General features: G+C 39.1%; 1 protein-coding gene across 3 annotated transcripts; it reads left to right on the top strand.

Annotated features, from left to right (window-relative positions):
- Positions 1–82,797: 82,797 nt before the first annotated feature.
- Positions 82,798–221,368, top strand: arhgap20 (Rho GTPase activating protein 20). Of its 3 annotated transcripts, none has more exons than XM_028800609.2 (15): positions 82,798–83,357; positions 110,943–111,028; positions 164,224–164,394; positions 172,333–172,491; positions 178,401–178,442; positions 185,641–185,725; positions 195,430–195,507; positions 198,096–198,162; positions 199,039–199,215; positions 201,081–201,259; positions 206,961–207,122; positions 209,093–209,202; positions 209,713–209,902; positions 213,846–213,960; positions 219,078–221,368. In XM_028800609.2, exons 1-15 carry the CDS (start codon positions 83,268–83,270, stop codon positions 220,877–220,879), a joined length of 3,513 nt encoding a protein of 1,170 aa, XP_028656442.1. In that variant the 5' UTR covers positions 82,798–83,267; the 3' UTR covers positions 220,880–221,368. The 3 variants fall into 3 exon arrangements, with proteins under 3 accessions (XP_028656442.1, XP_051782133.1, XP_051782134.1); XM_051926173.1 differs by lacking the exon at positions 82,798–83,357 and adding an exon at positions 85,463–85,510; XM_051926174.1 differs by lacking the exon at positions 82,798–83,357 and adding an exon at positions 110,699–110,742.
- The last annotated feature ends 66,990 nt before the right edge of the window (positions 221,369–288,358 follow it).

Here is a 288,358-nt window from a genome sequence, read left to right as displayed (position 1 = left end):
TGATTAAAATCAAAAACCAGCATTGAACTGTGGTCAAAACCTCAAGCTCTTCTTTATGAGCATCTTTGGTCTGTTCTATTCTAGTATGGAAAATTAAAAAAAAACAGCATAAAAGAAACACTGTACAAAAACACACCTGAACATGGATTCCCTGGGTGGCTATCCCCAAGCAATAATTTGCTGTCAAAATACCACATTTGTTTAAGAGATGAGAATAAATCTGAATCTGATTCATATTGGGAGAATTCTGTGGTAGCATGACTAGCATTTCATCTTTCCTCTAGACTGATGATTCACTTTCAGTTTAGTTCACCAGGCCGGAGATGTTTGTATCTCACATAGATAGCTGCATATACTGGATGACAACACAATGAGGCACACAGTTTCTATACACACTGTGGCCTGTAGGGAACATAACACAGCTCAAAACCCCAGACACAAATACCTTGATACCGGCTTCCCTACCATAAAGAGAAGGCTTTTTCTCTTTCTTTTTCTTTTCTTCCTATAAACCTCCCAGATGAGCGTTGTCCTTCTACATTTCACACTCCAACTCTCCTGGGTGAGGCAGGGGGCTCCTTTCAACCCAGACCTCGGAGTGCTTCTAGTGCATCAGCATTGTAGTGTCTGGGTCAGGCAGCACCTCCAGCTGACAGAACATTAAAACATTAGAACACTCTAGACGAGAACAGGCCATTCAGCCCAACAAAGCTCACCAGTCCTATCCACTTATTTCTTCCAAAAAAACATCAAGTTGAATTTTGAAAGTCCCTAACGTCTTACTGTCTACCACACTACTTGGTGGCTTATTCCAAATATCTATTGTTCTTTGTGTAAAGAAAAACTTCCTAATGTTTGTGCAAAATTTACCCTTAACAAGTTTCCAACTGTGTCCCCGTGTTCTTGATGAACTCATTTTAAAATAACAGTCTTGATCCACTGTACTAATTCCCTTCATAATTTTAAACACTTCAATCATGTCACCTCTTAATCTTCTTTTGCTTAAACTGTATAGGCTCAGCTCTCTTAATTTTTTCTCATAATTCAACCCCTGTAGCCCTGGAATCAGCCTACGCGCTCTTCTCTGGACCTTTTCTAGCGCTGCTATATCCTTTTTGCAGCCTGGAGACCAAAACTGCAAACAGTACTCCAGATGAGGCCTCACCAGTGCATTATAAAAGTTGAGCATAACCTCCTTGGACTTGTACTCCACATGCCATGCTGTATAACCTAACCTTTCTGTTAGGCTTCTGAACACTTTCGGGAAGTCGATAGCTTAAAGTCCACTATGACTCCTAAATCCTTCTCATAAGGTGTTTTCTTGATTTTACGACCGCCCATTGTATATTCAAACCTAACATTTTTACTTCCTATGTGTAATACTTACTGTACATTTACTGACATTAAATTTCATCTGCCACAAATCTGCCCAAGCCTGTATGCTATCCAAGTCCTTCTGTAATGATATAACGGATTCCAAATTATCTGCTAATCCGCCTGACTTGGTATCATCTGCAAACTTAACCAGCTTGTTACTTATATCCATCCATCCATTATGCAACCCGCTATTTCAAAATCCTCCTTTTAACATATGAAGTATTAAATGGCCAAGGTCCGGCTTACTTGCGGAACTTATTATTGATTTACAAACCAAAGCACACATTAAGATCTCAAGATGCCGGTCTGCTTATGATTCCAAGGATTAATAAAATAACAATGGGAGGTCAAGCTTTTAGTTACAGGGCCCCTAAACTGTGGAATGGTCTGCCTGCTACTATAAGAGATGCCCCTTTGGTCTTAGCTTTTATATCCCGGCTAAAGACTCACTACTTCAGTTTAGCATATCCTGACTAGAGCTGCTGATTAACTGTACAGACTGCATCTCTGTTGTTAGTCATTAGCACTAAAACATAAGTAACATGACAGTTATAATTGGATACTAACCCTCACCTATTCTGTTTCTCTTCTCGGTACTCAAATGTGGCACTTGGTGGCACGGCCCACCTGTCAAGTTGTTTTGCCTGCCTAAGGTAAAGTCATCCCTGATGGAGGATCGCAGGAATCATGGGAAAGAGGGGTCCTTTCATTGGATTGGCTGGTCCAGTGCTGTTTCAGCCATGGAATGGCCAAATGGGGGAGGCAGCTTGATGGATGAGGTCTCCAGGACTCTAAATATATCCAAATCTTCTTATGTGATATCATCCATCCATCCATCCATTGTCCAACCCGCTGAATCCGAACACAGGGTCACGGAGGTCTGCTGGAGCCAATCCCAGCCAACACAGGGCACAAGGCAGGAACCAATCCCGGGCAGGGTGCCAACCCACCGCAGTATGTGATATCATCTACTGTTAAATTCTACTCCGTACTTTTAAAATTTTTATTTTTATACTATATTGGGGATTTGTTCTGTTCTGTGTATTGTATTGTATTGTATTGACCTCCTTCTTTTGACACCCACTGCACGCCCAACCTACCTGGAAAGGGGTCTCTCTTTGAACTGCCTTTCCCAAGGTTTCTCCCATTTTTCCCTACAAGGGTTTCTTGGGAGTTTTTCCCTGTCTTTTTAGAAAGTCAAGGCTGGGGGGCTGTCAAGAGGCAGGGCCTGTTAAAGCCCATTGTGGCACTTCTTGTGTGATTTTGGGCTATACAAAAATAAATTGTATTGCACTGTATATCCTAACTACAGGGTCATGGGTGTCTGCTGGAGCCAATCCCAGCCAACACGGGACAATTTAGGATCGCCAATGCACCTAACCTGTATGTCTTTGGACTGTGAGAGGAAACCGGAGTACCCGGAGGAAACCCACGCTGACACGGGGAGAACATGCAAACTCCACACAGGGAGGTCCCGGGAAACGAAACCAGGTCTCCTAACTGCGATGCAGCAGCACTACCCACTGTGCCACCGTGCCACCCTTGTTACTTATATTCCTATCTAAATCATTTATATATATTAAAAATATCAGCGGCCTTAGACCCCTGTGGAACACCACTCTTAACATCAGCCAACTCTGAAGAGGTTCCTCGCACCATTACCCTCTGCTTCCAGTTTCTGAGCCAATTCTGCACCCATCTAAAAACATCACCCTGAACTCCCACTTCTTTTAATTTGATGTCCAACCTCTCATGTGACACCTTATCAAATGTTTTCTGATAGTCAAGATAAATAATATCATATGCTCCATTTTGATCATATTCTTTTGTTACCTCCTCATAGAATTCCAGCATGTTAGTAAAACACAACCTCCCTCTTCTGAGCCCATGCTGACTGTTCAGAATAACTCCTGTCCTTGCCAGGTGTTGCTCAATCTTATCCTTAATAATTCCTTTCATTAATTAAGATTAACAGCCTATAGTTGCTTGGATCTGCCCTGTCACCCTTTTAATATAATGGGATGATATTTGCCATTTTTCAGTCCTTCGGAATCTCTCCAGTGCACAGTGACTTCCTAAAAATGTGTCAATGGTTCATATATGTACTCACTAGCCTCCTTAAGAACTCGAGGATAAATATTATCTGGTCCTGGTGATTTGTTTGATTTTATCTTATTTAATCTGAGCAGTACTTCTCCCTCTACAATTTCCAAATCCCTCAGTACCTCCTTAGTAGTCCCTGTTACCTCTGGGAGGTTATCCACTTGCTCACTTGTAAACATCTCAGGAAAATGTAAGTTTAGGGCATCCACTATTTCATTGTCTGTATCTTCCAATTCCCCTTTACTATATCTGATGCATTTCAACTACTCCTTGACTATTCTTTTACTACTAAAATACTGAAAGAATCTCTTAGGGTCATCTTTTGCCTTATATGCTCTATTCCTCTCCAACTGTCTTTTAGCCTCCCTGATATCGTTCTTAATGGTTGCCCTCATGTTCTTATATGCTCTACGATTCACTTTGCAGTCACTAGTTTTATAAGCCTTATAAAGCAGTTTTTTCCTTTGCAACATCTTTTTAAAATTTTTATTAATCCACCGTGGAGTTTTTTTTAAATTTCCTATTATTTCCAAATTTAGCTATGTATCTGTCCTGCATTACATGTAAAACATTTTTAAACTTGTTCTACTGCTCCTCGACTGTCTCCACACTTAAAAGCTTATCCCAGTGTAACCTACTTAGACATTGCCGCATCTGCTCAAAATCAGCCCTACCAAAGTTCAACTTAACGATTTCAGTCATTGCATTTGCACTCTTACAAAATACTGAGAATTGTATTACATTATGGTCACTTGACCCTAGTGGTTCAATCACTGCTACACCCTCAATTCTATCTTGATTATTACAAAATGCTAAATCCAGACAGGCTTCACCCCGTGTTGGTGCTTTAACATGCTGTGTTAAAAAAAAACAGTCACTGCTTACTTCTAAAAACTCCTACTCTTGTGCTCCTCCATCTGCAAAGTTATCCCAGTTAATTTTTGGATAATTAAAGTCCCCCCTGAACTATAATATCTCCCTGTAAACTTGCCTTTTTGATATTACTAAAAAGTTGAAATAACTGTCTGAATTGGGTGGTCTATAACACACTCCTAAAATAAGACCTCTTACCCTAATATTTCCAGGTGAAGCCACATGTCCTCACTAAGATGGGGCTCATCATCCAACTGAAGAGGACTTACATTTAAATTCTGTTTGGCATAAACAGCAACCTCACTTCCTTTACTGTTCTGTCTATCCTTCCAAAAAATGTATATCCCTCTATGTTACATTCATCCCTATTTTTGTTATTTAGCCAGGTTTCTGTTATTGCTATAATATCATAATTATGCTCTGCTACATATAACTCCAACTCACTTACCTTATTTTTGATACTTCTAGCATTAAGGCAAGCTATTTTTAATGTGCTACTCCTTCTACATTTAAATGTTTGCTTAGCATTTACATTACTACGCATTTTTATTTCTACACCGTTGTTTGTTCCTCCATGTATAGATACTAAATCTAGCCTGTCCTAAACTCCCTGCCCTGACAGGGGAGCCTACTCCCAACAGCACCCTGTAGCAGTCTCCAATTACCTCACCAGGGCTGCCCCCAGAAATACAACTGCCATGCAGCTCAAAACTGGAGCTATGCAAGAGGGATGCTGCCACCCAGTGTACTGGGGGATACCATAGGGCCCAGGGAGGCGATCACCCCTTGTTCTTTCATTATATCTGCCCAAGTGAGAAAGGGAACCCCATCCATTCCAGCCTGGATGCCTTTCCACTGATTTTCACTTTCCATTATGAGGTTCTCCCAGCCAGATAACCGATCCTCCATCCTAGCTGGGATGTCAGCTGATTCTTGCTTGTTGTCACATCATACACAGTAGGATAAATATTGTATTACGGTGTGTGAACTTAACCTTGCCCATAACAGGTCTTCAGCCCCCCAAGACTTCAAGGTTAACACCCATTTGAGAACAGGGATTTTTGCAAGCACGCTAGATTTAAGTGTGTTTGAGAGCAGCTAGCGATATTTAAAATGGTAGTTTCATATTAATGAATTTATCAACCTGAGGATGAGTAAATGGCCTAATTTGGAAAAGAGCCCATAGCTGCATGACTGAAAACAGCAAAAGAAAGCAAGTGGGAACAAGGGGCAAGTCTATAATACTTAGTATGTTTTTATATTTTACTTTATTTGTTACATATCTGCCCATATCTGAGTTTTACTAAAACTGTAAACATTTATTTGACTCTAACAGATCATTTAATCTATCTGGATTAATACAAGGGATATGTCTTGTAGCAGGCTTCCTTACCTAGACTGATAGCAAAAAGCAGAAATATACTAAAATGTTAATTTCTTCATAAAATAATAACAAGGGAGGCATGAACAATGGAAGAAATAGAAAGTAAAAAATGTACAAAAGAGAACAATGATTGCTATGGCTATGGGTCTAGCTGAACGTGGAATGCCATCTGTCTGATGAGGTGACTTACCCACTTGCCCCATGTCAAACAACCTCCATAAAAGTCACATTTTCCCCACCTCTCTCTATCTCTGTCTCTCTGTGGCCCAGGTCTATATTTCTTTTAACATCTGAGCATTCATGACAACTCAATTCACAACTATACCTTTTAACTGTAAAATAACTTCCATGGATCAGAGGGGGCCTTACTTTAGGGACCAGCCTAATACTTCCCTTAAACCTTCAGCTGCCCTTCAGTTGCAGACTCTCTCAGGCACTGCCCCAATCCTTACATTAAAGACAGTGTGCTGCAACATAGAAGGATACAGATTTGTGACAACTTTGTGATGGACTTTCTGACATTCTATCCATTTAAAAATTGCAGCACGGCCCTACTCCCAATTGTTTGTGAATAAGTACACACCTAATCTTTAAGGTGGTGTTCAGCCTTCTGCCAACCCTTTTGTGGTTTCACTCTGTGTCCACCAACTGTTGTTTTCTCCTGTTCCCCATCATTCTGAAGACTTGTTTCATGCTTCTGGTTAGGCTGCTGCTTTCTTTTCTTTGTTTCCTTCCATACCATGTATTACATACTGCCCACTAGATGTGTCCACATTTCCACTTGTCATAACCTACTTCCCTCCATCTTCTAGGGTCTTGGTGAAGTCAGTCCTGGTGGATGTTGCCTTTTGTAACCTTTTCCACCAGGTCATCCACACTGATTTAGTGTCATCTAAGCTCAAATAAAGTGTTATTTATATTTTATTCTAAACCATTTATACTGTATATGTTAAAAAGAGAAGCTAGATTTCACTTTTGAACAAATTCTGGAAAAGTTACCCATACAACCACACATTGCTCTTTGTAGAGATGGTAATTCTGCATCTGTCTAATAGGCACAATAGCTAGGGCGCTAAAAAACTTGCACTTCCAAATATCAGCATCTGAATGAAACCCATAACATTGTGGCCTTCAAGCCTGTCATGTGCTAGCTCAGGAAAGTGGACAGTCTTGTTCCAAGCACAATGTAAGCAGATACCGTGCATGTTCTTCACTTTGTCTGGAGTGCGTATGCGGTGAACATCCTGAGCTTAAATCTCTTATAGCTCCATCCACTAATGTAGGACAAAGAAATATGAATTGGTTATAGGTTGTTTTATTCTCAACTAATCAGTTAACATTCTTATTTTAACTTTCTATTAGTACAGACCTTCTGTGCTGATAAGTGTAGCTAATTTTTCAGTTATTCATGCCCCAAAGTTTAACCTTATTGGTCCTATTTAGGTCTGAAGAGTTGGAACTGACACCCCATTTACTGTCCTGAACCAAAAAAGTTCTGATTAGTGACAAAAATGTCATTCTTGGCACTGACAAGAACTGCTGCATTTGACTTTGACTTTATATAAAAGTTCTGTTTTTAGCAGTGGTTGAGGCATTGTGGAAGATCCCAGGGGGCAGCATGGTGTTAAGGAGTCTAACAGCTTGGGGGTAAAAACTCTCCTGCAGCCTGGTAGATCTGGCTTTGATGCTGGCAGAAGTGTGAAAAGTCCATGTGAGGGGTGTAAGGGGTCCTGCACAATGCTGCAGGCCTTGCGGACACTGCGTTTGTAAAATATGTCCTGTAGTGAAGGGAGAGGCACCCCAATAATGTTCTCTGCTGTCTTCACTATCCTTTGCAGACGCTTGCGGTCAGATATGTTGCAGTTGCCATACCAGACAGTAATGCAGCAGGTCAGAACACTCTCAATGGTGCCTCTGTAGAACATGGTGAAGATGGAAGGGGTACGACTTGCTCGCTTCAGCCGCCTCAGGAAGTGTAGTCTTTGCTGGGCTTTGGGAAAGTTAAAACAATCGGCCGGTACAACTGGTGATTTGCAAACATGTTTGTAGGCAAGTTTGGTTTTTACGTTTTTTGGTCTGACAGTTGCTTTTAATGATGTTTTTTGATTTCTCTGCCAATCCCCTGGCCTTGATTTACTGTGCTCATTAATATCTTTCACCTACCAGTCCGTTTACACTCTTAATTTTCACAATGCAGTTGTTGTAATAGATGGCACACATGGGCTGGCATCCTGGCCAGGACTGAACAGGGACCCTTGCTGGCCCAGGAGGTCAGTGCAATGGAAGGATCGAGGGAGATGAGGACTGCTGAATATTTTCTCCCCTGGTACGTTAGATCGTGGCATCCCTGGATTTCTGTACCTATTCAGACACTCACAGGGAATGCTGGGAACTGTAATCTTGGAATACAGCCCTGTTGGGTTACTGTGGGTGCTGTGCCGCAGAGGTTTTTATAATCCCTGCTTCATGAGACTTCCACCTGACTCGGAAGTGCTTTCATTGGACCATGTCCTAACACTAGAACTATCCCCACAGAAGTGAGCTGCTCCGCCTCAACTCAGGAAGTCAGAGTGAGGAGGCAGCAGGTGACACTCACCTGGAGGATTGGAAGGAGAGAAACAACATCAGAGTATTGATTGTGTGTATTTGGCTGTGTTCACTTTCTAAAAAGTGTTGGTGATGAATCATTTATTTGAACCCTGGACTGTGTTGTGTGGCATTGTATCTGAGGTTTGAGGCACAGTGGCGCCTCCATCATTGTGGTTATTCTATCTTTCACTAAAATCATAACACCAGAAGCTATTTATGTTAAGAAGACTTAAACTGAAGCAGCACTGCCTCACTGTCTGGCTATTATCTCAATCACAAAACACTATGTTAGATGTTTTATTAAATAATAAAAACATATTCTAGGCACCAAGCTTTTCCTCAAACCATTAATCTTTTTTTAAGGTGAAAATTCCAAATGATCTCACATTTTATGTATTGCTATTTCAAATGTACATTTTGTCCAACACTTTTAGCTTACAGATAAGAGTTATATTGTATATTTTCATAGTATCTGTTATGTTTTCTGGGTTTAATAAGTTTGAAAAACTGCAAATAATGAACACCTCACTCAGTCTGTTTCACTCAAGTCTATACTCTACTAATTGTTGACAGTTTTGAAAGAAAATAATATAAAAAGCTAACAAACCTGATAGCAGGCACATGCCCCTTGTGGATTAATGTGTCACCGCTCTGGCCCACAGATTTGCTAAACTTCATACTCCAGATTAATCCTAAATTAACAAGTCTGACATTTAAACTTGAAAACAAACTGTATGTGCGTTTAAAGAGTCCATTCATAACCACTGTAGAGATAATACAACAAAAGATCTTAAAGAGATGGGACACCACAGATGACTCCATACAACTGGTGGAAAAAAGGCAAATAAAACAACCAAATCGTACGCATGTTTACGGAGCATCTTTACAGACGTTAGCGTTTCAAATGACTGACTCCGAATTGCAGTGGAGAAAGTTATGAGGCTGGGCAGGCAGAAGAGGCAGATCTTATAGGTTAGAAAACAAGAAGTGACGTCAGTGGTCTTTGGCCGTCAATATTCTGCTCTTCAGAGGGAGGAACAGAAGAGGCAGTTAAATACAGCGCCACCCCCTGACTCAGAGCAGAATTACCATCGGATGAACCCTGAAGGAGCATGTGTATGACACCGCAAATTAACATAATATTAATATTCGGCCTCTGGACCTTTCCAGGAATTGAGCTGAGTAACCAGTGCCCTCTTGTCAAGCCTTGCCACCCATGCTAGACATGTGTAGGGATTTACTGCTTGTTATCTTGTTGGCTTATTCAGTCTTTAGGTGTTTCAACCAGGTGGTATCAATGCAATGTTATTACACTGAGTCCAAGTGAAGTCAGCATCTTGTTATCTTATATTATTTAGCAAGGACTAGCAACTAATAATGAGTTTATTTAAATAGGTGAAGGTTCTCTAATAACATTTAACTGTTCTACTTTATTTCACACACTGTGTTATGCAATAATTTGTTATGCTGTGGGGCATTTTAACTTTTATCTCCATTTCTATAGTAAACAAAAGCTGCTGCAGCACACTGCATTCTTCAGAGCACACCATCTTTGTTTACTATATGCTTATTGAGCTGATATTTTGTAATAAGTGGTGAATGTCTTCCAAGTAGAAATACAATACGGTAATTGAGGCAAAATGTGCGCATAATGTTTCACAATTTGTCAGAGGTTTAATTTGACTGTGAGAAACATAAAACATTTTTAGAATAGTTTTGGAACTGCTCAGTAGTTTGCTTGTGTTTGCTGTTTTATATTTCCACATATGTTTTAAAACTGAGAATGGGTCATGCCAGAAGTGAGCTGCGCCGCTGTGGTGGGATCCAGTGACCATATATTGGACACTCGTAGATGGATGGATTGATGGAGGTGCAGTCCTTTATTCCACATATGTGTGATAATTTTTTTTTATAAGCCCCTTCATTAATTGTATTTCAATTTCTAAAGAGCATTTGTTTAATCTTGAGCTGGAGACTGATAACGGATTGGGTTTGTTATCAAGTGTAGCATCTTGTTCACATATGACTTAGCTAGAAAAATGTGCATGCCACTCACCCATGGTAACATTGCTTATTTTGCAATGGCACTTAAAGCTAATGCATGTTTTTTTTCTCATAATCTTAATATCAGTTTTGACATTTTAATATATGAAGCCTTACCACAACATAAATATAATTTGTGCTTGTTTGCATGCCTTTGTTTTCCATGCTTCTACTTCTCATTGCAGGATTGATTTCAGGCAAAAGACTCGGAACATTTCTTTCCTTTAAGTCTGTGAGGCATCTTGCAATGCTGACACCGGATTTCCAGCAGATCCTTTCCTGCTTTTCACAATGAGCCCTGAGGTTGGGGCGAATACACAAGATAAGATTCTGTTTCCTTTTTTTTTACCATTTTAACTATAGCTTTATCTTGATCTGTAACTAAGCTTTGTACATGGTGAAGGGTGCTTTGAAAAGTTGCAAATTTTCAGTACCCCTTCATCTGCATTTCCTTACTCTGCTAATGTCAAAACCTTGATTGCTTCAAATTAGAGATGACTTTAATTAGCTACATTGCAAATTGCATGAGGCACTGGAGGCTTATTAAGGTCACAGTATACTCAAGTGGGTGGGCTGTGCTTTTTGAAGGAGGCATGAGACGATAGATGAAGGTAACACTAATCAAACACAAGGAGACGAGTGTGAGCACAGTCCAGTGTACTGTAGCAAAGGCAGGGTACTAAAAAAGGGCACAACAAGGACTGCAGATATGAGTACATCACCGATACTGGCATTAAGTCTGAGTTGAAATTCTATATGAAAATTACTTTCAATCATTGGCTATCAGCTTCTCATCAAATACAATTCTCACTTTTTATGTCAGATTTTTTATATTTTTGGGCTCAAGTATTTAATGTAAAAAGCTCTATACACCTTCCTGAGTGTTTGATATGTGGATTTAAGAGCCAAGTCGCCAGTTCTGTTTTCAATCTTCCAGTAGTGCTTTGTTTGTCTTGGGTCCCACGGTGAGGATGTACCACTGTTATCATCTCCTTGCAGATTTGCAGTTTGAGGACTTTCTCACAACGGTTTATAATAAGGCTTCACCCATTCTCTCATTGTTTCACATTTTATTTACAAATTATGTAGACAAGGTTTGCACATGAATTACAAATAACACTTAATTGTCTTATTAAAATATATATTTTAAATGCAGAGTCGCTTCTTTAAAAAGGAAAAATTTAAGCAGAGAATCATTTATTTATCAGCCTATACAGAAACTGAAAATCTGTTTCTGTCTTATGCTTTGCAAACCCAGAGTTCTGGTAGTTTTTATTGTTTTACTAAGGATATAAATGCCTTATGATTGGCCTCAGCCTGTTCACCCCTCAAATCACTCACTGTCATGTTTACTGAATCAAAACTCCTGTCTGTTTAGGAAACATTGGTTACCCAGTGAATGTCAGCATTTATAAAGTTATAATTGCATTATTGATTTTTTTTTCATTATAGCACTTACTGTGGAGTGGCATGGTGGTGCACTTTTAGCACTGCTGACCAGGGTGCATCCTTGGTCCTCCCAGTGTGGAGTTTGTAAGTGCTCCCAGTGTCTACACGGGTTTCCTTTGGGTGCTCTATTTTCCTCCTACTGTCTAAAAACATGCTCCTTAGATGAACTAAATTGGCCCTAGCGTGTTTTTGGGGTGGGTGTGTGTGTTTACCCTATTAAGAGCTGGTACCCTATCCAGGATTTGTTCTGGCTTTGTGCCCTATGCTTGTTGGGATAGACTCCAGCATTCCCAAGACCCTGGTCTGGATACAGCGGGTTAGAAAATGACATGACACTAACTTTATGGGCTCCAACATTTCGTGTATTGGATTTTATAACACTACAGTCGTGGTTCAAAAGTTTTGAGAATGACAAAAATATTGGTTTTCACAGTTTGCTGTTTCAGTGTTTTTAGATCTTTTTGTCAGATGTTTCAATGGTATACTGAAGTATAATTACAAGCATTTCATAAGTTTCAAAGGCTTTTATTGACAATTTCATTAAGTTTATGCGCAGAGTCAATATCTGCAGTGTTGGCCCTTCATTTTCAAGACCTCTGCAATTCACACTGGCATGATGTCAATCAACTTCTGAGCCAAATCCTGACTGATGGCAGCCCATTCTTTCATAATCAATGCTTGGAGTTTGTCAGAATTTGTGGGGTTTTGTTTGTCCACCAGCCTCTTGAGGATTGACCACAAGTTCTCAATGGGATTAAGGTTTGGGGAAGTTCCTGGCCATGGACCCAAAATTTCAATGTTTTGCTCCCCGAGCCACTTAGCTATCACTTCTGCCTTATGGCCTGGTGCTCCGTCATGCTGGAAAAGGCATTGTTTGTCACCAAACTGTTCTTAGGTGGTTGGGAGAAGCTGCTCTTAATGGATGTTTTGGTACCATTCTTTATTCATGGCTGTGTTCTTAGGCAAAATTGTGAATGAGCGCACTCCCTTGGCTGAGAAGAAACCCACACATGAATAGTCTCAGAATGCTTTACTGTTGGCATGACACAGGACTATTGATTCTTTTTTGGACAATCTTTTTTCTGAATGCCCCAAACAATCGGAAAGGGGATTCATCAGAGAAAATGACTTTACCCCAGTCCTCAGCAGTCTAATCCCTGTACCATTTGCAGAATATCAATCTTTTCCTTGATGATTTTCTTTTGTGAGAAGTGGCTTCTTTGCTGCCCTCTTTGACACCAGGCCATCCACCAAAAGTCTTCGCCTCATTGTGCGTGCAGATGTACTCACACCTGCCTGCTGCCATTCCTGAACAAGCTCTGCACTGGGGGTGCCCTGATCCTGCAGGTGAATCAACTTTAGGAGGTGGTCCTGGCGCTTGCTGGACTTTCTTGGGCACCCTGAAGCCTTCTTCACAACACGAGTTGAAATGGGTTTTTTGGGATTAAGTTCATTTTCATGGCAAAGAGGGACTTTGCAATTAATCACTCTGAATAATACAGTATTCTGGAGTATATGCAAATTGCCATCATAAAAACTAAGGCAGCAGACTTTGTAAAAATTTATATTTGCGTCATTCTCAAAACTTTTGGCCACGACTGTATATGCAGTTAATCACATGATGAGCACACAGGCCAATGCATGATGTAGTGGTGGCCAGACATTTAAGATCAAGTTGTACGTTTAAAAATAAAGTAATGGTATCAGAAATTGTTTCCAGAAGTCTTGAAAAAATGTTTGGGTGATTATTGTACTTTTTTTTGACAAATTTCTTATTGTTTGACCTTACCTTTCAATCAGAGGTTTTTTTAATTTATCGTTAAATCCACTATATTATTTTCTGTGTCAGTGGACTATTTAATGGACAGTCATGTCAGTGAATATGATGGAGTGGTAATGATATTGTGACATTTAGGGGGTGACAGCAAAAAACAGAATGTGCTGTTTAATATTCACAGGATAATATAAGTCCAAACAGGCTTATCTCATGTTGGCGCACCAACACGGGACACTTGACCTACCAGTGTTGATGATCCTACTGATAATTATCACATGGAACTACAATCAGTCCAAAGACAACAAAAAATGATTATTTATTGAAATTGATTTGCCCATTCTTAACAGAGAGCAGCAAAGCTTCCTCATCTTGTTCATGGTCTCCTGCTGACTATTAGGAAGGGTAGCCCACTTGAAGGATGCCATTGTTTTTAAGTAAAGAATGGAAATTGGAAATGCAGCAGCACTTGGAGTCACAAGACTGAGCTCTAGCATATGACCACAAAGCTTCTCTACAGCAGGAGACCCCCCAAAATAATTCACAGGATCAACCATTAAGTGCATTTAGGCTGGGGATGAAAATCCACCCATCTCTCTACATTCTAGTAAGCTTGGAGTGTGAAGTAAAATAAGAAGTTAGTACAAGAAAGTGTTCAATTAGTGCAAGAAAGAGAAGCTAGTGTGTTATTTCAGAAGGTAAGAATATTGTAAAAGTGACACCTACCACACTGCATGGTGACCAGGGTACCATCGCATGTATAGGCAGACCATAAGGGTACCTAGGCTTTACTGTTTGGTTGAACTTTTCTGTTCTTGCTTGGTTATTACTATGTCTTTATAAAAGAACATCCTTTTCCTCATTCTTTATGGTTTCTTGTTCTTTATTTGAGTATGGTGACGACTCAATAATATCTCTTGTGTTTAAAAAAACAACATGTTACTGAAGTCAAATAGTGATAAAATCATTTAAAAATAAAGGAAAAGTATATACCACCATGCAAAGATGCTGAAATAGCACTATTACGTCAACAATTAAAAAATGATCAGATAGTGCAAAACCACAAACTACAATGGACTGGCACACACAAAGACACACCATCGTTTTCCAACCTGATGCTTAGCCTCAAATATGTTAAGTGACTTACACTGTGGTACCCCAATTCTTCTTGAGATGCTTGTGGTATTCTGTTTTTTACATAAGGAAACCTGACTTACATTTCTGTTGTTACTAGAACTAGGATGTACAGTCTTTTAAATCCTTTTCTTAAGTCTCCATGTTGACCTTCACTTACATTTAGAGTTGATTTCAAAATCCTCATTCAAAAATATAAAATTTTAAAGGGTTTGGAGACCATTTACACCCTAAAACATACATTATGATCACAAGCTGCTGGAATTTTAAAAGGTCAGATGATAAATACAACTGCCAACCTTTAACTATGCAGCCCCAAAACACTGAATGGATGACCTAATGTTAGTAAATCCACACTGAAACTCATTACTTTTATCAAGCATACCATGATTAGAGCTGCTGATTAGTCTGCTCCTTTTACAACTTCACTTGTTAGGCATTTGGTAAAAAGTAAAATTGTGGTAATCGTTGTTAATGGTTACTAATCTTCCGTTATTCTGGAACATCACCAAGCATCTACTCATGTAATTGTTTTGTAATTTAATGTGAAATAGGACATCATTTTCTCCATTGTGTCATGTTATTTGGTTTAGCATTCTTTCACTTGAATTGTGGTCTCTGTTTACCACTTAGCCCTTTTTTTTAATGTTGCTTGTCTATTTTTGTGCTTTCTGGCCAACTCTGAATGTGCCTTATCATGATTCTTTTTTAATAACACTTTTTTCCATACAGACCAGCATTATTCAATGATCTTGATTCATTTGTCTGGTACACCTTGCCTCCACTCTGAGATATTGTACTTTATAGTAACTGTTGGCCTCTGAATGATGTCTATTACTAGTCAGAAAACAGTATTCATTTTTTGGGTGCCTAATATATTTTTCCTTTTAGTATGTTTTGGAAATAGTTTTCTCCAAGGAATATTATGCTAACATGTAACAGTAATCAAATCTCAAGAAAAATATATATTTTTATTAATATTAGGTTTAGTGTTTTCAGCATTGTCATTATGTTATGACACAACACTTCTTTGCTGGGGATTTGGCTCTCATTTTCACATTACTAGCACAATACTTTAAAAGCCAATACCACATGTTTTTGCTGGATCCAAGATTGCTTAACACCCTCAAAAAACTTAATTGTATAAAACTCTTTGTGTAGGATTCTCAGTACAATGATAATGGTTTAAGGTTGTTGAAAAGAGACATTTATCTAATGCTCAGGTCACAACAAAAGAAGATTTTTCTTGCTTTTTTCTAGGTTTTATGCTTTATGATCAATTTTCATATGTTTTTTATCATTGTTCTGACAATATTTTTTTTTATTTATTGTACGGTATCACAAGAACGACAAAAAGACATTGAAAAAGGTTTCGGGTGGCCATCTATACAATATGTCCGGGTTGCAAAAGGTTACATTTTTGTGAGATATTCACAAGTCAGAGTCCAAAATAGAACTGATGTTGGTTACTGAAGATGGCAGCTTTATGTGCCAGGACCAGAAGTGACGTCATCAAAGGGTCCAGAACCGGAAGTGATGTCATTGGGTGCACCAGGTCCCCAGAAGTGATGTCATCAGAGGAGCCGGATCCTTGCAGGATTTCCCATGGATGGTCTGCAAGGGTTTGAGAAAGAAAGTCAGTGTACCTCCCGGCCCCTTGGTCTGGGGTGGAATTACAATTGTTACTACTTTTTTGTAATTATTTTTGCATGTTTGTGGTCAAGTTATTTATTGTTGCCATGCTTGTTAGTAGTCAAGTATTGTTATATTATATCCAGGATTTATTCCCTGGCTTATATTCATTTTTGTTTTTCTGTTGTGTTAATTTTGAATTATAATTTTTCATGTTTCTGTGTTATTTCTCTTGGTTTCGCTTATTATTTATTAATTATGTACTTTCCCTTTATAATTACTTATTATTTACTATAAAAGTGTAATGATTTGTTCCACTATGTCCCATGTACTTTGTGGGTGGAGCCCCAAGGAGCAGAGATGCCCTGATGTCACCTCCAAAGGACCGCCATCCACCTTTTTTCTTCTGACGCTGAGAGCACAGCCTACAGTGGTTCACTGTCGTTTTTTTTTACTGCATTTACTGTGAGTTTTGAATATTCTGGTTTATTGGGATTTTTACTTCTGTTCTTGGTTTTTGAAATCTGGATTTGTGTAATTGGGACTTGTTCACCTAGGATTACCTTTTAGGCAACTCCTATTTTGTTATTTTTGGAATTTCTGGATAAATATTTACAAAGGGTGGCATGGTGGTCTCAGTGGTAACGCTGCTGGCTCTTTGTTCGGAGACCCGGGTTCGCTTCCCGGGTCCTCCCTGCGTGGAGTTTGCATGTTCTCCCCGTGTCAGTTTGGGTTTCCTCCGGGTGCTCCGGTTTCCTCCCACAGTCCAAAGACATGCAGGTTAGGTGCATTGGCGATTCTAAATTGTCCTTGGTGTGTGTGTGTGCCCTGCGGTGGGCTGGCACCCTGCCTGGGGTTTGTTTTCTGCCTTGTGCCCTGGGATTGGCTCCAGCAGACTCCCGTGACCCTGTAGTTAGGATATAGCGGGTTGGATAATGGATGGATGGATATTTATAAAGGTGCAATGTGGTCAGATTTCTTCTTTTTTATTAGGATTCTTAGAGCTGCCTTTTGAACCAATTGTAATCTGTTAAATCTTTTTTGGCAGCCCTGTGTAAAAGGTACTATATTCGCGCCCGACCCGACACAGACTGAAATTAATTTCTGCACCTGTTTTGTTTTGACCAACAACAAGTAGTTCAGCCTTCTAATAATTTAATTTAAGAAAATTACAACTTAGCCACTATGTAATGGTTCTTAGGCAATCTGCCCTATAGCCTAATGCCGTTGGATCATCTGGTGCTATGGATAAATAAAGCTGTATGTCATCTGCATAGATGCGGTAATTTACATTGTGTTTTGAGATGATCTGGCCTAAAGAGAGCATGTAAAGTGAGAAGAATAATGGGCCCAAAACTGATCCTTGCAGGACTCCATATTCAATGTTATGTGTTTCCAATATGTTCAGTCATTGATATTTACAAAGTAACTTGTCTCTATTAGATAAGACTCAAAAAATGTAAAATTGCATTAGATATGCCCACCTATTTTCTAAGTCTGTTAATTAGAATCTTATAACCTAATGCACAAATGCTGCACATAGGTTCCTAGGAAAATAAGAACTGATATGTTACTTGTACAGTATTGGTGTTTACTCGTAAATCATTCACTATTTTTATTAGTACTGTTTCTTTGCTACAGTTAGATCAAAAACCTAACTGGAATTTATCTAGTATAGATTGTAATTATTTAGAGTCATTTAACTGCAAAGGAGCATCTTTTCCAATATTTAACTTAGAAAAGGAAGATTAGCAATGGGTGTAAAATGATCTAGGACAGATGAGCTAAGATTATGGTATTTTGAGCAGAAGATTAACTGCTGCCATTTTAAATAAAAAGTTGGAGATTGATCAATATGGTATTATTGTTGTTTTTACTATGCTCAACTTTATAATAAAAATGCACCAAACTCCTCATGTTTTCCTACTGAGGCTTGCAGAGACTTAATGGTTGGTGCTGGATTTACTAGCTGATTGATGGTTGAAAAGAGTACTCTTTGATTCCCTGGTCTACAGTTTATGATTTTACTAAAATAGGGGTGTCTCTCAGATGGTACTGCTGCATTGTATTTAGTTATATTTGCCTTCAGAATTTCATAAACAACTGTTAAATTAGTCTTCCTTGACTTCCATTCAGCCTTGTGGCATTCTCTTTTCTGTACACTGTCACACACGTACGAGTGGGAGGCAGCTGAAGGGCTTATATAATTGTAACAACTTATCCGACCAGGGGGCGGAGGGGTGCACTGACTCTCTTTCTCAGTTCCCTACAGACCGCTCCCGGGAAATCCTGCCAGGTGCCAAAGCCCAGAAGAAGACACTTCTGGTCCCCGCCCGAGGGCAACATCACTTCTGGTCAGCTCTCCATAAAAGCTGCTCCCCTTCCTCTGGTCATCAGTTCTGTCTTGGACTCAGTAGTGTAAACTACCCTGTGCTTTTCTGACAACCTACCCTTTTGCAGCCTGGATTACAATATACGGGTGGCTGCCCCAAACCTTCTTGTGATGTCTGGAGTCTCTTTTTGTGACAACTGCTTGATTTTTCCTGGGCACTTTAATTTTTTTTTACTTTTTCTCGACTTTTACAGGTGCTATAATGTCCCAAATTGATTTCTTTACAACTTAAACATTTTGAGAAAATGTTAGCTGAACCCCCACTTTTTTCCTACAGTGATATGTTGTAAAAAATTAAAGTCTCACACAGAGTGAGAAAGTCAATTTTCCTATTACTATAAGACCATTCAAGAATAACATCAAACTCATTAGAGCTTGAACATGCAGAAAAGCCATATTAATTACCTTAGGAGTAGATTACATATGGGTTTCCAAATAGTTACATATTTTAACCAGATTACTATCATTTGCACCAGTGCACTTATAATTTTTTACTACATCTCCACATACTGAAAATTGGCTTGTTAAAGTGCACCTTATTATGTAATCCTAAGAGAAAATTATTGCGATTTAAATCAACATTGTAATTATCTTTCTTTATAATTATAATTATAATTCTTTATAATTTTCTGATCATTAATAAAATCATTTGCTAGGTAGAGCACCGATTATAGGAAGGACTGCTTTATAAGTCACAGCTTGGCGAAAAGTCACCAAACTATTAATAACAGGTTTATTGATTAAATTGTGTCATCTCCTTCATTGCATACCATTTTTCATGTGTCTGTTACTATTTCCAAGTGACATTTTTAATATTTAAAATAACTAGGGGGCTCTGCCCCCTGCTCGCTTCGCTCGCCAACCCCCGTGCAGGCCCTACGCGCTAGTCATTTCCCAAATCTGCGCTTGCATAAGAGGAAGTGGATGTACATTTTAAACAGATTGCATAATAGAACTAACTATTTTACATTACAGTGAGTAATTAACCATAGGAGCAAATATTAAAACGTAATAAATTGAAAGAAAATTATGTTTCATGTTGCATTACAAGGTATTTGTTGAGTTATACGTTTTCGATCTGTTTGGCTTTGAAATTAACATGCAAATACTTTTCAAATTTACACTTTTAGTGTAACACTTCAGTAAAAACATTATTTGGAATTAACTTTTCATCAATATCGTATTGAATTTTCATTCCGTGTTTGGACTAACATCGTGACAACACAACATATAACTGGCCGTGAGTGAATATTGTTTCTTTCTCTCTAATAAATAAACTGACTTTTTTGAATGTTTGTCCCTGTGATTTGTAAATTGTCATAGCAAAAGCTATTCTAATGGGAAACTGTAAACATTTTAATACAAATATCATTATTGGCTGTAGAATTTCCAATACATCCGATCATTTAACTCTTTCAATTCTATGTTTCATCTCTTCTCTATTATCATAAATATAAACCTGACTGAATTGTGTTTTCTTTGAAATTAAACTTGTAGTAGCTTTAATTATTGTGGGACCACAGATTCTCATAGCGTATGGTCCTGAATTGTGTAAATCTACGTTTTGAGCATTGAATGTTGCGAACGCGAACAGGTTATTGTAGAGTCGGATATTATGCCTGTACTGTTTGTGGATTTCACTTTCACCAAATAACAAATCTTTTAATTCTCGCAGATACCTCTCTACATTGGGAAGAAACACTACTTTTCCCTGATGGCAACACGAATTAGACGATCAACAAGTCTCCGACTTAAACTCTAAAACCGAACAATATCTACATACTGTACTTCTGTCATATTACATATGTCCATATATTAGATCTCTTTTCGCTGTTCCGTTATTTCACCGGTTAATAAATTCCGTTTGTTAGTGCCAATGCAATCTTTTTATCAGTGTTTTGAGACTTTTGAATTTTAGTACTTTCATAATCTCTAAACTGCTCTGCATGTGTATCGCGCCATCGTTTTTGAACCTCTTTACTTCTACTTTGTCTTCTACTCTTTGTCTTTTATTTCCAACCCCTCTTGGACCTGCTAGGTTTTCAATTCCACTTGGTCCGGGCTGATTATTACTTTCCTTATTTTCTGAATTTACACTTAGATTATTATTGTTGAATTATTTTCTCTCCAACGCTTTTGGGCCTCTTTTCGTGCTGCCCTTTCTTCTTCGCTTAGTCGTTGACATTTCATCTTGAACGTATAAAATTATTGTTCTGAAAAGGACTACATTGATGGAAACGAATAGATTGTATGTCTTGTATTAAAATGAAGAAAACGTAAAAATTCATAAGAGCTGAGAGCACAAGAAATTGTGTCTGACAATAGCATTCATACAAATGAAAGGTGAGTGAACTGTGGGCGTGGTTGTAAATGGTTAAGAGGAGGGCAAGACTTGGCAAAAGTCTCTTCTCGCAGGACTTGAAATTATCTCTCTGAAAAGTCTCGTCTCAGCATTTCCTTTATAATAGAAAGATTAAATAATTTTAATATAAATATGGCTTGTCCGATAGACAAGGAAAAGGAAAGTTGGAGAAGGAACAGCGATTGCAAAAAGGCAACGTCAGAAGAGGAGGCCGGGAGAAGTTTCCTGCCTTGTGCCTTGTCTTGGCTGATCATCAGCTAAAACATCTCAAGAACAAAATTGATTGGTAGATCAAAAGCCACCCAAGGACTTCCAGTCCTTGACATTCTTTGCAAACATTTTCTAAATACTATATACAGTATATTTACACTTTGCTATCTACTGTACATTTTCTTTTTTACTTTCTTCTGCTGGTATTATTATTCTTTAATAAATACCATGTTGCTTTTAAATTTCTAAACTTTGTCTTTATATCTAGATTGATTGAAGTAATAAAGTAAGTATTAAGAGTACCTGGAGCAGTTGGAAGTTGCCATGCGCTCCGATCTGTGAGGTTTATCAGTTTGAGGATCTTCATCCAATAGTAGGATAGTAAAAGTAAGGTATCATTGGTTGATAAATGGCCTACAGCTAAGGATGCTGAGCCTTTGTATGTTTAAATATATTCTTGGAGACCAAAGTAATATTTAGGTATGAGATATATCTAAGACATTGTACGTTGGTCATCCCAATGATAAGTAAGTCTCTTATGTGGTTAAACTGCTAGGGAGTAACAGGTTGTATATGCATCATTCATACAGCACTTTTGTGGTTAGAGTCTGTGTGTATGTGTATATATAAATAAGTAAGGATAATTTGAGGGGAACATCACAATAATAGAATGACTGATTATCTTAGCTATATCTTAGCTACAGTATATTGTCTGGAAGAACCTGAGCCCCTTGCCTGTTGGGGTGTAGTCCATAGTAGAGTGTGGACTAACCTTGGCTTTCCACTGCCATGTTTTTTGCACTTGCTATCTTGCAATATGTCTTTGGCAAGAGTATGAAATAAATAAAATAAAGTTTTTTATAGTTTATCCAAACTCACTGTTACCAATTGTCCCTAGTCTACTAGATAAATTTTATAGGACCTTTGAGTGAAAATAATTTTGAATAAAAGCTTTTTCCATCAAATTCACTTGCAAATTCAATTTCTGTAATATAGTGGAAAGCACCAAGCAACATGTCAATGGGTGGTTAACTGTTCAAATTTATTTAGCTGGAAGAATTAATATTTCTAAAGTGAATAATCTTGTAAAACTTTTATTTTGATTTCAGAGTATTCCCATTTACTATATTAACAAATCATTCTTCCAAAAAGCTTGACTCATCTTTAAGCTCATCTTCAAGGCCACATATTAAAAGAAAAACACGGCAAAAATCAAAAGAAGAAGTTAGCTTAATAATAATAATAATAATACATTTTCTTTATATAGCATGGCATTACCAGAATTCCAGCTTTATAACTGGTTTGTGTTTATTTGTAATTTGACACAATAGAAAGAATTAGAAGGGATTGGGGTCTCCATATTAATATTTCAAGAGGAGAAGTGAGCTAATTTGCGTGGTTTTGCTTTAATAGAGGAATTCTCATGTGACCTCCATAAACCAATAGGAAAGTAACGTATTATCTAAAACTTTAAAATAAAAAAATTTTCTTTGTTTTAGGATTTGGCAAGAATGTTATAATGTTATTGCAAAATAAATTTGCTGGGCTTTGTTCTTGTTTTATGTCAGGTGTTTTAATCCTTTTTAAACCTTTTTTAAATCTTATGATTTAATTTATTTTATATTTTGCATTATATCTATCCATCTAACTATTTATATAGATATATATACAGTATATATACAGTATATATAAATATATATATATATTGCATTGATTATATTTTTGACCGGATTCTGTTTTTATGTGTTGCAGTTGGACTTTTATAACATTGTGTGTCTGATTGCTTAGTTATAGTTCTTTTGCAGTGATGTATTGGTTTTGAAATTTGTTTTAAAAAAAACTGCAGAAAAGTTAAGGTGCCTACAGTAAAGATAAAAATATTAAAATTAAAACAACAGCAGAATATATCCATCCATCCATTATCCAACCCACTACAGTATATCCTAACTACAGGGTCATGGGGGTCTGCTGGAGCCAATCCCAGCCAACACAGGGTGCAAGGCAGGAAACAAACCCCGGGCAGGGCACCAGCCCACTACATGGTGCACACACACACACACACCCACACACCAAGCACACACTAGGAACAATTTAGAATTGCCAATACACCAAACCTGATTGTCTTTCCACTGTGGGAGGAAACCGGAGTACCCCGAGGAAACCCACGCAGACACGGGGACAACATGCAAACTCCACACAGGGAGGACCCAGGAAGCGAACTCGGGTCTCCTAACTGCGAGGCAGCAGCGCAACCACTGTCGTTCATCCAGTCTGTTTTTATACTGTGGTGGGATTGTTTACTTTGAATGTCCTTTATGACTGGAAGACTGGGACAGATTCTCCTAATCTTCTGTGCAAAAACATTCTTCATGGTTTTTTTCTTGAATTTTATATTGTGCAATTGTACTGATATATAAAATATTACTGCGTTTTTTCCATTCTGTTGTGCTTTTATACTATTATTTTAATAAACCCAGCAGTGTGATATGAGATTAAGGAAGTAAATACAGTACTTCTTATACACTATGTTAACTACTGACTGTTGTAAATATTGAAATAAAAAAAATAACCCTTTATAAAATGAAGTAAAAAAATCCTTGAGAGCATGCATAGTTGTAACTGTAATGAATGTTAATAGTTTATTCACATAACTGAAAATGAGGAAACATCCCTAACACCAAAATATCCCAAAACTATTATAAAAGCCCACTGATCCAACTGAGGTTTGCAGAAAACTTGAACCTATCCTAGAAACCCTAGAAACATCATGCTCAAGGTAACCAGCACTGGTCAGATATCCAGCCCATCATCTCGGGGCACATTCACGTGTACCCCACACAGAACCAATAATAGAGTTGCCATCTAATCTAACCTACATGTTGGAATTGGCACATTCTGACCAGGGGGGATTCAGACCTAGAGTCATGGAGTTGTGAGGCAGCAACACTAACCACTATGCCTCTGCTTCACTACATCCAGTGTATTTTCAAAATTTTGATCAAAATCTATTTTCATAAATCAGTATTATAGTATGATTATGATGAGGCAGATCTCTTTAATTGCTAAATCATTTAAATACTAAATCATTATCATACATTGTAACCAAGAACACAATCCCTAATACAATACAGCACTTCTCAGATTATCTGCATGTGTCCTGTGATAGACTGGCATTCCTTTAATGGCTGCTTCCTGTTTTGCACTTACAGTATGGCTGCCAAATTATTCTTTGGCTGAAAGTCCTCAGTGTTAGTGTGTCAGAGAGAGGCTGTGCAGCATTGTGTATAAAGGCACTCAGTTTTGTCTTCAGTCTTTCCTTTGCTACTGCCTCCAGGGGGTCCAGAATGCATCCCTTTACTGATCCTGCCTTGTTAATCAGCTTGCTGATTTGGTGGGCTCCTCCAGAAGGGATGTTACCAGCCCAGCACATTACAGTATAGAAAATCACACTGCCATCATAGAGTTGTAGAAGATGTAAAGGGTGTCATTACCCACATTAAAGGAACACAGTCTCCTAAGAAAAAGAGTTTGCTCCACCATTATATAGTTCTTATATTGTTCCTCTGTGTGACTGACCAGTCCAGTCTGTTATTCAAGTGTACCCCCAAGTACTTGTAGCAGTGTACCATGTTTACATCCACTCCCTGAATAGTGACCAGCTGTAGAGGCTCTTCGGTAGAGCAAAAGACAGATCCTTGATTTTCCTGATGTTCAGTTGCAGACAATTCTCTTTGCACCAAGAAACAAATTTCTCCACCCGACTCCTATACTCATTCTTATCTCTCTTGTCAATACACCCCATTAGTGCAGAATTATCTGAGAATTTCTGCAAGTGTCCTAACCTGGGGCCTCATGCATAACGTCGTGCGTAGAACTAACACTATAACATGGCGTAAGCACAAAAGCAGGAATGTGCATGCGCACAGAAAAATCCAGATGCAGGAATCTGTACGTACGCAAACTTCCACGTTCTTCCGCTACATAAATTCCGATCAGCGTGAAAAGTAACGCACGTGCACGCACCTTCTGTCCCGCCCCAACTCCTCCCAGAATTACGCCTCTTTGAATATGCAAATCAATATAAATAGCCCTTAAGCTCAGCCTTCTGTGAAAAGACAATGGGAAAAGCAAGGGAGAAAATATAAGAATTTCAGCGAATACCAAATGGAGACAAAGGAAAAACGTACTATTTGTTGGTTTAAACAGTGGTATAATCAACAAAATGAAGTTGATCAAGTGAAAGAGTGTCGGAGAAACTCAAAAGCTCAAGTTCACAAAGTCGCACAGTGCCCGAAACAAAAAAGAAATCACATATCAAAGTCGCTGTGAAAAGGCAAGTCGTAGCCCACCGTCTGAGTGTCATATGAAAGCTTATTAGGGTACAGACAAAAAAAATAGGGACACAGTGGGAAAAAAGCGCGAAATGTCAACTTTAATCTCGAAATTTCCACTTTAATCACGTAGTTTATTTTGCCATTAAAGTAGAACATCATAAACTTAAAATCATTTAATTTAGTAGTTTCTCAAATCCCATTGTAACCAAAGTAGCACATTAAATGCTTTGGTCTGTATTTGATCTTCTATGTGCTCTGTGTGTGAATCACTACCTCCTTCTTAAACGGGCTTTCTTTTTCTCCGACAGGACACAGAATCCATTACATTCATGATATTACAGCTCTCTGAATAATTAAAATACTTAGATGTATACTTGATATCTTTTTCATGATGATAGGAGTTAAAGCATGTTATTAAACATGGGAACACGGTGGCGCAGTGCTTGTTCATGTCTCACGCAAGAGGCTTGCTGCGCCATGCGCGACCTCCGATGAAATAATTTATTGCAACAGTACTGTCTCTTTCAAACGTACTAACCTCCAATTCCTGTCCTTATTTTTCTTTCTCCAAATACGCAATCGCCACACAATCAGCTCTGTAATAAACATGAAGCCATTTGTAAGCTTAGAACGCAGATTCTTCAAAACTTTTAAGGAACATTGAAATATCTTCGTAGTACATCTTTAATTATTCTATCCGTCTATCCTTCCAGTGTCGCGTCAGCACGAGCAAGAATACAACGCAATGCAGGAACAATCCATGAACTAGCTAGCGCTGCGGCACCGTGTCCTCACATGTTTAATTATTAACAATACAGATTATTTAAATGAAGTTAAAGTTTTATCTGTATAATATAATCAACATATTTTGCTGCATTTCATCTTAAAAATGATATCGTCATCATATGTAAATACGCGCTTTATAAAGTGGCGCAGGTTGTGCAATATTATAATTGTATCCCAAGTTTACAGTTTGGCGCAGGTTGTGCAATATTATAACTGTATCCCAAGTTTACAGTTTGGTGATTGTACTTATAAGTCCAAACAGTTCTACAAGGAGCACTTGATGGACTGATTTAGTGCATTTATAGTTCTTGGGATGAAACATTTTCTAAACCGCGAAGTCCGTACAGGGAAGTCTCGGAAACGTTTTGCCGTGCCTGAGTCAGCGTCTGCTTCATGCTGTATACCGATAATTCTCTTTCCGATCAGCTGCTGCTGTGATTCCCCACTCGGATACAGTGATATAAATACTCCGAGTGGTGCAGTGAGAGTAATATAGAAAAAGATGATCCGCTGTGGCAACCCTTAACGGGAGCAGCCGAAAGAAGAAGAAGATGCATTGAGAGTAACAATGCTAAAGCAGTTATGGTCTTTGGAATACTATGGCTATTCCCTGGACCATTATAATGCTGCAGGTTAATTACAATCAGATGCATTACACTAATAAACAATATGCAGTTAGTTTCAGTGTATTTATAAAGCCGCGTCAGGAATGTGGGTCTAAGAAAGAAAGGGTGACCACACAGGAACAGTAGCACTGCTTTGACGTTGGGTGCCGCCAGTCTGCAAAACCGAGCGGAGAAATTGCGTACGCCAGGGCATGAGTTACTGTGGAAAAGTGCGTGGCTTTACGCCAAGTTTAGGTTTTATACATCGCGATATGAGCGTGGAAACGTTCGTACGCAACATTTCTGTGTGTACGCACCGTTTATACATGAGGCCCCTGGTTTTATATTTATTTTCTGAGGTGTAATATGATCTGAGAAGTGGATCTGAGCCTGAACTTCTCTTCTTGAAAAGGTAGAAGGTTGGATGGATGGATGGATGGATGGATGGATGGATGGATGGATGGATGGATGGATGGATGGATGGATGGATGGATGGATGGATGGATGGATGCATTTCTTCTTTTTTAGATAATAGCCTTACTCTGTCTTTATTAACAGATGCTCAGATAGCACTTTTTTGTTCAGTTCTGTGTTATTCTACATTTTTTGGCAGATTTGTCATTTATGACCTGAAGGCACCTTTTGAAGAATGTTTTTGTTCCTGCGTGAATCACTTCATGCCCTGAACGCTTTACTTTTACTAATATTTCACCATTTCTTGAATATGCTTTTTCAGTTCTAAATAATTCTTATGCATGAGCAATTTTATAAGTAATTCATCCTACTTACTAATCATTTCCAATAAGAATTATAAGGAGAGAAGGATTTTTGCTGTAGTGAAATCATGTTAATTTGGCAATGCGTGCATTTTATTTTAGCTTTGTCCATCCTGAGATTATATAGACCCTTCATTAGACCATTTAACTGATATTTGTCCCTTTCTAAATCATATTCTTGTCAGATGGCACCAATGTGTCTGTTTTTGCTCCATTACTTGTTTTTTCTTGAGGGTATTTGCCAGTTTTGGATTACACACTAATCCCCAAATAGGCCCCAGCAGTATACTAAATGCCAGTATCTCATGTCTCATTTATCATCAGACTAGCCTCCAAAGAAAAGGTTTTCAAAAAAGCTGCAATGGTGTCTGCCAAAGGCAAAAACTTTACAAATTGCAACTTATGTCGATCCTTATATTTTTGTAGTGGTAATAAGATAACCTTTCAGGTAAACCCATAAACGAGAGGCTTATTCTGTAATAACCGGAAAAACCTGCTTGGACTCAATTAATATTTTGTAATTTATATTTTACAAGGCATTTCTATTAATTAAATTAAATAAAAAGGTTGTGCCCTCCTGTGACTCTGAATTCTATTAAGGTAGATTTGAGAGTGCACATAGGTACTGTATGTATGTATGTAAAAGTAAAATTGTACCAAATCATTTAAAACAAAACAAGATGCAATTAATCACCCAGGTAAAATAATAAGATTAATTACAAATAAACATAACAAAGAATAAAACAATACATACATTCTCAAACTCCCAGACCATCTGATGAATAATCACATTGTGATTTATCCATTTTCTAAAGCCGCGATTTGATTTATAGAGCCACAGAGATTCTAAGACGCAGTCCTGGTTAAGATGCCAGTCGATTACAGGACACATTCATGGCCATACTGACACGCTTTCATGCCAAGCTAAGTTATTCTTACCAATTAAACAAACATGCATGTCTTTTGGGATGTGGGAGAAGGCAGGTTTCCTAAAGAAATAGCCTTTCTGACACTGGGGAACTTCGTAAATTCCAAACACACAGTTGCCTGGCCTGAAACCAGACTTAACTTCCAAGAGCTCCGAGGCAGCACACATTACCAATAGTCCAAAATATGTGATTCTTTAAATCATTGCCATACCAAACCCACTGCAGATTGGGGTTCATTTTTTGAAAGCCTTGCATCTTGTAGCTATGTGGATTAGAATAATGTGCTAATTTGCAATTTGATGGTATTTCGAAGTGAGGATACAAGAATGGCGGTTCAGACCACCAACATGGATTTTTATGATTGTATGTTCATTAAAAGAGAGCATTGACTAAATCAAAATATTATCAAACATAAACATGCACATTCTTTATTGTGAGTGAATCCAGCCCAATATAAGGATGTAACACTGTAATACTTTATGTTAAAGATGTGAGAAGTATATTGCTAACATAAAAAGCTAAAGATGTAATCTGCAAGTAATTGTTACTACTGCATGGGAAGTCTGCACTGAAATTTTTCCTCAAAACATTACACTACCATGTCTATAACAAACAAAGAAGCAGAACAGTAAATATTTTAATACTTTGTTCTTTAAAATTAGGGATAGTTACCAGATCTGCTCATGAGGTCCATCACTTCACTCTTACTTCATAAAACTTTTGTTTTTGCATTAACTCTGAATCTACTGCCCTTCAGCTTTTCTCGATTAGTCTGATATGTCTTCTTCCACTGTCATTTATTCTTAATTCTTCATGTCTGATCTTTTCTAAGATTCACAGTTTAGCCTATTTACTGTATACTGCATTTTTATTTCTACTTAAACTGCATTAAGTCATGTTTATGGATTTCTTAGTTTCACTTTGCACTGTAACAAAGGTCCATGTGAAAGTGCATACTGTTTATATTACATTAGAAAATAAAGATTGATCGATTTATTGACTGTTAGCAGTGGCATGATGGTACACTGATTAGTATCCATCACTCAAGCTCTGTGTCCAGTTGTCATCTATGTGGAGTTTGAACTTTTTCCCTACGTGTGCATGGATATCCCTCCAGTTATTCTGGTGTTCATGCCAGTGACAGTTTCCTTCTAAACTGGTAAATGTGAGTATCGGTGTACGTGTGAGTGGTTTTTGCATTGGAAAGTTCCATTTTTGTTTTAATTTGAAAGATAATATTACGGTACTTCATCCTGTATTCTGTTCCCTCCTTTGACCCATTCTTGCCCTGATAAGCTCCAGTCCTCCAAGCCCCTTAACTAGATTAAGCAGGTTTGACATTAAGAATGTTCTCCTCTGCATGGTGTTGATCTCCAGGGTCCTGGGTGTTACTTCAGGTGTCCCTTTGTCTCTGCGGTGATTTCACATTTTCCCAGTGTCTGCACTGGTTGCTCTCTGATTTCAATTCACATGTCAATGTGTGTTAATTAGTGACTTTAGATTTTAAAGTAAGTGTTGGTTTGGTGCCCTAAAATGAACTGGCCCATTTTCAAAGTGTTCAAGTCTTAAGTTCACCTACGTTTGGAATTAACAATTTCATTTATTATGTTCATGCTGCTGCAGTGCCATTTTGATTTTCTGCACTCTAGTCACATGTGCAGATGTCAAGATTATGCATAGCATCATCACACAATTGCCAGAAAAGATGCTGGTGTCTGTCTCTCTGTGTCCAAGCTGTTATGCCTTGTGGAAAAGGCAAGTAAATTCGTATGAAGAGACCAGAAGAAGGGATGAAATTGTTACAGCAAGTTAAAAGTCTAAATCCAAAATCAGTCCTATCTTTCACCAAAAGTCAAATGTTACACAAAAGTCAAAAAAGTAAGTTCAGAGGTCTATTATTTAAGGTCAAAAATGAAACAAAGCACACAGCAAGAAGTTGACTTTTCATCCACAATCTCAGATACTCAGGAAGTTTACAGTAGACCTTTATACTGTTGGACCAATGACGTCCTGACCTCCAGTCATCCTGTGGTATACAAAATGGCATCAGATCAGAAAAATATTTTCAGTTCTTTTCAAATCAACATCTGCTCAATCTACTTTCAAAATTTTCAAATGTAAATTCATTTTTTTTTTGGTATATATGCTCATTCTGTTTACCAGCCCTGTATCCACCCATCCATCCATTATCCAACTCGCTATATCCTAACTACAGGGTCACGGGGTCTGCTGGAGCCAATCCCAGCCAACACAGGGCGCAAGGCAGAAAACAAACCCCAGACAGGGCACCAGCCTACCGCAGGGCACACACACTCACAGCACACACTAGGGACAATTTAGGATGACCAATGCACCTAACCTGCATGTCTTTGGACTGTGGGAGGAAACCCACACAGACACGGGGAGAACATGCAAACTCCACGCAGGGAGGACCTGGGAAGCGAACCTAGGTCTCCTTACTATGAGGCAGCTGGGCTACCACTGCGCCACCGTGCCGCCTGCTCTGTATCATTATATGTTAACTTTTCACAGATGTCTAATTTTAAAATCAAGATCAAATCATGAAACAGCCTGACATTTGTTTGTCAAAATATTCAACAATAGTCCAAAATCTGTGGACTATTTTAGCTAGAAATCTGTGGAGATGATGAGCATACTGCACTACCTGTGCTGTGTCAATGACAGGAAAAACATGAAGCAAAGTCAGGTCAGACTACCATTTCTTCCATTAGGTAAAGCATACTATTTGAAAGTGACATTCGAAAATTAGGTTGGGTTGAAGTGTATCTTCTTTGAGAGGCTGATGAATGAAGAGAAGGAAAGAGAGAGAAGGTTGGATGATGTGGAGATAGTGAATCAGGAAGTGCAATTGATTAACAAGGAGGAAGTAAGGACAGCTATGAAGAGGATGAAAAATGAAAAGGCAGTTGGTCCAGATGATGCCTGAAGAGTGGAGAAGAAGTGTACTGGTATCGATGTTTAAGAATAAGAGGGATGTACAGAGCTGTAGTAACTACAGGGGGATAAATTGATGAGCCACAGCAAGAAGTTTTTGGAAAGAGTAGTGGAAGTTAGGTTGAGAACGGAGGTTGTGATTAGTGAGCAGAAGTATGGTTTCATGCCAAGAAAGAGCACAACAGATGCAATGTTTGCTCTGAGGATGTTGATGGAGAAGTTTAGAGAAGGCCAGAAGGAGTTGCATTGTGTCTTTGCGGACCTGGAGAAAGCATATGACAGGGTGCCTCGAGAGGAGCTGTGGTATTGTATGAGGAAGTCGGGAGTGGAAGAGAAGTATGTAAGAATTGTATAGGATATGTACGAGGGAAGTGTGACAGTGGTGAGGTCTGTGGTAGGAGTGATGGATGCATTCAATGTGGAGCTGGGATTACATTAGGGATCAGCTCTGAGCCCTTTCTTATTTGCAATGGTAATGGACAGGTTTGACAGACAAGATTAGACAGGAGTCCCCATGGACTATGATGTTTGCTGATGACCTTGTGATCTGTAGCGAGAGTAGTGAGCAGGTTGAAGAGACCCTAGAAGGGTGGAGATATGCTCTAGAGAGGAGAGGAATGAAGGTCAGTAGGAACAAGACAGTATACATGTGTGTAAATAAGAGAGTGGTCAGTGGAATGGTGAGGATACAGGGAGTAGAGTTGACAAAGGTGAATGAGTTTACATACTTGGGATCAACAGTACAGAGTAATGGGGATTGTAGAAAAGAGGTGAAAAAGAGAGTGCAGGCAGAGTGGAATGGGTGGAGAAGAGTGTCAGGAGTAATTTGTGACAGACAGTTGTCAGCAAGAGTGAAAGGGAAGGTTTACAGGACGGTAGTGAGACCAGCTCTGTTATATTGGTTGGAGACGGTGGCACTAATCAGAAAGCAGGAGACAGAGCTGGATGTAGCAAAGTTCAAAATTCTAAGATTTGCATTGGGTGTGACAAGGATGGATAGGATTAGAAATGAGTACATTAGAGGGTCAGCTCAAGTTGGACGGGTGGGAGACAAAGTCAGAGAGGTGAGATTGCGTTGGTTTGGACATGTGCGGAGGAGAGATGCTGGGTATATTGGGAGAAGGATACTAAGGATGGAGCTACCAGGTAAGAGGAAAAGAGGAAGGCCTAAGAGAAGATTTATGGATGTGGTAAGAAAGGACATGCAGGTGATGAATGTAACAGAGCAAGATGTAGAGGTCATTAAGATATGGAAAAGATGATCTGCTGTGGCAACCCCTAACAGGAGCAGCTGAAAGAACAAGAAGGTGAGTATCTTCTTGTTTGTAACCATATGATAACTTCTTTCTTTGTTTTAACTGGTTAGGTGGTAGCTGTAGGAAACACAATCCATCCATCCATTATCCAACCCGCTATATCCTAACTGCAGGGTCACGGGGGTCTGCTGGAGCCAATCCCAGCCAACACAGGGCACAAGGCAGGAAACAAACCCTGGACAGGGCGCCAGCCCACCGCAGGAAACACAATCCAAAACAACTTTATTAGAATTTTTGCAGGATCAATAAGATCAATGTTACACATTTTCTGAACATTTTTTAAATTAATTAAATAAATCACCTTTGCCTACCTTTATATGTGAGTTCTTTTGCATGTGGATGTCTATCCAGAATGCCACACTCTATCACAGGACAAGCATAAGGTTAATATCACTTTGAAATATTCATGCAAATGTTATTGGAATATGAAAATCTCTCATAGAGTGATATCAAAATGCAAAATGGTAATACAAGATGAAAAAATTAAACATCAACATTTTTAATACAGCACAGTTAATCTGGGGAATAAGTAAAATAAATCAAATCTGGCATGCATTAGAAAAATGCTAACTTTTATTTATCAAAAATGCCTGGCACTAATAGTGTTATTGTAGTGTTTTTTTAAAGTATGCATATTGCGGAATTAAATAGAATGCACTCTGTAGCATTTTGAGGCCTCGTTTTATTTTTAATAAACCATCACAGAGTATGCCAAAACACTAACTGACACATTAACAAAGATTGCCTGTACTATATACTTCACTCTAAATGACTCTGTTTATTTCACTTGCTCCCTCCGGATTATGTGTAATTATTTCAGTATTGTTTTACCAAATTGGGTAATATATTTCAAAGAATTAAAAAACATGGGAGTGCTTGGGGAGCATTGTTGATTACAGGGTCATGTTAAGCAATACACAAAACACACAAATATGTTGGCCTCAGATTACAGGGGAACTAGAGTCATGCGGCCACCTGCAGGCCATTGTACAAATGCACAGGACTGCCAAAAGTGCAATGCAGTGAGGCTGGTTTATGAACTTCATGCCTATTTCAAGTGTTTTGCTGGAAACATGCTGCTCGATTATGCCTTCAGATGTAGTCACCTCCTCTGTTCACCCCTCCAACTCTGGCTTACTAGATAAGGAAGCTACACTATGAAGATATTGAGAACAGCAGTGTCCGACAGTCAGCAAGTGTAACTGTAAAATGGTAGATCTTGACAAGTAACAAAGAAGAGAGGAATTTCTTCAGAATAAAATAAAACAATTCTGTTTTATTCAACTTCACAATCTAAAGAGAGAAGGTCATTCACGGATGCAAATATAGTCAAAAAGAACAAGAAAAAAACACAATCCAAAATGGTATACACTAATATACAAACACTACAAAAACAGCACATGCTGTAATTGAACCTGAATATATCTTAGCAGAGAAACAACCGTAGAACAAAGCCGGAGCTTCCTTTTTTCATTTCTGCTCTTCCTGTCATTTAGTTGCTGTATAGCCAGAGACACATATAGTAGGGGCTCCAGCAAGTAGAACATTAGAAGACCTTTTTTTTGTTTTTCTGTCCTCCTGGCCATCAGACTTACTTTATTCTTTGTTATTTAGTCTTGCCTAATCGTATTTTAATATTTTTATTTTCTATAAGCTTTTATTTCTTCATCTTGTAAAGCACTTTGAGCTGCATCATTTGTATGCAAATGTGCCATATAAATAAATATAAATTTGACGAGAACAGGCCATTCAGCCCAACAAAGCTCACCATTCCCATCCACAAAATTTCTCTCTAAAGCCCTGCTGTCTATAACACTACTTGTTAACATATTCCATGTGACTGTGGTTCTCTGTGTGAAGAGAAACTGTCAAAATTTACCCTTGACAAGTATAAAACTGTCTTTTTAAATTCATTTTAAACTAACAGTCTAGGGCGACATGGTGGCACAGTGGGCCTGGGTTTGCTTCCCGGGTCCTCCCTGCGTGGAGTTTGCATGTTCTCCCCGTGTCTGCGTGGGTTTCCTCCGGGTGCTTCGGTTTCCTCCCACAGTCCAAAGACATGCAGGTTAGGTGCATTGACGATCCTAAATTGTCCCTGATGTGTGCTTGGGGTGTGTGTGTGTGTGCCCTGCGGTGGGCTGGCGCCCTGCCCGGGATTTGTTCCTGCCTTGCACCCTGTGTTGGCTGGGATTGGCTCCAGCAGACCCCCGTGACCCTGTGTTAGGATATAGCGGGTTGGACAATGACTGACTGACTATCAGTCTTGTTCCACTGTACTAATTAATTCCTTTCATAATTTTAAGCAATAATATCACCTCTTAATGTAAACTTGCTTAAACTGAAAATGTTCAGTTCTTTCAGTCTCTCCTCATAGCTTATACCTCTCAGTTCTGGAATCAGTCTTGTTGTTCTTTTCTGGACATTTTCAAGCACTACCATGTCTGTTTTTTATAGTCCGGAGACCAAAATTGCACACAGTGCTCCAGGTTTGGCTTCACCAGTGTGTTTTAAAGCTTCACCATACAGCATTCAGACATGTACTCTACACGTCATGCTGTGTAACCTGACTTCTTAATCGCTTTTGTATACTGCCTGGTTGTTGATAATGATGAGTCCACTATGACTCCCAGGTCCTTCTCATAACAGGGGTACTTTAGTATTTCAAACCTCCTAATAGCAGGTAAAAGGTAGAATAAGGGGTGAATCTCTGGCAATCTGCCGACTTGACACAGCAAACATCACATACTGCACGAGATGTTGGCTAGTATTTGATTTTTCCATAACAGCCATCATGAACTTCAGGAAAGAGGTTGGGGAGCATGTGCTGATAGTACCTTGCTGCACTCAACACACAACAAACCACTGGAAAATTGTGTGTGTTTTTTTGCGGTGGCTGGAGTGCCAATCCTGCCACCAACCCCCAAGTTTTCCCTGCAAGTTGGAGGACCTGCTTGCAGGGTTGGATGCAGATTAACATCATACCCAGGACAAAACAATTGCAGGTTAAGGGCCTGGCTCAAGGGCCCAGCAGAGTAGAGTCAATTCTGGCATTTACAGGATTTGAACCAGCAACCTTCCAATTGCCGGTGCAGATCCTTAACCTCAGACCCACCACACTGCTAAAGAAAAATGACCCTATAAAGTGTATTTAAGTTTGCTATGTTGACTACATACCGTAAATGTAAATTAAGAAGATTAATTGACTAAGGAATGTACCTACATTGATCTCAAAATGACTTCAGCATTGTGCTGTTGCAGTGTATTGAGTACTGAATTCACTATAACAGACAAAAATAGCATAATAAGAATTATGCACAGGGATTTTCTAAGCAAGTTATCCTTCCAAAAGACAATTACCTTATAGTTTCTATTCAGTTCCTATTCAAAATAAATATATTGGGAAAGTGCAAGATTAGATAACACTTTAGATTAGGATCTAAAAATGCTTCAATTACTCATAAACTGCTATGTAACAAGACCTTAATAAAAGTTTCTTTTGGCCTTAATAGCACTTACAAAAGCATCATTAAAGTGGTTATTTACCTCTGCAATGTGGCCAACTAAAATCACTTCACTTTGGAATGGTGAGAGGTGGCTTAAGTGAGACATATTTCTCTTGATATTTCAAACATCGGTACAAGACATGTGAATCCTTCTTATTTAAAAGTAATTTTAGCAACCTACACAGAGATGAACAACCACTTTATTGATGCATTGTAAGTATTATTAAGGACAAAAGTAGCCTTTGTTAAGGTATTGTCTTGTCACATAACAGTAACTGAGTAATACGTGAATGTTTTGTGTTTTGTTTGAAATATTACATTTTGGCATTGAGTTGTAGCATAATTATTGAAATATTTCAAGTTACAGGTGTAGCAGATAAGGCGTTTGTCCACCTCTTGAACCCTCAGGTACCACTCTTGAGACCAGGTGAAAGTATAATAGCTATTTATTTTACTATACTGTGCACAAAGCACTACACACACCACACTATTCATAAATTACAATAAACTCTCTCACAATAACCAATCCTCCTCGCCCAGACACTTTGCCACCCTACCTCCCAACTCAGCTCAATGTTCTGGGCTTCCCAGAGTCCTTTTATAGCTCCTGACCCGGAAGTGGTTCCAGGCACAACCCACAAGTCCATTTCCTTCCTGGTCAGGGCAAACAGTCTTCTTCTTCATCCCGGGAGCACGTCGCTTCCTCCAGTCACGTGACTGTGACGCACTCCCGGGTTATAGGGCACGCAAGAGCCCACTAGCCCCTTTACAGCGACTCCTGGCGGCCCCCAAGGTATCCAGCAGGGCTGTGTATAGAAACTACAAAGTCCATGAGGCCCTGCTGGAACTCGGGGCACCAATATGCTGTTCGGAGGACTCCTCCTAGTGGCCTGGGGGTGAGGGCCAGACTGGAAAGCCGGCAATCCTCCACATAGGCAAATAATAATGAACAGAATTAGTGACTGTTGAATTAGATGTTATTTAATAATTCAGCTGTTTGGATGTTTACTTTCTATTTTTACCAGTTGATCTACAAAGGAATGGATTCAGCATGCTGACGACATTGGTGGTACTTAGGTTGCCATTAAGCAGACTGTGAGTTCTTCCACAATTGAAACTGCCATCTCCTTCCTGTGCTACCCTCCAATGTTCCTACCTTTACCCCTATCCTCCATGGTTCATTCCATGTCTCAGCTCCATACACTTTCATCAGCCTCATCCACCGCTTGCACTTTTACACTGCCCGCTCACTCACTTGAGATCAGAGGCAACACCACCTGCCTCACTTTTTCCAATTCTGTGAGGTAATCCAAGTCAGGATTCTTTCTGAAACTCTCCAGCAACCATACACCTACAGGTCAATGGGTTTTTTACTACTGGAGAAGTCTCTCAGAAGTGTTTACAGATAAGTGCTTTCTATTAACGCCCTCTTTCTCACGCTATGAAGGGCTCCTTTTATAGCTCTTGTGACACTTGAGCAATGTGGCCCTGTCAGGTCTGGTTCTTGGATGTTATGACAAATTCAAACTTTGAAATTCGGAAAATAATGCAAGATTGACATCTCTCTCTCTCTCTCTCTCTCTGTCTGTCTAAGTCAATAAAGGCACTATGCACTTTGCATGTTAAGAAATGACTGTTTTACTGCACTGTCACACCACTGATCCAGTTAGGTCCATAAATATTTGGACAGAGAAACTTTTTTTCTAATTTTGGTTCTGTACATTACCACGATGAATTTTAAATTAAACATCTCAGATGCAGTTGAAGTGCAGACTTTCAGCTTTAATTCAGTGGGGTGAACAAAACGATTGCATAAAAATGTGACGCAACTAAAGCATTTTTTAACACAATCCCTTCATTTCAGGGGCTCAAAAGTAATTGGACAAATTAAATAACTGGAAATAAAATGTTAATTTCTAATACTTGGTTGAAAACCCTTTGCTGGCAATGACAGCCTGAAGTCTTGAACTCATGGAAATCACCAGATGCTGGGTTTCCTCCTTTTTAATGCTCTGCCAGGCCTTTACTGCAGCGGCTTTCAGTTTCTGTTTGTTTGTGGGCCTTTCTGTCTGAAGTTTAGTCTTCAACAAGTGAAATGCATGCTCAGTTGGGTTAACATCAGGTGACTGACTTGGCCATTCAAGAATTTTCCACTTCTTTGCTTTAATAAACTCCTGGGTTGCTTTGGCTGTATGTTTTGGGTCATTGTCCATCTGTATCATGAAACGCCACCCAATCAATTTGACTGTATTTAGCTGGATTTGAGCAGGCAGTATGTCTCTGAACACCTCAGAATTCATTCGGCTGCTTCTGTCCTGTGTCACATCATCAATAAACACTAGTGTCCCAGTGCCACTGCCAGCCATGCACTCCCAAGTCATCACACTGCCTCCACTGTGTTTTACAGATGATGTGGTATGCTTTGGATAATGAGCTGTTCCACGCCTTCTCCATACTTTTTTCTTGCCATCATTCTGGTAGAGGTTGATCTTGGTTTCATCTGTCCAAAGAATGTTTTTCCAGAACTGTGCTGGCTTTTTACGATGTTCTTTAGTAAAGTCCAATCTAGCCTTTCTATTCTTGAGGCTTATGAGTGGCTTGCACCTTGCAGTGCACCCTCTGTATTTACTTTCATGCAGTCTTCTCTTTATGGTAAACATGGATATCGATACGCCTACCCCGTGGAGAGTGTTGTTCACTTGGTTGGCTGTTGTGAAGGGGTTTATCTTCACCATGGAAATGATTCTGTGATCATCCACCACTGTTGTCTTCCGTGGACGTCCAGGGGCCTCATGTATAAACGGTGCGTACGCACAGAAATGTTGCGTACTCCCATTTCCACGCTCAAATCGTGATGTATAAAACCTAAACTTGGCGTAAAGCCACGCACATTTCCACGGTAACTCATACCTTGGCGTACAGAATTTCTCCGCTCGGTTTTGCAGACTGGCGGCACCCAGCGTCAAAGCAGTGCTACTGTTCCTGCGTGGACACCCTTTCTTTCTTAGCTCCACATTCCTGACGCGGCTTTATAAATACACTGAAACTAACTGCATATTGTTTATTAGTGTAACGCATCTGATTGTAATTAACCTGCAGCAATATAATGGTCCAGGGAATAGCCATAGTATTCCAAATACCATAACTGCTTTAGCGTTGTAAGTCTCACTGCATCTTCTTCTTCTTTCAGCTGCTCCCGTTAAGGGTTGCTACAGCAGATCATCTTTTTCCATATTACTCTCACTGCACCACTCGGAGTATTTATATCACTGTATCTGAGTGTGAATCACAGCAGCAGATGATCGGAAAGAAAATTATCGGTATACAGTTTAAAGTATACACTATCTCAACCACGGCAAAAAGCGTCAAAGCCATTCCTGTACGGACCTCGCGTTTCAAAAACAGTTTTATCCCAAGAACTATAAACGCACTCAATCAGTCCATCAAGTGCTCCTTGTAGAACTGTTTGTACTTATAAGTACAATCACCTCACTGTAAACTTACACTACAGTTATAATATTGCACAACCTGTGCTACTTTATAAAGCACGTATGATGACAATATCATTTTTAAGATGAAATGCAGCAAAATATGTTGCTTATAGTATACAGATAAAACTTTAACTTCATTTAAATAATCTGTATTGTTAATAATTAAACATGTGAGGACACGGTGCCGCAGCGTATAGCTACTTCAAGGTGCTGACGCGACACTGGAAGGATAGACGAATAGAATAATTAAACATGTACTACGAAGATATTTCAATGTTCCTTAAAAGTTTTGAAGAATCGGCGTTCTAAGCTTACAAATGGCTTAACGTCTATTACAGAGCTGATTGTGTGGCGATTGGAGAAAGAAAAGTATGGACAGGAATTGGAGGTTAGTACGTTTGAAAGAGACAGTACTTCTGTAATAAATTATTTCATCGAAGGTCGCACATGGTGCAGCAAGCCTCTTGCGTGAGATATGAACAATCACTGCGCCACCGTGTTCCCATGTTTAATAACATGCTTTCATTCCTATCATCATGAAAATGATATCACGTATACATCTCAGTATTTTAATTATTCAGAGAGCTGTAATATCTCGAATGTAATGCATTCTGTGTCCTGTCGGAGAAAGAGAAAGAACTGAAGCACATAGTGATTCACACACACAGAGCACATAGAAGATCAAACACAGAACAAAGCATTTAACATGCTACTTGAGAAACTAGTAAAATAAACGATTTTCAGATGAAGTTTATGATGTTCTACTTTAATGGCAAAATAAACTACGTGATTAAAGTGGAAATTTCGAGATTAAAGTTGACATTTCGTGCTTTTTTCCCACTGTGTGCCTATTTTTTTTTTGTCTGTACCCTAATAAGCTTTCATATGACACTCAGACGGTGGGCTACGACTTGCCTTTTCATGGCGACTTTGATATGTGATTTCTTTTTTATTTCGGGCACTGTGCGACTTTGTGAATTTGATCTTTCGAGTTTTTCCGACACTCTGTCACTCGATCAACTTCCTTTTGTTGATTATATCACTGTTTAAACCAACAAATAGTACGTTTTTCCTTTGCCTCCACTTGGTATTCGCTGAAATTCTTATATTTTCCCCTGTGCTTTTCCCATTGTCTTTTCCCAGAAGGCTATTTATATTGATTTGCATATTCAAAGAGGCGTAATTCTGGGAGGAGTTGGGGCGGGACAGAAGGCGCGTGCACGTGTGTTACTTTTCACGCTGATCGGGATTTATGTAGTGGAAGAACGTGAAATTTTGCGTGCGCACAGATTCCTGCATCTGGATTTTTCTGTGCGTATGCACAATCCCGCTTTTGTGCTTACGCCATGTTATAGTGTGAGTTCCACGCATGGCGTTATACATGAGGCCCCAGGTCTTTTTGTGTTGCTGAGTTCACCAGTGCTTGCTTTCTTTCTCAGGATGTACCAAACTGTAGATTTTGCCACTCGTAATATTGTAGCAATTTCTCAGATGGGTTTTTTCTGTTTTCGTAGCTTAAGGATGGCTTCTTTCACCTGCATGGAGAGCTTCTTTGACCGCATGTTGTCTGTTCACAGCAAAATCTTCCACATGCAAGCACCACACCTCAAATCAACTCCAGTGTTTTTATCTGCTTAATTAATAATGACATAATGACAGACTTGCCCACACTTGCCCATGAAATAGCCTTTGAGTCAATTGTCCAATTACTTTTGAGCCCCTGAAATGAAGGGATTGTATTAAAAAATGCTTTAGTTGCCTCACATTTTTATGCAATCGTTTTGTTCACCCCACTGAATTAAAGCTGAAAGTCTGCACTTCAACTGCATCTGAGTTGTTTCATTTAAAATTCATTGTGGTAATGTACAGAACTAAAATTAGAAAAAAGTTGTCTCTGTCCAAATATTTATGGACCTAACTGTATTTACAAGTATCTGAGAAAGACACTTTGGAAAGTAAAAGATTGAGTGCTGAAAACAAGGAAAAATATCCAGAAAGTATGAGTGTTAATGCAAAAGAAGACAGAAAAACTTTCTTAAATATGACACACTGAATACTAGCTTAGGTTGAGAAATCTCTAATGAAGTGTAAATCTCTTTAAAATATAAAAAAATCCTGGGACAAGACAAGACTTTTTTCAAAAGATTTTTTCGAGTCCCGCGAGACGAGACTTTGGCCATGAGATTTTTTCAAGTCACACCCGCCTCTCAACCATATTCACACACGCACACAGTACTCAAACCTCTCGTTTGTGTGAATGCTTTTGACAGACACAGTTCCTGCTCTCTTAGCTCATATAAATTATATTGTTTTCCTCACTTTATGTTCCCAATTAAAGAAGAAGTATTATGTCTAAATCTTATTGAAGAATTTAATCATGAAGGGTTATCAACAGAAAAAATGAGTACACGGGCAATCCTAGCACCTAGTTGGTGGTGATCGTGTGGAACATGAAAACATCAACTTACAATATTCCATAGAATATCTACAACCGTTAACACTGTCTGGTCTTCCACCGCACTAATTACTGTAGAAAGATAGATGTATCCAAGAAAGGTAATGTAGTAAATCTTCTGCGGATAACATTAGACAACAATGGAGATCTTGATATCCCATTCATATTAAAACGTTAACAGTTTCCCATTAGAATAGCTTTTGCAAAGACAATCAACAAATTTCAGAGCCAAACATTTCAAAAAGTCATTTTATTTAATAGAGAGAAAGAAGCGAAATTCAGTCATGGGAAGTTATATGTTGTGTTGTCACGATGAAAGTCCAAACGCAGAATCAAAATTCAATGCGATATTAACAAAAATTAAATTCAAAAAATTGTTTTTACTGAAGTTTTACAGTGTAAGTGTAAAAAATATTTGCATGTTAACTTCAAAGCCAAACAAAACGGAATCGTATAACACAACAAATACCTCTAATGCAATATCGAAACATAATTTACTTTCAAATTATTGCATTTTACTATTTTTTAATATGGTTAATTACTCACTGCAATGTAAAATAGTTAGTTCTATTATACATATGTAACAATTCCCATGAAAATAAAAATATGTTTAAATTGTACATCCGCATCTCCATACACGAGTGGCAGAACCACAAAGAGGCTAGCGCATAGCGCAGGCCCGGGTGTTAGCTAGCGAAGTGAGCAGGGGGCAAAGACCCCTAGTTGTTACATATAATTCAATAAAGAATGCATCACCTTCTTAAGAGGTAGTTTATCTAGTCTAATCTCATTATGCAACTTAGTCGACTTGAACTTGAATCAACACACCTCATGATGTGGCTTGTCATTAGCCTTTTTAAATGTTTTTACTCAGTATCTTGTTTTGGACATTGATTAATCCATTAATACTTACAATGTCTTCTTTATAACATGTTCTGTCAAGGGCCTAATATGTGTGTTTACCTTCCATAGAAATTCAAATGGCAATTTAAATAGCTTAGTTATCCTGTTTGAATATTGTGGCTGTTGTTGTAACAAAGTCTGCAGAGATTGCTAAGTGTTGTGTGAAAGAAAAATTAGACCTGGGGCTCACATAGTATTTAGGACAGTGTTTTGCCATCTTAGAATTATAAAAGGTTTAATACATGTCAGACACCTGATCATGCATATAAGAAAACCAGACAAAGGTCAAGTGAACAACAAAGACAAGAATGTGTTAGGAGCAGGTTGATGTGATACATGTCCTCATGTCTTTTAACCAATCAGAGTATTTTATGTAAACATAACCATCACTGTTATGTAAATTCAGTTATTAATACGTATGAGCTTCTGCTTTCATTCTGTGATTATTCTGACCATGCTATAACAGAATGCTGTTGAAGAATGCTCCCTCTAAGACATTTTGCCGAGGAGTAATAAAAAGATACAATGAACAGCTTTTCTCCTGCTTGATACCTATTTGTCCTATTAGAGGATAAGTTGCTTCCTTTATTTAAGATGTTGATTTCTCCTATAGTTGTTCAATTTCTTGCTATATTTTGTATGTGGCAAAAAATAAATGAATCCAAAGGATTATTTAACTGTACTACAGCATGTCACCTACCAACAAAAGTACACTGAATGTAAAATGGTGGCAGAGCAAACTAGAGAAATGTAGAGCTCTTAGGGATAAAAAGCATATTGGCCCATTTTCAACTTTATGAGTTGTTATCACAACTGCTGTCCTGGAAGTATCCCAAATATGCCGGCTCTGTTAGAAATTTATCTAAAAGTGTGTACTCAAGTTGGAACTAAAATGGTAATATCCAAAAAGTTACTTAATGTTCTGTTTTTGATGTATTTAGGATGTGTCAGTATTCTTTGGCAAGAAGTTGAAAAGTGTAGCTCTATGGTCATATTTATTACATGTTATTTATGTCTGATGTGATGGGTGACTTGGTGAGCAAGGGGACCATAAGAAAGAAATAGTGACAAGCGATAGAAATAGGGCTTCAGAGAGGGAGGGAAGAATACACTGTCAGTAATGATACAGGAAGAAGAGAAATGTCAGGAGGTGCTGAAGAATGTAACTGTATCAAAATCGCTATGAATGGAGCACCCATAATCTAGAACAGGGGTGCCCAATACGTCGATCGTAATTGATCGGTAGATCGGAAAGGTAGTGCAGGTAGATCGCATTGCATTCAAAACATTTTTTTTAAATGTTACTCTATTATATATCCTCCCTATGGCATTTGCCACTTGATTGACATACAGGGCGGCCAGTCTGAGATCTCTTTTCTTCTAACACACTGGTCATCACGCACGCACGATCAAACGCACGAGCTACTGAAAAAACTCTGGCTATCTAAATGATCTAGTTAGCCTTCCAATTTATATTGACTAAAGAAGGGATTTAAAAAAAAATTGTTGTTTTAGTGGTGGAGGGTATGGGCTGGATGTGGAATTGGAAGAGGATTTTTTTTTCTCACAATGTTACAATCGAAGTGCGTTTGTCTGATCTGTCAATCTATCATTGCTATTCCAAAGAAGGAAAATGTGGAAAGGCAATTTCGAACTGTTCATAAAAACTACGAAACTGACCTCCTTCCGAAAAGCGATCTGAGAAAGAGAAAGGAGAGGCAACTAAAATCGCAGTTAATCAGACAGCAATCATTTTTCACTCGGCTGAATTCAAAAGCAAAGGCAGACACACCGAAGCATCGTTCCGGATGAGTCACTCAATCATTAAGCATAAGACGTCCAAGATGGAGAGATGATAAAAGAGGCCTTCATTGAGGCAGATGGCTAGGGAGAATTTCCTGCTGAGATTTTGAGACCCCTGGCCGGAGAAAGAGAGGAGTTTCTCCTTGTCATTAAACATGCAGAATACAAGCAACTTAATAATGATCAATGGCTGCTAGACTTGGCATTTTTTTTCCGATCTGACCAACATGTTGAATGAGCTTAATTTACAGCTGCAAGGAAAAGACAAAACCATGGTCAATAAGATTAGCTCAGTTAATGCTTTAAAATGCTTTAAATGCAACATCTGTTCTCAAAGCTGCAGTGCCTTGATTTGGGGAACATCCAAAAACCTTGTGTCGGAGGTGGAGACGCAATGAAAGGCGCGTGCGGAACTTGACAGCATACGCTACACAGAGCAGACTGAAAATTGTCTGTCAGACTTTGACAGACGGTTTCAAGACTCAGCTTTACTTGAGCCGATCGCTACATTTAAGTGCTATCCATTTAGGGAAGATGTTGAGGGTGATTCACCCGCATCAAAAATTGCAACACTGTTTCACCTAAAACTCCTCTAAAATGGAGGATGAGATTTTGACACTACAGGATGACATTCAGCTGAAGTATGGGGCTCATGGACAGTTTTGGAACTTACTCACAGAGGAAAAGTACCCAAACATGAAGAAATGTGCTGCCTCCTTGACTGCATTATTTGGCTCTACTTATTTATGAGAGTCAGCCTTTTCCCACATGAAGATTATTAAATCCAAATACTGCAGTGACCATAAATGTATTGAATTGTTATTGTGTCATAAGGGTTATTCAGTTATGCAAGGTACGGCAACATATATTTCATGTATAAAGTATACTCAGTATATATATACTGTATGTATATATATATATATATACTGTATATATATATATATAATTTTTAATGTAGGTAGATCATTTTGACTTGGTCATTTTAAGAGTAGCTTGCAAGCCGAATAAGTGTGGGCACCCCTGATCTAGAACGTGAGAACATGAAACTGAGAAAATATCCTCAGGACTATAATACTTAGACATCAGTTTCATTTATATTCACACCATAATTGACTACTATCCATGATTTAAAGCCACATGAATATCATAGGCTCCACGAGTCAAGAACCAGTGGGTTGTATGGGACAAAGACCCAAGAGACAGGAGGAAGAAATACAAAGAGAGATAGAGACCACAAGTGGAGGGAGAAGAAGGGCATGCTTTCTGATATTTCAAACAATCATTTGGAAGAACCTACCCTATCTGGCAGACAGGGACTGAGACCTGTTGAGGTTGGGTGAGACATTCTGGATAGGCAAGTCTCTATGATACCACCATCTCCTCCTTAAGATATTTTAAACCACTCTTTAAGCTTTTCGACATTTGAGAATTTTCCTCTGTAATTACTGTACCTATTGTCACAGTGCAAGCAGGAAGTACTTAAAAGGGACCCCAGGAAGGGCAGAAGTAGGGTTCAGCTGCCTCTTGAATCCTGTTTTGGGTTTCGCAAGAGTCAAATGTGTATATAAAATCAAAGAGCGGGGGGCGGTCCCACTTCGGTGTTTTGACCTTGTTCTAGTAATGGTACAGTTCTTTACAGAATTATTATATATGATAGACAAACAATGCAGGAGATGACTAGTAATCATCATGTGCATCTGGGACTGAGAGATCAGGGGCTTGGCACCATATATCAGGGGCTTAAGCACCTGAAGCACCTGAAGCACCTCTCAATGCCACTAGGCTGAAGTATATGTTAGCAGTGCTGAAGTCTCTCCCACAAAGGATGTCTGATTGGCAGATTGAAAGAAATCCACTACAAACAAACCTTGATGAGACTGCATCTTAAATAACTGGTGGACAGATGCCTAGAACAAGAGACGTTAAGACAAAGCAGTCTTTTTTGTCCCTTACAAGTGGCCATATGGTCTCCTTTTCTTTCTGTTGAAACCACTTTCTTTTGAAAAAATCTTAAAATATATGATATTCTGCACTCCCAGCCCTTCATTTGTTTCAGTGCATTGATTTATCTTCCCATTGTAGTTTGGGTAAAGAGGTATACATTAAATTAATATAGAAATGTATTTTATGAGAAGAAAAAATGGGATTACCTCAGAAATTAAGTTACCTATCAAGAAAAAATTTGAAATGCTGTACAGAGAAAAAATGCAAGCATTATGTTTAGAGATCTAATTTAAAGAGCATGGATACTGTAACGGATGTGCAAAAATGATGTGCATGTGGTGATATGTTGACTTTAAAGCCACTGATGAAAAAAAAAGTTCATACCTTACAATTTTAGGGTGGTAATATTGGTAGCATTGCTATCTTGCAGTAAGGAGACCGGGATTTAACTCCCTGGTCTTCTCTTGCATGGGTTTCCTCCAAGTGCTCCAGTTTCCTCCCTCAGTTCAAAGTCATGAAGGTTATGTGTATTGGTGTTACTAAATCTGCCTGTGTGTGAATGTGCTCAGCCTGTGATGGACTGGTGCCCTGTCCAGGGGGTCGATCCTGCCTTGTGCCCTATGCTTGCTGGGAAAGGCCCCAGTCCCCCATGTCCCTGCTTAGAATTGGTGTCTTACTATTTTATATGTTTTAAAAGTGAATAGAAATGCATAATAACTAACATGTAACATTTTCAAAAATCCCACTTTGGGGATGCTCTGAATTTTAGCATGCCTCTGTTGCTAGGCAACAGCTGGCTGCTATATGACTTTCTGCTCTGTCATTTCTCTTATTGTAAAATAGAGATAATGAACAGGGTTTGCGATCAATGAACATAACAGTCTGTTAAAATCCATGGTATTTATTTAAATGCCTTAAGGATTGAAACAACAATAATAAAAGGCAAGAGCTTATTGATTATGTAAACATTCTTAATAGGATTTGACAAGAATTGAAGGCTGAAGTTTATTATTTGAAATTCTTAAGATTTTAATTATTCTATCTCAAAAAGGAAATATTTCCTTTAAATTAAATCAAATATCAGTCTTAAAGCATTAGCATCTGCGCCACTGCAGAAGGAAAGCACTCTTGGAAACAAGTTAAAATGCTCCCATGAATGACATCATTGCATTCAAGGAGAAAAGTCACATGTTTTCTATCTTTTAATAGTGTTTACATTTCTCTTACTTTTGTGTGGAAACTTTGAAAAAATCATGGCGTGAAACCATATAGCCATTTTCTAAAAATCCCTAGAAAGTATCAGACCAATGACATCAATTAATCTAGCACTGAACTAGTAGAAAAATCCAAATTCCAATAATCAATCAGGCAGCATAATATGACGTGCATAGTCAGCCCACCCTCTAACCCACACTTAAAACTAATAGGAAGTAGCAGAGTTGCATTTGTGCAATCAGAACTGGATTTGTTTGAATTTGTCGTTGACACACTGCAGCTTTTGGCATTAAAATCAGGCAATAGCACTCATGTATGGTTTCACACTCGTATCCAAATCAAATGACTCTAGCAACTCTGGAAAGGTAAATGAGTTGCAGGACTTTTAAGAAATGCACTTTATCATGTGCTACTTGGGATTTGAGCATTTCACTGGCTCAATACTAGATCAGAGATATCACTGTTCCAATCTTTTCTGGGGAGTTTTAAAGAAAATGGCGGCATATTTTCTCACCTCAATTTTTTCAATGCTCACACATGAAGGAGTACTTTTTTTGCTATCAAAGGATAGCACATCCCGACTGTTCCACTTTAAGTGGGTGTTATAAGTAAAAAATAATTTTAGGAAAACAAAACATAACAAAAAAATCAAACCAACAAAAATATCTCCAACATTTCAGGATTTTTGCTTGAAGTCCCAGTGATGTTTTGACAAATCTGCCTTGGCATTCTTAAAAGTTCTTATGTGATATTAATCATTATTTTGCTTAGCTGAGTCTGATTGTTTTATGCTTCTTTCTGGCTTTCACCTTTCAGTATTCAGCCCCTAGTCTGTATATACAATTTAACATAACCGCAATGTTAATAAATAATAATAATAATAATTCTTTGCATTTATATAGCGCTTTTCTCAATACTCGAAGCACTCAGCAATTGCAGGTTAAGGGTCTTGCTCAAGGGCCCAACAGAGCAGGGTCCCTATTGGCATTTACGGGATTCGAACCGCCAGCCTTCCGATTGCCAGTGCTGATCCCTAAGCCTCAGATAAATTATTTTTTGGACTAACAATAATGTTAATGCATGTCAGAAACTTAATAACTCCCATACAACAAATATGACAAAAAATTTGAAAACATAGTAGTGATAAATGGTTACTTGAAAACACATGTCATCTATATGGAAGTAACAGTAAAGCAATGCTGCTTCAATGGCTGCACAAAGGTCTAATGTCCCACAGGGAAAATCAGCTAGTGAGGAAATGCAGATCATTCACTTAGCACCTATGTCTGTACTTTTCACCATCTCCTTCAGATTACGATTAAGTTACCTTGTTTATTCTATATTACAATAAATTGACATATGTGAACAATGGAATGAGCTACCATTAAGTATAAAAAAAACAGGTCACCAGAAACTGTAAGCTTACTAGGCATAGGAGACTTAGTAGACTTACTTGAGTAATGATGAGAAAATTCCTCCACTGAAATTTTAACATCTTTGTCCAGTTTTGATGCTTTTGTTATGTAGTGTTTTTCAGTGATACTCTTACATTGCAAAAATAAATTATTGGACTTGAAATTAGAAAACTGGAATACATGCCATCCATTGCTTTCAAACTAACATGAAGTAGATCTACCTATCAATGCATCAGTTCCAAATTCTGTGAAAAGGGCTAAATAGTGGCACTGAAAAGGACCTGGGACTGGTCGTGCACACTGCCCAGCTCTGCTTCACTGCACTTACTAAGATGGTAGAGGCAACTTGCCACACTATTTCCTGCTCATTTCAGCCTACGGGCTTTAGCAGTCGGGAGACACATCCAAGCGCTCTCTCGGTTCTTAATCTGTCCCCCCTTTCTACCTGCTGTTCACTAGTATGCTTTCTAGCTGGCTTCCCCATGTGTTCCTGACCCCTCAGACAATCCACCATTGCAATATACAATAACAGTAGAAACAGTGGTATTGTCAGTGATAAACAATGAAAGTCAGAAGTTGATTGCGACATTAGGATATCAAACCGACCAACAAATTACTTTTTTGACAGAAGATTACACACCTGAGAACAACTGGAAGAATGTCCCTTCAGAAGCATATTGAAGACTTAAGCCAAAGTAAAATGGAATCTTTAAAAACTATTCATTACCAAGCAATGAAAGCATCATTTTATGTTCCCAGCAAATGTGGATTGCTTATTTAACCTAATCTATGCAGCTGTTAATTATATACTGTACATGCTTGGCATAATGCCAATACACTATTACCTGAGATCAAGTCATTGAAAAAAGCTGAAAATATGTTCCCCCAGAGGGCTTTAAATAATATATACAAATGTTATGGATATCATGTCACAATGTTTTATCATTTTTGAACTACAGCATACTTTTGTCAAGGATGGCCTGAAGTTCTGTCCTATGGCTTAGGTCTATGCATGACAGGACATCTTGCATTTTATTCACAAGAGAATGATTTATGGTCCCTTCATACCCAAAGTTTCATAGAATGTTAATGTGCAGTCTCTGCTATTACTCAATGCTATTAGAATATGGTGTCAGGTGTGTTTTTCATCATTGCCATTATGTAAAATGACATAGCAGGTCTTCCACAATGTACAGTGGTTGGCAGGATATCTGCTTTTCCCAGATTACATATTTTTCCATGATATCAGCAAATGCTATGGCCATCTGTCTCATAATGTGTGCAGGACTCATCAACATAGATACATAGTCAACAATAGTCAGGTCTACTTGTACCCTACACCACTGTTTCTTAACCACTGGGTTCTGACCCAAGTTTGGGGTGTGGATTGTTGCTGGTGGGTTGTGAGTTGCTATTGTTTATATTTGCTGAGCATTGTGGCGGGTCACCACTCTTATGATCACCCATGATTCACCAATGTGGACACACCCCCTCCCCGCTCTGGTGAGTGTAGTCAATTCTCAATGGAGGGAGCACTATTACTATTGCCCAGAATTTGAAAAGGGGGACCATAGCCCCATAATCCCTAATCATCTCAATTTGATGGGCCACAAAAACACTATTTATATGGGAAAAAGTGGTTCAAGATACCAGAAAGGTTGAGAAATACTGCCTTACACCTTTTCAGACTGTGTGCAATGATGAGCAGTCACTGACAAAGAAGGTAATGTATGCAGCAGTTCAGAAAGGCAGCCACATTACCATAAATGCTCTTATGACCATCAATTACATTGCCATATACCAAAAAATATTTGAACAAATCTTTCATTATAACGTAACATATGTGTAGTTCAAATACATATTTTAATATTATATCTGAAATGTAAGAAAGCACATATTTCCCTCAGTCTATTATAACAAACACAACTTCAAATATATTGTGTAAAACACACACAAGATTCATGGCAGATTATTCATAGTTTAAAATTTTACTATAGAAAAACCTAAACACGGTCTTTACCAATGATTGTAATTTACTTTAACTCTGTAAGTTGTCCAAGTTGGTTGTCTCGCCAGAATACATAAGCTTCAATTTACAGCCTTACTACTAACTTGTACTGAGTTAATATTATTTGTGCTGTGTCACTGTGTGATTTGTTGTAGAACATCAGAAACAGTCAGTCAGTCAGTCATTGTCCAGCCTGCTATATCCTAACACAGGGTAACGGGAGTCTGCTGGAGCCAATCCCAGCCAGCATAGGGCACAAGACAGGAACTAATCCCAGCCCACTGCAGGGCACACACACACACACACACACACCAAACACACACTAGGGACGATTTAGGATCGCCAATGCACCTAAACTTCATGTCTTTGGACTGTGGGAGGAAACCGGAGTACCCGGAGGAAACCCATGCAGACACAGGGAGAACATGCAAACTCCACGCAGGGAGGACCTGGGAAGTGAACCCGGGTCTCCTAACTACCGTGCTGCCCTGCATCAGAAACACCTAGGAGATACAGTATCTGTTGGCTGATATTTTCAACTTCAGGTTAAAATATTTTTAGAATATAGAACACACTGAAATATACAAATATGACAGATCTTAATGTCTTCTTCTTCTTCTTCCGGCTGTTCCTGTGAAATATTAAATCTAAAACATATTGAACAGTATATTATAACTAGAATTTAAAGTATATGTAAAAAATAGTGTAATAGTTTCTAAAATGTATCCTACAGTAGTATTTTAAAATATGTTAGGAAATATATTTTTACATTTTGGACAATATATTGTAATACACAAAACAGCAATAATTTACACATTTTACAATACAGGTCAGTATACAGCAAGCATAATGAAGTATTTCATAACATATTGCAAAATATATTCATACAGGGAGTAATATATTTCTTAAAAATATATTTTACATGTATTTTATTTTTTAAAGGGGATGGTGAGAAGTACAGACATAGGTGCTACGTTAATGATTTTCCCTATGGGACATTAGACCTTTGTGCAGCCACTGAAGCAGCATTGCTTTACTGTTACTTCCATATAGGTGACATGTGTTTTCACACATCATCAGACCACCAGACTTAGCTAGATGATTGAACCCAATGGAGCGCACTCTAGTGACTGCACAACCCACAAATTTGTTATCCTCTACCATCTATTCTCGGTGTAACATCAATTGTTCTCCATGTCGTCATAATCCATTTCTATCTACTTCTTACAATCAGCTAGACTTACAGATTTCTAGATTTTGTCAAAGGGATAAAAACATACAAAGTTTCACATTTATTTACCTGACCATGCTGGGGCAATATGTTTTGTTTTGTTTTGTTCTGAATCTAAATTGGACTATTGGTTTAGGGTGCGGACATTTCATGGTTACAAAGGACCTTCACCGTATTTAAACTTGTTTATGTCTCGAGTTTATTTGTTGAGATGGCTATTTCACCTTGGAAATGTGAGAAATTCAGACAATTAATTATATAAAATTACATAGAAAATACACATTACTAAAACCCAATTCGATAGCTGGATGACAGTCATTCAATGTGTTCAGTGCAATTAACTTTTTTATAGTGCTCTTTAGTGTGCAAAGGTACAGGGCACATTTTCATTTCTACAATATAGTAAGAGTAAATTATTAAAACATTAATAATTAATACATACAAACACAGGAAAGTAAGTTAAACCTCTCATCAAACAGAATGAATCACAATGTCTAACAAAATCAAATCATGGCTCATTAATATTTTAATTAAGAAAAAAACAAACCACTTTGGGATCCTCAGTTGGCTGTAAGCTCCAGTCCAGCTGGTTGCTCCCCCCTTCCTGGGTATTGTACAGTATATCATAAGTACATTCTAATGTCAAGATCTGCAGTTGTTTTAGATTATTTATGGAAGGTTTGGAGTATTTTGTTATTATCTCTTTGTGTTTATTTTGTTTTATTTATATTTCACAATTGTTTTATGCTGTCATCCACTGTGTCGTACTGGTTGCTATGGATGTCTCCCTGGGGTGAAGGTGCTGGAACTGCTGGCATACTAGTCGCCATGTTGCTTAAGAGTAACAGAAAATCTTGAAACACTGTTTAAAAAATTTAGGACTGTCTTTTTGACAAAAGAATTAAAAGTTACACGTAGTTAAAAATGTAAGGCTGCAAATGAAACCCCTCTTTTGACTACAATTCTTGTTTTACTACTTTACTCTGGATTTCTTGATCCTCTTTCTTCTTAAGGTTTCTTTTTCTGGTTTATGTATTCAACCTCTACCACAAAAAAAACAAGTGTGCTCTTTTCTATGATATTTTTCTCATGGCTCCCAATATTTCTGATGTCTGCTTCAAGTGCTATAAGATATAACAAGCTAAACAGAATACAGAAGTGTTGGGGACATTTTTAATAATTGCCAAGCTTTTACAGGGTACTTTTGAGTAAAAGCACAGGCAGAGATTCAATATGAACAGCCGGGTCTGTTGCTCCAGTTTAGCATGCCAGTGTAAAGTAGTGAGTCTTCAGCCGGGTGAGACCTTAGCAGCATCTCCTACCCAGCACGCAGGTACATTGCTGCCCTGTAGCTCAAGCCTGGACCTCCCGTACTGTTTAATTTATCTTTATAAATTTTAGAAATAGAGCATCGTGAGATCATAATTTGCCTTTTTACTGTATATAAATATTGATAAACTCTGTGACAGATAAACAGGGTCCAAGGCATTTAAATTACTAAATAATTTTCTATCATCATTTCAACATATGCTCCAATTAATATACACCAGGTAGTGAATAAAAACATCTAACACTAAGAAAGATGAGTTTTGTAGAGCATTATCTAACAACTAACTTGTTAAAAACCTTCTATACCATACATCCATTCCTATCATGAACCTTCATTTTATATTACTGAGTTTTTCGATTCCAAAACAAATCCAGGCAGCACCAGTTACAAAACACGGGCTAAGCCTGGATGGCATCAAGTCCATTAGAGTGCACCCATACATTGGGTCGATTTGGAATTTCCTGGTAACCATAACCAAAGTATTCTGAGAGAACCCACAGGGGATGGATGAAACATGCAATCTCTGCACATACAAAACATTTTAACTCGTGTACTTGGGCCCATTAGATTGTGCCGCTGTGTTGCCCTCTTGTTAAAGATAAATCCTAAAAATTCAATCCAACATCCAAAGTATTGTTTTATGACTATTCGCTGTACTTTCTGTGGCCATACTTTTAGTACTAGTATAGATTGTCACACATCCTCGCCTAAAAGTTCATCTTCCCAGCTCTGCTGAGGTAAGTGGTACCACAATGGGACAGTAGTGCTAACTGCAGCTTCAAAAAGCCACCGAATGAGGGCTACTGATCCGACTGCAGCAGCCAGACCTGGGTCCACCCTTCCGGTTAGGCCTCTATAAAACACCATGATCTGCAGAGGAGGATGTTTGCTTTTGGACCGGAAACTTCACCTGGAGCACGCTACTGCACTATTTCTGAGCCTCCCTAAAAGGAACCTTTTCCTTTGAGACAGGTAACTTGCCATTATTTTTTGTTGTTTGTCCCATCGTGTGTGTTTTTTGTTTATTGTTTTGTGCCAATTAAACGGGGTCATCCAGTTGGTGCCCCAGCATTTCAAAATGGCTTGTGCTATTCTGTCCACATGGTCATAAGATATACAAACAATATCCATCCATCCATCCATTTTCCAACCCACTGAATCCAAACACAGGGTCACGGGGGTCTGCTGGAGCCAATCCCAGCTAACACAGGGCACAAGGCAGGAACCAATCTCGGGAAGGGTGCCAACCCACCGCAGGACACACACAAACACACCCACACACCAAGCACACACTAGGGCCAATTTAGAAAGAAACAATATCAGAGATAACAAATAAATGTGACTTTCAAATCCTTTCCATCATCAAAGTAATATTTGTATTCATTATGTAATTAATACATACACAAAACTAAATTTGCAGCTGGATATCTTGTTATGGTGTTGCAGTTGTAGCACTGCTGGCTTGCAATAAGGTTCATCCCGAGGGTGATTCCTGGGTGGAGTTTGCATGTTCTCTCCATATCCACATAAGTTTCTTCCATTAGCTCTGATTTCCTACAATGGCCAAACAATATTCAGGTTAGGTGAAGTGGTGTTGCTAAATTGGCCCTAGTGTGTACAAGTGGGGTGTGTGTGTGTGTGTGTGAGATCACCCTGCAAAGGACTGGTACTCTATCCAGGTATCATTCCTGTCTTGTGCTCAGGATAAGCAGTTTTTGAAGATGGATGGATATCATTTTTCTGCAACTGTGCATATGTAGGCTATGTAAGAAGAATAAAATAATAAAAGGTAAAACTTTACTCAGTAAACAACTCAACAACACCACCAGCAGTGCTAGATTCAACAAAATGGACTGATTGATGGATTGTCTGATGTTTCAAAATATTTGCACACTGTGATGTTTATACTTTGTATATAAATGCTATAAGCCAATTCAAAAACTGGAGGGTAAAGTTTATTTAAGCCACATGTTTGTCATTCAGCAATGTTAGCCAACATAAAGTAAAAATGCATTGATGTATATACAGCACGGCAGCAAAAGACAGTATCATGCTGCTGCAACGCAGATGGCAGTCCTCCAGTCACTCAAAGATAGCAGAAAGAATTTGTTGTTATGTTTGATGTTAACAGCCCAGCCAAATGCTGTCATTATCACTATCCATATATCTATACATACTGCACTGAACGCCATAGGGTGAAGTATCATAAGAGGAACATCCCAAGTAGAGCATTGAGTAGTTTAAACATAGTACAATTAGAAACTCTGATTTTATGCTCTTTTGCAGGAAATGTACAACATCCTCCATATTGTTTGGGACAATGTATAAAGACCATAAATAAAAAGAGTTTTTACATGCTGTTATTAATATGTATGCAAACACCCTTACTTTAAAGTCCGCAATGTGCACTTTAATCATGTCTGAATTGTTTGATTTGTAATTTTAAACAAAAGTGTAAATCAAAGAAAAATGTGACTTTGTCCCAAACATTATAGAGGGCACCGTAGCTTCTTTTCTTGGAAACGGATAGTTATAACTATATGTATGGTGTATAAATGACTTTTGCGAAGATCATTCTTCTACAGAGAGACAAAGAGAAAAATAGAGAATGCTGGACTAATAAAACATTAATATTGGGTAAAATATGAAAATAACAGATTTTAAAGGGTAGGGGACCATCCGAGTATCCAGGTACCCCTTTTAATGCAATGAAAAACAGAAAAAGACAAAAGTTCAAACAGTATCACGAATGTCTCATGTCCTTTGCAGTCTCTCCTGTAGGCTATTAAGGATTCAGGTCTTTTGATAAAATTGATCTCCACTGTGGAGCTCTGTCCTCTTCGGCTGTGTGACAAATTATCTAGATTTACTTCCACATTTCAGATCTTTCGTTAGGTTACAATTAACCTTCAGATCCAGTGTTGTACTTGAACATGTCTTGAGAATAATTCTACTTTATTTGAGCACAACGTTTTCTGTCTGTTTTCACTTTTACTTCATTACATTTTCAAACACAAAGGGGCTAGTTTTACCTTGATATATTTTGCTACATTAGAACATTAGAACACTCTAGATGAGAACAGGTCATTCAGCCCAACAAAGTTTACCAGTCCACTCCACTTATTTCTTCCAAAAAAACATCGTCGAGTTTTGAAAGTCCCTGGACTCTTACTGTCTACCACACTACTTGGTAGCTTATTCCAAGTGCCTATCATTCTTAGTGTAAAGAAAAACTTCAAAATGTTTGTGCAAAATGTAACCTTAACAAGTTTCCAACTGTGTCCCCGTGTTCTTGATGAAATCATTTTAAAATATCGATCCACTGTACTAATTCCCTTCATAATTTTAAACACTTCAATCATGTCTCCTCTTAATCTTCTTTTGCTTAAACTGTATAGGCTCAGCTCTTTTAATCTTTCCTCATAATTCATCCCCTGTAGCCCTGGAATCAGCCTAGTCGCTCTTCTCTGAACCTTTTCTAGTGCTGCTATGTCCTTTTTGTAGCCTGGAGACCAAAACTGCACACAGTACTCCAGATGAGGCCTCACCAGTGTATTATAAAGCTTGAGCATAACCTCCTTGGACTTGTACTCCACACACAATGCTGTATAACCTAACATTCTGTTAGCCTTCTTAATGGCTTCTGAACACTGTCGGGAAGTCCAGAGCTTAGAGTCCATTATGACTCCTAAATCCTTCTCATAAGGTGCATTCATACATGCATTCATTACTGAAATATTAAAGTAGAAAACAAATTGTCTATGCAAATATGCACAGTACTTTACTCAGCCAGTTATCTGAAATACAGGATTTTGCTGCTTTTGGAAAAATTCACATGTATGAAGAATCAAATGTGTGTCACTGGTGCTAACACTTGACCATCTCCACAGTCTTTCCAAGTACAGCCTGTGCAATGGGGGTGGGACTGGATGTTTGAGGGTGGAGCTGATTGCTGCTGGTGCACAATCCCCAGTCTCAGTTATTCCCATGGCTGCTATTGCAATGTTTAGATACTGTCATCGTAGCAACATGTCAAATGGGATGGAGCTTGATTTGGAGGGTGCAGTGAGGTACGTCCTTGTGCTATGGTTCCCTCACCTCGTCACATATGTGGCACACAGGTTTTCCTGCATTATCTTGGGCATCAAAGCTCCAAACCAGATTGTGAAACAGATGGAAAAGCCCAAGAAAAACTGAAAGTCTATTCTATTAGTTACGAAACTGGAAGTGATAAAGTCTAGGTGAACAGGTTTATTAAGCATTATTTAATGTAGTACAATGTCTTATTAGTGTCTGTCTTCATGACTAATGTCATTATTAATCAGAAAACATTATTAATCGAAAAGGAAATTACTTATGTTACAACTTAACAACAGACAAGTGACATGTTACACTAAGAGCAAGTATAAAAGTAACCATGTAAATATAATAAAGCATAATAAATGTAATTATCAAACTAAAGTACAGAGTGTTGCACCTTAAGTTAATATTGCACATTTTGAGATCAAATAAGGTTATTCTCATGTGAAGAGCAGACAATTTATTGCACAAGAACAGATAGCATGTTGCACATTTCAAGTACTTGAAAAAATTTACCCGGATATCCAATAAAGAAGAAGGGTAATAGTTTAAAGTGTGGATGAGTGACTGGAAGGAGTTATAGAGTTTGATGGCTGTGGGGAGGAAGGATTTCCTGTGACGTTCAGTGGAGCACTTGATGCTAGTCAGTCTACTGCTGAAAACGCTCCTCTGTCCAACCACAACACTATGGAATGGGTGATTAGCATTTTCAATAATAGACCAAAGCCTAGACAACATTCTCTGATCTGCCACAGATTCCAAGCTGTCCAGTTTCTCTCCTACCACAGAGGCAGCCTTCTGAATTAGTTTGTTTAGTCTCCTGATGTCTACCACTTTCATGTTGCTCCCCCAGCATGCCACAGAGAAGAAAATGGCACTGGCCACCACACTGTTATAGAACATCCGCAGCATAGTATTGCTGACACTAAAAGATCTGAGCTTGCGTAGGAAATACAGCCTACTTTGACCCTTCTTTGAGTTCCTGGACCAGTCTAGCTTATTGCTCATATGCACCCCTAGATACTTGTTCTCCTCAACAATCTCCACTCCCCTAATAGACAGGGGAGTGGCTGGAGATCGCGATCTTCTTAAATCAACTATCAGTTCTTTAGTTTTACTGGTGTTGATCTGCAGTTGATTCAGCTCACACCAGTCAACAAACCTGCCCACTACCTTCCCGTATTCTGTCTCATCTCCATGTCTGATATTACCAATTATTGCAGAGTCATCAGAGAATTTCTGCAGATGGCAGCCCCCTGTGTTGTAACTAAAATCTGTAGTGTACAGGGTGAAGAGGAATGGTGACAAAACTGTCCCTAGTGGAGCACCAGTATTATTACAATAATTCTGTAAATTTTTATGTAGTTTGGTTTTATTTGAGAAAACGGGGTCATTTCTGGGTGTTACATTTCAGCCACGGTTCATTCCCTGGCTTATGTTTATATTGCTTTTCTTTGTCTTTTTTGTTCCTTTTTCAGTGTAGATTATTTATTATTATTATTTTTATCAACATTGTTCGGTTCATGTATCGTTTAGTTGTTATGTTTAATGTTTTATTGTTTTTGTTATTTTTGGAATTTTTTCTGTACTGTTTCTGTAAATTTCATCATGTTCCGTGTATTTTGTTGGTGGAACCTCAAGAGGCGGGACCAACCCTTACATCACTGCTAAGGAACCACCCCAGCCTTTAAAGGTAAGCAAGGAAAGCGAGTCCCTTTGCAATTAATTTGAATTTGCTTTACAGTACATTGTGAGTATTGATATCTTGTTGATTTTGATTATCTTTTCTTCTGTTTTTGGTTTTTAATTTCTGGATAGTGTAATTGGATTTTTTTTTTTTTTTGCATTAGGATTGCCTTTCAGGCAAGTTCTTTTTGCCCTTTTAAGCCTCTTCTTGTATTTATCTATTTGCAAATGAATCCTAGGTTTTAGAATAAAGATTCCTTTGGACTTATCTCTATAAAAGATAGAGTTTTCATGGTTCTCCCTCTTGTGAGGCACTTTTCTGATCTTTAAAGCCTGTTCCCCATTTTTGGGGCCTATTAAGCTCTGAAGCCTCCCCTCTTCAGTCTTAACCCATGTGAGACCGATGTTGGAGAAAGCCAGTAAGGATTTATTTAGCTTTTTTGTGGTGCCAGAATCACTACCTTGGAAATGCTTAAAAATGTTTTAATTTAAACTGACTGTAATTAGGTTGTAAAAATTCACTTTATGAAGGGGTTTTCAGGAATTAATTAACTCATTCTTAAAGTGAGAGAAAACAGTACACCTTTTCCCTTAGAACCCATCCCACTGAATTAGGATACAATCAATAAGATGTCCGCTCAGACTAAATATCACTGCTTTAAATTGTAGTTACTTGGCTTATACTTTAGTGATTGTAATATGACTCACATGCAAAAAGAAGGTAGCCTGAATTATTTTAGGTTTGTAAGAACTTTTTTTCACTATATATAAAAGAGGTAAGATGTCATTTATTTACTTGCACACTTGATACTTAAGTAGACTTAATATCAGATACTTTAAAGCTTCTACTTCAGCAGTTTTCTCACAGACAAATTTTATTTTTACCTACTTCACCTTTCAGTAAGGTAATTCTACATGTACTCAGGTATGGCTTCTTAGTACTTCATACATCACTGTTCAAAACTTCATGCTCAAAGTCATTTTTCTGCAAGCATATTAAATCTGTCTTTCACACAAAGGTCCAATTAAGAAGAATGCAGAGAAATAACACATTGTAAGGAGAAAGAATTAAAAAGAGAAAGCAGAAGAAAATAGAACAAAAAATGAAAAACTGGGCATGGAATGGCCCGTCCAGTACTTCAAAGTAAATTCCATCTTAGAAACACCACAAGAAATCATTCAATTTTAAACTATTATACAACTGATTGTACTGTACAATATTACAGAATCAAGTGGATACATTAAATTATATCTCTCTATTATATAAAAAAATCTTGGGTCAAGTCATGATTTTCTTGGAGACACTTTAACGTCCCGTGAGAAAAGAAAGTTACACGTTATGTTACGTGTACAGGCTTTTAAATGTTTGAAGCGCTGGGTGACATGCAGATCACAAGCAATGGCACAAGAAGCCGCAGCAGCAAGCCAGCTGATCGAGCTTAGAGGAGGTTAGAAAGAAATGTATTTGTTTCCCATTGTATCACCATTTAAGAGGGGGTTTCGGAGGAGCAACTGCATCTCCTTAGCGTGCGTTCAGCCCCCCTCTTCACAACATGAGAGGCAGAGATGTGAAGTGGCTGGTGCGTAGCGCGCCCCGGGAGGGTAGTGGGCAAGCGAAGCCAGTAGTATTTATCATGTAAAGCAATGTATACTAATTGTCATTGCTCAGCAGGAAAAAAAAATGCTAATTTTTGACAAGATCCAGGAGATGTGTGAAAAAGGCTAAATAAAACAAATAAAATGTAAATTAAGCAAATGAAAACAAAGTGAGAGGCAAGAATCAAAGTCCAAAATCAGGTACAAAGGCAAAACCAGACAAGAGACAAAGATCAAATAGCAAAGAGAGTTTATTCTTTTTTTTAAGGATTTATCCACAAATCAGATAAGGATTGATGTATACGTTGATCTTTTATCCCATCATGCCAATGAACTTGAGGTCACGACCTCGGAGACCAGGCTCCTAGAAACAACAGTTACACAAAATGGCCTCTTATACGGAAAATATCAGCAGCACACTAAAATTCAGCCCTGATCATTTCATTAAAATGAACAGAAATTTGAATCAAGTGAACAACTTGATTAAACAAATGATGTTTAATTTGAAACAAAATCCATTGGATCAAATGAAGTAAACAAGCTGCACAGGTAGACAGACTGGTACAGGGGAGGCCCAGTGCCTGCCTCGATCTTTACTAACCTACTGTGCTGTGTGTGTGTGTTTTGAGTGTGCGTGTGCATGTGCATGTGTGTGTTTTCATTACTTTCTCTTTATCATCCAGTGTGTGCTGTGGTACAGCAAACAACCCATCAACTATCTTCACTTACAAATTTCTTTGAGTGTGTGCGTGTGTCTTGCATGTGCCTCTGTGTGTGTTAAATATATAGTTCAATAAATTATGTATCAAAAACACCAGTTGTGCAAATCAATAGGCCTGATCCCATGACTAAACAAAGCAGACTGCAAAACAGTTATTTATTATGTTGTATTGCAGTTATCATTGGACATAGGTCAAGCAGTTTTTAATGGTGATAACTACTTGATCAAGCTGGAACAAAAACAATAGGCTTGGAGCCTGTAACAAGGCAAACACTATGCAACTTATTTAAAGAAGGTATGTCAATGTTTTTGTTCTTATGTTCTCGTTGTACATAAGTCTTGGCATTCAGGTGAATATCTGAGAAAGGGCTTTATCTAAAATATTCTGTCTTTGCTAGGATATACTTATCGTAGACACCATGTTAAAATCAGTTCTTCTTGATGGTTTAAAGCAGGGGTGTCCAACTCCGGTCCTGGTGGGCCGCAGTGGCTTCAGGTTTTCATTTTACCCCTTTTCCTAATCAGCGAACAGTTTTCACTGCTAATTAACTCCTTTGAGCTACTTTTGAAGCACTTTGAGCTACTTTTTTGTATGAAAATGTGCTATACAAATAAATGTTTTTATTATCTATATATATAATTCACTAAGCTGCCGACAAGTAGCCACCCATGGAAAGCACGCAAGACAGCCACGCCCACCGTATATAATTCACTAAGCCGCCGACAAGTAGCCACCCATGGAAGGCACACAAGACAGCCACACCCACCAACTCTAAGACCATTGGATACAACGACAACTCGCAGAGCCACGCCCACCAACTCAGACACAGCAACTCACAGAGCGGGGCATCATTCACGTTCGTCTCTGCTACACTCCACATGCATCTCTGAAGAAGTATGTTTGTCGCAGATGTGAATCGCTGTATGCGGCGTGTAGAACAGTTTGCGAGGGGTATTCCATGGTCTTACAGTTGGTGGGCGGGTCTCTGTTAGTTGCTCTTGCGAGGTTCAGTCTCTCCCTGTGCATTTCCTGTGCGACACACACACACAGCGGCAGCGCGAGAGAAAGAGTCGCGCACACACACAGGCAGCGCCAGAGAGAGACAGACGCGCACACACACACAGAGGCAGTGAGAGAGAGCCGCGCACACACACAGGCAGCGCCAGAGAGAGACAGACGCACACACACAGGCAGCGCCAGAGAGAGAGAGCCACGCACACACACAGGCAGCGCCAGAGAGAGAGAGCTGTGCACACACACAGGCAGCACGAGAGAGAAACAGAGGCACACACACAAGCAGTGAGAGAGAGAGAGAGGGCTGGACTCATAAGGTAGGAAGGCAGTTAAAGAATGCATTGAGCTTGATTTTGTTTTCACTTCTGTTTACAGCGATCGGTTCGTAGTGTGCATTTTTGAAATGTTACTTTTCTTGGTGGTTTATTAAATTATGGATTTTTTCAAATGTTCATTTTTTGTTGCTATAGCGCAAACTATTGCAGTGTTAGTTTTCTCTGTTGTTCAAGGTTTTCTCAGTGTTATTCAATGTTTTTACATTTAGTTTACTATTACGCAGTGCATTCTATTGTTTAGTTAACTATATTTGTGCTTAAAAACTTACAAAAATATATATTTACATACAGTTTGTATGGTCTGGAACAGATTAATTGTATTTCCATACAATCCTATGGGAGAAATTGCTTCGGTTCACAACCAAATCGGTTTACGACCAGAGTTTTGGAACGAATTATGGTCGTGAACAGAGGTTCCACTGCATTCTTTTCGGTTATGACGCACGACCGCGTCCACCATCGCAAACTGTTTTACACGCCATGGTCTTAGAGTTGGTGGGCGGGTCTCTGTGAGTTGCTCTTGTGAGCAGGCACATGACCAGGCGATGTATATGCTTTGAGAACGAGGGTGGACGCGGCAGGACCATCTAAGAAGAGGCATGTTTGTCGCGGATGTGAATCGCTGTATGCGACGTGTAAAACAGTTTACGAGGAGTATCCTATGGTCTTAGCAGTGTCTATGCTTCGATGTGAATCGCTGTTTGCAGCGTGTAAAATGCTGTATTGTATGTTGCCCTCTCCAGAGTAACATCTTTTCATTCACCTACAGTCGTATCCTCAAAACCAACCCCATTTGGACAACTTTGTCTTTCAGGAAGTGTTCACCCATCAATACATAATTATGCAGCATATGCTACCTGCATATTCCAGGGGCCGCCACCAACAATGCAAGCAAGACGCACGCAAGACCGAGCCCGGCCCACCAACAATTCATTAAGCAGCCGATCATGGCACACGCACTACAGAGCCAACAATTCTCGCGAGAGCGAAAGCATTTGCCAAGAATGTTTTCATTAATCAAAAAACAAAAGTCGGAGGTTTGAAGAAGATCACATACCGTCGTAGTTCCGACCATAAATGATACCGACTGGTCATCAGGCAGCGTTATTCCCGTGACCCGCCGGGCAGCCATTACTCCCACTGGCATGACTCAGTCGTCATGCTTCTCAGAAACCTCATGCCAGCAAGAAGTCTCTGTAAAGGCACTAGACTGACTGTTCTCAGCATTCATCACAATGTACTGGAGTGTAAAACATTCGCAGCTCCTACCTCACAAACTGTCCATATTCCCAGGATTTCTCTGACCCCATCAGATTCAAATTTGCCTTTTACTTTTACACGCAGACAATTTCCTGTTAGATTGGCCTTTGCAGTGACAATTAATAAGGCGCAGGGACAAACTTTCAAAACGATATGCCTGTATCTGCCAAAACCAGTTTTCAGTCACGGACAATTGTATGTTGCTCTCTCCAGAGTTCCATCTTTTCATTCACTTACAGCACACAGGCGCGTGCGCGCGAGAGACACACACACACACACACGCACACACAGAGGCACACAAGAGAGACACATACACACACACAGGCGTGCAAGAGAGACACACACAGAGGCACGCGCGCGCGAGAGACACACACACACACAGAGGCGCGCGAGAGAGACACTCACAGAGGTGCGTGAGAGAAACACACACACACATGAGCGCGACAGAAAGACACACACACACGCGCGAGAGAGACACACATACACACACACAGGCGCGCGCGAGAGAGAGAGAGAGAGAGACACACACACAGGCGTGCGAGAGAGAGAATCCCTGACCCCATCAGATTCAAATTAGCCTTTTACTTTTACACATAGACAGTTTCCTGTTAGATTGGCCTTTGCAATGATAATTAATAAGGCACATCAACACACTTTCAAAACGCTATGCCTGTATCTGCCAAACCCAGTTTTCAGTCACGGACAATTGTATGTTGCTCCCTCCAGAGTTCCATCTTTTCATTCAATTACACTTGTATCCTCAAACCCACCCCATTTGGACAACTGTGTCTTTCAGGAAGTGTTCACCTATCAATACATAATTATGTGGCATATGCTACGCCGTGGGTTGGCTAGTTATTATTATTTTCCCTTCATTTTAATAGCCCTGGTTTTAAGGATTCAGTCCTCTGAATTTATTCGTTTCTTCATTAAATGACAGCCAAACAGAAATGAGATGTGAAACGAGCCAACGAATGACCAGCTAAACTGGGATTTCAAACTTCAGCCAATTTCACTCCAACCAATCTCTTAATGAGAAGCCAAATTTTGCTGTTAATTAAACCAGTTATTGAATAGATAGATAGATAGATAGATAGATAGATAGATAGATAGATAGATAGATAGATAGATAGATAGATAGATAGATAGATAGATAGATAGATAGATAGATAGATAGATAGATAGATAGATAGATAGATAGATAGATAGATAGATAGATAGATACTTTATCATGACTTGTTGCTGCTCTCATCCTGCCACAGCAGACTGTTGCTTTTCTGTTATTTCTAAGACCACCACTAACATGTTTTGGTGACCTGAGCAGACCAACATGACCAAGACCTTTACCTTTCTTTATGGTAATGTGGCAGCTTGTTTTATGTCTCCTTTGGCTCCTCATTAAGGAAAAAGAAACAACTAAGGGGTCTGAGCCAAGTGAATTGAAACTAAGGCAGAAATAAGTTAATCTGCAGGAAAAATGGCTCACTAATTAAGAAGATGGTTAGAATGAAAACCTGCAGCCCACCAGGACTGGAGTTGGACACCCCTGGAAAGACTCTAGAATCAGAATTTGATTTTAGCACAATCAAAAATTGTTGACCCAATCACCATCATTTACATGAAGGTTAAAAAGAGACAAATTTATAAAGTGGTCTTCCAGGGCCCTGCAATGCCTAGTCAGTCTGCCTTTTAGACATGAAGTCCAATACTCTACTAGCATGTGTGATGGAACTCTAGCTTCTATCTTGGATTATAATGTACCATGAACCTGCCTGCAAAGAACTGGCATTTCATCCAGGGTGAAGTCTGACTTCGATGCTGCTAAAATGTCCTCCAGTCTTCACAGTTCTGACCTGACATTGGTGAATTTAGTAATGGACGGGTGGGCCCTATGTACCTCCAGCACTTTTTATGAGCTCTGATCTCAATATCAGCCAAATAACATACTTTATAGTATGTGATTGATTGATTGATTGATTGATTGATTGATTGATTGATTGATTGATTGATTGATTGATTGATTGATTTTAAGCAAGCCCTACTTGTGATATGTCACTAACTCCAGAAATGTTCTTAATAAAAGAAGATGTTTTATATCCCGTAACACTTCATGAGCAGATCAACAGTAACAATGCAGAGTAGCAATATAAAAGGTCACTACAAATACTATTTACATTATCATTTGTTTAGAATGACAAACACTGAGAGTGTTTCAAATGAAGTTTATATTTTATTTTGGGCTGCTTGTGGCACCTTGCCAGAAATCTGAAAAGAATCCGCAAATTTACGAGAAATCTAATTGCTACCAATACCAGCCACTTTGTGTACAAGAAAGGACCCATCCCTGGATAGGACCTCAATAAACCCTTGTATAGTTTATACAAATTCCATTGAACATCACAGATGAAGCCATCACAAGAAGCAACAACAGATGCAGAATTCCAATGAGGTCATTACAGGGTATAAGTTCTGTTCAAGCTTTCAAATCTAGACACATTACGTTTTCTCTACATACATTATATAGTCAGTGGATTAATATGTACATTTCATTAGTGTCCACCCATCCATCTATAACTGATAACTGGAAAGTTGTAGATATAACATAACCAAAAGAAGAAGATGTAATGGACTGCATCGGTTATAGACTGATAAGCCTTACTTTTTTCCTAGGTATGATTATGGAAAGTATAATTAGAAATCCATCCATCCATTTTCCAACCCGCTGAATCCAAACACAGGGTCATGGGGGTCTGCTGGAGTCAATCCCAGCCAACACAGGGTACAAGGCAGGAACCAATCCTGGGCAGGGTGCCAACCCACCGCAGGCCACACACAAACACACCCACACACCAAGGCCAATTTAGAATCGCCAATCCACCTAACCAGCATGTCTTTGGACTGTGGGAGGAAACCAGAGCGCCCGGAGGAAACCCACGCAGACACAGGGAGAACATGCAAACTCCACGCAGGGAAGACCCGGGAAGCAAACCCAGGTTTTTCAGTGGCTTTAGTTTTAATTAACTTGACTCGGGTCCCTTAGTTGTTTCTTCTTCTGTAATTAGCAGCCAAACAATAATGAGACACAAAACAAGCTGCCACATGACCAACTCACTTGTGCCCATCACACAATATCTGAAAATAAACAAAGATCAAAGTTGATCTCTCAGATCAATAAAACATTTTGATGGTGTTCTTAGAAAAAACAGAAAATCAACAGTTTTGGAAATGTCTGCTGTGGCAAAATGAGAGCAGCAACAAGCCATGGAGTTAAATTAAGGGTTTAATTAACAGCAAGAATCGGTCTCGTTAAGAAACTGGTTGGAGTGAAATTGGTTGGAGTTTGAAGCCTCAATTTAGCTTGTAATCTGATGGCACATTTCATGTCTCATTTCTGTTTGGCTGTCATTTAATGAAAAAAAGAATCAGAGCACGGAATCTTTAAAGACAGGGCTATTAAAATGAAACGTAAAGAAGTTAATTAGCAGCAAAAACTGGTCACTAATTAAGAAGATGGTACAATGAAAACATACAGCTACAGCGGTCCTCCAGGCCCAAAGTTCGACACCCCTGGCCTAAAGTAAATAATACTACCTGGGGACGAGAGGAGGCACTGCTGCTTACAGTCTTGTCTCCTTCTTCCCTCATGGCCTCAAGAAATCGCCCCTCGAGGATACTGAGACAAAAAGAAGCCCCACCCCTTCTGGTCTGCCCAATATAAGAGGAGACCTCTATTGGAGGATGGCATCTCAGTTTTAGATGCTGACCAGGCTTCTGTGCTACCCCGAGCCAGAGCTACTTCCTTTTAGACGTCCAATTAAAAGGACTATTTGTTAGCAAGATAATGCACAATGAGTGGCCTGAGTTTTGCTACTGTACTTGTCTACTTCGTTGAAATTAAATAGGGTTCTAACCCAGATGGTACCCCAAGTAGCCTGCTTAGTTCTGCAGCATCATTTTGCCCTGCTATAGTGTTCTCATCAAAACTGTCCTGAAAGACAACATTAAAGTGATCTAATGTTCTAAATCCTTCCCACTATTTGCCTGTTTATAAGCACAAATCCTCTTAAAATTGTATGCATGTGAGCAAATGCATCATATCCACCAAAAGAAGTCCTCCAAATACCGTCATATGGGAAACAACACAAAATAATGGGCAAGAAATCATTTGTGATTGTTTCTGTTGAAAAGTTTCAAAGTAAAAAGAAAAGTTTATATCCATAAGATAGAATTTTGACGACAGAGGTTGAGAACAGAGAAAACAATTTATTTGGTAACCTGAGCTTTGTGGTTATTAAAAAATAAAATTTTTCTGCTTGACAGACAGTGACAGTGGCAGTCAAAGGCATACTGTAAATGTGATAAAAGAAAAATCATCTGGTTTCAACATGAAAGCCACATGTTTTTGCCAACAAGGCAAACATGAAAGTCACTCAAAGGAGTTAAGGGAATAGAAGATCCATCCAGTGATGATGAGATAACGGACAAAATCCTATTCCATTATGCAATGCATAGCATTTGGTCTTATAGATGCACTGATAAATTAACACTCTTTCTGTCATTGTACCAAAAAAAATTAAATGTATCTGAGAGTAAGGTACCAAAGAAGTATATGACTGGTTGGAATTTGCAGCAGGATGTCTAGAGAATGAAATAATTTGAATTACATAACATTAAAACATGTGTATAAGTTCTGATAGCCTCAGGAATCTTTGAGACTGACCTCTCCAGAGGCAGCTGTCGTGTCTGCAGCACAAAGTGCACAAGCCAAGGTTCCTCCACTGCCTCAACCAGGTTACGGTGCATGGTGGGTCTTGACAAATGCAGTCTTAAAATCATATAAAGACATTGTAGAAGGCATGAAAGACTTTGTTAAAACTTGGGAGGTGCGTCAAGCCCTCCACATCAATATTACTCTTAGTATTCTTGATTAATGTGTTCAAAAGCAAACAAATAAATAAACCTTTATTATTTTTGTCCCTAAATTTAGGTAAAAAGCTTCCTTAGGTGCATCCATTTCAAATCTATTCCTCAAAACCACATTGTGCAGACAGCCAATATCAGTTAAAGCTGATAAAATACTCTCATACCATACCATTCTAATTGTAAGCTTCACAAGTGACCTTTGTGACCACAGGGGGGTGCCATAATGTCCCAAACCCAAGACAAAGTGCTACAATGCACGTTTTAGAATAAAATAAAAGATATTTATTCTTCCAAGCACCTCTTCACAATCTTCTCCAGCAATCAGCCACAATAACAAGACATCTTAAACAAAACAGTTCTCTTACCTTCCTCCTGCGGAGTGTTGTCTGCTGCCTCCCCGACTTCGACTCAAAAGAAGTAAGGGAGCAGACTCCTTTAAAGTTGGACCCGGGAATGCTTCTGGTGTCACACTGTGTTCTTGCGGAAGCACTTCTGGGCCATAGAAAAAGTAGAGAGATCCTCCCGCGACAGCGCCCTCTATCGATCCCCAGGGACCCTGACAGGGCTGCACTTCCGAACTCTAAGTCCCAAGTGCCCCTGTGGCTGTTCCGATTGGGTTAACATACAGGAACAACTGCCACTTATTGTATAGGGGATGAAACCACTCCCAATTCTCGGCTTTTCTCCGTCCACCCATTAAATCATACTGGCTGGGTACAAATTTATTTACTTGCCCTGCTGGCCATTCCATTTGCGTCATTGCACTGGTCTTCTGTCCGGGTAATGAACTATCATCCAATCTGGCTGGGATGCCTATTCTTCTACTACACCTTCCTCGACTGTGGGAAGCTTTATAGTGCATCTCTTTTGCTATCTGGGGGTTTATGAGTGGGGTTAGCAGCCATTTAGTAGATAGCTTCTATCACTTGGGACGGAGTAGTGGCTGTGAGGATAGGGATCTGCCCCGGCAATGGGAAGGTTGCCAGGTCAAATCCCATAAATGTGACTCTACTCTGTTGGGCCCTTGAGCAAGGCCCTTAACCTGCAATTGCTTCGTTCTGGATATGATGTTAATCTCCTTCCAACTCTGCATCTGGTCCTCCAACTTGCAGGGAAAACTTGGGGGTTGCTGGCAGGATTGGCACTCCAGCCACTCTAAAAAAAAACAAAAAAAAAAAACCTCACACTATTCAATCCCATCTGAGCTAGTGTGGTGCTGAGGTGTTGCATGGCTGCACTCGGATCCCAATCCGGGTGGTTCGCTGTATGGCGGGTGCGGCAGCATGCTGTATCAATGCCTGCTCCCAACCTCCTCCTCCTCCTTCTATAATTTGGAAGAAAGATTTCAACAGATTATGTTCTCATCATAGGCTTATGGCACCTGAATACAGAAAATAACTTAGCAAGAAGCTAGCCATCTCTTTTGGTGCTGCTTTTCAGTAGAATACACAAACTGTGCACTGAGCTGGGCTAGTCATCTACCAGGTCAGTAGGGCCCTACTAGCCTTGCAAGTGATCTTAATGTTATTGAATATTTCCTATTCACACAAGTGTGCTCATTTACTCAAGATGCTTGTGTTACATGATAGGGACAATTTATTGTGTCAGTCGTATTTGGACATCCTGTCTTTGATTAAAAATAAATCTTAATTGGACCTTCAGCTCTTTTGTGCAGATGTGCACATGGCAGCCTTCAGAACAGCAGAGCAGGCCTGTAGGCCTGAACCCAAGCACAGAGAGACAACCTGCACCTCCACTAAAATCATGTGATTAGGTGTAGTGGAGCTTGCAAGAGTTATAAGCAAACAATGAGTATTGGTAACCAATTATAGCTTATGAACCATTCATCATCAAGACTATAAAAGTCTAGTTGATTTCTAAAATGTGTAATACACCAATGGCAAAGTCCTTTATTACAGCAAGTGCATCCATAGCTCCTTCAAAGATTCCAGTCCTTTTACAGTATATGGTGAACAGACTACCCTAATTAGTGATTAACAATGCTAGGCCGGTGAGATGAATGTCACATTTTAACAAAGCCACAGGGAAAACTTGGGGCTTGGTGGCAGGAATCGAACTCCGGCCACCGTAAAAACCTAACACTATGTCACCCGCTGCCCTCGGGTCCTAATCCATGTGGTTCATCATGTGGCGAGTGCGGCAATGCACTATCAGGTCTTATTTGAAATTATGAGACACAGTGTGTGTTCATTGTAGTCCACAGCAAAGTCAGGCTGTTTCTTACTGCTTCATAAAAATTTTGCATTGTCGCAAGTATGTGTCCCATCTGAAAAAGAAGGTTAAGAGAGCAGTAGCCTACTGGTGCATATGCATGAAGAAATTTTTCATTCACCTTCTTGTAAATTTTCATTATTTATAAGAATAGTTTCAGGTTTTATGAATTTTAGTTTTTAGGCCAGTGCAAGTAAACTAAACATTAATATATCAATTGACATTGACTCAAGTTTTCACGCACAGAAGCAATTATAAATCAAGAAATGTTATGCTCAGAGTTGCATATGGAGTATAGGACACAGTTTTGATGAATACAATACAAGAGACAGCAGTTCTACCCAAACACCCAAATGCATTCTTGGACTGTTGGGCATGTACTTCTCTGAGAAGTTAAAGAAATTAAACATCTTTCGTCTTAAAGGATAAATTTGGTATTTTTTATATAAAAGTTATTTCATCACAAACATTGTATGTATACAATTGCCACACAAAATTGTGTTCAAAATTTAGGCGTTTTCTATACATTTTAAAAGCTATAAAGCCAGTCCTGACTATCCACTCAGTCGGTAGTTTGTTTCAGATTTCTGTATTCTTTTTTGTGACCAAGTGCTTCCAGAATTCTACCATGAAAACAATTCTCTTTAATTTCTAATGGTGTCTCCAAGTTCTACTTAATTATTTATTTATAGAACACATTTTCAAATAAAAAAGTGTATTTTTAAAATGATTTTAAAAAAGTATCAGAAATATGACAATTACAATGATTACAAAATAAAAAAAAATTAGCAAATAAATAAATATCCATCCATCCATCCATTTTCCAACCCGCTGAATCCGAACACAGGGTCACGGGGGTCTGCTGGAGCCAATCCCAGCCAACACAGGGCACAAGGCAGGGAACCAATCCCGGGCAGGGTGCCAACCCACCGCAGGACACACACAAACACACCCACACACCAAGCACACAGCAGGGCCAATTTAGAATCGCCAATCCACCTAACCTGCATGTCTTTGGACTGTGGGAGGAAACCGGAGCGCCCGGAGGAAACCCACGCAGACACGGGGAGAACATGCAAACTCCACGCAGGGAGGACCCGGGAAGCGAACCCGGGTCCCCAGGTCTCCCAACTGCGAGGCAGCAGCGCTACCCACTGCGCCACCGTGCCGCCCATAAATAAATATATAGTTGCAAATAAAAATGGAAGAGTCCTTAATGGATTTAAGCATCAATTACATTTTTCTTTACTATATGCAGTTTTTAAATCTCTAATGGTTACAATGCCAAACGTCAGAGTCATACTTTTGATTACATATTTTATCCTTTAGATGGCCAGGGAGGAGAGAAAAACAAAAACTCCAACTGATGGCATACTAGAGAAAATAAAGCTCTATGGAACCTGAGGCCCAAAATCCATCCCACTCATGTACGTGATCTCATGGATCAACTTTGCTAGATGCCTTTAAGAATTTTGAAGATCTCGATTAGGTTTCCAAAATAGCCAACTCTGTTTAAAGAATAGGTTCTATATTTTTCAAGTCAAAATGATTTCTTCAGAAACATGGCATATACTCATTTTCCACCTATAACACCTCTCCTCTTCTCCACTCTGTAGATTGGGAGAGTCACGGGCCAACAACACATGACATCACTTCTGGTTTTGGGGAACCTGAAACTGGCCCTTCTGTCTCATCAACTTCACAATTGGCACCACCACCTTCTTTCCTCAGTCTGGTTGGAGACTCCTGTCTGTAAAGATGTATTTTTGCAAACAACTTTTGTTTTTTGTGTGCAGCGATATGGAGATCATCATTCAATGCCCCAACTCTTTCTTTGTTTCTGCTTCTTATTAAAACTGTTAAGAAAGCCTCATCTTTAAAGGTTATAAAATTCATCACAATGGAAGAACATACATTTACTTTCTCAAGAGAAGTACTTAGTTTTGATAAAGTGGGAAGGGAGATATGCATAGTCAGAGAAGAAGTTAACATCAGAAGCATGAGACAAACTGATCATTCATCTGAGCCAAAACACTGTCCAAAAATCAAGAGAAAAAGAATTAACCAGGAATTCAAAATCAAAAAATGTCCATTTGGAAATAGCAAACAGAAGGTATTTATGAGCAAAGTCAGATATCCTGGAAATGTCTTGGATGACCTTTTATACTGAATGCAAAAAGACACACAATTAAAAAACATGAGAGTGAGGACAAGGAGAATGAATGGAGTCAGGAGCAAAGCAAAGGTCAAAACTGAAAAAGAAAATGAGAGACTCATCAGAGCAAAATCACAAACCAAAAATGAAAGTAAAATGAAGAGCTTGTTTCTAGAACCATTAACTAAATATCAAAAGAATAGCAAGTTGCTAAGTTTTGTCCTATCTCAGATACAAAATGGCCATCTAGGTGACTTTTTAACCCTGCACCAATTGACCTCCCTGTATACTGACTAGCGATGAGTGAAGCCCGTGGAGTTCTTGTCACGGTGAGTTTGGCGAAACCACAGAAATGTTCAGGAATTTTGCTGATCTCTGCAAAATACGTTGGAGTCAATCAGGAAGGAGGAACGAAATGAGGGGATTATAATGGTACAGTGGTCTTTTAAGTGTCCCAGAGGGCCTGGGAAATATCTGCCAACTATGCTGGACCGATTATTGTGACCAAAAATGTAATCTGAGCTGTGAGGCAGCAGTGCTAACCACTGTACCACTGTGCTTCAAATAACTAAAGACACAGATAAAATAAAGATCATTGCGCTAACAGAGTTCCAATCTTGAGGCACGCATTGGCCACAGCATGAAGTGGCAGCGTGGGGCTGCCTCATTCAATTGTTTGAAGTCATGGCTCTGGAATATCTTTTTTGTTTCCCAGGTATCTGTGCAGGTGCAGCACACTTTATTCTTTCATCAAGAAGAAAGAAATGCCTTGTGAATAACAATAAATCCATTCCATCCATTTTCCAACCCGCTGAATCCGCACACAGGGTCACGGGGGTCTGCTGGAGCCAATCCCAGCCAACACAGGGCACAAGGCAGGGAACCAATCCTGGGCAGGGTGCCAACCCACCGCAAGACACACACAAACACACCCACACACCAAGCACACACTAGGGCCAATTTAGAATCGCCAATCCACCTAACCTGCATGTCTTTGGACTGTGGGAGAAAACCGGAGCGCCCGGAGGAAACCCACGCAGACACGGGGAGAACATGCAAACTCCACGCAGGGAGGACCCGGGAAGCGAACCCGGGTCCCCAGGTCTCCCAACTGCGAGGCAGCAGCACTACCCACTGCGCCACTGTGCCGCCCCTAACAATAAATCTTTTGTTATTATTATTATTTAACAGGGTCTCATTCTGACACGAGGAGGACAGGGGCTCCTTTAAGGCTTGTTTTAAGATTATTGCTGGGCACATGGCTAATTATGCATGCAAAATGTCATTATTAGCTAATGTACCCCTAGAATGAGAATACTGCAAGTTTTATTTTCTTTTTCTAAAGCATGTGAGATGGAAATCCAGTTGGAGTACTATTTGGGCCATAACATTAAGCATACACAAAGCAGATTAGGCAGTGATTTTACAGTACACATGCATGAAAGATCTGTGCATGGATGCAACAGCTCTGTTTTGTCATGGCAGCAAAGAATCATGGGAAACTGGGAAAAAAGTTTTCACTTTGGTGAATTTCCAAGGAAATATTCATTGAACAAGGTCGCCAGCAATTCCAGCACATTTGCTGTTAAAATGTTTTGGTGAATTTTGCCAATAAACACTAGTAACAAGAGCCTGCATCATGATAACTGAATCCATAAAATGGCTGCGTCCATCATCAAAACAAAATGGTGTCTGAAAAGACCTTAAACTTCCAAATGAATGCTCTACGTGAGAAAATTACACTCCTTGAGCATAAAACCCCCAGAAACAACAGCTAGATCATTTTCATTGCTCAAGAATAGCCTGGAAAAATTAAAAAGTACACCTTTATATTATTGCTTCTATGATGTTAAAAGTGTCATATTACCCAGGTAATTCTGGGACATGTTGCCAAGGAGACAGCTGATGTGAATGTCACTAAATACTCTGGAGAAAAATAAGATGGCATCACAGTAAAATGATAATAAAATATTAACTTCATTACACTGTATTTATTGGAAATATCAATGCAAAAATCATAATCTTTGAGAAGGCAGTACCTTTACAGTCTTCTTGTAGAGCATGTCAACATAAAGTGTTTCCCCAGGTATGCATCATGAAAGGAAAATGTTAGGGTGCAATTTGTCTTACTAAAGGATACAAAAATGGTGTTGTGGTAAAATGATAATAAAATGTGTGACAGACAGGGGGCGCTGTTGTCCCCTTGAACCCTCAGACCACACATCAGCCACCAGGTAAAAGTTCAATATTTGAATTTATTACAACAATAATGTGAACAAAGCACTTCCACTCCACAATACTCCAATAAACAATCAATAAATCAATACAATCCTATTCCTCCACTCCCAGCAGCTCAGTCACCCTTCCTCCCAACTCGGCTCACTGATGGGATCTCCAACAGTCCTTTTAAAGTCCTTGACCCGGAAGTGCCTCTATCCCTCAGTCCGTGTGATTTCCCAGCACTTCCGGGTCAGATGAAAACTACTTCTTTTCTTCAACCCGAAAGTACTTCATTTCCGCTGTCCCTGTGACTGGGAAGTACTTCCGCGTTATACAAAAAATATAATTCCCTGAGCCTCCCTACAGTGTCCCCTGGTGGCCCCCACGGTATCCAGCAGGGCTGTGAATTAAAACTCCAAGGTCCATGACGCCCTGCTGGAATTTGGGGCACCTCCACATTGCAGGAAGGGCTTCATCTGGCGGCTTGGAGATATTGGCCCGGATAAACTGCTGGCCATATATCACAAATGTTACTTTTGTTATCATTGTATCTAATGTAAAACTCAAAATGTAATGTAAAAATCTAAATCCTTGTGTCGTAAAACCTTCAAAATACTGTACAGAACATTATATTTAATAGAGAAAAGTCAATTTACAAATTACAACACTAATTTATTAAATGACGCCTGTACACAGGTCAAAAACGTCATTCCAGACAAACGTCTTCTGGTGGTGCGCTGAAATTTAGAGGTGAGTGTTCATAATACACATCATGGTGCCTCTTGGGAGTTGGTCCTTGGTAACTACGGAAGGTCTGTAAGCATCCCATTATTCATCTGCAGAGGTTCTAAAATGGCAGCGTGACACACTAAAGATTCAACAGAAAAAATGTAAGTCTTCTTCAGATATGTCAGATGCCAGAAAGTTTAGAGTCATAGAAAAGGTGCCAAAGAAGAATTTATTAAACCAAAGAGATATTAGCAAAGTCATTGAATTTACAACAGTACGCTTTAATATCTATCTATCTATCTATCTATCTATCTATCTATCTATCTATCTATCTATCTATCTATCTATCTATCTATCTATCTATCTATCTATCTATCTATCTATCTATCTATCTATCTATCTATCTATCTATCTATTCAATAATAGGTTTAATTAACAGCAAAATTTGGCTTCTCATTAAGAGATTGATTGGAGTGAAATAGGCTGGAGTTTGAAATCCCAGTTTAGCTGGTCATTCGTTGGCTCGTTTCACATCTCATTTCTGGTTGGCTGTCATTTAATGAAGAAACAAATAAATTGAGAGGACTGAATCCTTAAAACCAGGGCTATTAAAATGAAGGGAAAATAATAATAACTAGCCAACCCACGGCGTAGCATACGCCACATAATTATGTATTGATAGGTGAACACTTCCTGAAAGACACAGTTGTCCAAATGGGGTGGGTTTGAGGATACAACTGTAATTGAATGAAAAGATTTCATTCTATTTACAGCTCACGAACATGGCCATCCCCTGTGACTAAGGGTAACTTCTTATATTTGATGATCACTAGTTTTTTTCATTTGTAGTGAAAGTAATTATTGGAAACATGTCGAATTTATTGCTGATTATTTTCAGGCTGCGGGCAACCTTGAATGAATTGTCATAAAGACTGACAACAGGTAGGAAAGAGCGCAATTTCAATTAATAAACTGTCTGCTTTGGCTGGGTGTTTAAATTATATCATTTGTATTGTTCTTTTATACTCCTTTTCTTGGAAATAGGATTCACACACTGCAGGCTACTTAGCTTATCCTTTGACTTACAGAAAATATGATATTTTTATCTTTAAGAAAACACTTCCTTCAGCACATCTAAAAAAAATGTGTTTTTTTTGCTATACTAACACAGTAGTGTTGAAATGCTCCAAGATCGCATCTCATATGCTGGATAATTTTAAAATTGTAATATTGAATATTCTTAAAATAGTAACTAACACCTGCAAAGATATCTTCATAAATGTGAAAAATAATTAGTTATCTTAATTTTATATTCATGTTAAAATTGGTAATAATAATACTAATTATCATCATCATCATAATAATAATAATGTAAAACATAGTTCAAAGAATTGCTGAATGTTCCAGACCGCACTGTTTAATTAGTCGGCAGACTCCTTTTGGCATTGAGCAATTAATCTGATTACTAAGATGAATTTCTGAACATATAACAGATGTGAACAGCAGACAGGCTTAGCCTGCTTGTCTGAATACAGATGAAATGTAACATCCAGCAATGCCATGTTCATGTCCTTCAAAAAAGAAAACCTGTGATGTGCATGATGAAAAGCTCATAGATATTCCAGGCTTCTAATGTGGAGGTGTAATTGCTCCCTATTCTGATATGACACCATTGTATTTAAATGTGCTCCAATATTCTTGATAGTTCCTATTGTTTAATCATGTGTTTGAATCAACATGTAAATCACTTTAATTCTAATCACAAAGCATCTGTCTTCCTGTATTGTGTTGCTTTGGTTTCAACACGTTTTTTTTTACTTTGCAAAGTGCATTATGATTATGATCACTGTGAAGATTGTCATATAAAACAAAATTTGACTATCTAAATCAAAGGCACAGCAAGTGGAAATGTACGGAATAATCACAGCCAGATAATTAACTTTGTAAACCACGTTTTAAAGCAGAATGTCCTGAAAGTTTCGAATCTGACCATGCAATACAGGAAGGAACTCCGTTTAAAGAGCTTATAATAATGTGACCCCTGATTTAAGCAACAGTTCACTTTGGTTATCAGATGATGACTTCTCAAACATGTATTGTCACTAATTAATTTATTTAAGTCAAACTGACTTTGGAGAATTCTGTAGAAAACATATTTAAGTGTTCAGATGATAGACTGAAGACTGCAAAGCAGAAGGATCATGGAATTAATTATTATTTCTAAATGTGATGAGGAATTTACAAATTACCAGACCCCTATACAACAGAACTTGATGAACAGGGAGAGAAAGTAAATAAGGTCTCCATTAGTCACAGGGATAAAGAGGAAAGTACAATGACCACATTTTGGACCGCTTTCTAATCCACTAATTTATTTCCTGGCAGTTCAATTCTAGCAGCACTGGACCCAGGATAGGGCATCAGTCCTTCACAGGACACACTCACAGACTCTCACTGTCACTCACACTGGGTCAATTTAGAATTTCAAACTAAGCTAACAAGCACATGTTTCAGATTTAATTGGGAAAGCATAGTTCCTGCAGGAAGAAATCCATGCCTACAAAGTTCAGGCTTCACACAGACAGTACTCAGGCAAGGTTTTAAATTCAGAATTCTGGAGCCACTAGGCAGCATTGTGAAACCCTGAATTTTTAAAATAAATTACATTCACCACACCTTCATGTTTCAACAAAGCTGGTTCAATTCTCTGGAATTTCAAATGTCATAGTCAGTGCCAGGTGAGCCACGTGGATATCCACCACAGCTTTATTGAAATGCTTGTCTCTATTGCTGTTTATCTATGTTGCTTTAAGGAGCCCAAACATTCAAACTGTGACTCTACATATCAATTTCACTTATAAACAAATTCATCTTATCACATAATCAGAGTTCCTTAAGAGCAGAAAGACATTCTTTAATGCATGACACATATATACAGTAATATATAGTCAGTTAGAAAGGACTGTTATTTTGCTGTATTACATAAATTGGGTTATACCTAAAATATTCATTAGTCATTAGTGGGAAAGAACCAATCATAACACACTTTCTACCCAAATTCTTAAGTCTCTTTCTCTATTCTGCTATCTATACAAATTAATCTTTCCTTAACACATCCAATCAGCTGTAATTTTTAAACAGGAAATAATTTTGGATGAAACAAAATTTGCATCTTCAGCACCTTAAAGCTGATGGGGGTCTGGCCTCAGTGGATTTTCCATTTTAATAGTGGGCAGGGAATGCTTAGACACTGGAACTCTAAAATGAAAAATCCATTACAGTATAACTAGCATTTTTCCTTTGAGTAGGCTCTTTTCTGTAGCCCCATCTCCAAAATCCCCCATGACGGGAGGTAACTCAGACCACACTACAGTTACCTGAGGGAGGGGCTGTTACAGTTGCTGTGGCAACCAGCTGCACTATGCAGGGTGAAAGGCAGAGGCTGAATGGTGGAGCAGTGGTTAGTGAAGTGCTTTCACAGCTCCACGGATTGATGCCCTCATTGCCACCATTAAGTTTGCTTCTTCCCATTGTGTTTATGTCTTCTCTGGGTGCTCATAGTTTTCCACATCTCAAAGGAAAGCATGTTTGGATAATTTATGATTATAGAATGACATTTTGTGACAACACAATGAACTGCTACCAAAATAAGCTGTGGCATCTCACAGCCCAGTGCTGGACTAAATAGATAAGAGCTTTTATAAATCATTGTTTCTATAGGCGTCCCCTTAATTTTGCTGTTTATCAGCACTTGCTATCTAACTACTCCTTCTTCAGTTGATTTTCATTTTTTGTACATTCTATCCAGTATTTATATCCCTACGACTATCTTCTCTTTGCTTTGAATTCTATCAATGTGTGTTTACTCCTTAACCACTAGTCACCATCTGCCTGCACATATAACACATTGATATTATAAATTTACAATAGTGGCCAAAGTAGAAACAATTAAATATAGTTCATTATTTATGAATTATCTATAAAGGCATGCAAATACATTTCATTAAAAATTCCCTACTGCGTTACAAGAATAAGGATAACCCTGAATATTGTCATATTTAAAAAGAATGATGAATTAATTATTTATTTATTTAGATTTTGATATATTTTATTTTTTGGTCTGCTCATCCTTATGGTGCTGTGATGGTTGAATGTACTTTTTATTTTACTTATTAGTAAACTCTTACAAGTAAAGGTGCCAGAGTGGCTCTTCAGACTGATGCCATAGGGGAAATGTAATGAATTATTATTATTATTATTATTATTATTATTATTATTATTATTATTATTATTATTTCTGGTTCCCAAAAGACCCATCCACTTGATGGTTCCAGAAAGATCCATTCCATCCATTATCCAACCCGCTATATCCTAACTACAGGGTCATGGCCAACACAGGGTGCAAGGCAGGAAACAAACCCCAGGCAGGGCACCAGCCCACCGCAGGGCACACATCCACACCTACACACCAAGCACACACTATGGACAATTTTGGATCGCCAATGCACCTAACCTGCATGTCTTTGGACAGTGGGAGGAAACCGGAGGACCTGGAGGAAACCCACGCAGACATGGGGAGAACCTTTATTTAGGTCCGTAACAGTATCCATACATAACCATGAACAGAAGACAACAAAATTTTGAAGTCCCAGAGGGTTTATAATTTTAAAGGGACTTTCGCTGCATACAATAGCAAAGGTTAAATCCTTGTTTTTTATCCTTTAGTGGCCTGCTAGGCAGTCTGCCATCTTATTTCATTTTTTTTTTTTTTTTGTATATTAGTTATTCTTTCCAATCACAAAGAACCAACTTCAGACACCAAGAATCCTTCCCAGAATGAACTGGTGCTTGGTCAAGCAGTGGTTCTCTCCCAAAACCCAGTAAAGCACCACAGAATGACATTCAAGAATCAGTATTTTTTTTTTAAATAAACGCGACAGGGAAAATAGTATTATATTAGAGGTGTACAGTACAGTGATGGCAGAACAAAATCCAATCCTTCGAATTTGCTTTATCAAAGCCCACAAAAAATGAACGTATTTGTTCTTTAAGTTTTGTTGTCCCTATCATCTGTTAACACACGAGCCCATCGGTACGCTTAGCGGACACACTTTGTTGAAAGATGGGAGATGACGTGCGCCATGGGAGACTAATCATCCCAGATGTAAGACACTAGATCATGTCTGCTTTCTTTTGTGATGATGAATTCATTCTGATTGTGTTTTGGATGTGATGGCACATAATGATAAGCATTTATTTTATTTTATATATTTTTTTAGGAATTTCCTCTCTGCTGTTGACTGCTTCACAACAATTATATTGTGCCTTCTCGAGTAATCAGGTGCTGTCAAGATTATTACATTCCTACCAGAAACTCAGACGAAGTATACTTTGTAAAAGAAAGAAAAAAGGTAGTGTGCAAGTTACATTTGTCGATATTTTTGTCACCCCGATTGCGATTTTACAGCCTACAGCTGCTGTTGCCCTAAAGTTTTATACTAATAACTCGGGCTGTCAGTGCAGCGCTCTGAGAAAGCTGCTGTATGACATCACTAAGTCTGCACGAGAATTGATCTACTGTAAGTGGAAGCTCCTCACGCCGATGTATTTCGCGATCAGTCTGGTCAAGATGTTGTCCAACGTCATGAAATTTTGCTGGAGTTATAAACGTGATGGTATGAGAAACAATGATGCCAGTTGTGGTTGTTTAAGTGAGAGTATGATATCTAATAATAGCTGCGCCTTGCGAAAGGGAATGAGGGAGGGTTATGTGGGCAGGCATTTCTCTCTCTAGAGGTCGGGCTTGAGTCTGTGTTGCCGCCGTAACACCGCACTCTTTAGTTATTTAGCTAGGAGAGGCGGTACAAGCAGATCCCAACGAGCACACCGTGTACCGCGAAGTGTCCTTGGATACGCGAAACTCCCTGTGGATGGAATACGGGAAGCAGACCACGGCGAGCTTCAGCGAGGATTCTGCCCGTTTTGCAAGAAGCGATGTCACCTCAGCAAGATAATATTGGGCAGAACCGCTCCGCTTCTCTAGCTAGCGACTCCAAAATCGGGGAGGCACCCGAAAGCAGGAAGGTATTTACCTTGATTTACAGTTCTTTTGGAGACGTGAGTAGATTGGAATTGCACCCTAACGTTGTTGAAAGTAGCAAGCTGCGGACAACTTCATGTATCAGAATCTGTCCGTGTAAAACTTTCTAGGACGCGCCTTCATTCGTGTTTCTTGTGGAGGAAGTGCCGCTGGTCACCTAATTTCGAACGTATCCTTTTGGATATGTATTTTACATTTAGGCATATGCTGAATTAGTTTTTTGAATGGTTAAGAATGAAGTTTAATAGACATTGTTGGACCATTATCTGAAATTTAATTCCATCCATTTTCTAATGGGTACTTTTAACTAAATTACGATTGAATCAAAAAGGTCCTGCTTTTGAATGAAGCATTAAATATTGAACTGCACTGATAATTAGGTGGACGTCACTGTCCTATAACATACAAATGAAAATGATGATGTTTCCCCCTAAGCTCCCTTGGTTTCTTGTCACAATTTTAAACATCCCACTAGGATGACTGGGGACGTCCAGGTTTTCTCATTTGTAGCCGTCCAATGTCCCTCCACCAGACTAAGTAATATTTTGTACCCTTTGTTGTCTGGTTAGACCCCATCTCTTCGAGATCGTGCAGCACAAAAAGCGAATTTCGAATATGGATTAATTTTTTCCGGTTCTGGCCGTCATTCAGTCCGCTCTCACTTTTGGCTTGTGGATTACCACAGACTTAGTTGGATAATAGAGTAATATAATAAATGTTTAATTAACACTTGAAAGTGATCCCATACGCATATTCAATTTTTCACTTTGACAATATTACCGTATGTGTAACACTTTTGATTTTGTTGTGTACTGTTAATGATGTTGTCTTTAACATAATTCCTTTTGTACACGGAATGACTGGCATCCAGTCCAGTCTTTGGTCCTGCCTTACGACGCAGCGTAACCGAAGTAACAGTAACTTGGATGAGTGGATACACGCGGAAGGACTGTTTTGTAGTGGGATCATTGATAATCAGTTGTCGTAAAGGTGTTTTGGCAATACTCCGGCTTTATTATAGTAGCTGTCCTGGCTGCTGTGTGATGAAAACGCATTTTCCGCGGAACCCGGAGAGTTTCACAGTTTTCACATCTGTACAAAGTCGCATTTACTAAATCGCACAGTTGAACGCTTGTGTAATAGGTACGAATGTAAACGATCACCGCTTGATTAAAAAATCTTTGAACTTCTGATTAATTGTATCAAAGCGTGATGCAGTTGAACCGATCGGTTGTAGCTAAGCTTCCTTCACTGACATTCCCACAAACGACCACTCGCGCACACATACAGTTTAAGGTTATTTTGGAGGTGTCATGTGTATTTTCTACGTTAGTCTGTTCCCGCGTCCTTGATCTGAACAAACGGCTAAGAAAATATCTAAGCATTTTGACGGATTTTCTACCTGAACCAACGAGCTCCTTCTCTGTGTAGGGTTTACTGAAGCAACGCAGTAACCAGCTCCGGACGGGGCGCCGATTCATTGCACAGTAAATCAAATCCAGACGAGGTTAACACTTGAGTCAATCAGAACGGCAGCGGATCTTCCTCATTAGATAAATAGGAGGGAAACATCATCATATTTGCTCTTTACTTTTGATTATATTCATTTATTGAAGGAAAAATAATTTTATTGATTAGTTGAGGGACCTTTTAACAACCCAAGTTGTTCCTAATATGCAGAGCGGTTTGTTATTACAGTATTCTGAATCCCCTCCCCAAAATTCCTTTTGCATTAATATTGATTTTTCATCCCCTCTTGGATATCATGTTGCTGGCGAGGTCCTGTATTTAATTAAATGCTCGCTTCACAGGCAGCGGGATTCCTGGTTTCTTGCATACTGCAATATAAAGCAGGTATTGAACGTCTTACGTTTAGGAGGATCGTGATGGCAAAATTAAGTTTTCAATGTTAACACATTTAGGGGCGAGTGGGCTGCAGTCTGTACTGGCAGTAGAGGGTGCTTAACTGAAACCAGCCCTGGACAGTATGCCAGTCGATTGCTGGGCACGCTGACGCACACACCCACTTGCACAAAGTCGCTAGTAAGCTTGACACACACGTGTCTGGCGTGTGAGGGGAAACCAGAGTGTTAAAAGGAAATCAATGAAAGAGGAAGAGCAAGCAGTTTTCATGAAGGTATCCGTCAATTAGCGAGTTACTAACGGAAAACAACGAATTCTCAGGTTGGATGTTAACACAGTGATTTGCGATACGTGTGTACAATGGTTAAAGTAATCGGAGCTGGGAGATGGCTGGATGCACGAATGGCTTTGTTTGCCATTGATATTGTTGCTTGCTGCTTATTTGGCAGATCGGCGCAGTAATTAGCTACAGTATTCACCACACAGTGCATGGCACTTGGGTCTGATTCCAGAACAGATTACGATCAGAAATGACTGAACTTTAGTCCGGTAGCCGCTGGTATTTCCCCCGAAGTTTGTAGTCCACAGCCGTAACCTGCATACCTGTTAAATTGACAGGACACTGTCTGGAACCAGGCGTCGATGGGGTTGATATTTGGCTCGAGTACGATTCTTCAACATTTTTCGACGACCGGCTGCGACAGTTTAATTGAAAGGCAGGTGCAGAAAACGGGCAGATGGATGTATGGCTCGTACTGGTTAGCTAAATCATGCACCACGGAGATAGCTAGGTGCGCAATATTAATAAGGTGGCTTTGTAAATTAAACGCCTTTAGCTGATGTCAAGTTCAAAAAGCGTGTGCAGTCTGTGAAAACTTTAGACGTGGCGTTAATATTGGGTGCAGCTGTTAAAGGAAACTTGAAAATAGTTCCAAGGAGGAACTCGATGTCGGTGAATGGCTTAGGATGTGACGATTTAAGTTTGATTGCATTCAAGATCTAAGGACCGCAGAGTAGCCTGCTGGATGGGATGTGGGGATTCAGCAGGTGTTAAGGTAAGAAACCAACCCTGGACAGGGGTGTCACAGCCAGGGATTTGTGTGTTTTCTCCAAGTGCGCTCATGCGGGTTTCTATTCACTCAGCCTGGTGTGAGTGCAGCAGTCCAAAATAGGCAATCGCATTCGCGGGCGACCATAAATTAGCTGAATGCGAGAGAGCGCCGAGGACTGCTTACTGCCACGACTCTTCATGCTGCGATCGTGTGCTACGGGCTCAGAGGACATATGGATACATTAAATATAACGTCCAAAGGGAGAAAAAACTATTAAAGGAAGATTACATTCTTCCATCAGCTTGCTTCATATGCTTAAACGCTAGGGGTGGCGAGGCGGTGCGTGTTTGCCGTGTGATTAGAAACAGCCAGCTGCGGTGTGTGCGCATCTCAGCATGTTTCAGCTGTTGGAAACGTTTATTTTTATTGTTAGGAATTTCTGGGTTGTGATAAATGTTTAATTAGCCGATTAAGTGACATTCCAAACGTTTGTGTCTAAATACTGTATTACAGACTAATGTACTCTTACTTGTACTTGAATGAAAGCTGACAGTTTAGCTATCATATTCTATTAAGTGTAGAAACACTTTATTAACCATGCTATTAACAGTCTATGACATTTTATTAACCTTGTTATTAATGATAATACGTCATTTAAAATAGAAAGGTTACTGTCATTTTTCACTGTTATATCCTGTTAAAAGGCTTCTGTTTTATAACATGCAGATTGTTATTAGCTACAGATGCATAAACTAAAATGTTACCAGTTGAAAAATATTTAGGTATTCCTTTATGGAATTCAGATTTTAGGAGGTTTATTTTTATGCATACTTGCGTTGCAATTTTTGTTTAAATAAAATCAAAATGTTCTAAAACGCTGCAGACAAGGACCAAGTTTTTTTTTATTAACCAGCACTACAGAAAAATAATACACTTTGTTAAGAACATTACACAAATCTCTGCTGTATTATCCCTTGTAATAACTGGTATGTTTTTAAGAACCCTTTACAGACAGAGTATAAGCCATTAAGAGTCCAGCTTTCGAGCAGATATATATTGAACCCAACTGTATTTATACATTGTGGTATATTCACTATCCAGTATTTGCTGTAAGAGCTCAGAGGAACAGACGTATGAGTTGTAGAAGAGGGGAAGGTGCGATGTTTAGTTCATTTCACGGACTTGTCAGTGTCAGAAGGGAATCGACCAACCAACCAACCCAACCATTATTCTAACTAAAGGGTCACGGGGGTCTGCTGGAGCCAATTCCAGCCAACACAAGGCGCAAGGCAGGAAACAAACCCCGGGCAGGGCACCAGCCCACCACAGGGCACACACACCCACACACACAACTAACACACACTAGGGACAATTTAGGATCGGCAATGCACCTAACCTGCATGTCTTTGGACTGTGGGAGGAAACCGGAACACCCGGAGGAAACCCACACAGACACGGGGAGAACATGCAAACTCCAAGCAGGGAGGACCCAGGAAGAGAACCCAGGTCTCCTTACTGCGCCACCTTAAGCAAAATCTGCACATTGTGTGTTTTCTATTTAAATTGTGATGGTAAGAGTGCCGTGATTTGTAGTGTACTGTATGATGTGTATTAAGTAATGAAAAACAATAAGTCATAAAAGTGTAAATATGTTTCTTTCTCTTTACTGGTTTTACTTGGTTTCCTTGAAAAATGCAGCTGAATTATCAGTATCATCTTTGTGGTTTTTGTTAATCCAGCAATGCAGAGTTCAAAGCCATAGGCAGATTGTTCAGAATTTAATTTCATTAATGAGTTTTTAGCCAATAATATTGATAATAATGGTGATTATGCATGGTAAAATGCATGCTGAATGATCTGTTTTAGTCATTTTTTTATTTTGAGCAATAGCAACAGTGTATTTTAGAATGATGAAATATAACAGTGGCAGGCCTCACAGCTCTAGGGTCCTGGGTTCAAATCCTTTCCCAGGCACGGTGTGTGGAGTTTATACATTTTTCTTTGTGTTCACTCTAGTTGTTCTCCCAAATTTGAGACATACTGCACAGTTAAGTTCATTGGTCACTTTAAATGGACCCAATGTTCAAGTTCATCTTTAGTTAGTTAGTTAGGTTTTTTTTTCTTGTCACATATACAGAGTATACTGAAATTTTTACTGGCATGTCTGACTCGTGCAACGTGTCATCCCTCTCTAGCTCCAGGCACTATCAATGGGCTTTACTTGAATTTGTCCTTTCCCAAATTGTACTGGATAGTGGCAGCTTGTTAAAAGTTAGGGGGAGAAGCAAGTTAGAATTTCACTGTACTCTGTACAGAACTACTACTACATAATACTGACAGTCAAAAGTTAAAGTCCAACATCAGGTAAGACTGGCATTGTATTGCCAACTTTCTAAATTTGTTGGTATGACTATGAGTGCCATGGACCGTTGTCCTGTTTCAGGGTTGGCTCTTAACATACATCTAATACTGCCAAGGGGGGCCCTGGCTCATGTGATCCTGAATTGGGTTAGTTTAGCTTCAAAAATCAGTGTGTGAATGAAAAAATAAAGAGCAACCTGCTCTTGGACCCCGATTTGAGTGAAAAGCCATTTAGGTGGAGACTGTATGGGTGGGTTTCTTTGGACATTCTATTTTTTTTTCCCCCAAAGTCTGAAGGTATAATGTCTAGTGGAATGATGTCTCTAAATTAATCAGATGTCAGTGTGGTGCATATTGATGTTATCAAGTCCTCTGGAGGCTGGCACCCCCTTTGTGGCATGTTCTTGCTTTGCTTCCAATGCTGCCATAGTGAGCTGTTGCTGCCTGAACCCCAAATAGCCTTCAAAGAGTGGCTATGAAGACAAAACTGATATGAAAAGCTGGAGTGTTGAGTGCCTTATTAAAGCAGTGAACCAGAGTGGGAGCCACCAGTGATGGTTTAGATAGATAGATAGATAGATAGATAGATAGATAGATAGATAGATAGATAGATAGATAGATAGATAGATAGATAGATAGATAGATAGATAGATAGATAGATAGATAGATAGATAGATAGATAGATAGATAGATAGATAGATAGATAGATAGATAGATAGATAGATAGATAGATAGATAGATAGATAGATAGATAGATAGATAGATAGATAGATAGATAGATAGATAGATACTTTATTAATCCCAATGGGAAATTCACAATTTACAGTTTACTGCATGTTGTCCAGTTGATGAGTCTCTGATCTTGTTGAATGTGCCACACCTGGTGAGAGGCTGGAGTTCCATGTAAGGCAGGGTCCTATATTCAGCTGGCTGCTGCATTGCCAGACTCCTTGCATTGAAAATGTTATCAGTGATTCTCAGTGTGTCTCTTGATTTATGCTGATCTCTGGCCTGTTTTTTGCTCTAGTCAACTATAGTATGACAGGTTTTCAATTATATTTGTGGGGCAGGTTTGAGTTTTACAAGTAAAATAAGCATTACAATACAGGAAATCATACTACACATGGAAGGACTGCATTTCTTGAATTCAGTTGTGACACATTAACTGTATTCCATTTAAATGAAATATGAAAATTGTCTTTATACTGTTAGTCTTGGTAAGCATGAATTTAGTAGAGTGGATGAATGATTGGATTAGATAGGTGTCTTAATTGTGCACATTTTTAAAAATCTTTATTTCATCCATCCATTCATCCATCTGTCCGCACTAACCCTTCATCTAACCAAGTTTTTGTAGTTCTATGATGCTAAAGTTTCATCTGACAGTATCATGTGAAAGATAACAGTAAACCCTAACTTGGACATCAGGTCATCACATGGCCCATCCACACACACCCACCCATTCTTGGACAGGACAGATTTATAATTGACAAATATCCTAACCCGGGAGTCTTTAGGATGTGGGATGAAAAGCAAAATACCAGGAAAAAAAACTCATGCTAACATGAGAAGATCATGCTGTCTCCACACAACACTAACAAGACATGAGGTTTAAGAAGAGGACACCGAATAATTAGGATGCAAATTAACTCAAGAATTATTAAAAATGGAATCTGTAAGGTCATGAGACTCACATAATGAAGGGCAGGACAGGACCACTTGAGCACTCACTCTATTAAACTGTCTAATGCAAAGTTGGATTTGAAAGGTGATGTACAGGGGAGTTTTCCAAGAATGAAGAATTTCTGAACCCTGGCTCAATTTTAAAATGAACTGACAGTCACTTGTGATTCCTATTTAGTGACTTTTTGGATTTTCTAATGGCAAGTCATTTAATTAATCTGTCAGTCAGTCAATCAATCAATCAATCTTTATTTTATTACTTCCTTAAAAAAGCATTGCAAAGCAAAATATGATAACAAGGGAGATTACAAGGTAATTCAATTCTAGATAATTTCATCCATTCCAACACAGGGCCATGGGGTCTGTTGTTTTTCCTGGCAGATTTGCGCTGAAAGGCAAGAACAGATTCCTGACTAAAAGTTATATGAAAGAGAATCATTAAGAGAGTAGCAAGAGCCAATATATGTATTGGAGTTTAGAGGAATCAATATGCAAAAACAATGAATTGCAGCTTAACAAATCATTCTTCCATTCATTTTCTAATCCAATTGTCCAGTTCTGAGTTGCAGGGAGCTTGTACCTTTCTTAGCAGTAATGGGCACAAGGTAGGAACCAGGCCCTTAGAGGGCACACATACACATCCAAGAGGCAGCTTTTCTAATATACAGTACATATTTTTGCAGGGTGAACGAAATCTGGAGTAATAGTCACACTGTCATGGGGGGAACATACAACTTCCACACTGGTACTGACAAGGTCATGATTTCAACCACAACCTTGGGCTTTGAACTCATAATCCTGGACTGCAATGCATACCATTATGCCCTCCTTGATGAATAAATGTATGTATGTGTATAGTAGTTTGCACGTGTACTCGAGTAAATTCAATTTCTTTCCTTCAGGTTGGTTTCTTCCTGCAGTCCAAAAGAGAACTGTTCATTGGATTGTCAGCTATAGACAGGCTTGGTGGGTTTTTGTGCAAAACTGTGCTATACAGTGGCTGGCATCCTTTCAAAGGCTGGTTCCTGCTCGTATATTAGACTGTATTGTAGAAAAAAAGATGCTCACAGCTTCTCATGCGCGCAGTTTCTTACTGTGTTCTCCGACAGTGACAGGCTTTGTTGGCACTTTTTCCCTTTCTCGGGTTTCATCTCAAGCAAATCATAGCCTAAGGAAGTTATGTAAGCAACAAGTGCACTCATCTGCAGACAGCTCGGTAGTGTTATGGTGAAAGTGATACTGTGCTTAGAGTATGGAACTATTTTGATAAGGTCGTATTGTGTCAATATTGACAACTAATGCTGCACATACAGAAGTCATTAGATTTTATGTGAAATATGTCCAGCAGATCTCTCTTACAATTTTACAAATCTTTTACATATGAAGAATGTTGCAGATTTTACAACATCTTTCGTGGGACTGTTAATTATAGAAAATGCAAGAAATAAAAAGAAAATTCTAGGGGTCAGATGGTGTTGCAGATTAAGGCTGTATTTCTGAGCTGTGAGTTTGAGTGCTTTGCTGTAGGTCTGTGGGTGCTGGCCTGGGTCACGAAGTGGTGTTGAGTGTTGCCAGAAAGCATTTTGAACTGTGTCTATGGTTGAGAGCAGGGATTAGACTGTCTGTCGACTTGCTAAAAATAGTGCACAGTGGAGCTGAAGTGACGCTGGTCTCTGATGGGCACTCCCTGTGGGAGAGTGGGTGAAATCTCCTCCTTGGGAATGTCAGTGAAAGCCCAGCAATTCAACAGTTTGCCTCATGATTACTTCTTTAAATTATGGAACAATAAGGCCTCTGCCATATATTGTATACATAAGTCAATTAAAGGCATCATACATAATAAAGTTGCTTAAAAAGACGTAACCTCAGTGTGCATTAGTATGATGCAACTAAATGTATTTCTCTGTGCTAAATATACTGCATCCATTCATTCTTTCCTTATTCTCAATTTCGCTTAATCTACAGGGTGGAACACAATCACGCACACATACACAAAATCTCCAAATTAATCAACAATATTCCATTCAGATTATATATAGATTGTATATAATTATATATATTTAGAATCCAGTTACTGTGAAAGAGGTTCACTAGTTGTGCTACCAGTCTAAAATGGGTTGAAATATGATAAGCTGATTTTGTCTGTCCGCCAGTTACTCTTTATTGGACATATTCAACGTTAACATTTGTGTTGCACAATTTATTGGAATGTATTTTGTAATGCATGTAGTAATAAAATGCACTGATTTTTTTCTTTTCATTCTAACAGATGGTGCATCACAAATATTAGCACGGACTTATTTGTGGATTCTGAAAGCACTGGGTATAAGGCAGGAAGTAAACGAACACTTACAAGGGAGTTCAAGTTTAAAAGTTTATAACTGAGTTAACCTGGAGGTCTTTGAGTTGTGACTGGAAGCAGAAACACAGAAATGTCGAGTTTGGAATGACTGTACACAGACAGTGACCAGGCCGGAATTCAAAACCAGGACTCTGCAGCAGTAAAGGTTTAGAATTATTGAAGAGCTAAAATGTGTTTAGAATATGAAGAGAATATTAGAATTAGGAGTCTGTGAAATCTGTGATGAATTGAATTGTTTTCTTTGAAACTAAATAACATTAAAAAAAAAAAAAACACAAGATAGAAAAATACGTGTATAGTGTAACATTGAGGTGTTCGGGGCTTACTTTAATGTTTTGAAAAGTTGGAAAATTGTAAAGTTTTGATTGTTTACTTCATCAAAGAGATAGGAATCACATTTTTGTTTATTAAATATTTTTGTAACAGCAAATAATATCCAGAAATAACAGTGATAATAGAAAATGTGTTTACAATATCATGTACTTATAGGCTTGTGGTGGCCAAAATAGATTTCATAGGCACCAGATTTTCACGTAACTGAGCTAAAAACTGATCTTCTTGTATTTTTTGTTAACTGCAGGTTTGGATGGTTTATGGCTAATTGTAGTTCACATTACTTAAACATATTTTTTGAAGAAGTACCTCTGGAAAGTTAAAGTCTTGCACTAAAACTGTCATGGACCATGATGGATGAGCAGGTCATTGTAGTCATTAGTGCCAGAGAAATACTGATTTGTTATAATTTCCAAATTAGCAGTCGTTTATTTACTGCATGCATGAATGATGACTTACAGAGCCAGGTTGATTAATTCCTAGATAAATGAAATGACTTTTTGCATTCCTTGCTTACATTATTTTAACTTTATGGCTATAAAGATCAGTGAGTTGGTGTTACAGAAGTTAACATAAGCCACTAATGCACGTGTCTGTTTCTGGTGGTACATGGGACGGTGTTGGCATTTCAAAAACTTGGGATTGGGAATCTGCTTTACTGTTAGGTGCATCTAAAAGAGAAAAATATACTAAATCTACAATATGAAATAACCTCTGACAGGGTAAATTTGAAACAGTAAATTATTCACTAATTGATTTCACACAGAAAGGTTTCTGTTTTAAAATGAATGTGTTTGAAACTTTAACAATGTTTTTGAATAAGATTTTTTTTTTAGTTTCACAAATGAAAAGAGACTTTTCCCAAACAGATTTCCTTAAAGCTGCGGTGGGCTGGCACCCTGCCCAGGGTTTGTTTCCTGCCTTGCGCCCTGTGCTGGCTGAGATTGGCTCCAGCAGACCCCCGTGACCCTGTAGTTAGGATATAGCGGGTTAGATAATGGATGGATGGATGGGATTTCCTTAAAGAAAAAGTGTACCAAATTTCATCCAAATTGGCCCACTGGGGGCTGAGTTATTTCTTGCAGACAGACAGACAGACATGACAACAACAGTAGGTGCTTCTCACATTATATGATAAAAATAAAATAAACTAATGCAGTGTATTCTAAAAGTGGTATCTGATTCAGGGTGATTTCTTGCCTTGCCTTGTGGTTCATGTTTCCTGGATAAGCTTCATTTCTTTCATAACCCTGGACAACCATATAAAGAACTTGAAAGGCCATGGAGCATGTGAAGCATTTACAAAACCTTCAGTCAACTGAATACTTTATACAAACAAATACAATATAAGCATGTATCAGCCCAGTGAAAATGTGAACCATCAGGGGAAAAAATTGAATTTGCAGTCCAGTTAACAAGATTGTACATTAGTTTTTTAGCCATTTCCAGAATGACAATCCAGAGGTATGTTGGTTTGGTCATGGAAAGCTTCTGGAATCTGTAAGGTGAGAGGTTTCACAGATGAGGAGACACACATTTTAGAAGGCTTGCTGTATTTAACAAGGGGCAGTGCTGGTCCATTTCACCTTTTGAGTCTTAATTATTCATACAAACGGCCCTGGGAAGCCCCTGAAATGAACTGATGGACCTGCCTGTGAGACATTCCATGGGACATTCAGTTTAAATATTTAATCTGGTGTCATTGCTCAGCCAGGGTTCCATCCTTGGCTGGAGTTCAGATTCATTTTTAATGTATTCATTTTTTATATCTTCTTTGTTCATTATTAATTCTTTTGTACGTATTTATTTGTGTTAATTTGCCATTGCTTGTGTTTAATTTTCAATACCTTGGCTATATCCTGTGGGAAGCGGGTCACCGGCCAATCACCAACAGAAACTGCCTTACTATAAATTGGACTTCTGTAACTCCTGACAGTTAATTGTGAATACACTTTGGGAGTTTTAATGAGTTCTAGTACCTTGTCCTTTTATTTTTTTGTAAATTTTTGGGATTTTTGAACCTTCATCTCTGTTTTTTGACTTTGCTTCTGCATTGTGCTTTGAGATACCTATCGTATATACTTGCGTATAAGTCGGGTTTTGAAACCCAAAAAATCGATCATAAAATCAGACCCCGACTTATACGCCCGTTCAAAAATGCAACACTTATATATATTTTTTTTTGTACATCTTCTTACCTCTTCCAATCTCCTATCAGTTTCTCAGACACATCAAATTTTATTGCAGCAGCGCAGTTACCAATTTCTTTCATCACTTCAGTGACGTTTAATTTAAAACCACCTTCGTATTTTCTTCTGATCGAACGCTCCATTGTAGATGAGGGATGCTCTTACGATAAAGGTGTATGAGGGTGTGAGATACAAAAAACACAAATCCGTGCAAATGTCACTTTGGAATAGCGCGGGTGTTACCTTGTGGTCATGTAGGCACAATACATAGTAAAAAAAGTACAGTGCACCGTGATTACTCTCTCAAGTGGGCATTAGCATTTCATAATCTCTTGGACCAATAGCGTGAGTTTTCTGCATTCGACTTATATGACCGATATTATAAAATACCAGAAATTATACGGTAAAATGAAGCCCTGACTTATGCATGGGAGAACTTAAACGCGAGTATATACGGTAGTTTACAACACTGGTATCCTTTTGTCCACTTTTCTAAATTGGAAGAAAATCTGATAACATTCAATGGCCAAAAATATTAAATGATGTTAAAAATCTAAAGAGTGTGAATACAACTGTCCAGATCCAGCAGGAGTAGTTGTTTTTTGTTTTTTTTGTTTTTTTTTTTTTTAAAGAAAAGTTTGAGTAAAAACATGAATACAATGAACATGCAGTCTTGAAACATTGATTTTCTTAAATTAATGAATTATGCATTCTTAGTATATTTTAAAAATTGTATCAAGAGTGACTTATATATAAGCTGCCTCTAACTCGCCTTTCATAGTAGACAGATAAACTATTTCTTTTTTTATAATTGTCTCTAACTAGCTATTTTGGATAATCAGATATACCGTAATTTTTAGACTTTAGCAAGCATTCCATAATAATTAGGTCACCTGACCATTTGGTTGCTCCTTATGTCTATTTAAAGATACACTTCTTGTTTCGGTGTGAGTCTTGATGAAGTCCTCTATAGCTGTTATCCCATTGAATTCCTTTGGAGTTGGAGGCAAGACTGGCAGGAGGAGGAGGAGGAGGAGGAGATGGGTGAAGGAGGTGCTTAGAGTTCCTTAACTTTGTTTATTTCCAAGTTTCAGTCGCAGTGTGTTTATTTACCACCTTTATTACTTTTTACTAAACAGATAACAATGCTACAATTTAAAAAGCGCTTAAGTGGCAGTAGCTTTGCTATGGATTAGAGGTAAATGCTCCATAAGCCTTTAAATATTTTTTTTCACCTAATGCATGAAGCTAGAATGTGGATAGTTTATTTAGCCGCTTGCTAGACTCATATTTACTGTGTTTGTTTCTGAAAAGGAGAGGGCGGCTAACTAACCTAATTATAGGTGTCTGATCCTCTGCACCGTAGCCACAGGCAACACAGACTGCCTCTTGAGATAATCTGATTATAATAAGGAAGATTTACTTGAATCCTACTACAAAAGTTGTCATTTAAAGACAAGATAAACGGTGTTCTCTTTCAGGCTGCTGTTTGATGCAGCTGAATGATCAAATGCAAGCAAAAAGCCAATCACATTTATATAACGAAGCAAAAACCTAAAATGAAACTTGTCTTTGGTATGAAGTCCTTGTGGCCTTGAGGTTCATAACCAGATCTTTTTCTCAGACAGCGATGCCTCCATTGGTTATTGTCACTCGGCTTATGGGATGCAAACTCGGGTCTGCACTGTCTTAGCCAGTCAAGCTAAAGGAGAATTCTGCTGGCTCAAGTGACAATTCAGGATGTCTGTCTTTCACAAGAGGCTCAGTTCATTTGAGCACCCGCTGCAGGCTAAATAAGTGGACTGTAAACCTTAAGGCCGTTAGTTCAGTTCCCTTGACTCGCAGATTGTGTGATTCAGAACAAATCCTTTATCTTGTCTGTGGCTCACATTTCTCATTCTGGGACTGAGGCTCAGGGCAGGGCCTGAAAATGGCTTAACATCAAGTGAAAATTTACTGAACTGGGATAGGGGATAACAGAGTACTGTTTAACAGTAAAACAGGATCAGCATCAGTACAGTAGGCACAAAATGGAAAATATTTAAGGAATTATTAAAGGATCTGAAATGCAAGAGAGACGGACAAGATGCATTTTGAAAGAATCTGAAAGTTGCAATTAATAGAGTCATACTTACCGTGTTAGTTCCGCTACAAAGGTGCTGCTTGGCAGGACTTTCACAAAGCAAAAGGACAGGCAGCTGAAGTTATCGGGTTAATGGGCAGTGAAGCCCTCTAACGGGTAAGGCTACATCACAAATTCACAGTGACCATTAACAAGTCATTTAACTTGCCTATGATACAGATTGTAGAAGTATTTGCACTTGTGAGCACTATGAGAATACGGCAGCTAAATTCTGTTGAGACAGTTTAGTTTAGTTACATTATTTGCTGGAAGCCACAAGCAAAGTGAAATTCTTATTTGTGCTCATCCTCAGTAAAGCAAGGAAACAGAAAAACAAGTAATAGTTTATAACAAATTCATTTCATAGCAAAAGTACAACATAAACTATTGTATTCAATGAGGAATTAAAAATTAAATTATTCAGCAGCCTTTGCATATTTTCTTGGATGTTAACAGAAAATAAATGAGGTGCTTTATTCACAGAAAAAAACAGTTATTGGATGTTTCTTCATTGTACAAAGAATTACCTCTTTTTCCAGATAGTTTTATTTAATATTTGGCATTCAATTGTATTTAATCTTATACAATTTTGTTCTCAACATTTGGGTTCAATGGACATACACAAGTTTATAATAAGAAAACCATTCATCCATTTTCTGTTGCAACTCCATCCAGTTTTATTTACTTCGCAGATACCAACCATGGATGGGGTGCCACTCCATGCACTTCTCCTGGACAAGTACAGAGTGGTCAGTTAACCTACCATTCATATCTCTGGGACGTGAGAGTTAAAGAGAAGTACAGCGGGAAGAGATGTGAAGACACAGAATCTGCAGACTCTGCACAGGCACAGACAGGCAGGGATTCAAATCCAATTTGAAGTAGTTATGAGACTACAGCACTGACCACTGTGCCACACAGCTACCCAAAGACTAAAATAGTAACAATAGATTAAAGGAAGCAAATCCAGTTTGGAGAATTTTGTATTCTCTAGTTCTACAAGTGGACACTGTTTTTTTCATGCAAGAAATGTACAATCTACTGCAGAAAATGTTCTTCAAATTTCAAAACACTTTGAAGAGTGTCAAATGAAGCAGCACATGTATTCCACCAAGGTTGGCTCTGTAAATAACACAGTGGCAGCATTTCAAACAATATTTTGGGAAATTGCTAATCTGCTGCATAAGCATGTTCTGGATTTCAGTATTTCCTGTTCAGAAACCACAGTCATCTAGCACCCAGTCTTTCATGTCTGAAACAAAACTGAAAGCCTCATCTGTGTTGTTTGAGCAGCTGCCATGTCATTGAATGAAAGATGCCTAGAGCTCAGTAGAGTGGGCATAGTGAGAAATCATGGAGCGGCTTCACTTGTGTTTTAATTAAAATCAAGTCCGCAACTTTTCATTCAGAATCTCTTTCCGTCTATATTTGGCTAGAGTATTAAAGTCTTATGTTTTTAAAATAGATTGGATGTATATTAAAAAATGTTACCGTTTATTGCAATGTTTGCAGAGAGATCCTGCAGAGTTATTCCTGTCTTGCTGTGACTTGCATGAATTATTGATCGAGTAATCCAAAATAGTTTTGATTCCAAAGGAGAGGGCAGTAATAATTAATTAAGATCACATTAAAAAACAATAAAGAACACAATAAGGAGCAAGCAAGTGTCATGTCATAATAATATGCCTGGCCATCCTTCATAATTCTTTGCCTTGCTTTTCAGAGACGTCACTAGTAAGACACAAACTCAAAAGTAATTTATAACTTAAACCAAACCTTTAAAAGAAATTAATCACTCAGCTCTGCTATAATAATAATAAGTTATTTTTCTAACCCACTTAGTTCTGAACAGGGTCACAGGGAGTGCTGGAGCCTACCCCAGCTATTATAGGGCACCAGAAACAAACCCTGGAAAAGGACGCCAGTCCATCGCAGGGTGAACACACACACGCACCTCAGTCACACACTAGGGCCAATTTAGTATCGTCAATCCACCTATCCTGGACCTGGATCACACACAGACATGGGGAGAACTCCATGTACCCATAACGCAAACCTTGGTCTCCTTACTGCAAGGCAGCAGTGCTACCACTATGCCACCAATAATGATAATATTTTAGAATACTTTCCTTATAGAAAATGAATTAGATAACTTATTTAAATCAATATAGTTAAGAAATACAGTTTTCTACTTTCCTCTATGATTTAGAAGCACAATATTCATCTCTGTGTTGACTTTTACTTTACCTATCCTTTTCATGAAGTGCCTTTTCCAATATGGATTTCAGGAAACAGAAGGCCATCATAGCAGCAGTGGGCAGAAACTGAGCCTGGATGGTATGGTATGCCAGTTTATCACAGGGCATAATCGTTTCAAAGCCCCCACTCAGGTTATTAATATTTTCTAGTTAACCTAAAAATGTGCCATTGGCTTGCAGTAGGAAGCTGAGTGTCTGGAGGAATCCCATACAAATCAGAGGCCATCTTGGAAGTGTAACACCTGGATGGGATCAGACATATTCACATGAATGTTCACCTTGAGCTCATTCAGATTTGACAATAGAGCAAATTTGGTTTGTGCTAGAAAGCCAGAAGGTCCAAAAGAAGCATAAGCAAACAAGGGATGAACATGTAAAATTAACACAGTAGCTATCTCATCACTCTTTACTGCACTATGGTGTTGTCACTGGTATTTGGTTCTTTTTTGTATTTAGTGGTCAACAATCCCTTTTAATATAGGACTGTAGCTCTAGATATTTATCTATAAAGTCATTTTTTTCCAGGTTGTGCTTTCAGATTTGCAGTTTTAATATTTCTTATTTCTTGAATTTGATTCTTAACTGTGATCTTATTTGTCATTTAATGCACTTTGTTGATTGTTTGTACTATCAGATTGTACTTGAATTGTTAAAACCCACATAAACCAATTCAGCACCACAGATAGTTGGAACCAATTCTCGCAATATTAGGCACAAGGCAGGAAATACCCCAGGAAAGTACACCAATCCACCAGGTGCCAATTCAGGATTGGTACTAAATCTAATATGGAATTTGACAGTAATATTGAAATATGTTCTATGTAGACATGTGGAGAATGTGTGAACAGCACTTAGTTAAAGACTTGGCACATAATTCAAACCAAGGACTCTAGATACGTGGGACAATGAAATTATGTAACCACTGCACCACCTTTTGCATTTCATAGTACTAAATAAAACAAGAACTGATTGATTAATTGTTATAAAGGAAAGTCATCAGGGTGCAAGGAATGCTGAAGTCTAACCAGACACACTGAGTTACATACTAACAGCTCTCATGAATATAACAATAAAATGCCAGCTCCACTAGATGGATGAAGAGATGAAATAAGGATTTATATTGTACTGTTGGAAAAGACAGAGAGAAAACCAAACATAGAAGCAGTCATTAGGCAGACACTCCCTCCATGACTAAGGACTTCATCACAGTGAAAGCACGAGGATACAACTCCATGTGTAACTGTTGAAAGAGAAATATGGAAATAACTTCTTTTAGACTCATTTTTGAGCATCAGGGTTCACATCCAACAAAAGTGGTTAGTGGTTTTATTATGAAGACTATCAAATATAAAAGAACCAAGGTAATAAAGATCAGTATTTTTTTTATCTTATCCATTCATGGAGGAAGTTTCTGCCTAATGACTGCTTCTATGTTGGGTTTTCTCTCTGTCTTTTCCAACAGTACAATATAAATCCTTATTTCATCTCTTCTGTAAGAGTAAATAATACCTTGTTTTCCTGTTTAACTTGCAGTAACCGGGCATTTAGGAGCTCATTTTCCTTCATAATTATAATTTGTACTTACTGTGACCACAAGAGGATGCCAGAGAGCCCCAAACCACAGAACTAGTAATACAGCACTCGTTAATAGAATAAAATAATGGATTTTTATTCCCCTTCCAGGCACGTTTCCCCAATCCTCTCTCAACAACAAGCAACAAGTGTACAATAAATATTCAATAATCTACAATTCTTCCTCTTTCTGTACCTCCATTGAGTTTCACTCGCTGCCTCCCAACCCTGACTTGTCCATATGTTGCAGCGGGCTTCCTTTTATGCCAGACCCAGGAATGCATCTAATGCCATTCTGTCTCCTCTAGGAAGCACTTCCACGTCATACACAAAGTAGGGTGGTCTTACCACAACAGCACCCTCTATTGAATCCAAGGGACCCTATAGGTCTGCACTTCCGGACTCCATTTCCCTAGCACCCCTGCAGGTGTCCCGACTGGGTTCTCATACAAGGACCACTGCCATCTAGCACATGGGGGATGGAACCACTCCTAAGTTCCAGCTTCCGCTGGGCCACCCATTATTTTATACTGGCTGGGCACAGAGTTGTCTTTCCGCTCAGCCAGCCATTCGATACAACAATCTCAGGCCTTCCGTTCAGGTAATAACCTGTGCTCCCCCCTGGCCGGGATGCCCGTTATTATCCCACATTACCTTTAAAGGCAGTTTGGTGAAAGATGCCAAAAGAGTTTGAGTTGGATACCAGGCATATGCTGGTGTAGAGCAGGGGTGGCAAAGTCATTCTTGGAGAGCTGCAGTGGCTGCGGGTTTTTGTTCCAACCCAATTGCTTAATAAGAAGCACTTATTGCTCAATTGACACTTCTGTTTAATTTTCATTGTCTCACTTATCAAGATTTTGAACCCTTATTGCTTATTTTAGTCTCAAACAGATGTATTCTCTATTTTTAATTGCTCTTTATTAGTAATAAGATGCTTAAGACAAAGGAAACAGCAGTTCTCCATTGAGCTTGTGTGTATTTATTGTGCACTGTTTGGTTTAATTAAATACTTGGAAGATAAGTGAAGAGAAAAAAGTGAAGGACTGAGAATTACTCATCCAGTTTTAGACTTCAGATCATTTGGATGATATCCTTAGAAAGGAAAAAAAAATCTAGGATATGAGAATGACCTGACATGGCACAGTTAAAGCACTAACAAGTCATGAAATTGAATTATTGGCAACAATTGTTTTCTAATTAAGAAATTTGGTTTGGAACAAGAACCTGCAGCCACTGTAGCCCTCCAGGACTGACTTTGCCCACAACCTGGTAGAGTTCTTAATTATATTTTAAAATCCAGGTCTAAGTGGCCATCATTTAGCCAATGAACTTTGAATTAAGGTTAATTCTGCTACAACATTCACCATACTATACATAAGATGCTGCAGCATTTGGAACTGCGCAGAGAAGAGCAAGCTTCTTTTTATTATAAATCAGCCAGCCATGTTAACCAGAGGGTTGATTTCTCTCTTGTTTCCTGGGAGAACATGTCCCTTTCCTCAGGACACCATACATAATTGTAGTTGCCATTATCGGTGAAGGATATATAAAACCGCTTGCAGCCAGATTCTCCCCCACACATGATATGTTATAATATTCTGTTGCAAGTTTCATTTTCCTGGTGGACACTTTTTAATCTGTTAATTTAACATTTGGATGACTGTGATACTTCTGAGATCTGTATCAAAGAAAATGCCTAACACTTTTAAGTCTGTTTTGAGATAGATATCTCGTAGTTTATTCTAAAAAGAGTGATGAGATGAGTAGAGCTCTCAATGATTTATTTCAGAAATGCTTTTTTTTCTGATTGTCACCATCATGACTCTGTACCTTTCAAGAAATTGTAGCTTATACAGTCAAGCATCTGGTACATCGCTAAGAGTCCGTAACGGGGCAGCAGCCTCATTCACACCTCAAGACTCTTGTGCTACATGTGGAGCACTCCTAATGACATTGTCTGTACTGAGTTTGGTGGGGGCTGAATCATTGATCTGCATGAGGTTGGATGATCAACCCAATATATTGTAGAACGTTAGCCATACATATGTAACATGGGGCTGACGCTGCTGATAATTGTTATGGTAAGGTTCCTACAGCCAGATGGAAGAATCTGGGTGGCCCAGAAGAACAACACCTTGGGAAAAGCTGAAATAAATACAGTATATGTATTTATATACTTTTTAAGAAAAGTTGTTTACATTTAGTTTCCACAAGATATTGAACCACAAGGCAATCAGTTCAACCCATTCTTTAGCTCTGTTGTTTTAAGGCTTCTATAGCCTTTCACTCTCATTTCTTTGAAATTGTCCAGGTTCTCTGTCTCTAATAAATGTGTTTTCTTTCACCTCATTGCTGGGTAGTGACCCAGCTTATTACTTTTTTCTTTTAGTTTAGTCATAATAGCAACAGTTCAAATATACTTAACTCAGCAAAGTGGGAGACAGCATCTTGACCTCACAGGACCTTAACATACTCTACATGATTACTAGTACTGTATATGCTTAGAACAAAATGTATCATATCGCTGGAGAATGGCACATTATATATATATATAATATATACAGGACTGTGCAAATGTTTTAGGCAGGTGTGAAAAAATGCTGTAAACAAAGAATGCTTTCAGAAATATAAATAATGATTGTTTATTGTTATCAATTTACAAAATGCAAAGTGAGTGAACAAAAGAAAAATCTAAATCAAATCAATATTTGGTGTTACTACCTTTTGCCTTCAAACCAGCATCAATTCTTATAGGTACACTTACACAAAGTCAGGGATTTTGTAGGATTATAGTCAGGTGTATGATCAACCAATTATACCAAACAGGTGCTAATGATCATCAATGTCATATGTAGGTTGAAACACAGTCATTAACTGAAACAGAAACAGCTGTGTAGGAGGCTTAAAACTGGGTGAGGAACAGCCAAACTCTGCTACGAAGGTGAGGTTGTGGAAGACAGTTTCATGTCATGGCAAGATTGAGCACATCAACAAGACACAAGGTAGTTATACTGCATCAGCAAGGTCTCTCCCAGACAAAGATTTCAAAGCAGACTGGGGTTTCAAGATGTGCTGTTCAAGCTCTTTTGAAGAAGCACAAAGAAACGGGCAACGTTGAGGATCGTAGACGCAGTGGTCGGCCAAGGAAACTTAGTGCAGCAGATGAAAGACACATCAAGCTTATTACCCTTCGAAATCGGAAGATGTCCAGCAGTGCCATCAGCTCAGAACTGGCAGAAACCAGTGGGACCCAGGTACACCCATCTACTGTCCGGAGAAGTCTGGCCAGAAGTGGTCTTCATGGAAGAGTTGCAGCCAAAAAGCCATACCTCCGACGTGGAAACAAGGCCAAGCGACTCAAGTATGCATGAAAACATAGGAACTGGGGTGCAGAAAAATGGCAGCAGGTGCTCTGGACTGATGAGTCAAAATTTGAAATATTTGGCTGTAGCAGAAGGCAGTTTGTTCGTCGAAGGGCTGGAGAGCGGTACAATAATGAGTGTCTGCAGGCAACAGTGAAGCATGGTGGAGGTTCCTTGACGTTTGGGGCCGCATTTCTGCAAATGGAGTTGGAGATGTGGTCAGGATTAATGGTATTCTCAATGCTGAGAAATACAGGCAGATACTTATCCATCATGCAATACCATCAGGGAGGCGTATGATTGGCCCCAAATTTATTCTGCAGCAGGACAACGACCCCAAACATAAAACCAAAGTCATTAAGAACTATCTTCAGCATAAGGAAGAACAAGAAGTCCTGGAAGTGATGGTATGGCCCCCAAAGAGCCCTGATCTCACCATCATCAAGTGTGTCTGGGATTACATGAAGAGACAGAAGGATGTGAGGAAGCCTACATCCACAGAAGAGCTGTGGTTAGTTCTCCAAGATGTTTGGAACAACCTACCAGCCGAGTTCCTTCAAAAACTGTGTGCAAGTGTACCTAGAAGAATTGATGCTGTTTTGAAGGCAAAGGGTGGTCACACCAAATATTGATTTGATTTAGATTTCTCTTTTGTTTATTCATTGCATTTTGTTGATTGATGATACTGTATGTATATATATATATATATATATATATATATATAATCCAGTGTCTGTCTGTCTGTCTTTATGTCTGTCTGCTTTTCACGAGAGAAGTATTTAACGGATTTAGATCATAGTTCCCTTGCAGGAGCGATATATTTGCCCTAATCTGAGACAGAGGCTGTGGGCCAAGGGGAAGGAAATGCATGACGTCAGGAGTGGGGGAGTCAGTCTACCTCTACGTTTTGGAGTGCACCTTGCCTCCACTTAGCTAGCGATATCTTTTTGTTTATTGATTTTTAAAGTTTGTCCTGTTTCATTCCTACATGGGCGGAGCCACGGGGAACAGCTAGTGTTATATATTGATGCTACTGTACTAGTCAAGTGGATGTGACTTCTTTCTCACTTGTTTCTAACTTTTCATTGTGTCACTGCGAATTGCATTCCTTTAAAATGCATGGAGTGTTGAATAGCTACAAACAATATACTGGCATATACCAGCCTATCACAACTAGCCCCTTCACAATGCATCATAATCTACCTCATAAGTAAACCCCATTGAGAAAGACTCTGTTATACTGACCACTCATTGCATTTAAAAACCTCAGACACTTCACCAGTAGATCTGAGTGGAGTGAGTATATTACACTGGCAAATGGACAGTCCACTTCAGTTGTCCACCACATGATGCCAAGCACCACATAAACCAGTAACAACAGACTGTGAGCTCAAAAATCTTTAAAGATTTGTTACTGGCATGAGACCAATCTTAGAATGCTATAATCTTAGTCTCCTGGGGTGGTATCAATCTTCTGCAAATCACATAACCCATATGTTTTGCCTCGCTTTACCTAAATATGCCTTTTATATGATTAGCCATATGTGCAGCCTCTCTAAGAGCCAGTGCCACTGTGTGTAGACAAAGCATTAGTTCTTCACAATTTATAGTGCAAATCACCACATCATCTAACTAAGTGTATTTACTGTACTTTGTTGAAGTGGTTTCAGTTGCAGAAGCATCAAGTGGTTATATGGCCAAGAGTCCCTCACAAAGCCTTAATATCACAATATATTCACATTGCCCTGAATAGACTGACATTCGTTTAGGTTCAAAAACTCCTCTGTGTAACAATCCTATGAGCCTTTCCCATCCATTACTTTACTTCTTATGTCTGACAGGTTTCAGGTTTCATAATATCATTAAGATCCCCAAAATGTATTATAAAATAGGACCATCTGGTCTTAGAACTAAAACTGCAGGGCCCAATCAATCACTATTGATTCTCTAACTGCTCTTACTGCCCACTTAGTCTTAATTTAATTGGAAATTGTAAGCCATAAAGATTCTAGAAATTGACATTGTGTTTGTGGTACCATTATTTTCTAGCCCAGATTTAATACAGTGCTCATTTACTGCTTTTCAGTCCTAAAATGCATTCCCATGGTATTTTAGGAGATACAGTTAAGCATCTTTTTTCATTATTGACATATGTTTCCCAAGATTTTCCACATTTCACGGTTTTTCTAAGGTAATCCTGTTTGTCCTTCTCTGACTTATGATAGCAGTTCAGTAGCTCCCCTCCTTATTCTGATATTTCCTGTTGTTTTTCTAATTCCACTTCAATACTTGACCCACCCTGGGTCTTTCTTTTTGATTAGCAAGCTTCTCTGTCTTCCTGTAACCATATAGCATTTACCTTTTAACATGACTGAACAACAGTAAATTCTGATATAGCTGAATGACTTCATTACCTCCAAGGCCCACTTGAAATATTCAGAAATATTCTTCTGATTTCTCAGTTTATGAGAAATGAACTGTCATTCTCAGTACCTGCAAAAATCCTCATAAAAATCTGGACACTACTTCTGTTATAATTTTGGCTGGAAAGGAAATCAGTAATTCACAACTATCATGCTAATTTTAGGGAGTTTTTTCCTTGCGGAGACATGGGTAAAGTCTACATCAGGCAAGCTGACTTGTGTTTCCCACGATATAAAATGAAACTCGTATTTTAATACATTCTTGTTTATCATTGTGCCAGAGAGTGTCAACATATTGCATGTAAGTCAGATATTCAAGTAAGAATTTCACTGTACAATACAACTACTACTGCTAGTACTATTACTACTGTCATTAACGGGTAGTATTCCATCACACCATCTGCCATAAAGCCAACCAGAATGAGGCCTGAGGAGATCCTTCTCTACTTCTTCTGAGCTGTTTTGTGAGCTCTGAGTTCACCCCTACTACATTGATATTCTCCCTTATGTATGAACCTTCACAATTTAGGGAACAAAAGGTCAATCTTGTTTCTGTATCATTGGCTTAGAAAAGCCCTCTTTTTGATCAGCTCTAATCACATTATAAGAAAAAGTCACGTAAGGCATCTACTTGTTCAACGCTCGCGTTTCCCTGACACACTTTTGATTGCTAGCTGAGCTCTCATACAGACTTTGCTAAACCTATATGGGTTCATTCTTTATGATAAACATCCATGTTCCTACCATATAATACCAATGGTTATGGAAATAGTTTTGGAAAGTCTATCCCTTTTTTAATTTTATCCTATCTACTGATCCATTTTTCATTAAATTAGTATATCCTAGCCCATTAGTGGAATTCCAATTACTATATGGGGTATCCTGCCCTATTGCTTTTCTTGTGAGATAATTTTGTAATAAAATTTTGTAACCACTATGGGGTGCCTCAGAGCTCCAGACTCAACTGCAGAGATATAAGTCCTGGGTTCAAAAGGGTTATTTTTATTTAACAAAACTCCTTCTTCATCTAACAAAATCACCACAACCACAATTCTTCACCTTTTCCTCCTCCTTTAATCCTCCTTTAATCTCCTTCTCTTCCGTCTCTGACTCCCTGGGTGAGGTAAAGTGACTTCTTTTTTCATGACTTAAGAGTTCTTCTGGTGTCTTGATACTGCACCCAGGAAGCATTCCCAGGTTAGTCGGAACCATTTTAAAACAGAGAATCCACCTCCCCGTAGCTCCCTCTGACGGCTACCGAGAAACCTAACAATAATGCTTATTGGGACTACAAAACTCTTGCAGCCCAGTGGTTGTGGACATTGGAGATCCACCACAGGAATGTTTCTACTCAACATGTTGGGGAAGTGCATGGACCCAGGAGGCAGCTGCTTTCTGCCCTTCCATTATAATACTGTTCCCAGGAAAGGGAACATCCATCATTCCAGCAGGGACTCCCATCCATTCATGGAAACCATAAATTATGAGGGCCTCCTGACTGGGTAAGGAGCTATCCATCCTGACTGGGATGAAAACCAATCCATGTCCTCTACTGCAATTAATTAATTTTTAAGCAATGGAAAAGCTATTTTTAACTTTTACAAATATAACATTCAGGGTTGGTGCATGCCTTGCAGACATTGTGTATAGCACAGTATTTGGCTTCTCAAGACCTGGGATTGACCTATGGGAGTTTAAGAAATGATCCTGAAGAAAAATTGGATAGAATTAAGAAAGTAGCTTTAGCATGAAGGAAGGTAGGAAAGCAAAGTTCTGTGACCATAGAATACTGTGTGCTTGTAACTCTTTAATCTGTGATCTTAATGACCATGAGCCCAATCCCATGACTATACAGTATTAGGTCTGAAAAGCAGAAATTGTATTCCAATAAAATGATAAGATCCAAACACAGCATACATAGAATCTTCAAGGAGTACTGATTTGGGTCAACATAACTTGGGTTAATTTTTCCATTTTTTTTCTTAGCCAGTTTAGAGGTACAGTGTATGGTGGTCTTAGATATTACCTGGCAAGAAGACCTGCTGCAACAACCACAAAGATTCTTCTTAACATTTTTGTACTGTCTATGATATGCAGGCTACTCTCTAGTCCCAAGTAAGGGTCTCCAGTTCTCATGGTAAAGAGAAAGGGCTGGATTGAGGCTTCAGGCCATAGAAATGTGCAGTCGCTGGTTCAAGAAATACTGCAAGAGAGTTGCCAGGAGAGATAAAACATTAGAGGACATGACAAGGTGATGAGCTGCACATGGCAAAGACAATAATAGCTGCCAGCGTTGCAAGTACATACAAGAAGGATGGCAAGGAGTTTGTTGTGTTCCCCTGTAAAGTCTCTTTGTGTGCTTCACAAAATCTCTCTCTTTTTTTTTCTTTTGGATCCCAAGTGGAGCCAAGAGTTAAGTCTGTGAAACAGACCTCCATCTGCTATGCAGAAATAATTCTTGCATATGTAAAATACGTCAAATATCTGTGCAGTAACATCACTTCCTAATAACAAAAGTCAATGATGGGCAGTCCTGCTCCTTGAGGGCTTCAGAGTCATAGTTTTCATTCATGCTTTCAGCTGAATCCTCTACTCTAATCTGACTTTTTATTTGTTCATTCTTGAATTTCTCAGTAGTTTTAAGAAGCTATTTATGTGTAGCATAATTTAACATGGCACTTTACTAAACCTGAACCTGCCCTGCAGAACTGCTCCATCTCATGTTTTTTGCCGCAGATGCTGGGGGTTTTCCCCATTAACAGTGGATGGCACCTGTCAATTGCCGGAAGTGAGTGAGTGTGCCCATGTTCACCCAGACTGAGCTGGTATCGCATTTAGGAGAAGGCTGCCTTTCAACTCTTGTTGTTGAGAGAAGCTTTTGGCTCCTCACAGTCTAACCCAGGATGAAGAATGTATGGAAATGTATAGACAGAGGTCATTAAGGAATTGTTCTTCTCAAAAATAGTGCCACATAGAATTATTTCAGAACACTGTTCCATTTTAGTAGTTGTTAAATTGTTAGTTGAAGTTGGGCATTTCATGATAAACAGACAAGATGTAAATTTATAACGTTTAAATCATTTAATTCCAACTGTGTGAGAATATTAATTTGCATGTGACACAGTTGTTTCCTTCACATTAAGGTTTATAGGGTTATAGTTCAGTTTAATTTGACATCTCATTTGGAAAAATTCACATCATGATGGCGTGATATGTATACCAGCTGAAGTGTTGTAAAGGTGGTGATTTTTACTCAAACTGCCATAGGCCTGTTTTCCATTACAGATACTACTCATGCACATCTCCATACTTCAACACACTTTAATTTTGATTCACCTATTAATCTAACACACACATCTTTTGCATATGGGAGGAAATGTGAAGTACTCAAAGAAATCTTCCGTTGACTCAAACAGAATGTGCAAAGTCCAAACAGTCAGTGAACAAGGTAAAACTTCAACCCAGCTTCCTAGGGACGTGACACCCCAATTAGGAGCAAACTATTTAACCATTCATCCAACTATTTGATCTCCAAAACTACTTATTCCATTACAATACAGAATCAATCCGCCACAAAGCAGGAACTCGCACCAATCCTTAAGGGACACACACAACCATACTCACTCACACAAGGAAAGGTTAGCGCTGACATCAAACCTAATGTGTATGTCTGTAGGAGGGAACGCATGTGAATATGGTGATAATTTATAAATTCCACGAGGTAATTGGGACAACAGTCAATCAGCAGTGCTGACCACTTTGTTCCCCACCCACCATCACTTTATCCAAGTAAGCACTACAGGGGTTTATCCTTACAGTACTGGTTTATAAATTACTTGATGGAAATTAAAGTCCATCACGGGTCTATTTATCGATTTTACTTAACACAGTTTCATTTTGATGGTGTTTGTGAACATGAAAGGGATTAAATAAAATGTTACAAATAAATACCAGTTATAAAATGTATGTTTTACTCTTGTCTGTTTCAGAAAATGAAAACTTTGGCTCAGAGACGACAATCTGCACCCACACTGGTCATCAGCAAAGCACTTAGCAAATCCAGAACAGCATCCAGGTAGGTCGAAGGTTTTCTTTTTATTATTGACACTACAGCAATTTTCAATGGATGTTAAAATGTGGTTTACAGTTGTTCTGGAGGAGTTAACATATTTAAAGAATAATGAAGTTGTGTTTTTGAAAGTAATGCAGCAAAGGCAGATGGCTAGTAGAGGTAGGACGGGACCATTAAACTACATTACTGCAGTATTTTTGTCATGATATTTAATATGATAAATTGATGGGAGGTATTGAATTTTTTGTATTTTAAGGTTATATACAGGTTGGCGCACCTTATCGGTGAGTATATGGTTCCAGGATTCCCAGCGGATGTGCATAAACAGCAGATACTCGGCACACAAAGGGTTGATACAGTGGGTTTGAGAGTTGGCTGGGTATTTTGCACCTCAGCAAGGTTGTTTCTTGTGCATATTTAGTGGGCAGCACTGCATGCCGGAGTTTCAAATGTTCTTTTATCAAGAATATTTTGGATTTTTTTTTAATTTTGAACCACAGTGGGTTAAAACCATGGATGTCAAAACTGCAGATGAAGTGGACCGACTGTACTTTTAACATGTTGGCCATTTCCTTTTTAAAATGAGACTGATGACATTTGCAAACTATTCAAAAAATGTTTATGTGATATTTATGTTTATAATTTGATATGGCTGTATATTCTAAAGATAATCAGTTTTTATGTCCATTGCCTTTATTTTGTTCAGGTGTATTTTGCCTGCTTCACAATGTTGTGAATTTTCGTTTTGAGTTCTCTGTCTTTGATTCCACTGTTATTTTGTACATTGAGTTTTTCAAGGTGTTGATAATTTTTATTTTCATGACATCCACACATCACCATTTTTTATGGCTATATTTGCTGCCAATCTGGGTAACTACACATTCCAGCAGACACACTGTTAAACATGATGCTCAGTTGTTACCCAGTGACCACCAGAAGTTTCTGATAAAAAACAAACCTATCTGTAGTTAGGTTAAATCCTATTACAGCGACTGAGTCATTGCACGTACTTTGCCCTTGATCTTTGTTTACCGTTTTGCGTTTTGGTTTTTAGGTGTTTTTTGTGTTATTCCCTGCCTTGTACCCCCGCTCCTTTTAAGTCTTCTCTTTTTCATCCCCTGGCCCTTTAAAACAATTCTGCTAATATGGCCTGCCTTTTTCCAGCACTGGTAGACCAAGAAGAACTTTGTAAAATGAACGTGTCCTTTATGAGCTGTCTGCATGTCCACAGTAGATACCCTAGAAAAAGCACTAAAGAAGGGACAGCAGGTCATGGGTTACTTGCCAAGTCATTTTAATATACATATTGAGCCACATCAAGCTAGTCCACTCCTCTTGTCCTCACAACTCCAATTTCCACTTATTTTTAATATATAGTCTTTTTTATTATTAATCCCCTGTGAACAGTAGGGGCTCCACTCAAGAGGTCCCCAAACCTAAACAATGACATAACAAATAATTAATAATAACTACTAAAAAGAAAGAAACAGCTACATCAGAGGATTCAATACAGCATACACAAGGGAAAAAACAACAAAAACCTAAGCACTCGAGGTCTACCTAAACAACAGTGGCCCTAGACTGTCTTGTGAGGAGGCAAGTCCACTTATCCATCGTTTAATAAAATACTGTACTCGACTCACTGCTCACCTTCCACCACCACACTCATCCGTACTTCCGAACAACTGAAACTTTTTTTTGTCAATACCTCCTGACTTCAAGCACACCTGCCATATAGCCAGCAGGGGTCCATTATCACTTCCAGTAGCCCATAATTAATCATTTCTATTGGGTCTAGGGTGACATCACAAAGCCCTTGGGCTTTCTGCTTTGAACACATTGACTCAAGTGTCATGTAGCTTTCCTGCATATTCCTCTCACCAGACTGGCTACACTGCCCAGTTTTCTTAAGTGGACAAATATAACAAAGTAATAAGACTTCTGTTTATTACAGGGTCTTGAATAATCAGGTTCTATGTTGGCAGTGCCCTCTGCTGGCCACAAACGATGTCAGTGTCTGAGTGTCTTTTACACTCCCCAGTAATACAATCATTATTGTGACATATGAATGGCATGGTCAAATGACCTGAAGTGCAGAGAGTTCATAATCAATGTTCAGCTTTTGTGATAACTGCAAATTTTGTTTGTAGGCCTGAGTTTTTGATAATATGACACTCTGTTAATTCATTTTGTGTTAAATATTAAGTGTTTTCAGTGCTGATGCGTAGACTGTTGAGGTAATGTGAGTTTAATTTCTATGACCAAAAAAAAGTTAAGTGAGGTAAATTGACTCAGCTTGGTTTCTTATTTGTAGGAGTGTTGAGTTGGCACATTTTCAGAATCACGAATATTTGGCTTTTACTTAAGAAAAAAATAAAATGAACTTACAATACTTAAAAAGTTGAAGAACATAAAGAATCATGCTATTATCACATTCTGAAGATTTGTAATATTTTTGTACTGTGGGATCCTCAGAAATTTCCATCTTTCATAGATGTAATTTTCAAGTGGCACAGACTTCACCATTTTGCAAATCCCTGATTTTTCTAAATGCACACCCACATGCCTCTATGCTTATTAACACGTAAAGAGTAAATCAGGAAGCAGGATAGGTGAGGTCCCAGACATGCACATATTTAAATAGACCAAAGTTTGTTTCACTGAATCTATGGTATCTATCAGGAAATTGCAGTTGCCCGGCCATTGCCTAAGGTCATATTATTTGTATTTATTCTGGCTCCTATCTCTTCCAGTAGTTAGCAGTTCTTCAGTGAGACTGGTTTCATGTGTTTTACCCATTTGATTTTGTTTTATAGCTTCAGCTTTTGTCTAGGTCTTTGTTTAGTTTGTATTTAGCCATTTTGCAAGTGAATTGACCCCATCCTCAGTAACTCTTTTCTTTCTTATTTTTGCATTTGGTTTGCTAAAATTGCTTCTAAAGTTCAGGTCTAGAAGTCTTCCAGTTGTCTAATTTGCAACATTTTTATTCAATCCTTAACAATGTCAGGAGCAACTTTCATTCTTCTATGTTAATGAAGTCTATAATCAGCAAGTGTTCATCTGAAGACAAAGACTTTGTAAGAGATGGTCTAACATGACATGACACTTCAGAATATTTTTATTAATTCAAATATCTTATTTAATTAAACCGGAGATGTAACTGAGTAAAATATTTAATAAAGAAGTATTAAAAATGATTAAATCCCAGTGAACACAGAAGTGAATGTGGGAGTAGTGCTGTGGCTATGAATAAACCCTGGGTGGTGACTGGTTAATTCACTTTCAGTGGGCACAGATGACGCAAGTTCTCCATTAAAAAATTATAAAGAGCTGATTGACTGTTATATCTAGGAAATATATTAAACACTCTCTTAGAGAAACAAATAAGAACAGTTCTTTTTTTAGAAATAATGAGGCAAAAGGAAGAAAAGTAACTGTAAACATTGACCAGGGGCTTCAAGCATAAAACCTTGCTTAGATTCCTACTAAAATGTTGCTGTCAAAAGTCAAAAATGGCATACACACACAAAAAAAAAAATCAGATTTATAAAATCACTAGCATAGCGAGACACCTGTTTGTTAAAATGGGCTAAATGGTAACGTCGAGTGTGTTGTGCATTTACAAACCTCTGTTTGCCAGATATGCTAGTACTTATATCCCTCTTTTTTGTATATCTTGTTGCCTTTTTTCATTGGACATTCTAGCCCTTACATCCCTCTTTGTTTGTGCTTCTCTTAGCCTCTCAGCATTAGACATTCCAACCCTGTTTTGGACGCCTGATGCACAGACATACACTGCATGGTTTAGTATCTTATGCTGGCCACTTTCTTTGTTCCCACCCACATGTGGATGTCAGATCACATTATGGCCAGACAAGACAACGGATGCTGAATGGATAGACATTTTATTTGTTTATATAAATAGAGATATGTAGACCACATGCCATGGAAAGTTCCTTTATAAATCTCAGATCAACTTAAAACTATGCACTCGTATAAGCACTTTTAGCCACTCCCATCATCAGGAAGCATATATGGCATAAATTTGCCTTTTTTGAATATTCATGATCTACTTGCCATATAGATTTGGCTCTGAGTGATGTCATTAGGCAATAATGAAACACACTGTACAACTTCCAACAAAAAAAAATATATGATGTCTTTACTATAAACCATGGGACAACACAAGAAATTAAACTTTAGTGAATGTGAACTTAAGGCATTGGTGACTGAAGTAGAGAAACACAAAAACATTATTTTTGCTGGTCTCTCAATAGGAGACTCGTATGAAAAGAAAAAAAACACAAGAGTGAGAGCAAGTGACTGCAGCTGAATGGAGTGAACAATAGCAATGTGCCACCATGCAGTGCCCAAACCTCTGCCAGTACACAGCGTGAAATAATGCCAGCTATATGTACAGAACTGCGAGATATTAAGAAAATTCTTATTTAACCTGTAATTTTGCCAAGTAAATGTCAATGTTGCAATACATACAAGTCTCTTTACATTCTACATGCAACATCCAAACATGCCATCACAATGCTGCAAACGTTTGTGGGGTTATGTGCCACCCGGCGAGTCCAAACACTGCCACCTACCTTTTAATGAAGCATTGATTTGTTCTATCACTGATCATAGTGCCTTTTGTTGTATCTCATCTCTTGTGATCATCATCTACCTGCTATCACCTGAAAGAAAGAATATACAAGTTGTCTGTAATGTACTAAAATGAATTCCTATCCTATCAATTAGGCGGACTCACCAAGAAGCCGACCGTCACACACAGCATAACCCTGAAGTCTGCTATCCACACTACGATTTGGTGGAAAAAAAGGAATTGGGGTTTCAAGTGGGCCATCTCAGAGAACATTAGTCAAGCACATTTGAGCATAGCCTATTAGTTGTATATTCTTGAGTGAAAGTGCTTTCTGCTCACAAATGCAAATTCATTCTGTGATGGTGCCATTATTGCAACATGGGTGCAGTCAATTGTACTGATTTCATTTTGGGAATCCGCAATCGCTGCAAATTGTCTTTTGATCTTGATTTTCTCACCTTCACCATAAGGAAATCGGATATATTTAGGTAGCATCGTAATTATACCATCCTATGCATAATGCATGGCATGGCTCAGGGATGACTGTGAGACTCCTGACCGGTCAGCCAATTCACGCTGAAAAGAAATACCCCACAGTTGTTAAAACCTGTAATGGAAAGGGGGTCGTGTGATTTTTGTATGGTGGTCTCTGAAATGTAGTCTCCAATTCAGCAATCCACTCCAAAAGGATCTAAGCAGTCTAAATTAGTTGATATGCTAGTCATCATCATAGCCAAAGAAAGAAATCAAATATTTTACCATTTTTTGTTCACCTGCTTTTGCATTGTATCTTCTATATGTTGTATACTTTGAAATAATTTTCCTGATAATTGAGTTTGCTTGAGGTATCCAATAGATACCTGATTCCTTTATTTACAGGTTCAGTAATCTCTTCTATATTTGTCATGTTAACTGTACACATTTTAATCTCTGGATTGTTTTCAGAAAGTGAATCATTCATTTGATGTGGTCTTTTTGGCCACTCATGTTCTGGCATTGACAAGAAACTTGGGCCCTGTGACCGTGTTGTGCTTTTTATAAAGCTTTCTATGCTTACCCTCTTGATTCTTGATCTGCTGAATTTAGTGCAGATGTACCATACATCCATTATGAAGGTTACGATGATCCCTGATAGCCCGCCATTGGTGATATCATCCAAAAGAGCTAAAGCTGCCATTGCCATTTATATTGTTCAGCCTTTTTGCAGACAAAATAGATCAGCTACACACTGAGGCAATTAACATGAAGCATACGCATTAGGCATTATTACCAACATTGATGACAGCTGTACTGCAAGAACATGTCAGTTCACTGATATAATTAGTTCAAGAACATCCGAATGGGACTGATACCTCAATGAAATGTGCAGTAAAATGAGATTTTCTGTTCAATTCATTGTCCTGCCACCTGGATTCACAAAAATGCTAACACCAAAAATGCATTGAAACTTTCTGTAACGCTACACCAATTTTCATGCCAAATTCGTGTTTTATAAATACCTGACTTTTGCATGAGAAATGGCTTATGCTCGTTTCTAAGTGTAATCATGTTTTATACTGTACATGAAGCGGCAGGTGTAAAATAGTGTTTGGCTGTGACTTTTCATCCAGAGCTTGTTGAGCAACATCCTGTTCTACCACAACAATTTAGACAAAGTGAATGTGATAGAAATAGACAAGGGAAAGCTCTAGAAATGTCTCGATGGGTGTAGCAGTGACAATGAAAACTTGGAGAAGAGCATTTTAGGTTGTAAAAGACATCAACTAATTTATAAATAAACTGTCTGAATTTAAGCTGATATTTTTAGTTTATTCAAAAAATATTTTAGAACTAAATATATGTAATTGGGATACTACAATATCCAGAAACACAGAGAAAATAATTGATTAATCAAACAGCTTTAATTCTACACAGTTCTTTTCACTTAGAAGAAATAGTTTGCAAAGTCACCTACATAGAAAAATAATTAAACAACAAGCTAGACTTCAGAAGCTGAAATAAGAAAATTAAACCACTGTGCTACTAGAGAATGCCACAAGGGCATTGTATGGGTAAGGTAGACCCAAAAAGTTAACAAAATATCACTGTGGAAATAATAATTAAAAAGTCATTCTGACAATGTCTTTGTGAATGAAACCGAAGAAGCTGGACAGAAATTATTAGCTCAATGCTGAGAATAAAGAAGCTGTGAGAAGAGGTACTGTATAGGCATAAGAACTTGTGGAGATTTAAATGGCTGTGACAGGCAAAAATTGAAAAAGGTTTAAATTCTCTTGAGGTGTTGTAAGCCTGGGTGTCAGAGTGCAGAAAGAGACCAGAAATTAGGAGGGCAAAACGACATCTGCAATTTGTAGGACAGAGTGCCTAATCCATTTGCGCCAAAAACCGTTAGCAGGTCTGAACAGTTCACTGCCGCCGTGAAGGCCCTAGTCAGAAAATGCAGAAAAAATAATGAGAAAATTGAAAAGGCAGTGAAGCAATATAGTTGGAATATTTCAGTTTACAATTAACTAATTCATTCATGTATTTAATTGGTTAGCTTTTCTCTGCTGACTTTGTGTTTGTACAGAAATGCACTGCTCTGTGTAATTTAGTTATTTAAAAGATTTCTCTGTATTGTTCCACACACTTAAGGCAATTTATTTAGCTAATAATTCAGTTAACATTTATATTATACAAGTTTGCATCCCATGTTACAATGGTGACAAAAATGAAAGAGAAAATAATATTTTCAGCAGTCACTCCCTCCAAATTTGTGGATAATACCTAAAAACTTCCTGTCATGCTTGCTCATGTTTTGTTCTCAAATGTATTGCTTGTTTTCTTTCAACAAGGACTTTAGCTTTATATTTTTGGATGTTCACTGATCTCTCAGTTTTAGGCATGTTTTTTGTTTATAATTTTTCTCCTGATATTTTAAGATGATTATTTTTTGTCTGCATCATGTCATGCATAACAAGTTCCTTTTCTGCATGGGTACATTAATAATCTACAGTGTGCTCAATGAGCAACGATAGACTGTCTACTCCTTTGGTTAATATACCAGAAGCAGCACGCAGTAAATTGGGCACTCATTTGATATTATTGCCCAAGTATGGATGCCTATGCCTGAATCAAGCAGTGCAACATGAGCAAAGGTCCCTCAAGCCATTATTTATCCACCGATCATATTTAGGAGTTACTCCATTCAGCCTAATATATTTCCAAGCGAAATGTCAGAACAGCAGTGCAATTGTTAGTCTGCTATCGAGCTTCATCAGAACACAAGTGTCTTCTGGTGGGTTCCTGTCAGTCTTTATCATGATCCAGAAATTGGCTGACAAAGCAGTGGTTTTATACATAGAATAGTTATTAGGACGCTCACGTCTGAATATTTATTAACTGTCTTCATAACAGTTGTCTTCCTTGCTAGATCCTAAATCAGGCATACTGGGGTGGATTTCACTTGCACTAGTAGAAGAACTTTTCATTCGCACATTAGCCCATGTGGTGAGAGCTGTCAAGATCCTGAAAGTCTGAAGCCCTTTACAAATCCACGTAAAAAGCTTAAAAACCACAGCATCACTACTCCTCAAATCTTTCCCTCTCATGTGGTTTCTCTTGAAGAAGGAGGGAAGGAGGCTTGGATTACTTAGCTTTGAGAAGGAGAGTTACCTTATGCTAAATCACTGATTTTATTTCTAAATGGGGGCTATGTACAAATGAAGAGTCCAAATAAAATAATGATGTAATTTTTAAGGGGGGCATTGTGGCATAGTGGTTAACATCAGAGACTTGAGTTACAGTTTTGAAGGAGGGCTCAGGTCTGCAGGTCATGTGATTATTCTTAGGACACAGCTGAGCCTTAAGACACCAATGCAGATTGTAGACTTTGGTAGAGTACTAATTGCTTATGATTAGCAGAGGTAGTTAAACCATGTGTCATGGTTTGACTGGGCACTGCCCAAGGATTCCCTTTGGCCTTTTGTGGTCTTGGTCTGGCTGGCTGGCTTGGGGTTAAAACTTACCAGCATGTATGACCATGATCTTATTAGGGTAATTACATCGATGTCTGTATAAATACAAAGAATTTGTACCCTTAGCCTGTTCTACATTGGCCTATTAATCAATGGGTAGCTTAAAAAATAAGGAGGGTAGAAATGCCTAGAGAAGATGTTCTCAGTCTTTTTTGGTCTTCAACACACTGTAAAACGTATCAAAATTTGTCCAGAGAAGGAGAAGTCCCCCGGGGAGTTCAACTCCATGTAAGAACGAGATGGGGAGGTTGTTACTTCTATAATATTTGCAGCACACCTAGCCACCCCTTGCAGCTCATATAGGATTTTTTTAACATCTTCTGTTCATATCACCCTGCTGTCTTCCATTATATTCGGTTTTGAATAATAAATCTCAACTTTTATGCTCATTGTGATCTCGCCAGACTTATTTCTTCAGGGATGATATAAAAATGCTACTGTAGACTTTTTCTTCATACAGTGGGTACGGAAAGTATTCAGACCCCCTTCAATTTTTCACTCTTTGTTATATTGCAGCCATTTGCTAAAATCATTTAAATTAATTTTTTCCCTCATTAATGTACACACAGCACCCCATATTGACAGACAAAAAAAAGAATTTTTGAAATTGTTGCAGATTTATTAAAAAAGAAAAACTGAAATATCACATGGTCCTAAGTATTCAGACCCTTTGCTCAGTATTTAGTAGAAGCACCCTTTTGAGCTAATACAGCCATGAGTCTTCTTGGGAAAGATGCAACAAGTTTTTCAAACTTGGATTTGGGGATCCTCTGCTATTCCTCCTTGCAAATCCTCTCCAGTTCTGTCAGGTTGGATGGTAAACGTTGGTGGACAGCCATTTTTAGGTCTCTCCAGAGATGCTCAATTGGGTTTAAGTCAGGGCTCTGGCTGGGCCATTCAAGAACAGTCACAGAGTTGTTGTGAAGCCACTCCTTCGTTATTTTAGCTGTGTGCTTAGGGTCATTGTCTTGTTGGAAGGTAAACCTTCGGCCCAGTCTGAGGTCCTTAGCACTCTGGAGAAGGTTTTTGTCCAGGATCTCTCTGTACTTGGCCACATTCATCTTTCCCTCGATTGCAACCAGTCGTCCTGTCCCTGCAGCTGAAAAACACCCCTACAGCATGATGCTGCCACTGCCATGCTTCACTGTGGGGACTGTATTGGACAAGTGATGAGCAGTGCCTGGTTGTCTCCACACATACCGCTTAGAATTAAGGCCAAAAAGTTCTATCTTGGTCTCATCAGACCAGAGAATCTTATTTCTCACCATCTCAGAGTCCTTCAGGTGTCTTTTAGCAAACTCCATGCGGGCTGTCATGTGTCTTGCACTGAGGAGAGGCTTCCGACAGGCCACTCTGCCATAAAGCCCTGACTGGTGGAGGGCTACAGTGATGGTTGACTTTCTACAACTTTCTCCCATCTCCTGACTGCATCTCTGGAGCTCAGCCAAAGTGATCTTTGGGTTCTTCTTTACCTCTCTCACCAAGGCTCTTCTCCTCCGGTAGCTCAGCTTGGCCAGACGGCCAGCTCTAGGAAGGGTTCTGGTCGTCCCAAACGTCTTCCATTTAAGGATTATGGAGGCCACTGTGCTCTTGGGAACCTTAAGTGCAGTAGAAATTTTTTTGTAACCTTGGCCAGATCTGTGCCTTGCCACAATTCTGTCTCTGAGCTCTTCAGGCAGTTCCTTTGACCTCATGATTCTCATTTGCTCTGACATGCATTGTGAGCTGTAAGGTCTTATATAGACAGGTGTGTGGCTTTCCTAATCAAGTCCAATCAGTATAATCAAACACAGCTGGACTCAAATGAAGGTGATCTCAAGGATGATCAGAAGAAATGGAAAGCACCTGAGTTAAATATATGAGTGTCACAGCAAAGGGTCTGAATACTTAGGACCATGTGATATTTCAGTTTTTCTTTTTTAATAAATCTGCAACAATTTCAAAAATTCTTTTTTTTGTCTGTCAATATGGGGTGCTGTGTGTACATTAATGAGGAAAAAAATTAATTTAAATGATTTTAGCAAATGGCTGCAATCTAACAAAGAGTGAAAAATTGAAGGGGGTCTGAATACTTTCCGTACCCACTGTATATATGTAGGTATTTCCAGGTTTTGCAGGTGTTTCCCATATTACAGAATCCATTTTAGGTTAATTGGCTGCTCCCTATTTGATCTACAACTTTGCCCTATAATTAACTGTTGACCAATATTAGTCCTAATTGAAATTTTACAAAATTTAGAACATGTCAGGTTTTCTCCAATAATCTAAACATGTGTCTGTTAAAACATGTGTTTTTTGTGATTATGGGTGTGAATGTACCTTGAAGTATACTGACACCCTGACCAAATTTTGTTCCAGCTGTGTGCCTGATATTATTGGGTCCAGTTCACAGACACTCAAAGCTGGAATGAACAGGTTCAGAATATACGAGAGACGTTCAAAAAGTTTGCACACTTTTTTTTTAAAATCTATTTATAAAGAGTTTCAAAAACAAATTTCATCACTTTTCTACATAGTCATCTTCGTTTGCGATGCAATTTTCTCAGCGTTGTGCCAACTTTTTAATGTCTAATTATTACTCCTCCAACCTTCACCGTTTCCAACGAAAATATAAAAGTGCAGAAACTTTTTGAACGTCCCTCGTAGATGGAAGGATGGGCTTAGAAAAACTGTATTTAGATTTTGCCTTACTTAGGTTGTCAGGTATATTAGAAAATCCCTTTAAGTGGAACTTATCAATTATGTTATTAAAAACTAGGCACCCACACAGTGTGTTTTGTCCTACAATATGAAAAACCTTTAGTGCATCTGGTTGTAAAATAGCACTTTCCTGCACTTATTGCTTATAATCTTATTGTGTTGTAGTACCTCAGTGGTGGGTAGATGATTATTTATTAGAGTATCCCTTTAACGAAAATAATGTTTCTGAAATGAATAGTGTCTCCTCTATTGAGTGTTTGAAGTCTTCTGTGATGCATACTCGTATTCGGTCTGGTTGTATACTTTAGAGGTTTATCTAGAGTATAATCTGAATGTAGCATTGTATTGTTTGGCCTTCTGTGACCATGTAATGGAAAATATGAGTTAAGAAAGAAGATGTAAGGATAGATAGATGGAATATTTAGCATAAAAGGTAAGGTTGCAACCATTTAATTCATTAGGCAGCCCATGAAGCATAATGCTATCACTGGTTATTCTGAAGTTGTCCATGTCTAGCCAAACAAAAGCCTTTCAGTGACTGGAGAAATGCATGCATGTAGTAGAACATTGAACGACATAAGTGGATACCCTGAAGGCTCAATATTGCATTGATCTGCACTAAGGAATACACAGAGACTGGTATTCCAAAATCCCGTTTGCACCGCCATCCCTGCCCCCTTCCCTCTCTGACCTAAATCACCAGAAGAATTCTGAGTCAGGCCCTTGGGGTCACTGATTATGTACTTTAAGCTCGACTGATCTGCAAGAATGCTCTCTTGCAGCTTCTAACAAGCAGCGGATTGAGGTGCCCAAGTCCCTTGGCAGAAGCTGAGCCATGTCTCCTTCATTTAGTTCTCCAAGTTAAACTGGGTCATCACCCCGGGAATGATATAACTAATAAGCTGCTCTCTGATGTGCACAAGTATCAACTGAAACAGAAGAAATGGCCTGTGTTGCTTTAAAGAGTCTTTGACACATATAGCCTGTGTGCCTGAGCTGGACTTTAGGCAGGAACTGAACCCCACACTCAATGCGTCGGGTCATCCATTAGTGTTTGTAGTTTTTGCCCTTTTTTTTACACTTCTGGATGCACCAGTTTGTTCTCAAGAGAAATGTATTAAAAAACAATAAACTATTTAACAACCAATCCCATTCTCCAAAGTTATGTTTGAATTTTATTATATTGTTTCATCCTGGATTGTGAAGACTCTGATTTCTGTTTACATATTTCAAGTGTGTATTTTATGAACAAGAATCTCCCTTTTATGTCTGATATGAATTATTTCTAATGCCAGGAGAAAGGATCTTCATTTAACGGAGTAGAAAATGATTACTCATTGTGATGAAGTGTACCAGGTAGGAGCTAAAGAACAGTTAAGTAGAAACCATATAAACTATGATACTTTACCTCATGACCAGAAGACTCCATACTGCATAAGGAAGTTAGGGTTTATTTTGTTTCACGTCTGTGATCTCCTATATTTAGTTTAAAATGTTGTCTTATTGTTATGTGTGGATATTTCACTGTTGGCTATTTGCTACATGCTCCATATACTCATTTCTTGGAATTAATCTATGAACAGGTACAAGTATGTTTCAGGATGTGGAGACCAGCCAACAATACAACACGTTTATTCATATTTACAAACTATTTACACTACCACGCACAACCCGGTGCCCCTGCACCATACACACTGAGTCCGGGCCTCTTCACTCTCTGGCATTCCTTTACCAACTCCACTCCTCTCCTCCGAGCTCTGTCCTCTTCCACCCGACTCCAGCTGACGAATGGATGGAAGCGGCCCCTTTTTAAGTCCACCCGGACATGCTCCAGGTGCCTCCTGATGAGCTTCCTGCAGCACTTCCTGGTGTGGCGGAAGTGCCGCACGAGCACCTGGAAGCACTCTGGTTGTCCCTGGTTTTCCTTCCGCCAGCACCTCTGGGTGTGGCGGAAGTGCTGACATCCAGGGCTTCTCTGGCATCTGGGCGCCCCCTGGCGGTAACCACGGGCCACTATAGGGTTAAGCTTCCATGCTCTGTTCCCGTGGCTACCATACCAACCAGGGCGGCTGCCCTCTCGTGTTCCGGAGGAGGCGTAGTCCCTCTCCCAGTCCTTCCAGGCATCCTGGCTGGGTACCGCTCCCAGCCGCCCGCCACAAGGGTCTTGATATGAATAAGCGGTGAACCCAAAGGTTTAATTTTGGATTGAGTAGCTCTAAGAAATATCCAAAGAGCTGTTTCAACCACCATTCCAACCTTTGCCATTTTTTGGAGCACCTCTCAGCCAACGCTGTACATTTAAATGCACGAAGCATGAAAAAAATGCAAGTTATCAGGGCAAAAAACAAGTCTTTCTGTCATTCAGTAGTCAGACCACCCAAGATGGTGTCGTTTCGAGATAAGAGAGGCATTCTGGGAGGAAAAGGCAGGACCTGATGGTCGGACCCTGGAAGTGACATCATAGGTGGAACAGTGTCAATCTTCCTTTCTGCAGAGGGAGGAGACGTGGGATCGTTCTTGTACAATGCCATCTCACTTCTTGGAGGAGAATTACAATCACTACAGCCCTTAAACTATTCCCCATGCGCATGTGTGTGACAGGACTTTACCCATTCTCCTCATACCTGTGTGCATTTTTCTTTGAGTACTTTGAGGTTCTCCTCCCACGTCCCCAAAGATATGCATAGAGAGAATGGATAGAAATTATATGTTACTCTGTTTCCCTACCCATGTGATGAGCAGAATGAATGAAATTTCCAAAAAAAACACAACTCTGATAAGATATGTCCTATTGTTACCAGGATCACTGCCTTGTGACACTATATGGACAGAGTCTGGATTGCTGTCACTTTTATCTTTGAATAGGGCATAGATTTTTTTTAACCTGATCTAAAAATCATTTTACATTGTGATAAGACTAAGATCTATTTCTGAACATTTCATAGTTCTGATGACAACTAGACTGTTTACTAATTCATCTTGTACTTATTCATGTGTGATAAGGGAAAAACATATATTTTGTTTCTTTATGCCTCACATCCATCTAGCAGTTACAGTATACTTAACATGAAACAAAGAACATTCATTCATTCTTGCATTCATATTCCAAATCCTGCTATTCATTCCAATGCAGGGTTGTAGTGTATGGAGCTAATCCCAGCACCTTCAGGTACAGCCTAATCACCAAACCCACACTCATCCTCGCCCACCCATGCAACTTCACTTACTTTCCTTGTGCGTGGAAAACTGAAGTACCTTGATAATCCACACAGCCACAAGGTGAACATACACACTCTTAGGTATTGGCAGGCATGAATTTGATTCCAGTCTTCTAGGACGTTTGAGACAATTGAAATACAGCAGCAGAATGGCATATAATACCAGACAAGTTGGAATACCAACTGGGAGGAACTCCAGCCCTTGCAGTTCTGAATTGGTAATGAATGAATGAATGAATGAATGATAGGATGGATGGATGCTTTGGCCAGTAGTTTAACTTTCAAGAATGAAATGAACTTGATTAAGTTGTCCAGAAAAAAAACCATCTAATATTCTTGGCTTCTTTTGTCATTTTTCTATCCATAGGTCATTATTTTGTTATAAACCACAAAAGTATCAACAGCTAAACATCTGTGACTCCAATGCAATAGTATGTGTCTTCCCATTATGGGAAATAATCATTTTGAAGTGACTTTGATTTCTGTTCTTATGTTATAAAAGAATAAGTCTCTTTCTGGTACAAAGTTATTTTATAAGTTGTTAAAATTAGCACATAATTTGAAAAAAGGTGAACTGCTTTTCTGTTGTACATAATGTAAAAGCACAAAAGTAATAAACACCTTCTGAAATGAGCTTCACTCGCCAAAGTGAAGCTGAGACATGGACATAGTATATCCCACACTTGTTAGTTAGTTTTCATTATGCCTGAGCCAAATACGCCAACATACAGGGGAAGGAAGCTAAAAGGCAGATATTCTATTCTTAACAGTTCGGCATTGAGAGCATTGTTGCATGTTATTGTTGCTGACAAAGTGTAATACCTTTATTCTGTGTGGTTGACGTTACGTAATTTATCCTGTATACTGAAAATACTGCTTTCACCTTTTTCCTCTAACAGAACCTCCTGTTTGTAATACAGTAGATGTTGATTGTAACATTGCATTCAGACAATGGAAGCTAGCCCAGAAATTTACCAGCTCAACATCTGACTAAAAATAAACTGAATCGGTCTTTAATGATTTGAATGAAAGGAAAATGTGGTGTTTCAGTCTATATCTGAATAGCATCTATTCAAAACTTTAGACAAATACATAGGTTTAAGAATTTTACATATAAGCACTCCATTGTTTTGTTATTTTATAAGGTACCTTTTAAATTCAACACTTTCACAAGATGCTGTTTGTGGTGAACTGTTAGGGAAAAACAGTCTGTAAATAAAAAGCAGTCATGAATCACCGTTGATAATAAATTCAGGATGGACGTCTTATATTACATCAAGCCCAACTGCACGCTGCACTGCGACAAGACTGACTTAAATGACAAAGCAATAGTCTTATAAATTAGATTAATTTTCATTACACAGTCAAGAGGTACTTCATTTTACTTCTATCAGAAAACAGATAAATAGTATGATCTTTAAAAACACCTTTCTCGTAGTATTATCTAATGGTCCCAAAATACTTGAACGGATTAAAAGCTTTTGTCAAATATCTGGTTCATTGAAATTCTAATAGAGAACAAAATAAAAAAGTTAAAATGTAATATGATCTCATCGATATTGTGATGTGCTGGCACGAATGATATAGAATGTCTTAGTTATACAGGAAGTTATAATTAGAAGCCCTTTCATAAAGAGAGTTTTCCTTTACACTAATATAAATTTCCTTAAAAGAGGGCCATCAATTTTCTCTCCCATTTATTCTGTTCAGGGTTTCAGGAAGCCAGTGTCCATCCCAGTAGCACTGCACACCCAGTGAGGACAAAGCCAGGACAGGACACCAATCTATCCCAGGTAATACTCACACAGCCACACTCAATCATGTTGGGACAACATGGAGTTGCCAGTCAGTACAATCTGCTTGTCTTTAAAGATGTGGGAGGACAACTGAAGAGCTTGGCATAAGTCCATTTAGACGTATGGGACTAGACTGAAGTCAGGCCCAGGATTCTGAGTTTGTGAGGCAATAGCCCTGACTACTACATCATCATGCTACCATGTACAAGAATATCTTCTCAAGTTTTGTTTTCTTAATATTCATCCATCCATCCATCCATCCATCCATCCATCCATCCATCCATCCATCCATCCATCCATCTAAAACACAGCACAGAACAATTGGTTGGTATTCTGCTAGTAGAATGCCATCTCGCTGTTACAATACAATGTGCCCAATTCTAGAGATTTTCCAGGGTTGCCCAGTGTAATGTTTCTCAACATTTTTGGTGTTTCAACTCACTCCACTCGTGAATTTAGCATAATTGTCAGAGTTTTGGGGGTTTGGTGGGTTGTTGCTTTGTGCCCATTCCTGCCAGATTCAGCTTCAGGCTATACAACTCTAAACTGGATTAAGCTAGTTTAATAAGAAATGGATGGATGGACAAAATCAGATGGACCATATACAGGTACTTCCATGTATAGATACTGCAGTTACTGTATATTATTGCAAATTTTAAGATTTGTATTATGCCACCACCTTCAGTATATGTTTAATTTTAATGCTGAAATAGAAGTTTGCTTTTTAATTGCCTTAATTTTACATGCCATCTAGAGATTGCTGCAATAAAACTCTTTTAATATAGTGCATTTCACAATTAGCACCATTTCAAAGTATTTTAGTACTAGTAGCAATAGCAGTAGTATTGTCACATGTAACTGGTCACACTTCTGACCAACATGCAACACATCACCAATCCCAGGTGCCATGATAAACAAAAATGTATTAAAATGTATAACTTCATACATGACATAATTTACACTTGCCATGTACATGCAGAATATAATTGTCATCACTCTGTCCCTAAATGATGTAATGGTCACTTGACAAGAAGCACGCAACTTCATGGTCATCTGACAACACCAACACAGTGTCACAGTCATGTATGAGTATGCTTTTAAAATGAAGCTCATCCAGCAGGACTTGTATGGCATACTAGTCATCTAGCTAGTATGTACTGGGCAAAACTCACAGAACATAATGGTCAGTACATAGTGCCAACGTGGAACAGTGGTTATGTCATAATACCTACATTGGAGTAATGGCCTTCTGACAAAAATGACACAGGCTAAAGGACATTTAGCAATGCCTTCATAGAAAATCATCTGACAATAACCACATTGCATTAAGATCATCTGACAGCGACCAATTTATTATACTACTTGTATGGTATACTTACAAGAAATGAGTGGAGTTTCAGGAGCAATGCAGGACTGCATACTGATTTATTTGAACATCGAAATCCTGCTTAGGAGTCCTAGCCATTCTGTGTATAATGGGAAGCCAAGAAGATCATTAAGAGCCATGATGGCAATTACATGATACAGACTGCGTAACTCCACTGCCAGTGGAAAGTAAGGGGAAGCGGATTCAAAACTGAAGCGAGGAAGCACTTCTTCGCACAAAGATTTGTAAGAATGTGAAACAAACTACAGAGTTATGTAGTTGAAGCAGAAACCGTGACTACTTTTCTAAAGTATCTGAAGGAGATATTTGGACGACTTTGCTATTATCTGAGCAAACACACTTAAAGGACTGAATAATCTCCTCTCTTTTGTCAGACTCCTTATGTTCTAATTAATCTAATACACACACCTTTGGGGATGAAGGAGGAGACCCAAGTATCCAGAGGGAAACCTATGCAGACTCAGGGAAGACATGCAAAATTCACAAGAACATGGTTAAGAACGGAGCAAAAGATTCAAACTCAATATGCTGGATCCAAGTGGCAGTAATGCTTAGCACTGTGCCTCCTCTGATGAAAAGTAAATTAATGTTAAAACAGCTATGCAAGGTACATTGGGAGCAGCCTTGGAGAAGTGCACAAATGGAAAGCTCATTCAATCTCCACCTCATCTAGACAGGTAACAACATCTTCATCCAAAAATATTTTTTAAAATTAAAATGGAAATACAAGAAACACAAATAGTCACCTGCTGAACGCTAATTAATCAGTCAGTATTTTATACAGTGCCTTTTAAAACAAGCATTATCACACAGTACTTTTGAAGGCAACCATAAATACAATATAATCCATAAGCAAGACGAATCACACAGAGGAAGAAACCAGAATTCCCTGGCATGAAGTCAGACGGCTGTCTAAAACACCATTTGGCTGCCCACTAGAGACTTCAACAACATACTGTATCTCAGTTGAAAACTTTAATGATCTCCACTGATGGTTATTAAGGGCATAATGAGTAGTTCAGTGCTACACAATGGTTTGTTAAAGTATCTTATCACTCTTTGAGGGGCCAACTGACCCTGCTGTCTCATTTATGAGTGGGGCATTTGCATTAGTGGTGTGGAGGTCAGCATCTAAATGTGACATAGACAAGTTAATGAGTAAAGATGTTAGCCCCTCACTTTAGCGCTCCCTTTACACACCAGTTAAAGTCATTTAGACTGTCATGTTTGCCTCAGCCCTGGGACTGAACTTTCTGCTAAGAAATGCACCCTGCTATGGTAAAGTTCATGGGTGTGAGCATTTCCTATTTTTTTCCTTCTTATGGTTTACATTTTCTAGAAATGCTGTCACCAGTTAGCTATTCATGTTCCTTGTGATTAACAGAATAGTTTACAAACTCCCTTGGCTCTATGTAGTATATAATGCTTTAATAAACACAAATCCATTCCTTGCATTCTGAGGCTTGTGGTTTGTTCACTTGCACTATGGTAATGTAAAGTTCAGGGAGGTCAAAGTAGAGAATGTTAACAGGACTCTAATTGTGGCCTTCATTATGATGGATACAACAGTCCAAAGAAATCTTTAAAAGCAGCACACCCTGTCAGTCTTCAGTGGCATCTTATCAGTGTGCCCACATGAGCTACATTCTCAACGGTAAAACAAAGAGTGCACTTATTAACACTGAGCGCTTAACAATCCAACGTAATGGCTATTTAACTTGTAATCCTGCTGCAATTGTTCTTCCTAACTGGCGGTGTCCTCTAGATACAAAGATCACTAAAGTGATAACAGTAGATCTGTGCCAATACTCATCTGACTCTTGGGCTTCTTCTCCTTAATTCACATAGTTCTCTACAAACTTCTGGACATATTGAACCTGTTACTTCTGGATGTGCAAAGATCTCTAAGGCTAACTGTAGACATTTGTCTTTGGTGGAAATCAAGTTCTATATGGACTCTCTCTAATGGTGTCCCTTAAGGTTCAGTGCTTGAATTAATTTTGTTTGATGTCTGTACTTTGACACTTGGGCACTTATTGCATCAACTCAGATGGCTCAATGGTTATGACCCAGCAACCTAGATATGAATCTCTGGTCATCGAGTGTGTGGAGCTTGCAAAGTCTCGCTGTGCCTGTGTGTATTTTTTTTCTCTGCAGGTATCTCTAGCTTTCATATACATGCTAAATCATCTTAGTTTGGATAACCAGTGAATCTAAAATTGTCATTTGGATGTGTGCAACTTATCAACAGTTGGTTCATGCCTTCATGCTTGATGCTGCCAATTTAGGCTCTGGCCACCATTGGCCTCAGATTAGATTAAGCAGGTTTGAAATATTATATATATCATATTTAATATACTGTACAATATGCAATATATAATACTTATATTTTATGTATAAATAATTTTTCTATAAAACACAAAATTTGCAGTTTAGTGATATCATTTAATTCTGTTATAAGATATTATGTCACAGCCAGGGCTCTTCCCCTGACTAGGGTTGAAATTAACGTTTAATGTCTCATTTGCTAATTTTTGATACTCAGATTTATGTTGTCTATGCACATCACCCTTTATTTTTGTTTTGTAGATGTATTTGAGCTGCCTTTGTTATGTTCCATGGTTGTCCCCCAGGAAACAGGGCTACTTGCCAATCACTGTCAGAATCTGCCCTCCTCCCTATAAAACCAGAGGGTCTCCTACAGTTCCTGGTGGTTCATTTTGAATTTTCAAGGGGACTTTGACTTTACTTGTATTTCTTGCTATTTATTTGAATTATTTTATCTCTAGATTTTCAACCTTCTGCTCTGTTTTTGACCTGGCCTTGGATTTCTGTATTGAAACTTTGTTTGACTTGAATTGCTTTTATTTCAGTCAATTCTCAGTTTTGACATTTTTGCTCTGCAGAGCTCGCTTTTCCTACTGAGCACTGTGTTAAGGATAAAGATCCTGCATGTGCCCTTATTACTAGCTGGGGTTTGATTGTGATACCCCTCTCTGTGCATTTTTGCAAATGCTTTTGAAACTTTTAAGAACTCTTTAGTGCTTTGAGACTTGTGGTCCATGACATAAGAAGACTCAAATATGAAAAATAAAGCAGCAAGTGGTATTAAAAATATTGCAAAATCATTCCTGATTAAAAGGAGTTAAAATTGAAAGTTGTAGGGTTGAGCCCGAAAGGATTTGCTTTTCCCACCCAAACCTACGTGTCACATGAAGACATGCCTAAGATTACTTAGCTCCATAACAAAACACAAAAAGGGAGAATGCCTCCAAAAACACATACAAAAGGCAAGGGCTGCTCTTAAAAACAGCCTCACTCCAGGCACCCTACCCAAATGTTAGGCTGAAATGGGCCCAAGGTTGAGAAAGTTCAGAAAAAAAACAGAAGTTCACAAGAAAGGAAAACCATGAAACTCCAAATCCAATACAAAACTAAACAAAGAATTTATTATGCTAAAGAGAGCAAAGAATGCAAGAAAACAGGGCAAAAATAGGTGAACAAACCAAGAAAGACATTCTAGAAACAGTATCTTTAATGAAGCAGGGTGAAAAAGCCAGAAAGTACAAAGATCAAAAAAATGAAGTGAGAACATAAACAAGAATCAAAAAATAATCACAATGTTGCAGCATCTTCACCCTAAATACTGTACTTGCTGGGGTCAGAAGCCCAGCTCCATGATTAGATGGCCCTACCTCCATGAACTCCATATAAAGATGACAGGACAGATAACTAAGCAAACTACTTAAAAATACAAAACAACGATAAAACACGAAAACAAAAAAAACACATAATTTTACACAAAGACAAAAACAAAGGTGAAAATAGAATTCCCAACACATATATAAAACTATGTTTAGGCAACAACAGAAATATGAAATAAACAAAAAGTAAAATGATGCAATGGCAACAGTCATACTAATAAGCAAGAAATCAGTTATAAAACAAAATAAACAAACACAGATAAATGCAAAAAAGCAAAAAGAATGGCTTTTGCTATAATTCCAGGTTTGCTGGCTGACTTTTCTGTCAGATATGTAAATGTTATAAATCTCAGTATTATTGCTTATTTTTTATTTTAATAAATAATTCACACTTGCCATTTTTCATTTCTTTGTTGGTGACATCATTACAGTGCCATTTCAAGATGGTTTCAGGCCTAGAAACTATTTTTGTCAACAGAACTGAGTCATTGTTTGATGGTAGTGCTGTGTGCGAGGTCATGGTTACTGATGTTAAAGATAACATTGCTGTGTTGGTGACATGTAATTCTGTGTAATATTTCATTACAATTCATGTGTGAATCAAAGTGATCTAGGGAAAGATGAATAGGCAGGGAGGACTTTGGTTTGTATAGGTATTATGTTTTGATGTTCACTCCTTTTGTGATTTCTTGGTTCAGACAATTCATTATTTTGTTTGTCCCATCCAGTATCTTCATTTCTGGATTCAGTTCCTTAGAGGAAGTCCTTCACAATGAGCTTTTCCATCTGCTTACAAGAGTCAACAATGATATTGTATCCTAATCTTTGTGAGTGGCCTTGTGTAAAGATGTTTTCCAAACAATAATCTTGGTCAGCTTTGAAAAACATATTGTCATGGTTTGCTGTGTGTCAAGCACCATATAAAATCAAGATTAATGAACTGATTGAGCACACAGGTCACTAACAGTATGAGCTTTACAGGGCAAACAAGACCTCAATGCAGTATCGAGACTGAAACTCATGAAGAGTATTCAAGACACAAACCAGGAATCAGTCACTCATACAGAAGAATGAGTCGATATGGAACATCTTGAGTATAATTTTGAACTTATAAATTGAAAAGGTTAATGGTGTTTGCTAAATCCATAATAATAATCATACAGTTAAGGAAGTCACATGAATAAGCATAGTGGAAAAATTAGCCATAATTCTGTTTAGTTGCAGGAGCCAATTCTGAAGCTGTAAAGGAAATCAGCATTTCCGAAACAGAACATTGATAGCCACCCTTTTCCATTGATAATGATGAACATAGGTTTGAATTTTTAGTTTTAAGTTCACTATGAAATGTTCACAATGCACCCAACAGCAAATTGAAAACGATAAACTTTACAACCCATGAAGTCAGTTATTTGGCTCATTAATTCTCCAATAAAATTGCAGGTACAAAGTTTGGTTCCCCCCCAACCATCACAACTGGCCTTTCTGTACTATTAAAATAATAATGACTGAAGTGTTATAAACTGCAGAAAATATGTAATCCAGCCCTTGAGAATATTCTAAACAGAGCCATGTGTGTTTAGTTAGAAAAATAAACGTGCAACGCCTGTTTTTCAGACTCACTAAATCATGCATGTTCTCATAAAAGTGGGGATTAGGCGAGCGTGTTTTACTTTCCTATTTTTACCTAAAATATCTTCTGCACAGAGCACTGGGAAATGTCCACATACTAGTATCATGCAGGTAAGTAGCCACGTTCACTCGTTTGTAAATTTTCTGTATCAGCTTGTCCATGTCAAGGTCAATGTGTAACAACAGTACTGTATTATGATTTCATTAATCAATTAAGTTTACTTGCTCTAATTAAACCTTCACAACGCAAAGATTTACTTGTTACAGACACTTATCAGTGAATGAGATGAACACAATGGAAGGCAGGAGGATAAACATGGGTGTTTGGGTTGTTTCCAGGATCTTTAGTGGAAAACAGACGAATATGAATGTTATTCAGTACAGACATCAAGGTGAAGGTTGTTCAGAACAAAATGAAAATGCATTTATTTTACTCTTTCCATTATGAGCACATTTAAAAAAAAATAGAAATTACATTTATATATGATGAACTGATATTTCAGTATGATATGGAAATACTGTAAAGAAGATAATAGTTGGTAAGTTGGAAATGCAAAGTGCTGCTGTACTGAACAATGTCATTTTCACTAGCAGTAGCACATGCAGTCTCATCCTAGCTTTTGTTGCTTGTCTGAGTGATGTTTAAGGAGTCATTGGTCTTTGTTCAGACTCAAGGTGCTTTTTGAAACGCAGCTGAACTCTAAGGTCACAGAAGTTTTATTTGTTTGTGAATAGTACAGATTTCCAAAGCCTGTTGATAAGAACAGAACTGGACAATAGTCAAATACATGAGCAGGATGTTTTCCATAGCGGCCGTACTTTCTGGAGCCGTAGGAACAGAATGAAAAGGTAACAGAGGATATCACAAAGTAGGTCAGCACAGGCCTTATAAACTCAAGGACTGACTCCATCTGGTTCCGCAGCCTTTCCTCTGCCTTTCCAGCGTTTACCTGGTCTTCATTTATGGATAGCCCACTCTTATGTTCTGGGGTCGACTCGTCACTGGCCATTCCAGTTAACGTGGTAGGAGTTGTTGATGTAGTAATGATGGTGTGAGGAGACTGGTCATTGGAACAAGGTGGGAGTGGGATGGAAAAAGGCCAGAGTGGAAAAAGGGTGCCTAGCTCTTTAACAAATAATGGGTCCTTAAGGATGAAGGAAGATTTTAAGTTACCAGAGAAAGTGAAAGGCAGTAGGAACTTTTGACTCTTGAAGTAGTTCCAAAGATCCCAGTGCACCAGCTCAACATCTACTCCCTGAATAATGACCGAACATGGAGCCTTTTTAGTGAGGTGAAAGTCAAAAACCAGTTCCTTGGTGTTGCTGATGTTAAGTTGCAGACAATTCTCGTTGCACGAAGAAACAAATTTCACCCCCTGACTCCTATACTCTGTGTTATCCTCCTTATTGATACACCCCTTAAGTGCTGAATTATCAGAGAATTTCTGTAACAGACATGACCTGATGTTATATTTGTAATCTGAAGTGTACTCCTACAAGTCTTAGAACACAGGGGAACTATATAAGAAAGGGCAGAGCGGGGATCTTTTCCTTTAGATACTACGTTCCCTTAATGTGGAAAGTGACATCCTTCACATCTTCTATAACTTTGTGATGGCCAGTGCAATTTTCTATGCTGTGGTATGCTGGGCTGCTAACATCACTTAAACAGAGGCCCACCAAATCAACAATCTAATTAAAAGGGGAGGCTCAGTTATGGGACACACTCTGGACCCTCTGGAGGTCGTAGCAGAGGAAAGAAAACAAAACTAAGTGCCATTATGAACAATTCTGCGTACACTCTCTCTGTCGCACTAACATGAAAAGAGACAACAGGACTTGTTTTGTTTTTCTAACCTATAATTTAGGAAGACATGTACAATACATCTTCTGTCCTGTTCACTACAATTTCCTTAGCAATCCATTGCCAGCAGACTACCCAGTTCCAAGGCATCTAGAAATAGGGCAAATGGAGGCCATTCCCTAATAAATTGCATGTGGCATCTCCTTATATTTGGGGAAACCATTAATTAGCATTTATACCCCTTGGGGAGTGAAGCTTTCTCTAATGACTGCTACCACACATTTTTGCCATTTTGGGTCTTGTCGCTGTTACAGGCCTACTCAACAACATATAGTGAGTTTGGGGGTGAACTGGACTGGCAGCCTTGTGGTTTATAGTCCAACTAGCAAAATATCCGCGCTTCGCAGCGGAGAAGTAGTGTGTTAAAGAGGTTATGAAAAAGTAAAGGAAACATTTTAAAAATAACGTAACATGATTGTCAATGTAATTGTGTTGTCATTGTTATGAGTGTTGCTGTCATATATATATACATATACACATATACACACACATATACACACATATACAGATATATTATATATACATATACACATATATTTTTTATATATATATTTTTTATATATATATATATATATATATATATATATATATATATATATATACACATACATACATACATATACACACATAGATGCACTTACAATAACATAGAAATCAACATAAACAACATTAACATCATTATCATATGAGAATATGAAGTAATATATAAGAAGCACATTTCATATAAATATAAATTATTAAACAGTAAAATCTTCTTCAATAATTTGCTACCGTGGCTTTTCGTTGGTCTGTCCAGGATTTTAAATCACATGTAGCTTGCAAACCGTTTCACGTATTGACTTGAAATCTGGTACACATATAATACGTCACGTCTGCTATCCGCTTTATGGGTGATGAATGTATTACTCTTTTTATGTTTATTTTATTTTAGAATCAACTCCTATCTGCGCACACCAGGGCGGCCGTGGGCAGATGCGTATGGTGTATTCACTCCATGTTATCGTGCATTGCGCTGTCACTGGTATTTTGATAAAAGAATTTGAACAATATATAAGAAGCGTATAAATTATTAAACAGTAAAACATTAACATTTAAGAAGTAAAGTTACATTGAGTACTACTGCAGTGCCTTCGGGTATACCTCATTTTTTCTTTGCCCATTACATGCTTAAATGTATACATTTTTTGGTGTACCTACCCGAGAACACGCGACATATAACCGACCGTAGGAGAAGCATGGATTTTAAACACGCGTTGAGTTCATCTGCTGGTCTCCCTCGTGGAATAACTGGTAATGTTTGACTAAAATCTACAGCGAGTAAAATGACATTACCTCCTTTTTTTTTTTTTACGATCTCTGAGATCTTGCTTTTTTCGGTTCAAGGCTTCATAAGCTCTTTTATGTTCCATGGTGTACTTAATAAGTACTAATTATCCCAAACCATCATCTTTGAATGTTGCAAGACTTTCGCCTTGTATGTAGATCGGGGTAATTACATTCATTGCATTCCTAGTCTGAATCACAATCTGATTGTATGGGTGGTCACCTGGCACTGTAGGGTTGCCACCCGTCCTTTAAAATACGGAATCGTGGCGCGTTTGAGAATGAAATTGCGCGTCCCGTTTTGAATCAATACTGGACGGGATTTATCCCGTATTTTTTTTATCATTTTTTTTTTAAAGCAGCGTCTCATGCAAATCATCCCACACGCATTTTATGAAGATGCCTCCTTTCCTACTTTTGATTGGGTAATACTTGATGTCATCGTTAGTTTGATTGGTGTTTTTAACTGTCCAGTGAGGAGGGCGTGTCTTTTAAGTACAGTCTACAAAGTGTTGGCACTGAGATATGGCGTCAGCACCATAGTTGAAGCCCCTAACGTTGCGGTCAGCAAGTCGGCTAACATCCGCCATGTGCCGTCTTTCAGTTGCGAGAAGCAGATCATAGAATGGTTGAAACTGTTGCCCCTAACGTTGCGCCACGGCGTGTGGTTTGTTTATACCTCGTGTCTTCTCATTAAACTTTTATGTCGCGAATATGTTATTGCAATCCGCAGCGGGAGCGTTTCTATAAACTTAATTTAAACTTACGTTTTACACCGTGCTTTGTTTCCCTTATGAACATGCTTGTATGCTTAACTCGCTCCGTTCTCAATTGTTTAATTAATTTTTTGCTCTTCGCTGTTTGCGGCTGTTCCTCCATTTCCCCCTACTTCATTCTTTTATCTCGCGAATATGTTATTGCAATCCTTAACGGGAGCGTTTCAATAAACTGATTGAAAATAGTTTTGCATTTACCTTTTTAGTAAAAGGCGAGCTTTTAAGCCTGAGAAATCACCCCGTAAATGCACACGTTTAATTGCACATGTGTTAATATGTATGGTTACACAGTATTAAAAGACAGTGAACAACGTCAGTTACCTTTGTTCCCGCGTTTGATAAAAGGTGAGCTTTTAGCCTGAGAAATCACCCCGTAAATGCACACGTTTAATTGCACATGTGTTAATATGTATGCTTACACAGTATTAAAAGACAGTCAAAAATTAACGTCATTTACCTTCGTTCCCGCGTGTGACTCGTGCTGTAAATCTCTTCCTTGTTTTTAGTTCACGTGATTACGTAGGAGGCGTGATGACGCGATACGTGACTTCGCCTCCTCCATTACAGTGTATGGACAAAAAATATGTTCCAGTTATGACCATTACGCTTTGAATTTCGAAATGAAACCTGCCTAACTTTTGTAAGTAAGCTGTAAGGAATGAGCCTGCCAAATTTCAGCCTTCCACCTACACGGGAAGTTGGAGAATTAGTGATGAGTGAGTCAGTGAGTCAGTCAGTCAGTGAGGGCTTTGCCTTTTATTATTATAGATAACTTATCCTTTCTCTACTTCTTCTTTTGGCTGCTCCTATTAGGGGTTGCAACAGCGGATCATCTTGTTCCATATATTCCTGCCCTTTACATCTTGCTCTGTCACAACCATCACCTGCATGTCCTCTCTTGCCACATCCATAAACCTTCTCTTAGGCCTTCCTCTTTCCCGTTCCTTGCAGCTCTATCCTTAACATCCTTCTCCCAATATACTCAGCATCTCTGCTCTGCACATGTCCAAACCAATGCAATCTCACCTCTCTGACTTTGTCTCCAGACCGTCCAACCTGAGCTGACCCTCTAATGTACTTGTTCCTAATCCTCTCCATCCTCTTCGCACCCAACGCAAATCTTAGCATGTCTAACTCTGCCACCGTCTCTAACCCAAATAACATAGCTGGTCTCACTACCGTCCTGTAGACCTTCCCTTTCACTCTTGCTGATACCTGTCTGTCACAAATTACTCCTGACACTCTTCTCCACCCATTCCACCCTGCCTGCACTCTCTTTCACCTCTCTTCCACTGTTGATCCTAAGTATTTAAACTCATCCACCATCACCAACTCTACTCCTTGCGTCCTCACCATTCCACTGACCTCCCTCTCATTTACACACATGTATTCTGTCTTGTTCCTACTGACCTTCATTCTTCTCCTCTCTCAGGCATATCTCCCCTACATGACAAATTTCAGTGATGGAATAGTGCAATGTTCAGGGCAAGTACCTCTCTTGAAGTCAATGATTTTAGGATAGGCTGAAAGCACAAAGACTCTGAAATGGATTATTCTTAGCAGGTCTGAGAATAATGTTATAGCACTTAAAGTCAAATTGTAGCTGTTCTGAATCACCAGTGAATATGGATTTGATGGCATATTGATATAGAGTAAAAGGCATCTTGTTCTCTCTTCACATAGTCTAGCACTTTAACTGAATTGGCACACCCTTTAAAAGGCCGTGATATTAAACATAAAGTCCAATAAAATATCTGGAGGAATTTCACAATTAAACAAGATCTTCTAAGTTAATCCTAAAGGGCTTCATGGTTGTTTTGGGGTGGCAAGAGTGACACCATGGTGGCTGTGCTGCAGTTGCCCATTTCCAAGAGAAGTTTCAATATCTCCTCTTCGGCCTTTCCCTTGAAGCTCTTTGAAGCAATCATCACACAGTTAATAACCACTAGAGGTCAACAGATTAAGGGCAAGATCACCTTTATCCATTTTTCCATTCTTTTCCCCCCTAATACTCAAATCTTAACCTCAGATTCTTGTACTGACCCCATTTTCAGTTGATCCCTTCGTTCTTTTATTTTATTGCCAAAGTTAAGTTTCAGTAGAATTTTCACTTAACTTTTTAATCAGTTAGACAACCCCGGTGATGGCCTTATTTTTGGATTTAATTATCTTCTGAATGACTCTGAGAAGAAATTAAGAAGTCGGAGGGGTGCAAACTTTTGAAAGGCAAATGAAATTGTCATTGTGTTTTTGTTTTGTTTTTTTGTTATATTTCTTATTTTCTAAATATTCTATATTAGTACACTGTTTACAAAACTTCTATGACATTCCAGGGTTAGAAGTAGTTAAAAATAACTTAATCCCAAAGGTGTATTAGTGTGCCCTTTAATGGACTGTTGTCATATCTAGTTTGAATCCTTCCTGATACTGATCAATTAGGTCTGACAATGGAGAGATGAATGGAAGGATATTTTAGTACTCAATTATAAAAAATAAAACTATGTCTGGTGCTTGTAAATTAGAACAATTAGCTTTTGAATCCTACCATTACGTCTTAGATTGCCAAAAATGGGAGACTGGGTTTCCTTTTTATGTATATTTTGAACTAATGTGGTCTTGAATTGGATTAAACTAATTTCATAATGCTATTTTATTTTTCTGAACTGCTTTTTCCATGACATATTTTAAAGAGGATGTAATTTAAACTAAATTTGTAACGTAATTCAGCATATTTGAATTAAAACTTTTTCTGACAGAGACTGCCTTAAAGCACCAAGCGAGTGGGTTCAAATCTTGATCTTGCCACTACTCCTGTTCAGTTTTTTTGAGCAAATAATCCTGCTGAGGATCATGGGAGTGCAATTCTTACCTAGAAAGCATGTGGAACAAGGCAGGCCCAAACCATAGAAAGGACAAAGCAGTTTTCTTTTATATTATATTCTTGCTTGACCTGTTATGCCCCTCATAGTGGTGATTATCACTGTAAAATAACTTTCCCTCCATGCATTCATCTTCTAGGCCCACTTGCTGCAATTCATGTGTATCTCAGCTGCATTTGGGCACAGGGCATGCTCAAACAAATTGGACTAATTTATGCTACATCCACACTACTACATTTTCATTTAAAATGTTGTTTTTAAATGAAAGTTTTCTAGCATTTTCACATTGTTTACCAAAGTATCTCCATCCACACTAAATGACACATTTGACATAGTGGTCTACCTATGCTTGACATGCATGCACAATAGACACCTTACCAAAAACCTTGAATGAACGGTAACACCGCTGGCCATGGGATTTATTGCAAAACAACCAGTACATTATCTGTCTTTTGTACATGTATGCAGTTTTTAAACTTTACAATATGCAATTTAGATTTATACACATGAGCAACACAACAATCGCCATGGAAAGCAACTCTTCTCCATCTGCTATGATGGTACAGTTAGGTCCATAAATATTTGGACAGAGACAACTTTTTTTCTAATTTTGGTTCTGTACATTACCACAATGAATTTTAAATGAAACAACTCAGATGCAGTTGAAGTGCAGACTTTCAGCTTTAATTCAGAGGGGTGAACAAAATGATTACATAAAAATGTGAGGCAACTAAAGCATTTTTTAACACAATCCCTTCATTTCAGGGGCTCAAAAGTAATTTGACAAATTAAATAACTGGAAATAAAATGTTAATTTCTAATACTTGGTTGAAAACCCTTTGCTGGCAATGACAGCCTGAAGTCTTGAACTCATGGACATCACCAGATGCTGGGTTTCCTCCTTTTTAATGCTCTGCAAGGCCTTTACTGCAGCGGCTTTCAGTTGCTGTTTGTTTGTGGGCCTTTCTGTCTGAAGTTTAGTCTTCAACAAGTGAAATGCATGCTCAATTGGGTTAAGATCAGCTGACTGACTTGGCCATTCAAGAATTTTCCACTTCTTTGCTTTAATAAACTCCTGGGTTGCTTTGGCTGTATGTTTTGGGTCATTGTCCATCTGTATCATGAAACGCCGCCCAATCAATTTGACTGCATTTAGCTGGATTTGAGCAGACTATATGTCTCTGAACACCTCAGAATTCATTCGGCTGCTTCTGTCCTGTGTCACATCATCAATAAACACTAGTGTCCCAGTGCCACTGGCAGCCATGCACGCCCAAGCCATCACACTGCCTCCACCGTGTTTTACAGATGATGTGGTATGCTTTGGATAATGAGCTGTTCCACGCCTTCTCCATACTCCTCCACACTTCTCCATTCTGGTAGAGGTTGATCTTGGTTTCATCTGTCCAAAGAATGTTTTTCCAGAACTGTGCTGGCTTTTTTAGATGTTCTTTAGCAAAGTCCAATCTAGCCTTTCTATTCTTGAGGCTTATGAGTGGCTTGCACCTTGCAGTGGTGCACCCTCTGTATTTACTTTCATGCAGTCTTCTCTTTATGGTAGACTTGGATATCGATACGCCTACCCCCTGGAGAGTGTTGTTCACTTGGTTGGCTGTTGTGAAGGGGTTTCTCTTCACCATGGAAATGATTCTGCGATCATCCACCACTGTTGTCGTCCATGGACGTCCAGGTCTTTTTGCGTTGCTGAGTTCACCAGTGCTTGCTTTCTTTCTCAGGATGTACCAAACTGTAGATTTTGCCACTCGTAATATTGTAGCAATGTCTCGGATGGGTTTTTTCTGTTTTCGCAGCTTAAGGATGGCTTCTTTCACCTGCATGGAGAGCTCCTTTGACCGCATGTTGTCTGTTCACAGCAAAATCTTCCACATGCAAGCACCACACCTCAAATCAACTCCAGGCCTTTTATCTGCTTAATTGATAATGACATAACGACGGACTTGCCCACACCTGCCCATGAAATAGCCTTTGAGTCAATTGTCCAATTACTTTTGAGCCCCTGAAATGAAGGGATTGTGTTAAAAAATGCTTTAGTTGCCTCACATTTTTATGCAATTGTTTTGTTCACCCCACTGAATTAAAGCTGAAAGTCTGCACTTCAACTGCATCTGAGTTGTTTCATTTAAAATTCATTGTGGTAATGTACAGAACCAAAATTAGAAAAAAAGTTGTCTCTGCCCAAATATTTATGGACCTAACTGTATATGTTTTCCTTCTGTGAAGGGTGACCAATCAGGGAATGAAAGTTTGCAATGAGTAGGATCATGGAAGAGCCACATAATAGGCACAGACAAATAAGTATGCAATTAGAGTGTGTGTTTTTGAAAAAAATGTATTTTTGTCCATCCACACCACAACTTTGAGGCTGCATATTCAGAAGTATTTGGCTGTGGAGAACATTTTAAGAAGTCTCTGTTTCAAAAAATGGAGACTGATGTCTGTGGATGAGGCCTTAGATTCCTTCCAAATAATGTGACTTTGTCATGGTGGGGCTTATGTGCCTCAATGATCCTTTGATTTTAAAATATGGAGATATGTGCTCCAGAGGGGGATACCCACAGCAGATTGGACCTCCTGGGTATAACAGCTTCTTCTTCAACCTGAAAGGAGCCAGTTGAGGTGATTTGGGCATGTTCTTAGAGTTCCCCTGAATGCATCCTGTGGAAAGTGAACAAAGCACTAGTAAAAAAACAAGCATGATTCTCTTGAGGAATATTTGAGATTGTCCTGGGCAAGTATGGATATTCCCAGAAATTTTCTATGGATATTGAGACCTGGTCACCCCAGATCAGCATTGCTATTGCCATCCTGAGTTGGAAAATTAGAAAGAAAATGATTAGGAAATTAACTAAATCTGCAAGTCTTTGAAATAAAGGGGGAAAACTACAATACAGTAGTACCTCATACTTCGAACGACTGTAACTACAAATGATCCAGAGTTCGAATGCTAACTTCCAGAGAAAATCGATTTGGAGTTTGAACGATGCTTCTCCATGTCAACTGCGCATGCAGTGAAAAAATTCAGCAACACATGGCACTTACACAGTGAGTGTAAACAGCTGGTGCCTAAGTCGTCGCTCACTCTAACTGTGAACACATCTCTTGCTTTACGCTTGTGTGCTTCCAGTGCTTTGTTCGCTTTATTTTTGGTGTGTTTGGTTATATATTTAACCCCTCTCTATTAACCATGGCATCCATGAAGAGTGTGGAAGCAATGATGCCTAAGACGAAGGCCGTAATATCGATGATTGAGGTGAAAAAGGAACTTATTGTAAAGCATGAAAGCGGTACACGTGTGGCAGATCTGGCAGCCCTCAACCAGCTTTGGTAAGAGGCAGGAGAGAGAGAGAACAGCAGAAATACAGCCATTTGGTGTGTTTATGGAAGGTGACTCCCCTTCCAAACAGCAACCTTTCTCTTCCTTTCCACCATCTACATAGGACATCACCACTCCTCACTAAGGTACAATAAATGCAATTTCCATTTTATTATATAGTGTTTCAGTATTTTATTGTTTTCATGTTTTAACCTTTTGTTTAGGGTATTTAATTGTGTTATTTTTCCCTTAAATTATGAGTATTTGCTCTTTAGGTTTATTGAAATGAGCACTGTTTAGAGTCTGGGAATGAACTAATTCACTTTCCATTATTTCTAATGGGAAAAATTGATTCTGACATCGAACAATTCAGAGTTTGAATACCTACTGAAATGAATTAAATTTGAAGTATGAGGCACCACTGTTCATGGAGAAAAAATCCACATGGACAGAGTATTGGGCGTGAAAGAGGAATCCACTCCAAACAGGACACCAGACCTGAGGAGAATGTACAGAAGCCATTTGGCCAGAAATGGTTCATTTTCTATGTGTGAAGTAGATTTGTATGAGAGAAAATATGTCATTTAGTTTGTGCAGTGAAATTTCCATAGTTGATTTTGGTTTTAAAAATTATTCTTGCTTCAGAGTTTCAAACCTATGTCTTTTAAAGGTCATGGTTACCAAAAGGTTCAGTTGTATTTTTGTCTGCTTAGCTCTGTTTGTGATCTGAAGTTAAAATCTGGAGAAACATTTAGTCCTATGTGCTATAGACATTATATTCCAGATTTATTGAGTAGAAGATTCCATTTCCCTCACCCTAGATAGCACATAGACAGACATAAGAGCAAATTCTCACTTGCTTAATTCATTTCAGGGTTAAGAGGGCTCAATAAGCAATGGGTACAAGTCAGAAAATAACCTGATGGGGTGCCAGGGCCTATACTGTACCGTACATACTCATTCACTAGGGTCCAGTTTACAATCTCCAACTAACCTAACACACACACGCACACCCATACACACATACACACCATTGAGGATGTACGATTAAGGCAAGGGTAGCTAGAGAAAAGTCCATTGAGATAAACGAAGAAAGTGCAAACTTAGAACACATAAAATGCAGCTCGACTAAATGCTGTACCTCTGTGCTGCCCTCAAGATAAAAACAGTTGCTTACAAATTTGAATTTAGTTTGAAAATTCAATATTGTTGGTTTTGAAAAAGGGCAGTTTCATACACATATCATGTTGTTGTTTTGCTATTTTTCTTGAAGTATCAATATACTGTATAGTTTGCAGTAGATAGATTTATTGATAAAACACATTTCTGCGGCACCTTAGTATACTATAAGTAAGAAGATGAATGCTCTAACAGTTTCCACTCTTGACAACTGAGTAATCACTCAGTGAAATTTTCCCTTTATGCTGTCTGCTTTCTCTCGATTTCATTTGAGCCAATGGATATCTTCTGCTCACTGGATTACGTCACATGTGATGGGTTAAGGGCACAAATTACACTGAAAGCAGAATCACTGCTGTCCTACACCTCTCAGCACAAACACATCTGGAAAGAGAAGATGAAGCTGAGGAATTCCGGCTACAGTGCGCTTGGAGGAGAAATCCCTTGTTGTCTGATTGCTTTCAATCATTTATTTATTTTACTGGCAAGGGCAAGATTGATGGGAAAGTTGCTCACTGGATGTTTTTGCTTCTGTTGTGCTCAAAGCACTCAGAAGTACTGTTTTTTTTCCTAACAGCTTATTTTTCCTAAGCTATAAATAATCTACAGAGAATGCACTGTTTCTCCACATGTTTGCCTTTTTGCTCTGTTTAGCCCCTGGTATCCTTGACTTCACTTTGGTATGGATACCGTGTTTAAAACATGCCACTGAAGAATTGACAGCACTCTATATCGCATACTGCTGTGCAGTCTCTGTAATTTGTGCTGTCCAGGTGTGAGGTTTTACAGAACCTGAGGCACAGGTTCAGCTTTTACAGTTAGGGCTACCATGGCTGTTTCAGTAACGCTCTGCTTCAAAGGAATATTTCCTGTGAATGGCTCTTTAGAAGAAGCATAGAAAGGAAATATCTGTCTTCCTTAATGCAAGCTTACAATGAAAATAATTGTTAGTCTGTGTCCACTCTTATCAATGTTAGGGGATTTCTCACTGAAAATCAGTTAGGACCTGGACATTTCAAATAGTTTGGAACTTAGGGCAAGTGCTTCTGAACTGTAAAGCAGTTAGCTGTGGCACACTTTCACCGATGCCAGCATTCCTGCACCTTCAAAGAGTAACATGGGGCAGTGTGTGGCTGAAGTCACAAATGGACACAAGGGTTGGTTACAAGACAGGACCATGAAGGCTGATCTATGGTGCAATTGACATCATGCTTGGAGACATCAATCAGCACTTAGGTGGAAGCAAAACACAGCCTGCTCGTGCAGGCATGACTCTTGAGCCAAAGAGTGATACATTTCTGGATGCATAACGTATTAAACACTTATCAAATCTGAATGTAGTTGAGGAAGACTATGCAGTAGCAAGATAGTTTTTGTTGTTTTTTCAAAAATAAGAAATCAAGGAGATAACAAAACAACACCTCCTAATACGCCATAAAACACTGGAAGCCACACCAAGTGTGTTAAAAGACATGAAGCACACTTTACCTCTCAGTGATTCCAAGGCCACATGTAAGACTTTATTTTCAGTCATAAAGAGTGTTTTTGTAGACCATAGACAATACATGTTCAGAAAGCCCAGATCATACAGCTCTTCATCCATGGAGACCTCACCAGCAAATGGTAGTGGTCTTTTTCAACTTCACTAATGATGAGTGCTTCCATATTTTATAAGCACTATTGACTCACTTTTTATGATAATTAAAATGGTTAGTATTCAGATGACTTCAGTCCTGTTCAGTTTCCATAAAGAAGTGCTAATAATTGGGAATTGTGGCTGTTGCGTGATAGTGACCCCCATATGTGGATGCTTTGTCAATGATTACAAGAGTACTGAGCTGACATTGTGCATCTTTTAAAGAGATTTCGTATTCTTATTCTATTGGTGTATTTGCTAAACTTTATTTCCATTTTACTCATGGACAGTTTAGGTAACTATCATCCGTTGAGTTTCATACTTTCCTGGTCCAAACCAAATGTCCACACATTTACATTGTTCTGGTAAAGGCCCCAAGGTCAGTGTAAAGCACAAGTGGATAGGGAAACACTGAGGCTGTTTGAACCTTCCTGTTTCCAATGGGTTGTATGACAAGAGAGTCTGGCTTGATTGATTGTTCGATTAACTTTCTCTTGAAGTTCTCCTAATTGGCAGGCACTGCACTCACTCCAGTAGTTAACTGTGATTGAAGTTTTAGTTTCTGATTCTTTCAGTTAAGCTCTTTGAAGTTCAGATGTACAAACCATGATGCAGATCTCACGTGTGGAGCCAATTACCAGTGACACATTGATGGTACAGTAGGTGATAGGACCCTTTTGGGCAAAAGGTACTGTATGTTCCCTTACCTTGTTGGCGTGGAACCCTTCTGCTAGCATTGCATGCGTATGACTCTCTAGGCTGACTGTTGAATGCATTTGCACATTGAATAGTTTCATGCATCCATTTTCTGAACCCGCCAAATTCAGATTTAGGGTTGCAGGGTGCTGGAGTCTATCCCTACATCATTAGGTGTAAAGCATGAATGGGAGGCTAGTCCATAATGGGGCACACTCATCACAATTTATATGGGCCCCATCAACCTAACCTTCAAATCTCTGGTGTGCTGAAGAAATAAACTGAGTACCAAAGGTGAAAAGCCCACACAGATACTTAAGGAATATGAGTATTTCTCATAAACAGTGGCTGGTGAAGCTGTGACTTGGCAGCTCTAACTCCTACATCACTGTGAATTGGCCCGCTTGAAGGGCTATTAGATTGTAATTTGAGTGGAAAAGTACACAATGGTGAAGCAAGATTTATCAATGAAAGTAAGGAATTATTTACTGATTTTTGTTTTAGTGATGGAATGACTGCCCTGAGAGTCTTAGGCACTGGGGAATATCAGAGGATTAGATGACCAAACAAATTCTCAGATGAATATGCTTGTCTTGATATGCAGCAGAATGTATCCATGCTATCCACAATAATATTTATCTGTATGAATTACATTTACATGATATGGATTACTTTCCCAAATGCTTTTATCCAAGGCTTCTACAAATCACATATAAGAACCATTTTTATACTTCTACTACTGTATATAACAAACAAGTAATGCTTTAACCTCCATTGACTGATTAATGTTAGTGAATGAAAATAGAAGAAATAAGATGTACTGTATGCTGTACCACAGCTCCAGAGGCCCAGGTTTAAGTCACTGTTTGTGTGGTTCCATAATGTTGTTTCTCCATGTCCTTGAGCTTCTTCCCGCTCCCCATGTCCTTTATTAGTGGCACTAAACCAGCCAGGTATGAGCAGGTGCAGGTGTGTGGGTGAGTGTGCTCTGAAGTGCACTGCCATTCCATTCGAGGGCTCATGTCTGACTATCCCAGGTCTAGAGCTCCTATCCAAACACCGCCACCCAGAATGTAAATAAGGGCAGCATAATATTAATATTTGGCCAAGTGAGAACATGTGTGGAGCACCCATATTCTCTCTGTGTCCATGTTGTCCTGCTGAACTGGTGACGGAAACCTGACTCCAGAAAACCAGTGGGTGTGCCCCTTAACAAACTGATTAATCCCTGCTTTGTTCCTGATGTTGACGTAAAAGGCGGTGCGTGTCCATGACTGTGTCTGAAACATGAATGGACAGTAACTTCTAGAAACACGACATTTATTTGTTGTCATTTTTGCACATAAGTGCAAAACCAGTCATATTTAAAATTTTTGTTCATTGGCAGTAGTAACAAAAAGGGGCAGCTTTATAGCCAAGCAGGGACATCTGAGAAGCAGTCCAGCAGTTGACAGAACTTAGCATGTAATGGGCAAGTGTGTATTATATAGCCACAAAAGAATAGATCTTCTTTTTGAAAACAAATATATTGGTATGTCAAGGTCCACCATACTGTGTTTCTAAAACAAAGGGTTAGACAAAAGCCAGAATCTACATTACTTCAGAGCACAAACGCCACATATGGCTAAACAGCTAAAGAAAACTCTGAGGTCTGTCTGGTGTAATGGAAGTCTCTATGTATTTGACTAAACGTAATTGAAATCGATGCATGTCCTGGGGTTGAGTTTGCCCCTGTTTGTTGTCCATGTGGGGTCTCAATGTTTTTTCTGTGTCTGTTTAGGGTTTTCTTCCAGGTACTTAGGCTAAGGTTAGGCTAACTAGAAATCTTAAATTGTGAGTGGGCCCTGTAATGGACTGGCTCCCTGTCTATTGCTGTTTCTTGCCTTATGGCCAGGGCTGCAGGGGTCATCTTTATATTCATGCTTCCTACCACTATGCTGCTTTGAAGCATGATGCCCACCAGTTGTCTGTCTGCACATTCAGTGACCAAGGGAGTTCCCTTTTATGAAAAACGTTCTTTGTTTACAGTGGAATAAATATATGGCTGTTTCTGTAGTGACACTCACCCTCCAAAGGCCATTGTGTAATTTTATTAAGTGTTCCATGCACCCATCCATTTTATCCACTTTTTCCAGTATAAGGAGACTGTTTCTACCTTAGCTGCAATGCAGAAGGCAGCAACCAACATTTTTTTTATCTAAGTATTATCCATTAAATTATATTTTATTCTTGCCGCATTACCCTGAGAGAAACAGACAGTATGACCCCCAAAGTTTCACCATTTGCTTCTTAGCAAATTATTTACCCTGACTTGTGTCTTAAACTGAAGAGTACTTTGCATTTACTACAAATGATAGAATCATGGAGGGGGGGGGTCATGAAAGGCACTATATATATTGTGACGGACAGCTGGGACTCTTTCTCAGCCAGGATGCAATCCATGATGGATGGAACTGAGGAGCAAGCTTGCATGGGGCAGTATCTTCCCTGGGACAACAGATGGCAGTCCCACCAGGGCTTGTTAAGGTGCCATAGGTTTGGAGAATGGAAACTCAACCTTGCTGGGGGCCAGGGGGCGCATGGGGAATAGCTGAGCCCTCCTCTACAGGGATGCCGCCACACCTAGAAGGAGATCACGGGACACCTGGGGCACTTACAGGTTTTCTATAAAAGGTGTCGCCTCACTCCACTCGAGGAGTCTGAGTCGGGAGGAGGGGGACGAAGCTTGCGTGAGGAGAAGTGGAGGCAATGACTGGAAGAAAAGGAAGACAAGGGGCTGAGCGCTTTGGCTGTAGTGCTTATTGTGCTTTTGTACTGTGGCTCTGCATGGGGAAACCATTGGGAAGAGTTTCCCATGAAAAAATACATACTTGTGTCTCTGCTGGACTTGTACCTGCGTCTGTTGTGTCGGGTGCTTGGGGAGCTGTGATATGTTTAAGCTTACATACTAAAACTACAGAATGTAGCCTTTTTAAGCTAAGCGCTGAAGTCTTAAACTAAAAGCTGACCACGTTACCCTCCTGTCCTAAGCTCTGACTTGCTCGCTGTTTTTTATTCAACACATTGTTTTCTTTTAATCTGCTTTCTTGCAGATTCTGTATGTAAGAATTAAGCCACTTGATGTATTATTCTGCTGTCTGCCTCGGCGTGAGGACGAAGTTATTTCACGCTTTCTGCCTTGATTCGTTGAAGAGTTTTTTGCTTTCCAGGAATCCATCAACTCAAACTGAGCTGCTGTGCCTCTGCTTAAAGACGCCTTTTAACTCTGACAAGTTCAGCCGAGGGTCCTGATTTTTGAGATGCTTACTATGAATATTTTCCTTCACACATGTGGCTGCTGTACAAGAAGGGCCCCGCTTTAAGACTGACATTGTGTTGCTCTGGGCTTGTTGCTTTTACAGGCGTCTGTGTTTCATTGGCTAATGTACAGCCATTAAAATGAGATCATATTTCAAGTTTGTTTTGACACAGCAGAGCAATTTTAGCTATTTTAAAAAGGGTGGGATTCATAATAAAGAGGAAAAAACAATATTATTGAGTGGTTATAGTGGGAGTGGACAGCAGTCTAATGGAAACTGTTCTAAATTGTTGCTACACTGCTAGCGTAAAGCTAAGAGCCTCACATCAGGATCATCAGTCTGACTCATTATGCTTAGGAATTCATTGATCATATTTTTAGAAATCAACAAGATATGCACAGTACTCTGTACCATGGCAAATTCTCTTCCAAGTTTGTTGAATGTAGATTTAGTTACAAACAAAAAGGAAAAATGCCAAAGTAAAATCCCATACTTAGGTCAGCTGGGTTTAAGCACCATTGATTTTAGACTTTGATTAACGAAGGGTAATTTTCGGGGACATGGATTCAGAGGTTTGTCACCCGTCAACTTTTTTGAAAGCAAATGCTTGCGGTTTAGCACACAAGCACAAAAGAGGTTGTATAATTTTATGCCTAGTTTGTATTTACTGTTCTGACATGTCTGCAGTGAGGCACACGATGGAAATGATGTAAAACAGGGCAAAGCAGAGAGCAGTTTGGCAGGATTAAAAGGGCCGAACATACGTCACGCACCTCCAGATTTTGAAAGGTCTGCAGATTGTCACTTGAGTAGATGTCCAAAGCAGACACAGTTTCAGAGGGTGAAACCTGCATACAGCACCTGGTGGAGAAAGGGTGTGCCATTACAGGAAATACATTTCTTCTTAGGTCTGAATAACACATCTGGATGATCTCCATGCCCTTTGGGATAATCTGCTAGATAAGACAAGAGTGAAACTTTCCGGACAACACGAGTCCCATATTGTCCGGCATAAAACAAACACAAGACTCCATAGGAGGAACATCATACTGACAGTCAAACACAGTGGTGGTAGTGTGAGGGTGTGGGGATACATTGGTGCTTCAGGACTTTGATGACTTAATATAACTGAAGGGGCCAGTTTCAGAAACTCCTTAAAGAGAATGTCTGGTTATTCGTTTGTAAGCTCAAGCAAAGCTGGGTAATGTAGTGAAGCAAAGATCCAAAACACAAATCAGAGCAACATCAGAATGACTGAAAAGAAGCCAGATTCAACTAGCCAAAGTCCAGACCTAAACCCAATACAGGATCTGAAACAAATGGTTTGTGCTTGAAAGTCTATCAGTGTTTTCTGAATTACAGCTGTTTTGTAAGGGAGAGTGGCCTGAAATTCCATAACAACAATGTGAAAGACTATATCACCAGGATGGGTTTGGTTGCACCAGCCTAGTCTTTAAGTATAAAGCAATAATTAATTTTTCAGCGCCAATTGGTGTTAGATAACTTTCTTCATTCAATACATGACATATCTGAAAAATGTGTTATTTGTTCGCACGGATACCGTTTATCTAATATTTACTTTGGCTGAACACCTGAAAATATTCAATGTCAAAAACTAGCAGTGATAAAGGAAATCAGGAAGGGGCAAACACTTCATCATGTCACTTTAAACATAACATACAGTATCTAACTGAACGGCTGCTTAGTATTGTGCTGAAGTGTGCAGGATGGAATCTTTCTGTATTTGCTTGTACTTTTGACTTCATATCATGCCCATTCATGTACTCAGACATATTTTGGTCCCTGAAGAGTCGTGCGCCGTCTACCGTGTTGTACTGATTTGTTTAAAGCAGCAGGCTGAGCCCTTGACTCTACATTATATAGTCGTGTTCTGTTAAATGGCCCATTCTCATAAAAATATATTTTTGTAGGTAACTGTCCTTAAATTCGGCAATGTAACTCATTTCCATTGCTATCTAAAGCGGTCATGGACACGATCTGCTGGATGAGGTACTTCTGTGATTTTTTTTTAACTGTTTTACCACTGATAATTTTATCAAAATATATAAATCTTACATTGCAATTATTTTTACGTAAGTGTGGTAGCTTTTTTGCACTGTTATGAAGGTTTTGGTGTCAGTACTGTTTACAATAGTTAGTGATTGGAGAAAAATGAGAAACAAAGAATCCTAATGTACATAAACAGGAAAAGATTGAGTCTCGCTCTGTTTCCTTTTGAATAACAAATGTATCCTACAGTCCATTTTTTATTGGGAATGTTGGCTGGGATTCTTAAAACCTAACTGCTTTAAATGAGCAGATTTCCTTTACAATAGTAACATTGTGATCTATTTTGTTGTGATAAAATGGAATAATTCCATTTCTCATTCAATGGGATGAACAAATACAGCTTCTCATGGTCGGAAAAATGTACTGCTTAATTTCAAATAAAGTCATCTGTTCAATATGTATCTTTATGGAGGTGGCCAGCCATAATTTGTATATTTGAGAAATGTGCTTAAAAACTACCTTATATTGTAAGAATCAATAAGACGATTACATAAAACAGACCTTCACAAATGCACCCATTATTAAAAGCTGTCCCCTCACCCAACTGCCAATCGACACATTTTCATTGACCCCTACTGGGAGGATTTGTCATTCCGTCAGCCTGTTCTGTTGACTCAGTGCACAATAAGGACATCGCAAAGTGTTAGCACAGCCATGGGAAGCACCAACAGTGGGGTTTATAATGGGACGCCACAAGTATGCACAGTGTTTTGCTCCATTCACAGAGCAACATTCTGTTTAATTAAGACAACAAAAGTCATTGAGTTCATGTTACCTGCACATACACTTTACATTTACACCGGTGCCACAAATAAATATTTATAGTATACGTCTGTGTGTGTCTATTGTAACTGTATATTTGTGTTATGTGGCATAGATAGATAGATAGATAGAAATTTTATTAATCCCCAAGGGGAAATTCACATACTCCAGCAGCAGCATACTGATAAAAACAATATTAATTAAAGAGTGATAAAAACACAGTGCAAGTTAAAAAATGCAAGGTGGAGAGTGTGAAGCAGGTATAACAGTCAATAACTTTGTATAATGTTACTGTTTACCCAGCCCGGTGGAATTGAATTGAATAGTGACAACACTATGGGAACAAACATATTTCAAACTGAATTTTTCCTCTTAACAATAATAAAGTTATCATATTTCATAGTCCATTGTGCCATCCTAAAGGTTCTGGTATGGTTTTTCTTAATTTCTTTGGATACATATTTGTTTTAATTAAAAATCATTAAATTTAACCATTTTTTTCGATCTGCTCTTTTCAATGCCATTCAAATATTAGAGTCTAATGCGTTATGGTGGTCTATCCATCCATCCATTTTCCAACCCACTGAATCCAAACACAGGGTCACGGGGGTCTGCTGGAGCCAAGCCAAGCCAACACAGGGCGCAAGGCAGGAACAAATCCTGGCCAGTGTGCCAACCCACCGCAGGACACACAAATACACACACACCAGGGCCAATTTAGAATCACCAATCCACCTAACCTGCATGTCTTTGGACTGTGGGAGGAAACCGGAGCACGCGGAGGAAACCCACGCAGACACGGGGAGAACATGCAAACTCCACGCAGGGAGGACCCGGGAAGCGAACCCAGGTCTCCTAACTGCAAGGCAGCAGCGCTACCACTGCACCACCATGCCACCCCTATGGTGGTCTAATATCTGTCTAAAGTCAAGTTAAAATTTGCAAGATTTGTAATTTGTTTTTTACCTGTAAACTTGTTACAATGCTCTGAGCTTGTATTCAGTGAAGAACTGTATACATTGGATTGAATTGAATTATTGTCTATTTTGAACCACAACATTCACAAGTTTGTATTGTTAATATTCAATACTAGCCATCCCCTGTGGCTTCGCCTGCGTATAAGTGAAACAGGACAGTGAAGAGGGCCCGCCCGGCTCCCTACTCCTGACGTCACGCTTCCCCCTCCCCTCGGCCTGCAGCCTCTGTCTCGGATTAGCGTGAATCAATCGCTCCTAATATATATATATAGAGAGAGAGAGATGTATCATGAAGATGTCATTGAAGCCAATAAATGGCCTACCCTTTCACAAGCCACAATGCCCCTTGTTTTATATACTCTAGCTTTTGAGCTGCAAATGTCCACAAGTGGTTACCAGTCACAAATTCCAGCTTCATTTCTAGGAAGAACTAGCCATGTTAAACATCTTTCTATTTTAGTTTTGTTGTTCATACTCACACAATGCATTCTGCCTCTTTTAGCAATCCAGTGAAGAAGGCTGTTGCATTGAAAGTTAAGTACGGCACATTTTTGCAGGCATCAACTTTGCCAGCCTGTGAGCAAATGATAGCTCTAATATCCTGCCCTTTCTGCTCTCAACTTAGCTGTAGTATTATCTTCTCAAATTGAAGCCTACACAACAACCCTCCACTGTTGAATCATTACAATCCTTTTAGGAAAAGACTCGTGAGTGTCAAATGTTTCCTTTAAACCGTTTGATTGGGTATACAAGAAGCCAAAGTAGCTTTAATGAAGTATTCTAAATAATTCTGATTTTATGTTTTTTTTTTTTAATGTAAAGTTGTCCCCAGACCAGAGGCATTGTCTCCAGCCCCCACGCATGTCAACCAAGACAGCTCAACAACATCCAGAGCCTTTAATAACTCATGGTGAACATCATTCACCCCCAGAGCCTTGTCACCAAGGAGTTTTTTGGTCAAATCCTCCTCTTAATCCCATGACTCTTCTTCCTCAAAGGAAAGCATGTCAGTGGGATTTAGGAAGTCCCCACAGTGCTCCTTCCACTGGCCGACTATATCCCGAGGTGAGGTCAGAAACACTCCATCCCTGCTATAATCCTCCTGGGCAAAGCACTGTTTCTCCCCCCTGAGTCAACTGACAGTTTGCTAGAATAGCTTTGAGGCCAACCGAAAGTTATTTTCCATAGTCTCACCAAACACCTCCCACACCTGAGTTTTTGCTTCTGCGACTACCATTGCTGCACTCTACTTGGCTTATCAACTGCCTCTGCAGTCCCACAAGCTATTCAATCTTGAAAGGCCTCCTTCTTCAGTCTGACAGCTCCTTTTACCACTGGCATCCACCGTCGGGTGTGGGGTTTAACCACCATGACTGGCACCGATGACCTTACATTTGCAACTCTGTGTAGCCACCTCAGCAATGGAGTCACAGAAATTGGCCCATTAAGGTTCAGTGTCCCCAGACAGTGAGTTGAAGTTCTACAGGACTTGGCCATCTGACAAACATTCCCAGCACACCCTCACTATACATTTGGGTCTGCCTGGTCTGGTGGCCTAGGCAGGAGAACAGTGGTGTGTCACTAGGACTCTTCCAGTTGGTCTTGTGCAAAGCTGAAACTGGAAGTAGAGAGAGGTTATGCTGCTGCTATGTCAGACCACTGTTTACTGTTTCACTATATATAATGTATATGAGCATCTGTCTGTCTGTCCATCCCCTGTTCATTCCACGCTTTCTGAGCTATCGGACCGAACTCTATAAAGAGACCTCTTCTGGCACTATGAGTAACATAGGATGTCCAGGAAATTGACAAACACCCTGCACAGACAGACCGACAAATACACAGCAGGTCCTCAGATATCCATTTTGTTTTCTTTGTGATTCACTTATCGAAAGAGGCGGCTCAAAGGCAACTATTTAAAGAGGCAGGCATTACCTTATAAAACTCATGTTTTTTACATGAAAGGCTACACACTGCTTAATCCAGAATGGGCACAACAAAGAAATAAATTCATTCTCACACATGAAAGCAAACTAAACATTTTGTTTATTAAGAAACAATAGAATAATAACCAGGTTGTAATACTCAATGTTGACATGACACACACATATAAAACAATGTGATCTTTTTTTATTAATATTTTGATTTATTTTAAGTTTAAAAAATGTAAATTAATTATAGTTTGAATTTTTTTTTAAACTTCCAAGCAATCGTTGTGTTGTACTTTTCTGTAAACTGTTGTTATCAACATAAGCAAAAGTGGACACTTAAGTTAGTATCCTTTATATTTCTATACTAGCCAACCCACGCCTCATAATTATTTATTGATGGGTGAACACTTCCTGAACGACACAGTTGTCCAAATGGGGTGGGTTTGAGGATACGACTGTGAGTGAAAGAAAAGATGGAACTCTGGAGAGAGCAACATACAATTGTCCGTGACTAAAAACTGGTTTTGGCAGATACAGGCATATGGTTTTGAAAGTGTGTCCCTGTGCCTTATTAATTGTCATTGCAAAGGCCAATCTAACAGGAAATTGTCTGCGTGTAAAAGTAAAAGGCAAATTTGAATCTGATGGGGTCAAGTATATCTGGGGAATAAGGACAGTTTGTGAGGTAGGAGCTGTGATAGTTTTACACTCCAGTACATTGCAGTGAATGCTGGTAACAGTCAGTCTAGTGCCATCACAGAGACTTGCTGGCATGAGGTTTCTGAGAAGCATGACGACTGAACCTATTTTAATTTTGAGTTTATGCGGAGGCATGACATTGAGAGTAAGACTGTTAAGAAATTCTTCGGGGAATGAAACTTGATCTGCAGGATTGTCTTTGACGATGGAGGCAACGCTGGTGAAAGTTACTTTGTCGATAGGGATAAGTTTCAGTACTTGTTAATTAAGGTGTAGTGAGTCTTCATTGGTGACGCTTAATATATCTCACGTACTGAGTTGTTCCGGAGTCACAGTTGAGAAACACTTTTGAAATGAGTTTTAAGCACAGGGAAAAAAATGAACATTTGAAACATCCATAATGTAATAAACCACCAAGAAAAGTAACATTGCAACAATGCATGCTACGAACCAATCGCTGTAAACAGAAGTGAAAACAAAATCAAGCCCAGTGCATTCTTTAACTGTCTTGTCTGCCATATGCGTCCAGCCCTCTCTCTCTCTCGCGCGCGTGTGTCTCTCTCTCTTGCATGCCTGTGTGTGTGTGTCTCTCTCTCATGCGCCTGTGTGTGTGTGTCTCTCTCTCGCACGCCTGTGTGTGTGTGTCTCTCTCTCTCGCGTGCCTGTGTGTGTCGCTCTCTCTCTCTCTCTCTGGCTCACTCGCTTGCTGCACAGGGAATGCACAGGGAGAGACTGAACACGTGCGGAAATCATCGACGCGCATGACTGCTTAGTGAATTATTGTTGGTGGGCGGGGCTCTGTGAGTTGGCGGATGTGGCGCTGTCTTGCGTGCGCCTTGCTTGCCATGGATGGTTTCTGAGAAGCATGGCGACTGAACCTATTTTAATTTTGAGTTTATGCGGAGGCATGCCAGTGGGAGTAAGACTGTTAAGAAATTCTTCTGGGAATGAAACTTGATCTGCGGGATTGTCTGTGACAATGAAGACAATGCTGGTGAAAGTTACTTTGTCGGTAGGGATAAGTTTCAGTACTTGTTTATTATGGTGTAGCAAGTCTTCGTTGGTGACACTTAATATAGCCCACGTACTGAGTTGTTCCAGAGTCACAGTTGAGAAGTCGATGTCGCCATATAGTTGTTGAACGGGATCAGAAATAAAAGGAAAACAATGTGAAGGTAATGGACGTGGGAGGAGTGTTAGAGTTGGTGGGCGGGGCTCTGTCGTGTGTGCCATGGTCAGCTGCTTAGTGAATTGTTGGTGGGCGTGGCTCTGTCTTGCGTGCGTCTTGCTTGCCATGGACTTAATGAATTATATATAGATTATTAATATGTTTATATTGATTCAATGTTGGCAAAATGACCCAAGGTCTCCATTATTTATTTTAATAAGTAATGTTTTATCTTTTATTGTGTAATTTATCTATCATTTCAGAAAATCTTTAGAAAACCATGCACGAAGTGCAGGTCCTCTGTTGTTTTTAGCCTGTATATGCTGTAGCGTATGGAGAGACGTCCAGACCATGACAGTGCAATACCTTACTCGGCTGGGTGGCCATAATGGATGGAGCACATGAATAGCTGTGCAGCCAAGCCAGGATGGTTCCCAGCTTTAATCCCAGTCAAGGAGAAGCCATAATGGAAGGACCAAGGGAATCTGGATGTCGAGGAGAATTTTTTCCCCAAGACTGGACACCCAAAGGGTTGCCTGGGACTTTGGAAGGGTGACCCTGTTGGGGTCCTTGGGTGCTGCCAGGAAAAGACCTCTCTGTTATATGGGACTTACACTTGACCTGTAAAAGCTTCTGTCGTCCAATACTATGACACTGGAAGTACTCCCGGGTCCTCGAGAAAAGAAGCCACTCCATCGAAGAAAGGCAGTCAGAGTTGGAGTTGGGTGGAAGAGGGACAAGGCTTGCCTGGAGGAGAAAAAGAATAGTTGCTTTTATGTCACTTTTGAAGCCTTTTTGTAAGGTATTTGTGCAAATAAACCTTTTATTTAAACTGGGACTTGTGTCAGTGAGGTTGTGTCTGGGGTTTGAGGTGCTGCAATGCCCCCAGTTGGTCACAAGACTACACAATAAAGATAAAACTACAGAAGGTTTTTAATAATAAACAAAGAATTATTAAAATAAAATGTGAAATACAAAATGCATCTCTGCAAATGTCATTTTTATCTGTAAATAGCATTTGAAATAATATCTAAAACCTTTGCTGCAATGCTTGCTTTTGATTTTCATCTGAATAATGTTTCTCCCTTGCATGTATCCCATATAGGTGAATTATTCCGCTTTCCTGAAGCTTCATGGCCCCCAGTAAAACTTATTTACAGTGTTCTAGTCTTTTGTTGCCCTTTTTGCTCAGAATGCTTTATTCCAGTTTATCAGAGGCCTGAAGTGGCGTTTTGCTGCTTAACTCTTGAGGCCTTTTCACAGTATGGAAATCAGACGAATATTTGACCTGATGTTTGTTGCAAAATACATTCACACCAATTTCAATGTACTTCTTTTCAAATGTGTCTAACATATATACAGTGCCTAAAACTGATTTAGAACAGTATTCTTGATGATGATAAATAAAATATTTTGTTTGAAGCTGTATTAAAATGTTATTAATGAGTCAGGTGCCAATGTAATGCTCTCAGTTTCCATTGTAAATGCATTGATTTAATTCCAGATGTGTTCTGTAAAGTATGACTCTATTAACTCAGCATTGCTGGTTCCTGCCTTATTCTTGAGTTTTTCTTAAAAAATGTATCATATTTTCCCAATGAACCAGTCATACACATCATGTGTTCTGCTTTGGCAGATTCACTGACATTCTGAGAAATGGTGTATGCTTTTACTCAATGAACGACTGTATGAACAATAAACAAAGCATTTGTTAGGACGGAGCATGTGTTAAGACATGAATGTTTATGTATGTAAGTTATGAATTCACCGACAGTCATTTAGGCTTTCACAGAAAGTTTTTAATAATTTTATAATGCAATATCCAGTAGAAAAAGGTGAATTCCTTGTCTTTTTAAAGCAATTTATAAAAAAGTGAAGAGCAGTTGGACATTTTCTTCCTAGTTTCTCTCCTCTGAGTTCGTTTTGTGAAAACTTGCAGTGTGCAAAGTATGTGAAGTGGTAACTGAAGTGGCCTTTGTTTAGAGGGGATTATTAGGAAAAGCTCACCGTTGGATATCTGTGTTAATCAAGGATTAAACAAGCTTAAAAAAAACTGAAAAACATGATTAAGCTACTTTATGACAATAATGGTCTGATGAGTCTTAAACATTTGTGTCTAAACATCTTCATTAAAGAACTGAGAGGTTCTTGGCTGGTAATTATTGTTTTGTGGAGAAATAAGGAGAAATTAATTGAATTTCATTACATAGATGAAATCTTCACATTTTTTAATGACTGTTTTTTAATCCAATAAATCTAAAAATACATTTTCAAGTATACTCAGAAAAAAGTAGTAAAACTGCATTGCTCCAGACACCTTTGAATAGGGTTGCACACTTTGAGAAAATCAAAATAATTTTCTTGTGCAAATTAATTTTCAGGTGTAACATAAAATTTCTATTACAAAATATTCATACGATTGAATACTCTTAAAAATGAAGGTTCTTTAAGGGCACTTTACTGGGTTCTGTAGTTCTCCACAGCACCACTGCTTGACAAAGAACCGTTTCATTCTGGCTTGGGTTCTTTGTATATGAAGCTGCCTCTCTGGGCTTTGAAAAGGCTCCTAATCTGTGGACAAAAACAGAAATCTTTAATTTCTTTAAAATCTATTGATAGGTGATGATCAAGAAACAGATTGTGAACACCTAAACTTAATCTGTGCTCTTGTGTACAGCAAGAGTCCTATTAAAATCAGGAAACCGTTGGTGTTTTGCAATTTTCGTATCATGTGTTCATGGGTATTTATGGACCCTGTTACAAATCTAAATAAATAAAGGTTCTTTCTGGAGCCTTCATGTGGATGGTTCCTTTGGGAACAAAAATGAGTTCCCATATGTCATTGCTCTGAAACACAGTGCTGACACCAGTTTTTATAAGAGTGTACTTCTATGAGGAGGTGTAACGTTCACCTTCTTGACATTGACAGAAGTCTGGACAGAGCAGGAGTCTGGACTGGGTGGGTTCTGCCCTGTCACCCTACACGATTTATCCAGTGATTTTCAGTCACAGACTTCATTTACAAGATTTTAGGGGGTTTTGTAACCTCAAGTTGTGTAATCTGACATCCCCAATGACTCAGTCAAACCAGTCATCATGGACTCATGTAGTTTGTCATTCCCTGCAAATACTAGTTGTGTATTCTGACATCCTTAAGCAAGGAGACAAGCAAAAGTAGTTGCCAGATTTGACATCCTCTCTGACTAGAAGCCATGTAATTTGATGCTGGCTTAAGTCAACGTATTAAATGACCTAGCATAGCATTCCCGAAGCAGCTTAATCCAATTCAGCGTTGCTTGAGGCTGGAGCCTATCCCAGCAGCTCTTAGGAACAAGGTGCCCATCCATCACTGGAAAGTTATCAAATTAAATAAAGGCAAATGAACTGAAAAATTCACATGGAATTGTGTGGGTCATACTGAAGGTGCCACCCTAGAATAAAACCTATTTTAAATTGAAATGAAGAAAGTAAAATAGTTAATATTTAAAGAAGGATTTAGAATGGTTGAATGATTTTTTCATAGATTTGGCATAGCTATAATAATATTATTTCATTTAAAAAAAATGAAATGTTTTTCCTTTTTAATTGGTCTAATATGTTCAGTTCAGTGAAACGTTTCACTCGTAATGGTTTGCTATTTTAGGAACAGAACAACATTATTAGAGTAATAGCTGTATAGTTTACTGCATGTACTATAAAGCACAGGCAAACTCATTGAGGCCCATACACATTGCAATGCATGTATATGCAAAATACATTTTGAATGTATTAAAATAGGCTTTTTTTTTTCATTTTTTCAACCCATTTATTCCACTAGAGGTTGGAGGCTCTTCCACAATAGTTTTTCACAGTGCATGTTCTCACAGACTCTTGAACATGACATAACATAGTATCCTCAAGCTCACGTAATGCAGCTCTGTGTTGCTAGAGGGCCATAGCCTATGAATCTCTGCAGCCGGGAGCCTCCGCCCTGGAGCTCTAAGTAGGTGGAGCTCTATTACTTGACAGCACTTGGCATTATTTAAATTGGCTCACCCTCCCACAACCCTAATCTTAGCCATAGTGTAAAAGGGCAGAGCTCTGGAGGTCCACAGCTAGACTCTAGTGGTGCCCATTGGAGTCCGCTGCACCTATTTGGATTGCCCAATTGTGTTCACTCCACTTACTTGGAGCACCTGGTTAGAGGCTCTGGAATACAGAGATATGTATATTGTACAGTATATATTTGAAGCCAGTCAGTCTTGGTGCCCACTCACACACACACCCACATTCTGCTTAGGATGAACCTGATGTGGATGTTTCAGGGAAACCCGAGTACCCAGAGAAGAACAACTCATAGATGGGAGAAGGTGCAAACTTCAAATGTTGAATTGCCTTGAAGAGCTTTGGCCATTATATTAGGGTACAGAAAAGGCAAAAGCAAACTATAGCCCACAAAAAATATTGATAGACATGACTACTTTTTTCTGTTTGTAATCATGATCTTTAAAAAACAAAATAACCACGCTATTTACAGGGTATGATGTCATTGCATTGTGAGCACCGCCCTAAGGCAGTGCTATAGCAGTTATTTTTTAATATAGCTAAGAGTACAGGCAGGTTAAGTGACTCGATCTGAATTACACAGTCAGTCAGAGGTGAGGATTAAACAGACCACCTTGGTGAGGAACACATACTATAGATGTTCATTACTCTAGTTCTATTCATGAACCTTTAGTCATAGGCCGGACTTTCAGCTAAGGCTTCCTGCAAGCTAATGAACTGAACCTTTATGTTTTACATTTGTGAAAAGTTAACATTTAAAGACTAATGCTCCTGCAAAGTACGAGTCATGCTGGGTAATAGGCAATACAGTAATTATTTTGCAGTAAATAACAAGATCTGATCTTATTTCGACAATTGTCCTAAGAAGAGAATCGCTTACTGTTTTATATGTTCTTGTAGTAGTCGTAGTCGTAGTATTGTGTGCCTGACAGAGTGTCGCTGGGAAAATTGTGTAAATTGTTTGTTTTCATGTTTTCCCAGTTTCTCATATTATTCACACTCTAACCAACTAGTTAAAGTCATGCTTATGATGACTTCAGTATTGAAGAAAAAGTCATTCTTGACTCTTCACTTCAACTACTATAGGCTTTTTGAAAGATTCAGTCAGGATGTCCTACATGTTTCTGGTCTGGGTCAAGTCTAGAGGCCCCTTAAGTTTCTGTATTTCCATGTTACAGTCTTGGGTTGAAAATATGGAGAAGTAATAGCATATGAAGAGAACTAATCCTGGAGATTTAGGCAAGATAAACTGTGGTAATGGGCTTAATGTGAATATACAGTGAACAAGGCACCAAATGTTTGTCATTTTTCAGTTTTGCTCTCCATCCTGTTATGTCTGTGTATGTATGTATGTGTGTATATATATATATATATATATATATATATATAGTATATATGGTGGTGCTAAGTATGTTGCTTTGGATAATATTTTCAGATTTTGCAGCAGGATGCCTAATTTCATTCATTATGTCTGAAGGTCTTATTCATCTTCTTTCCATTTACTTCTCTTTCAGAGAAAGCTGTTTATCCCCTATCAGTCCAGAAACATGCCCCCTTGTCCAGTCCTTCGTCTGCCCAAACCGAGTGTTTGTCATGGACAGCCACGTCCAGCTGAAGACAGGTCTGCAGACACAAGAGAGACACCTGTTCCTCTTCAATGACATCCTGGTCATCGCCAAATCCAAGTAAGTGTATTCAGAAAACATGGATGGAAAATTCATGACATTTTACAATTTACCCCTGAGTAGACAAAATTTACCTCCTGGGGGGGAACTCATTGTTTAAAGAGTGCTGCCTTTTATTTCTGCATATTTTTTTTTTGTTCTCTATTTCGCCTTATACAATTTCTTGTATTAGGAATTTGTTAGTTTTCGCATACCCCTTGTGGTCAGAGTGCAAGTTCAGCCATTGTACAGCGCCCCTGAAGCAATTATAGGTTAAAGGTCTTGTTCAAAGGCCCAGCAACAACAACAACAACATTTATTTATATAGCACATTTTCATACAAAAAGTAGCTCAAAGTGCTTTACATAATGAAGAAAAGAAAAATAAAAGACAAAATAAGAAATTAAAAAAAGGCAACATTAGTTAACATAGAAAAGGAGTAAGGTCCGATGGCCAGGGTGGACAGAAAAAACAAAAACAAAACTCCAGAAAGCTGGAGAAAAAAATAAAATCTGTAGGGGTTCCAGGCCACGAGACCGCCCAGTCCCCTCTGGGCATTCTACCTAACATAAATGAAATAGTCCTGTTTGTAGTTAGGGTTCTCATGGAGTCACTTGATGCTGATGGTCATACAGACTTCTGGGTTTTAATCCATCCATCATTTTTGGAACATCATGGTACTTAGAGTAGATGGTGGTGGCTTGTGCCACCACCAAAAGGACACCGGAAAAGGAAACAGAAGAGAGAGTAGGGGTTAGTACAGATTTTAGAGCCACCATGAATAGTTATTATAATGAATTGGATATACAGAGTATCAGGATAAAATTACAGTGAAGTTATGAGAAGGCCATGTTACAGTAATGTGTTTTCAGCAGTTTGTTAAAGTGCTCCACTGTATTAGCCTGGCGAATTCCTACTGGCAGGCTATTCCAGATTTTAGGTGCATAACAGCAGAAGGCCACCTCACCACTTCTTTTAAGTTTTGCTCTTGGAATTCTAAGGAGACACTCAGTTGAGGATCTGAGGTTGCGATTTGGAATATAAGACATCAGACATTCTGATATATAGGATGGGGCGAGATTATTTAAGGCTTTATAAACCATAAGCAAAAATTTTAAAGTCAATCCTGAATGACACAGGTAACCAGTGTAGTGACATCAAAACTGGAGAAATGTGCTCGGATTTTCTTTTCCTAGTTAGGATTCTAGCAGCTGCGTTCTGCACTAGTTGCAAACGATTTATGTCTTTTTTGGGTATTCCTGAGAGGAGTGCGTTACGGTAATCTAGTCGACTGAAAACAAACGTGTGACCTAATTTCTCAGCATCTTTCAATGATATAAGAGGTCTAACTTTTGCTATGTTTCTTAAGTGAAAAAATTCTGTCCTAGTGATCTGATTAATATGCGATTTAAAATTTAGATTACAGTCAACAGTTACCCCTAAGCTTTTTACCTCCGTTTTGACTTTTAATCCTAATGCTTCCAGTTTATTTCTAATAGCCTCATTGTATCCATTATTGCCAATCACTAAGATTTCAGTTTTCTCTTTATTTAACTTGAGAAAGTTACTATTCATCCATTCTGAAATACAAGTTAGACATTGTGTTAGTGAATCAAGGGAATCGGGGTCATCAGGTGCAATTGATAAATACAGCTGTGTGTCATCAGCATAGCTGTGGTAGCTCACATTGTGCCCTGAGATAATCTGACCTAACGGAAGCATGTAGATTGAGAAGAGCAGTGGACCCAGGATAGAGCCTTGTGGAACACCATATAGAATATCATGTGTCTTTGAGTTGTAATTACCACAACTAACAAAGAATTTTCTCCCTGCCAGGTAGGATTCAAACCAATTTAAGACACTGCCAGAGAGGTCCACCCACTGACTAAGGCAATTTTTAAGAATATTATGATCAATGGTGTCAAATGCGGCACTCAGATCTAAGAGGATGAGAACATATAAATGGCCTCTGTCTGCATTTAGCCACAAATCATTTACTACTTTAACGAGTGCAGTTTCTGTGCTGTGATTTGTTCTAAAATCTGACTGAAATTTATCAAGAATGTTTATTGAGGTGCTCATTTAACTGCATAATGAAGAGCAGAGGGGTCGAGATTATTTTTCTTAAGTAGGGGTTTAACTACAGCAGTCTTAAGACAGTCTGGGAAGACCCCCATATCTAATGATGAATTTACTATGTCAAGAACATTATCAATTAGCATGCCCGATACTTCTTTTAAAAAAATTGTTGTTATTGGGTTAAGAACGCAGGTGGAGGGTTTCATTTGAGAAATTATTCTATGTAAATCTATCCTAGTGAAAGAGTTCAATTTGGTTATAATGGAATACTGGAGTTTAGGAGGATCCTTAGTGTTGGGGAGATATACTATGTTATTTCTAATATCATTAATTTTTTGATTGAAAAATACAGTGATAGCCTCACAGGTTTTACTTGAAGTAATTAGGATGCATTCCTTTGAGTTACTTGGGTTTAACAGACGATCAATCGTAGAGAATAAGACTCTGGGATTACTAGCATTGTTATTTATAATCTTAGAGAAATAGCAGCGCCTCTCAAGACGGACTGTGTTATTGTATTCTGTTATTTTAACTTTTAATATTTCATAGTGGATGGTTAGTTTAGTCTTCCTCCATTTATGCTCAGCTCTACGGCATGCTCTCTTTAAATCAGACACTCTTTGGGTCTTCCATGGTATAACAATGCTAGAAGATTTTTTAACTGTCTTTTCAGGTGCAACTATGTCAACAGCAGCTCTCACCTTAGTATTAAATCTTTCCACCTTATTATTTACATTATCCTTGCTATTATAGTTGGCACTATAAACGGACTGATTGCAAAGTAGGATCTCTTTTGGCAGTGACAGGGATTTGAACCAGCAACCTTCTGGATACCAGCACAGATCCTCAGCCTCAGAGCCACCACTCCGCCCATAGTTTTACCTTGAGCTCTCCTGCTATGCATTTATGATCTTCTAATAATTTCCTGACGAAACAAGAATCTGTTTTCCTGACAGTCAACTATCTGGAGATGTAATTTGCAAGGCTCAAACCATGAAATCCCAACCTTACACTGTAATTTTAACACATGGACAGGCCATTGTGCAAGCACCATGCTGACTGACATTAAAGTTGTTGTGACAAGAGGCAGCCATCCACTGCCAGAGCACCACACAAGAGACAAAGGGAACAAGAATATATCACCTTCATTAAAGAATTAGGGTTTCTTTCTTTCTTTCTTTCTTTCTTTCTTTCTTTCTTTCTTTCTTTCTTTCTTTCTTTCTTTCTTTCTTTCTCCTGAACTCCCTTATTCTTGCCCAAATTGTCTTCGGGATGAGATCAGTTTTATCCACAGTATTTCAAATCAGTATTTCATTTAACTTCTGGGGTCAAATGTGGTGTGTTTGTACTCCACTGAACTACCTCCAGAATTCCTTGATATTTTACCAACCCCTGAACTTTCAGATGTCCTTAAAGGGCCAGTCTTCTGAGTACCTCACCAGTTGTTTGCTATGTCAAAGGCAGACCACAGTCCCTTACATTTCATCCTAAGACTGTGGGTCCTCTAAAAGCAGTCAATTTTGATACCTCTGGAGTTTCATTGCTGAATTCACTCTGTTCACAAGGACAGGGTCAGTCGGCCCTGGCAACACCAGAGTCATCAGCCTGCTAGCAATTCAAGTCAAATCAAGGACATTGCATCCTTCTCTTCATGTTTCTTCTAACTTCCAAACATGATGGTGCTCCTACATGCTGCTATGAATCCAGGGCACTCAGTACAAACAGAAGTTGCCACATAGGTTCACGCACTGAAATATACAGAAACCATCTGCTCATGTGGCTTTCAGTTGAACTCTCAAGGAGCTCTTGTTTCTTCCCATATTGTCCACACAGGTGGTGCAGTGGCAGTGCTGCTGCTATGCAGTAATGAGATTGTGGGTTTGCTTCCTGGGTACTCCCCATGTGGAGAGTGCTTTGAGTAGTGAGAAAAGTGCTGTATAAATGTAAAGAATTATTTATTATTATTATCCCCAAATCCTGTATGTTATTTTGATTGCCAACTCTAAACTGGCCCGATGTGAGTGAGTATGCCCTTGTTTACCCTGCTTTTGATTACTGAAAATTAAGACAAACTCCATGAAATACTCATTTATTTTCATTTTTTCAGGTGAATCCTTCATGCATTTAGAGATATATACTACTACTCTGATAATGCAAAAATGAGAAAAGTTGCCATGTATTTTAGTAAAAATCATTGGGTAGCTGTCTAGGCTTCCTTTCAGCCAATGCAGATCCCTACAGTAATAATATAACATAACACCGTCAAGCCTGCGTAATCCAATTCAGGGCCGTGGAATGAACCCTGGATGGGAAGCCATGGATCCATGAAGTAGGGGCTCTAATAGGTGCTCTGCCATGCCACCCTAAATAAACTGGAAAGCAAAATAAAGATGGCACCTGGAGAGTGACCACAAAAAAAGCCATGAGACTAAGAGTATGGAACTCCAACCTGCAGAAGTTCTTTTTTTTTTTTTGTATACAGTACAGTATATTCATATAATTTTATTTTTTCGCCTTGCATCACATTGCACCCTGATGGCATCATTCTTTCCACATTTTTTTATGGCAGTGTGAGGTCCCTTAATCATGGTGATATGGAAATTCAGAGTACGGGGAGTGAAAAGAAACAGATCGGCCTCCTTGGATATGCAACCTTGAATAGCACACCATATTTAAAAAGAGGATTGCAGATTTACAGGTTAAGGGAACTTTCACAGTTTGTAATGCACCCATCAAGGTCTCCATAGCAACCCGTTTTATTTGACGTCATTTAATTATTCCCAGTTATTTAGACGCCCCAGACTGCCAACTGGAACTCAAGAACCAATGCCTAGAGCCCCACCTGATTTTTTTTTAGTCAGTTTTACAGACACTTAGTCAGTGTAGAATAAATGTCTCTGCAATCTTTCCAAAACATTTTTTCTGCATTAAAAAAAATGTTCAAACTGTAAACGGAAATGTGAACTCACCTAAAATGAAATTTTTTTCAGTTAATTCAGCTTGGTTCCCTAGTCACAGTTTATACAAAGAAATAAATAATATTCAGCTTAGCTCATGACACAGAATCCCAAATGTATTACTTTAGTTCCTGTGAAATTATGAATTCCAGGTGGCACAGGGATGTAATACCACTCCACAGCTCCTGGGACTCGCGTTCAAACCCTGGCCTAGTCACTACCAGTGTGCAGAGAGCGCCTCTTCTCTTCTCTTCATGCTAAGCATTGATTTTTTTCTGATTACTTCATTTTCTTCCCACATAGTTAAGAAGTCAACCTAGCCTTCACTATAATGAGATGTTCCTGATGACTTGGGCTGTGAGGCAACAGCCCTGATATCTGCTGATATCTGCTGAAACAGAGTTTTTGAATCTAATTTTAGGATCATGGGGAACTGGAGCTTCTCCCAACAGTGTCAGGTGAAAGGTAGGAAGCAACTCTAGGGGTAAGGCCCCCTCACACATACACAGGGCCAACTTCAGAATTCAGAATCAGGGACTGAACTGACAGCTTTGGGGTTTAAGGTTCTCAAAACTGACCCAGGATAAGAGAGAAAATCAGGATCCTTGTTGGACAGGCATGCAGACATGAGGAGAATGTGCAAACTCCATACAGACGGTAAAAGTAAGAATTTGTAACTTCAAATCTCAACACCTTCTTAATCTAGTTCAGGGTTTTGGGGGCCTTAGGATATCCCGGCCACATCAGAAGAAAGACAAGAACCAATCCTGTATGGAGTGCCATTCCATTAAAGGGCCAGTATGTCTCTGGAATTAGGGTGGTAAACCAGAGTGTCCATAAAAAAAAAAAAAATCTATACAAACATAGTGAGAATGTGCAAAGTCTACAAAACAGTGTCTGGGCAGGCGTTTGAAACCTGGAGCCAAGAGGCCCCGCTAACATAACTTATTTTTAGATAAAATTAAGTTGCCAGCCTCAATTGAAGGAGTCAGAATCCAGCCGCGTGATGTAAAATGCTAGAAGTCACGGAGCCTTACAGAATGAAAAGGGATACCATCAGTGCAGAAACACCTACCATTCACTAACGTGTGGTGTCAAGAAATACCTGAGAGCTACTGTGGCTTCAGCCTACAAGGTCACAAAGTGCGGCAAAGCCCGTAAGCTACTCAGACCAGAGCACATTTGTAATAAACAAGGAGCAAATTTAGATTATGTAGTACATCTCAAAGGAGTTTACATTGCAATGAAAGAGGAAAGAGAAAAAAGCAGAGGGTCTGAGCGAGGGGGATATGAGCAGACAGGAAATCACAAAAGAGAGAAAAGAGGATAAGCAATGTGTTTTCTTCTACCAGGCCTCTTTAGAGAACATATTGTCTCAGTCACAGCATTAGCAGACTTAATATTGTCCCCTGTTTTATGCCATGCAGTTTGTGTGTTCATGGTTTATTGGTTTGCTGTTAATGCATTGTGTGTTCACTGTGTGCCTTTACTGAATGTGGCACAGTGGTAGTGCTGCTGCTTTGCAGTAAAGAGATTGTGGGTTCACTTCCCAGGTCCTCCCTGTGTGGAGAGCGCTTTGAGTAGTGAGAAAAGTGCTATATGTAAAGAATTATTATATTATTAAAGAAATGTACAGCATTTTTTATAATTAAAAAAAAAATTCAGTTATATTCATCCATCCATCCATTATCCAACAAGCTATATCCTAACCACAGGGTCATGGGGGTCTGCTGGGGCCAATCCCACCCAGCACAGGGCGCAAGGCAGGAAAAAAACCCCAGGCAGGGCACACACACGGGACAATTTAGGATCGCCAATGCACCTAACCTGCATGTCTTTGGACTGTGGGAGGAAAACGGAGTACCCGGAAGAAACCCACTCAGACACGGGGAGAACATGCAAACTCCACACAGGGAGGACTCAGGAAGCGAACCCAGGTCTCCTTACTGCGAGGCAGCAGCGCTACCACTGCGCCACCGTGCCGCCCTTCAGTGATATTACTTCTCAATTTCCATTTGCTTAATCTGAAGAGACTCAACTCCTTCAGTCTTTGCTCAACATCTCAGCCCTCTCCGGTCCAGAATCAGCCTAGCTGCTCTTCACTGAACTGTCTCTAGTGATATTTCTTTTCTCTAACATATCACATAATCCAGATGAGAACTCACATGTCTTAAATAAATTTATCTTGTACTTCACTTCATGCTACAGTGTATAACCTAGCAGTCTGGTAGCCTTCTTAATGGCTTCTGCCCACTACTTGAATGTGTAAGTCCACTATGACCTCTAAGTCCATCTCATAAGGTATTTTTTTCAGATTTCAGATCTTCCGTTGTGTATTAAACTCCAACATGTGTATTTACATTAAGGTTCATCTTCCACAAATCTGTACAAGTTTGATTTTTTGTCCAATTCCATTATTTATCAGAAAACTCAGGAAAACAGTCCTACCTGGCTCAGTAATTGCAGAGTGGTGCAGATTTAGCCCTGCTTTTCTGAGTAGGAGTAATAGTATTTTATCATTTTTCCTAATTTAGGAAACTATCCTAAATCCACCATGATTTAGGAGAACTCCTGAGCTGTCCTAACTAACTACGAGCAGCCAGAAGATGGCATTTAAGAAGAGGTCTGCGTGCACATTCTGGGAAAGGCAGAATGTTTTCAAAAAACTGGACAACAATGAACTTGCAAAAAGATAATCAATTTGACATTTCACCTTCTCCTTGACTGTTATGAAATACGGAAAGAAAATTAAGAGCAAAAAATTGAGGGTCACTCTTTAAGAAAATTGACTTTATCAGAATATAAGAACAAAATATTGACATGGACTCCAGTTCTCCTTCATGATAAAAATGGATGCACGGATGAGAGGTGATCAACTAAACATTCACATGCACTCTCTGTTGTACCATACTGTTCCTTGCAGGTCATCTTTGCAGTTCAAACTGAAGACCCATGTGTGTATCAGAAATATGTGGACAGCATCGTGTGTGGATGAGGTGTGTGAAGGGAGTCCTAACGCTGACACCTTGAACCGCTCCTTCGTTCTGGGCTGGCCGACCACCAACTGCGCTGTTACATTCAGGTAAAACTCAATGCACATTTCTTCTAGCTCTTTTCTCATAATGATGCTAAAAGTTAGGGGAGAGAAAATACCTTGGAATAATTGCATGTATCTAGTCTCAAAATACAGACATTGCCATTTGTGATGCAGTAAGTGTTTCATCCTAAATGTCAGCTTTCCAGAGAAAATAAAGTAGTATTTTTAGATGAACGGTGGAAAAGAGAAAAACAACAATTTAAAGATGCATGAATTATCATCTGAGGGAATCAGCTGCAGAGCGCATAAAATGTCCACGAGGAGTGCCAAAAGTAAACTTCTGTTTTATCTGACAAATGTTTGGAGAAACCTGGCAGGGTTTAAAGGATGACATGATGGGAAGAAAAGTGTGCTAGAAAAGGCCGATTTCAGCTCTCATGATCCAGTGCCCGAGGTTTGAATCCTGCCCTTTGGTTGTACATCTGGAGTTTGCATGTTCTTCAAGTGTCTCTTTTGGTTTTCGTCCAAGTGCTCTGGTTGTTCGCCCACATCCTCAAAGACATGCAGTTAAAGTTGATTGATGACTCCAAATTGGCCCCGGTGTGGGTGAATATGTATCTGAAGGGTCTTTTTGATGGACTAGTGCTCCATCCAGGACTTTTTCCTGTTTTGTGCCCAGTGCTACTGGGATAGGCTGTGGCCCCACATCACCCTAAATTGGATTTTGCAGGTTTAAAAATGCATGCACTTAGACAAACTGAATGAACTCCTCTCATTTGAAAGATGGGACATCTTTGTAATATTTGATGAGAATCATCTTTGTTTTTTTATTGGTAGCTTGTTAATCCAGACAAAATGTATTTCAAATAAGAATTGATTCTGTAGGGGTGGCACAGTGGTAGCGCTGCTGCTTCACAGTTAGGAGACCCGGGTTCGCTTCCCGGATCCTCCCTGCCTGGAGTTAGCATGTTCTCCCCGTGTCTGCATGGGTTTCCTCCCACAGTCCAAAGACATGCAGGTTATGTGGATTGGCGATTCTAAATTGGCCCTAGTGTGTGCTTGGTGTGTTTGTGTGTGTCCTGTGGTGGGTTGGCACCCTGCCCAGGATTGGTTCGTGCCCTGTGTTGGCTGGGATTAGCTCCAGCAGACCCCCGTGACCCTGTGTTCGGATTCAGCGGGTTGGAAAATGGATGGATTGATTCTGTAACTTGGCACTCAATACCTTTATCTGCAAATCATATAGGTCATAATATTTTATCCTTTCTTTCTTGATAAAGCACCTTGTGAAAGCTGCTATATAAAGTAAAATAAAGATGTTTTAGAATTTTTTCTTTCATTATTCTCTAATTGAAGGAAATTTCATTCATCCATTACATCCATTTTAGAGTCACCAGTTATACTAGCTCGCCTGTTGGGGGTAAAGCAGAGTACCCTGAGAAAAACAGATACAACAAGAATGTGCAAACTCCACCACAGAGAATGAGCAGGCCTGGGCTTCAAACCCGTGACTCTGGAGTGGTGAAGTGTAAAACCTCATCTCTTTTCATCCATTCTGCACGAGTTTCACTGTTAACCATAACACCCAGACTTATTTTTGTGCCTTTATTTTCATCCTCATTCCGATTATGGGATAGATGTGTTTTCAGGCGCCAGCCTATATTTTCATTTTTGTGGTCTATATTTTGCAGGGAGACTGTAAACTAGTCCAAACTGGCCTTTGCCCATTGTGACTATTTAAAGATTCTTCATAGAAATGAGCTTTGTAGATAAGGCAGTTATGAAAAGCGATCTGCAGAGGCCATGGAATGTGAAGAAAAGAAGAGAAAAAATGTAAAATTATCAACAAGAGGACAGCGACGCCAGCACTTCCTGCAATGTGTTAATGCTTATAGCAAACTGCGCTCCCTGCAGGCTTGTGTAGAGATGTAGGCCTCTAAAGCACCGGAGCAGAGCAGGGCCTTTAAAAAGAAAAGCTGACAGACTGACCCCCTGAAAGGAAACCAAATCTGACTTAGAAGTGACATCTCATTGGGGTTAGTTTGCTTCACAAAAAAGCAGCAATGTTTTTGTTTTTTTTGTTTCCAAAGACAAGAGTCAGCCTCATTGAGTGTTTTTGTTTTTTCCACAACATGTTCTCAAACCACAGCACTCCATCTATTTTGTTTAAGTGCTGTGTGACACCCAAAACTAAACTAAAAAAGCCAGATGAGCCTAAAAATGGACACATATGGTGGTTTATTTACAAAAGCATAAGGGGGACAAATTAGAGTATCCAATAAAGGAAGGACCAACTCAAGTCCTGAGTATACCGTATACTGACAGGCTGTCTCTCCGAGAAGTCCAGGCGTCAAAACACACAAAAGTGCTTTATCTCACTTCATAGTGCGTCCCAGATGGCTCTTTGACTGTAGAGCCAATGCAATGCAGACATTAGCCATTTATTACTAGGTTTGGAATACGTTTCTACACTCTGATTAGAACTGTGTATTTTGATTGTTCATAACTATTCATGATTCCAATGGTTAAAAACTAAATGTTTTCTTCAGACTATGTCACATTTGATGACTTCACCAGCGATTTTCGATTCTAGCCTTCATTTACAAAACCTTAATGAGTTGAAGACTGTCAGAAGTGTTTACCAGTGAATTTTAGTTGCGTAGTCAGACATACCAAGCAACTTACTGCAACCAGCTCACCACTTGCTCCAATAAAGTCAAAAAAACAGGATTGATTTTGTCTTCAGTTGTAAGAGCAGGATTTGTGTGCCAAGGAATACTCATCCAGAAGCACGATGCATGGAACACAGTGACAAGGAATAAGGAACGTGAGTACTTTGGACATCCCAAGCAGAACAGAAGCTCATCTGTCTGATGTCTTGTGTTTTATGTACAATGGTAGAATGGAAAAAAGAAACAAAATTGGACAGAGACTGCAGCTGAACTCGTCGTACCTGTTAGCCCTTTATACAGCGACGGCTCCATCAGGCAGCATACTATTGGCTGTCAGAAAAAGGGGCAAGCAAGACTGTGCTGGCAAGTTGTGACGTTGTCCCCAGCTACTTTTATCCATGTTAATTGACGTGGTCTGGCAACAAGTTAACAACCTTTGTCAGCAAGTCTGACATACCTGACATCTCGAAGGTGGACAATTTTGTCTTTAGTTGTAGCAGCAAGTTCTGCGCAAATGAGAACTGGCAACCAATGAAGGCTCTTTCAGCAGTACAATGCATAATACAATGCAGTGATGAGGAATAAGGAATGTGGGTGTTATGGACTTTACAAACAGAAGAGAAGCTCATTGGTCTGATGCCTCGTTTTTTATGTAAAATGAAAGAATAGAAAAAAGGAATAAAAGGGCAAAAATTGCAGCTGAACTCATCATAGCTGTTAACCCTTTATACTGTGCTGACTCTGTCTGGCAGCACACAGTTGGCTGTCAGAAAAACGGGGGAGCACGACTGTGCTGGAAAGTAGTCAGTAAATGTGACATGCACAGTGAGTTTAGCACATCTGACAATACTCTATGACAAGAAGTCGTTTATTCTGACATCATGTTAAGTGGGACTTCCTAATAATATCTGTTGGTTTTGGAGAAACACACTTGAAGTATTCCAGCCCCGACATAACAATTCTTTTAATACCAGAGACCCTTTGTGGGACACTCATTATATGACGCTCTCTTTTACTCACCATTTTAGGTTCTCAATAAATTTGACACCTTTGAGGTTCTTCTGCTATTAAGTGGACTTGGTGTTCTCATTTTGCCCTCTCCATAACGTTTTAAGATGAATAATCTGTCACAGTGCCATTTGCCATGTTTAAAACAACTCTATTTCAACCAAACAAAAACAACATTAACATCAAACAAAGGGATCCCCTCTTTTTCTAAACATACATATTTTCTGATTGAAGGCTAGTAAAATTTAAAAGCATGGCCCAGATTTAGACAGGCTGCCACTCAGCTGTACTCAAACAGACAAGCATGCAGGCTGAAGAAGGATATCTGAGCGATGAAAGCAGATAGAATTACTAAAAGAAGAAAATAACAAAGCATGCAGGCCCATATAGCCCTCTTCTCAGCCATAATTGATCACCACCCTGAGCTGTGATTGTCAACACCATACTTTCACATCACTATTTTTTTCTCTCATGGTGAAACTACACTATCGCCAACATTAAATGAGACAACCATTTAAAATAAATCAATAAGAAGCCACCTCTTGATTGTAACTGAACATTCTCAAACCAGTTATTCCAATCCAGAAATCTTAAATTCTGATGAGAAAGTGAGCTCAAGGAAGACATTACTTCCATCATGATACTATCCTCAATCTTTCTGGCACAGTGGTATGGAGAAATAATTTTCTACTAATTTCTGATATTTACTTCTGTGGGGCAGATATGAGATAATCTGTCCTCTTAGGAAGGCCTTCAGTGTTTCCCAGAGTATTCCTGCATAAACCTCTGAGGATGTATTTGTCTCTAAAAAAATATTGATTTGCTTGGATATAAATTCTGTACAATTCTCGTACTCCTAATAAAAGTGGATTAAGACACCATCTGTGAGATGAGTATGAGGGGCATAATGATTTTAGCTCCAAAATCAAAGGAGCATGGTCGGAAATAACAATAGCGTCGTACTTACAAGATTTGATTGTAGGCAAGAAATTGTTATCTACAAAGATATAATCAATTCTTGAGTAGCAATGATGTACTGGTGAGTAGAAGGAATATGTTCTTGAGTTTGGGTTTAGAAACCTCCAGGGGGGTCTGATAAGTTGTGGTCAGTTAAAAACTGTAATTGTCTTTGCAGTGCTAGGTCTCCTGTCATAGGGGGGATGACATCTATCTAAGTCTGGATTCAAAACACAGTTAATATCCCCAGCCATTATAATTTTATGAGTATTCAAATTGAGAATGGATGCAAATACATTTTGCTTGAATTCCCTATCATCGACATTGGTTGCTTAAATATTTATCAAAATGCAGGTTAGGTGGATTGGCGATTCTAAATTGGCCCTAGTGTGTGCTTGGTGTGTTTGTGTGTGTCCTGCGGTGGGTTAGCACCCTGCCCGGGATTGGTTCCTGCCTTGTGCCCTGTGTTGGCTGGGATTGGCTCCAGCAGACCCCCGTGACCCTGTGTTCGGATTTAGCGGGCTGGACAATGGATGGATGGATGGATTTTTTAATATATCATATAGCCCAGGTAGTTTGTAGTCATGGCCATGAAAATCAGATCACATCATAAACAAAAAATTACAGGCTTGTGGGATTCCTTTTTGAATTGAAGACAGACTCTTGACCAATGAACGAGTGAGAGTGGAAGATCCTCAATTTTCATATTTTTCCGGAAATGTATATTTACGATATTTTAGCCAAAAATCATATATTTTGTAACTTTTCAGCAAACAGCTGTATAAGTGACCTGTTGATTATGTGAAACATGAGATTTGTTTTTTTTTTTTTTATGTACATTTTTCACACCGTTTGCTATTGTACAGCATTGGTCACTATTTCCTTGTATTATATCTCCATTCTGCATGAAAACATGAGACTAAAATGTTTCCATCACTACAAGGTGCCTGAGGTAAGTAATTAATAAAAAATATAATTGTTGGGTGGAGGTAATCAGTCCTTTAAGGAGATGCTGTGGTAAGGAGCCGATGGTGATAAAACCACCACCAGCAGTTGGGACCTGCCATCAAGATTTATTTAATGTAATATATAATATAACTTCCTCAGACCCACTTAGTTCAATTTAGGAGCACAGGGTGCCAGGGTCAGTCCCAACAGCATTGGGGACAAGGAACCAACCATGGATGGAGTGTTAGTACACTGCTGATGTTTACCTTATTTTATTCCCTTTTATTTTCAGGTGATTTTATAACTGGTGGCATTTTTATCTGAGAAAGTATCAGATTTATTTTTTTATGATCTATTTAATTTATTTTGCAGTTCTGTGGACCAGAAGGAAGCCTGGCTTTCATTTATCAAAAGGTAATTATTTCCATTTACATACATAATGTAGCATTTATTGATTTAAATTGATTAAAAATTGATGACAGACCTATTTTTTCTTGACATTGTTCTAAATGTCCTTTTGAGAGTTAATAATTTTTTTACTGTAATTCAATAGGAATATTTTTCAGATAAGGTTATTTGCTCAAATTTAATCATGTTGGCCACACAGAGGTTACTGATATTTTTCGTAATTTACATGAGTAAGGACACAGTGGAGTCGAGTTTCAATGATTTTTATATTAGTGTTCTTTTGCATTAATTTTCAACTAGTCAAAGCACCCGACACTGCTGGTATAAATAAACGTGGAAAAATTTTCTTTTGGAAATTTAATATGGCTAAACAGAACTCACAATGAGATATTCTAAGACAAAAGCTGTAATCCAGCGAGACAATGAAACTGATCAAGATTATTTGAGAAGAAGACGCCGTGGAGACCTGTGGTCTTTAAGATTGTGCTTTGGCCAGTAGAAAACTTTGTGCGTGCTGATGACAATGTCCTGCATCAGTCACGGTATACTCTTTCTGACTGATGGGAATTGTAGTCTCTGTGTTGGGGCTGGTTTTTGGGATGAAACCAGCACCACTATAACCTCTCTACTCGATATGACATATACTCGATATTTTAAGTTGGAACAACAATAAGGCAAATGCAAAATTTTGAGAAAATTGGTTCAGGTGTGTTGCGTGATTGACAAACAAACAAACAGGTTCTAGAGATGTGGTTGACTGCCCCGTAATAGCACATTAGAATGGCTCAGTAGATGCAACAGTGACAGGAATGTAGGTTGTCGGTGTGAGGGCAATGGGGAATTGGAGTGTTTCGTCTGTAGAATTCATCCGTACATACTTAGTTAGCACATTCTTTCCTAATTTACAATCAGTTAATATTTGCTGCTTGCCAGAAAGTGACTTTGCAGTAGAATACCTATAAATACAATCAGCAGCTTGAACGGATTATGACTGAGTAGCTCACCTAGCCCCTCAACCATTCATGTAAGTCAGAAATATCAATACCTGCACATTTTCCTCATGTCCTTGTGGTGTTGTCCTCCCTGTTCCCAGATTTTCCTTCCAGATGCCAATGATGTGGAGGCTAGATTAACTGACAACTATAAACTGACCCTTTGGGCATGTGTGTGTGTAAATGTGTTTGTGTTTGTGCCATGTCTTTGATTGGCATCATGTCCAGGGCTGCTTCTTGTCTTTTGAGCTGCAAGAATAAGTGACATCCCTCCAGGACCCTAAACTGGATGAAGTGGATGAACTGAGTGGATGAAGTGGATTGGATAATTCTTCTCCTTATGCTATATATAATTTATTCCAACTAAATAGCACAAGGCTTTTACTCTTTGAAACTCTCTACATACACATATTTGTAAGGCTCCATTAGTTATAATGTGTAAATTCGGAGTGACTAATATCTGTATGTCATATAAGAACAGATGTTCTTACTCTCTTTAATTTTCCAGTTTGGTTATTTCCTTGCATTTATTTTATTTTTATACAAATAATGCACTGTTCTGATTATTGTGATGGACATGGGTGCAAGCTTCCAACTGTCCATTATGTGAATCAAATCACCATACTGAGTTTTGGGAAGCCGGAGCATATTCTGGCTTCATCAGTTGTACAGCAGAAACCAACACTGAACAGAGCGGCAGTCCGCCATAGTCCACTCATTTACCATTCTTCATTTAAGGGTGCAGATCAATCAAAGTCTTTGAGGAAAAAAAAAAGTGGATAGTTTGTGCTGTCTAACGTAAATCCACATATTTCAAGAGCCCAAACAATGGGTTGCTTTCTATGGGGAAAAAAAAATAAAACATCCCATTCATCATCTCCACTTGCCTGTTGAAGCCCGTATACATTAGAAGCCAAACAAACAGGTGAACCAAGAATTTGCACTTTTTTAGCAGAAGGTGCAGAGAACATTCCTTCACAGCTTTAAAATAAGAGAACAAACAATAGAGGCCAGACAAGGCCATGCAGCCCATGTACACTCGTCTGGGGCCAATCAGTCACATAGCTCAGCAAACAGCCACTTGAGGTGTATGTCTGATTTGTTTTCATATTACAATATTATTTCTGACAATTCTTCTTGTAAGTCTTTGCTTTATTTTATTACTGATCATAAACAAACTTAACGTACATGGCAATATTAAACAAGGTCATAACATCTTGCTTTTTTTATAAAGGCTACACATAGCTCTAATACTTACAAATTTACAGTTTGTCAACATTTCCTTTCCATATCAAATGGCATATTATTGTACATAACTGAAAAAGGTCCAATAAACAAGCAAAGGCTGAGGTTGTGCCCATGGCTGCTGTAAATGATGCACAGTCCTCCACTTTCTGATGAATGCCTGAGTGCTATAAATATAACTACTATTTCTCTAATCTCTGCTGGTACTCATTTACCAGATTTGTGTAGTGCCATCTTCAATCTTTACAATAAACATGCACTCTTGTCAATAGTGCACCAGGCATTAGGACTTTTACCATATTCCAAAACTGATCTGTCCTAGAAGTCCCCTTGGCAAACTTTTAGGCCCAGAAATGTTTCCACAGGTTGGATCCTCTTTTCTTTACTGACCTTTTATTCACACAGCATAGATATATTAATAAAGTAACGACACCAGCCCATCCAGCCAGCAAAACATAACAATGGAAATGTTCATCGCTACTGTCTGTTCTTGCTCATATGAAATCGGAAAGTATTGTTTTTGATTTATACTGAGTTATGCAGTAGTATTATTAACCCTTGTTCAAAAAAGAATAAGTATCTGTGTGTCTGTGTATCTGTCTATCCATCCAATTGCTATATCCCTGTCATTCCAACAGATGGTGAATCACAAACATTTGTCGTAATGCATTTTATTGCTGCAAATGTCTGTGATGTGCCATCTGTTGGAATGACAAATGCAATGCATTGGATTACTACAGTACATGTATTTCAAAATACATTGTACTGCAAATGTCAATGCTGAGGTTTCCGTTGATTACTTAGACAAGTAGCACAGCTAGTTATTTTATAAATAAATAAATACTACGAAATGTGCATACATATAATAAACCAGCTTAGTCTGCCTGACCTCTTGTCTGGTCACAGTTCTGTTGATGTTTTACATTGCACAACGTTCATAGATATTGGGTAACATATAATGGTGTCTCCATTTGTAGGGAATTTATTATCCCTTTATTTATCAGTTATTACCACTTAAGGCATCATAAGGTTGTAAATTTTATCTAATATTTGCATTAATATTTTAGGACATTTCCATGCAGTAATTTTGTTCCAGAAGCTAGTGCCACCATTTTGTGTATTTCTGCATGACACTTATGGTGGTTATGCCATTGCCAGTCTCGTGGCGCAGCGGTCACAAGACATATTATTCCCAACTATATAAGATGGTGGAATGCTTCTGTCAGTGACTGAGCTTCTGGATATCAAAACATACGTTTGCAGTGTGTGTAGTTATTACAAAAAGGCAATAGAGAACTGCCTGTTTTTTCGACACCGATTTCTGTTCATCATTTTAGTTTTGGCACTTCAGCTTCATTTTGACCCCTTACACGTTTTTGATCTCAATTTTTCTTTCATCTGTCAGTCCTGCTTTGCTTGTTGCCTGCCTCTCATTACAGAGAGGGCAATAATGCACAGATGTGTTGGGTATATTTTGGTGTTAATAATGTATAAGTAAGTCCATCATAAAAGTGAAATTATTAAGCCCCTGTTCTAGAGTTGTTGTGTTGTTAGGTGTTTAATTACTATGACAGACATCATAAAGCTCATTTTTCTGCTAATGCATAATTTGTTATGCAGCATTAACCTTCACATATGTCCACAATAAAAATCTAATCATGCAGTCCCAGATCTTAATTTGTTAGTAGATGTGTTAATGCTGTTTGAATCAAAAGAAAATGTCCAGCAAGAGGTTGCTGTGTATCATAACCAACACTGCCAGCACTCGAAAAGTGTGCACATCAAGGCCACTGCGTGTGTCGTAAGCAGCCTGCAAAACAGAAAGGATGCCTCGAATGCTTGGACTTTGGCCAGATCTGATAAGATGGCTATGCGCTTAGAATGCATTGCTGGTCATTGCCCTTGGTATTCCTTACAAAGCAATAGTGATAAAGGCGTTGTCAGGATCTGCAGGTGTTGAAAATATTTTGCCATTTTTAGAATATTTTTCCATGTTTTGATTCTTTGTAATTAATTTGTGTTTATAGTTAGCATTATCTCTTACATTTCTTGATGACATCACTCATGCTATCCTTGCTTTCCTGTTGCAGCTTTTCATCTTCACGTGCACTACACTTGGCAGTCACTATGTTCTTTAAGAGCAAACGGCTGCCGTTGTAACCTGTCTGACGTTTTAAATAAAAAAATAAAGATTCACAGAAGTAAAGGGTTTAAGAATTTATACACAACTACAATTCTTGTTTTTCCTCTCAATGAAGTCTGTCCAATCCGCTTTCCCCACTTACCCCCTATGCTCCTCTTCTTCTGTTAAATATCTACAGTAAAATGTTTATTTTGACTTTGAAAATGTATTATTATAGCAAAAGATTTCACATTAAAATACTGAAAGGATAAATATGTGTAAAAATCTCATTAAACTGTGATGACTTTTAAGGAAATTGAATATTTTTGCACGCCAATGTAGTTTCACAAGTTCCTAACATCCTACTGTACTTGGTAGCTTAATCAATGTGTCCTTAGTTCACTGTGTAAAGAAAAATTACTTAATGTTTGTGCAAAATTTACCCTTAACAAGTTTCTAACTGTGTTCCTGTGTTCTTGATGAACTCATTTTATTCCCTTCATAATTTTAAACACTTCCATCATGTCTTCTTTTTCTTAAAATTAAAAAACTTAGCTCTTTTAATCTTTCCTAATAACTCATCCCCTGCAGCCCTGGAATCAGCCTAGTCGCTCATCTCTGGACGTTTTCTAGTGCTGCTATGTCCTTTTTGTAGCCTGAAGACCAAAACTCCAGATGAGGCCTCACCAGTGCATTAAAAAAGCTTAAGCATAACCTCCTTGGATTTGTACTCCACACACCGTGCTATATGACCGAACATTTTGTTAGCCTTTTAATGGCTTCTGAACACTGTCTGGACGTTGATAGTATAGAGTCCACTACGACTCCTAAATCAGACCGCCCATTGTGTATTCAAACCTAACATTTTTACTTCCAGTATGTAATATTTAACATTTAGTCTCATTAAATTTCAGCTGTCACTAATGTCATTGAATCACCCATGGCAGATTTTTTAGATTTTACTTTTAGGTAGAGTTTGTGATCTCTGAGAGAAATTTGTTTGCATGAGGAATGTACAAGCATAAAGTATTGTAGCAGACATGCAAGTAAATAGTCTAAGAGACAAGAGACGATATCCATTGTTAAATTCAGAATGTACATGTCCTATTTCACTGTGCAGTATGACAAGTTCTTCAGTTGAAATGGACAAAAACATTTGACTGGCACAAAAGGAAAACTTGAGAACAAGTGCAAGCAACAGAATAATGTGACTATAATTTCCATTTTAGTATACAAAGGATAGGGCGATCCACTGGAATGTGTGTCATATTGAGTGGTTAAGATGGCTGAGAGGAATTAGGATGGCTAATAGAGGGCAAAAAAAAGTTCGGGAGTTAGGTGAAAGCTAACAAACTGCAGTTTGGTTCCATATCTGAATAGGGAACTACAAATGTGATCTTTGTTGTCAGGCAAATGCAAGAGAACCATCAGGTTAAAGGAAAAATGTTGCTTTTTGCATTTGTAGACCCAGAGGAACATTTAACTGGGTGCCATGAGAGGCGGTTTAGGTAGGCATTGAGAAAGTTATGTGGATGAGTTGTTAATGTTTGCTGTATTTGTAAAGTGCAAAGAAGTACATACGGTTGTTAGGAGAGCAGATGGGATTAGTGAAAATTTTGAGAAGAAGGTGGCCTGCACCAGTGATCATTTCTGAGTTTGTTACTTTCCTGATATTGATAGAGGTCATGAATAGAGAAGTGTGTGAAGGACTACCATGGGAATCCTTATATGCTGATGATCCAGTTAATGATGGCAGTAAGTGAAGCAAAATTGTAGGAGAAGATACAGAAATGGAGAGCTAGTTTGGAAATGAAAGGCATCAAGTGAAAGGCGGGAAAGTACAAGGTGGTGGTTGGAGGTATTGAGAAGGACTCATTGAAGAGGTGTATGCATGGCCATGTGGCATGTGACATAAAGTTGTTGGGAGACTGGCTTATTGGAAGTATGTGCTTAAAGTAAGTGGTGTACAGAATAGTTAGTAGATGGGAAGTGAAATCTTTGTTTATAGGAAGCATGTGAGAGGAGAGCAAAATGCAGATGTGGTGAATGTACATTTAGATATTCTCAATGGAGCTATTTTGGAAAAATAGGGAAGTTCTGCCAGTTCTGCGATGTTGAGTGTAGACAGAGGTGCAGGCACAGCAGTGGTAGTCAGGGTTAAGGTTGCATAGAAGAACTCTCAGGAGCTGTCCCCCTTTCGGACATTTAAAAGAGTTTCGCTGGCAAAACAACTGTGTGAGGAGCAGTAAGCTGGACACAAAGATGAGAATGAGCGGGTGGATGTATGGGGAGTCACGGAGTGAGAAGAAGAGAGTGGAAAGTTAGGGGAAAGTCTTGGTGTTAAAGCAGTAGGTCCTGTGTTGAGGAGGAACAGACTAATATGGCTTGGGCATGTGGAGTGAAGGGCAGAGGACGATTTGGTGAAGATGTGAACTAAGATGGAGGCAGAGGAGATGAGGCCAAGAAGGAGGCCAAACAAAATGCAGTTGAGGGTGGTGAAAAGAAGAAGTGTCATCCCAAAGGACACTTCGCTTCAATTTAGGCAATTTGTTATGCTTACTACTTCAGTGCACAGTCATTCTGCACAGATTCCTCTACAAGGACCCTTCAGCCTCACTAATGGTGTCACATTGCTGCCTTGCCATCCACAGGTTGTTACACCACCATTTATTCTGCTGGTGGCTAAAAAGAGTGGAAGTGTCCACAGAAGTTCTAACTCAACAAACATAAGTTGAATTCATTAATAACCCTGTAGATATTTGCATAGTAATATTGAAAAATGCTATTCTAAACAAAAAGGATCATATTCAAAGCCTTATTTAAGAATGAAATTGTTTTTTTTCAGCAAAATGAAGGAAGAAAAAGAAAAAGATGACCCCAAACAAATCTCTATAAATGTCCTTACAAGAGGCATTGAAAACTGTGTACAAGTAAGTGTTCTAACTGTCTTTCTGAAGATAATTGGGATCTTAATTTTTCTTATATTGTAGATATTCTCAAGCAGAATTAAGCAGATGTTATTTTAGTCCCATTATTGATTTTTTTGTAAATGTTTTTCTTTACACTAATGTCTCCTTTACACTAATAACTTTGACACTTTTCCCGTCACTTTAGACATGTCAGAATAGACACTGCCTATAGATGATCACTGTCTCACTCTTTCTGTTAATCTCTAGATGGTATATTTTAATTTTTAATTCTTGTAAAACTGTTTTACAAGTATATTGTTCAATAAACCTGTCTAATGTGTAGTATATACAGTATAATCAACAGCTTGCTTTTTTAAAATTAGGAGAATGGAATATCCAGATTTTTTTCTTGATTGTTGTCAGTGAGCACTTCACTTGGCACCGGTTTTTGTGCTTCCTACTGTGTAGATTTTATATGAATTAGCCTAATTGTTCCTGCATTTAACTAACAATTTGTGAAGGTGTGGGCTGGGCCCACGCTACTCTGTCCTTCCAAGTAGCTTCTTGAACCTGTTACCGTAGATAATGTACTGAGGGATGAGCCAGGAGATGAGGACACTCACACACAAAGCAAGGGGTAGGTGCATAAAGGTGCCAAGTGCTTTTATTGAAACCATCCAAAACCCAAAACAGAGTTCAAAGGTGCACCTCAAAAAATTCAATAAAAAGTAATCCAATAAAACAAAAATCAAGGTGCTGGTGGAGGTAAATAAGAGTCCATTAAAATGAGGTTAAAAATGTGGGGGAAAAACTGTCCATAAAAACGTGAGCCTGAGTGCACTCCTTTAAAAGTTGATGTCTCTTTGTCTTAACCCTAAAGGGGTCCTTAACCCTAAGCAGTAGTTCAGTACACCTTCATCGCTGCCCCTAGGTTTGGGCGTCTGTAGCTGTTTACAGGCACCATCCCCAAGCCTCCGACTCCCACTGCCAGGCTTATGTTCCTGCAGTCTATGGCTCGCCTGCAGATAGCCTCACTGATCCTTCCAATTCCCCTGCAGCCATGCTGCCTTTCTCCAGCGAGTCGCTCCAACTGGGCAGCATACGTCAGTCACTCCAGCTTCCAGGTCGCTCAGCTGGAGTGGCCCTAAACCCCTGAGCATCAGCCACATGCTCCCTCCAGGGACTTCCTCCAGGCTGTCTGCCTTCTCTCTCTCTCTCCTTCTCATTCACTCACACTCGCTCTCTCTGGCACCTGCCTTCTCTCTCCATCTTTTAAGCTCCTTCCTCGATCATCTTTTGTTGTTTCATTTTCTTTCTGATCCTCCGATTTTCCTCCGTTTCTCATGCCAGCTCTTTCTTCTATGCCCCCGTGGGTGCAGGATCTCAATCATACTCTGCAGGAAGCCGAGGAAGCAATTGAGACAGCCTACTCCCTCATGTGCAGGTGCAGCTCGCCCCAATTACTCCACCAACCCCCTGCAGCTATGTGAGCATGCACACCCACAGAGAGTAAGCCAGCCAATTAGTTATATATTTATTAAAAGGGCCACCTTTTACTGTGTGTGTGCTTTACTAAGCCGAGAATATTGGAAGTATGCATGTTTTTGTCATAGCCTCAGCAAATTGTTTAGTTCTCTTGATTCATCATTTCCGTGATAAGGTCTAATTTCTAATTGTACACTATTTGAAACAAAATTGTTTCAAAATAGCACTGAGTTTGAAGATCTCCTGTTAGAATCAGGTATAAAGCGGAAATGAGACTTGGCGCAACTACCTAGTTCACCACAGGCAACACACACACGCACACACTCACATACATGCACACACACATGCACACACGTATACACAGCCTCACAGCAGGCCAATTCAAATTGAATGTGCAGACTCCATGTAGGTCTTAACCAGACCAAGAATTAAATCCAGGACTGTGAAATAGTGAGAGGTTAATAGTGCAGATTCTACATACAATATATATAACATTCAGGGTGTTTTGTACATCTACAATTTAAAGGATGACAATTATAAGAAAATGCTCTTTATTTTTAGAGTGCCTCCACCAGTACACGTTATATACAAATATGGGTGAGGCTTACAATCATCAAGGACATGAAGGGCTTCGTTTGTTATGAAGCCAGTCTGTTGGCATATAACTGGGACATAATCGAGAACTATTATATTGAGTTCCTTGGTGGTACCGCAACAAAAATAATATGGATATGTTCACTTTTACTCATAAGCATGACTTACTCCTGTAAAAGAAAAAGAAAATCCTTAATCCTAACAGGACAGCCCAGTGTACTGTAGGTGTATTGTACATGTCAATCAAATAACAGGGCAGTATTTTGCAACACAAATGTGGACTTCAGTGACTGAGTGTGGGTGCATCTCAAACTGGAATGGCATCCCATTCTGGGTTGGTGTTCTATTGTATGCCTAATGCTTCTAGCCCATGTATGGATGAGCCTTCTTAAGACATAAAATGTTGTAGAATATACTGTTATCTATTTAGCATTCATTCTATTTAGAATTCATTCTAAATGTACACCATGAAAATATGGCACTTGAAATAAAAATATGAATACACATTTATATATTTGAATTCTTGTGTTAGATCATTTGTAAGATATGTTCAGATATATAAGATACAGGTTAAACATTTATTAAATCATGAAGTAATTTTATATCTGAAAACCTCCTCGTTGTAGTGAAGACAAGACACCTCCCAAGCAGCCGTAGAGTTCCACTTCACTGTATTTATAGGTGTCATAATCTTACAGTTAAACGTACAAACTGCTGTCTATGATTTGTGGCATCTATGGTCTCTACAAGGTCTCACTATATATCTGTAAATGTACAACGTGCACTTCAGAAGCGGTCATCCACCTGAAGCTAAGCATGTTTGGGCCCAGCCAGTACTTGAATGGGGGACCATCTAAGAAAAGCTTGGGTTGCTATTGGAAGAGGTGTTGGCAATGTATGTGTATGTGGATCCCAATGTCCCAGTGCAGTGACAGATGCACTGTGCTGTAAAAATGGTGCCATCATTCGGATAAGATGTAAAACCGAGGTCCTGGCTTTCTATGGTCATAAAAGATCCCTGGGCATGCTTTGTAAAGAGCAGGGTGTAACCGATGTCCTGGCTAAATTGCACACCACAGCCTAGTCATTCTGGCCTCCTCATAATTCTCAGTTCGTAATTGGCTCACTATTTCACTGCTTCACCACCTAATAGCTCCTGTGTGTTGAGGATACTGGCACAGAAATGGCTACCGTTGCCTTATCCATTCAACCAGTAGTGGTTGAAGTGGCACCCCACTCACTATGTAAAATGCTTTGAGTAGTGAGAAAAGCACTATAGAAATGTAAAGAATTATTATTATTGTTATTATTATTAAGACTGCCCCAGCCTAGATGCTTGCACTAGTTATATGTTTTAAGCAGCTGGATTAATGCTCTGTTCAGCACCTCAGGAGCTACTTATAGCCAGCCCCCCCAAAACACACAAACACACACACATCTGCACAAACCCCTCACTCACTCATCTGCTCCACTGGCACACACCTGAGCCTACTAATTAGAATATATATGCTTGCCTGTGAAATTTTAAAGGTTGAACATAAAAAATGAAACACACACATAGCAAGGCAGAGGGCAGCCACATGGCACCCTCTACTAGCCCCTGGGACGATGATATGGCTCTGTACTTATGTCTTCATTAACAATGTGACCAGTGGGGCTGCAAATTTGTTTTGAGGCTTTGATGACATATATTCAGCGGTCTTGCGAAGAGTACATGCCTACTTTTATCCCGATATCGAAGGCAGCCTTTTGATTAGGCCAGGGCTCAGAGCTTCATTTGGTGCTAGACGCCGTTTAGCCTGTAGCCATCCCCCACGTGCAGGAGTAACAGATGGGCCAATTACATGCAGACTAATTTCCGCAGGCGTTTCAATATGCTCTGTGGCATGCAGCACTTTCTGACTTTTGTGGGGTTTCTGTTTGTTGACTTCATTATTTTTTTAATTTTTTTCTGCTTGTTGCACACAACTGAACGTGGCTGTCTGTATTAAGGCATATAGGAAGTAAGAATTAAAATACATTGTATTTTGAGGCAGACAATGCAAGAATTAGGATTTTGTTAGCTTTTTTTATGGAATAGTAATCATTGAGGGTATCTGTTCAGTGGTCATAAGTGTGAGGCATAGCTGATAGCAAACAAGAGAAGTTACAAGATGAAAATTCACAACTCCAGGGAAGCAGATGGTCCCAATCACTAAAGCAGTGCAATGAGTTTAATGTGAACCATTGGCTTCGCCTTAATATTATTACTTCTTTGATTGAATGTCAAATGGTTTAAATACTGGGAAAATACATTCAGTTATCTGAGGTTTTTATGTCGCTACCTACAGTATGCATCCATGTGAAGTGTTTTATATTCTGTCACTGCTCTGTGTCATCCTTTTAAATCTTGCCATTATTTCTGTGGTCTCAGTTTTTTTTATCCTTGATAACAATAACAAAGCAATCCCCAAACCCCCTTAATCCAATTAAATATTGATGGATGGCTGAAGCATATTTCGTCAGCATCAGATGCAAGATGGGAATCAGTTTGGAACTGAAAGCTGATGGTGTCAAACACTTTTTTGTAAACTCAAATTCACTCCTTCCTTTGAGTGGCAGAAACTGACAAAGGAGCAGCTCCTGCATAACACGTCGGCCTTTTAATATCAGCACAGTAGTCCCTGAGTTGAATTGTCATGGAAATAAATACAGTACATATTGAACTTTGATTTACATTTTGGTAAGCAGAAGCCACTGTTTTATTTATTTTTTCATATATTATTATTTTTTATTAACTTTATTAAAAAAAAAGTAAAATTCCATACAAATAAGTCAAACTTAATAAAATTCAATTTAGAGGTCACAGTTTTAGATTCAGTTACTTGTGATGAGTGAAATAGCCAGTTGCAGTTCATGTGCTGTTTCATGAAACTGACAGGAAAATCCATCCATCCATCCATCCATCCATTATCCAACCTGCTGAATCCGAACACAGGGTCACGGGGGTCTGCTGGAGCCAATCCCAGCCAACACAGGGCACAAGGCAGGAACCAATCCTGGGCAGGGTGCCAACCCACCACAGGACACACACAAACACACCCACACACCAAGCACACACTAAGGCCAATTTAGAATCGCCAATCCACCTAACCTGCATGTCTTTGGACTGTGGGAGGAAACCGGAGCGCCCGGAGGAAACCCACGCAGACACGGGGAGAACATGCAAACTCCACGCAGGGAGGACCCGGGAAGCGAACCCAGGTCCCCAGATCACCCAACTGTGAGGCAGCAGCGCTACCCACTGCGCCACCGTGCCGCCCACAGGAAAATTCATCTTGCAAGATGAACAGGAAAATTCATCTTGCAAATGATTTTGCAATTGCAAAATGCAAAACGCACTAAAAGGAGTTTTTTGGGAGTTTGAAAGTTTTTTAGGGATGGAAAATAAGGAATGTTGTTCCCTAGAGCCTCATTCACACTTCTGTATTTTCCTGTTTTCTTTTCAGCTGCTTAATGCAAATAAGCACTCTCACATGGCAGTAAAATCAATTCTTTGTATCCCTCTCAGTCATATTACTGCAGAAGAGAGCAGTGTGTTTTCTTAAAAATGTGACTTGCAGCATATTTTACACACAAAGATACATCAAAATGTCTGGTACATTACTGTGAGAAAATATCTTAGATTAGATTAGTTAAACTTCATTAATCCTCAAGGGGAAATTCAGATGCATAAAGCAGCAGAAACATAAAAAACAAGGATACAGACTCACAGGGCAGATAATACAGCCAATCGATCAATCAATCCGTCAATAAGTAAATGAATAAAATAAACTTAACGAGTGAATCAGGTGGAAGCATTAAATTGCAGACAGTGGAAATAAAAGACCCCCAGAGGTGCTACTTGGTGGAATGAGCCTTTATCTATAAAAGTGCCCCAAGAGATTTTTCATGATGGCATCAAATTTTGCCTCTTTTCCACAACAACTTCCAGTGTGTCCAGGGTTCACTATGTAATGGATCAGACTTTTCCTGGTAAGTTTGGTCAGGCATTGTGCTTCTTTTGAGCTCAGATTTCTTCCCCAGGAGATTGTAGCATAGAACACCACACTGGCTACTGTGGACTGGCAGAACATTTCCAGCAGCTTGCTGCACGCGTCAAACGACCTTAGTCTCCTTAGCAAGTACAGTCTGCTCTGGCCATTCTTGTACAGTGCCACTGTGTTATCAGAACAGTCCAGTTTCTTTATATATATATATATATATACTGTATATACTGTATATATATATACTGTGACAGGTGACCAGGTCCCATGCCCCTTCTACATATGTTCCGGGGGAGCTGCTATGGACATCTCACTACCTCCCCCGGGACTCTTGGTGGCAGCCTCCCTGGCTGACGATGGTGCCTCAGTTTCCCGCAGGGTTTCATGGCAGATGGAGTTCTCCACAACCCTGTGGGGAACTGGGGTGGCCGCCAGGGGGTGCTGCATGGAGCCAGGAACCCACCTGGATATCTCTGCAGCCCCACCCAGAAGTGCAATTAGCCACAGGTGATCAAGCACCTGGAGCACTTCCGGGTGGGCTATAAAAAGGGCCAGCATCCACCACTCATTAGCCAGAATCGGGAGGAAGAGGATGAGGTTGCCTGGGAGGAGTGGTGGTGCCAGAGGAAGGACTTGTTTATTGTTTGTGCCAGTTAAAGTGCTTGTGGGACTGTGTTGGGCCTGTGGGACATGGGGAAGGCATGCCCCACGGCTGAAGAGAAATAAAAAGACTGTTTATTTTACACGTGCCTCTGCGTAAGTCTGTGCCGGGTCGGGCACTATATAGCGCCATATTACACTATATATAATATATATATATATATAATAGAGAGAGAGAGAGTGAGGTTTCTGAACTCTTTTGGGGTGCAAGACAGTGATTCATGCATCAAAATATACATATATATCATTCTTAGTTCTGAATCACAATCTGATTATTTAGGTGGTTACCTACCAGGTAATTTCAAATTTTACATATCTATGTTTACTTATGTTGTGACAGCATCATGTGTTGTAGATTGTGTTGTTAATTTTACGTACCTTGTTATGTGTATGGATGTAACACCAAAAACATTTCTAGCAAGTGTGTTGCCTGGCGATAAAGTTCAAACTAACTGCACAGAAAGCTGCTTGCCAGGTTGGCAGTTAACAAGCAGCCACCCTTCCCAGCCTCTTGATTCCTTCTGATGAGCTTGATGGTATGCATTATCTATTCATGATGGAGCTTTGAGTTTCTTTTCTGTCTCTGATGTGTCTTTAGGACTGTGATTACCAAGATTATACCAGTAGAACAACCACATTACACAGCTGACATCTCAACAAAATGTCTACACCTGACAGGACATGAGTCCGGTGATTTTTTTTTTTTTTCTAGAGATCTTTAATTAAATGATATGTAATAGGCAGATACTTGTTGAATTAATTCATGAAAATACTTTCAGACTAAACACCTTTCTTCTTGTGCCAATGGAAAAAGTTTAGTTTAAAACAAAACATAATTTGTTTTATTTTTTTATTTTTTTGCTAATTGAAACACTGATTTTCATTACAAATCATTTAGTTCATCAGTCAGTACTGAGCGCTTAATGATTACCTCAACATTCTGTTTATAAAAGTGTTTTCTATTCTGTAATCTTGACTCTTAAACAGCAAATAACCAGGGACATTAATTAAACTGTTTCCTTCAAGGATTTTTAAAATTGATTTTAATTTTAAATCCCTAAAGTGCTGGGTAGGAATGATCAGAGAACAGTTTCGTAATCTGTCAGTGGAAGCACTAGAGTGAAGAGCGTTCTTCTTGATTGTAGAAACAAGGGCCAGAAGAATATGGTGTGATGCATTACATGTATGTAAACCACTTAAGAGTAAAGAAAAGTAGGCACCTGTAGACTTCCCTGTGTCTTAAAATAAGTTGTGTTACAAATTAGGGTCCTTTGACCTCTGAGGTCAGCTCTTCAGTATTGCCTCCCCTGTAAAAAGACGCTCTCTTCTCTTCTTGGACATTGTGTTTGGGTGCTCTGTGCCATCGGTGATGCCTTCTGCAGCTCAGCACAATCAAAGGTGTGTTTGGAGCCAATTGTTATCCAAATTCTGCAATGTACTTTATTCTACTGAGAACCAGCAGACTCTGTTGGGGTTGACTTTCAGTTCAACTTTGAAACTTGTGGGTTACTTGTGTTGTAATGTAAATTGTATTTTGACAGTGAAATTAAGCACTGATCCAATGATAAAAAGACCTCTGTTTTTACATTTTAGGAACCTGACAAAGGAAATTTAATTATTTCTTTCCTTTAATAATATTTTAATCAGTTTAAACCATGGTTTTTATATCTGCAGCCAAGCACTTAAGTGTGGTATCATTACATTTTTAAATACTTTTACAGCACATCATCCTATGGATATATGGAAGACAACACTCTTTTAAATATCTACATCCTGTTTCCATTTCCTCTAGGGTTCACAGGCCTTGATGCTGTTTAAAGTTTTGTAAGATACAGCTTGTGAAATGTTATACCATTGCAGATTGTTTGCATGTATATATATATTTATATAGAGAGAGAGGGGTTGGGTCATGCACTGATACAGCACATTGCCACATGACAAATCACCAAGTTAGGACCTGAGTTCAGTTGTGTAACACCTCAGCACTACACTCGTTGAAATGGAATGGGACAGTGTGAGGTTTTTATAGTGGCTGGAATGCCAATCCTGTCACAACCCCCTGAGTTTTCCCTGAAAGTTGGAGGACCTGCTTACAGGGCTGGATGCAGATCAACGTCATACCCAGGACAAAGCAATTGCAGGTTAAGGACCTCCGTTGCTCAAGGGCCCAATGGAGTAGAGTCACTTCTGGCGTTCATGGGATTCGAATCGGCAACCTTTCAACTTCCGGTGCAGATCCCTAGCTTCAGAGTCAGCACTCTGGCCAATTTAAAAGGATAAGACACAAATAACCAAACTGGGCTTGGGGTTTTCCTGGAAAACCGTCTGGAGGTCAGCCAGACATAAATCATAGAACTATATCCCCTCCTACATGCCCTCTCAAACCGCCGACCGGCTGGATTAATCCTGTGAATGGCCCAGTCAGTATTTGCACAACAATCTCTACACGAGTTGCCGTGATAATATCGGGTGAAAAAAATCGAACAGCAAATCAACATCAAATTTCTCGTGAATTTTCTCTTTTTCTGTTAAGCAGTTTTTGACTGACAAAAACATTCCTGCCCTCGATCATCCTCCCTATTCGGCCAGTTTAGCTCCCTGTGATTTTTACTTGTTCCCGAAAATCAAAAGTGACCTGAAGGGAACACATTTCTCTTCAATGAATGAAGTGAAGACAGAAATGGCAAACCTGTTGAAGAGCCTTAAGCAAGAAATCTTCCAGCACTGTTTCAATCAATGGAAGATACATATGGAGCGGTGTAGAGATTAGGAGGGAGGAGTATATAGAAGGTGACAATGTTTAGAATGCTGTAATTCATCAATAATTTTTTTTTCTACCAATCCAGTTATTTTTGTGTCTCACCTCGTATATATATGCTATGTGTGTGTGCTTTAAACAACCTTCCTTTGCTCTTTTATATCATACACATGATTTAATAGTATATATTTTTTCTTTTTTAGCCAAAGACACTGACAGTCAGCAACACGGACACAGTAGTGGATGTCATTCACATGGCACTGCAGCAGTTTGAAATTCATGTAAGCTTTGCCTTTTTACAGAAATACATTGCTTGTCTTTTGAGGTTTATTCTTGTATTGTATTTGTCACCTTCAGTCAATGATATACTGTATGTTTTTACATTACCACTTTAACTGAACACAAGTAGGAAGTGGAGTAAAAGAAAGTACTGGTAGCTGATGACCAACATAAGGTCAGCACTGTCCATCGGTCTGTCTCTGCTGAGGAGTTCACTCAGGGTGGTGTCTTCCTCCCAGCTGTAGCAGAGCTCAAAATGGTGGTTTGGGGTAGAGAATTACCTATTCATAGCTACACCGGCAGAGAAGGATGCCCTGAAGTTGGGTTCTGCCACTATTGTCGCAGGGAGGACAGGCAGGTGAGAGAGAGTAACTGGGCAAACCCCTTAGCAGTGACAAATAGAGCCATGATTCAGATTCATTCAGGGGAGTGAGAGTGTAAAGGAAGGCTACATAAGAGACACTCTTACAGTTAGAAACCCTTTAGCTCAACTGGGTGGGCTGGTGTTTTCACAGTTAGGAGGACCCTGAATGATTTCACAAACAGGGCAGTCTGTTTACCATAAATACTCCAGTGGGCATGCATAATTTCAAAAGAAGCTGCATGAATTCTGTGAAACCAAATGAATGAGTTTAAAATGGTGCTGGGGACAAGCATATTGTGGAATCAGGGATTCCATGGTGGGGAGAATAGAAGGCATTGATGTCATGATCTCGCTTTTTTTTTTTTTTCTCCCAATTTTTTGTAGTCTTTCCTTGGCCACTAAAAATATTTGAGGCATTATTGAGGGGGTTTTAAAGGTGAAGAAATCTAGGTGTGTTTCTCATTTTGTTAAAAGCAAATATCATTATCCTGCAGTGCCATTTTCTTTTTTGTTATGACCTCTGCCATTTTGTAATCTTTGTTGTCTTTGATGCCAGGAAGTTGCTAGGTAAGGTCAACTGGAAGTGGAATTGGCATTTCTTGGCTTGTCCAAGTTTGTGGATATTCAAAAAAATCTTAGTGTTTTATTTATGCGGTTAATTTAAAAGATCTTTGGTTATGAACTGTCTTTAATGACAATTTATGTTCTTTGCTTTGACTCCAGTTACGTGTACTTATCTGTCTTCTGACTCTTTTACTCCATTCTGTCACTACAATTCCCATTTCACATTCTTGGCTTCATCACCTGGATTCCTGACTACCTGGTTTGACCTAAACTTGGTTTTTGATTTTGTTCTGTCTTCTGATTTTAATAAATACAACTGCCTCCCTGTGCAGTCAATACAATTGGGACTCGATGAGAAAAGGCTGGAGGATGGATTACTGCAAAATATTATTTACTTTTATTTTGCTCTATTGGAAATAACCAGTGAGGATTATTACAAAATAATCACATCATCTTGTACAAGAACACAAAATATTTCTATCCAGGGTGCCATGGTGGGGAATTTTAAATCTGTTCCTTCCCTTTTTCAGTGTGGAGCTTGCATGTTCTCCTTGTGTTTGTCTGAATTTCCTTGCACTTGCTAAAGATGTCCACATTTGGATCATTGCTTCTACATGGACCTGATGCAAGTGTGCCTTTCAACTGACTGGCATCTCATACACAACTTAATTCAGACAGTTTAGGCTCTTTAAAGTGGCAAAAACAGGTTTAAATGGTTGAATTCCAAGTAGTCCCATTTGTTTCTTATCCTTCTTAAGAACTTCCTCCCAAAACTTCAGGGTCACATCTGCCAAGATTTTAGCTGAGTGTTAAAACTGCCATATGATCGTAATGATCCAGTAGTAATGAAACTAAAAAGGATATAAAAATATTGCTATCCAGGGTTTCATGGTGGGGAATTTAAAATCAATTCCTGCCCATTCTCAGCATGGAGCTTGCATGTTCTTCTTGTGTTTGTATGAATTTCCTCAACTTTTGCTAAAGATGTTTGACTCTACATTGACCTAATGCAAGTGTGCCTTACAATTGACTGGCATGTCATACGCAACTCAATTCAGACAGTTTAGGCTCTTTAAAGTGGTACGGAACTGGCAAAAACAGGTTTAAATGGTTGCATTCCAAGTAATATCCCATTAGCTATATAAGAGCTAAGAAAAGAAGATGGAGGGATAAGTTAATTTTTGTGCTGGCATCCAGCCAGACCTGATCAGCAAGTATTGATTAAAGAGTTTGGGTCAAACCACTAGCCAAGTGGATTAAACGTTCATCCTCTCTAGTTGGAATACAACAGATGAAGTATGGACAGGTGTCACACTAGACTGGTGGTGTGTGGAATGTCCAAAAACAGGATAGTTGAGTTAGAGGGTTGTTGTGGAGGAAGTCAAATAACAATTAGCTTAAACACATTATTTACACAGTGTGCACTTATATCCATCTTTCCATTTATTAAATCGGCTTCTTCCAGGTTTAGGGTCACAGGGAAGCAGAATTTGTTCCATTATCAATGGAACCACAATGAAACTCTTATGTTTTCAGTGAAATATCTAGTAGAAGTGATGGGGTGTAGCTGGGAATCTGGGGACAATTTGGAGAAATCTGAAAGAGTGTCCTCCTCCTAAACCCTTAGTATCCATTGATTATTCTATTTTTTTTTACGTGTAGGGTAATGTAAAGGATTTCCAGCTTTGGGTCACTTCAGGCAAGGAAGACTCTCCATATCCTCTGATCGGTACGTTTTTTGACAATCTTCCTATGGCAGTTTTGGGGATTGATGTTTTTTTGGAGCTGAACTTGAAGTCACAGGGTCAAATCATAATTCTTTCTCCCAGTGGGACTGACAATTAGATCATTTTGAATTAATGTCCATGAGGACTTAGGGATGACATGCTTTAACCATAAAAAGTGCAATTAAGAAAATAATGACCCACGGAAAGCATTTGGGTTAGTTTAGCAGTAGTCTACATTTCTGGGTTTCTGAAAGTGTAAAATCAGGTGGGATAAGGAAGGCTAATTTAATTAGGCTTCACTCCCCTGTTGCCTGACAGTGACCTCTATGGACATTTGGATTAAAGTGACAGAGATTAATGGACAGTAATAGGATTAGGATAAGTTATGTACAGAATGGCACAGTCAGGATGGTGCTGGACATGTGCAGCTTTTTGGCAAATATTCATTGGAAACATGAAAAAGTCAAGGCATTGTACAAGCTTATTAGTGTTCTAAATGTTTGATAATTTTATTAATAATACTTTGTACACTGAAAAAGAAACACCGTCAGTCTTAAAGAAGTGCAAGAGTATGATAAGAAAGCAAGTGGCCATGATTCAAAACTCAGCACAAAATAAATTACAGGGAATTTTTGAGTGATATTGGAATGTTCAAGTACTAAAGAGCAGTAGTTTAGCATTGGCAGATGCAGCCAGTGTATCTTGCAGCAGAGTGACCTGCTTGTTATGTGACTCCATGGTCACCAGCCTTATGCCTTTTTATTTGAAGATAACAAGAACAAATTGTATAATGGCATGCAGATTTCAGCTTTGTCACAGAGTGGGACTGAAGATAAACAAGATATTAAAAGTGACCTTGATTTGCTTCTTCTATGTAGGACATGAATATCCTTTCAGTATTAAAATGAGTCACATGCGGGAAGCACAGCCCCAGTCCTTGGCTGCAAACAAGGATGCAAGCAGCATACCGGATCCTTTGGAAGAGCTGCCCTTGGACAAACAGTGCCAATTCATTCTGAAGCCCAGTCGGCTGGCTAGCGGCCAGCAATTAACTGGTAAGTGCAGCAACAGAGAACCCTTTCACGTAAGACCAGCATTTCTTCAAGTGGACCATTTGTTGCCTCAAACTGACATTGGTGGGTGGTACCCAGTTACGGAATCCACTTTTGGTGAAGCAGGGATGGGTGTTTCAAAGACGCCTCATTTTAAAGATGTGACCCTGGTCAAGGTCACATTCTAACTGGAATGTGTAATAAAATCAGTCAAAGTGTCAGGGTTCTCAGAGTGTGTGGGTGGGGTTGGGCATTTTTTAAATTCATATCTTGCACTGTGAAGCCACACTTTTTTGGATTTGGGCTGACTGGAGTTTTTTGGTGGTGGGGGGGTTTAAATTTGAATAATCACAAGTGACCTAACTTATCTTCTAAATAATTTTCATTTTAAATTGCCTTTCACATAGCTTTTGTTTGAATTTAATTCTCAGTATCCCTGCACAAGTGGTTATTCATTAGTGTGTGGCAGAAGGTTTCCTCGTTGCCTATTTGCATGCAACCTCATGGCCAACAGGAAATGTTTAAATGTAACAATGAATCCCAGGATAAAAGTATTAGAAATAAATCCATGCAAGAGGTGATACATGCTATTATCAACAACATTTACCTTTACATTTATATGCTTAGTAGATGCTTTCATCCATAGGAGGTCATCATAATCCAATAAACATCTGTCCAGGTGACTGTTTTAGAACAACTGCTACAAGACAAGATTACAGAATGAATCATCATACGTGAAGAGCTTAGTACAAAATACAAGCTAGTTACAATTCCTAGCTTACAAAATATCAGTTAGACTAAAATTCATCAAACAAGAGAGTCTTCAAATGCTTTTCAGTCAGAAGTTGAAATGGAGGTGGGTAGGAAAAGAACGTAGATTGAAATTTGATGCCACACGGAGGTGGCATCACCAGATGGCCTGAGTAGTTGAGAAGGAGCACAGGACGTCATGATAGTATCCATATATATATATATATATATATATATATATATATATATATATATATATATAATATAAATATATATATATATATATATATATATATATATATATATAATATAAATATATATATATATATATATATATATATATATATATATATATATATATATATATATATATATATATATATATAATATAAATATATATATATATATATATATATATAATATAAATATATATATATATATATATATATATAATATAAATATATATATAATATATATATATCTACATATATATATATATATATATAATATAAATATATATATAATATATATATATCTACATATATATATATATATATATAATATATATATATCTACATATATATATATATATATATATATATATATATATATATATATATATATATATATATATATATATATTTATATATATATAAGGATGAATCAGAATATAGGGATGAGGATAAACTGTGAACAGTTTCTTTAGACCTGTCATTAAGGGAACAGAATCAGAGACTCCCCCTCTGTGTATCCTCAATCAGGGTTCAAGTGGACATGTTTATTGGTTCTTCAGTGGGTGCCTCAGCAGTATGTTCCTTTTGGCCTTTTGTCCTTTACAATCTGTTACTTTGGAAAAAAGATAATCTGCTCAATCAGTCCACAGTTTAATTAAGGGGAAGTGCTGCCCCCTAAAGATTGCAGTCTACGTGACACCAAACTTCTAACTTCTCTACTGGTGCAGTCACTGTGGGTGAGGATACTGCTTCATGGAGGCCATAGTGTACCAAACCCAGTATCATCAACCCAGGTCTATGAATATTCTGAATTATTCTCTGCTAGTTTGTGTTACTAAATTAGTTCTAAGTCTTTTCCCCTCTTTGCTCTCTCCTGCTGTTAAGACTCTCGACAGAAACCCTTCAAGAGGAAACGTTCCATTATAAACTGGGCCTTTTGGCGAGGTTCTGGAAGTCAGCTGGACAGCTTACCTGTGTCCCCCACATCACCAACTGCGGGGTGTCTCTTCGGGCTGCCACTTTCTGTAGTCTGCAGTGATGACAGCCTTCCCAAGCCAGTTATGGTAAGGAAGTCACCAAAAAATACTGCAAAAGATATATATATATATATTTGCAGCTGGAGATCCACGAAGGGAGAAAAAACGAATCACGTATCATAAAATAGTTTTTTTTTTTTTTTTTTATTCCTGAGCTTTCAACCCCTATCAGGGGTCTTCATCAGAGGATAATGCTTAGACTTACAAGAATCAAAGGCAATATATAGCAACACATTCAGTGGGGGGGGGGTGGGTGGAGGTGACTAAGTCAGTATGATCAAAGGGGGGGGTGGTGGGGGGGGTTGTATAGTTTAATTATTGTGTACATGTCCTTCTTAAGTTGGCATATGCTGGATTTATGTCCAAGTGTCTGTTGATGGCGTTTTCATCTGATAGCCAAGACTCGGCCAACTCTCTGGCACTTTTAGTACTGGCCTTAAATTTTACTTTTACGTTTTCCCAGTTGAATGTGTGTCCTGTCGATTTAGTATGCGCGTATATCAGCGATAGTGCGTCCTTTCTTCTGATGGCGTTGCGATGTTCATGTACACGTGTTAAGATTCTTTTTGACGTTTGTCCTATGTATACCGCTGAGCAAGAATTGCATGGAATACTATAAACTGTGTTTCGTGTTTCGGCTGTAGATTTCTTGTTTTTAGCATTAAACAGGACCATGCGCAGATTGTTCGTGGGTTTATGTGCTATTTTGATGCCCCACTTGGTCAGGGTGCGTGCCGTGCCTTCAGACACATTATGGTGATACGGGAGTGAATGCCAGGTGGGGTGGGGGTTCTGATTTAAGTCGATTGTATGCTGATTCCTTTGGCGTCTGCTGTGTAGACTCCGATTAATGAATGATCCCGATCCAACTGGCCACAGAAACACTACTAATGAAACTGGATAGTGACCCCACCATAGAGACAAGAACCAAACTGTCCATCAAAGACATAATGCACCTAATATCACTTTGCCAAAAAACTCACTTTCATTTCAACGGCAAGTATTACACACAGAAAGAAGGCATGCCAATGGGATCACCGTTATCTGGACTCCTAGCTGAACTGGCAATGCAACGATTTGAAAACATAGCTTTATCCTAGATTACACCCAAAATTTGGATACGCTATGTAGACGACACATTCGTCATATTAAGAAAGAACCAGCTGAATGAGTTCTACAATCATATTAACACAATATTCCCTGCAATCCAGTTCATCCATCCATCCATCCATCCATCCATTGTCTCCCGCTTATCCGAGGTCGGGTCGCGGGGGCAGCAGCTTGAGCAGAGATGCCCAGACTTCCCTCTCCCCGGCCACTTCTTCTAGCTCTTCTGGGAGAATCCCAAGGCGTTCCCAGGCCAGTCGAGAGACATAGTCCCTCCAGCGTGTCCTGGGTCTTCCCCGGGGCCTCCTCCCGGTTGGACGTGCCTGGAACACCTCACCAGGGAGGCGTCCAGGAGGCATCCTGATCAGATGCCCGAGCCACCTCATCTGACTCCTCTCGATGCGGAGGAGCAGCGGCTCTACTCTGAGCCCCTCCCGGATGACTGAGCTTCTCACCCTATCTTTAAGGGAAAGCCCAGACACCCTGCGGAGGAAACTCATTTCAGCCGCTTGTATTCGCGATCTCGTTCTTTCGGTCACTACCCATAGCTCATGACCATAGGTGAGGGTAGGAACATAGATCGACTGGTAAATTGAGAGCTTCGCCTTGCGGCTCAGCTCCTTTTTCACCACGACAGACCGATGCAACGCCCGCATTACTGCGGATGCCGCACCGATCCGCCTGTCGATCTCACGCTCCATTCTTCCCTCACTCGTGAACAAGACCCCAAGAAACTTGAACTCCTCCACTTGGGGCAGGATCTCGCTACCAACCCTGAGAGGGCACTCCACCCTTTTCCGGTTGAGGACCATGGTCTCGGATTTGGAGGTGCTGATTCTCATCCCAGCCGCTTCACACTCGGCTGCAAACCGATCCAGAGAGAGCTGAAGATCACGGCCTGATGAAGCAAACAGGACAACATCATCTGCAAAAAGCAGTGACCCAATCCTGAGCCCACCAAACCGGACCCCCTCAACACCCTGGCTGCGCCTAGAAATTCTGTCCATAAAAGTAATGAACAGAATCGGTGACAAAGGGCAGCCCTGGCGGAGTCCAACTCTCACTGGAAACGGGCTCGACTTACTGCCGGCAATGCGGACCAAGCTCTGGCACTGATCGTACAGGACTGAACAGCCCTTATCAGGGGGGCCGGTACCCCATACTCTCGGAGTACCCCCCACAGGATTCCCCGAGGGACACGGTCAAATGCCTTTTCTAAGTCCACAAAACACATGTAGACTGGTTGGGCAAACTCCCATGCACCCTCCAGGACCCTGCTAAGGGTATAGAGCTGGTCCACTGTTCCGCGACCAGGACGAAAACCACACTGTTCCTCCTGAATCCGAGGCTCGACTATCCGACGGACCCTCCTCTCCAGGACCCCTGAATAGACTTTTCCAGGGAGGCTGAGGAGTGTGATCCCTCTGTAGTTGGAACACACCCTCCGATCCCCCTTCTTAAAGAGGGGGACCACCACCCCGGTCTGCCAATCCAGAGGCACTGTCCCTGATGTCCATGCGATGTTGCAGAGGCGTGTCAGCCAAGACAGTCCTACAACATCCAGAGCCTTAAGGAACTCCGGGCGTATCTCATCCACCCCCGGGGCCCTGCCACCAAGGAGTTTTTTGACCACCTCGGTGACCTCAGTCCCAGAGATGGGGGAGCCCACCTCTGAGTCCCCAGGCTCTGCTTCCTCATTGGAAGGCATGTTAATGGGATTGAGGAGGTCTTCGAAGTATTCCCCCCCACCGACCCACAACGTCCCGAGTCGAGGTCAGCAGCGCACCATCCCCACCATATACAGTGTTGACACTGCACTGCTTCCCCTTCCTGAGACGCCGGATGGTGGACCAGAATCTCCTCGAAGCCGTCCGAAAGTCATTCTCCATGGCCTCCCCAAACTCCTCCCACGCCCGAGTTTTTGCCTCAGCAACCACCAAAGCCGCATTCCGCTTGGCCTGCCGGTACCTATCAGCTGCCTCCGGGGTCCCACAGGACAAAAGTGTCCTGTAGGACTCCTTCTTCAGCTTGACGGCATCCTTCACCGCCGGTGTCCACCAGCGGGTTCGGGGATTGCCGCCACGACAGGCACCGACCACCTTACGGCCACAGCTCCGGTCAGCTGCCTCAACAATAGAGGCACGGAACATGGCCCATTCGGACTCAATGTCCCCCACCTCCCTCGGGATGTGGTCGAAGTTCTACACTTCGCCAGCAACCACCCGGTATCTCATAAACGGAGCTGCGTGAAAACCCTATTCAAACGAGTCCACACGCATTGTAATACCAAGGAAACAAAAATTAATGAGAGACGCTATCTATTCCATCTTTTCACCTCGAACGGATACTCAAAAACATTCATTAATCGGAGTCTACACAGCAGACGCCAAAGGAATCAGCATACAATCGACTTAAATCAGAACCCCCACCCCACCTGGCATTCACTCCCGTATCACCATAATGTGTCAGAAGGCACGGCACGCACCCTGACCAAGTGGGGCATCAGAATAGCACATAAACCCACGAACAATCTGCGCATGGTCCTGTTTAATGCTAAAAACAAGAAATCTACAGCCGAAACACGAAACGCAGTTTATAGTATTCCATGCAATTCTTGCTCAGCAGTATACATAGGACAAACGTCAAAAAGAATCTCAACACGTGTACATGAACATCGCAACGCCGTCAGAAGAAAGGACGCACTATCGCTGATATACGCGCATACTAAATCGACAGGACACACATTCAACTGGGACAACGTAAAAGTAAAATTTAAGGCCAGTACTAAAAGTGCCAGAGAGTTGGCCGAGTCTTGGCTATCAGATGAAAACGCCATCAACAGACACTTGGACATAAACCCAGCATATGCCAACTTAAGAAGGACATGTACACAATAATTAAACTATACAACCCCCCCCACCACCCCCCCCCCTTTGATCATACTGACTTAGTCACCTCCACCCACCCCACCCCCACTGAATGTGTTGCTATATATTGCCTTTGATTCTTGTAAGTCTAAGCATTATCCTCTGATGAAGACCCCTGATAGGGGTTGAAAGCTCAGGAATAAAAAAAAAAACAAAAAACTATTTTATGATACGTGATTCGTTTTTTCTCCCTTCATGGATCTCCAGCTGCAAATATGCAAACCGTATCACAGACCTTCTCTTCCATATATATATATATTTATATATTGTATATATATATATATATATATATATATATATTGTATATATTATTATAAATTATTTAACTGATTATTTGAATGTGGCAGCACATTTCTAATCCTATGATTTCTCTATCCACCAGCATTCTCAGGAGTGTAAGCCAATAAAAGCCACAAACAAAATTGTTAGGGAGGGAATGTTAATATTCCACATTACCTTCAAGTATTCAGGAGTTTAGATATCATTTTAAATTTGGCTGCTAGTATCCCTGGCATAGTAAAATGCCGCGCCGCTGCCAGGTACTCTGTTACTTAGGCGGACTGCTAGAAGCCTGTCACATTGCAAAATATGTCCAGCTATAAAGCTGTATGCTTCACAGCTTTAAGGGCATAGCTCAATGAAATATTGAAAAAAAAAGAGTGCTAACAGGAAGTTGGGATTTAAATTCACAAAAGCTCTTAATATTTTTATCAGGATGTCATACTTTTAGTAGTCCTAATTGTTTCTTATCCTTCTTAAGAATTCCCTCTCAAACGTTCAAGGTCACATCTGCCAAGATTTTAGCCGAGTGTTAAAACTGCTATATGATCGTAATGATCCAGTAGTAATGAAATTAAAAAGGATATAAAAATATGGCTATGCAGGGTGTCGTGGTGGGGAATTTTAAACTGATTCCTACCCATTCTCAGTGTGGAGCTTGTATGTACTCCTTGTGTTTGTTTGAATTTCCTCGCACTTGTTAAAGATGTTTGACTCTACATAATTGTAAGTGTGCCTTACAATTGACTGGCATGTCATACACAACTCAATTCAGACAGTTTAGGCTCTTCAAAGTGGCATAGATCTGGCAAAAGCAGGTTTAAATGGTTGCATTCCAAGTAATATCCCATTAGCTATATAAGAGCTAAGAAAAGAAGATGGAGGGATAAGTTAACTTTTGTGGTGGCATCCAGCTAGACCTGATCAACAAGTATTGATTAAAGAGTTTGGGTCAAACCACTAGCCAAGTGGATTAAAAGTTCATCCTATCTAGTTGGTCCACATGGATGAAGCATGGACAGGTGTTGTATTAGACTGGTGGCGTGTGGAATGTCCAAAAACAGGATAGTTGAGTTAGAGGGTTGTTGTGGAAAAAGTCAAATAACAATTAGCTTAAACGCATTATTTCTACAGTGAGCACTTCTATCCATCCTTTCATTTACTAAATCAGCTTCTTCCAGGTTTAGGGTCACAGGGAAGCAGAATCTATCCCATTAGCAATGAGCACAAAGCAGGAACCAACCCTGGCCAGGGCACCACTTAGCCATGGGATACACCTACACACAGATCCACATTCACTCATTTTCACCAATAAACCTACCTAATTTATTTCACAAATTGAAATGTTATGGTATAAAGATGTATGCTGTATATCTACAACTGTCAAAAGCACTTTTGTTCTGTTTATTTTCCAGGACATGCTGTGTTGCTTGTTTCAAGAAGGCCCATTTACAAGAGGCATCTTCCGACGCTCTGCCAACGCAAAGGCTTGCAGGGAGTTAAGAGATAAGCTGAACTCGGGGGCTGAAGCACTCCTTTCCTGTGAATCTGTCTTTGTCGCCGCTGCTGTTTTTAAGGTACTGCAAAGTGACGCTTCTTGTGAAACCAATCTTATCACTTTGACACCAAAGTGCTCGGCACCTAATCTTTGAAATCTTTGTTTATTAACAGATTTTAAAATTCTATTGCTGTTGGCTGATTGAACTTAATCAATCAACAGAAATTAAAACCCTGATGCAAAAAGTCATCAGCCCATGGAATTTGTATAATGGAACAGAGCAGATCATTTAGACTAGCATGTCTAGACCTCACTCATAGTTCATGTGCAGATGAGAAGATTGGAGTGAGGATGCCAGAGGAACATTAGGTTCACAAGAAGGACAATCCACTATAGCAAAACACTGGGTCTTTACGTACAGTATAAGAAGAGATGGCTGATCTGCACAGCCATGTGTAGCTGGGCTTAGGCTGTCATGCCAGCCACTACAAAAGTTTCAATACCTCCACTGTTAGGTAGTCTTTGGCAATGGCCTCAAACTGACCTTCAGTGTTTTCTGTGGGGTGTTTATATGTCCCCCACCCTATGTTCACAAGACTTTTAGTAATGAATTACAATTTTCCTCAAATTTACATGGACAGTGTAGTCTGAAGGCTAAACAGATAAGAGTTTAAAAAGTCAATCTGTCACACACTTATTGTTTTAGACCCTGATCAACTCACTTAACCTGTCCATCCTCCAAATTTAAAAATTGTAATATATCTCTGTAGATTTAAAACATCTTCAAATGGTGCTCCCTATGTATATAATGTCTGTCTGTCAGTCTGCTTTTCACGAGAGAACTACTTAACAGATTTAGATTGGGTTTTTTTCTATAATTTTCTTGAACATTCCGGTTGATTTGCCGACTTCTCTCATCACGCTAAGTATCATAGTTCACTTGCGGTACCGATTTATTTGTGCGAATCCGAGAGAGATGCAGGGGGCCGAGGGGAGGGGAGCCGAGTCCTCCTCACTCACGCACCAGCCTCCAGTCGAGTCGGTCTACTTCTCGCCACGTGTTGGAGCATGCCTTGCCTCTGTTTAGCTAGCGATACCTGTTTGTTCAACAGACATTACCATCTACAGATTGTTGAGGAGTAATGTTTAATGTTTTTGAGAGAGAGATCAGAGCTATGTGTGTTTTAGAGGGTAGCTTCTAATTGCTAGAGATATCACGGCCACGTGCTTTTCTCCCTATGCGGGGGAGGCTCTTCCGTCAGAGCTGAACACAATCAGGTACAGTGCCAACATTTGATGTTCAAGCGTACCTACCTTCTGCTTGGCCAGAATTACATTTCTTTTTATTTTTTAATTGATTTTTAAAGTTTGTCCTGTTTCACTACTACGTGGGCGGAGCTGCGGGAGACAGCTAGTAGTCTATATAGATAAAGATTGTTTCTTTATTCATCAACAGTTCAAAGATGGTTCATATCTGACTAAGTGTATGTAAGTGTCATCCACACCCCTTTCTTGGGGCTTGTCCTTGCTGTGTTCTTACTGCCACCAAGACAGACGCAGATCCCTGCAGATCTCAACAACAAGACGATTATATTATGTTTGGTCAGTAAAGGACCCTGCAATAGTGCATACCGTTAACAGAATTATATAAAACCATTGATTGATTGTCAACTTATTTGGTGACTTCAAATCGGCCTGGTGTGAGTGAGTCTGTGTGGGTATGTGGGTGACTGTGATCTGTGACGGACTGGCACATCTCCAGGGTTGATTTTTGCGATGTGCTTGGTGCTTGAACCTTGGCCCCCACAAACCCTGAACAGTACAAAAAGATACAGATGATGCATAGACAGATGACTAGTGAGCCCAGAGTTTCCATGATGACCATCCCAGTAGCTGACAGCTGTAAAATAAATGAACTGGTTTTCCACAGATACTTTGAACATTGAAAAAGAGAATGTCAGTTATAGACAAACCAACTTTCAGACTCTTGTATTCCATAATGATATCAGAGAGCTATTTTGACATTGATGTTTCTTTTTTGTTCTACAGGATTTTCTGAGAAACATTCCAGGATGTATTCTTTCTCTGGACCTTTATGATAAGTGGATTAGCATCATCGAAAAAGGGAATAGAGAGGAGAAGATAAATGACATTAAAAGGTAAGAAGATTTTCACCCTTGTAACTCTAGGTTAAAGCATTTATGGAAGATGCTGACCTATTTAAATACTGTTGTACATACAGAGTCCTCTGAAGGAATCAAAGCTACCCCAAAACAGGCGTCCTCTCCCAAACGAACATGCCAAGCATTTCAGAGCATATGAAAAAATCTAAATAAGAGGAGCTATTCATCCTGTCAAATTTGTTTGTAAGATGGACAGAAGAGTATAGATTAGGTCTAAAATAAATAAAGTGGCTGTGTATGAGAACATGCTTTTTTATTTTAAATGCCACTATGCAGCCTTTGTGGCCCAATGGTTAGCACTGTTTCCTGGGTAGTGCCTGTATGGACTCTGCATGGATTTTTCACCAGGTACTTTAATTCAGGATTATCACTGATGCTAAAATCTATGCCAGCAACACTGAGACTAGGCAGGACACAGGCCTGAATAGTCTGCCAGTTCATAAATTTTGTTCCATTTTTTAACATTCTGATGGTGAACCCTTGCAGGCTTCTTGAACAACTGCCAAAAGAAAACCTGCTTCTGTTAAAGCATCTTTTTGGCGTTCTGCACTGCATTGAACAAAAGTCGGAAGAGAACCAAATGAATGCTTTCAATCTGGCAGTCTGCATTGCCCCCAGTATGCTGTGGTCTCCAACCCCCTCCAGCCCACAAGTCCAGAGCGAAGATACAAAGAAGGTAAGCCCAACCTCTTTGCTTTGATAAACACAATCATCCTTCATTAGTGCCATCATGCACGGAAATGTCCGGTTGGCATTACAGTGTTGCTTATGTTTACTCTTACTTATGTATGGTAATTATTTGTTTGATTCTTTTTGAAATACAGCTCACTGTAAAAATAAGATTATTTGATATGGCAGTTTCCTCCTTTGTCCTAAAGATGAGCCACTTAATAATAATAATAATAGCTTATTATTATTATTGTCAGATTTATTTATTTATTTAGCAGACACCTCTATCCAAGGTGGGTTAACTGTTGATGCTAACCTGTCCTAGTATGAGTTTCCTTTTCCATATTTGTCTTCTACTAAGCTTGATGATGTTTCATGTAGGCTTCCCCTCTAATTAAAAGTAATCTGTGTAATAATAAATCACCAGTCCCAGTTCAGAGTAGCAGAAATTTGGAGTTAACATTCTTCAACATTAGAGCTACAGTGGTAACCTAGTACATACTGGAGAGACATTGAAAGCAAACAGTGTTCCTGCTCCATGCTTCCTTGAAAGTTTACATCAACTGAGTATGTTTTGTTGGATTAAGTTGCCTTCAGTGTGCATAGATGGAGTGTAGGGTGCTACAAGGTGCTATTAAAATCCTGTTTACCTGTTTAGAGTGTGTAACCTTACACTACTGTGCCTTACAATCCACATGAAGCAGGCAAGCATGCAGCATAGTGTAGTTGCTAAGTCAATAGATGTTTATTGGTTCAGTTCCTGCCTCACTTAACACGCTCTTACTGTAAAAAAAAAAAACTCTGTAAACAGTTATTATATACCCTTATATAAGGCTAATGCCACATTAATGTTGTTGCCATGGGGCATGTAAGATTAGCTGACTGCAGTTATGGATCTCTACACAAGTAACATGAGATGTTTTTATGGATGTTCTTTGAGATTGTTTGCTGTTGTCCAGCACTGGTCACCATTAAATACAGTCATATGAAAAAGTTTGGGACCCCTCTTAATTCTTTGGATTTTTGTTTATCATTGGCTGAGCTTTCAAAGTAGCAACTTCCTTTTAATATATGACATGCCTTATGGAAACAGTAGTATTTCAGCAGTGACATTAAGTTTATTGGATTAACAGAAAATATGCAATATGCATCATATTAGTCGGGTGCATAAATTTTGGCACCCCAACAGAGATATTACATCAATACTTAGTTGAGCCACCTTTTGCAAATATAACAGCCTCTAGACACCTCCTATAGCCTTTGACGAGTGTCTGGATTCTGGATGGAGGTATTTTTGACAATTCTTCCATACACAATCTCTCCAGTTCAGTTCAATTTGATGGGTGCTGAGCATGGACAGCCTGCTTCAAATCATCCCATAGATTTTCGATGATATTCAAGTCAGGGGACTGTGACAGCCATTCCAGAACATTGTACTTCTCCCTCTGCATGAATGCCTTTGTAGATTTCGAACTGTGCTTTGGGTCATTGTCTTGTTGGAATATCCAACCCCTGCGTAACTTCAACTTTGTGAATAATGCTTGAACATCATCCTAAAGAATTTCTTGATATTGGGTTGAATTCATCCGACCCTCGACTTTAACAAGGGCCCCAGTCCCTGAACTAGCTACACAGCCCCACAGCATGATGGAACCTCCACCAAATTTGACAGTAGATAGCAGGTGTTTTTCATGGAATGCGGTGTTCTTTTTCCACCATGTAAAGCGCTTTTTGTTCTGACCAAATAACTCCATTTTTGTCTCATCAGTCCAAAGCACTTTGTTCCAAAATTAATCTGGCTTGTCTAAATGAGCATTTGCATACAACAAGCGACTCTGTTTGTGGCGTGAGTGCAGAAAGGGCTTCTTTCTCATCACCGTGCCATACACATGTTCTTTGTGCAAATTGCGCTGAATTGTAGAACGATGTACAGATACACCATCTGCAGCAAGATGTTCTTGCAGGTCTTTGGAGGTGATCTGTGGGTTGTCTGTAACCATTCTCACAATCCTGCGCATATGCCGCTCCTGTATTTTTCTTGGACTGCCAGACCTGGTTTAACAGCAACTGTCCCTGTGGCCTTCCATTTCCTGATCACATTCCTTACAGTTGAAACTGACAGTTTAAACCTCTGAGACAGCTTTTTGTAGCCTTCCCCTAAATCATGATACTGAACAATCTTTGTTTTCAGACCTTTTGAGAGTTGCTTTTCAAAGGGAAGCACAACTTGTGATTGACCACCTTAAATACCTTTTCTCATGATTGGACACACCTGTCTATGAAGTTCAAGGCTTAACAAGCTAATCCAACTAATTTGGTGTTGCAAGTAATCAGTATTGAGCAGTTATATGCATTCAAATCAGAAAAATTACAAGGGGACCCAAATTTTTGCACAGCCAGTTTTTCACATTTGATTTAATTTCATACAACTAATTACTGCTTCACTAAAAATCTTTGTTCGGAAAATACCCCAGTACTCAGATGTTCCTAGGAAATGAAAGACATACCACTGTTATCTTTTTTGCTGAAAGTAGAGTAAATTATTATGCAGGCTGAGAGGGGTTCCCAAACTTTTTCATATGGCTGTATTCTGTTTATTTAATCACAACATTAACTATTTACCTAGAAAAAGAAGAATAATAATAATCAGGAATGAGCCAGCATGTCGAAAGCTTCCTTTACCTCTAGCTGCCATACATATTACATCTCGTATGAATTCCGTAGCTCATGGACCAACCCCTATACTTTTCTAAGGAATTACTTATTTCTATTATTAGGTTTTGATGCATTGTTGTCTGTTAGAAATTTTGGGGTGAATTCAATGTTGCCCTGTGACAGGTGAAAATAACTGAGGATCACTGTATGATTGGGCATCAGTGAATGAAAAACTATAGTGATAGGTCACTGAAATAAAATGGTCCTTATAACGGAAGAAAATAGTATGTTGATTCATGAAGGTTTGGCTTTTTTATTTTTTTTAATATTATTTTACTATTTTTTATTTTTATTTTAGGTAGGACGTTGCCCAGTGCCCTCTACAGACTAGCTGCCACTGGTCCCCCCCAAATCCATTTCAGCATTTTCCTCCTGTATGACAGTGTCTCCCTTCTTGTATTTATAACTGATGAACCTTTTACCCACATGTAGCACTTCACAGTTTTCTACATTGAACAGCATTTTCCCAGTAATCACTCAGTTCTGAAATGTGTTCGTCTTTTTTAATTTTTTTGCTGCCTTCTCTGTGTCTTCCATTTCTCCAGTTTCAGAATCCCACAATTGTATTTCTGGACTAAAACCAAACCATGAAATTCAAAGAACTCTCTGTAGATTTCTGCAATAAAATTGTGATGTGGTATAGATCAGGGCAAGGGTATAAAACCATTTCTAAAGCTTTAAGTGTTCCCAGGAGCACAGTGGCCTCAATAAACATGAAATTGTAGGTATATGTGTATGCTTCTGTGCACTTCACCTCCTCCTTACCCAACATCTTACTGATTAAATAATAAGAGAACTATTTAACCAGTTTTCTTCTAACTTGCTTTTTGTAATATTTAATCTCAAATTTAAGAGCTGCTGTCCTGTATTTGTAGCTGTCTGAGATATATGGCTCGATAGAGTGTCATTTTTTGTCTTATCTCCTTACTCATTCACTGAGCCTATCTATTATTATACTGTCTTTGATTTATATTTAATATTAGCCTTTATTATATGAATTATTCTTTTATATCTCCTGTATTGCTTCTCAGTCGTTACCCATTTAAATGTTTATACCAGTTTATTTCACTGATATGAAATATTCATGTTATTAAGCTGGCTTATGCTTTATAATCCAAATCCTTATTACTAAGCCATATTGCCAATTGCAAAAGCTCTTTTAAACAGAACAAATGAGAACTGGTCAATGAGAAAAATCAACAAACATGACACTTAACACTCTTGTTTTGCCATAGGTCTCCACGATTGTCCAGTTTATGATTGAAAACTGTTGCAAGATTTTTGGAGAAGACCTTTTGCTGCTTTTTGAAAGCATTCCCAAGAAATGCAACAGCAGTGATCAAGGCTCAGGTAATAAATGGACTCTTCTTTCTTGGTTGTTGGCTTCATGTTGATGGACAACACTTATTATTTTGTGCACATGTACATACTGAGTGCCTCTTACAGATTCCAGTTGGTACTTGATATGTGCATCCATAATAAGCATTAATTTCACACATCTTCTTCTTTCAGCTGCTCCCGTTAGGGGTTGCCACAGTGGATCATCTTCTTCCATATCTTTCTGTCCTCTGCATCTTGTTCTGTTACACCCATCACCTGCATGTCCTCTCTCACCACATCCATAAACCTTCTCTTAGGCCTTCCTCTTTTCCTCTTCCCTGGCAGCTCTATCCTTAGCATCCTTCTCCCAATATACCCAGCATCTCTCCTCTGCACATGTCCAAACCAGCGCACTCTCGTCTCTCTGACTTTGTCTCCCAACCGTCCAACTTGAGCTGACCCTCTAATGTACTCATTTCTAATCCTATCCATCCTCGTCACACCCAGTGCAAATCTTAGCATCTTTAACTCTGCTACCTCTAGCTCTGTCTCCTGCTTTCTGGTCAGTGCCGCCGTCTCCAGCCCATATAACATAGCTGGTCTCACTACCGTCCTGTAGACCTTCCCTTTCACTCTTGCTGATACCCGTCTAGCACAAATTACTCCTGACACTCTTCTCCACCCATTCCACCCTGCCTGCACTCTCTTTTTCACCTCTCTTCCACAATCCCCATTACTCTGTACTGTTGATCCCAAGTATTTAAACTCATCCACTTTCACTAACTCTACTCCCTGCATCCTCACCATTCCACTGACCTCCCTCTCATTTACACACATGTATTCTATCTTGTTCCTACTGGCCTTCATTCCTCTCCTCTCCTCTCTAGAGCATGTCTCCACCTCTCCAGGATCTCTTCAACCTGCTCCCTACTATCGCTACAGATCACAATGTCATCAACAAACAACATAGTCCACAGGGACTCCTGTCTAATCTAATCTATCAACCAGAGTGCATCCGTCACTCCTACCGCAGATGTCACCACTGTCACACTTCCCTCGTACATATCCTGTACAACTCTTACGTACTTCTCTGCCACTCCCGACTTCCTCATACAATACCACAGCTTCTCTTGAGGCACCCTGTCATATGCTTTCTCCAGGTCCACAAAGACACAATGCAACTCCTTCTGGCCTTCTCTAAACCTCCATCAACATCCTCAGAGCAAACATTGCATCTGTGGTGCTCTTTCCTGGCATGACACCATACTACTGCTCACTAATTATCACCTCACTTCTTAACCTAGCTTCCACTACTCTTTCCCATAACTTCATGCTGTGGCTCATCAATTTTATTCCCCTGTAGTTACTGCAGTCCTGCACATCCCCCTTATTCTTAAATATCGGCACCAGTACACTTCTTCTCCACTCCTCAGGCATCCTCTCACTTTCCAAGATTCCATTAAACAATCTGGTTAAAAACTCCACTGCCATCTCTCCTAAACACCTCCATGCTTCCATAGGTATGTCATCTGGACCAACGGTTTTTCCATTTTTCATCCTCTTCATAGCTGTCCTTACTTCCATCCTTTTGGCAAAATCCACTATCCTCTGACCTTCTTCATTCCTCTCCTTGACACCATACCTACCCATCACCTCCTCATCTCCACTGTTCCCTTCACCAACATGCCCATTGAAATCCACTCCAATAACCACTTTCTGTCCCTTGGGTACACTGTTCATCACTTCATCCAACTCACTCCAAAAATCTTCTTTCTCACCCACTGCACACCCAACTTGCGGTACATATGCACTAACAACATTCATCATCACACCTCCAGTTTCCAGCTTCATAATCATTACTCTGCCTGACACTCTTTTCACCTCCAAAACACTCTTGACATACTGTTTCTTCAGAATAACCCCTACCCCATTTCTCCTCCCATCCACACCATGATAGAATAATTTGAATCCACCTCCAATCCACCTGGCCTTACTCCCCTTCCATTTAGTCTCTTGCACGCACAATATATCAACCATCCTTCTCTCCATCATATCTGCTAACTATCACCCCTTACCAGTCATACTGCCAACATTCAAAGTTCCCACCCTCAGTTCCACTCTCTTTACTTTCCTCCTCTCCTCCTGCCTCCGGACACGTCTCCCTCCTCTTCTTCTCCGGCCAACAGTAGCCCAATTTCCGCCAGCACCCTGTTGGCTAACAGTACTGGTGACGGTCATTGTTAACCTGGGGCTCAACCAATCCGGTATGGAAATTTGTATTGTTGTCTGCATATTGATTTAGCAAAATGTTACACCGGATGCCCTTCCTGACGTACCCCTCCCCCTTTATTCGGGCTTGGGACCGGCTTGAAGAAACACACTGGTTTGTGCATCCACTGTGGCTGGGTTAAGCATTCATTTCACACATCACTGGTTAATATTTTTTGCTAAACAGTATTGGCCTGCATGTGATTCGGTATGTTCGACCAGTTTTTTCAAATTCTAGACACCAGGGAGATAAGTAGAGAGGGTTAGTATTAGGAAGGGCTATAAAACCTTAATCCAGACCAGTCACTTCTGCAGCATATTGAACACCCCTAATTCTAGTGCTTATGTCATATAGAAACGTTTCATTTGATTTATTTCAAAAATAGAATATAATTTTTATTTACTCTAAATATCCCCAAGACATCACATTTTCATAATGTATTTGTCATTTTGCAGCTGTCATGACAGTAACATGTCCAAGGCAGTGCAAAAAGGTTACCCCGTGACCATTTCACATTCCTCTGTGACAAGCCTGAAAATTCTATCAGAAGCATTATTAATGACAGCAAGAAAATTTCAAAGGATTCATCCAGATTTGGTTGACTGTGCTTTGTTTGGAAAGAGTAATCTGAGAATGAGTTCACAAGGATGTATCGATAAATTCTGGCAGACATGCTTTATCCATTGATCCTGTTTTTGGTCACAATTGCCATGTTCAGTTTTTCTAAGGATCATTTCTTTCTCCCTTACATTATTCATAATTTGTCCAAAAATGTTTAGCGGTTATACTAATGATGAATCTAGTGTGCTGCTGTTGAGGCTATTTATTTTTTACCTACTATTTTTGATTTATTTTACTGAATAATGCAATAATGAAGGCATTTTTTTAGTATTTTCATCTGATTGATTTGTCTCTCCTAGATTCTGTTTATTCAGTTTTTTTCTGTAATACCTCACTTGAAATGTCTTAATTTTCCGTGTTTGCTGATTCACCACTCACAGCCAAAGTAGCCACACATATTATTAAAAGGAACTTTAGCTGCCTTGTATCAGCCTTGTATACATCGGGGCACCTGGAATTATTTTGAAAGGTGTCATACTCAACTAACTAATAAAACTAATGGCCAAATATACATTTTTGTCATACATTACAGCATTACATGACTTTTGCACACATTCGTGTTAAGGGAGTCATGTAATGTGACATACCCAGTGACTCACTCCAAGCAAATCAAAGAAATTTGATTTTGTCTTTAATCGTAGGGGTAGGCTGAATGCATGTAAGCTAACAACCATTGAATGCTCACTTGGAAGTATAATGCATATAATGCTGCAACAAGAATAAGGAACATGAAATCTGGACCTTGCAATTAAAAAAGAAGCTTGTGTGTCTGATGTCGCATGCTTTAACTATGACACACAATCAAGAAAAAAAATTTGGACATGAGCGTCAGTAGGCTTTGCGCCCTAGGAACCAACTACCCAAAGTATTCTATATAACATTTCAGCAATTTTTTACCACTCTGATGCTGATCTTTCAAATCATAAAATACGTCATTATGATAGCAATTGATGATAAACATTCATAATTACTTGCAGAATTACAGTATTTGAGGGTTTCCCGAGAATGCCTCTTTCTCTTGCAAGATTTGGCTTAAAAATTAATCAGCACATTGTCATCTCATAACAGACTTAAGTTTTGAGTTTGGTATTTTTCCATCCAACCATTTTAGCTCTAGACTGTCCTCAAGAAACTGTGACACACAGACAGATGCATGCCCATCATTAAGATATTGATGATTTCGGTATCAGAGGACCCTAAAATGTCAAGATCCATCAAAAACCAGAGATCGAAATTTTTGATGAATCTAAAGCTTTCGCTCCTCCCCCAAATAGACAACAGGTCATGGTGGGTGGCGCAAAGCGAAAAAGGGCTGAGTTTGCGGCTGAGCTTACCGTGGCTGTTAACCCTTCGTATAGAACCAAATCCCTCAGGTAGCATGCTATTGGAGGTCAGAAAAAGGGGTGAGTACAACTGTGTCGGTAAGTCATCACTCAGTCAGTAAAGGTGACATTGGCAACGATTTTCAGTCATTTAAACTGACATGGTCTGGCAATGAGATCACTAAGTGGGTTCAAAAAAATCTGAATTTCATTTCATTTCATCTGTATGAAAATGTGCTGTATAAATAAATGTTGTTGTTGAGAAACCCCATAACTAGAAGTCATGTAATGTGACATCGGCTTTAGACTAATTATCTGTAAGGGGATATAACAGTCATCCACTGCAGACAAGAGTCTTTTACTGAAACAAATACGTCAACACTAACCATTCTTGCACAATCAAAGATTTATCTGCAAACTGGATGACCAGGAAGTGTGTGACTCTGCACTTTTATTCGGTCGGTCCAATGAGGTCAGTAACCCAAACCTCTGGGTGTTGTTGTGCAGAAATGCCAAAGGAATTACTGCTCATAATGGTGGCATGCAATAATAAAAAGATGGCATCAGGGAAAGAATGCAAAATATATACTGTATATCCATTCTAAAACAGGATTCTAGTTGGAAAATGATGATAGAAATTGTTTTTTTAAAAAAAACTATAATAAGACATAGAGATCTACAAAAAGGGTTCAGATGAATGTGCAAAAAATGTAAATGTAAAAATGCTTTAGCCCTAACGTAGCTTTAGGCCAATTAACCTTTCTGATACAACGTTGTTGATTGATCAAAATGGTTTTGGTTGGGTAGACATAAAGTGTTAATTCATCACAATGGATTCTGCAATGGCTGTTGGCACTCTGATGGAAGTTTGAAACAGAATTTTTAAGTGACATTCAGTAACAATGACATTCTTTTCTCTCTTTCTCTCCCTCTAGATGTTTCTTCATTTCAAATGAATGACTCCTCATATGACAGTTTGGAGAATGAGCTCAATGATGATGGTGACTGTGCTTTTTCAGAGTTAAGAAGTAAATGTGGCCAAGACAACCGTAGCCGAGACTCTGTTATCACCTTAAGTGACTGTGATGTAGAACAGACAGAGGCAGAGCGTGTTTATGTGAAGCTTCCCCCTTTGTCAACAACCAGAAGGTTTTCACCAGAGACCGAAGAAATCAAGGGAGTGTGTGAATGTATAGAAAAGGATACTGTGGCTCCAAAGGTTTCAAGGAGACATAGGCGATGCTCTGAGCCCAGTATCTGCCTCTTGACGTCTGACAATGGGGAGCAATTTGAACAACACGAGGCTGTTTTGAGAAAAGCTAGCTACGATGCATTAATTGCTAGCAATGAAGAGAACTATCTAAAGCAGCTAAGATCTTTACAGCTGGAAGGCAGAGAGTTGATTAATCGAAGCATGAATATGGGTATTGACTTAAATAAGTTAAGTGTAAATTCCAGTTCCGAGAGAAAGGATGCTCAGAATGGTTCAAGACTCAAGATGAAGCCACCGCCTCCCCTCAGACTAAACCTCTGCCCAACCCCAAGCAGTTCCAGCTTGTCCTCCCCGGGAACCTCACCCTCGGGATCTTCTATGAGTTCCTTAGACAGTGCATTCTCTCAGTACTCTGACTATTCTGTTTTCACTCCCACGGAGACCTGTGTCCCCATCAGCTTTTTAACCCAGCAATCCACAAGCCCAAGCTTGTGCTCACCATTTTCCCAGCATCACTCAGATTCCTCCTCATGTTCATCCCCTGTGCTAGAAAATAATTATGCTATTTGTTGTTCAAAGGAAGGCCCCGACTGGATGTTGCAGAAAAGCCCACTGACCCTCCACCCCAACTCGTGGCTAAAGAACAGCACTCCATCGAGCCGAAGTTGGTCTCTTCGAAACAAAGAGCTGAGAAGTAAACAGGAAGAGAAAAGTAAAGGTTTGGGCAGGACACACTTTGTTGAGGACGTGAAACCTCAAGGTAAACTAACTGATAGTTTTAGTGAAGACGAACCTTATAATAAAGACACCTCATATGAAGTGGGCAGAAGGCATTTCAGCAGATTACCTTCATACCAGGAAGCTGTTCATCAAGCTCAACAGAAGAATATCAATGTCCCCTTCTACCAACTGCAAGGGAGGGAAAAGGAATCAACTGCAATAGCTGTTCCAATGACCAGTAAAGCTGGAAGCCATTTAAGCACAAGGAAAGTGGTCAAGAACACTGTTTCATTGAGGCCACCAATGCTCAAATTTGAAAAATGTTCATCATCAGAAAAAAATATTGTCAAAATCCCACAAGCTATGTTTTATGGGCAAAGTTCCTCTTTGCATGTTTACCCTACGAGGAGGCAACACTCTCGTTCATTTACATTAGCAGAAGAATGCCAAAAAAGTGCAGCTGTCCGACGTTGCTCAGAACCAGGTACTGCTCGTCACTCACCTACTGCTCAGAAGGTCAAATTTGAACTACCACAGCGCTCTCAGAGCCATAAACTCAAGACCTCCAGTGACACAGAACCTTCAAATGACAATCCTGATCCTAAATTTGCCTTGTCGCCAGCTGCAAATCAGGCTGTTCAGGAGTACTTCCTCCAGACTGACATGGAGAACTGTGTGCAGAAGGCACAGGAGGTAACTCGTGCCGTCATTCAAAGCAAGCGGGAGTGGCAGAGTAAGAGATGCAGTGATCCAAAGTTTGAAGACTTCGATCAGCTGTTGTTTGCGGAAGAGTCGTATGTCTAGATGCAAATTGGAAAGTCAGAAACTACTACATGTAAATGTATCTGTAAATAGGGCAATGTTCACACAGCCCATACAGCTTTACCTTTTCTGTTGTGAATATATAAACCTTGGAGACAGTTACAGTTTAATATTAGTAACAATGAATATTTATAAAAATGTTCCCCTTATATGTACATTGTATTGTCGATGGCTTTGTTGTAAATAGAATTGTTTATCACTGCTGCCAAATGAAAAATTGTATGATGTTTTATTGTGATATGTTAAAGAACTTTTTAATATATACATATCTATATATATATATGTAGATATTTTATTTTCCAAAGCATTTTGAATATTGCTGTATTATTACTGTATCTAAATGTATAAACCCTACAATTATGTGTATGGTTATTGTGGAATCAGGAAGAAAAGTTGCGTATTTTTGTACTTACAAGTTTTCTGCAGACTCATGAAGTTATATTTACTGCAATAAAAAGTATTCACGTCATAGTCCTACATTTATTTAGTACCCAACATAAAGACAGAAAAAATTCATATCTCACCTCTAAATAATGTATTCTGTAATTAATGAGGCCATGGCTGAATCAGCATTTATATAGTGTCTTTCATGACAAATGGTATTCTAAACACAGTTTAAAATATAGGCAGACATTTTCTTATACACAATAGCATGATCTATTAGGAAGGCTAGAAAATGAATGGACGATAGTATTGTCTGGGTGTTTGAATCTGAGGTCGCGCAGCTTCCAGTTCAAGCCATTTGCCAAAAAGAAATGTCAGAGAATAGCATAGGCTCCTTCTTGGACTGAAAGGTGCAACTTGTTGGGAAAGAATCAAAGAAACACTCAAAACCTTGGTGTCAGGACATACAGAAGCTAAGAGAAAGCTCTGACAGATGAATAATAACCTAACATTAATAACACAATCTGCTAGCTTCAGGAACAAACTCTGGATGGGATTCTGGTCCCATCACACAGTCCACTCATGCAAACATGCATGGTCAGCTTTGGCCATGTCACGTTAAATCAGTGATTTTCAGACATTCAGCCTTCATTTACTTAATTTTAATGAGTTGGAGGCAGCCACAATATGCAGTTGTCAAGGACAGCCATGCAGTATGACATAACCAGCAACGCAACTCAACTCACTCTGCCAAAATCAGATAGGTTTGAGTCATATGGGTGGGCTCTGTTTTCATGAAAGTTGACAACCAATGAATTCTTATCCAGAAGTACAATACATAGAATGCTGCAACAAGAAATAAGGAACACACATGTTTTAGATCTCATAAACAATGGAGAAGCTCATTTGTGCTGGAAAAAATGGCAGAAATTGCAGCTAAATTTGCTGTACCTGTTAGCCCTTCATACAGCACTGGCTCTGTCAGGTAGCATACTATAGGCTGCCAGAAAAAGGCACAAGCAAAACTCTGGCTAGAAAAATGTGATATTCCCAGGATTTTTTCAATGTTAATTGACAAGATAAACGATAGCGGTTGGCAAGTCTGACATACCCAAAAACCAGAAGTTGTAGAATGTGACATGGGCTTTATAGAGAGACAATTTAGGGTCACCAGTTACTGTAATACAAATGTCTTTGGTATGTAGGAAGAAAATCAGAATACCCAGAGAAAAGACCCATGTGATGTGGAGAGAATGAGTAAGTGGGCAAAAAAGTGAAAGAAATGGGAGTACAATGAAAGAGAAAGCAAGGGAGGCCACAATGGAGTTGGGTGGATAAAGTAAAAGGGCTTGAATGGCGATGAGGTGCAGGTCTGGGCTGTTTGGGGAAGGTAGATCAAGTATATCGATCCCACATAGAAGTGGAAAAGGATGAAGACGAAGAAGAACAAAAGAACCTAGGCAGGCAAAAAGTAGTGGCTGGATCTGAAATTCAAGCTCAGGCCAGTAAATCTGAAAAGGTAGCAGAACTAGTCACTATACCACAAGGACACCTGGATAGCAGAGGTCTTTTCATGATTCATGATTTGATTTTTTTTTAAATTGTAAGAAAAATATTCAAAAACATTGGAAGATGTTAGAAGATGGCTTACAAATTTAAAGTCACACATTTAGAAATAACCTGTGAAGATTATTCAGTTTTTAGTGTTGCAACACTGCTACCTATTGGCATCATCCAGAATCTGCAATAAAATGGTGCTGGGCCTCTGATTGTAAAGCATAACAAAACATTCTTAAACCCACTTAATCCAATTCAGGGTCACAGGGGGCTGAATGTAAATCAAAAGACTTTTATTTATGATGGCATGGAGGATTAAAATATGAAAACACATTTGGTACAAAATGGCAGTGTGCTTACCATAAGTTGGCCTTCCAGGTCATGTTTCATCACAATTTGACTTCAACTACATTATTTTAAGATTTACTCCTTGAAGCCTGGGATCTGTTTATTGATTTTATCCTTCTCTGATCCTTTACATTTCTTTTGATGGTCACTTGAACAATGCTTGAATATTTATAAGACACCAACAGTCAGTTTTGTCACTAGTTAATCCGAACCAATGTCATTTTCATCATTAACCGCCAGTAATGCTCTATGCTCCTTGGACCAGAGTGCAATTACACCGTGGGGATCTTGTAGTTCATGACCAGGCAAAACCAGGGTGGTAGAGAGAAACAGAGACAAAGTAGATGTAGAAAAATATTAAAACTGTTTACTCTATCCAGTGCCAAAAAATCAGTCATGTGTCAGCAATCAGTTATGAATAAAATGAGTTCAAGTGCAATGACAGGTCAGGTCAGGCCAGGTTGGGGAGCATACGCTGGTACAGCATGTTGCTGCACCCACCATACAACAAAACAGCTCGGGATCCTGGTCCAGTCCCACTCTCCAGAAATGACCATCTATTTACCACAGCCAGGTGTTACGTGGGTGTACCCTTGGCTAAGTGCAGCCGCTTGGGTCCTCAACAATAAGGATCCTACGAGCTGGATCACCCTCGGGGAATCAGACAACATAGCTGTAGCACTGTAACTGACGCTTCCTCACAATTTAGTTAATGTGTCTTATTCGGGACTCTGTGACACAAAATCAAACCAGCAGTATCTAAGAATTCTCCAAAGAGACACAGTACAAAAGGAGTCCAATCTTCATCTTAGGTCATTGAGTACCATTCATGTCTCACAACTGTATAGCAAAACAGGAAGTACCAGGACTCTAAAGACTTGGAACTTTATCCTTTTGCCTAGATATCCAGAGTGCCGCACGCTTTCCAGTGACCTCATGACCACACCATCCTCTCCCAATCCATCTACTGACTTCATAAGAAGAGTCACTAGAGACATGAATGTTGCTGCTGAGATAAGGAAATCTCTCTGAGGTTGACACTCTCTCCACATACAGACAAACTGCTGATGCTGACAGCTAATGACCAAGAGGTCATTAAAGGCCTGGACCTTGGTTTTTATCCAGGACACTCACAAGCCCTGACACTCAGACTCTTCACTCAGTCTCCCAAGAGCCCAGATCAGAACCTCCATTGACTCCATAAAGATCACAGCATCATTGGCAAAGTCAAGATCAGTGAATCTCTCTTCACCAACAGATGCCCCACAGCTTCTAGACCTCATGACCCTGCCCAACATCCAGTACTTGCAAACATTGAACAGAGTAGCAAGAACACACCCCGATGAACCCCAGAATCGACTGGGAAAAACGCAGAGGTTCTGCCTCCAATCTTTACAGCACTTACAGTACCAGTGTACAGCATGATATCCAGCCACATTGAGGAGATCCCGCAAAGTCTCAGGAAATCCCATAGGACAGCTCGATCAACTGAATCAAACGCTTTACAAAAATCAACAAAGGCTGCAAAGAAACTTTGACAATATTCACGTTTGCACTCAATGAGAAACCCTCTACTGAGGGCGCAATGACACCATCCAAAAATTATAAATGCAAATAGAAGCGAAAATATACAGTCCAAAATAATAAGAAAATCCAAATCTTTTCAATTCCTTCTATAATTAAAGCTGTTCAAGGAAAAGAATCACAAAAAGAAAAATAAAACTACACACATCAATAAAAATAAGCCAACAGCTAGCACACTATGCAACCCCAGCATCCACCTCTACTTTATGGAAGTTTAACAGCAGACACTGCACTACCATCTCTCCAACAGAGCACTCAGAAGGTCACTAGAACGAGAAGACAAAAAAATGAACAGCCTCTAGTGGCTACAGTGTCATTTTATATGTCTGTGGGATTTCTGCAACCAATCCCAGACGATGAATTTCAGATTTCTTCCAATGAGTCTACACATCGCTACACTGGTGACCAAGGGCATATCCACTATTAGGACATTCTTGGTGTACTGTACATCCAGGAGGTCACAACAGCAAGAGACTTTTTTGCTAAACCTCCCTAACACCCTGTTCATTTACACAATCGAGTATCTGTGTGCCGAAATGATTGGGGGTGATGAAACGATTAAGTCTTTTGTCGAAATCAAAAGTGAGAAATACCGCACTGCACTAAGCGCCCAAGTATCTACACACTGCATTGTTACAAGTATGATCAGCTCAATGTTAAGGAGCCAAGTCACACAGGAGCCTGTAGAAGTCTTAATTTACCCTTGTTTGCTAAATGTGCTTAAATCAGGAAGAAACTGACTATATTATGGGGTTCAGACTCTTGTGTGCCTGCATGCCAACACGCAAATGAATCAACCATCCTAACTTTCCTACACTCTACTCAGGTAACTTTCCTGCACTTTCTCTTGGCCCTAAATTCACTCACAGCCTCTACTTTCCAGCAACTATCCATCCATCCATTTTCCAATCCACTGAATCCGAACACAGGGTCACGGGGGTCTGCTGGAGCCAATCCCAATCAACACAGGGCACAAGGCAGGAACCAATCCTGGGCGGGATGCCAACCCACCACAGTTCCAGCAACTAATCTGATGCTATTTACAGAGGTGGAGTAACACTAGGATGTTGGCACCTCCACCCTCGGGCACGCACACAGCAAGGCAAACCATCTGAACCCATGTGACCACCTGAATGCATTTTTTTTTTATAATTTTATTAATTTTATTGTAATCATTCATACAAATCGATCAATTTTTACAAAAAGTAGGATTGAAAAACAAGTCGACCCCCACCCCTGAGAGAGAGAGCATGGCCAACGGGGTAAAACTTAAGGCTTGTAAACATACCTAAATTGATGAGTTTAATAGGCCAGTAGAGATGAATGGAGAAGAAAAAGAAATGTGGAGATAACTGCTTCCTCGGTGCTTTAAGAGCTTATTCTAAAATTTTATTGATTACATCCTGCCAGGTTTTAAAAAAACTCTGTACAGATCCTCTAACTGAGTATTTGATTTTTTCCAATTTCAAATAGTATAAAACATTGGTTTCCCACTGACTTAAAAGAGGAGAGTTAGGATTCTTCCAGTTTAGCAAAATAAGTCTGCGTGCCAAAAGTGTAGTGAATGCAATCACCGTTTGTTTGTCCTTCTCCACTTTAAACTCATCTGGAAGAACACCAAACACAGCTGTTAATGGGTAAGGAGGGATTGTGACACGAAGGCTGTCTGAAAGGCACTTAAAAAGTTTGGCCCAAAATGATGTTAATTTAGCGCAGGCCCAAAACATGTCATCCAGTGAGGCTGGGACTTGATTGCAGCCTTTGCAGGTTGGATATTGCCCTGGAAACATTTTGGACAGTTTTAGGCGAGACAGATGTGCTCGATATATAACTTTGAGTTGAATAATTGTATGCTTTGCGCATATGGACCGCGAGTGAAGTCTCTGCATTACTACTTTCCACTCCTTTTCTGATATATTGATTAAGAGATCTTTTTCTCATTGTCCTCTTGGATCTTTCAAAGGGAGGGACTGTAAAATAATTTTATATATTGCAGAGATGGTGTCTAAGTCCTTGAAATTGAGCAATATTTTTTCCAGCATGGACGAGGGTGCAAGATGAGGAAAATCGGGCAGGTTCTGTTTAACAGAGTTCCTAATTTGAAGATAGTGAAAGAAATGTGTAGCTGGAAAGTTAAATTTGGAACGTAATTGTCCATAGGATGCAAAGATGTTGTCTATATAAAGATCTCTAAGCATTTTAATCCCAAATTTTTTCCAAATATTAAAAACTGCATATGTTTGTGAGGGTTGAAAGAGGTGGTTCTCTTGCAGAGGTGCCACAGATAAAAGCTTCTCCATCTTAAAATGCTTTCTACATTGGTTCCATGAAGCACAATTGGGTTGTTAGTATATTGCCAATAACTTGCATTTATTGGGGCACAAAGCAGGGAATATAAAGAAGTACTGCAGGATTTTACTTCTATTGTGGACCAGGCCTGTGTATGTTCATCTATTTGTGTCCAGGTTTTTATAGCTTGTATGTTTGCTGCCCAGTAATAAAACTTAAAGTTAGGTAGAGCCATGCCACCTTCTGCCTTTGGTCTTTGTAGGGTCCTCTATGGATACGTGGATGTTTTGAGTTCCAAATAAATGAGGTTATTGTGGAATCTAATTGCTTAAAAAATGATTTATTGATGTATATTGGAATGTTTTGAAATAAAAAAGAAGCTTAGGAAGAATATTCATCTTAACAACATTAATTCTTCCAGCTAGAGTGAGATGAAGGGTTGACCATCTATGCAAGTCTTGCTTATTTTTTCCATACAGACGGCAAAATTTTGTTGATAAAGAGTTTTGTATTTACTTGTGATATTTACCCCTAGGTATTTAAACTGATCTGCAATGATAAAAGGTATGGTGTCCAATCTAATATTATATGCTTGAGAATTCACTGGAAAGAGTACACTTTTATTCAGATTAATTCTGAGACCAGAGATCTTTTGAAATTCCGAAAAGGAAATAAAATTGAAAGTAGAATCTTTCTGTAAGTTTCTCTTTGATGATTACTCAAAAGATAGTCTCTCACTGTATTTTATAGAAGGACTAAAAGTCAGCCTAATTCAATAACCAGATATATATTCCAGCAGCAGCATATTGATAAAAAACAATATTAAAGAGTGATAAAAATGCAGGTATAACAGACAATAACTTTGTATATATTAACATTTACCCCCCAAAGTGGAATTGAAGAGTCGCATAGTGTGGGGGAGGAACGATCTCCTCAGTCTGTCAGTGGAGCAGGACAGTGACAGCAGTGAATTCTCCATGATTGACAGGAGCCTGCTCAGCGCCCGTGGCTCTGCCATGGATGTCAAACTGTTCAGCTCTGTGCCTACAATAGAGCCTGCTTTCCTCACCAGTTTGTCCAGGCATGAGGCGACCCTCTTCTTTATGCTGCCTCTCCAGCACACCACCATGTAGAAGAGGGCGCTCACAACAACTGTCTGATAGAACATCTGCAGCATCTTATTGCAGATGTTGAAAGACGCCAGCCTTCTAAGGAAGTATAGTTGGCTCTGTCCTCTCTTGCACAGAGCATCAGTATTGGCAGTCCAGTCCAATTTATCATCCAGCTGCACTCCTAGGTATTTATAGGTCTGCACCCTCTGCACACAGTCACCTCTGATGATCATGGGGTCCATGAGGGGCCTGGACCTCCTAAAATCCACTACCAGCTCCTTGGTTTTGCTGGTGTTCAGGTGTAGGTGGTTTGAGTCGCACCATTTAACAAAGTCCTTGATTAGGTCCCTATACTCCTCCTCCTGCCCACTCCTGATGCAGCCCATGATAGCAGTGTCGTCAGCGAACTTTTGCACATGGCAGGACTCCGCGTTGTGTTGGAAGTCTGATGTATATAGGCTGAACAGGACTGGAGAAAGTACAGTCCCCTGCAGCGCTCCTGTGTTGTTGACCACAATGTCAGACCTGCAGTTCCCGAGACGCACATACTGAGGTCTGTCTGTAAGATAGCCCACGATCCATGCCACCAGGTATGAATCTACTACCATTTCTGTCAGCTTGTCCCTAAGGAGCAGAGGTTGGATGGTGTTGAAGGCGCTAGAGAAGTCTAGAAACATAATTCTTACAGCACCACTGCCTCTGTCCAAGTGGAAGAGGGATCGGTGTAGCATACAGATGATGGCATCCTCCGCCCCCACCTTCTCCTGGTATGCGAACTGCAGAGGGTCGAGGGCGTGGCGGACCTGTGGCCTCAGGTGGTGAAGCAGCAGCCGCTCCATGGTCTTCATCACGTGACGTCAGAGCAACAGGCCGGAAGTCATTCAGCTCACTAGGATGTGATACCTTTGGGACTGGGGTGATGCAAGATGTTTTCCAAAGCCTTGGGACTCTTACGTGTTCCAGGCTCAGGTTGAAGATGCGCTGTAGAGGACTCCCCAGCTCCAACGCACAGGCCTTCAACAGTCATTCAAAATTTATCTGATAATCGACAAATGATAAATCATTACTCAAAAATATTATTGCAGTTTCTTTTACCCAGAATTCATGCACTAATTTCATGATTAGTGCTGAAATTTGAGGTATTATGGCCTTTTCCTGTTATGGAAGCCATTTTTGTGTACCATTGTCAGGGTCACGTCCTACGTTTCTAGGGGCTGGGTCTTGAATTAATCAGCAGACAGGAAAAAAGGTTAGCCTTTTGCTCTCACCCTTATCCAATCTGCAGATAAAACCTTCTTTACCTTTTTGAATTCTCTTGTGATTTTTTTTTGTGTATTGACTGTGATTTTTGCCTCTCATCTGGAATTTGGCCGCTTCATTTTATTTTTATTTTTGCTTGTTTTGCCTTTTGCACGTATCTCCCGGTTTAACTCAAGAAACTAGATATCTGTTTTCCTTCCCTATGAAGCACATACCAAACACATAAGAGTTTTGCTTTTGATCCAATCCTGGATAACTCGGGTCTGACCTTTATGTGGTTGCATCAGTGACATCACAAGTTTCTCAAGCTGGAATATTAATGTCTTAAAAACAGATCCAAACATATTTTAGAAGCACAGATGAATTCTGCATGCTTCAAAACTATAATGTGAAAGTAAAAGAAACAAAAACACACTGTGAAAGATAGAGGCACTGTCGACCCCTTGAACCCTCAGACCAGACCTCAGACACCAGATAAAAGTCCAATATGACTTTATTTTATAATAATTATGTGCACCAAGCACACTCCACTCCACTATACTCATAAATAACACAATAATAAATCAATAATCAATCAATCCTCCATTCCCACAGTCTTTTATAGTCCATGACCCGGAAGTGCTTCTAAACCCTTGTCCATGTGACTAGTTAGCACTTCCGGGTCGGATGAAAACTCTCCTTCTTCATCCTGGAAGTACGTCGTTTCCTCTGTCGCGGTAATTAAGACGCACTTCCGGGTTATAGGGCACATGTAAATCCTTGAGCCTCCCTGCAGCGTCCTCTGGTGGGCCCCACAGTGTCCAGCAGGGTCGGGAATAAAAACTCCATTGTCCATAATTCCCTGCTGGGGCACTTCCATGCTACAGGGAGGGCTCCATCTAGTGGCCTGGGGTATTGGCCGGGATGAACGACTGGCCATCTCCCACAACACAGAATAAGCTCAGAAAAAAAAATTAAAATATTCTAAACTGTGACACTCATTCAAATACCCGTCACTGCAGCTTGCAGTATAGGGTGTGGTTAAACGTGAGTTGAGTTAAACACACAGTTACAACAACTGTAATGTTGATATACCTAGTTATACTATGGTTAAGATTAGAGTTATGGGAGGATTATCTGAGTCAAATAATGACTATCTGTCAAGTTAGCTAAGTTACATAAATATGCAGTCATAATCATCTGCATGCAGGTCACATGTTTCCTGTGGAACTCAACAGGAACCAAACGTGTGATGTCTATGAATTATAGGTAGAGTTAAATATTTAACCCTGCCCACATTTTGGCACGCCCCTTTCCACATGCTGCATCTTGTACCTGCCCCATTCATAACTTCTTTCCTTAACCAAAAGGTATTTTACTTTCAAATGCTGTTTAATGTTGTTGGCCATCTTGTAAATCATGAGGTCATAGGTCACATGGCATGTGAATCACATCCCTAGATAGCAGGCAGCATCATAGTTTCTAAACATACAAAACGGTGGTGCCTATGCAAGCATACATATACTGTAAAATAGTGGGATAAACAGAAGAAAAATTAATAGCACATTGAAACAAAAGCAAACCCAATTGACAAATTACTATAGCCTTGTTGGCTTTTCACTTCAAGCTCAGGAATAAACATTCCCTACAAGAGACCTTTGTAAATGATAGGGCACCCAGAAATTTGGTTCTTGAACCCTAATTCCACTTACAAGGGGAAAAGCCAAGCAAAATGACACCTTTTATTGGCTAACTAAAAGATTACGATATGCAAGCTTTCGAGGCAACTCAGGCAAGATGTAATCCCACTTACAAGGGGCTAACGCTCTTTAGTGGTGCTTCACTTAGGCCCTAAATGAGCTCTGGCTACTACTTTTGTTAGCCTGATTTGATGATTTGGTTTTGTTGCTGATTACTTTAGATTTGATAGATTAGATTTAATAAAAATGTAATAATTGCATCAGTAAAGTCAAATGCATGCTGAACCAGAAACATAAAAAACAAAAACACAGACTCACAGAATAGAAAATACAGCCAATCAATCAACCAATCAATCGATTGATAAATAAATATATAAACTTAACAAGTGCATCGGGAGGAAGCATTGAATTGCCTGAGAGCAGTGGGCAGAAAAGACTACCAGAGGTGCTTCTTAGCACACCATGGTAAAAAGAGCCTGTGGCTAAAAATTTTCCAAGAAATCACCTCTTATGGGGGATTAAAGGGATTTTTCAGGCCACCATCCCCTTTTCCACAACAGCTTTGAGCATGACCAGAGTTTGCCCTGTAATGAAGCAGTCTCTCCTGATAAGTTTGTTCAGGTATTGTGCTTCTTATAAGCTCAGGTTGCTTCCCCAGGAGACTGCAGCGTAGAACACCACACTGGCTACTATGGACTTTGGCCACAGCATTACTATGTTGCTTTAAATGTGCTATATAAATACATTGACATTGACTGGTAGAACATTTCCAGCAGCTTGCTGCACAATTTAAAAGACCTGAGTCTCCTTAGCAAGTACAGTCTGCTCTGGCCCTTCTTGTACAGTGCCACTGTGTTGTCAGACCAGTCCAGTTTGTTGTTTATGTGAGCCACCAGGTTCTTGTAGTTTTGCACCTCTTCTATGTCTTTCCCGTGAATGGTGACTAGTCTCATAGGCTTCTTGGCATGTTGGAAGTGTCCGACCAGTTCTTTTGTCTTGCTGATGTTGAGTTGCACGTTGTCCTCACAACACAAGACAAAGTCCTTCACAACCTTCCTGTACTCTGACTCGTCTCTATTATTAACTAGCAAAATACCCGCGCTTCGCAGCGGAGAAGTAGTGTGTTAAAGAGGTTATGAAAAAGTAAAGGAAACATTTTAAAAATAACGTAACATGATTGTCAATGTAATTGTGTTGTCATTGTTATGAGTGTTGCTGTCATATATATATACATATACACATATACACACACATATACAGACATATACAGATATATTATATATACATATACACATATTTTTTATATATATATTTTTTATATATATATATATATATATATATATATATACACATACATACATACATATACACACATAGATGCACTTACAATAACATAGAAATCAATATAAACAACATTAACATCATTATCATATGAGAATATGAAGTAATATATAAGAAGCACATTTCATATAAATATAAATTATTAAACAGTAAAATCTTCTTCAATAATTTGCTACCGTGGCTTTTCGTTGGTCTGTCCAGGATTTTAAATCACATGTAGCTTGCAAACCGTTTCACGTATTGACTTGAAATGTGGTACACATATAATACGTCACGTCTGCTATCCGCTTTATAGGTGATGAATGTATTACTCTTTTTATGTTTATTTTATTTTAGAATCAACTCCTATCTGCGCACACCAGGGCGGCCGTGGGCAGATGCGTATGGTGTATTCACTCTATGTTATCGTGCATTGCGCTGTCACTGGTATTTTCATAAAAGAATTTGAACAATATAAAAGAAGCGTATAAATTATTAAACAGTAAAACATTAACATTTAAGAAGTAAAGTTACATTGAGTACTACTGCAGTGCCTTCGGGTATACCTCATTTTTTCTTTGCCCATTACATGCTTAAATGTATACATTTTTTGGTGTACCTACCTGAGAACACGCGACATATAACCGACCGTGGGAGAAGCATGGATTTTAAACACGCGTTGAGTTCATCTGCTGGTCTCCCTCGTGGAATAACTGGTAATGTTTGAGTAAAATCTACAGCGAGTAAAACGACATTACCTCCTTTTTTTTTTTTACGATCTCTGAGATCTTGCTTTTTTCGGTTCAAGGCTTCATAAGCTCTTTTATGTTCAATGTTGTACTTAATAAGTACTAATTATCCCAAACCATCATCTTTGAATGTTGCAAGACTTTCACCTTGTATGTAGATCGGGGTAATTACATTCATTGCATTCCTAGTCTGAATCACAATCTGATTGTATGGGTGGTTACCTGGCACTGTAGGGTTGCCACCCGTCCTTTAAAATACGGAATCGTGCCACGTTTGAGAATGAAATTGCGCGTCCCGTTTTGAATCAATACTGGACGGGATTTATCCCGTATTTTTTTTATCATTTTTTTTTTAAAGCAGCGTCTCATGCAAATCATCCCACACGCATTTTATGAAGATGCCTCCTTTCCTACTTTTGATTGGGTAATACTTGATGTCATCGTTAGTTTGATTGGTGTTTTTAACTGTCCAGTGAGGAGGGCGTGTCTTTTAAGTACAGTCTGCAAAGTGTTGGCACTGAGATATGGCGTCAGCGCCATAGTTGAAGCCCCTAACGTTGCGGTCAGCAAGTCGGCTAACATCCGCCATGTGCCGTCTTTCAGTTGCGAGAAGCAGATCATAGAATGGTTGAAACTGTTGCCCCTAACGTTGCACCACGGCGTGTGCTTCGTTTATACCTCGTGTCTTGTCATTAAACTTTTATCTCGCGAATATGTTATTGCAATCCGCAGCGGGAGCGTTTCTATTAACTTAATTTAAACTTACGTTTTACACCGTGCTTTGTTTCCCTTATGAACATGCTTGTATGCTTAACTCGCTCCGTTGTCAATTGTTTAATTAATTTTTTGCTCTTCGCTGTTTGCGGCTGTTCCTCCATTTCCCCCTACTTCGTTCTTTTATCTCGCGAATATGTTATTGCAATCCTTAACAGGAGCGTTTCAATAAACTGATTGAAAATAGTTTTGCATTTACCTTTTTAGTAAAAGGCGAGCTTTTAAGCCTGAGAAATCACCCCGTAAATGCACACGTTTAATTGGACATGTGTTAATATGTATGGTTACACAGTATTAAAAGACAGTGAACAACGTCAGTTACCTTTCTTCCCGCGTTTGATAAAAGGTGAGCTTTTAAGCCTGAGAAATCACCCCGTAAATGCACACGTTTAATTGCACATGTGTTAATATGTATGCTCACACAGTATTAAAAGACAGTCAAAAATTAACGTAATTTACCTTCGTTCCCGCGTGTGACTCGTGCTGTAAATGTCTTCCTTGTTTTTAGTTCACGTGATTACGTAGGAGGCGTGATGACGCGATACGTGACTCCGCCTCCTCCATTACAGTGTATGGACAAAAAATATGTTCCAGTTATGACCATTACGCTTTGAATTTCGAAATGAAACCTGCCTAACTTTTGTAAGTAAGCTGTAAGGAATGAGCCTGCCAAATTTCAGCCTTCCACCTACACGGGAAGTTGGAGAATTAGTGATGAGTGAGTCAGTGAGTGAGTCAGTCAGTCAGTGAGGGCTTTGCCTTTTATTATTATAGATGCAGCCTATGATTGACGAGTCATCTGAACATTTCTGTTGAAGGCAAACACTGGTAATTTTCTGGAAGTTTGTTGTGTAGAGGGTGAACAGGAAGGGAGACAGGACAGTTCCCTGTGGTGCTCCAGTATTACACACCACCATTTCTAACACAGTCTATCAGCCTCACAAACTGTTGTCTGTTGATCAGAGATTGTGGGGGCATCAGGATTCAACACCTTGAGCTTTTTCCTGAGTCGATGAGGTAGAATTGTGTTAAAAGCACTGGAAAAGTCCAATAGTATATAGTATTATCTTGTACTTGAATTGGGAGTTTTTGAGGTTGAGGATTCTCTTTCTATCATTTCTTGAGTTTAGGTGCTGTGTTTTACTTTTGCAAAATCTTGAACATTGTTTAGGTCCTTAATCGCCATCATTTTGACTTCCCCAAGCTTCATAGATGTCATGATTTGTTCATAATCAACATGATGAGATAAACAATTCCCAAAACTCTATCTTGCTCTAAATATTCTTCTGTTTTGTTCAGTTTTGACCTCTTGCTTGTTCTTTCAACCTCAATTTTTACCTTACATATTGGCTTTGGTTTCTAATTGTGATTTACTGGCTTGTCACTTTTTTGTTTTTCTACGCACATCTCCTGGTTCTGTTCAAAAGGTTTACCTGTCAGTTCATTGTCACAACACCAGGTATATGAGCTATTTATCCATTGACAAGAAGCAAATCATTTTGTTAACATAGTCATAGTAGGTGCTACTTGTTACAATCACACTCATTTAATCTTTGAAAAAATATATCAACATCAGAAAAGTATATCTTTAAATATGTCTTCCTGCAGCCATTTTATCTTGTTAGAACAGTGATCTTGTATGTATGTATGCTATAAGGGCACAAGACACTTTAGAGTAGATATTAATATAGTGGAAGATTCATTAATTCCTAACCATTTTATGGAATTATAGCTATGCTTATCATTTTTTTACGGTGCATAACAATTCTTTGGACACACTTTTATGCTGAAGATAGACCTTGTAAGAAATAAAGTATGTTGTATCCCCAATTCACCAAGTTTAAAGCTGTGAAAGCTGACGTTTTATGAAGAGCTAGTTAATTTTTCTGGCCGTCTGAGCCCAGGTTGCAAGAGAAAAACATCTGGATGAAAGGTGCCTGAAAGCAGTGAGACAGTCTAGAAATTTTTTATGACTTTTACTAACAAGTTTCCACGCAGCAGTTCAGATTTATTATAGTCATGGTGATAAGCAATCAAAATATATACATAGGAAGAAGACTCACTTCTTTTCTTGCCCAAGACAGTCTGCCTCGCCTGGAAGGCTTTCAAAAAAGCCACACTGCCTACAATATAAGAAACTCTGTCCAGAGAAATGTTAACAGAAACTTGTGTGTTTATTATCTTCTAGCTCTCTTGGAGCCCTCCTGCCTTCTATGAACTACAACGTAGCTCTTAGAAGGAAAAAAAAACCAACTAGAATCCAAAAGCAAATAAAATGATTTCACTGTATGCATGGCACAGTGTTACTGTACATTCTCCCATCTTGGGCTTCTCCAGGGTCTCCAGTTTCTCCTGCATCCCAAAGCCATTAATTGGCAGGTCAAAATTCCCTCAGTTTGCGTGAGGATGCCGTGTGTTCCATACAGCGGTGCTTTCCAAGTTCAGCTCTCAGAGCCTCCTATGTCTGCAGGCTTTTGTTCCCAACAGTTTCACAATAAGTGAGCCACTTTACCTTTCACTGATCTCATTAATTCATTTGCTGTTTATTTTTTTCTTTCTCCTCTTATTCTGTAATCAGAAAAACACAGTGGTGTGAAGTTTACATTCATATGAAATTCAAAAATGTTTGTAGTTTTAATATCTAAACTTTCTTTTCTTATTTTATTATTAATTCATCTTTTTGTCAATGGGACTTACTTCTTTGGTCATATCCTATGTCACACACGTGTGCATTGAGGACAGCTTAAAAGCTTGGATAATAGTAATTTCCCACTGGAACATAAGATGTTAGTAAACAGAGCCATCCTATTTCTTCCTCCTTCTACAGACTGGTAGATTGACGGCTTTTCCACCCTTGACATCACTTCTGGTGTTCACCCACTTCCTGCCGGAAGTTCTTATCAAGAGAAGCTCTGCTGTCTTCAAATATTCAACTCTGAGACTCGCATCTGCAAAGGTGTTATTCTTTTCTTTTTCAATGGGTTTATAACTCATGTTTTGTTTGAATTGTATGGGGTTTGCCTAGGGGTGCTCCAACACTTTACAGTTGTGTGTGTTTTTTCTTAAACCTAATAATAATAACTAACAATGAGCAACATGGATACCAAGGTAAAGGACAGTGAATGCTGAAAGGCTTGACTCTAGAAATTTAATATCTTGGCTTGCTAAATTTTACTGTGATATATCAAACATTTATATGTGCTAGATGGAAAAAGTCAGTATTTTTTTATCCTAGGTTTAAGATTTTCATCATTGTCTACATATACAGTATGCTATATACTGCAAATGCTAAGATCTGTCTGTCTGTCACACAATTACTCACAAACTAGTGGGACTAGAACCATGATCTTGGTCTTACTCAAAAGCTTTTGACCTGATTTGATTTGGAAATTAATACATGTTTAGGTAGCGGCAACCTCTGCAAAGTGACCTGAGGTTGTGTGTTTATTACAGCAAAGTGCTCACAAAGTTAAGTGACATGGCAGAAGGAAAAAAAAATCCAATAATAACACCTGCTGAGCGTCAAGCACAACAAAGAAGGGCAGAGTGGTGGGCGGAGTGGTGGCTCTGAGGCTAAGGATCTGCACTGCACTGGTATCCCTAAGGTTACCGGTTCGAATCCCCGTCACTGCCAAAAGAGATCCTACTCTGCTGGGTCATTGAGCAAGGCCCTTAACCTTCAATTGCTCCAGGGGCGCTGTACAATAGCTGACCCTGCGCTCTGACCCCAAGGGGTATGTGAAAACTAACAAATTCCTAATACAGTGGAACCTCGAGATACGATCACCTCTGTATACGAGAAATTCAAAATACGAGGAAAGTATGAGCGAAAAATTCTGATCTAAATACGAGCATTGGCTCGCGTAACGAGCCACGAGCCAGGCTGTGGGTATAGCTCGTGGCTTAGCGAGGGGGCGTGGTAGCAGTTGCGAGCCGCGATCTGCGGTGTCTGCGTTTCTCACTTAAGTGCACAGGTGGGAAACTGCCCACATCCATGATTGTTCCTGTGGCTGATGGGCTGCAGCTGCCATGTCCTCCCCGCATATATAGAGAAGCGCGAGCCGGTTAAGGGGGAGAAGAAGTGAAAGAAAAGAGAGGAGAGAGAACGGAGGTGGCAGGCAGGCAGGCAGGCAGGCGGAAGAAGAAGAAGAAGAAGAAGAAGAAGAAGAAGAAGAACAAGAAGAAGAAGAAGAACAAGAAGTGAAAGTGAAAGAAAAGAGAGGAGAGAGAACGGAGGTGCGGGAGAGCGAGCGAGTGCAGGCTCGCGTGTAGCTGAACAGTGAGCTGTACAGGTGAGCCAAACAGCTGAAGCAGGACGGTGTAGAGAAGGTCAGCTGCATTAAGAGTGTCTCTCCTGTTGCAAAGCCCGCAGGTGAGACGCTAACAGAGAAGAAGCACCGGGGATTGTCATCTGTTTTTTAAAGACGGCATCCTTTTGACGTTTTAACCTCGTGTTAAAGGATTGTTATTCTTGTGTATTTTAAACTTCCACTTCACAACTGTTTTAAGGATTATTTATTTAAAGATTTATTGAATGCTCTACTGCACTTTGGACACCTGTTTTGATTCTTTTAATAATCAGTTATATTATTTACCAGTGTTATTTATTAAAGGTAGACTACAGTATATATAAATTTATCAGTGTTATTTGTTAGGAAAATTAGGATTTTTATGTTAATATATTTGGGGTGCGGAACGGATTAACTGGATTTCCATTATTTTCAATGGGGAAGTTTGTTCTAGATACGAGAAATTCGCTATACAAGCTCAGTGCTGGAACGAATTAAACTCGTATCTAGAGGTTCCACTGTACAAGAAATTGTATAAGGCGAAATAAAGAACAAAAAAAAAAAAAAAGAAGGTGATTAAGTGACAAAAAATTGAGAAAAACATAAGCAGACAAAAGGCTGAAGCACATAAACAAGAAATACATGATTCTAAATATAGCCTGATATGTTCTAAACAAAAAAGAAAAAAAGGTCTCAGCAACCTGGTAGCCACTTGACTAGTGGCAGGAAAGGTTTATTGCAATGAAACCACAGTCCCTGCAAGTCCATATATTGATAATTCTTGCAGACATGGTGCATAAGTGTTCAGAATTCATCATAAAATGTAAGTAGTGTGTTTATTGATCACAAAACATCAATCTATATTAATCAACAATAAAAGATGGTAAAATGACCTCTGGTTTATGGCAAATTGATTGCAAAACCAGGTGATAACCACTAGCTTTGAGAAAACATCATAAAAAGTGAAAAACATGCTGCAAGAATAGCCACTTACTTTGTCCAAATCATTCACTAAAAGCCCACAAAAAGAATTGAAAACACCTATTATAACACAGTGAGGTAAATAACTACATATTGGGAATATATAAGTCAGATCTGGGTCACTATCTTAGTCATTATCATTAACCGACATCGCCTTAAGAAAGTCACAATTACACAATTTTGACTGCTGGTGTCACCTGATACCCTGTTCTCTTCCTTTTAAAGGACCACAATGCATTCCATCTGGGAGGCCCTGACTCATTTGAAAAGATGGCGGTTGCCTCTTAACCTTGAACTCCTACTTAATGAACCTACTGTTTGGGCACAAATGATACAATATACAGTATGCTATCATATCTGTTGGTTTAGTTACAGACCTCAATGGCTTCTGGAAGCCCAAAATCTTGACTTCTTGCTCACCTCAGCACATGGCACGAACATATTTAAGGATCATACCAAGGCACATGGATGGTGGGTCAGCTCCCAGAATGCAGGAGCCACTTTATGATACCTTTTTAACCTTTTTATTTATTCTCTGTTTCCACATAAGTATTTTAAACTTTTTTGAAGGACTCCTTTTGCTTGGAATGTTTTCATGCATGGATAAAAGGAGCTTTTAGCTCGTAAAACCTTTGAATTGCCTGTTTGTTCACCGACCAAACAGGGCTATAATAACTAACCAACTGACCCCGACCTTAACATATTTAGTGCATATCTAGAAAACTGGGGGAATGTAGTAGTGGTCCAGGAGAAACTCAGTTATAGTGTCTCAGTATATTAAGGCCTTTTTACATTTTCACATCTTCTTTATTTTTCTCCTGTATTTCTTCTAAAAAGGCCCAAGATTTCTTGTCAGGTATCTACCATACTTATTGGCCATTCATTTTTCAGCTTGAAAGAACATCACAATGTACTACAAAGTATTCCCTCCTTCTGACACACTGGGTGGCGCGGAAGAAGTCACTTCACCTTCCAGTAATACTTGTAGCAGATGGCCAGGGCCACCCTGTAATGGAAGGTCTGGGGAAGAGAGCCTATCCAGACCATAACCTCCCCCGGAGCACTAAAAGTCAGCCCCCTTAGAGAATTGTTGAGCCCTTTGGTGCAGCACTTCCGCCACACCCGGAAGTAGGTCAATGAGCACCTGGGGCACTTCCAGGTGCCTTATAAATGTAGCCAGCGGCCACTACTCTACCAGAGTCAAGTGGAAGAAGTCAAAACTTTCCAGAAGGAGTGGAGGCAGATACAGAAAGAAAGAAGATGAAGAAAAGAGTTTTGTGCCGGACTGTGTTTGGTGTGCTTAAACAGTGCTGTACAGGTGGGAAATGGGGGAAGGCGTTTCCCATGGGGAAAAAAATAAAAGCGTGTGTCCAACTTGTGTCCTATGTCTGTCTGTGTTAGGTTTGGGAATCAGGAGTGCCCTCTGCAGGCCACATACTATAGTAGGAAATCTATGTAAATAAGCAAGGTTTAGCCCACTTCTTGAAAAACACATTGTTCACTATAAAAAATCCACAGTATAAAGTAAAGGTTGTGTGTTTGTATTTTGTTTTTTGGTAACTACCTAATGTTTCCACTTTGAACACCTACACAGTTGTACACAATAATGTTCTGGTGATGTCACATACATATAGTATATTGCATATTATAGTGTCAAATGTATTTTATTGCTGTCATATTTGCAGGATCCAGAGAGTCCACTTTCGACACCTACAGTATGCAGTTACATGCATAATAGGATGACATATCCTACATTGCATGACATTGCGAAAGACATTTCAAATTTCAAAAATAATTAATTTTTACTGTCAAAAAACAATAAAAAGGAAAGCAATATTACAAAGCATAGAATTGAACTTATATAGTTTACAATATACATCTCTAAAGTAAGCAAAATATAGCATGGAGAGCAGTGTTTGGAGATCTGAGGATACAGAGTTGAGTCAAAGTTGTGATTGACCAGTGTGAGTACAGTAGGAGAGAAGCTGTTGTGAAGGACTGGGAGGTAGTGAGAACTTTTCTAACTATCAGGTGTTCTGCTAGGGGAAAACACTAGCAGCAAAAAAATAAATGATCAGAAGAAAAAATGTAGTCAGGAGGCAAGCAAAGATCATAATCAAGTAATCAGAAAAAAATGCAGAGTCAGAACCTAAACGAGAACCAAAAATCAAAGTTTAAAGCACAAACAAACACAGAGAGGTTTAGTAAATCCACAATCTCAGATAATGACAGGTTGGCAGGTGCATACACCGCAAAGTTTCCAGGTTTTTACCAAGACAGTGAATAAACAAATGGCAGCTCCCATAAAAATAACAAAATAATGCCATGTATATTTAAGAATCATCAGTAAGTTCCAAAATGAAAAAAAAAAACAATGTAAAAACCTTAATTTCCATAATCAAAAACCCAAATGGGTAAATAATGAAAAACAAACATGACATTTTAACAACAAGAGGTGTATCCAGTGTAGTCCTGGGTCAAATAAAACCCATAAATAAATAAAAGCAGTATATGTTAAGGTTAATGTGGTTCTCCAACCCACTAGAGGGCAATGAATTGTAACCACTCAAGGACCATTAAGGACAGCATCTAGTCTGGTCCTCCCCAGCATAACTCAGTGCTGAGGGTAACACTCAACAATGTTTCTATGGGAAATCATAGCCAAATGGCCACAGAGAAACCTGGAAGTACTTGCTATAGGTTACCTGGAAGAGACATGGGCCCAGGATTAAAAGCTCCTTTAGGCCAGTAGGATGATAAATTTAGAACTAGGTGTTGCTGAAAAGTGTTTAAGTGGTAGGAGAAACAACAGCAAATACAGCAGGAGAAGGTGAATGATTTAATTTGAACTTACAGTGGGTAAATGGACCTGCCAAAACAAAAGGTAATTAGGAAGGCTTAGGTTTTATTGCTTTACATTTATGTGTCTTACCTTTCCAATGCTATAATTATACTATTTATAATTAATGAGACATTTGTGGTGGTATTTTGGTATCCAAAATCTTGTTTGGGCTCATGGTTAGCACTCATGAGACCTCTAAATTTCACAAGTATTATATTTGGTAGAATTATCAGAATATCACAAAAACAATGTTGTGGATTTGGACCCAAGACCACAAATGTTTTCCTGTCACCAATTAACCTCAGATGTTCTATAGTTTTAATAGAAAAGAAAATAATCTCCTAAAAAGGCAGATCATCTCCACAAGGCTGGAACAAACATGAGGAGAGCTTGACCACAAGAATGCAGTCCACTGCAGAAAAACCTATACTATTTGACTGCATTGTATGTTACAACCCCTGTGCCCACCCGGCTATTAAGTGAGAGGACCTAAATCTCTCAAAAAGTTTCTAATTATTGCTATATTGTGAGGAAATCAGACATAATTGCATACCTATCTAAAGTCACCATGTTAAGTTCTTTTTAATTGCTCCACTGTTACTGTAATTACATTTACCATTGTTCTTAGGTTATTTGGGGGAATTTTAGCAGCAAGTATAGAATAAATCAGCCTTCAGAAGGGTACTGACTGTCTCAAAATACTGTACCAAAAGAAGGACTGCCAAAACAGGTGACTTCAACAAAGAGAAAAGCCCCAAAAAATATTAACAAACTGAAACAAGAAAAGGAAAGGTGCATGTGGGATTGTCTGGAGAAACAAGTGAAAAGGGTACATTGGTCAAGTCACAAAACACTTGAGCAGAAAGGTAATAACAATTTTTTTTTTACTTTACAGACAAGCAGATAAGCTTGTATTATGTACTGAAGTTTCCAACATAACTTGGAAAAACATTATGACTGTCCCCTTGGCATGTGTTGTGGAAGGTGCTGCAGGAATATGGGAACAGGGCCGCTCTTGCGTGCTATTCGTTTCCTATATGAATACAGTGAGAGATTTGTCAGCATACTTGCCGTTAAGTTGGATTTGTTCACTGTGGGTGTCGGACTCAGTCAAGGCTGTGTCTTGTCAGCACTCCTGTTTATGGGTTTCATGGACAAGATATCAAGGAGCAGCTGAAGATGTGAGGGTGTCCAGTTGGGGTGGCTTGGAGTAGCATTGTTGCTTTATGATGATGTTGTCCTCTTTGTCTCATCTGACTATAATCCTTGGCATTCACTCAAGTAATTTGCTGCCTAGTGTGAAACATCTGGGACGAGGATTAGCACCTCTGAATCTGAGGCCATGGTCCTCTCTTGGAAAAGAGTAGATTGCTTTCTCCTGATGAAGGGAAAACACTGCTGTTCATGCAGGAGTTCAAGTATCGCATAATCTTGCTCACGAGTGATAGAAAAAGGAAACGTGAGATCGACAAGCAGACTAGAGTGACGTAAGCTGTTCTGCAGGGGATGTACTGGTCCACGATGGTGAAGCAGAAGCTGAGTCTAAAGACAACCCTGTCTCCACCTATGGTCATGAGCTGTGGATAATGATTGAAAGAATAAGATCACGAGTACAAGTCGAAGAAAGGAGGTTTCTTTGCAGGGAGGCCCGACTGACACTCAATGATAGGATGAGAAGCTCAGTGATTCAGGAAATTCTCAGAGTAGATTGAGAGGAGAAGTTGAAGTGGTTTAGCCATGTTGTAAGGATGCTCCCTGGGTGGCTATCCCTTGAGATGCTCCAGGGACATCCCACTGGATGGAGACCCTTTGGCAGACCTAGAATATGCTTAAGGAATTGTATCTCTTAGCTGGCTTGGAAATGCCTGGGAATTCCTCAGGAAGAGCTGGAATCTGTAGCTGGGGGACAGGGAAGTCTGTGCTGACCTGCCTGGCCTGCTTTCTCTGTGACCATCACCAGGAAAAGCAGTTGAGAAAATGTTTGTAAAGTAGCTGTAACTCCATGATCATGAAGTCAACCCAACAGTACCAAGCTATTTGGAATCACAGGACCACATAATAGCCTGAAGTGTGTGAGAGAAAGAAGGAAGGCAAAAACATCAGCCCCAGGTAATGCTGGCTATTTTGGGCTATTAAAAGTAAAATAAAGAGTTACTAGTGAGATCAGCCACATCACCAAATGTGACAAAGTGGCCTTCAACCAAAACTGACATTTCTTTTAATTGCTAAAGGTCTTCAGCATCTAACAATAACCACTATGGACACGAGAAGTAAGATTAAACCTAGGAGTGAAAATATTAGTCCTTAATGTCATCATTGCCATACCATTTTTTGTACTTTCCAATGGGTGTCAACAGATTATATTATGGGTGCAATCACTTAGTAACAGAGGATGTGCTGCAGGGCTGGCCAACATAATGCAAGTTCTGACACACGAGTATGCAACCTCAAAAACAAAAATGGACTGGGAAGTGGAGTCACAAAATCACAAGAGAGACAAAAGTCAATAAACCATGAAGTAAAAAATCTTTCATCAAAACCAAAACGTTAAGTCAAATTCTAAGTGCTGCTAGAGGTTCATTACACTAAAGATTTTAGAAACACACAGGAAAGAAAGTTTTGTAAATGAAATCAACAACCTTGGGCATTGTGGAGCACATGACACTGGCTTATACATCGTTCAGTTGATGATGTCACATAATGGGACTTCCTGGACACACCCCCTAGCAACCAGTCATCTCGTCAAAGAGCTTGTGCTACAAAATGGCAGCACAGAGACTCTAAAAAATAACTAAAATAAAATATTTTCAAATCAAAACATAACATATAAAGAATAATTTCTTAAGATTTCCGTATATTCAAAACACTGAAAATATTAAGCAGAAGTTCAAGAAAAATGTATTCAGGCCTGGAAAAATTAATAAAGATTAACAAATCTTAACAACAAATGAGAAGTATCTGAACTTTCAAACAAAGGAAACATCATCATGAGAGACCTGTTACTCCAACAATAAACAAAAAAAGATAATCAATTAAAGAAAGAATTTATGCCCTTGACTTGTGTTTGTTGTTTTGAAACTGACTTTATCCAAGTAAGGTGTTGAAGGAGTAGTAAGATGAATAATGATTTCTGTGTACTGACTCTGGTAAACATTCCCGACTATTCTCCTGCCAACTAGCAAAATCTCTGGGGTTTGCTAAAACATTTGTTCTCTCATACCTCAACTGTTTACCTTATTGAACATGTTAGTAACAAGTAGTGGAGGTCCATGATGATGAGATCTTCAACTTCAATTTCTTGCTAATGAAGCATCAATATGCAGAGGGCAGTAGACAAGAAGAAGCATGCTGTTGATTCTATAAAATGATAAAAAAAACATTTTGTGCAAAGTGGTTTGGATTTATATAATTTGCAAATTTCCTGCGCTAAAATGCTGGGGAAGGATTGTTATCATTTTAATCTTTACTCTTTCTTGCATTAGTAATGCAGTGCACAGTAATAAATGACACAGAAAATGAGAAACAATCAAGGAAAGGAATAGAAATGCCACTTCTGATGCTGGAAGCATGTTGCTGCAGGTACACCCCCTTATAAATATGTTATGTCAATTTGCATGCCGAGTTTCCAAAGTAAACGTCAAACGATCCATTGTTATGATGAGTGCACTCACAATAGCAGAGTGTGTGTGAAGTCTCTAAAAGAATCCTAAACCAGGCAACCTTGGCGGGTGTCAGTGTGCGTGTGGCATCCCGTTCTTGGCTTGTTCCTGCCTATAAGCAATCTGACAGATAATGTTGACTTCCCTATGAATTAGATCAATGGATTACAGAATGAGATTTAATTAGACTTTATCATCTCCAAGGAAAATTAGATGAACTATATTAAGGAGCTCTGCCTTAAAATGGTAATGTGCTATAGATAACTTCCTATAGCTTGAAGAATAATTAATTAGATTACAAATATCTAATAATAATATGTTTAACATTTGTGATATTTGTCTGTGCCTGTTTTACAGAATATGATCTGAAGTCAAACAGTATTAATGTTATTTTTTTATGCATATTAGTCTGATTGATTATGCTCAAGGCTGCTAGTAAATTTTAAAAATTTGGTGAAATGCACAGTATGTACAAAGGTGAGCTAAGAGAGCGACAGCTTTATCAAATACATTAGAAGAGCTCATTATAGCCTCATCTGAAACATGATAATTATGGTTGGAGCTGGGAGTTTGCAAATGAATTGGTTCATGAGTGGGTAACACGCACCAAGAATCTTATAGGGAATAATTCAGAAAAGTGTAGTGAAGCATTCCAGGGTCCATGGTGGTGCAGGGTTTTTAGTAAAAACAGTGTGGCACAGGGTTGTCGGTGTTGGTGTATGCTGCTGCAATACCAAAGAGTGCTCAATGGGGAAGCTAGCTTGTTTGTTGGCTCAGCTGGACCTCATTGAATCTCTGTGGGTTGTTAAGCAAAGCATCTGTAATCACAAAGGAATAAAAGTAGTCTGAGCAGGATAACAGAGAAAAAGATAGATCAAGAAAGAAAGAACTAAACAAAGGATGAAATTCTGGAGTGCCAATGACAGTGGTGGACAGTGGTGGACCACAATTGGTGGTCCAGCGACCAAGCAAGAAAAATGGTGCCCCAGGGATGGGTTGCTTCTGTTGGGCGGGTTGCTTTTTGCAACAATTTTTTTTTGTGCTTCATCATTGCACTGGTCTATCCCAGTCATGACTATTGAGGTCCCAGGTACAAGAATATTCTAAGCTGCTAGCATTCAGGCATCACAACCAGACAAGCACATTACAACTTGTTCTCGACCTTACTTCTAATGTTCTAAACCAGGCATGTGCAACCTACGGCCCGCGGGCCAAATCCGGCCCGCGTACTGATTTTATACGGCCCGCGACGACTTTTCCAAATATCATTGAATCTGGCCCGTTAACCCTCTTGGTGATGCCTGTTTGTTCTTGTGGTATTGTTGGATTATTTTTGATAGTATGATGCGGCCAGTGCTTTCTGAAGTACAGTCGACCCTTGATATACGACAGGCTTGACATGCGAACAACTTGATTTACGACCAAAATTTTTATTTTGATTTACGACCAACATCTTGCGTTACGACCTGAATGCGGTCACGTGTATCCGCTTGCGCGATTGTAAACAAACAGAAACATTCCTATTAATGTGGCACTCATTCAATAAAATGTCAGGTTTGTAAACTCTCTTGGGACCTCCCCCAACTAGAAGACATGCCAAAGTCCAAACTCCATATGGAAGACTGTTTATCTGTTGCTGGGGCAACAGCCGGCTTAAAGCTGTGCTGAGTCTCTCAGCCAAAGCAAACAGAAAAGATATCGATGGGTGATATGCATGTGATATCCCTGCCCGGCAATGGACAAGCAAGCTTCCACAGTCGCGGCAATCGCACTTCAGGACGCACTTCAGCATGTCGTTCCCATTGAGTGGGGAGTGGGGGGGGGGTCTCAGAAGAGTTCAGAAACAGTTCCTTGTATCATCGCAAGGAAATGCTGAGAAAAATTCTCGTCAGAATAACTTGTAGGCAGGAGGAGATTAAAATTAACGCAAAAGAAGCTATTGAAATGATTGCAAATGCCTGAGCACAAGTTAAAGAAAGCCTTTAAAAAGCCTTCAGTTTCATTATCATCCTCCTCCCTTCCTGCAGCCCAAAGATGTCAAATTAAATGGTGAGTACAGTATGAAATTGTTGTTTCTGGTAGGCTAGGCACTTTTTATTACTTTTTGGTTAGTACATTAGAAAAAGTATTGGTGTTTTGGTAAATTATGCACATTATACAACCCTTTTTTTATTATGAAAGGGTTAAGTAAGTGTTGCAGTGGGAGGTTCGGACCGCATTATGGGTATTTCCATTATTTCTTATGGGAAAAATAGTCTTGACTTACAACCAACTGGAGTTACAACCAGCCCTCGCGAACGAATTGAGTTCGTAAGTCAAGGGTCCACTGTACTTTATATTGTGCTTCCCCCTCTTTTACGGCACGTCCGGAACTGTCGCACATTTAAAGTGTGCAAGAGCTCGTAGTCACGTAGTCGTTGACTCTGCTGCATCTCTCTGCTCTGCTGTCGTGTGTAGCATAGCGCAGTCTTTTCATGGTTTTTGCTAGTGCTGTACCTATCTGCATGTTGTTTCGAGTTTCACGCTATATCGGCCTACATTTCAATACTTTCAAATACTTGTGAATTTTTGATCAAACCCTAATTAAGATGGCTTCAACAAAGAAGAGAAAAGTGGACGCTGAGAGTCGTACATTTCAAGAGAAATGGACTGACGATTATTTTTTTATAATGCAGAAAGAAAAACCTCTTTGTTTGATATGCTTGGAAAGTATTTCAGTTTTAAAGGAATACAATTTTAAAAGACACTACAATACAAAACACGCTAATTACAACAGTTACAAAGGTAAACTAAGAACAGATAAGATACAAAATTTGAAAAAATGTGTATCGGCACAACAGATGTTATTCCGCAAACATACTGATGTAGCTGACAATATTGTTCGTGCAAGTTTTATTGTTAGAGAAAAAATTGCAAAGCACTCAAAACCATATTCTGAAGGCGAGTTTGTCAAGGAATGCCTTACTGCAGTCACGAATGTTCTGTGTCCAGAGAAAAGCCATGAAATGGAAAAGATAAGTCTTTCTCGTTGGACAATAACCCGACGAATCGACGAAATGGCCAGTGACATAAAATTAAGCATTAAAAATATTGCATCAAAATTTGAAGCATTTTCCATTGCTCTTGATGAGAGTACAGACTCCAACGATACCGCTCAATTGGCTATATTTATTCGCGGAGTTGATGCTAGCTTCAATTGTACGGAAGAATTGCTTGCTCTCCAACCAATGAAGAATACAACAAGGGGTGAAGACATTTTCCAGGAAGTAAAAACTGTTTTTACTGTATTTGATTTAAAGTGGGAAAAGTTATGCGGAATATCCACCGATGGAGCTCCATCGATGATTGGACCAAACATCGGAGTTGTTGCCCAAATAAAAACCGAATTATCAAGTAACAAAATCAGTACCGAAGATTTGTCGGTATTGCATTGCATTATACACCAGCAAAACTTATGTGCAAAATCAGTTAAATTTGCACATGTGATGGGCACAATAACTGCATGTATAAACTTCATTAAATCCAGGGCGCTAAATCACCGCCAATTTCAAGAATTTCTGGCTGATGTTCTTTCTGATCATGAAGATCTTACATTTTATTGTGAAGTGCGTTGGCTTAGCAAGGGAAAAATGTTGAAACGTTTTTATGATTTGAGAAATGAGGTATCTCTTTTCATGGACATGAAAGGAAAACCTATTCCTGAGCTAGAAAACAAACCCTGGCTGTGTGATCTTGCATTTCTTGTCGACCTAACAACACATCTAAATGAACTTAATGCTAAATTACAAACTCAGGGACAAATGATTCATGAGCTTTATGGACACATAAAATCATTTCAAAATAAGCTTCGACTCTGGGAAAGCCAATTAAAGGAAGGCAATACTTATCATTTTCCCACACTTGCGAACCATGAAGATTTTGATTGTGAATCGTTTGCGAATGAATTAAATTTATTGAGTGGAGAATTCAACACTAGGTTCCGTGATTTTAAAAATCAAGAAGCAAACTTGCAAATTTTCTCTTGTCCATTTGATGTTGATGTCGAACTAGCTCCACTTTCATTGCAAATGGAATTAATTGAACTACAAGAGAACCTTGTCCTGAAATCAAAATTCAATGATATTGAATTACTTGACTTTTATAAAAACTATTTCCCACGTGACAAGTTTCCAAAGCTCACAGCTTTTGCTCAGAAAAGAATGACTCTATTTGGCAGCACCTATAAATGCGAGCAACTTTTTTCAAGGATGAACTTCGTAAAATCCAAAACCAGGACGCGAATTACTGATGAGCACCTAGAAAACACGTTGCGAGTTTCCACGTCCACAATATCTCCTAATATTGATAAGCTTGTGACCACCATGCAATCTCAATCGTCGCATTAATAAAGAGTTTTTATTAAATAATATATTAATAAATATTTGTTGGTTTTTTTTTGGCCTTCTTGCATTTTCGATTTTCAGAAATACATATATATCCTGAAGTACTCCGGCCCGCGTAATCTTTCTACTTTCTAATCCGGCCCATAGTCCTGTCAAGGTTGCACATGCCTGTTCTAAACTAACCTTGCTCAAATACATTAGCTTCCGATAAGAACAGAGTAACTGATCAAATCAACACACCACAGTACCAGTCTGAATATCTTAAGAAAGGATTAACCTGTAAGACAACCAAGGTCTTCTGGTGCCAATCTTCTTGTTGCTTCTAAGCCTTGCTGCAAAACTTGTGCTGAATACTCGGGCTAAAAGCTCTTACTCTATCTCCTAGTGTGTGTCTTGAAGGCAGCGGTAACATTTAATTCAAGCCTAAAGACCAAATTCTCTTCATTTGTTTTATAGATTTGTTCTTCTTTTGCTATATCTTTTAAATGAATTCTGGCAAGATTTACCATGCAACAGCTACTTTGTTTCATTTGACTACTCTGCTTCTTAAGTAGGCATCCCAATGATGCAATGGTTAGTTTTTCTCCCTTATGCTTCAGGGTGCAATGTTGATTTCCAAATCAAGATTAGTGTAGTGTTTGTACATTCTCTCCATATCTGCATTGGTTTTCATCAGATAGACAGTTTTCTTTAACAACCATTAAAGCTGCTTTTTAAGTCAGTTGATGAATAAAACTAACCTGCCATGAGAGAACGTGTGAATGTGCCTTCCTTTCATTACTGGTTGCTGCTGGAGTTCTTGATGTCCAGATCTTTCTAAACTTTTTCTATGGCCTGTCAACATAGCATTCTTGTTTTCAATTGTAGAACTGTTTTAATGTTATTTTTCTGATAAGTTAATGAATTTGATGTCTATTGTAATCTTGCATGCTCTTTAAAATGTCTTGTTATGTATACCCCCTGTTAACAATGCTCTTTTAAGATTCTTCAAAATTGCTATTAAAAATAAATATTGGTTGATTAGTTAATTGAACACACACACACATATATATATATATATATATATATATATATGTATATATATATATATATATATATATACAGTAGATAAGGCATTGATCCATCCAGTCTGCATGACCAAAAGAAGACATGACTGAGTTCTAGAGCTGGATGAACAGTTGACAGGACAAGAAGCTAACAGACAGCTAACTGAGGAAGTGTGAGCAAAAGGTCAGGTCAGGTCAGGGAGCATACACTGGTATAGCACGTTGCCGCACCCACCACATGACAGAACAGCTCAGGATCCTGGTTGGCAACACTCCAGGCAGATACACAGTCCAGTTCCACTCTCCGGAAATGACCCTCTCTGACACAGCCAGGTGTTACATGGGCATCCCCTTGGCCTGGTCCATCCACTCGGGTCCTCAACAATGAGGATCCTGTTAGCCGGATCACCCTCGGGGAATCGCGCCACATGACCATAGTGCCGTAACTGACACTCCCTCACAATGCAGGTAATGTGCCTCAATTGGGACTCTATGAGCAACCACTCATTCGGCACAAAGTCAAACCAGCGTTACTCAAGAATCCTCCAAAAAGACACAGTACCAAAGAAATCCAGTCTTTGTTTCAAGTCACTGTATAGCATCCATGTCTCACAACCATATAGCAAGACAGGAAGCACCAGGACTCTAAAGACTTGGACCTTCGTCCTTTTTCCTAGATATCAGAAGCGCCACACACCCCTTTCCAATGACCTCATGATTTTCCATGCTCTCCCAATCCGTCTGCTGACTTCACAGGAAGAGTCACCAGAGACTTGAATGTCACTGCGGAGGTACTGTAAGTAAACCTCCTGACAAGGTCCAGCACACTCACAAGCCCAGGCACTTACATTCCTCGCTCAGTCTCTTGAGCGCCCTGATCAGAACCTCCATTGACTCTGTGAACATCATAGCATTATCGGCAAAGTCAAGATCAGCGAATCTTTCTTCACTAACAGGTGCCTCACAGCCGCTGGACCCCATGACCTTGCCCAACACCCAGTCCATGCAAGCATTAAACACAGTAAGAGCAAGAACACACCCCTGACAAACTCAAGAATCAACTAGGAAAAACGCAAAGGTTCTGCCTCCACTCTGCACAGTACTCACAGTACCAGTGTACAGGAAGGACACGATATCCAGCAACTTCGAGTGGATCCTGTGACGTCTCAGGATGTCCACACTGCCCTGTGGAATAAAAAAAGAGAATAAATAGATGCCCCCGATCCTAACACCCATTCAATGACAGCATTAAACTTCTGCCCCGAGGAACATTCCTTTCAGATCTTTTCCAGCAGCATCCACATAGGCATTTTCCACCCTGAAACTGAGTGTCCTACAGCCTGAGCATCTAACCAGTAGATCTACCCCATGCAGAGAAAGGACTGCAGGCTCAGCAAACTAAATCTCAAAGGCATCTAAAGCTAACCTAGTGCACACAGAATGGACTGCACACTGAAACGAAGTTCCATTTCTTCTTTGCCATTTGGCACATTTTTGCTGAGGGTCCTATAACATGTTATTATACAAGAAATATATCTTACTTTGATTAAAAATTTTGACTGATTTATGGTTGGTGTGAAAGATATTAGCAATAGGAGTAACAGTCTAAGCTGTACAATATTAGATCCTCAACACCTTGTGTATTAAAACCGTAACCTTTATAACAGATTCGGAAGAATACTCTGATTTTGCCTTTGATTTATCAAAAGAAATCATCTGCAGGGATGTCTTATCTTTCATTCCCAAATATGGCAGCACAATTTCCTGGCTGATTGATTAGAATGCCTTCTAGCCCTGCTATCCTAAACTGTGGATTATATTTTATGCCAACCTTTGTTCTTACTGTTTGCTACCTGCAATCCCTCAAAAACTGATGTAATGGAGTTGGAATTGAAGGTGAATTGTAGCCAAGCTATGGTCACCTACGACTGAGATCAAAGTCTCCATTCTAGATCCCTAAAATGATAAGTTGCCCCATGTGCATTTTCTTAAGTATTCACCCATTAGGAAGTACTTAACAACCTTATAGTAAGTATAAAATATGATTAGTTGCACAAAACTTGGCTTAGTATCACAGACATTAGCATTCGCTTGGTTGATGCTGTGCTTAATAGTTTTACATACTTCAACATAGCAAAAAATAATGATTTGAATTATATTTTATGATGAACGCTTCATAAAATCTAGGTGATTTCACATCTAAATATATAATAATAATAAACATAATCACATGCAATTGAAGTACTTATTTTTGCCTAGGTCATATTTCTTATTTACGATTTAACTCAAAAAACTGGTTTAGCTATAATCTCTGGTAAAGTAGCCTTGATGGAAATTTTTAATATTAACATATACAGTAAGGTGGACGGCCAGGGCCCTTAACTGGCTGGGATGCCTTCTTAAAAGGACCAAGGGAGAGAACATGCACAGGGCATTATCTCCACCTGATCACTAGATGGCAGCCCCCTTGGGTTACAGCAGTGCCTGGGATTCCCACAGGAGTTGAAGTTCAGCACAGCCCTGTTAGTTTCTGTGGGTGTCACTAGGGGGTGCTGCAGGGACTGCAGAGCCCTGTTTTGTCAGGCTTCCACCTCACCTGGACAATACTAACGGGCCAGTAGAAGTACTTCCGCTGCCTTCATTCTGCGAGCCAGTATTGGGAGGAGGAGTGGAGGCTGAAGGAGACAGAGAGAGAAAGAGAAAGAAACAAAGTTCTGTGTACTGTGAATATTGTGGTTTTTGTGCTGTGCATTGGTGGGAAATAATTTGGGAAGTGTTTCCCACTAAATAATGCCTGCGTGTGTTGCTGAACTTGTGCTTGGTGTCTGTCTGTGTTGGGTATGGGAAGCCAGTGCACCCACTAGTGTCCACAACAGCTATTTGGCACAGCTCATTAAGAGGTCCATGACAGTGTGGGTTCAGGTGCGTGTGGTGGTAAGGCTGTGCAGCCCTGGAGTGGTTGATGAGGACATTGGCTAATCGAGTTTGCATATGAAGGATCAGCCAGTTTCCTCACTGACACTTTGTGGGTCGTAATCAAGGCACCTGCATACACAAGAGGTCAAAAGGAGCCTCAGCAGGATAGAAGAGAATGCAAAGAGAAATGGAAAGAAAGACAGAAGTGACAGAGAGAGAGGAACGTCAGAATCAAGGCCAATGCAAAGCAGTAGCGCTCCAGTGGTAGGGATGCTCTAGTTGAACAATGAAGTGGAGCAGGAGCTGTTGATCGCTACAACCGGTGCTATGGACGCTGATGTACAGTAGTGGGAGAAGGGAGCAGGGATCTATGCTGTGACATGTCCCATGGGGAGTTGTTATTGGATTTAATTCTTATCTTTTAAATTTTTACTTATCCTCCTTGTTAGAATCTGGAAGATGCTTCTGAGGGGACTGGAGGATCCATATTTTTATTTGTGTTAATGTACTGACTTTAAAAGAACTCTCAATTTTACTGTTTGATTTTAGAAGGCTATTGTGTTTTAATGGAAGAAATTTTAAAGAATTTATTTCAAGGGCACTATTTATTTATTAATGTTTTGTGGGCACTTTAATTCTTGTTTTGGTTTTAATTAACACTGTTCTTTTGTCACCTTACACCTTGTCTGCCTCCTTACTTGCTGCTGGTCCACCTCAGTTTATGCCTATTGATGTCTGGGTGCAGATGAGTGGGCCACCTACAGGCAACCTGGGCATCACAGGCTCCTGGGGTCGAAAAAAAGATTTTTCATAAACATTATGTACTGTATACATATTGAACTTTGTCAGACCTTTTCCAATTTTAAAAACCTTACCAACACCAAGCATCATATGTTTGATCTACAGACAAGCAAAACTGATTTACTGTACATATATTTTCACGAAACCGACACTAAAATATTTTTCCCAAGAGATTTTTTGCAATTGTGAAACATGAAACTTTTTTTTTGGGTACAAAACAAGGAATTCATATCCCTAAAACTTTGTTCATACACCATATTTACCTGTGCTCTTCTCTGCATCTGTGTATAGCAGTTAGTCCCACCACTAAAATCAGTTCTATTAATGCATCTCATTCACATCACTATGTAGAAATGAAGTTTTTAAAAATGTGACAAGCTACATGTTTTCTACATGAAGACACACAAAACACATTTTTGTGCATATTACTTTGTTTTCCCCACAGAACAAAAATCTCACCATGTGGGAAGCCAAGCTGTTACCTTAGCAATGAGCCATTCCCTTTCTTGATGCCTGAAGAAGAGGTTGAGGATATGCACTCTTCAAACATCATGGAGCTTCAAATTTCTTTTCTATCTCCAATGCATCTTTAGTATTGCCAGCACCAAGATCGTCTTCATAATTGGCAAAGTGGGTATCATACTACAGTACTAGAACACATTTAACTTCTCAGGAAAATGTCTACATGTGACAGGAAATTAGCCGGATGTTTGCTAGAGATATTTATTTATTTATTTACAGGCAGACACATTCAGAATGAATGCATGGAAATGCTTATAGACCTTTCTTCTAGTTGTCTTAATGACGAAAATTTCACCAGAAGTGAAATGCAATGTATTTCACAATTTTTTTCTGAAGCAAAACACTGTTTTTTTTCTGCAAATTCAGTTTCACAAAAATTATTTTGTAGCAATGCCACATAATGCATTTTCTGGTTTGTCTTTTGACTCTCTGTGTCATCCTCAATGTAAACCTAGTTTCTGCCCAAGCACATATGGTAAAGTGAAAGGCAAAAAAACAGGCACATTAGGCAGACAGCCATAAGGAGAACCTTTGTGGGGTATGGCCTGTTGCAGTAATTTCTGGAAGGTTGCCATGGTAATGGATGCTAATTTGGAGTTAGAAAGAAGCACAAAAAGGCAGGAAAGAAAGGAGTGATGCTGAACACAATATTTTATTGGGGAACACAAGTGTAGTCTATCCAAGGTCAGACCAGAGATCGCTTCACTTAAAGGCTGAAGCCCTTTCCAGTTTGGAGGTGGCCACCTTGATGGCTTCATCGACTGACATGCTACAGGAAGAAATGGACAGGCAGTTAAGAGGGTCTAGATTGGGTTAGCTGAAAACAATTTTTATTGTTCAACAATAAAGCTCTGGAGACTCTGCAAAAAAAGAGAGAAAAGCACTATAATTTTGTTTAAGAAGTGACAGAATTTCATGGATTTTGTGTGTTTTCTTTTGCTGACAAGTATTTGCATACTGTATGTGTTGGAGTGGTGGTTGGGGTGGTGGTGCATTTACAGATTCAATTGCTGCCATTTATGTTTATGTGTTTATTTAATTGATTTAATATATTTTTTCTCTGCTTTGCCTGTTGCTCTATTTTAATTATATTATTTAATCCATTAATATTGCAGGAAGGAGTCTGAGGGCAGTTTAGGGGTGACCTGCTATCTGGATCAAAAACATCTTCAAAAGTATGGTGACTTATAGCGGTATTGTCCAGGATAGGGCAAAGGATTATAATATTGCTCATCAATTGTCAGAGTGTTGATACTGAAAATGTAATTATTACCATTTAAATAATTTCTTCTACTCATGTCTTTGCCAAACATTTCATGGATTAATATCAAAACTGTTTTGAAAATGAAAGTGAGAAAATTTAATGAGAAAAAGTGTTAGCAACAAGACAGATTAAAGAGAGAAACATCAAAACCAGAAACGCTAACCCAAAATCAGAGTCAAAGTAAGGAGCAAAAGTCTTATCCCAAAATTACACAAAAGAAAGCATGTTGTTTACAAATAAATTTAATCTTGGATAAATTACAGCTGTGACAACTGACCTGATGAGGACATCATCACATCATCCCAGTGCATTGAGGGATGTGTTATCATGGAAACAATTGATGCAAAACCCTCATCAACATAGCATCAAAAGTAATGTTAAAAAAATGACAACGTTTTAAATAAGGTCTCCAAACAAAAATAGATGTCAGAAATGCATTTTCTGGGTCAGAAAACCTCTGAGAAATATGTATTACTCAATTTTAAAATTTCAGGAAAGCCCAAAAAAAATTAAAAATAAATGTGAACAAAACCAGATCAACTTCTGTAGCTAGACAGACAATCAGCTAAGAGGAAGCTAGGAAGGGTTTAGGAGACAAAGAGCCTTTATGGGGTAAATGAAAATAAAAAAAATTAAAAATGGAGCTGGAGTCTAGACCTAGAAATTCTGTTCCGGCAAATATCAAAAACAGAACATAAGCCAAAACAACGACAGTTCTAACCAAAACCAAAATGTCTTGGTCCCTAACAATAACATACACTAATAATCCATTGGTTATCTTATATTTAAAACCTTGGACACAGCATGTAACACACTGCCCTCTTAAACAGATGCAGCATAATGGCATATATAAATGTAAAGCATTATTATTATTATTATTATTATTATAGTCTCACCCATGTGGATGGTAGCAGGCATTGTTGCTGTTATGATTCGAGAGTTTTAAAAGCTCAGAATTTCCCAAAGCTCTTTCAAAGGTTGGCCTGGTGGTGCAGGGACCATCAAAACCTCAACTAGATACAAAAAAAGGCTCTTAAAAATTGTTGCTAAATAAAAGGTTTATTTTAACAAAACGCTCTGCAATTCATGAAGCTCCTAAGAGCACAAAGGAATTGCCTGAAAAAGCAAGGTAATCCACAGCAAACAAAGTCCCAATACACAATCCAAAGGCAAAGTTGAAAACAGAGCACAGGTTCAAAACATCCAGGAAATCCCAAAGCAAAATCAAAAAGCACAGTAAACACAAGAAACACTCCACTGCCCAGTGCATACAAAATGAGCCGCCAGGATCTATGGAAGGCCCTCCAATGTATGGGGGGGGGCAGTTCTTGGAGGTGATTGGCAGGTGACCCCACCCCCTTGTAGAACCACCCACAAAACACATGTAACATAATTAAATAAACACAAAGAATAATAAACATATTAAACAAAAGAAACATTAATACAAATATATGATACAAAATTAGACAAAATACACAAAAACACAACTTTGAACCTCACCTAGGGGAGAAGTGCTGGCTGAAACATGACAGTGTTTCAGTGTAATAGTGCCCTTCAGAAAAATTAATTCAAAATGACTGTGCCCATCAGAAAAAATAAACCACAGAAGGACATTGAGATGACATCACAAAAATGTTAAAATGCACTATCAATAAGATTTTTATTAGAAATATAGATTACCTAGAATGAGCCAGCAGAGGATGTTGGCTCAGTACCGAAGTGAAAACAGTGTGACTCAATGAAAAGTTTATAAATAAATAGAAAGGTTTAACATAGGAAGAACAAATGTAACAGATGAAGCTCAATCTGGTCGACAATCAACATCATACACACAAGCCCATATCAACATAGTGAATGTCTTTATCAGTGAAGACCGATGGATTACATTGTCTGCTTTTGCTGCACATTTGGATATCAGCTATGGATCTGCTCAAATCATAGTTTATGATGACTTGGGGTACCGTAAAGTTTGCACACTATGGGTACCCAAACAACTTAACTGATCTGCACAAGCTGACATTCTTCTGTGAATTTCAGCAGGTTTTACTCTATCTGTCCAAATAAATCTCACCATGGTGCGCTGTTCAGCAAGGGTGCAATCCCACAGCGGTTTGGCTAATGGCAGAGTGCTGTGCCGTTTGTGGTTGAACTACCCAAGACTTTATGAATGTGTTGTATTGTGTCAGCTCATATCCATTGTGGTTACAGTGTGACTGTGTGCAGAGGGTGCAGAACTATAAATATCTGGGAGTGCAGCTGGATGATAAATTAGACTGGACTGCCAATACTGATGCTCTGTGCAAGAAAGGACAGAGCTGGTTATACTTCCTTAGAAGGCTGGCGTCCTTCAACATCTGCAATAAGATGCTGCAGATGTTCTATCAGATGGTTGTGGCGAGCGCCCTCTTCTACGCGGTGGTGTGCTGGGGAGGAAGCATCAAGAAGAAAGAAAGACGCCTCATGCCTGGTCAAACTAGTGAGGAAGGCAGGCACTATTGTTGGCATGTCTGTCTATCTATCTATCTATCTATCTATCTATCTATCTATCTATCTATCTATCTATCTATCTATCTATCTATCTATCTATCTATCTATCTATCTATCTATCTATCTATCTAATTCTGAAATTGTCTTTACTTTTTGATTTACCCTCATTTATTAGCTACTATATTTGTTGTTTAATTTTGCTTCTTCAATCATTATGTGATGATTCTACTCCATCATTCCATTCTGAAGTTAGACATAGTGTAACTCAGCACCCAGTACAACAACCATCACGGTTTTCTCTGTGTATTCTACTATTAATATATTAACCCAGTTCCATAAAAGTTGGGACCCTGCGTAAAATGTAAATAAAAACAGAATGCAATGATTTGCAAATTTCATAAACCCATATTTTATTCACAATAGAACATAGAAAACACATCAAATGTTGAAAGTGAGTCATTTTACTATTTCATGAAAATTATTAGCTTATTTTGAATTTGATGGCAGCAACACATCTCAAAAAAGTTGGAATGGGGGTAAAAAAGGCTGCAAAAGTAAGTGGTACTAAAAAGAAACAGCTGGAGGAACATTTTGTTAATATTAACTTTAATTGTTCACAGGTCAGTACTGGAAATACTGTATGATTGGGTATAAAAAGAGTATCTTACAGTGGCAGAGTCTCTCAGAAATAAAGATGGGCAGAGTTTCACCAATCTGCAAAAAACTGTGTGTACAAGTTGCAGAACAATTTCAGAATATTGTTCAGAATAAGACTTTGAATATCTCATCTACAGCACATAAAATCTTCAAAACATTCTGAGTATCTGGAGAAATCTCTGTGCACAAGGGACAAGGCCAAAAATCAATACTGGATGCCTGTGATCTTAGGCCCTTAGGCGGCACTGCAATTTGAAATTCTTTTTTGAAAACATGGACACCACATCCTCCGGTCTAAAGAGGAAATGGGCCGTCCGGCTTGTTATCAGCAATCATCTCTGATGGTATAGAGGTGCATTAGTGCCTATGGAATTGGCAGCTTGCACATCTGTAAAGGCACCATCAATGCTGAAAGGTATATACAGGTTTTAGAGCAAAATATGCTCCCATCCAGACAATGTCTTTTTCAGGGAAGGCCTTGCATATTTCACCATTTCAGCGTTGCTAAACTGCATACTGCATCTATCACAACAGCATGGCTTCATAGTAGAAGAGTCCAGATGCTTAACTGGCCTGCCTGCAGTCCAGATCTTTCACCAATTGAAAACATTTGGCTTATCATGAAAAATATGACAAAGACGACCCAGGCCTGTTGAGCAGCTAGAATCCTATATCAGACAAGAATAGGACAACATTCCTCTTCCAAAAGTTCAGAAACTGGTCTCTTCAGTTCCCAAAAGTTTATGGACTGTTTTTAAAAGAAGAGGGGATGCTACACAGTGATAAACATGGCCCTGTCCAACTTTTTGGAGATGTGTTGCTGCCATCAAATTCAAAATTACCTTATTCTTTTCTTAAAATGGTACATTTTCTCAGTTTAAACATTTGATATGTTTTCTATGTTCGATTGTAAATAAAGTATGGGTTTATGAGAATAGTAAATAATTGAATTCTGTTTTTATTTACATTTTACAAAGCATCCCAACTTTTTTTGGAATTGGGGTCGCATACTGTAGACCTTGAAAGAGCTTGTGAGACTTATTTTCTCGCGTATGTGGATGACTTCCAGCTGTATTTGTTAATTGTTAACATTAGCTGAGTGGCAATTACTTGTTTTTATTATACAGTCAAACCACAGAAATGTTATGTCTTAATGCAAATTGTGCAAGATACTGTCAAGATGTGACTCAGAGGGTCTGAATATTAGTTTTGCCAAATCTGAATGAAATTCAGGGATTATGTTTCAACATCGATCAACCCTTTACTGACACACCTTACTGCACTATTTAGATCTGCTGTTTGCAGACAAAGAAGTAGATGAAAATTAAAACATTTTCTCACATTGCGGGATAAAGAATTTTTCTATCATGAGCACTGGTGAATAATCAATTATTTATGTGCCGTCTGCCTTTTATGTAAAATGATGCTTCAAGAATCAATACAAGAACTTGTTCTTCCATCTATAATTTAGCTTTCAGGAATGTTTATGGACAATTACCAAATTCTTCTTTTAACTTTTATTGTAAAGCATTAAATAGCTTTCAAAACATTCACACATATGTAAATTCCAGGGTGTACTTTACAATCCCAAGATCCAGGTCTAAAACTATACTTTTTTGACTACAGGCTGGATGCCCAAAACAGAAATAACTATAGGACAGTCTGGACCTTTAACATCCATACATTCTGATGCCTTCCTCCAATAGTTTTCTTCATACAGTAGCTTGAATTGTTATATTATTATTATTATATACAGTAAATATTGCTAGTATCCAAAGCATCCATGTCTCACTTTCATCTTAACTATTTTCAATATTTTTGTTGAAATCCTCTTTTAGGGATTATTGCCATCGAGTCTTATGGATCTTTAATGTGGCATTCCTCATGTGTGTAAGTGGGCATCTAGTTATTCTCAATGAATAGATGTATAAGCTTTACAAATTTAGGTAGAACCGAACAATTCCATAGTCAACACCCAACATTCCTGATGTTTTGCACAAAGGTGAATAAGGAGGCAGATTCCTTTAATGTTTGATCCTTTGGAAAAACTTGTGTCAATAACCTCTTGACACAATATCTGGCATTCCTCGTCTAAGTCTGGTATGCGGTCCCTGCAAAAACATTGTGAAATGTTCTTCTTAGCACCAGCACTGAGCAGAGAGATAGATACACAAAAAGTGCCGCAAGCTGATGAAGTGTCTGGGTGGTCCACTTTACACAGCTCAATTGATGTATTGTTGCAGGTTTTCTAGGAAAATCCCAGTTACCTGCACCTGATTATGCTAGGAGCATGATTGATTAATAATGTATACAAAATCCTAGACTTTAAAACTCTTAGTTTTGTAACTCTATAACTCTAAGTCTACTATCATCCCTCTCTTTTCTAAATCCACTTCCCATGATCAGAGTGAGAGGGAGATGGATTCCACCCACAGAAAAATATTTCCTTAAATATATTAAGTAAGATTTATTTTATTGTAATAATTGTACAGGAAATAACTAAAGATGTGTCTTTTCTTGTATTATCACTGGGCAATTACTAAAATATATAACCATTACACAATGGAGAAAAGCTGAAATAATAAACATGGGAGAGTTCATTATTCTTGGTTCAGCATGCTTAATGATAACATCATGTCTTGAACAACACAAATGCGTACACATAAAAAGAGTTTTACTCACTCCAATTTATTTTCTAAATGGAACATTAGGAATTCAGCACTGTTCTTTTCTTCTTAGTTTGTATTAGCAGGGAAGCAATGGGGGTCTAAAGCATCCAGTATACAGAACGCACATAGAAAGAGACAGCTGACTAACATGATAATAGATAAGCAGATTGCCTCTTACTCATTGTGCGATTCTGAGCAAGACCCGAATGTGTTTATGCTTCTGATCTAAAAACAAATACTGTATGTGTAAGAAATTGTAATGTATTGTGATCTTGTAAATCACCTTTGGTAAACCTCTCTGGCAAAGGTGTCAATGATGATAATTTGGGGATTATGCTTTACAAGAAGCAAATAAATGAGCAGATAATTCTAAGTTATGCATTTCAATTATCTTCTTTCCTCTTCCGTTCCTTTTAAGTGAACCTTAGTGGACTCATTACACAATAGCAATGCATTACAAATAAATCATAATCAAGCATTGTATTACACCATATTGCATCAGACAGAAGGCAAAGCAGAAAACGAGGAAAAATACCAATGACCCGTTTAGCTTTTTCATCTCCAAATGGAAATCAGCAGCTGGTACAAATTTTCAGTTCAGATGTAAGCAGAGCAAGGCTGCGAGAGCGACAACGAGAGGGGGAGAGGTAACTTGCTGTTTCCTAAGAGGCACACCTCAAGACAGAAGTCCAATTGGCTATTGGTCCGAGTGAGCTCCTCTTTGGCTGCATTGGCTGAAAGGGTTGTTAGGTGATCTGAAGACTCTGAGCTAGAGTCTCAATACTGCAGTTTCAATGAGGACAAATGTTTGAGAGGGCGGCATTGCACTGAGTGAATTCCTGATCAGAGAATTTCTTATTTTTTATTGCATAACAGCAAATAATGAATGTCAGTTTTGCAATCATTGGGACACATCTAGTGGTTATGTGAAGAGATTCTATAAGCATGTTTTCTACACACAGAGAAAAAAAGGGATTAGAAATACGAGTTAATTATTGTCAGACATCCCCCTGTTGTCTTTCCTCCCATTCCTTGCCATTGCTAGTTGGCAGAAGTTACACTGCTATCCCCTTAGATTGCTTAAAACCTTCATAATATTTTATTTAAAAAAAAAACCCATTCATCAGGGCTTAGCCTTTGAGTTTTCATTTATCTCAGTCTTTATGCAGCACATCCAGTGTATTCCTTTTTTCTTATGTTATTTGCTCCGTTTGTGACTTTTTTTGCTTGGTTTTTTTTTTTTGGTTTTATTGATTTTATTAAAATCAAATAACATTCCACACAAATAACTCAAGTTTTACAAAAAAAAAAAAGAAAAGGTTTGAAACAAATCAACCCCCACCCCTGAGAAAGAGAGCTAGGCCAGCAGAGTAAAACTTTAAGCTAGTAAAAAATAAGTAAATAGATACATTAATAAATGAATAAAGATAAATGGAGTAAAAGAGGTGAGAGAACCTGCTTCCTCAATTTAAACGCTCATTCTAAAGTGTTATTGATTAGGTATCCTGCCAGGTTTTGAAAAGTTTTGTACAGATCCTCTAAGTGTGAATTTGATTTTTTTCCAGTTTCAAATAGTATATAACATCAGTTACCCATTGACTTAGAATTGGAGAGTTAAGATTCTTCCAGCTGAGCAAGATAAGTCTATGTGCCATAGTGTAATAAAGGCAATTACAGTTTGTTTGTCCTTCTCCACTTTAAGCCCATCTGGAAGAACACCAAACACAGCTGTTAATGGATTAGTGGGGATTGTGACACCAAGGCTGTCTGAAAGGCATTTAAAGATTTTGGTCCAGAATGAGGTTAATTTAGTGCAGGCCCAAACATGTGGCCCAGTGAGGCCGGAACTTGATTGCAACGTTCGCAGGTTGGATATTGCCATGGAAATATTTTGGACAATTTTAAACGAGAGCGATGTGCTTGATATATAATTTTGAGTTGAATAATTCTATGCTTTGCGCATATGGAGCTTGAGTGAATTCTGTGCATTGCTACTTTCCACTCCTTTTCTGAGATGTTGAGTGAGAGATCCTTTTCCCACTGTACTCCTAGATCTTTGAAAGGGAGGGACTGTAAAATAGTTTTATATATTACGGAAATGCTGTCCAAGTCCTCAAGACTGATCAATATTTTTTCCGGCATAGAGGTAGGGGGAGGTGAGGAAAATTGGGCAGGTTCTGTTTAACAAAGTTTCTAATTTGAAGGTAGTGAAAGAAATGTGTTGCTGGAAAGTTAAATTTGGAGTGTAATTTTCGTAGGATGCAAAGATGTCTATGTTTTTTTTTTTTTTTTTTAACTATCCCCTTGCTAATTTATTTTGGTAAAATTGTTGGTTTGCCTTCTTTCTGACCGATCTCCATACTTCAATAAATCTATCTTTTAATAATGGTACCAGCTGCTTTTATCCCATGCACAGTGAAGTTGACCAACAAAATCAGTGGGCCAGACATTACTAGAGAGTAAAAGGCAAAACAAAGGTCAGAAAACAAACATTATGCAAGGGCCTACTTGTAAAATAAGCTAAGGGTATTAGAGAAAGAAGGTGTTGTGTGCCCACTAAGGGAGAGCGTATAGTAAAGGCATGGTGTTTTTGTAATGTCACGGCTGGACATCATCATCATAACATCTGAGGTCTAGGCATACATCCTGGAAGCATTACAGAAACAATTAACTTTTCAAATTAAGTGAAAAATAAATTACAAACACAAAATTAATTTAAAAAACAATAAAAACACAAACATACTGTGTTTATATTAATATTTATTGTGAAGTAAGGGATCACCAGAGAGCCCCAAACCCCAACACGCACACCCACATACAGTCAAGAGGTTCAAATACATCCCAGAGGCAGTCTTTCCCTGTACTCTTATCCCGACCAGGGAAGGTGCTATGCACATGTCCAGTCAAGACACTTGTTCATTTGTTTGGGGCTTCAGTCAGGGTAGTGTTTTTTATGTATTTTTTTTAACATTACGAAATAATACTAAAAAAATTGGTTATGAACATTAAGAATTACACACACATATTCAGTGCCTTATTTATATATATTACCTTTAAAAATATTGAGAATTACTTTAACTTTAAAAGTTTCAAATTTGATATAACAGTTCACAGCACCTTGGCACATTGCAAGCATCTGAGAAACAAAATGACGCATTCACATTTTGAAGCCACATGTCAGTCCACTGCCATTTGTTTTTCTAATATCTATCCGGAATCTGCAAGATTAATAAAAAAAAAAAAAAAGTAATTCATCAGATAGATGTGACTTATTAAGCATGAACAGCAGCTACATACTGGCTTCAAGTTCCTCTATTATGTACACTGTATTTAAATGTTGAATATGTATTTACTGTTATTTGTTAATGTGTTTCATTCCTGGGAAAATATTGGCTAGTTTACATTAAAATTACTGCTGATAAGGGTCATCACTAGGCCAACTAGTCTATGGTATCACGGGACTTGGAATGAGTTGACAAGGGTTTGATTGAGAGGAGGATGATAGGCCTCCGGAGGTTGACATAGGTGGGCTTAGTTTAGCAAATCTTGAATATGTGTGTTAGGCACCCTTTCAGATAGACAGCAGTGCAAAGCCAAAGTTGGTTTTAGGTCAGTGGAGCAGACTGGGTCTTTTCTGGTCTTTGCCCCCTCCTTGTATTTTCCCCTTTTGTACTTCATTTCATAAAACACTAGTATTTTTGTCTCCTTATTGCTCATTCCTGGTTCAAGGATTACAAATTCATTAGTTATTACATTTTTTCACTTGTAGCAATCAACTTTTGTTATCTGTCCTACTACACTCACTGAACAAACAGGCCCTAGCCTAATGTTACTTGATTATGTTTAAGTAACTTTGGATAAAAGCGTCTGCCAAGCAAATAAACGTAAAGGTAAATTGATTTAGCTGTCAAAACTGTCCACTTCTCAAGCAGAAAGCCCAAAAAAGAATTGAAGAAAAGGAAAAGGTGGTGGCACCAGACTTATTAGGTTTTTCAGCTAACTTCTTCCATGCTTTCATATAATAAGGAATTGAAATTGCTTCACTGTCTTCCCTAAATTAACAATTTTCACAATAATGGAAACCATTAATAAAGTCAAGATAGTCCAAGATAATATGTTACAGCAGCCCTGAATGCTAATGGGCTTGAGCTAGAGGCTATTTCTATGTCAGCATTCATGGTGATTGTTTGTCATGAACTCACGTCTAAAAATGATGTAGATGCTGGTCTTACTTAAAAGACATCTGCTTTACTTGTATGACTGAGCCATGCAGCCACTTTAATTTCTGACTCATCTGCTGTAGTGCAATACAAACATAGCATTCTCAGACCCACTTAAATGATTTCAGAGTTGCACTGTTTTGAAGTTTCTTGCAACAGCACTGGAAAAAGATAGGAAAAAGCCTAGAGCTCACTGGCACATGAACAAACACACACACACTCATAGCGCCAACTTGTAACCTTCAATTAACCCAACCAGAGAGGAACCCACTGTCACACTTGTTATGTCTGTAAATATTTTTTGCAAAATAATGTAGTACTTATGGAAAATAATGCAATTATTATTGCAAAATAACAATACTTCTGCACAATAGCATAATTCTTATGCGTAATAATGCAATAAAATATTTTTGTGAGTGGCAGGAAAAAGTTTCCGCAGCTTTCTCCACTATCAAGCTGAAACATTTTTTTTTCACAAGTTTAAAGGCAAATCCAATACAAACTGATTTCTTCTACATACAGCCAAATCTTTTTAATAGTATGTTCTGAATCTATGTGTACCACATAGCAAACATCAAGGAGTTCTCTTGTGAGAACACTATTACTGAAATAACATAACATAACATTCCAAATCTGGTTCATCTAATTCAGGGTTTACAAGGGGCCAGAGCCTCTCCCAGCAGCACAGTCTACAATGCAGGAAGCAAGCCTGAAAGGATGCCACTCTATTACTCCCACATGCACTCAGGCCAATATGGAGTCACCAAACCCAACATGCATGTGTCTGGGGAGATGCATGTACCTACAGTAGATGAAAACACATATAGGGAGGACACAAAGACTTTACACATGCAACATCCAGGTTCAGGACGCTGAAACCATGAGGCAGCCGTGCTGCCGACTGCACCGGCCTTTACACTGAGATAACAACGTGAGCTTTTAGAGAATGTGTAAATAACTGTACAAGGTATTAAAATATCAGTTGTGTGAAGATATCCACAAAGCGCACCCTCAGCTCCATGACAGCTTTACAGCTGTTGAATGTGAATGTTTATTGCTTTTTGATAGTAAATGTCTAATGTATTAGAAATGTTCTGAGCTCTTTCTTATAGAGTTAAATTGCACCATCATAAAGAGAATATTGCCAACCTGATTCCTAAATCATATAATTTATCATTTTTTTTCAAATTCGTTGTTTATAGGAGAAACATAGCCAAGTGACATTTTAGAAATGTCTGGAATCCTTTGGTGTCATAAAGTAAAATATACAATCCGTGGCTGACATTTCAGACCATACAGGGATACTGACATCTGTGGTAATAAGATGAGGAGCCTCACAGAGAGCTAAAACGTTTGTTTGATGTATAAAGCGAAACTGACCTGCAAAAAAAAACAGTTAAAACATGAAGATTTCTTTGCCTCCCTTAACTTTAAATGAATATGCCACTTATGCTGGCCCGGGTTTGAGTGTCAAAGGCAGTTAAGAAGCATGGAACGCAGTTAGAAAAAGAGCCAGATCAAAAGGTGGGTGTGGTATGGACTGAGGCTGCAGCAAAGCCAGCATATGCCATCCTATAAGCAATGTAGGTGGCAACCTGGGCAGGGGTGCACAAGAGCCAAACCTCCCTGCAGTATGTACGGCTCATGTGGGTGCATATTAAATGTCTGCTTGCTGCTTGTGCATAGACATGGAGCTACATAAGCTATCAATAAAACATTATTAAATGATGAGAAGCGACCACCCTCAACACCCCTCATTGCCAATAGTTCTTGAACCGGAGTTCACCAGGCAGCGTTTTCATAGAAATACAGTGCCCTCCATAATGTTTGGGACAAAGGCACATTTTTCCTTGATTTACCCCTCTGCTCCACAATTTAAAATTACAAATCAAACAATGCAGACATGATCAAAGGGAACATTGCAGACTTTAATTTAAGGGTATTTGCATACATTATGGTTACACTTTTTATACATGGTCCCCCCAATTCAGGGCAACATAATGTTCAGAACAATTGGTGTTACAAGTGTTTGTGATTACTCAGGAGTGTTTCACTGCTTCATTAGTGCAGACATAAGTTACCTCGGCTTGCCTCTACCTACAGCCTGCAGTTGCCATTGTTCAACATGAATACAAGCCAATGAAAGTCAAAGAAGCTATAATGAGGCTGAAAAACAAGAATAAAACCATCAGAGGCATCAGTAAAACCTTAGCATTACCTAAATCGACGGTCTGAAATATAATTTAGAAGAAAGAACACAATGGTGAGCTCAGTAGTCACAAAGGGACTAGTAGACCAAGGAAGATCTCCACTGTTGATGACAGAAAATTCTTCACTATCGTAAAGAAAAAGCATCAAACGCCTCTCAGACAGATCAGAAACAGTCTTCAGAAGGCAGATGCACATGTGTCAGAGACTACTATCTGCAGAAGACATCATGAACAGAAATACAGAGGCCACACTGCAAGATGCAGACCACTAGATAGACACAAAAACAGGATGGCCAGATTACAGTTTGCAAAAAAGTACTTAAAAGAGCATGCAGAATTCTGGAAAAAGGTCTTGTGGATGTAAGAGACAAAGATGAACCTGTATCAGAGTGATGGCAAGAGCAAAGTGTGGAGGCAAAACTGAAAAGTCCAAGATCCAAAGTATACTATCTCACGTCAAACATGGTAGTTGGGGGTGTGATGGCTTGGGCATGTATGGCTGCCTCAGGTTACCTTCATTGATGATGATACTGCTGATGGCAGTTGCACAATGAATTCTGAGGTGTATAGAAACTTGTCTGTTCAAGTTCTAGTAAATGCCTCTAAACTCATTGGAAGGCACTTCATCCTACAAGGTAATGATCCCAAACATACTGCTAAGGCAACGCAGGAGTTTTTCAAATCTAAAAAAATGGAAAAATCTTGAATGGCCAAGCCAGTCCCACCAATTTAAATTGCATTCAGCATGCCTTCCACATGGCCAAGAGAAAACATAAGGGAGAAAGCTCCCAAACCCAGCAGAAGCTGAAAATGGCTACATTAGAGATTTGGCAGAGCATCACCAGAGAAGATATTCAGCACCTGGAGATGTGTATGATTTGCAGACTTCAAGCAACCATTGTATGTAAGGAATACACAGCACAGTACTAAATACAGCTGCTTGAATATACCTGCCATTGCTGTCTCAAACATTATGGAGCCCTGAAATGGGGGACGATGTAGAAAAAGTGTTGTCATTTCTACATGGTGAGACTGAAATGTATGCAAATACTTTTAAAAGAAAGTTTCCAATGTTCACTTTAATCATGTGTGAATTATTTAATATGTAATTTTAAACTGTGGGGCAGAGGGGCAAATCAAGGAAAAATGTGTCTTTGCCCCAAACATTATGGAGGGCACTGTAGATACAAAATAGGCCAACCTTGGATGTTAATGCTTAACACCAAACGCAGACAGCATTCCTTTGGCTACAGTGAGGTAATATTCATGTTTTAACTCCATACAGAAGTCACCAAAGCCCCCAACTACACCTGTTATCTGTAGTGATGTCAAACAACAGCCACTAAAGCAGTTAGTATAAAGGAAAATTATACAAAGCAGGCTGGGACAAATCCAGTGAGCATTCAGAGAAGTACAGAATGGCACAAAAAAACAAGCCCATTAAAGTACGGAGCTCTTCCCTGGTTTTATAGTAGCAAAAGTCTCCAGGTAAAGCTAGCAGGAAGTCTCCATGCACCCTTTGTCTCAGTTTGTCAACTCTGTTATTGTTGTGCATGCTGGAGAGGAGAGAAGACATGGCATATTCACTGGAAAGCATATTTCCTTTATGAACCTAAGTTTAAATCTTTTGGCACTATTTTGGCATGTTATTTATTTTAAATTAATAAGTCTCGTTTTCTTTTAAATTGTTTTGTGGGTGACATCATCACAGCACCATTTTGCAATGGTTTCAAGCTCATGACTACTTTGTTTACAACAATGACATTTGTTGCTGGTCACATATTTGATAGTGGGCTACCTGTGATGTTCTGATTGACGACACTATATAAGATAGTGTTGCAGTATTGCTAGCTTCAAAGTTTTCGATAAAATTCATAATAGATTCTTTACAAATTTTAAGTACTTAGGGGAAGGAACTTAAGGCAGTCAGTCAAGACTTGTGCTTTGTTTTTCAACTAATGATTTTTGTTCCGCGGCACGGTGGCACAGTGGTTCGCTTCCCGGGTCCTCCCTGTGTGGAGTTTGCATGTTCTCCCCATGTCTGCATGGGTTTCCTCCGGGTGCTCTGGTTTCCTCCCACAGTCCAAAGACATGCAGGTTAGGTGGATTGGCGATTTTAAATTGGTCCTAGTGTGTGCTTGGTGTGTGGGTGTGTTTGTGTGAGTGTGCCCTGCGGTGGGTTGGCACCCTGCCCGGGATTGGTTCCTGCCTTGTGCCCTATGTTGGCTGGGATTGGCTCCAGCAGACCCCCGTGACCCTGTGTTCGGATTCAGCGGGTTGGAAAATGGATGGATGGATTTTTGTTCCATATACAGTATTGTGTTTTAACACTTTTATTTTTTTCTTTTAGCAGCATGTTAAAATGACTATTATTCTGTTTTGATCCATTTTGGCACCTTCATCAAAATATTGTCCTTCTGGATCTACCACCTGCTAATTATGTCAATTATTCAGTTTCAGTGTCTTTTTGTATAGTGACCTTCACGGAGTGTAGGCTCAAGTCCACAGGTAAAATAAAATTGCAGACTTTACAAATTACTAGTTACATAATAAATCAAAAAGACAGAAATTTATTTAAACACACAGGAAGAAAAGGCAGTCAGTTATGGAGATGGAAGTTCATGCAGGTTTCTTCAAGTTGACACCTTGCGAAAGCTCCTGTAAAATGCATGGTGGAAAAGGGTCATAGAACTGGTTCTGTGAGCAAAGCCACCACCATCTGTGCCCCAGAGGTTGTCAACAACATTGCAAATCTTACAGAAGGAACTCTTCTTAAGTCAACACCGTGATTATCATCACATAACATTTCAGAACAGAAGTGTGTGTATATTTATTTATTTAAAGAGTTTCTGCAAAAAGCAAAAATTCCCCCGTAGGGACAAATAAAAGGTCTGTCTATAACAGACGGGTGTTTTATGAAGGTCATGTCAGCATGGATTCCATAATTTGTGGCCAACTATTTCATGTGTCACCTAATAGTTCAAACTATCCCTAGACCAAATGTGAAAATAAACTGAAGAAAACCTGTCCCCAACTGTTCTCAGGTTAATTTTCAGTTCTAAATTGGCTTGGTGTTGGTGTCTGTAAGAGTGTTAAAGATACACTCTACAGGCCTATGCCCCTGGAATGGATTAAGCCGGCTGGTGAATTTCACATAATTTTATTTTATGGGTGACAAACTAGCAGTGGGAGTGCCAAATTCTCACTCTTTCAAAGGTCTCGGTTTAATTCACCTCATGGCCACTGTCTGTTTAGGTGTCCCCTGACATACACTAAGACTGGCATCTTTGAAATGAGGCAGGTGCTGAAGTAATTTCTAACATTGACTGTGAGTGTGTTCTGAAAACGGGCTGAAGTCTTATCCAGCGTTAGATTTTGCCTTTAGTGTCAAGGTTAACTGGTATCCCTAAAGTAATCTTGCCAGGAACTTGTGTCCAATTCAGGGTTCACTACTGAATTGTTCCTCATTGCCTTGAGCCCTCATTAACTTGTGTTGGCAGAAGGAGGTATGAAAAACAGGCAGATGATTATGTTTTGTTTCATAGTTTGATAGTTGTTTAGTGCTGCTAACAGTTTAATTGCGTTCTTTGGCTCTCAAGCAGGTCATTTATGGCATAATTTGTATATTTGGCTAATCTCTGAAACATTCCAGGCATATCAGTGCTATTGCCTGCTTCTTCGCTTGTAACATTTCCATACAGAGTGTCCTGTAAAGTAATTCACTTCTTTCAAGGTCTACATCTTTTACCATTTAAAGTTTTCAGCCAAAGGTGAATCAACATTGGTCCTCATCCCCATTTGAGGCACACATTAGTTTGTTTAAGCTTTTGCTTTGTTAACTTGGAGTTGTTTTTAAAGTACCATACAGTATTTCTGACTCTGGCTTTCATCTCAGGAGAGTGTTTGCAATCTATAATAAATAAGATTATTCTTATTTGTTTTCACTCTGTGCTTCGGCTGGACAAGCACACTCGCCTGTTAAGGCTGTCAGAACTTGACACATTGATGAGATGGTTCCCTGTTAGTGTGGAGTTTTCACTTTCTCCCTATGGCTTGGTGGGCTTTCAGTAGGTTCTCCTGTCTCTCCCACATTTCTATGCCATCTTAGTGATTGGCCCAGTAGGGTGAGTGAGAGCGTGTGACAAGTCTGCACTGCAGTTGCAGCACTAAGGACTTTGTCACCATGCCGTCCAACAAGAATTAGTTTGCGATTACAATGAAGGCTGGTAGCCGTTGTGACTCTTTAAAGACTGAGTCAGGAAGCTCCGATTTAGTGGGCAAGGACTTAGAAGTCAAAATACCATGGTTGGCTTACTCTGTAGCTCTAAAAATGTTACCTAACTCCTTCAGTACTATGAATTCCAAAATACTGCATAAGCATCCATGAAGGCTGTGATATACTCTCCATCTAAAGTACTTTGGGATGGTGTTTATAACCATTGATATTCTCAATATATACTGTAGCACTAAAAGTCTGAGACCATCTAGAACAGTGTGTTATGTGTTAAAACAACATTGGCTATATTCAAAAAGATGTCAACTTTACCAAAACCTGCCATCTAGAGCAGTGTGTTATGTGTTTAAATAACATCAGATGTATTCTAAATTCTGCCAAATTTACGTAACCGCCACAGTCCTTAACACATTCCAACGGAATTAGAAGAATTAAATAGTGGCCAGGTCTGTGTAGAGTGGACACATTTTGATTATGGATGGAACATGGGTGCAGTGGTTAGCGTTGCTGCCTAAGCACTCCAGGCACGTGTGTTGAATTCCTGGCCCTTCCACTCATGAGTGTCCTTATGTACAGTTCACTTGGTGATTGTAAATTGACCTTGTATGGATTGTGTGTAGTGCTGCCTTGGCATCGCACCTGCTGCTTTGTTCTTTCTGTTGCCAGAACAGACTGGGATAAGACAAGTATAGAAAATAAACAGATCTGTGGCCAGTTTGATTCAGCCTTTGATTTAATACTAGATGTGGTTTTAGAGAAGTGATTTGAATGCTCAAGATTCAAAGCTCAGGAGCTGAAGAGGATATCAAATACTTAGAGAAACCCACCTGTGATTGTACCTCAAGGCAGATGCCAATGTCATTCCAAATTAATCTTACTGAGGGGAAAACTGGGAAAAGAGAAAAGCCTAAACACCGTAACTTAAGCCAACAAATAGCAGCATCCAGGCACTCTCATATCAGTCATTAGTAAACCTGATAGCATGAGTCATGCAGGTTATGCTTTTGTTTTTCCTTTACAGTTTCCCACTCCTCTGTCCAGGTGCTCTAACAGACTTCCGCATTTCTAGCACATCTTGTAATGACCCACTGCAGATGTGAGGTGCTTCTGGATTCCCAGACTGATCAGGACAGATGTTTGGCTCTGCTGGGGTTAACACTCACAGTCAAGGTGCAGTGTTCAGCTTGAACTTGGCTCTAGTGAGGAAGTGAAACTGTTAAGTCTTCAATTTCAGGTTTGTAAACAGGTAGATGGCAAGCATGCTTGTCTCACATTTTATAGCCTGTAGATATTTTATTGTTAAATTCTTGTCGAAGAGCCAAACAAGGAGAGGATTATAAGCAGAGCTACCTTCTGCAGATTCCACTAGAATGGCGTCAGTAATCTGTTTAGAGATTGACTGAAAAGAAATTATAGTTTAAAACAATATTCTGACACCTTGGTCTCGAATCATTTGTGAGGCCTGCTGTTCTTTTTTCATTTTTTTTTTTTTTTTTTTTTTTTTCCAAAGCATTGTGCGGGAACACCTCAGTTTTTGGTTTGATAGACGACTGTCTATTTTTATTAGTGTCGAGGAGCAAGACTGGGACATTTGACGGTAAGCCAGACGTTGGAATGATACTAGGTGGCTTTAGAAGGTCAGAATTCCTGCCTTTTGTTTTTCTTCTCTTTTTTTAATAAACAATTTTATACATTTCCGGTAGATAAAACAGTAGCATGTTTCTTCAAGTAATGTTGGCCAGGAACATAAAGTCAATAAATAGTACTTTATTATTCTTGCAAATGTTATCCAGGTGTGTGCAACTATGAGAAAAATGCTAGAAATTACTTTTTATTTAAAATCACTGACTAACAAAACAATTCCAACAAAAATGCACCTGTGATTTCACCAACCAACATATCAATTCAAATTAAAAATACTCACTTGGACCTCACTGAAGCCTTAGGAGTAATTCAGCATTGATTCATCTGTAAATGCTACCAAAATGAACAAATGATCTTGCCTATGCCAGCTTACATTAATGTCACTTTCCACTAATTGTAGGAACAAGGATAAATCTCATTCTTTTCTTTCGATTACATTTGTAATAAAGGCTCCTGGAACCAACCATGATATTTTTCTATTTGGTTTCAGTTCACATCATCATACAGCAGATCACAATGCTTAAACTTGAAACACTTCAAGCTCTGAATGCTATTTCCAAAAATTTCTTGTCCAAACCTGGGGCCTTATGTATAAACAGTGCGTACGCACAAAAATGTTGCATACAAACAATTCCACGCTCAAATCGCAATGTATAAAACCTAAACTTGGCGTAAAGCCACGCACATTTTCACAGTGGCTCCAACCCTGGTATACGCAAGTTCTCCGCTTGGTTTTGCAAACTGGCGGCACCCAACGTCAAAACAGTTCTACTGTTCCTGTGTGGTTACCCTTTCTTTTTTAGATCCACATCCCTGATGCGGCTTTATAAATATACTAAAACTAACTGCATATTGTTTATTAGTTTAAGGCATCTGATTGTAATTAACCTGTAACAATATAATGGTCCAGTGAATAGCCAAAGTGTTCCAAATACCATAGCTGCTTCAGCGTTGTTACTCTCACTGCATCTTCTTTTTCTTCTTTAAGCTGCTCCCGTTAGGGGTTGCCACAGCGGATCATCTTTTTCCATATTACTCTCACTACACCACTCGGAGTATTAATATCACTATATATGAGTGGGGAATCACAGATCTACAGCAGCTGATCGGAAAGAGAATTATCGGTATACAGCATCAAGCACACGCTGCCTCAGCCATGCGGTCTATTTGAACTGCTCTCACACGGCAAACACTTCGAAGCCTTTCTTGTACAAACCTCGCGGTTCAGAAACAGTTTCATCCCAAGAACTATAAATGCACTCAATCAGTCCATCAATTGCTCCTTGTAGAACTGTTTGTACTTATAAGTACAATTACCACACTGTAAACTTCCACTACAGTTATAATATTGCAGAACCTGAGCCACTTTATAAAGCGCGTATTTACATATGATGACAATATCATTTTTAAGATGAAATGTAGCAAAATATGTTTATTACACAGATAAAACTAACTTCATTTAAATAATCTATATTGTTAATAATTAAACATGTGACGACACGGTGCCGCAGCACTAGCAAGGAGCTGGCGCTCCGTTCACGGATTGTTCCTGCCTTGCGCTGTATTCTTGCTGGTGCGACACTGGAAGGATAGATGGATAGAATAATTAAACACGTGCTACGAAGATATTTCAATGTTACTTAAAAGTTTTGAAGAATTGGCGTTCTAAGCTTACAGATGGCTTAACGTCTATTACAGAGCTGATTGTGTGGCGATTGGGTATTTGGAGAAAGAAAAGTAAGGACAGGAATTGGGGGTTAGTATGTTTGAAAGGGACAGTACTGCTACAATAAAGTATTTCATCGAAGGTCGCGCATGGCACAGCAAGCGTCTTGCGTGAGACATGAACAATCACTGTGCCACCATGTTCCAATGTTTAATAACATGCTTTAACTCCTATCATCATGAAAATGATATCACGCATACATCTCAATATTTTAATTATTCAGAGAGCTGTAATATTACGAATGTAATGGATTCTGTGTCCTGTCAGAGGAAGAGAAAGCCCGGAAGCACGTAGTGATTCACAAACATAGAAGATCAAATACAAAACAAAGCATTTAACGTGCTGCTTTAGTTACGATGGGATTTGAGAAACTAATAAATAAAACGATTTTAAGATGAAGTTTATGATGTTCTACTTTAATGACAAACTAAACTATGTGATTAAAGTGGAAATTTTGAGATTAAAGTTGACATTTCGTGCTTTTTTTCCCCCACTGTGTGCATATTTTTATTCTCTGTACCCTAATAAGCTTTCATATGACACTCAGACGGTGGGCTACGACTTGACTTTTCATGGCGACTTTGATATGTGACAACTTTTTTATTTCGGCACAGTGCGACTTTGTGAACTTGAGCTTTCAAATTTCTCCGACACGCTATGCCACTCGATCAACTTCCTTTTGTTGTTTATATCACTGTTTAAACCAACAAATAGTTCGTTTTTCCTTGCCTCCACTTGGTATTCGCTGAAATTCTTCTATTTTCTCTCGTGCTTTTGCCATTGTCTTTTCACAGAAGGCTGAGCTTAACGGCTATTTATATTGATTTGCATATTCAAAGAGCTGCAGTGGGCTGGCACCCTGCCTGGGGTTTGTTTCCTGCCTTGCGCCCTGTGTTGGCTGGGATTGGCTCCAGCAGACCCCCCATGACCCTGTAGTTAGGATATAGCAGGCTGAATAATGAATGAATGGATATTCAAAGAGGCTTAATTCTGGGAGGAGTTGGCACAGGACAGCAGGCGCGTGCACGTGCGTTTCTTTTCCCGCTGACCAGGATTTATGTAGCAGAAGAACGTGGAAGTTGGCGTTCGCACAGATTTATGCATCTGGATTTTTTTGTGCATACGAACATTTCCGCTTTTGTGCTTACGCCATGTTATAGTGCGAGTTCTACGCACGGCCCATGGACTCTTGTTTTTGTTTTATACTAGCATTTTCCAGAAAATGGAGTTAATAGTGTACTCGGTGTCTTCTATATTGGTGAATATTTAAAAACTTTGCTGAAGATGGTATCACATGCCTGCGGTGGGTTGGCACCCTGCCCGGGATTGGTTCCTGCCTTGTGCCCTGTGTTGGCTGGGATTAGCTCCAGCAGACCCCCATGACCCTGTGTTCGGATTCAGCGGGTTGGAAAATGGATGGATGGATGGTATCACATGCAGACTAAAACTGTGCTGAGGAAAAAAAAACGAGAATACAACAAAAACAAAAAAAAAACTTACTTTTCCAGTAATTTAGTCACCATGTACTTTGTAGGTAGGGGCTCAACTATTTGTCATATTGTCTGATGTAATCAAAATTCAAGTACACTATATGGCCAAAAGTATGTAGGCACCCCTCCAAATGACTGAGTTTAGGTGTTTAAGCCCATCTCCTATTCTTTGTTGCATAACTCAAAACAGAGCTTCAAACTGCCTCTGGATTCAACATCAGCACAAGAATTGCATGCAAGGAGCTTCATGAAATGTGTTTACATTGCCAAGCAGCTTCAAAGTTCAAAGTTTATTGTCATGTGCACAGTAAGGAAACACTTTTCTTTGCTGTCCACACCAAATGCCAAAACCAACGTATAAAGAAACATAAATAATAAGTAGCAGATTGATAATAAGTAATAGAGGCAGCATAACGTATAAAAACAGAATAGAAGTATAAAGTGTAATTGTGCAGGTAGGTGTGTGATGGACAAGTCAAATACAGTTGTGTGAGGTACTGTAGATAGAATGAGGTGAACCACGGTTATAAACTCCAGTCAGTTATTTAGGTGTCTAATGGCCTTGGGAAAGAAAGAGTTCTTTAGCTTGGAAGTCCTGCATTTCATACTTCTATACCTCCTGCCTGAGGGTAGAAGTGTGAACAGTTCGTGTTGGGGGTGGGTGGGGTCCCCGAAAATCGAGGCAGTTCTCCTTCAGCCTCTGCAGTTGTAGATGCTCTGCATAGAGGGCAGTGGGGTCCTGGTGATCTTCTCAGCAGTTTTTACCACTCTCTGCAGGTGTTTGCCGTCCATAGCAGTAGTGTTGCCATACCACATGGTGATGCAGCTGGTCAATATGCTCTCAACAATGCAGCTGTAAAAGTTGCCGAGGATCTTAGTCGACATTCACAAGCAGTTGTACACAATCCGAAGATCACTGTAAAGTACAACACTGCAAATGTACAAAAGATTCGCTATTCGGCTGCAGTCGTTTCTAGTTTACAACCCTGAATGTCCTCTGCAGGTTGCTATTCACTGCGCAGCCAATAATCTTTCAATATAACTTGTCAATTTGTAAAGTCAAGACAACACTGGCCCAAGCACTTTTGCCCTGGCCTGGAATTTCTACCCAGAGTCATTGCATCAGCCAACTCTGGAGGAATGCCCAACTTGTAGCATCTCCAGTTGTCTCCCATTAATCGTTATGAAAGACTTCTGGAACAAGTTCTGATCTACAGCAGGATTCAACATATCATTTATTCTACTCAAAAACATCTCTGAAACTTAGTCAGTGTGCATCTGTAGGAAGCGAGTATTATGTCCATATAATACAGCTTCATTGTCTGTGCATATACAGCGGGGGAAAATAAGTATTGAATGTGGCTACGTTTTTCCACAGTAAATGTTTCTAATGGGGCTATTGACATTACATTTTCACCAGACATCGATAACAACCCAAGTAATCCACACATACAAAGAAATCAAAACTAATAAGTTCATAAATTGTGTAATAAAGTGGAATGACACAGGGAAAAAGTATTGAACACATGAAGAAAAGGAGGTGCAAAAAGGCATGGAAAGCCAAGAAACCAGCTGAAATCGGTCAGTATTTAAGAAAACATTCCTGCCCCCTCAGTGCAAATTAATATCAGCTGGTTTAGTCCCAATTGATGGCCTATAAAAAGGTTTCTCATTACCAAGGTGTCACATAAGAAGCATCTCATGATCGGTAAAAGTTAAGAGCTCTCTCAAGACCTGGTTACAAACATATTTCTAAACTTCTGAATGTTCCAGTGAGCACCATTGGAGCCGTAATCCGGAAGTGGAAAGAACATCATTTCACCATAAACAGGCCACGACCAGGTGCTCCTCACAAGATTTCTGAAAAAGGAGTCAAAAGAATAATCAGAAGAGCTGTCCAAGAGGCACTCACGGAGAGCTTCAGAAAAATCAGGAATTAGATAAAGTTGTTTCAAAGAAAACAATAAGTAATGCACACTCACCAAGCAAGACTCCACTGCTGAAGAAAAAGCACGTTGAAACTTGTTTAAGGTTTGCTGCACAACATTTGGATAAGCCAATGAAATACTGGGATAATATAGTCTGGTCAGATAAGACCAAAATTTAACTCTTTAGATGTCATTGTGCACACCATGTTTGAAGGAGAAATGGCACTGCACATTACACCAAAAACACCATACCAACAGTGAAGTATGAAGGTGGGAACATCATGGTGTGGGGCTGTGTACTGGCAGAATTCATATAATTGAAGGAAGGATGAATGGAGAAATGTACCGTGACATTCTTGATAAGAATTTGCTGCTATCGAGAGTTGGTCTCATCCGTTGCGAGAGATGGATATCTGAAGCGGAGCTCCGTTAGCAGCGGTGTTCTTTTTATATTATTTCCTTATTATCCTGAGATATCCTGTATTTATCCAACCCGATGGTTCTACTACAGCATATATAAACACTGATCGGCAAGAAAGGGGCTCAGAAAGAAATGGAAAAGAAAACTAAAGCTGCATCCAAGCCCAGACCAACAAGTCCAAGTTCAAGCTCAAGGTACGGCCTTTCAGAGACTGACCTGGAACAGATGGGCGAAAGCCCAGACTCCTCGGGACCATGGTCCACAGCATCGTCTCCAGTTGAGACGCAAGTCACGATAGCTCACTGATTGGAGAAGATCATTTGAAACTGGAAAAGACCTTGAAGTGTGCGCTTTCACCTACTCTACACGAGCCGGGAACATTGGCTGTAATAGAGCCCGCTGCTTCACCTACAGTGCTCACAAGCAAAAATGATCTGTCCGAACTGAGGGTGATGATCGCTGAGCTCAAGCAAGAGATAAAGAATGATATAAAGAAAAGCGAGAAGGCAAGTGAGAAGCTGCGATGGGAGCTGCAAGAGCTGCGGCAGAATAACAGACTCGGAGAAACACGTATATATCCGCTTTGAGGCGGCCTTTAATGGTATGCTGGATAAAATTGAGGAGCACATTCAGGAAAATGCGTCTAAACTGAGCACATTTGCCAATCAGCTGGAGGATGTTAAGCAGGCATTCATGACTCGAATTGAAATAGCCGAAAATCAAGCATCCACCGCTGATGGAAAAGTAACAGCTGCCAGTTCCAAATTCAAAAAACTCGGAGACAGACTTGCTGCTCTGGAAGATGGAAGCAGAAGGAATAATATTAGAATCGAAGGTCTATTTGAGAATCATAAAAGTCCAAACCCAGTGAAATTCGCAGCTGAACTATTCTCTAAAATAATTGGAGAGGACTTTAAATCAGATACCGAGATAGCAGCAGCTTATCGCATATGCAGATCAAATACCTTTAGACCTAGGTCTTTTTTATTTTTTTTTATTTTTAGGTCTTCGAGAGATTATTATGTAAGCTAGATGTGATGGCACTCCTCAGATGCAAGCAAGAGATTATATTTGAAAATAACCACATTCGTATTTTCCCTGATTTCTCTCCCGTAACAGCTGCTAAACGTGCAGCCTTCTACAACATTAAACAGCGGTTACAGCAAGCCGATATTAAATACAGCCTCTTGTACCCTGCCAAACTGAAAGTGGATGTGCAAGGCCAATACTACGTCTTTTCCAGCAAGGAGAAAGCAGAAAAGGAATTAAGAAAGCTGATCCCGACACTATTTTGAAACGCAATGGTGAGCTGCATCCTGTCATGGCATGGCAAGGAGATATCACCTGCTGTCTGATCCATTTGTAATGATATGGGTATTATAATTTATACATCCTTTTCATTACTCGGACACTTTGTTTATGTTTTAATTACAACTATAGACTTGTGTGTGGAAGAAATTAACTTTTTTTTTTCTTACTACCCTAAAGGAGACTGTTTAACATCATACCCTTGCTTTATTGTTATTATTGCATTAAGACTTACTATACTTATCCTGGACCACTTTCTAACACCATCCCCTGGGTTTAATATCTTATTACTTTAAGATTGCAGAAGATTATATTATATATTTTACGCTTATAGTTTGTTAATGATTATATATAATCATAGTTTGTTAATGATTATATTTTAGGCATATAGTATTTAGACTATATTGGCAATAGATATCTCTACTTTTTAATGCTAAAACGCCACTGTTTTTGCTTTGGACGTGCTCTGTCTCTAGGTATGTCAGAGGACCGAGACTTTGTGAAGAGGGGTCCAGCCTCACGTGGGGAGGCAAAATGGGGGGTGGGGGGATAAGGGGGGGGGGGGGAGAGAGAAAGAGAGCAAACTATATCTAATCTATCCTTTTAATCCTTATAATTATAACTACCAACGTAACAAAAGGCTGCATGGCAATAACTCATGGGGAAATAGGAAATTAAGGTTAAAGCTGTCTCACTTCCAGTTAAGACTATAAAATGACATCAAAAACTCAGAATCAATATTTCCATGATGGGACAGTTAACTTTGTGAGCTGGAATGTTAAAGGCCTAAATCACGAATTAAAGAGAAAGAAAGTACTCTCTCACCTAACAGGTTTAAACGCTAAAATAGTATTTTTACAGGAGAACCACTTACTAAGCAAGGATCAGTTCCGTCTGCAAAAGGACAGGGCTTGCCAAATGTTCCATTCTAGCTTTACAAAGAAAACTAGAGGTGTGGGAATTCTCATACATAGAACAGTCTAGTCTCATTTGTAGCATCAGATGTAGTATCTGATCTGGAAGGGAGATATGTGATGGTCATGAGCAACTTATTTAACTGTAAAATGATTTTGATAAATGTTTATGCACCTAATGTCAATGATAAGGAATTCATACGAAACATATTTGTACCCATTCCCTATGTGAACACTCATAAAATTATTATGATTCAAGATTTGAAGACAGTTGGTGTGGAAGAATGAGACAAAAATCAGCAATGCATGCAACTTGTTTCTCCATACAGTAGGTGTCTTGAAGCTGTCATTACCAACAAAGGCTTTTCTACCAAGTATTAAATTTCAGTTAAGTGTGTTCAATACTTATTCCCTGTGTCATTCCACTTTATTACACGTAATTTATGGACTTATTTGTTTTGATTTCTTAGTAGATGTGGCATTAGAAATAAATTTACTGAGAAAAATGACGTGTTCAATGCTTTTTTTCCCCACTGTATAACTGTTAAATGAACATAAAATAACATTCAGTAAAACTGTTTATATCATATCATTCAGACAGCTGTAGTTTTAAACATATCACTTGTAACCTGTAATGCTTATGCTTAATTATTGCAGTTCATGAATAGTACTTATTGTAACGTTTAAACTGCATCAGTACTGTCAAGCTTGTTTAATGAATGCTTTGAGCATAACGTTTTAAGTACTAAATAGTATTTTATTCACTACTATTTACAGTATTATAGTGTTCATTGCAGTTTGTTCTATACATTTTCATACAATATTTAGTTCAGTCAAGTTATTAGTTATTATTTGCATTCATTATAGTAGTTTTAAATATTTTTTCTCTCTCTGTTTTATTAAAGAAAACCACACACACAAGCACACTCAAATCCTTTATATAATCATCAGCATCTAACCCTGGTGCACATAACTTCTGAAGATAGGAGTAGCATGGATTTGTATTTTAATAAAAATGTTATTTAGACAACTCTTCTGACTGTTCTTAATGGAGAACCTGTGGCGATTGCACTTGCTATAAAAAACTTAATCTAAATGATCAGTGAGGTCACAAATCGAGTCTAATTATTTAACACCTCAGTAACAGCAACTGTGCTCTCTTCAGCAATGAATCATTCCGAGGGATGTGTCTGGGTTTTGCGGATGCAAGGAGAATGCTACATTCCACACTGCATAAGACCTACTGTAAAGTTTGGTGGAGGAGAGATAATGGTCTGGCGCTGTTTCTTCAGACTCTGGGCTAAGCCCCTTGGTTCCAGCGTAGGGTATGATAATGCTAAAACATACAAAAGACATTTTAGAGTAGTGTGTGTGTTTCCAAATTTGTAACAATTTGGGGAAGGCCCTTTTTCTGTCCCAATATGACTGTGCCCCTGTGCACAAAGCCAGGTCCATAACAACATGTTTTGAGGAGTTTGGTGTGGAGGAGCTTGAGTGGCCTGCATAGAGTCCTAACATCAATTTTATTGGACGCCTTTAGAATGAATAGAACACTAAGCTGCACACAAGCCAGCTCTTCTTGTCCAACATCATTACCTGACCTCACAAATGCTTGTTCACTAAATGGACACAAATTCCCACAGACACACTCCAAAATCTTGTGGAAAGCCATCCCAGAAGTGCAGAAACTGTCATAGCCACAAAGGTGATTTGGGGCATGAGGGTGGATTACTTGGTGTTGAAACAACATATTAATGTCCATCTCTATGGGTCTGGAATGGATGTTCAACAATCTTGTATGGCTGTGATGGTCAGGTATTCACAAATCTTTGGCAATATTGTGAAACTTTTGCACTTCTTTACTGATGATACACAAGCCTTCAACCACCACCAACAGATCTTGATAGAAAAGGTTCATTTTTTCATACAAATCTGAGTCAAGATATGCACAGCTAAACTTGTATGTGAATGCTCACCAGGCCCTGGTCAGTGTCTTTATATGATATAATAAAAGGCAATACTGTACTCAAATGTGACAATATGCAATAGCAAGCAGAAGTAAAACAGCAAATTTCAGCTGTAGTCATGTAAGCTTTTCTCAGTCTTATCCAAATACTTTATTATGCCTTCTGCACACACACAACAAGGGTATCTGATGAAGAGACTCAGGACATTGACCACAAGCATTACTTGGGTTTGTGTATAAAAACAAACTCCTCTTCTGACCCACAGCCACATTGAGCTGCAAAATGTATCCAAACACTTCACTCAGCATCCTAAAGAGGTTATTTAGACATTAAACTATTCAAATATTTAAAAAAAAAATCAGTTAATATTTAAATATTAATTTAATTAATATTCCACAAGAAGCACATTTTCATATTTCTGCATTTCAATGGCAATAAGTTGTTTCATTTAGTAATAAGCAATCAACATGTTTCATATAAAAACGAATTTCAAATAAATTTCTCCTTATGAATGTTCAGATATCAGAAGAACAGCTGTCCAGAGGTGTTTTGCAATTTTTTTGGTACATATGCAGACCTGGATATGAGTGACATCACAAAAACTGACCAAGAGCCAAGATATCTGTATTAAAGGAATACTCCACCCCAAAATGGTATTTACTATATATTACCCCACGTACCTGGTAGTGATGGGCGAAAAAAAAGTCATGTTTTCATGCAAAAACAGACAAAAAAATGTTTGTAACTTAACAGAACCCAATTGTGACCAATGTAGTACAATGGCAGACAACATAAAATCCTCAATGGGAAAAAAAAAAATATTAAGTTACTCTTGTCACATAATCCACATGTCAGTTACTCAATCATATGTTAAAAATGTGCACAACACATGCATTTTTTGCTAAAATATGTTAAATGCATATTTATTGAAAATGCACAACATAAACAGGAAACGCATACAGCACTTCTGAACTGAAGACAGGACTCTTGACCAATGAATGAGAAAGAGAGACAGATGGAGTCTATCCCCTCATTCTCTCCCCAATCTACAGTTTTAGGCTTAGGAATTTGTTTTCTTTAACTCCTGTTTAAACAAGCAAAATACAAAATTTTTATTTGTGTCGTGATTGCATTTCTGCACTGTATTTCCTATCACTGAACCTGATCCATTTGTAGAGCTAGACCTTCCTGATGGACACAACAATAGTTACTCAAAAGTAAAAGAGCACTAAAAAAATAAAAGATACTTTCAAATAACAACAACAATCGTCAAACTGGAAATATCTGAACAGAACAAAAGATACACCAGAACACAAGTCAGAATCTTTAAACTAAACAGAAAGCTCAAAATACAAAGAATCCTGAAGATGATTCCTGACTGAAGCAGACAGAAGAATACAAGATTTGACTCTAAAAACAACTGTAGGTCAAAAAAAACCAGAAAGTCGAGGCTGTGAGACAAACTGGAGAGAACACTTGAAAGCTCCTTGATTTCTAACACAGACCTCGACTAATGTAATTGTCTCTTCTGATTTAGCCCATCTGAAACAGAACCCAGACAGGGACCCTGACCACCTTTACAGTTGACTAAGAAAGCTGTTATGTAAAATAAGTCACTGTAATTGGTACTAACTTAGTAGTAGTATCCAATGTTGAAGAATTTAGTGAGCCCAATTAATTATTAATTTAATTGTTGTTCAATAAATGTCCTCTACATTATCATTACATTCAATTCCTCCAAAAACAAAAGATGGTACACAATGAAGGCAAAGGAGACCAGTAATTGATATTATATAAATTAACAGGAAGGTTGTGATGAATTGTCCTCCATCTGGAGTCATTTCCTACCTTGTACATTCAGGATGTCATGAGTACTAGAAAATCATGTGAGGTGAGTTGGTTGTCAGGAGGTAGAAAGCACTAAAAAGGAATGGGCAGACTTGAGGTCCGTGAAGCAGGCAGGTGTCCAAAAACCAGAAAAAAAGATAAAACCATGTAAACAAAAATCAGAGAAGTAAAACAAACACACAGCCATGGAAACAGGCAAGGGGATCTAAAAGCTTCACACCTTTCTGAAATGCTTGTTAGCGTCTTCTAAGCTATGGCAGCTTCCAAATGACAAAACACAGCAGAGAAGTGGACAGAGATGGGTGAGAGTTTAGAAACCAGGAAAGCAAAGAAGAGCTGAATTGATCCAAAACCAGAGAGGTCGAAGTCAGAAAGTCAAAGCAAAGAGGGTCTTCTCTGGTGTACCTTTTAGCTTCTACTGTCACTAATCAGAAAGAGATTTAGAAAAGGGATCCAATACTCAAATGCTAGGAGATGTTTACTGCCGTCTTTCATAGGTTTTCTACTGTAGGGTTATGGAGTCATAATGGTCACATTTACAGAATACAATAAAATTCTTACCGACATGTACTTATCAAACATGCAACACATTTATAGGCAGGACAAATGACACAATACATCCATAAATCCCGGTGTTATATGACCACTGGCTGCAGGGACAGTGATCATAAATAATATGACAGAAAAAACACAAAAAGGGCAGCAAACACCCACCCAACAGAACAGAAAGGGCTTGTCAGTATAACAAAAAAAAATAATAAAAGTACTGCAAAGTACAAGTGCACACAAAATCCAAAATTTAGAACAAGAGGTGCCAAAACTATTATTGCAACATGGAGTAAGCTCCATCTTCCCAAAACCTTGCAATGAAAAGAGTAGTTTTGGAAAATGATGCATATATAATGTTATTTACCGATTGAATGACCTTCAAGAGTAACTACTGCCATGACTGGCTCAACATGAGATCAACAAAGACGAGATTGTCAGAGCAGCAGAGACGAAAGGGCATTTCAAAGAGCAGTCTGACACACATAGCAAGGGTTGAAGTGCTAAAAAAAAAAAAAAAAAGGCAGAATGGAAAACATGTTCAATGGATAAAACCGAACAAAAATGTAATTACTTCTTAATTACTGTAGGATGTGAAGATTGTCCAGGATACACATGAGGGAGAGCCATGCCTAGTTAGAATATATTGGTTTGAGTAGGCCTGCACCAAAGATTTTTTTAAGGCCTTATACCTATTTGGTTATGGATTTGCAAAAGCCATGGGATAAAAGTTCATTCTCCCAGTGCAGGCTTTTTACTGATGAGATTGTGTTGTGTAGCACCAGAAAAGTACAAGTGGAGAGGAACGGTGAAGGGCTTGAAAAGTGAAAGGACTGAAGATAAAATAAGAAAAAAACAGAACTTTGAGGGTTAATGATGATCAGGATTCAGACGTAAGCCTGCAGGGAGAGCTACCTATTGAAAAGAATGGATACATTTAAATATCTAAGATCAGTGGTAGCCCAAGATAGAGAACTGGAGTTCATGGAAGTGGTTGAAACAATTGAAATATGGTAACAGAAGTATTGTGTGATTGAAGAGTTTAAGGTAAGGTTTTTAATATAGTGGTAAGACCAGCAATGTTATAGGGAGCCGAGACATGGGCAGCACAGGGATAGATGTGGCAGAAATGAAAATGTTAAGATTGATGTGAGGAGTTACAAAAAGTGACAGAATAAGAAAAGAAAATTAGTGGGAGAGATATTTAAGAACGTATGTGAAAGTAGGATGAATTGGTATGGACATGTGATAAGAAGAGCTGATGAATATGTGGGCAAAAGAGTGAGGGGAATGGAAGTACAGTGGAAGAGAAAGTGGGGGAGGCTGATGTGGGGTTAGATGGATAAAGGAAAATGGTCTGACTAGTGAGTAGGCGCAGGACCAAGTTGTACTGAGGGGATCACTCTGGCACATCAACCACATATACAGTTGTGC

This window comes from Erpetoichthys calabaricus, chromosome 4 (assembly GCF_900747795.2).
Source record: "Erpetoichthys calabaricus chromosome 4, fErpCal1.3, whole genome shotgun sequence".
NCBI classification, from domain to species: domain Eukaryota; kingdom Metazoa; phylum Chordata; class Cladistia; order Polypteriformes; family Polypteridae; genus Erpetoichthys; species Erpetoichthys calabaricus.
Note: the sequence above shows the minus strand (reverse complement) of the source record. Positions and strands in the feature narration are given on the sequence as shown.

Bases quoted from the DNA above. Each gene is read 5' to 3' on its own strand.
- arhgap20 (XM_028800609.2), top strand. From the start codon at position 83,268: ATGTCACCTCAGCAAGATAATATTGGGCAGAACCGCTCCGCTTCTCTA. The intron at 185,726-195,429 runs GTAAGTGTTCTA...TTTCTTTTTTAG, and splicing joins GCATTGAAAACTGTGTACAA to CCAAAGACACTGACAGTCAG. The intron at 213,961-219,077 runs GTAATAAATGGA...CTCTCCCTCTAG, and splicing joins CAGCAGTGATCAAGGCTCAG to ATGTTTCTTCATTTCAAATG.